The 252,423-nt window shown below is 46.1% G+C and overlaps 2 protein-coding genes and 1 pseudogene across 2 annotated transcripts; 1 reads left to right on the forward strand and 2 right to left on the reverse strand.

Annotated features, from left to right (window-relative positions):
* The first annotated feature begins 250 nt into the window (after positions 1–250).
* On the forward strand, positions 251–53,875 carry LOC146858431 (apolipoprotein L3-like; annotated as a pseudogene).
* A 29,961-nt stretch (positions 53,876–83,836) lies between these two features.
* Positions 83,837–107,881, reverse strand: MED20 (mediator complex subunit 20). Its single transcript, XM_085649352.1, has 4 exons — positions 107,785–107,881; positions 94,308–94,462; positions 87,054–87,307; positions 83,837–84,912 (listed from the first exon to the last, which is right to left on the reverse strand). Exons 1-4 carry the CDS (start codon positions 107,796–107,798, stop codon positions 84,697–84,699), a joined length of 639 nt encoding a protein of 212 aa, XP_085505478.1. The 5' UTR covers positions 107,799–107,881; the 3' UTR covers positions 83,837–84,696.
* Positions 107,882–156,231: 48,350 nt separating this feature from the next.
* On the reverse strand, positions 156,232–217,192 carry MRM3 (mitochondrial rRNA methyltransferase 3). Its single transcript, XM_085649353.1, has 4 exons — positions 216,646–217,192; positions 206,511–206,755; positions 190,185–190,352; positions 156,232–157,653 (listed from the first exon to the last, which is right to left on the reverse strand). Exons 1-4 carry the CDS (start codon positions 217,155–217,157, stop codon positions 157,019–157,021), a joined length of 1,560 nt encoding a protein of 519 aa, XP_085505479.1. The 5' UTR covers positions 217,158–217,192; the 3' UTR covers positions 156,232–157,018.
* Positions 217,193–252,423: the final 35,231 nt, after the last annotated feature.

A 252,423-nucleotide genomic window follows, 5' to 3' on the forward strand; every position in this document is an offset into this window, starting at 1 on the left:
TGAGCGTTAGGTCCTATAAGTTGGGACTGTTTCCCATTGGTTCACTTTATCCCCCCTGTATTTTACATTCCCATCACACCCCACAGAGGAGCACACACGCGACAAAGACTATCTCGGTTCAGGGACCAGTGGCGGGAAGGATTTTTATTTATGGGGCGTGATTCTGTTCTGTTGCTAGTCGGTGGGAGGAGAGCACGAAAGAGGGCGGAGACTTCAGGCCGCAAGAAACACCACCTAGTCACTAAACGCAATGGCAGCCCAGATCCCTAATACGGATCTGAAGATTATTACGTTGAATGTCAGGGGCATGCACACAGAAAATAAAAGGTACGAGATTTACCCCTACATTAAACGACAACACGCCCAAATAGCTCTCCTACAGGAGACTCACCTGACGGCAATAGGGGTGGATCGCCTACGTAAGAAATGGCGAGGTATTATATGTGCTACAACATATTCCACAGGATCAATATTGGGCCCGCCTTACTGGAGCATTAACGCAATACACATCACTGCCTTGGCTGTTGTGAGGGGATTATAACTGCGCACTAGACATTAACTTAGATAGGTCTCACCCCCCTCCGCCACGGTCCCCAGCGCGGAAACAGACAGAGCAATTCCAAACATGGCTTTCCCACTGGTCATTAGCAGATGCCTGGCGGGAGAAGAACCCAAATATAAAAATATATTCCTTTTACTCCGCCCCGCACAACCTCAGGGTACGACTAGACAGATTCCTCTGCTCCACAGCGCTGCTTCCCCAAATACAACATGCAGACTATCTAGGCAGAGTACTCTCTGATCACGACGCACATTCTGTGATCCTCAGATGGAGGCCGCCCCACCCTCCGGTACCCACGTGGAAATTGCCCCGAGAGTGCCTTACAGATCAGGTGATCTGTCACACACACGGCGATCACATACAGGATTATTTCACACTAAACACAGGTGCAACCTCATCCAGATCAATTGAATGGGACGCGTTTAAGGTGGAGGCTAGAGGTAACTGCATACAGCACATAGTAGGAGTGCGAAAAACTTTAGAGCAATCACTGCAAGCAGCGGAAACAAAATTAGCGAACCTCACTGTTGGACCTGTCAGCCCTAGGGTGGTCTCCCCTTCTATTTTTGTATCGTGCCTCATTTTTTCCACCCTCATTTTTATGTTGGACTAGGTCTCCGGGCGCCTTTTCATTGCCAATCAGTGTTAAGGTGCAGGTGCTCCCTTCTCCCAAGATGGCTGCCACAGACCCCTGCTACTGCAGGGTGGTCGTTTTTCATAGTAGCACCCTAGCTGCCAGGAGCTGGCTGGGACCCACAACAATGTTGCGACACCAGCCCGCCTTTTTGTCCCATAGGTAGAGTGGGGAAGCTCCTGGAAGATGCTGGAACCTTCTAGAAGGGAGGTGGGGTTTTACTTTTGCCGCCTTGGCTAGAGGTCACCTGACCTAGGGCTACTTAAGAGTGGGAGGGAAACTTTTGTGGTGAGTTGGCCATTGGGGTGAAGCAGAGCTGGAAGAATCCACCAGGAGTGTAGGCGGTAGGGCCTAGCCAGGGACTTATGCCTCTGAGAGTGACAGGATTTAGGTACTGCCTCTTAAGTGAGTGAGGTGCCCTGTGAATCCCACTGATCTTGCCCAGTAGTAGGAGGACCCAGAGACTCTCTGCCAACCTGACTAGGAAGGACCTAGTCGCCCTCTCCATCCCTACCCCTGTAACAGAACCCCTTAAGGGCGCCAGATACATCTGCGCCACAAGACTTTTTCTGTCCACTGAGAACTGAAACCTAACGGTAAGAACGGAGACTGCATGACAAGAGCGAGCTGTAAGCCTTGAATGCCAGAGCTGAGACTGCGTGTCCAAGCTGACCTATCAAACTAAATGCTAAGCCGATTTCCAAGCCACCGGGGATCGACCAGGTACTAGCGCTGTGACCCCCGCGCTCCCTGCCCTGGTCTGGGACCCCCGGCAGCGTGCTCCGCTGAGCACCATATCCCCATCCTTAATTTGAGCCCCCCGCTGCGACGACGAAGCCAGCGCACTCACCGCCGCGGCCTGGAGGCCTGGAGAAGTGCCCTGCTGTGTCCTGAGGCCCTGGAGGAGTGCCCTGCTGTGTCGCGAGGCCCAGGAGAAGCCCGGGGCCCCGTCGCTGCCGTCGCAGCCGAGTGAGGAGGTGCGCAAGGTCGGGGCCGAGTTCCCCCAACGTCGTGAGGACGGACGCCTGCTGACGCCGAGACGGAGGTAAGCCCGGAGGCCGAGATCCCCCCTGGTGCGCCCCGTGCTGGTCTGGAAACCACACCGCACCTGGCCCGGGTTGTCCCCTCCGTGGGAGTCCCCTCCCCTGCCTGCGCGTCGGAGAGACCCCGCCGAGGGATCCTGTCCGTGTCCCCCCTTCTGTAATACTGAGCGCGGTGCTCTGTGGCCTGCACCGGAGCATAGGGACCCGCTCCGCAAGTCCGGTCATCCTCCCCGCTGGAAGCCGCCCCAAGAACTGACTGACATTACCCTCGTGTGGCGCTTCACGCCACTGACCCTGCTTCCCCGGCCGGAGAGACAAGGAATGCGAGTCGCGCACTGTGTTACATGCTCTGCTCGAAGTAGATTACATGACAGGGAATGCGAGTAGCGCACTGTGTTATATGCTCTGCTCGAAGTAGATTATATGACAAGGAATGCGAGTAGCGCACTGTGTTATATGCTCTGCTCGAACGTAATTACATGTCCAGGAATGCGAGTAGCGCATTGTGTTATATGCTCTGCTCGAACGTAATTACATGTCCAGGAATGCGAGTAGCGCATGGTGTTATATGCTCTGCTCGAACGTAATTACATGCCCAGGAATGCGAGTAGCGCATGGTGTTACATGCTCTGCTCGACCGTAGTTACATGCCCAGGAATGCGAGTAGCGCATTGTGTTATATGCTCTGCTCGAAAGTAATGTTATGCAACTGATTATGAGTACCGCGTTGTGATAACTGTTCTACGCCAACGTTTCCACATGCAACTGATTGCGCGTAGCGCTGTGTTTTATATGCCTTGCTTCACAGTACTAGGGGCCAGTGGTCACGAGGAGCGCCCAGTTCGACAGGCGCCATGTTAGTGAACCCCATGTTTCCCCTTTCAAGTATTACGCTGTGTTAGACGGCCGGTTCAGGGAAAGACTTTACGTAAGCGCGCACAGCGCTAGAATCGAGGTTAGGCACTGCATAGATATCACCAAGAGTGTCGCATGTACTGAACGATGGTATTGTGATTCATGTATTGTCTTGTTATTTCCTGAACTGCAACTGACCAACTATACTTGGATAAACTTGAAGTATTTGCATAATTTAAACGGTGTGGCGTCCCTTATTGTGTGTGACTCTAGCCCATGAGAAGCGTGTGGTGTATGGTTGCTTAACACATAGCCCTCTGGTTGCCCGACCGGCTCGCGCCACGCTACCGCCTATAGGGCCTGGTGACCCCGGGTTCCTACACTCACCAAAAGCATAGATAAAGGGGAGGCTACCCCAGAGCAAGAGGCGACGGCGAAAACAACATACGCGGAAACCATGAGTGACCTGCGTAAATACAATTTTAGGGCATACGCTGCCAGGACCCATCGGGAAGGAAATAGGGTGGGAACACTCCTAGCCTGGCTAGCAAAACAGGATACAAACATACAGCCGATCACAGAACTGATAGATGCGACAGGGACCCCTAAACAGTCACAAGTAGATATAATGCGCATTTTCCACGACTATTATATGGGAATCTATCGGGCTCCACCGCAGCCACAGCGACTGGCATTGCCCCAATTCTTCCACATACTGCCTTTACCACGCATCCCGGCGACAGATAGGAAGACGTTAGAAACAAAGATAAAATCTTCGGACGTGACCCACGCAATCAGGGCACTTGCGCGCCGCAAGTCCCCGGGAATGGATGGCTTTCCCCTAGAATATTATACCACCTTCTCAGGTCACCTGATTCCACGGCTTGTATCCATGTATGAAGACGCACTACAGAGAGGGGAACTTCCTGGTTCACTTCGGGAGTCTACCCTGGTCACATTCCTTAAACCACATAGGGATCCCACTCTTCCATCCTCATACAGACCTATAACCCTACTCAATGCGGATTGTAAAATTTTGGGAAAAGTTTTAGCAGACCGGTACATTCAAGTCCTCCCGCAATTGATCCATCCTAACCAAAATGGGTTTCTCCCCAGGCACAGCGTTTCACAGAATATTTGTAGACTCTTCCATATCCAAGACAGAGTGAAAGAGACCTTCCCACGTGCCGCATGCCTAATTCTAGTCCTCGAAAAGGCCTTCGACACACTACTATGGCCATACCTATTCGCAGTCCTCCGTAAGGCACGGGTCGGCCCGACCCTGCTGGCATACACAAAACTCCTCTACAGGGGACTCACGACTAGAGTGAGAGTGGGGAAGTACATCTCAGCTCCATTCCCGGTGGAACGGGGGACGAGGCAAGGGTGCCCCTTGTCTCCCCTCCTTTTTGCCATGGCAGTGGAACCACTGACCATCCGTTTGAGACAGGGGGGTGGGGAGTGGGGCATCCCATTTGCGGACACAATGAATAGTGTTTCACTGTATGCTGATGATCTCCTGATTTATGTGCGCGATATCACCAGCGACCTCACGCCGATATGGACAATACTACAGGACTTCGCAGAGGTCTCGGGCCTCAAAGTTAATTGGGCAAAATCGTCGATCTTTCTGTTAAGCTCCCACCTAGCCCCCTCGGAAATCGCGATTGGGCCCCAGACGGTCAGTTGGGATGCCACGGTACCCCGATACCTGGGAGTGCGACTATATCACTCGCCCGAGAGTCTATATGAGGGAAATCACCACAGGACGTTGGCGGGACTGCGTACGGCGGTTGCGTTCTGAAAGACTCTGCCTTTGGCCCCCATAGGAAGGGTTGCTCTAGCGAAGATGTTTATGGTACCCAGGCTACTCTACTCTTTTACTAATCTCCCAGTAATACCACCTCGCTCCTTTTTTCAAGAACTAGATGCGCTACTCACAACCTTAATATGGGGGGGGGGTAGACACAGGGTAGCTCTACAAACCCTGTATTTGCCCACGTCGCAAGGGGGTCTGGGAGCCCCCTCCTTTGAAGCTTACTTCCTGGTGGCCCAATTACAGTGGCTGTCCCATTGGACGGCAGAGCGCCACATAGAGGAGACATTCGCCACCAACGGCCGGATTCCTCTTCCAGCACTTCGGAGATTGCTGATGCCGGGACACATTTCGCATGCCCCAGATGTCAAGCACTGGAGGCGACTTTCAAACACAAGTTCTGGGACTGTCCGCACTCTTCCAATATTGGAATAGGGTACATCAGACTCTAAGGGCGACGGTCAACCTCACAGATATTTCCACGTGGGAAGCAAGCGCCCTAGGTATCTTCCGCAGGCGGAAGACGGAAAAGGTGCAATGCAGGTTCGCTTCCCTCGCTCTGCTCCTAGCAAAACGAGGAATAGCTATGCACTGGAGAGCCCCGGCGGGACCCACAGAGGCAGCCTGGATAGGCGCAGTTAAAAAATGGGGGGCAGCAATGGAAGATGTGCTGCGAGATGAGGAGGTGAAAGGGATTCGTAAGCATCCCATTTCCATGGAATGGGCTCAGCTCAGGTTCCAATTTGCTCAGGAAACGACGATTGAGGACAACCCCGAACTCCGACCCTGTACCCTGCGACTCCCACGATCACTAGCACGAAATGGGCATACGGCCTGGCGGGCGGGCGGACGGAATGCCAAGGCCCTATCGGAATATCACCCCTGATTTAATGATAGGCGACACACCCTCTCCAGGGATTCCCCTCCTCGCCACTGACATCACGGCACAGTAATGAACAAACCGGAACCAGAATCACCCACACACTAAGTGAATAACACGATGCAATCTACAAGCTCCCTGACCCCCCCTCCCTTTCCCCCAACTTCCCTCCTTTGTTAACGGTTATTGGTTTACTTCCCCTGGCACCTACTTAGGCGATTTCACCTGGTCGGAAACACATTTATAGGCAACTCCAAAGAAAACGCACGGGGATAGAGCTGGGAACTGCATATCAACCCACATCCCACAGCACCCTACATAGGCAGGCACCAGACAAACTACCACTGCCTGGAATAGTTCAGCTGCAATGTACTCTCCGTCCCCCTTTTTTCTATTCTTATGTCTAACGCAACATAGATAGGGGGATAGAAGTTTCTGGGCCATAAGGAAATCATTCAGCGGTCTGCATGCAACTGCTTTCATGTTTTAATAAAAATGTGTAATTCCGTACCATGAAAAGTGGAAATCCCAATAAAGAAAGTAAAAAAAAAAGTGTGGTCTCCCCCACTGTAAAAAATAACCCCACGGCCCCCCGCCCCGGGTAGGCCAGGGAGCAGCGTAATCTATTTAGATGGGGAGGGTGGTGAGCACTCCCCTCGAGCCTCCTTGAGGCCTCAGGAACCCCATCCCCAGGGACCGATATGGAATTGAATGGGAGAGGGGAATGTGCCCATTCCCGAGCCTCCCTGAGTCTTCTATCCCCCACGTTGATTAACAAATTCAGGGGAGGGTGTGAGCTCCCCCTCCCTTAACTTTTGTATGTCCCCCGAGACACCATCACACGGGGCCAGCTCTGCTGCGGTGTCCCGGGGATCCCAACCCACAGGACAAGGTGGTTTCCATACCCACAAGAGCGCGGGCAGGAAAGTCTAATGTGCTCCCAACCAGCGGTACCTCCTGCAGAGTGAGAGCACAAAACTTTATCCCAGCCCACTCTCTTGTGGGCTAAAAGACGCAGAATTGCTCTCATCCGACAGAGGAGCAAAAGAAAAACTGATCCCACAGGGTGGAAGCAATGCCGGGCCCTGCAAGCTCCTGGTATGAGTGCTGGCAGGGGAGCCGGTAGGGCTTTCGGGGCCTTGGTGCTCCCCCCTCATCTCCCAACATAGAACATGCTGTGAAGTGCCCCGGGTGGGCACCGGAACATTGCAGTTTTGAAAAAAAGAAAAGGATTGCCTACTTCTGTGCAGCCTTTGGGCAGGACTGTACTAGCCGTAGAGGGCATCGTGCATTTTACCCCGGAGACTGGAAGGCTGGGGGCCGGTTTTGTTACTGGGGGCTGGTTTTGTAGCAGGTCTGCCGGTCTGAAAAAATTGCCAGGGCTGATTTGTCTCCTCAGTCCAGCCCTGCCTGTGGGGCCGCTTGCTGGCCCCATGGCTCGCCCCCACAGCCCCGGACTGAAATTAAATATGTGGGTGTCCCGGGTGAGCACAGAGACGCAGAAATCCCCACTAGACACCTGGGACCTCTATAAAATTAAAAAAGAAGGGACCCCTTGAGCAAGGGTCGCTTCCAGGGGGCAGATATTATTTGTATGTTTATTCTGTCCCGCCTAGGAGCAGATCGGCCCGTTTGTTTTGGGCCTTCTGTCCCCGGAGGGGGCAGAAAATCCCACTAGACACCAGGGACTTCATTTTAATTGAAATGGAAGCGACCCCTTGGGCAAGTGTCGCTTTAAGGGGGCTGATATTTTGTGTATGTTTTTTTCTACCCCCCCCCCCCCCCCCCCCCCCCCCACTAGGCACCAGGGATTTTGTTATGTGTGTAATGGAAGCGACATGGTTGCTTCCAAGGGGGTAAAATTTGGTTAATGTTTTTTCTGCCTCTCCTGGGGACAGATCTGCCCCTTTTTTTGGCCTTTCTGCCCTAGGTGGGAGGTTGAAGGCAGAAAGCCCTACTAGGCACCAGGGATTTATTTCTTTTTCAAGGCGGGCACATTTCTGTCTGCTGTTTTCTGCCCCACCGGGGGGATAGATCGGCCTGGCAGACAACCTCACCCGATCCCTTGGGCAAGATCACCCCCTATTTTTCTCAGCCCTATTTCAAGGCCCATCTGGCAGATTGACCATTTGGGTAGTGACATAGCGTGTTATAATGTTAAATGTTTTATTTCTTGTGAATTGCAATGGTAATGCTTTATTTTTCCCTTTTTGTTCTAGTTCAAGGATTCTGCTCTTTAGACTGTTCCAGGTTGCGGTTTCGTTACTGGTGGTTCTGCTGTTTGTGTAGTTGCATGTGTTTGGTAAGAGACTTTTTTTGTACAAGGTAAATGAGTTTCATTTCCCTGCGTGAATGTGTTTTTTAGTTTGAAATCTTTTTATTGAATTAGCAACAAACAGATGCAATGGATAATGAGGCCTGTAACATAGGCCGATGATTGTCATATCGCTGCACATAGCATCAAAAGGAAACAAAGATACAAAAAGAACTCCCAAACCCCCCTCCCTGTACTCACCGTCTCCTCCCCCGTTGAGCGTGCTTAAGCAGGAAAGCGAAATTCAGGCTCAGCCCCTGTCGGATTGTATAGTGACATTAGTCTACACTGTGGCTCAGAGGAGGTAGGCGGAGGAGCCTTAAGTATCTCGGCCAAGATAATTCACGGAACTTAGTGCATAGCAGGGATACGAAGGGTCGCCATATATCAGCAAAAGAAGCCCCATCGCCCTGCAACAAAAAGGAAATGCGCTCCATGCCAAGGATGTACCAAAGACAGTGTAACCATCACTGTATCGTCGGCGTAGTATCTGTGCCCCAGTGTGCCAATATGTTCTGTAGAGCAGCCCCTAGTGCTGTACCCATTTGCTTGCCCTTGCCGGACTTGAGGGGAAAGGTGAGCCTATCGGACACTCCCAGGACCACATATGCAGGAAAGCGCAGGAGTGTGGTGTCAAAATGGCTATCAATCTCGTCCAGCACTTACGACCAATAGGCAGTGAGATTAGGGCATTCCCAAAGCAGGTGCAAGAGAGCGCCTTCCGCGTCGCACCCTCTCCAGCAGGTAGGGGAGCGATCAGGGTCACTCTTATGGAGTTTAGATACCAATAGGTTATGATTTTGGTAGCTGTTTCAATGCTAGATGTGTTACGTGCTGAGTGTCGGGCTCTATAGTAGATGTCAGTCCATTCTTTAGGCGTCAGGGTCTGCCTTAGCTCAGCCTCCCACCGCTTTTGGCTTGCGGACTAGGACGCAGGATGTGGTAGAGTTCTGTGATTAGCCACTTTGTAGATTGTTTCGACAGCAGCCAGCGCTCGTATCGAGTGAGAAACCTCCCTGCTCCTGGGCGGATTTAGGGTTGCAGGGCCCAGTGTTGTATTGTAAGTTGTGGTAGCGTTCCGTTTCGCGAGAATCTGACTTAAAGTCCTCAGAAGATCGGGGGCCTTCGAGGTCAAAGAAGTGCCCCACTGACCTACAGCCAGCTGTGTCCCACCGGTGAAATGCCTCCGAGTCAAGGCCGGGGGAGAAATCCGGGTGAGAGGCGAGGGGAAGGTTGTCAGACCGCTGTGGAGCACGGTAGCATCCCAGGCTTTCAATGTGGCGCGAGACACAGGGGAGCCATACAGCCCAGGGGGCCTGGAGGTCTTGCGCAGAAATAGGACCTTCCAGAGGGCCTTCGTTGCTAGCTCACGTTCCATGAAGAGCCAGCTCTTTTCAGATTCTGACTGAGCCCATTCCAAGAGAGTCCGCAACTGCGTCGCTTTGTAATAGTGATCTAGATCAGGAATCCCCAACCCTACTTCCTCGTGTGGTCGAAAACACAGGGCCCTGTTAATTTGCGGCCGCTTGTCCGCCCATACGAAGGCGTTGAATTCGGATTGCAGCTACTTAATAACGCCCCAGGGGGTGGGGGGTCCACTGGGAGGGTTTGAAAGAGATCAAGGATTTTAGGGAGTAAGCTCATTTTGAGAGCTGCAATCCTACCCAACCACGAGAGATTGAACGGCCGCCAACGTTTGAGCTCCTATCTCGTCTGTTGCAGCAATCGGGACTAGTTCAAAGACGTTGTCTCCGCAATGGATGAAGACAGAAAGATCCCCAGATAGGGCATGGCCTTTTGATCCCACTGAATAGGGCATGCTTGGGTCAGAACAGTAATAGTGGTCGGCTTTAGAGAGAAGCCCAGTACTTGGGATTTGGCCACATTGACCTTAAATCCAGATGCTGCTGCGAATGCATCTAGTTTGGACAGAAACGCCGGGACGGAGATGTGAGGAGACTGTAGTGTGGTGACGACATCGTCCGCGGAGAGGCTAATGGTGTGCCGTTCCCCCCGAACAGGATCTCCCGAATATCCTGGTTCTCCTGGACCCGTTGGGCCAAAGGCTCCATGTAGAGAGTGAACAATGAAGGGGAAAGCGGGCAACCCTGCTGCGTTCCCCGGGCTATTGGGAAAGGGGCCGAAGTAAAGCCATTGACTCCAACTGTGGCCGAGGGGCTACTGTAGCCGCTGAAAACCCATTGGCGTAAGCAACGTCCAAAGCCAAACCTCTCCAAAACCGTCTCCAGGAAGGGCCAATGGACCCTGTCAAATGCCTTCTCGGCATCTACTGACAGGAAAACACATTCCTCTGATTGATGGTGGGATTTGTCTAAGAGATGCAGTAGCCGTCTTGTATTGTCGCTACATTTTCGTCTCGCAACAAATGCAGCTTGATCAGGGTCTATCAAGCCCGGCATCATTGGCCCCAGCCTAGTTGCAAGGATCCCTGTGAGGATCTTGAAGTCAATGTTCAAGAGAGATATTGGCCTATAGGAGGAGCAGCATCTAGCGTCTTTACCGGGACTGCTACTGACGCCAGGAGTTGGTGAGCGGGAGCCCCCTAGTACCGTCGATGGCATTGAAAAGTCGCACCAGTAGTGTGGCTATAAGCGAGCAAAAGGTTTTGTAAAAAAGGGCGGTAAAACCGTCGTGCCGGGGGATTTGAGGAGTTTAAGTCGAGCTATGGCCGAGATAACTTCCTCGGTTCTAATGGGGCTGTCTAGGGCCGCTACCTGGTCGGCCGTCAGCTTGGAGTGTGTTATTCCCTGACAGTAGTTGGAGGGGTTATTGGTGGGCAAGGACTGTGCAGTGTACAACTTTGCATACAAATCGCGGAAGGCGTTTGCTACATCTATACCCCGCGTGTTCTCAACACCCTCATCAGTGAGAATGAGTGGAACGGTTGCTGCTTGTCTTTGTACTCGCAGCTTATATGCCAAAAAGCGACCGTATTTGTCCCCCCCAGTATAAAACATAGTTTTTCAGATGTAAGACAGTGAATTCCGCTCTGTCTAAATCAAGGCTGGCTAATTGCGCCCTGGCCACTTTGAGTTTCCTCAAAATACAAGGGGCCCCCGTCCTCTTATGGATCCCTTCCAGCTCGAGTACCTGCTTGGAGAGGTCGTCTCTCTTCTCCTCGCGCGCCCTATTATCTGCAGTCAATATGGCTATGAATTTACCCCGCGCAGCTAGTTTGAGGGTTTCCCAGAGGGAGACAAGTGAAGTGTCTTGGGTATCGTTTATGGCGATAAAGTCCTCTAGTGTCTTTGTGAGGCGGGTAACGATTTTGGGCGGTGTAGGAGTGTGTCCCTAAGCCTCCAGGAGTATGATGGTCTAGAGATAGGGGGAAACAGCAAAGTCGCAGTCCGGGCCGCATGATCTGAGAGCGCCTGAGGTTCGATGTCGAAAGTCTGCGCTGCCTGGAGGAGAGAGTGGGTTGTTAAGAAGTATTCGAGTCGAGCGTAAGTCCCTCGTGCATGTGAATAGAAAGTGTAATCAAGTGTGCGGGGATGAAAGTGCCGCCACAGGTCCACCAGTCCCATGTCCTGCATCCATGGTCTGTGTGTGGCAGAGAGAGCCCCTGTCTGTCCCTGTCGCTGCGCCGAACTGTCAAGTTGGCCATCAAACACTATGTTTAAGTCGCCCCCAATAAGAATTTGGCTGTCAGGTGAGATAGTAAGTCACTAAGTGCCTTCTAGAGAAAAGTTTACTGCCCCTCATTAGGAACATATATGGTGGCTAAAGTCAGGGTGTGCCTCCCTATGGTTACTGAAAGTGCCAAGAGTCTCTCCTTAGTCTCTAGTACTTTGGCGCCTACCTTCTCAGGGAACGCACATGCAAACAAGATGGCCACTCCTGCCTTCTTGGTAGGGAGGGAAGAGTAGTACTCTTGCGGTAAGGCCGTGGAGCACATTCTACAGGTATCGCTGGACAACAGGCAGGTCTCTTGCAGTAGGCAGATATGGGCCCCGGTATTTTCCAAATACGACAGGATAGCCCTGCATTTAACTGGGTTGTTGAGCCCCTTTACATTTCATGTCACTATCTTAACACTCATCTACACCAGAGGAAGGGGGGCATGCTGCGCACTGTGTTTGTGTGAAGGTCAGCTAAGCTGTGCGCGTCTAAGAGCCAATATGATCCTAAGGAGTCACCTACCGCAGACAGTGGGAGCCGTTCTATATTCCCACAGTAAAACCCAGCAAGGGGGAGGAGACCCCAACATTGAAAAAACAAAACCCCATAATGAACCAAAACATAAGGTGATGCAAGAAGGCAAAGTCAATGTCCAGAGCGTTCTGCTCTTAGGGAGAAAAGAAGAGGGTACCTGTGGCCCAAAGCTCCCCGCTCCCACCAGTCGACCTGCCAAAGTTCTTCAACTCCATCAGCTGAATGTGAATGAATGTGTTTTTTCCAAATGGTGTAATAATAGCAGTATGTTTGGCTTCTGTTTTTTGAGTGTCAAAATATTTTTTGCATTTGTGCCCAATGTGTATTTTGTTGTCTTGTGAGTAATTGGTTTTGTTTTTTTCATTCTAGTGGGATATCGTTGGTTTTGTTGTGTCTCTGCAGAGTAGGTGCTGGTGAGTATAGCTGTCACTTGCAAGTGAATCGCATAGTTTTTGAGTATATAGATCTTTGTGATAAAGGCACACTTTTTTTTACTTACTTATTTTGCACAGTGTTGGTTGTTGTTGACTGGTTTGTGCAGTCTTCTTTCTTAGTAAGGATAATGGCTAGCCGCAGGATTACTGCTCAGCAGGGTTGTTGGTATGCTTTTTGAGTCTTTCTCTGACCATGGTTCAGAGACTGCATCTGAGGCAGAGGAGGGAGTGGAAGATTCCGGCAGTGAGTTTTCTGTCCATGAGGAATCATCGGATGATGAAGCTACTCTCAGTGCGGATGAAGCTACTCTTAGTGCGGTAGAAGTGCCTGTTTTAGAGGAGGTCATTGATGTGCCAATAATGCAGCAAGAGGCATCTGGGCTGCAGCCTGGGGCTGCAAGGCTTCCAGTTGGAAGTGCTGACCTCTGGGTTGCCCCAGGCATGGTGCAGCCGGCATTGCCAGACTTTACTGGTGTTCCAGGGTGTAGAGTGAATACTGAAAACATTTTTCCGATACATTTTTTTCAGTTGTTTATGGATGATGTATTTTTTGCAGAGATCGTTGAGCAGACTAATTTGTATGCCGAACAGTTTTTGAGGGACAACAGTGCTAGCCTTAGGCCCCACTCAAAAGCTACCCGGTGGACTCCTACAAATCTGGACGAGATGAAGAAGTCCTTGGGTTTAACTTTTTTGATGGGCTTGCTAAGGAAGCCATCAATGTCTACTTGTCCCTTGATGGCAATGGATATATTTCCGGCAGTCATGAGTCATGATAGGTATTTGCTTATTCTTCGGATGCTGCACTTTGTCGATAATGGTTTAGCATTGCCACAAGATCATCCTGATTGTGACCGTCTTTTTAAGATTCGGCCTGTCATTGATCCCTTTGTAGATCGATTTTCTGAGATCTATGCGCCAGGGAAAGAAATAGGAGTGGATGAGTCTTTGGTCTTGTTCAAGGGCCGCTTGATTTTTAGGCAATACATTCCTAGTAAGAGGGCATGCTATGGAATTAGGATGTATATGCTATGTGACAGTAGGACTGGATATATCTCTAATTTCAGGGTGTACACCAGTAAGGATTCCAAGATTAACCCCCCTGGTTGTCCGTCCACTTTTTGGAGTGACTGAGAAAATTGTGTGGGAACTTGGTAGAGGACTTTTTAACAAAGGCCACCATTTATATGTAGATAACTTCTACACTGGTGTGCAGTTGCTCAGGGAATTGGCCAAAGTGGACACTGTTGCTTGTGGCACAATCCGCTCTAACCGTAAAGGTTTCCCAAAAGAACTTGTTTGTCAAAAGCATGTGCGGGGACAGTGCGTTGCGAGGAACTTCTAGCTGTGAAGTTTTCAGACAGGAGAGATGTCTACATGCTGACTACCATCCATGATGAAAGCACTTCCCCTGTGACTGTTTGGGTTCAGGTTGCTGACGAGCGCAAACCTGTGTGCATTTTAGACTATATTAGGCACATGGGTGGTGTTGATAGAGTAGATCAGAGCTTGGAACCTTACACTGCTCTTCATAAGGCTTACATTTGGTATAAGAAGTTGGCTATTCATCTTTTCCACTTGGCAACCTTTAATGCTTTTGTTGTATTCAAGGATTGTTGTCCTGAGTCAAAGATGACTTTTGCTAAGTTTCAGGAGTTTGTAATAGACAGCCTTATTGTAGTGGAACAGGCAAGTGTTCCTAGAGTTGGAGTGGTGGAGGATGCGGCTAGATTGAAAGATCGCCTCTTTCCTGATCACATTCCTCCCACACCCTCAAAAGACTTTCCCAGTAGGAGATGTAGAGTCTGTTGGCAAAGAGGTATGCGGAAGGAGACTCGTATTTACTGCGCCGGGTGTCCTTCTAACCCTGCGCTGTGTGTGCCTGCTTGTTTTAGAATGTACCACATGCAAAAATAAATTGGGAGCATCCATGAGTGGTAAAGTGAACTGCCTGGTCTCTATTGTTTTATATTTTTGGGTCAGTTTCAAGGTTGGCATTTGTGCAATGTATTTAGTTTCAGATTTTGTGTTAGTAGATTTGTATCTATTTGCAATTTGTTTGTGTTTTCTTTTTTGTATAAAAAAATCCTAAATGTGATGGCGGTGTGTGTAGGCTGGTGCTTGGCTGGTGGTGTGTGTGGACTGGCGCTTGGCTGGCGGTATGCGTGGACTGGCGCTTGCCTGGTGGTGTGCGTGGACTGGCGCTTGGCTGGCAGTGGGCATGGACTGGCGTTTGGCTGGCGGTGTGCGTGGACTGGCGCTTTGCTGGCGGTGTGCGTGGACTGGCACTCGGATGGCGGTGTGCGTGGGCTGGCGCTTGGCTGGCAGTGTGCGTGGACTGGCGCTTGGCTGACGGTGTGCATGGACTGGCACTCGGATGGCGGTGTGCATGGACTGGCGCTTGGCTGGCGGTGTGCGAGGACTGGCACTCGGCTGGCGGTGTGCGTGGACTGGCACTCGGATGGCGGTGTGAGTTGACTGGCGCTTGGCTTGCGGTGTGTGAGTAGTGACTTGCTTCTGGTCACTACACACACTGCTAGCCAAACGCCACTCCACGCAATCTGTGAGCTGGTGTGGTTGCTGTATCAGGAATGTGGGCGTGTGAAAGTGATGGGCCCTTGAATGGTGCTGTCTGCTGGTGTGAGTGTTGTAATGTGCTGGGCCCGTGGCTGGCGGTGTGAATGGTTTTGTATGTGTCACAAATATAAAAGGTGTATGAATGGCCTGTAAAGAGGTTGGTGCCTTGTCGTGGCTTTACAGCTCACGAGCTGTGAGTCGATGGTTCAGTTTCTCGTCCTTTCAATTATTGACAGTGCATTTCATTTTTGTGAAACCTCTTGTTAATACAACTGTATATACTGAACCATCACTCGCCCTCATGCCAAATCCAATCGGTATGTATGTGTGCTTCAGGAATATTTGTCTTTTCTGTCTTTCTCAAGCAGGGTGTACCTTATCCCTTTTTGTGAATATTGTAATGTGTTAGTTTCGTGCCTGGTGGTGTGAATGGTCTAGTGTGTATCACATATGAAAGGTTTGTGAAAGGCCTGTAAAGCGGTTGTGGCTTTGATGCGGCTTTACAGCTCACGAGCTGCGAGTCACTGGTTTAGTTATTTGTCCTTTCAATTATTGGCAGTGCATTTCATTTTTGTGAAATCTCTTGTTAATAGAATTTTATATACTGAACCATCACTCGCCCTCGTGCAAAATCCAACCAGTATATGTGTGTGCTTGAGGAATAGATGGCTGTGCAGTAATATTGGTCTTTTTTGTCTCTCTGCCAAGGTGTACTTACCATCTAAGAAAAAGCTACCAACTGTAGATATTGTCGTAAACTAAACACCCATAGGAGTACATGGTGATGTCTCTCTTGCGGATCCCAACAAGTTATCTTACCCACAATGTCCTTCAAATCTCAAAATGTGACTGTCACATTTTCCTTGCATTATTGTGCCAAAATGTTCACGCTTCAGAAAGAAACAACAAACTACCCCCCAGCATTTCTCCAAGTATCCCAATAGAAATGGTACCTCACTTGTGTGGGTGGGCCAAGTACCCGCGGCAGGGAAGGAACCAGAACGTATTGTGGAGACATCGAAATTACCTATTTTTAAAGGACCTGGTTTTGCAAGGGGGTGTCACCTGAGTTATTGTCCCTGGGCTCGGCAGCCATCTAGGGAAACCTACCAAACCCACACATTTCTGAAAACTAGACACCCGGGGAAGTCCAGCGAGGTATGGCTTGCGTGGGTCATTCTCCTACCTAGAATCCCCTGCAAACTTCAAATGTAGCTGGAAAAAACACTTTTTTCTCACATTTCTGTGTGGGAAAGTTCTGGAATCTGCGTGGATCCACAAAATTCCTCCCACCCAGCGTTTCCCCAGGTCTCCCGATAAAAATGGTACCTCATTCGCGTGGGTGGGTCAAGGACCCGCTACAGGCAAGGGCCCAAAACCTATTGAGGCAACATCAAAATTACCTAGAGGGAGTCCAATGAGGTATGGCCAGCGTGGATCCCCCAAGGTTTTCCTACCCAGAATGCCCTGCAAACCACAATTTAGCTGAAAAAACACATTTTCCACTTATTTTTGTGTGGAATAACCGTGCCGGGACAAATGTCCTACCCCACAGCGTTCTCCTAAGTGTCCTGAGTAAAATGATACCTCACTTGTGTGGGTGTCCAATGCAGAATTGGCAAAAAACGTATTTTAAATAAAATATATAGCGCTTAGAATTCTCAGTGCTATACCCTTAATCCCTATGTTTTGGGCTCTTCCGAGTCACAGGCTCTTGCCCCACCCACACAAGTGAGGTATCATTTTACTCGGGAGATTGAGGGGAATGCTGTGGGATAGAACATTTGTACCAGCACGGTGATTCCACGCACAAATATGTGGAAAATGTGTTTTGTTCAGCTAAATTTGAGGTTTGCAGGGCATTCTGGGTAGGAAAATGTTGGGAGATCCATGCAAGCCATACCTCAATCGACTCCCCCGGGTGTCAAGTTTTCAGAAATGTTTGGGTTCGGTAGTTTCCCAAGATGGCCGCCGAGCCCGGTGCCAAAACCCCAGGTGTCCCCCTCCCCCCCCCCCCAACCAGGTAGTTTTGTTATAGGTAATTTTGCAGTCTCCACAGCCACTATGCCTACCTACACAAGTGAGGTACCATTTTTATCGGGAGACCTGGAGGATCGCTGAGTGGGAGGAAATTTGTGGATCCACGCTTAATCCAGAACTTTCCCACACAGACATTTGCGAGAAAAGTGATTTTTTCAGCTAAATTGGAGGTTTGCAGGGGATTCTGGGTAGGAAAACTTTGAAGGACCCACGCAAGCCATTCCTCGCTGGACTCCCCCGGGTGTCTAGTTTTCAGAAATGTGTCGGTTTGGTAGGTTTCCATAGATGGCCACGACCCCCCTTGCAAAACCAGGTTGGTTTGTGATAGGTAATTTTGATGTCGCCTCAATAGGTTTTGGGCCCTTACCTGTCACGGGTCCTTGGCCCACCCACGCGAGTGAGGTACCATTTATATCGGGAGACCTGGGGGAACGCTGGGTTGGATAAAAATTTGTGGATCCACGCAGATTCCAGAACTTTCCCACACAGAAATTTGAGAACAAAGTGATTTTTTCAGCTAAATGTGAGGTTTGCAGGGGATTCTGGGTAGGAGACTGTTGGGGGACCCATGCAAGCCATACCTCACTGGACTTTCCTGGATGTCTAGTTTTGAGAAATGTGTGGGTTTGGTAAGTTTCCCTAGATGGCCGCCGAGCCCGCGGTCAAAGGTTGGTTTGTGATAGGTAAATTTGATGTCGCCTGAATAGGTTTTGGGCCCTTGCCTGTCGCGGGTACTTGACCCACCCACACAAGTGAGATACCATTTTTCTCGGAAGACTTTGGGGAATATGGTGTGGGTGGAATTCGGTGGATCCACCCAGATTCCAGAACTTTCCACCACAGAAATGTGAGGAAAATGTGTTTTTTTTTAAAACAAATTTTAAGGTTTGCAAGGGATTCTGGGTAACAGAACCTGGTGAGAGCCAGGCAAGTCACCCCATCCTGAATTCCCCTGGGTGTCTCGTTTTAAAAAATGTATAGGTTTTCTAGGTTTCCCTAGGTGCCGGCAGTGTTAGGGTTCAAAATCTACAGCTAGGCACTTTGCAAAAAAAAGGGTCTATTTTCACTGTGAAAATGTGGTGTGTCCATGTAGCGTTTTTGTCCGTTTCCTGTCGCGGGCACTAGGCCTACCCACACAAGTGAGGTACTGTTTTTCTCAGAAGACTTTGGGGAACGCGGGGTGGGTGGACTTTTGTGGATCCATGCAGAGTTCAGAACTTTCCACCACAGAAATGTGAGGAAATTTGTTTTTGGGACAAATGTTTAGGTTTGCAAGGGATTCTGGGTAACAGAACCTAGTGAGAGCCACTCAAGTCACCCCATCCTGGATCCCTCTCTGGGTGTCTAGTTTTCAAAAATATATAGATTTGCTAGGCTCGAGACAACGGTGGAAGCGACGGCTACAGAAATTAGGAGGCATTACATGCCCCAATGAAAAATACGGAAAAGGCTGGTAAATATTGAAGCTTGAAGAAAAGAGGACTATTTTGAGCACAACACTCACATGGTTTCATTACAAGAAGATAAAGAAAAATGGAACTCCGTGCTTGAGACTGACTGTTCTGTAGATGTGCCTAACAAGCAGTGATTCTACATAAGAAATTTGTCAGGTCTCCGTAGTACATAAGGAGTACTTAGCGTGCGCGGTTTGTTTGGAAGAAAAGAGGTTCCATAATACTATATTTTACCCTGAAGAAGTCCCATGCGAAAAGGGACGAAACGCGTAGGCTGTTTCCATCATGGACTTGTTGTTCTGTTTCATCATGAATCTTGATTAATTAAAGAATAAAGATGATGAAAAACAATCCAATTGTGAATGCAACATTTGTGCTATATGACTAGTGAAAGTCTTTTGCTGTCTTTTTGACCTCAAAAAGTGTAATGCACAGATTTTGTAAACTATAAGAGTTTTTTTTTTTAGACCCTTTTGGAAAGAACCGCAATGTGCTCCTCAAAATTGTAAAATTTCAAAAATATATAGGTTTGCTAGGTTTCCCTACGTGCCGGCAGAGCTAGGGTTCAAAATCTACAACTATCCACTTTGCAAAAAAAGGGTCCGTTTTCACTGTGAAAATGTGGTGTGTCCGCGTTGCGTTTTGGGCCGTTTCCTGTCGCGGGCACTAGGACTACTCACACAAGTGAGGTACCATTTTTCTCAGAAGACTTTGGGTAATGCAGGCTGGGTGGAATTTGGTGGATCCACACAGGTTCCAGAACTTTCCACCACAGAAATGTGAGGAAAATGTGTTTTTTTGGACAAATGTTTAGGTTTGCAAGGAATTCTGGGTAACAGAACCTGGTGAGAGCCAGTCAAGTCACCCCATCCTGGATTCCCCTGGGTGTCTAGTTTTCAAAAATGTATAGGTGTACTAGGTTTCCCTAGGTGCCGGCAGAGCTAGGGTTCAAAATCTACAGCTAGGCACTTTGCAAAAAATGGGTCAGTTTTCACTGTGAAAATGTGGAGTGTCCACGTTGTGTTTTGGGACGTTTCCTGTTGCGGGCACTAGGCCTACCCACACAAGTGAAGTACTATTTTTCTTGGAAGACTTTGGGGAACACGGGGTGGGTGGAATTTCGTGGATCCACACAGATTCCAGAACTTTCCACCACAGAAATGTGTGGAAAATGTGTTTTTGGGACAGATTTTTAAGTTTGCAAGGGATTCTGGGTAACGGAACCTGGTGAGAGCCAGTCAAGTCATCCCATCCTGAATTCCGCTGGGTGTCTAGGTTTCAAAAATGTATAGGTTTGCTAGGTTTCCCTAGGTGCCGGCAGAGCTAGGGTTCAAAATCTACAGCTAGGCACTTTGCAAAAAAAAGGGTCAGTTTTCACTGTGAAAATGTGGTGTATCCACGTTGCGTTTTGGGCTGTTTCCTGTCGCGGGCACTAGGCCTACCCACACAAGTGAGGTACCATTTTGCTCTGAAGACATGGGGAAAGCGGGGTGGGTGGAATTTTGTGGATCCCTGCAGAGTTCAGAACTTTTCTGCCTTCCAAATGAAAGACAGTGTGTAAAAAAAAAAACATTTCAAAAGCTGACCTATAATTCTCATGCTAGTATGGGTACTCCCAATTTCGGAAATGTGCAAATATCTACTGTTTCTAAAAACGTTGGCACAAATGGCTGGTTTTTTCAACTAATTTTCAATTTTTCCTATATTCAACTGTTTGTTTCTATAAAGAAACCTTGAAGGATCTACACAAATGACCCCTTGCTGAATTCAGAATTTTGTCTACTTTTCTAAAATGTATAGCTTTCCAGCATTCATACCCATTTCTACCATTAACTGGAAGAAGGTCAAAAGCACAAAAAATAGCAAAAATAGGCTATATCCCAGTAAAACGCCTAAACTGTGTAAAAAATGTTGGTTTTCTGACAAAAGTCTGTCAGTCCCTAAAAGCTGGAAAAATTGTGATTTCAGCCCCACAAACCCTTTGTTGATACCATTTGCAGTGAAAAAAACAGACGCTTTCATTTGCAATACTATTTTCCAATTTTTACCCAAAAAAACATAATTTAGCTGTATTTTGGCTAATTTCTGGGTCCCCTCCAGGGGAATCCACAAACCCTGGGTACCTTTCGAATCCCCATGAAGTTGGAAGAAAAGGACGCAAATTTGGCATGGATACCCTCTGTGGTCAAAAAGTTACAGGGTCCTAAGCGCAAACTACCCCAAATAGCCAAAAAAAGGCTCAGCACGGGGGGATTGGGGGGGGGGGGCCTAGCAGTGAAGGGGTTAAGTTTTATTTTATTTATTTTATGGAGTTTTTGACCCGAATCGTGTATCCGAGCGCTTTACACAGTACCAGTTGCATTACATGAGGACACATACTTTTTTTTTTTTTGTTTGGTACAGGGAGATTAGGTGATTTGCCCAGAATCCCAGGATGTTTGTGTCGTTGCCGAGACTCGCACCCAGTTCCCCAGATTCGAGGACGACTGCCCTAGCTGTTAGGCCAACTCCTCTCCCTAAGTGATTTGCCCAGAATCACAGGATGTTGCGCGCAGCAGGGCACGACTTAAAAACAAGGGAAATGACAACTCTTTCCGTCCGTGCAGGACAAGGCACCTTGATCCTGGCACCATACGGAGGGTGGGGCACGTCCGAACGGCGACCGGGAACTGGCCCCTGCTGTCTCACAAGTGTGTTTCTGTTTAGGGACACAGGGGAAGGAGCTTGAGTGTTGCACATATACAAGTTACTTTTTGCTCCAATTCTCATGACCTCTAAAAACCATCACACTTTCTCTGCTTCACTGGGTTGCTCAACTTTGACTTTCCCTTCACGTAACTTTGAACCTGCAGACTTTTATTTTTCAGCCATTTTTCATTGCCTCTGAACTCACTAATGTGTGCGACCCAGGGAAGAGTAGTAGTGCTGTGGTGCGTTGAAAACGCCCTCTTCATTTACTTAATTCACCGGCTTTTTATGTTATGTTATGTTATGAAGATGTTCAAAGCGCGCTGCTACACTGAGGTGTCCTGGCGCTATGCACTACCTGCCAGAGAGGACAGTTGAGACAGTGGGCAAAGGAGATCGTCTAGGAGAATAGCCAGGTTTTTAAACCCTTCCTGAATGGAAGAAGTTCTGTAGAGTTCCTAAGATGAAGAGGAAGGCTGTTCCAAGCCCAGCACAATGGCAGAAGCTCCTACCACCCCAGCTGGATTTGTGGTAGCGGGGGAGGATATTGAGTTTAGATTGCAGGGAGCGCAGGGCTCTCCCGTACCACTGAATGGAATGTTTTAAGAAGTCAGGGCCAATACCATTGCGAGCTTTAAAGACTATACACAAAGCCTTGAACTGAATCCGTGCTGCCACAGGTAACCAGTGAAGGGATCTGAGTCCCGCCCTTACTGAAGTGAACCTGGGTATATCAGTAAGCATTCTAGCTGCAGCATTCTGCACGGTCTGGAGTCTAGACAGGTGTTTTTTATGGATATTGATATAAAGACTGTTACAATAGTCCAGCCGCGACAGAATGAGTGCAGTAACAGCAATTTTTAGGCAGTCTTCTGGGAGAAATTTTTTTACTTTACGTAAGATTTTAAGTGTAAAAAAGCAGGACGAAACAACTCTGCTGACCTGATCCTCGAAAGACAGTTTTGAGTCTATGAGCACTCCAACATTTTTTGCCTTCGCGACTGGAACAGGGGGCCTTCCCATTGTGGTCGGCCACCAGTCCGGTGTCCAGAGGTTGGCCGTGTTTCCAAAAAGTATGACCTCGGTCTTTTCAGCATTAAGTTTGAGGCAGTTTGATGCCATCCAGGCAGCAATTGCCTGCATACAATTGTGACACTTAGAGGCAGTTTCAGCCTCTGCCCTTGTGGAACTCCACAAGGAAGAACAAAGGGCTTGGAGCTGTTTCTGCCGAGGTCCACCGTTTGTGATCTATTAGCTAGGAACGAATTCAGAGGGTCCCAGGCCCTGTCTTTCACCCCGACCGCTGTTAGACAGTCCATCAAAACTTCGTGATGGACCGTATCAAATGCGGCCGAGAGATCCAGCAGGACAAGTATGGCAGTGCCACCCTGATCTAGGGCCCCCCTGATCTCGTCCGTGGATTTATTAGTGCCAATTCGGTGCTATGTTCGGCACGAAATCCGAATTGCGTAGTGTCTAAAGATGAATTCGATTGCAGGAATAGGCTAAGTTGAACATTCATGGCCCTCTCAATCATCTTACCCGGAAAGGGAAGACGAGAGATGGGCCTATAATTGCTTGGGTCTTTTAAATCTAAATTAGGTTTTTTGAGTAATGGGAGAATCGAAGCAATCTTCCAGAGAGCAGGGAAACGACCAAATTTAAAAATAGAACGGAACAATGGGGTGAGGGCTTCCCCGATGATATCCAGGACCAACCTCAATACTGAGGCTGGGCAAGGGTCCAGCGGGGAGCCAGAGCGAATCTCAAAGAAGAGCTTGGTAACTCCAAGCTGATCTAGAGGTATGAAGTGATCAAAAGCGGGGGAGAGTCCACTGTGCTCTTGGCGCTCTGTTGACACTGCTTCATTCGAGAGTGTGGGCATAAATACAAAGGAAGAAAAAATATTTTCGACCTTTTGTAGAAAGAAGGCAGCCAGAGATTTGCAGAGTTCTACATTACTTTCAATCTTAGGACTGGTGTAGGGGGTTAACAAGGAGATGGTTCTAAACAGCTCTTTGGATGAGGAGCTAGCACCTCTAATCTGTTCCCCAAAGTAGAACTTTTTTGTTTCAAATAGTAATTTTTTATATTTAGCCAGGGCTGCCTATCAGTATTACTGTACTCTCTCCTCCATGCTCGTTCCAGGTTTTTACACTCTAATTTTTGGTTTTTTAAACTTTCAGAGTACCATGAGGCTGTTGGCCGTGCCCGCTTAGCAATACACAATTTATCTGGCACTAACTTCCTGCAGGCCGACTCCACCCAATCTGTATAGGTAATTGTGGCTTCATCTACATCGGTCACAGGTGCAGGCATTGAGCCCTGTAAAAGATTGCTTAAAGCAAGGTGGTCAATATTTTTCCAGCACCTGTTTTTTATAGTTGCTGTATCCAGAAGTTTGTGATTATTAGATGAAGTTTGTTTAAGTTCAAATAGGACAGCTGCATGATCGGTCCAGGTGAGAGGTATGGAATTGATTTTAAGTTATTTCAGTGTTTTAAATCATTTTGGTTCAGTTTGACCATTCATTTGCCTTTATATATTCAAATCTGATGCCCCCGCTGTTTACTCCCTTGACCGAAAGTTACTGCTGCAGATAAGTTGCTTGATTGTTCCCATTCAGTATTGTACGACTGACATCCCTTGCCAGTGTTGCTTATGGATGCAGGCCCCGGGATCATCGCAGTACCAAAAGCATGGGCTTGTGCAGATGGAGAACCAAACACTATGGCAATCACACTGATGGGTCAAACCGGTATTTGTGGGAATACCTTCCCAGAAAAATTGTCATCTTTCCGTGAGCTGCTTTGACTTTCCAGTTTTCGGGAATGCCTGCAAGCATGTAGTCGTGTTCCAGATCAGTTCGTTATTTCATGCCTCCCCTTCTTAAGATCTTGCGCATCTGCGGCATTGAACAGCGAGGAACCACTGATACTCGGTACTGCGCCATTTTCAGTTGGGACAGGGTCTGTTGAATACAGACACCATCCATTTATGTTTATTTGTAGTTTATTCTCATATGGTGAGGTACGTTTCGCGGAGTCTCCACCGGGTGTTCAGTGCAGCTAGTTTGAGTGCTCGACACAAGCACACGGGACCTAGCTTCCTGCATGACTTTTTCCACGGTTTGTCTTCTGTTTAGTGCGCGGTGGGAGTCCCTTCCCCACTGAAATACTGCTTCTGTGACATTTTTTCATTATGAACTGCCTGGGCGGACTGTGTGGTCTCCTCTACCCAGAGCTTAGAATCATTGAACACGTCCGTTCCAGTGGTAACTCTCCACTTACAGAAATGGTGTGCTTCACTTCCGCTCCCAGCAAGAGCCTCTACGAACAGTTTCTGCACTCAATGCATATTGGCCTCAGCAGGGGCGGTGGGTGAGATTTTAAAGTGGTGGGGCGCAAACGAATTAGCATACAGCACCGTAGCGAGCGAGCGCAGCGAGCGAGGCCGAACCGCAAAAGGGGGTTTGGGGGGGTTACCCCCCCAAGAAAATTTTGAAAAAAAAGAAGAAAAATCGTGCATTTTCAAGCAAATTTGAGAAAGCAGGAAGGTTAATAAAGCAATTGTGAAAGTGCAGTTATTACATTAATAGATGGCATAACATAGGTAGCTGCTTATTCAGTATTACCACAGAGCTTCATACATTCTTTCCTATGGTTCCACAGACTAAACAATGTAAAAGTAATTACCTTGCAATGAGAATAGCGAGTTGTGAGTCACATTTCGAAAGAGACCCACCAGAGTTCCATAAAACTCAGTAATCTTAATGCCTGTAATCTGCAGCGCTTAGAAAACCAGTACAATATAACTCACTCTTAAAAAAGGTCATATTTAATGAGGGCCATTTTTCCAATTACAAAGTACTTCTGTTTATGGACCATGCGCGATAAAACGTACAATCTTCACTGATATATAAGTAGCTCATGATTGTTGCATAGGAATACAGTTTGCTGCAAAGATTTGGAAATGCAACTATCTCGAGTTTTATAAATGCAGCACCTTTGAATTCTATTATATATTCTTGCTTCCTGGTCTCATGCCCCCAAGAGTGCCCAATTTCCAGAGTATTTAAGAGTGCAAAGTTCAACCAGTGGCGTAACTAAACTTGAGGGCCCCCCTGCAGAGTGCATGGAGGGGCCCCTACGCGCTGGACCCAGTCAGGATCTCTCAGGGCGGGGCCTGCAGCCCGTGCAGAGTGACAGAGGGGGTCCTCAGGAGCTATTGTTACACCACTGAGTTCAACCCCCAATAAAAGCGCTCTTTTGGATGAAATGTTATAGCCCCCATATATGCATTGAGGCTCTTCTCCTACATGTCTATGAACAAGAACAGGGAATGGGACCGATTGTATGTGTTCTAAATCTCAGCCCTGAATAGGATTGATCGCTACAGCATCCTGGGCGGAAAGAACATGTGGTGTTTGTTGTGGAGGGGAGGGTTCTTGCGGTGTCGACGGCAGGAGGTGAGAGGGAGATGGGAGGAGGGCACGGGGTTTATGGGGTGCAAACAGTTACGCGGAGGTACATTAAGGGCTGATTGCAAAGTCTTTAACGGCACAATTGAAACCAAGTGGGATGGACGAGCTGCTGTTTGCATGACATGAAGTCAAGCAGTTCCTTGCTGCGCCCCTCCTAATATTGGCGGCCAGGGCCCAGCTCGCTCATGCCCAAGGCCAGCCCTGATCTCAGTAAGACATGACTAAGGAGTCAGTCTGAGACAATGAGTGCAGTAAATAAAAGTGAACCCTTTCATTTTGTGACACAAGTCCCCCGTCTGGAAAACAACTTTCTTATGTATCTGAGCTGTCTTTAATTACAGTCCATTGCGAAGCCTGTCGGACCAACCTAGAGTATTGAGGGCTGAGTGGGGTCCTCTGGGTCGAGGCGTGTGACATTAATCATTATGCCCCAGAATCACTGTCACTGTAGCCGAGAATACTGGACCAGGCACTACAACTGATAGGCACAACCACTCTCAATTAATTTTGTCATCCTGTGCAGTCCTGTCTGGTGCAGCACATTGTAAGACAATCTAGGGTCCTTTAGGGGGATGCGACAAACTAATAAAATGCGTTAGGCTGACTTCACATGCGTGGCACTTGGCAGGGCTGTTCAACAAACCACCACAAAAACGTAAGCTTACCACACACATACACCTTGAGAGCGGCATCAACGAGGCATAATGGGCAAAGATGCCACGACATGTAACTGCCGTCTGAAGCCAGGCAATAGATAACGTTACACCCCAGTAGAACAAACAAATGTCAGTGTCCTTCAGAGAAGACAACCACGCACAAAATGTTCACCCATGTAAGGCTCTAACCAGGCCACTATTCAATTTAATACACCACTGAACCATACACTATTCTAACCTTTCAACATGTCTCATTGACACGATTTCTAGTACACTGTAAACAATTCACAAGACTGTAAAGATGTTAATCACTATTTTGGGAGTTAGTGAGACCGTGCTAAACAAACGTTTCTACCACACGACAGTTTTATTAAACCGTAAGGATGTTTACTGCACTGTAAACACGATTGCCCCCGTTGGATAAAGGTTTTCCTCGGTGCGTTATTTAACTTTGCAGGCTGAGCGTGTTCAACGCCGCCATTTGCGAAAGGCCCCATCTGGCATCGGGCAATCAAGGAAACATATTGTGTCCGTCAACACCTTATTTAAAATATAAATTAACAGCTCCCAGCTCTCTCCTCAGTGCGTGGTCCCACTCATCTGAAAAACAGGATGCCTCTCAACCAGAAACCCCTTATAAATGTCGACACGAGGTTTCCTGGGCAGTGGGCCGGCCAGTATCTAATGTAACTCATCTCCACCTGATACGAAAAACAACCAAATACAATGTCAAGCGGCCACCCTGACTCCAGTCAACCAGGAAGTCATTACTGATTTCCAGGCCTGGGTGACCAACTGCTTCCCATTATAGCCGAGTCATTGCCCGCTAAATGCAGTCCTATCACGTGCACTTAAATATACATATTAAATATTTAGACCACCATAAATTACCTGAGTCAAAGAATCTGAAGCAGCATAACAGCGAACTTACTTCAGCCAGCACAGAGGGCTACTAGTGCACAACTCGTGACGCGACGCGAGCCACTCAGCCCACAAGCTAGCACACCGGCACGACGAGCCACCACGAGGTCTGAGGTGTGATGATGGCGGTGTGTGTCGTCGTGTGCAGCGCGATGACGTGACTGAGTCTGCTGCGCTGCGCAGTGGCTCAGCCAATCCTGGCGCTAATAGCCAGCAACAATGTGCCAGGATTGGCTAGGGGGGCATGGTTACTTCTCGCCCATAGATGTGAGACCCAGGGGGCTGCTGTACCCTCGGGTCCCTCCCAGCTCCCTCCCTCACCCGCAGCAGCTCTGCGGGGAAGCCTTCAAGCTACTGCGCGCATGTTAGGGCTGGGGCATTGCCCAAAAATGAACATGCGCACACTACTTCACTACAGTACTGCCGCGCTGAGTGGACTGTCACTCCAGCTGCCGCAACCCCGCCCCCAGGCCACCCCCTTCAGCGCCGTCCGCGTTCGGATAGCGCAGCCGCCGGCCGCGAATCAGCCAGCGGCAGAGAGACAATCAAACTTTAAGTTTTAAACTGTTTTAAATTATATCAGCGGTGATGATGGCTGGCTCCATGTCCATCTGTCCTTGTGGCTTAGTGGTGGGGCTATGCCCCTACTCCCCAATGGACGCACCGCGGCTGGGCTTCAGGCAGGGCTTTAAGTGGGATGAAAAAAACGGGGGGGGGGGTCTCTCAAAAGGGCGTGGCCAATGTAATTAAGGGCGTGGCTTAAAAACAAGTAAGCTAAAAATCTGTGCTTAGCTAGTGTGCCACTCAACTTGTATTTTGGTGTTTCTGTCATTGCATTCAGATATATGATACAACAAGTAACATCACGCCTACAACAATTTGGCTTTGTCAATGGTTGTTAGTTGCATAAAATAAATAAGCAGCAATTATGGCTTGTTTATAATATTGAAAAAGCTTCCACTTAAAGCCCTGGTGACACCAGGACAATGTTGCTGCTCCTAAGTTTCAAAACGAGAAGGGAAATCCAGAGAGAAAATGACTCTTGAAAGGATTTCCCTTCCCCTACAACGCTCACCTGGCATGACGTCATGCCGTAACTTCTCCACTAGTGAGGTGTGAGCAGGGCACATCATGTGCCTGCTGTCACTGCAGTCCGGAAAAAAATGGACCGCCTGTGCCTGGGCACAAAACAGAGCCCGATAGAGACCCATTTCGAGGCCTTCTCTAAAAAACTGTCGGTGCTCAGCACCGGTGAGACCCGGCCCACTGAAAGCACCAGCCTCAAGTGTCACATTCGCACAGATTCGGAAATAACTGTTGCAACCCCAGCTTGAAGCACATCCCTTCCCCAAACAGGCTCTAATTGTGATTAAGACTTAAGCTAGGATTTATGATTTTCAAAATCATATCTTGAGTTCTGTTTAAAGTGCAATCTAGAGTTCCCAGCAATCACATTGATAAAAGCCATGAGTTGCAATCCTGTGAACGGCTGACTGCACCTTAGAACAAGCATTTGCAATGCAATAGGTCTCACAATTGCGAGATTTTGAGCTATTGGCATTCCAAATGACAATGCCTTTTATTAATGTGTTTAAAAAAACTGCAATAATAAAAGGCATTGTCATTTACCATACAGATACGTCAAAGTTTCTAAAATGCGAGATCTAGTGCATTGCAAATGCTTGTTGTTTACAAGCACCCCTATGCTGCACTTCCACGCCTCTTTCTTTAGACAAGCCTTGTCTAAAGAAAGGTCCGCGGCGTGAAAGCGCGATATGGGGCGCTTTTACCAAAAAAAGCATTTTTTTGTCAAGTTGCCAAACAAATGCTTTTTTTGGGAAAAGCGCCCCGTGAAAGCGCGCATCAGCGCTGAATGTTGCAGGAAAGCATGTAGTGCCTGCAAAAGGAGCAACGTATTAAAGAAAATAGTGCTTACAGACTAAATAAGAGGTACTGTGTAACAACCGAAGTAAAAAGGATAGTCCTCAAGGGAGGTTACAAATGAAGACAAGACTGTACTAAGGAGGGACTAACAAGCCTATTAAGGAATCAGAAGCCAGCATTTACGAAGGACAATGACACAAGCCAATGACAAATATGGGCGGAGAGTTAGCGGGGATTCAAGTCCATACTCCAATACAGCATGGCTTGCAGAGCTGCCCAGGAGCGACCTAAAAAAATGGTTGACTGAAGTACATGAAACTGCTGAAAAAAACAAATTAGATCTGAAGCTGGTAATCTGGTCGCATTACAGTCCATCGACCCACTGTGCTAGTGAAACTGGCAACTTAAGTCTTGCTCCAGGAGCAGTCAGCCTGGATTACCAGACGCCTCTGAACGGGAAACCAAGCAATCCTAAATTGGTTCAGACTATTGGGCCTCATCAGTGAGACGTAAACGGATTACTAGCACGCACAAAGCACGTGGCCCTGACTGTGCCACAAGACTCCAGCTTTGCCTCAAGGATGAGAAGTGAGTCTCGCGTTCTTACATTCAGCGGGGCCTGGAAATTATGCTAGTCTGGTCTAATGAAGGAGGATTAGGAGTGATTTGTATATGGCTGTTTCTGTAGTGTGGCGCCATGGGTAAATCATGGACTGTTTTGCACCCGAGTATTCAGTGGCTGAGCTTAATCAAAGCATTTCTTCCATCATCTTGTTTTACATGAAATCACACAATTTTATTTTTGGCATAAATTCCTTAATTGTCTTGTTCTCTGCCTTACAGTACAGTAAATACTGGAGATTTGTGTCTGAAGGGTACATGCACACATTTATTACACTACGCTTTCAAGGTGCAAATGTGCTGTGGAGATTGCCCACCACTGGCTTTGAAATGCATGGTTGGGCTGGTAAAACTTGCCCATCAGGGAATAATGCATCACCATAAATAAGCTGTTTAATTTGCAGGACATCCTATTAGTTCTTCGCTGGAAGTGAAAGTCTCTTATTCAGAGAGAGTTTCAGGGGCTGTACTTTTCAGTGGTTCAAGTTTACCATCAAGTTGATGGGTCCCTAAATGCTAAGTAATCTAAAATAAGTTAAGCAATGTTTTGCAAATCACCGAATTTATTAGCAAACAATCCATCTGCACGTTCAAAGCTAAGAGCTCCCATTTATTCGTTCATAAATGTGTACAGTGGGTTTTCCTCCCAAATTGCTCCAAAATCAAACCGACATGCAAGGAGCACAGAGTGCTTTTCAACCTGGTCTAGTGGTCTCAGCCCATTGCTAATGGCTGCTAGCTTCTTAAAGAGACAAACCAAGGGGCATATCAGCAACAACCGGCGATAATTATCGCTAAGCGCACTTAGCGCTAGGATAATTATCGCCGGCTAGCGTGGATTTATATCGCTGAGATAGCGTGCTATTAGCAACGCTTATCTCAAAAGCGATAAAAATCCTAGCGCTAACTGCCAAACGTGTGATTATCGCTGGAAACCCAGCGATAATCCCACAATGTTTGGCGATAGCTTGCTGATAGGGCCTCACATACTTAGCCATGATATCCACCTTCCATAGGATATCATGGGTAAGTCAGTTTCAAAGCAGGCGTAAGGAAAGTAGCGATAACAGAGGTTATCGCTACTTTTCCTGTCGCTATGCTGCTTTGCGTGAGGCTTGATAATAGGAGAAATGTCACTTAGCGACATTTCTCCCGTTATCCTGGGGAGGAACGCCCACTTTGCATCTCATTAGAGATGCAAAGATGGGCGTTAAGGGAAATGGAAATAAGGCAAGTTTTCACGCGATAGCGTGACCTTGCAGATAAGGCGATAAAATTATCGCCGCTTTTCGTCCGAAAACGGACGCAAAAGCGGCGATAATTTTTTAACACCTGCTTGTTGATATGCCCCTAAACTCTAATGATCTAAATGCTTCCGTCAGAAATAGGTTCACTTTTAGAAGCAGACCAGATAACAAAAAGCTGTTAAGTGTAGGAATGACCTCATCAGAACAAAGGCGTGGAGCAGAACTGAACTCCTAAGCCCAGATCTACAGCAACGGCGGAGGTGAAGTCTCCGGAGGTGGATCTGGAGGCGCCGGTGCCTATGGATCTGGCAGTAGTTACGAATCTGGTGGATCTGCTGGTGGGTACGTCTATGACTACAATGACAGCTACAACACAGCAGCGCCTCCAAACAATACGGGACTGAGAAGCCACCATAAAAAGCCTCCTACAATCAAGGCTACAGAGCACACTAGAGCCAGCCACCCTCCTACAACCAGAATCAGTACAGCAATTATGGGCCCTCCTCTGCAAAACAGAAATGCTTCAACCAAGGTGAAGGAGAAGGAGGTGGTGGTGGTGGTGGTGCAGGAAAGGAATATGCTACTTACCAGTATGCATCTGTTCTTGGCATGTAGAGCTGCAGATCTACACACTTTTGCATAGATCGCCATCTGATGTTGGGCCCGGATGTTTGCAGTTTGTTTTTCCTCTTGGAAAGTCTTTGGAAGTAACGAGGTCGGTGACTCCTCCTTTGGATCGTATTGCGCATGGGCTTCGGCTCCATCCTCAGATTGTTTTTCGCCAGCAGGGAAAGATGGAGCGTAGTAACAACAGTGAAGAAACCCATGTGTGTTGTAGCTAAATAAGATAGACTGGCACAGATACAGGTAGCCGGGTGGGCGTGTGTAGATCTGCAGCTCTACATGCCAAGAACAGATGCATACTGGTAAGTAGCATATTCCGTTCGAGGCATATGAGCTGCAGATTACACATTTTTGCATAGACTATATAGCAGTTCCCAACCTTAGCGGCGACCACCGGTATCTGTTGCAGTGGTTTGAAATAGTGTTTTTAGTACAGCCTGGCCCACACTAGCTTGTTGCTTGGTTTGCACATCTACACAATAGTGTTTAGTGAAAGTGTGCGGTGTTGACCATGTAGCTGCTTTGCAGATATCATCTAGTGGGATGTTCCCTAGAAAAAGCCATGGAAGCCCCTATCTTCCGTGTAGAATGGGCTTTAGGGGGAACGGAAAGCGTTCGTTTTGCTTTGTGGTAGCAAATCTGGATGCATTTTACAATCCACCCAGCTATCCCTGATTTTGAGATGGGGTTGCCCTTGTGTGGTGGAGAGAAAGAGACAAACAGTTGTTTGGTCTTTCTGAAAGGTTGTGTTCTTTGGATATAGTAAAGTAAGGCTTGTTTGACATCTAGCGTGTGCAGAGCCCTTTCTGCAACGGTCTGAGGTTGCGAGAAAAATACTGGTAATTCTACAGATTGGTTTGGGTGAAAAGGGGAAATTACTTTAGGTAGGAATTTTGGGTTGGTACGGAGAACAACCTTGTTCTGGTGCATTTGAAGAAAAGGCTCTTGTATGGTACGTGCTTGTATCTCACTGACCCTTCTAAGGGAAGTGATGGATAAAAGGAAAGCTGTTTTCCATGTGAGGAATTGCAGTTCGCATTTATGTAAAGGTTCGAAGGGAGGCCCCATCAGCCTTGTGAGCACGATATTTAAGTTCCACACAGGTGAGGGAGGTACTCTGGGGGGAATTATTCTTTTGAGGCCTTCCATGAAGGCTTTAATGGCAGGTACTCTGAAAAGTGATAGGTGCTGCCTGTTTTGTAAGTAAGCTGCAATTGCTGCGAGGTGTAGCCGAATGGAGGTATAGGCTAGATTACACCTTTGTAGGTGGAGTAAGTAGCATATGATGTGTTGTATAGACACGTCTAGAGGATTGATTGTGTTGTTATGGCAATAAACAACAAATCTTTTCTACTTGGCAGCGTAGCAGGCTCTAGTGGTAGGGCGTCTAGCTTCTTTGATGACGTTCATACAGTCAGGGGGAAGGTTTAGGTACCCGAATTCTAGGATTTCAGGAGCCAGATCGCAAGGTTGAGCTGCGCTGGGTCCGGGTGTCTGATCTCTCCATGGTTCTGGGTTAGGAGGCATGGTGAGAGGTGTAGCTTTTGGTGTGGTACTACCGAGAGTTCCAGCAGCGTAGTGTACCACGGTTGTCTGGCCCACGTTGGAGCTACTAGGATCAGTGTGAGGGAGTGCTGTTGTAGCTTTCGTACCACTAATGGAATGAGTGGGAGAGGCGGAAAAGCGTACGCAAATTTGCCTGACCAGTTCATCCATATTGCATTTCCTTTGGACAATGGGTGTGGGTATCTGGCGGCGAAGCTTGGGCATTTTGTGTTTTCGTGGGTGGCGAAGAGGTCCATCTGTGGATGCCCCCACATTTGAAAGAACGGATGAAGAACCTGTGTGTGAAGTTCCCACTCGTGGATCTGTTGTGTCTGTCTACTGAGCAGATCTGCCATGGTGTTTTGGACTCCTGGGACATGTTGAGCTAGGAGAAAGATTTTGTGGGGAATTGCCCATCTCCATATGCTCAGTGCTAATTGAGAGAGCTGTGGAGAGTGTGTGCCGCCTTGTTTTTTAATATAATACATGGCCGTCATGTTGTCTGTGCGAATGAGGACTGCCTTGCCTGAAATCCGTGGTTGAAAGGATTTCAGGGCTAGAAAGATAGCTAGTAACTCCAGATGGTTGATATGGAGTAACTTTTGTTGCGGCGTCCATGTGCCCTGCACTGTGCTGTGTAATAAATGAGCTCCCCAGCCGGAGAGTGATGCGTCCGTTGTTAGTATTATTTGGAGAACCGGGTCCAGGAACGGTCGACCTTTGGAAAGGTTTGTGGTGTTCCACCACTGCAGAGAGCGATGGGTGTGACCGTCTACCAACACCAGATCTGTCAGTTGCCCCTGGGCCTGGTTCCATTGGCGCGCTAAGCACTCTTGGAGTGGACGCATCTGGAGTCTTGCGTGAGGCACTATGAAAATGCAAGTGGCCATCATCCCTATCAGTTGCATAAACACTCGTGCTGGAAGGGAGTGTTGAAGTACGAATTTTTGTCATAAAGCCTGAATGCTTGCAATCCTGGCCGGATTGAGGTAGGCTATTGCTTTTGAGGTGTCTATGGTGGCACCGAGGTATTGTTTTATGTGGGATGGTGTTAGCTGGGACTTTTGGTGGTTCAGCGTGAAGCCTAGTTGGTGAAGTAGTTGGATTGTGGTGGTGGTGTGGTGTACACATTGGTTGTATGAAGTGGCTTTTATCAGCCAATCGTCCAAGTATGGGAAGACGTGAATGTGCTGTCATCTGAGGTGTGCCGCCACCACTGCTAGACACTTGGTGAATACCCGTGGTGCTGTTGTGACTCTGAACGGGAGCACTTTGAATTGGTAGTGTTATCCGTCCACTACAAATCTGAGGTACTTTCTGTGAGCATGATGTTCTGGAATGTGGAAGTATGCGTCTTTCAAGTCCAGTGTGGTGAGAAAGTCGTTCTGGGAAAGGAGCGGAAGTACCTGCTGAAGTGTTACCATGTGAAAATGGTCTGAGTGTATGTATGTGTTTAGGGGCCGGAGATCTAGAATAGGTCGTAGAGTCTCGTCCCTTTTTGGTATTAGAAAATATAGGGAGTAAACCCCCAAATTTTGTTGATTGACAGGAACGTGTTCTATTGCGTGTTTTTGTAGGAGGGAGATTACCTCCTGCTTTAGCAATGTGGAATGTTCTTGTGACATTGGGCGTTGCCTGGGTGGAATGTTTGGGGGGGTAGATGTTAATTCCAGGCAGTATCCTCACTGAATTATTTGGGTCACACATTTGTCTGAGGTGATGGTCTCCCAGACATGAAGGAAATTTGTGAGTCTGCCCCCGACTGGAGTGGAATGGTCGTTGTTGTTACCCCTGTAACCGCCTCTTTGGTAACCTTTTGTAAAGGTGGTCTGAGTAGGGGACTTGTACGATGTGGACGCGGTGTCTGAGGAGTAGCCTCTGGATGCACTCCGAAAGGATGAGCGGCGAAAGGAGCGTCTGGGCGGGTGAGACTGTAAGGCCCCCATGGATTTTGCTGTATCCGTGTTCTTTTTCATCTTTTCTAAGACCTCATCCACCTTTGGCCCGAATAGATGTTCCTGATCAAAGGGATGGTTAAGGATAGAGGCTTGTACTTCTGGTTTAAACCCAGATACTCTTAACCAAGCATGACGACGGAGAAGGGCGCTGGTGTTAATGGCCCTGGAGGCTGTGTCTAGGGCACAACGTATAGAGGTGTTTGTGATGGTTTTACCCTCTTGAATCAACTCGTTGGCTTTACTTTTATATTTTTCAGGGAGATGCTGCATTATGCTCTCTAATTCGTCTTAATGAGCCCTGTCATATCTGGCCAGCATTGCCTGAGTGTTTGCTATACGCCATATGTTGGCGGCCTGGAATGCTGTGCGTTTGCCTGCAGCATATAGCAATTTTGATTCCTTGTCAGGTGGTGGTGCATCACCTGACACTTGTGAGTTTGCCCTTTTTACGTGCCGTAGAGACCACTAAGGAATCTAGTGGCGCTGGTCCTCTGATGTAAGAGGGATCGGAGGGAGCAGGTTTGTACTTCTTTTCGATATGTGGGTTAAGGACCCTGGCTCTCACTGGGTCTTTAAAAACTTCTGCCGCATGCTTTACCACCCCTTTGAGCATGGGCAGTATGGAGGTGGACCTCTGTGTAGTATCGAATGTGTCTAGGAGGAAATCTTCCTCCACAGGGTCGTTCTGCATGTTCACCCCATAATAATGTGCTGCTCTTTGCAGAAGATGGTTAAACCCTAGTGAATCTTCAGGTGGAGATGGTCTAGAGGGGTAAATATCGTCTTGTGGGACGTTGGGCATATCTGGTATATGGTAATCGTCCCATGGATCTGGAGATCCTGTAGGGGTGGGGTCTTGTGGCACATCCCCTGTATCATAATATGGGTCCCCATGATCATCATCGTCTGGAGATGGAGTAGGAGAACGATGAGGTGGGGGTGGAGGGGGTGCAGGTGGGGAAGGAGGAGGAGGAGGAGGGGAAGGTATTCTGAATGGAGAGGTAGCAGAGTCCTTCCTCTTTGGAGGTGGAGGCGGAGTAGGCTTCTCCAAATGTCTCTTCTTAGTAGAGAGCGTCAAATGTCCAGTTTTTGGATCCTTGGTAAGAGTTTTTTGCAAGGGATCCGGTGTAAATAACTCTGGTGAGGTAATTTGGTCCATCGGCGTCGAAGGCGTAGGGGCCGATGATTTTTTAGGTTTTTCCGTGCCGGTTTGTTTAGAACCCGGCTTGGGAACCTCCGGTCTCTTGGTCGGCACCGAGATGTGCTTCGGCTTGGAAGTGTCGGTGCTGGTGGCCTTGTGTGGTTTGGTCGGCACCGAAAGTGGCGTCAGTGCCGAAGTGCTGGGTTTCGACCCCGAGGGCTTCGGTGCGGAGCTCAGTGTCGAGGTGGAGGCCGTCTTCTTTTTCGGTGCCGAAGTGTGTTTCTCGGCACCGCTGGCAGGCTGGCTCGAGCCCGAGCCGCCGGAAGGCTTACTTGGCTTCTTCACCGGGCCCGAAGGTGGGGTGTGTGAAGCAGTGTCTCTGGTCTTGCCTAGGCCCGGAGGCGAAGGCGTGACCGAAGCCTTTTTGGGTGTCGGTGTGGGAGGGGGTAGATTGGTACTCACGACCCTCTGCGCCGGGGTGATGTCCTCCACATCTGACTCGTCGGCCTCGGAAGCGCTGACGAGGTCCTCTTCGGTACGATGATGTTCCGGATCGTCGATGTCGTCTCCAAAGATGTCGACTGGAATGGACGTCGAGGAGTGTGCCATGTTCCTTCTGGCTCTTCGGTCCCGAATAATCTTTTTGGATCGGAAAGACTTACAGGCCGGACAGTCTCGAGCCTCGTGTTCCGGAGAGAGGCAAAGGTTGCATACGTCATGAAGATCGGTGTGGGGAAATTTGGACCCACATTGAGGGCACTTTTTGAATGGAGTTCTTTCCATGAGCCGGGACGGGAGCCTGGGTAGGCCCGAAGGCCGCCGTCGACGACTGGAACCGAATGTTTGTGTCGATGAGAAAGCGCGTTGATTGAAGGGATCGTGATCGAAACAATACAGCGATTGGCGTGAGGATTGCGCGTCGATCGTCGAACTGGAAGCTGTTCGGAACCGGAGCGCGAAGATCACATCCGAGCCCGAAGGCGGAAAAAAACAATCTGAGGATGGAGCCGAAGCCCATGCGCAATACGATCCAAAGGAGGAGTCACCGACCTCGTGACTTCCAAAGACTTTCCAAGAGGAAAAACAAACTGCAAACATCCGGGCCCAACACCAGATGGCGATCTATGCAAAAGTGTGTAATCTGCAGTTCATATGCCTCGAACCTATTGTTACTCCAGTTCATAATCTGCTGGTGCTGGTGTGTGCTCTGGTGGTTCCGACTACAGCTACTCTAAAACAAATTACTATTGTAAGTTTAAAGTGGATTTTTGCTTGATAATTTTTGCTTTCTAAGCTTTTCAATGGGATTTTAGAGCCGTATTAGTGTTTTTCATAATGCATACCTACAAAAAAAAGGCCTCTTGGAGCTAGTGTGCTGTTAGTGCTGTCTTGCACCAATGTTATTAGGGGGATATACTTTAAGGCTTAAAATTTCAGGGGTCTTAACCCCTTCCCTGCTCATGACGGAACCACTCCGTCATGAGCCACGGTTGCGCTGTGCTCATGACGGAGTGGTTCCGTCATGCTGCGGCCGTTGGCCGCCGCTCCGCCCACGCGGCGCTAATTCCCCGCCTATGCGGGCGATTAGCGCAGTGGGCGGAGACGTGACGGAACCACTCCGTCATGAGCACAGCTCAACCGTGGCTCGTGACGGAGCGGTTCCGTCACGAGCACAGCGCCACCGCGCTGCCCCCAAACCCCCCCTAGCGCCACGGCGGAATTCCTGCCGCGGCGAAGGGGTTAAAGAAACGGGTGTCAACATTTGACTGAGCATGCACAACAGTTAACCTAATGTGCAACATGGCTTGAAGTTGAAAAAAAGTGCTGGCGCAGTCAGCATTGTCTGCATCCTAACGCTTTCTGTTTTTTTACTTTAAGCCATGTTGCACAGAAGATTAACTGCTGTGCAACATGAACAAAAACATTGACAACGCCAATAGATTGACTTTGCCAATGCTTGTTATATTTGGTGTTCTCACCCTTTGGCAAAGTTGGTGAGTCTGCTTTACTTAAAATGATACCCTTAATATTGCAACACCACACAGTCAGTCCTGGGTGCCCGCGGGTGTTAAGCACCCTGCCCCAAACTGCACACGGTGCACACCCAAAAGCTATGCACAGCAAGGGGGTTAGGCACCTGCAGGGGTTGTGCACAGGGCCTGGCTAAAGGCCAGGCCTTGTGCCCAACCCCACATAACGCACAGCAATCCCCATCCTACTTTACATTAAAAAAGTGCAGAGAGCATTGAAAAAGACAACGTTTAAAGAGACTTTATAGTTGGAAATTGTCATAGTATGCTACTTTACACACACAAAACACTTAAAATTCACAGAAAAAAGGTTGAAGGGGCGTTATAGTTAGGTAAAAATGTCAGTTAAAACATACAATTTTCAGCTAACAAAACCACTGAAATTTATCAGTTATACTTATCGCAAGTAACTATAAATTGTGCTACTTTTGGTGGCAGGACAGGTGGGAAAATAAGTAAGCATCGTAGGAGTGTCCACCTCAGCCTGGCACACTCCTAGGGTAGCCAGGAGCTGAGGAGAACCCCTCTCTTAGAAATTCTCCATCTTGAATTGGAGAACTAAGCCCAATAGGAACAGAGATGTGCCCCTCTCCCCAAAGGAAGGGGGCACCCAAAGGGTGTAATCACCTTAGGGGACAGTAGCCATTGGCTACTGCCTCCCGACCTCAGTAACACCCAAAACTTTAGTATTTAAGTGCTCCCCTGAACCTTATTCCTCACATTCGATGACCTAAGAAGAAAAAGGACCTAAGAGCGGTGTAGCAGTGGAGAAGACGACGCAACTGGCTTGGCACCAGCCCTACTGGCCTGTCTCCTCCACCAGCAGGCCTGCTCCAAGAAACCAGAATACACCGCAACCCCGGAGGACCTGTGCGGTCTTCAGCAAAGACTATCCTTTCCCGTTGACACCAGATTTTTCCAACCAAGAAACCAACACAAGGCGGATCCACGACAGTTGCACCACTCTGCACGCGACGCCCGCTACCCGAGTCCAGGTGGCCCACCGACCAAGTGAAGTCTCCCGGCTGATCCTGACCTGAAATCCCGTGTTGGACAACCTCTCCTGACCTCCCGCTCAATGCCTGCAGCTGCATCCTCAAGGGTCCCCCTCAACTGCAAAGGATCAGGTGAGAAAACCAGAAGCCAAAAGGCACCCCTGCACCCGCAGCCCCCCAGCCTTGGGGTGCCCAGCTGACTGTATCCGGTATCCCCCTACTATCCAACTTACCTCTCCAGTCGTGGGATTCCTTCAGGCAAACTCCAAAACCAAGCCTGCGGCTGTTTTCCCCAACCGAGGATCTCCATTGATTTCAACGGAGCCCAAACGCCTTCTTTGCACTCTGCACCCAGCCGCCCCAGTGCTGCGGGTGGTGCAGTCTCAGTGCTCTTTGGTGGCCCATCGAGTTCTGATCTTAACTCCCATGGCCTGTGTCCCTGAGCCGCAGGTACTTACCTGTAACCAGTGCCTCTTCGAGGTGCCCCCAGCCTTCATAGGATAAGACTGGGCCCAGTGACCTCTGCAACCCCTCCCAGGTTTACGATTTCTCATAAATCCGGAAATGCTTCAGATTCCGTGGGTGTTGTGTGGGAACACCCACAGCAAAACCCATGGAACGCCCCTTTCACACAGTGTTCTGCGTGAAAGAGGCACATATTTACAAGACCATGAAAAGCCACATAAAGTGGCTTTACATGGCCCTGTAAATACCTGCGGCACCGGAGCACCAAAAAAGTGATGTTTCGGCGGCACAAAAGTGCCGCAGTTGGCCTCATTTATGAGGCCCAAAGTATTTAACTCTGACTCTCTTGCATAGCTAATGTTTGTGAAACAGCAACAGAGCCTTTCCCGTGCCTGTGACCTGAAAAAAGAGAAGGGACGAGCAAGAGCGTGTCACTTGAGACATGTAGGATAAAGAAAGCAAGAGAAAATATAGCACCAATGATAGGGCACACAAAATACACACACCTACAAGCACGGAGAGTCACAAATACACACATGCCTACAGACACACAAGCAGGCAGGCACAAACACACACCACACACAAAGGCAAACACGCACATGCTTACTATGATTTTGATTAGCGATCGCGTCAGCATCATCCAATGAATTCTGCTCAGCGGACCGAGAATGACAAGATACATCTATTACATTTTAAAGCCTCAGTCCCAGGAGCGGCCTAATTCTTAACCCACAACTTCCATAAAAGTCTTTTCATCTTACTTTGGAGGCCTGTGGAAAGACATGCCAGGGTGATTGCAGGACAATAGTTCTCTCTCCTTCGCGTGCAGTGCCGTCACTGATGCCACTCATGAGGGGGAAGAGACCATTATGTCAACGCATGGGGAAAAGCATGGCCAACCATTGCATGGCTATAAAGCTATACATTGATTGGCCATGTTTTGTGAACCTCCCACCCCAGCGCTAGCTCTTCTGTGCAGGCCCACGTGAGACAGGCTTACTACCCGACTCCTGACCAAGCCAATACAGACACTGCTCCCTAGCTGTTTATGTTAGTAAACAGCATGAGAGCAGCACCAGGATTGGCTGGAGCAGGCAAACCCAGCGCTCCTTCGGAGGCTGGAATCTGTGGGTGTGTTTCCACAAGATCTTTCACAATGCACAGGTAGGTGAGATCTTTGAAAATGCACAGGTAGGTGAGATCTTTGAAAATGCACAGGTAGGTGAGATCTTTGAAAATACACAGGTAGGTGAGCCCCAAAGTGTGCATGTCAGGCTGTTCTGAACTAGTCACCAGTCCAACCTGACATGCACACTTCATTTTAAGGCGGATTCACTGTAATCTGCTGGTTCGTGAAGCTCTAGCCCGACCTCACTCTTCAGGCAGAAAGGAATCTAGCTTACCTTATCATTGACACTTTAAACCTAATGTATGTGTCGATCACATCGGGCAGGGGGTCAACGCCCTTATGCCCATATGAAGAAACTACCCCCAGAATAAATACATAGAGAACATAACTGATATGCCGTACTGTCATGCCTGTATTTCTCGTCATTCAACAGCCAGATGTGCAAACAAGATGTTTGTATTGCAGATGAGCAGCCACAAAGGTTGCGGAGCTTTTTAAAATATAGGCCCAGATTTACTATCCTTTTTGCCATTTACTAAGTCACTTGCGTGGCTTTGATTGGTTTAGTAAATGCAAAGTGACACAATGCAGCGCATAGCGTTGCCTTGCATTATTTTGCATCAGGTAGGCATTACATGGGTGGAACATGTTCCCACGAATCCACCCATATATTTTAACGCAAACCCAGATTTGCAGAGACCTGTAAACCTTGGTTGGCACCAAAATGGAGCACATACCTGCAAAAAGGTTAACAGGGAGAAATATCTTTACTTCCTGTTTCCATGTATGCTACATTCTGCAGCACACATAGAAAGAGAAAATGCCTGAATGGATTGTGTTTTTTGTGAAAACAGGTATCCCTTCCTCCACAAAACGAATTCTGCCCTTAACCCTAGCACCCTTGCACTATGCAAGGGTGCTTGCATTGGGTTTTGGCAGCACACAGTGCGCTAGCGCAAGGAGAGAGCAAAAACGCTCCATAGCTTTGTAAATATGGAGCATTTCTGCTGTCTCCCTCTCATAGCGAGCTCCTTTGCATTGGGTGAAATATTAGTAAATGTGCCCCTGAGTATCCTAACTTTCTTTCCATCACTCTCTCATCATCGTTTGTCGACTCTTAAAGAGTTAAACTGCACGAGGCCTGCTCTTGTGTTGAGATTCCCTTTCTGAAATAGTGACAAGGCACTAAACCGGGGCCTGGTGCCTCTTAACCAATGAAGCTGCTCCCAGACTGCGGCTCCGGTTCTGTCTTGAATAATGACGAATGACGATTGTAACAAGCCAGTCCTGTGACGTCTGTGCATGGCTGAAGTACCAGATTCCCAGCAATGGTTTGGTAATATGAGAGGCCATTCCCTCGCTGAAGAAACCTTCAAGTGGGGGGTGAGTCTCTGTTAGGCAAATTCGTCATTTTTTCCTCTTGCTTTCATCTCTGCTTACCTTACTGCTCTGCCCATCACTCATATTTCCAGGCCTTTGTTTTCCCACCATAAATCTCCCTACCATGACACAGCACAAAGCCAGGCCGTCGCGAGAGAGGGATGGTGTGCGTTTCACTCTTAATGTTGACGGTGTATTGGAAGTATCGAGTTCGCCTGTTGACGTATTGAGACTTGCCATCCAGCCAGCACCCCTCACAGCTCCCACTCCTTCGATTGCTTCCATAAATCACTGGTCCTGGAAACGCTCCCGTTTATTTGCTACAAAAAATGTAGCCTTTCAATCCTTTCCGTTTGCGATTCCATTACACCATTACTGGGCAGAAGTCACGTGACCAACAGCGGTAGCAGCATCTCCCATCGCTCAAAATTACCTTTCATATGGGTATACACTCAGTAACCACCACAATGAAAGCAAGTACCCCCAAAGCCCCCAGGTCTGGATTTAATGTACCAATGTATGTAAACGGAGGCATTCACAAATTCTGTTTCCATGCGCTGCATGCACAAATGCAATATTTAAGAAGTCAGGCACTGCAGTAATGTTGCAGTATTCCATTTGAAAATGCAATCAAATATTTAATTGTCAATATATGCTATCGGCTGCCCGGTCTCCCTAAAAGTGTAAAAGTATCCATAGTGTGAGGGACGTTGAGGGTTATTTGGAACTCTCCCTCACCCCCACTTTCACACCTACAGGACAAGAGTGACTCACTGCCTCTTTTCTTTCTTTCACTAAAACAAACATTGTCAAAGACAATAGGTTTCTCCTATAAGCGAGAACTATTTGCTTTGTCAATGTCTTTTAGCTATGTTGTATAGCATAGGGGCTACTGTGGAAGATGACTAAGTAAAAACAAGCACTGGCAAAGCCAATAGGTCTCGGCCCCTCGAGCTTTTGGCATAGTCTTTGTCAATGTCTTTGGGCCTTTCCAAATATGTCAAATTTATATTACAGGCGCATGCCTCAAGCTTCAGCACAAATAGGAGCCGAATTCAAATAATATAGCATCTTAAGGGAGGAAACCTGTTCTACAAGGAGTGGCAGGGAATTCTAAGTGACATTTTATCAGACACAGCACTTGGATGAATTGTTCAGAATAATAGCGTAACAGTAACAAACAAGAACATCTGTGGCCTGAAAATATGATGGAAATACAAGGGAGAGTGAGTTGCACTCCATAATTGCATGCATAACTTAGAATTGCATTCCAGCGCACATTGAGCATGGCCTATTAGTTCTGAAATTTAGGAGAAATAATGAAAACAACGTTTGAAGGAGCATCTTGTGCAGCATTGTTAATCACTCACCTGCTCCAGCTGCCAGACTCAGTCAGAGAGACAAGTTTATTCATTGCCAGATCATAGCTCCCTCCTAAGAACGCTCTGGAAAGAAATCCTCCTTCGATCTGTACCACTTAACATTGATTCTAGTCTCAGTTTGCATCTTATAGATACTAACACTTAAATGTATCCTGCTACTCCAGAGACAAACTTGGCTAGTAAAAGGTTAAACAGGTTAATTCAAACTAATTCTAAATGATATCAATATGTGGCGTGTCTCAACAATAGTTGCACCAAATGTATGCATTACAGTTGTAGCATCAACAAAAACAAGGTATATGACATTAACGAAGGTGTGCTGTGCTACAGACACAAAACAATACAAAGCTTTAAAAGTAACTGAGAAACGGTATGGCCTTTGTGGGGAGCAATGGGTGTCGGTTAACCCTCTTCCTTGCTTTGCCACCCTTTCCTCCAATCATCCAGCACAGGGAAGACTAGCTTTCTGATGGGTTCTTACATCGGATGGTGTGGAAGCCACAGTGTGGCTGCTTCTCGAAGCTCTCTCCAAGTTGTGGGTCTCTCTCCTTGCTGCCGAAGATGGGGAAGGCTGCGTCATTCATCCTCCAACCCGGCACCCGCTGTCAATGCTGACCATTTATTGAACGCAAAAGAGAGGATGGCCGGGTAGTTTATTGTGGGGTGGAAGGTAACACTGAGGGAGGGGAGGTTGGAGGCAAAGCAGAAGGCGGGGGAGCAGGAAGCAATACAGAGAAAGGGAGGGCAAGTTGACAGCAAAACGGACAACAGAGGGTGAGAGGGAGGGGCTGGGAGCAAGCACACAAACAACATAGGTTGGGAGAGGGGTGTGGCTGATGCACAAAAGGGGGTGAAAGGGGCTGGGGCAAGCAACAACACGGAGGGAGGTGAGTGGGGGCAAGCAACAAAGACAAGGGAGGTGGGTGAAGGGCAAGCAACACAGACTTGTGAGGTCGGGTGGGGAAAAACAACAAAGAGAACGGAAAATGGGTTGGGGTACGCAACACAGACGATTTGGGGTCAAGCAACACAGACAAGAGGTAGAGAGGAACATGGAGTGGGGACAAGTACATGAGGGAGTCAATTGAAAGACACAGCCTTATAGAGTGCTTAAACACAAAGAAACAGTAGCACCTAATAAATGAGTAGTGGAAGGACTCAAGTAAGTCCATGCTCCAAGGGAGGGACAAACACATGAAGAGGAAGGAAGCCTAAAGCAGCTGACCAATAAGAAGCAAATAAATGAAAGTGAATAGTCCTTCATGCATTCCAATCGAACAATATCTTGCAAGGAAGAATGATACGCCAGACTTTGTAATGGAAGATGATGCATGCCTCACAGTTTCAATATTTTCCTATCTTTGAGATTAATGTTTCTGGTTGTAAGATTATTTTTTAAATGAGAGGTGCCTTTTTTATAGTCTGGCTTTATTGCGCAGCTGTCGACAGACAGTTATACAAGACTATACAGGAGAGGGACTTTGGTTCTGCCCATATGTTGGGAGCTAGGACTACATGTTTTGACTGAGCAGAACGCGCAAACAAAGGAGTGATACATGTGAAAGACCCTGCCAGAGTCCGCAGAGCACCGCCGTGAGGGGAACGGCTATTATCGTTGGGGAGCACGTACCTTCCCGCTTCCTGCAGAATCCAACGCGACCGTGAGGGAAACGGTTCCTGGTAAAAACTACACCTCCCAGCAACCCTTGAGTCAGGCGCTTGCCTTGGGTGTCATCAGGCAGCGCCTGAGAGCTATTTAATCCTCGTGGGTGCACCGCAGCGCGGGACGCGCAAACAAAGGAGTGATACATGTGAAAGACCCTGCCAGAGTCCGCAGAGCACCGCCGTGAGGGGAACGGCTATTATCGTTGGGGAGCACGTACCTTCCCGCTTCCTGCAGAATCCAACGCGACCGTGAGGGAAACGGTTCCTGGTAAAAACTACACCTCCCAGCAACCCTTGAGTCAGGCGCTTGCCGTGGGTGTCATCAGGCAGCGCCTGAGAGCTATTTAATCCTCGTGGGTGCACCGCAGCGCGGGACGCGCAAACAAAGGAGTGATACATGTGAAAGACCCTGCCAGAGTCCGCAGAGCACCGCCGTGATGGGAACGGCTATTATCGTTGGGGAGCACGTACCTTCCCGCTTCCTGCAGAATCCAACGCGACCGTGAGGGAAACGGTTCCTGGTAAAAACTACACCTCCCAGCAACCCTTGAGTCAGGCGCTTGCCGTGGGTGTCATCAGGCAGCGCCTGAGAGCTATTTAATCCTCGTGGGTGCACCGCAGCGCGGGACGCGCAAACAAAGGAGTGATACATGTGAAAGACCCTGCCAGAGTCCGCAGAGCACCGCCGTGAGGGGAACGGCTATTATCGTTGGGGAGCACGTACCTTCCCGCTTCCTGCAGAATCCAACGCGACCGTGAGGGAAACGGTTCCTGGTAGAAACTACACCTCCCAGCAACCCTTGAGTCAGGCGCTTGCCGTGGGTGTCATCAGGCAGCGCCTGAGAGCTATTTAATCCTCGTGGGTGCACCGCAGCGCGGGACGCGCAAACAAAGGAGTGATACATGTGAAAGACCCTGCCAGAGTCCGCAGAGCACCGCCGTGAGGGGAACGGCTATTATCGTTGGGGAGCACGTACCTTCCCGCTTCCTGCAGAATCCAACGCGACCGTGAGGGAAACGGTTCCTGGTAAAACTACACCTCCCAGCAACCCTTGAGTCAGGCACTTGCCGTGGGTGTCATCAGGCAGCGCCTGAGAGCTATTTAATCCTCGTGGGTGCACCGCAGCGCGGGACGCGCAAACAAAGGAGTGATACATGTGAAAGACCCTGCCAGAGTCCGCAGAGCACCGCCGTGAGGGGAACGGCTATTATCGTTGGGGAGCACGTACCTTCCCGCTTCCTGCAGAATCCAACGCGACCGTGAGGGAAACGGTTCCTGGTAAAAACTACACCTCCCAGCAACCCTTGAGTCAGGCGCTTGCCGTGGGTGTCATCAGGCAGCGCCTGAGAGCTATTTAATCCTCGTGGGTGCACCGCAGCGCGGGACGCGCGCGGGCGGCGCCCGGGCGAAGCCCGGGCCAAGGGCGGGCCCGTCCTTGCCCGTCATTGACAGGAAGAGACTGGACTGGGCAATCCCCCTAAAAACGTATTTGTGGTAGATGCTTTCAGGTACCATTTACAGCCTATATTGTAGAGTGCAGAGGTAGGGATATATAGTGATAATTTAACAATATATTGAGCTCATATCTCCCGTGTAACCCCGCTGACTAGTGAAGCTAATTACATTCTAACTTGTGATTATTTCTGTGCTTTACTATGCCTGCTAAAGACATGAAAGGGAAAGCCTCCAAAGTTCAATATTCTGGAGCCATGGACCAATTTATCACTAAAGTAAACTGTGTCATCGACCAGGAAATTACGCTCCTGGAACGCCGCGTTTCACAGGACCTCGCGGCGGCCAGGAGGTCTTCGATGGGCCACATAGCCAATGTTTGTACCCCCGTTCAACCTACTATTACAAGTCTCGTAACGCCATGTTCTGACGCTGATGTTTCGACTGTGGACTTGCTGCCTAGCGGAACTGTCGCAGCATCAGCGGGTGAACAGTCCACGGTGTCTGATTCATTGCTGAGTTCTCCCCGTCTGTTACCATCTACACATAGTGTAATCATAGAACCATGCACCAGACAACTGCGGGATAGGAATCTTGGGGCTGTCCCTAAAACTAAACATGGCTATACTCCCACAAATGGTGGCAAGGCCAAGAAAGGAAGTAAAAAACAAAGCCTGTGAACCACCCGAGTAGTTCTAGATTGTCTAATGCCCATTTAGAGCAGCATACATTGGCCGCACCCGTCCAAAAAAATCCACCTCCAGCCCTTCCTTTACCTGCTATGCAGGCTGTAAGTGGGGGGGTAAACGTCACAACTAGAGATGAGGGAATGTGCCATATTTTGTCTAATATTTTTGACATAATTAGATCTCTCCTTCGCCCTATAGAGGATAGAATAAATAAGATCGAAGATCATCTATCTAGGATTGAAATAGGGCTCAGGGGCCTTACCGATTCCAGAAGTAATACCGGCCATACTGGTGTTTGCAAACCATTGGATAATATCCGAGTAGAAACTGTTTCGACTGCTCCCCAATACTTGCCAGGTTTGCCCATAACTCATCAGGGTCTAACTACACCTAACAAATCTTTGGTTATGCCTGATTATGAGCAATCTGCCCAATGCAAAGTATTCCAGCATAAGCATGATGCTAAGTCTTCTACTCCAGAGACATCAAGGGGAAAAAAGATCCCAAATTTACCACCTGAAGCTGCCCCATTTGTTGTTATCTTAACAGGGGTTCCCTTATTGGGTAAACATGAGGTTGAATCCCCAACAACCTTGAGAAACAGGGTTGTGCACTGGCTTAATAAAAACAGACCACTGACATTGCACAAAGCCTGTAGGATAACTATGGTTAGGAGGGCGCCATGGGTTGGCCATTTGACAAAAAACATAGAGGGGGAGTGTATTTTAATAAACTTTGATGACCCCACTATAGTTGATTACATTTGCAACTGGAATGACCCTAAAACAGGTACGTCAATTAAGGTCTTCCCTCTGACTTACTTCTACCCCCCTGGCCATTTTGCCACTAAATTTGATGGATGGGAAATTGTGCATAGAAATGGGAGGGGCCCGCAACAAGGGCAATGGCCTAGACGCCCCTTTACCACAGACCCTATTCCCTTGCAAAATCGGTTCAGTAGCCTGGAGTCAGTCGATTGACTGAGGGGCGATGGTGCTACATTGGGTTGCTGTTCATACAAAGATATATATACTCACTTGAAGGTAAAAGACGTCCAAAATAGTCATACTACTAGTAGGGAGGAGATATCGGGGGTCAGATTAAGTGTTATACCTGGTATGCCTCATGAGGAGAAGCCAACTACATTACTTTCAGGGTCCTCAGTCGAAGTAAGAAATATTTCCGAGGAGGGTGCTATTAAATCTATAACTAGCCAAATAATATCCAAAAATGCTATACTACCAGAAGCAGGTCTTAACATCACGACATGGAATATAGCTGGCTTAAGCACAAAATTAAACACTCCTTTCTGGAATGATTTCATCACACAAGGGTTCGACATTATATGTCTTCAAGAGACCTGGTATAAAGAAGCTATTTATGTGGAAGGCTATACCTCATATTGGGCATTGGCTGTGAACTCAACAGCAGGAAGGGCTAAAGCCGGACTCTTAATTTTAGTATCAACTAAATTAACCCAGTTTAAACCTAACATTTATCATGAGGTGGCCCCTTATGCCCAGTTATTACGTCTGGAGCATACCGTAGGTAAGGACTTAATTATTGTTAACTATTATAATAACACCTTTGATGCACGTAGGGGTCCCATTGTTTATGAAATAGGTAGAGAAATAGATAAATTGTTGGCTGGTTCTAGGAACCAACCGATTTTACTTTGGACAGGAGATTTTAATATACAGGCCTGTCCATATGCAAATCCAAGGATTTGTGGCTTTTTGGGGGAAATAGGTGATAATGTTGGTTCTTCACATATCCATTTCCCTCATGACGATTATGGAAATTCTCTCAATAATTTGATAGCCAAATTGGATTTAGAGTTACTCGACTGTACCCTGAAAAAGGGCAATATTATTTGCCCAACTTTTTCTGGCAGGGGTGCCCACTCTAACATTGACCACATACTTCTCTCTTGCAACACTGCTTATACAGATTTATGGATAACAGAACAAGCAGTAAGTGATCATAATAGTATCTCTGTAACTTTACTGATGTGGGGAAATGTACATTCAGACCCCACCAGTTCTGTTGGAGATATTGTTGCAGAGAGACCAAATGGGGCAAGAATTAAGTGGGTTAATGTTAATCCTGCTAAACTTTTGGGTGAAGTTATTACTAAATGTACAATAGAAATCGACTACTGTTTAAGTAGTGAGATAGTACCCACCATACTGCTTTCCAAATTCTATCAAATTAATACTGTTATCGAAGGCTTACTGACAGGTAGGAGTAGGCCATCAAAAAACAGGTCAGTTGGTTGGTTCGATAAAAATTGTACACAGGCTTTGTCGAGATTAAAAACTGCCCTGGATACTAAACCTAGGGATAATACTCTAATTAAAGCTGAACGCCATAACTATAAGACTTCCTTGAAAGTCCGTAAAAAAGAAATACAGGAGGAGCTATGGCATAAACTAAATTTAGCTGCTAATACGAATAATAATGGCCTATTCTGGGAGACAATTAATTGCCCTTTCCTTAAGAATGATACCATTCCCGAACTAACATCCCATGTGAATTGCAATGATTGGATTGATCATTTTACAAACATTTTTAATCCTGATAGGTTGGTTTTAGATTTGCTAGTTAATCACAACTCTGTATGGCTATCGTTACCCTTATCTATTAGCCTGGATGAGGTTTATTTGGGGCTGTTAAAAAGTAAAGGGGGTAAAGCCCCAGGCCCGGACGGTGTCCCCGTGGACTTATATAAACAGGAGATGGATCTATGGGCACCTATTTTAACCCGTATTTTTAATGCCGCTATAGAAGGTAACCTTCCTTTGTCCTGGGGACAATCTATTATTGTTCCCCTATTTAAGAAGGGGTCTAGGTCCGAGGCACGGAACTATCGCCCTATCTCCCTCCTGGACTCATCAATCAAAATTTTGAGTAGAATACTCCTTAATAGACTGGAGATATGGGTAGAAGAAAATAATATTTTATCACCAGTCCAATATGGGTTCAGGAGGGGAATGGGTACGATGGAGCAGTGCCTGAACCTCGACCTCATTATTAATAAATATGTTACGGTCAAAAAAGGTAATCTGTTTTTATGTTTTGCTGATCTTAGCAGTGCCTTCGATCTGGTCGAACACTCTATTCTATGGCCAATACTACTGGAAATGGGCGCCCCAATAGATATTGTACATTTTTTGGCCAGACTATACGAAAGGCACTCCTGCAAAGTACGCTTTGGGCCTGATGGTGAATCTACCCCCTTTTTTAGAGTGACCCGAGGCATCAGGCAGGGCTGTGTTCTGGCCCCTTTGCTTTTTTCTTTATTTGTTAATCAAATTGATTCAATTCTTAGGCAAGTTCCTGCCGATGCTCCCCGAGTAGATGGCGACCCAATTCCAATACTGCTATATGCGGATGACGCCGTCCTCTTGTCACGTACTCAAATTGGCCTCCAACGTTTAATTAGCTGCTTCTGCAGGTTTATTGATAAAAGGAAACTGCTAATTAATAAAGAAAACACATATGTAATGACCTGCGGGAATAAGAAAGGTGCTAAAAGGACCTTCTTCCTGGATGAGAACAAAATCCAATCTGTGACTAGTTTTTGTTATCTTGGCGTCACATTCTCCGGTGATGGGAGATGGGATAATGAATGTGTAAATGTCCGCTTTAAAATGGAAAAGAATATTAACGGAGTGTTTAGATTTGCTTCCAAGCTTGGGAATAGTAGAATTAATGATATGATTTCAATTTATAAAGCCAGATGTATTTCTTCCGCTTTATATGGAGCTGGTGTGTGGGGGCACCATACCCTTTGTGGTAATCACATCCAACTTGACGAGAACTCATTTTTAAGGCGTCTATTGTGTACCCCCGCATCAGCTTCCACAGAACTAATTCATAGAGAGGTGGGGCTTGATCATATTGAAGAGCTTGCAGCCCTTCGCCCTCTGACCTTATGGCGTTCCATCTGGTCTAAAACTGAAACCATATTTACACAAAGAGTAATTAGAGATTGTCTAAGGCTGGACCATTGTTTGCATATCTCTTGGCTAAGGCACATTCATTACTGGCTCAAGCTCCTTTTTAATCTAGACCAGGGATACTCACTAACTTTCTCTCCGGGGCCAAATTTACAGTGTGGTTTCTGGCTGAGGGCCGCACCGGTGGGGGCGGGGCCAGTGGGGGAGGGGGCGGGGCTAGACCCCCCAAAAAAACTATGACCATGAGGTTGAACACAGGCCCCTGCAGCGGACGCCTTTGTCCACTGAGCCACCAGACCAGGCATTCACACATATCTATCTATCTATCTATCTGTCTATCTATCTGTCTATCTATCTATCTATCTATCTATCTATCTGTCTATCTATCTATCTGTCTATCTGTCTATCTGTCTATCTGTCTGTCTGTCTGTCTGTCTGTCTGTCTGTCTCTGTCTCTCTCTGTCTCTCTCTGTCTCTCTCTGTCTCTCTCTCTGTCTCTCTCTCTGTCTCTCTCTCTGTCTCTCTCTCTCTCTGTCTCTCTCTCTGTCTCTCTGTCTCTCTCTCTGTCTCTCTCTCTCTCTGTCTCTCTCTCTCTGTCTCTCTCTCTGTCTCTCTCTCTGTCTCTCTCTCTGTCTCTCTCTCTGTCTCTCTCTCTCTGTCTCTCTCTCTGTCTCTCTCTCTGTCTCTCTCTCTGTCTCTCTCTCTGTGTGTCTCTCTCTCTCTCTCTCTCTCTCTCTCTGTCTCTCCCTCCCTCCCTCCCTCCCTCTGTCTCCCTCCCTCCCTCCCTCTGTCTCCCTCCCTGTCTCCCTCCCTCCCTCCCTCCCTCTGTCTCCCTCCCTCCCTCTCGCTCTCTCCTTCTCTCTATCACTCTCCCTCTCTCTCTCTCCGTCTCCTTCCCTCTCTCTCTCTCCATCTCCTTCCTTCCCTCTCTCTCTCTCCATCTCCTTCCTTCCCTCTCTCTATCTCCATCTCCTTCCTTCCCTCTCTCTATCTCTCCCTCTGTCTCCATCGGGAGCTTCGCGGGTGTTTCTGGGGGACTGCTGGCATTGGGGGGGGGGGCTGGTCCTTGCACCTTTCACAGGGGAGGCATCCCTCGGGGCAGCTGCTGTAGGACTCGGCCTCTCCACCGCAGGGGGAGTCACCTCTGCAGGGGCAAGTGTGGTGGATGCGATCAGGGCTCGAGTCGGGGTACCACGCGGGTGGACGGCGTCCCCCCACTTATTTTACTGGGTTTTTACCGGGTGGACGCCGTCCCCCCTGCCCAAAAGATGTAGCCGGTGTCCGAGTCTGCACCTGCGTGCGAATGAATGCCTTTCAAATGCACCCGAGGCTCAGAATAATCTCCCCTTCCACCTCGCGCCCTCCCCTTGCCAGCCTTTCTCAGAGCCAAGCCGAGGCGCGAAGGTTTCAAGGAGCTGCGCTATCAACACGCCGAGCATGTCACTTCTATGACAGTCTCAGATGCCCTACTGCCTACGGCCCGAGTCTGTAATAACCGTGTAATCCGAGGAATGGGTCCTGTGTATAGTGTGTTCTTGTGTTTTGAGTGACTGCCACTTATGTATTATACCTCTACTTGTATCTTGTATGTATTCACGCATTTCAGACGTAGACCAGCAAATTTCGTGACATCAATTCCTGTCGTGACGTCACTTCCGTTGACACAACCTAACTCGAGCGTCCCCCCACTTCTTTTTTAGGACTTGTGCCCTGGATGCGATCAACAGCAAAATAGACAAAGACGAAGTGGAGGGGCTCTTGAAGGAGTGTGAAAGGGGGCTGGAGAGAATCAAAGAACACATGACGGCTGCCAACCAGCTGGCGGAGGAAATCAGAGATTTGGCCGAGACTGTAAACACGGATTTTGGGAACATGTGCTTCGGAGTCAGTCAGGCCGGCCTCCATCTCTCCAAATTAGTTAAAACCATCCAGGTATTGAACAGTGGCCGCCTTCTAGCCAGAATAGCGGGGAGCACAACCGTAGTGTTCAGTGCTTTCTTCGTGGTGTTTGATCTGCTCAGCCTCATACACAGCGACAAGGAGCTCAGCAGGTAGGCCCCAAGTGACCTCGCAACAGCCATCCGCAAGGCAGAGGGTGAGCTAAGGGCTCTGCTCACAGAGTTGGAGGTACCTGCCCTTGAACGCACTATGCGAGAGCTGAGAAACTTCAGATGACATTCATTCCCAGGCAGAGCCAGGCACGATGAGAGGGGAGGCGGGGCCGGGCACAGAGTGGACAGAGCGCACACAGCCGCCGCACCCAAGTACTTCACGGGTCTTTTAAAGACCATTTACTTGTTAATGAGGCTTTGTTGTACTTCACCTCTTCTTAGCGCCCCTGCATCTCCACTCATTCAGAGGGGAGATGCAGGGGCGCTAAGAAGAGGTGAAATGCAACAAAGCCTTATTAACAAGTGAATGGCTTTTAAAAGAATCGCCCGGCCCGGCCCCCATAGCTCCATGCTGCTGCAACCGGCACGATGTCTGCAAGGTCCGCGGGCCGCCAAGGAAGGCTTGCCGGGCCGCTGGCGGCCCGCGGGCCGTACTATGAGTATCCCTGATCTAGACCCTTTTTTAATACCTGAGGAAGCTGCCAGTATATCTAAATTAGATCTCAAGGTGTCCTTTTTACGTCATAGAAGACAATCTAGAGATTCTGTTTGCCTTAAACAAAGTACTTATGTTTTTTATCGTGAAAACAATTTAAGCGAAGGTTTCCAGCCATATTTGACAGAAGTTACAAGAAGATCCCACCGCTTTGTTCTTACCCGCCTCAGACTTGGAATAGTACATCACCTTGTGTCCTTCCCCATCACTAGGCAGCATAGTAATACTTTATGCCCCTGTGATGACTTATCCAAACAGAGTTGTTGTCATTTTATGCTTTTTTGTAAATTTTATGTGTTTTTAAGACGACATTTTTTAAAACCTATCTTTTTAAAATATAATGTCCGGTCTACAAGGAGCGCAATGCAGCTAATGTTTAATCTGGAAAGTGCAGATATTTGTTTTTATATAGCTACTTATATTCTGAAATGTATGAGTGCCAGGAAATCCATTGTCTTGTAATTTATTCGGCCTCTAGTAAGCTGTATTATCACTCTACTAAACAATATAAGTGACTTCTTGCACATGCACAGAACCGCGATTTGCACTTTACCCTGCATATTTTGCACATTAATCGGCATGTTAGTTCCCAAGCACCATAAGTGACTTTTTGCACATGTCCAGAATCTGCGAATTGCATTTTACCTTGCATATTTTGTATATTAACCGTATGTTAGTTTTTAGACTATATAATTTTTAAGCCTATCAGAATTATTTTACCTGTTCTACATTGCTCATCCTATCTGCACTCGCTCTTCTAAAGGGATGGTAATATAATTAATTTTCGGGGATAGTATAACAATTTTTCTTGCTCTGTACCTAATCATGTAATTGGTTTATATTCTGCCATTTTATAGTTTTTGTATGATTGTTGTATGTTATTATGTTTGCTATGTGGCTGTATATACTTGCCGAATAAAGCATTTTTGAACTGAACTGAACTGAAGATGATGCATGCCTCACAGTTTCAATATTTTCCTATCTTTGAGATTAATGTTTCTGGTTGTAAGATTATTTTTTAAATGAGAGGTGCCTTTTTTATAGTCTGGCTTTATTGCGCAGCTGTCGACAGACAGTTATACAAGACTATACAGGAGAGGGACTTTGGTTCTGCCCATATGTTGGGAGCTAGGACTACATGTTTTGACTGAGCAGAAGTTGTGTGCCATCCACACAGATGTGATCATGTTGTTTGTTCGGGTGCTTGAAGTTTCAGGGGAACACGCATGGCATTGTAATGCTATGAAAGTGTTTTAGATAACTAGATAAAGTATGGTGTTTTTCTCTGGCAGAAGCACAGTTGGAAGGAGGGTAGTTCTTGACCTACATGGATGTTTAGGTCTGGCTTGACAATGCAAGTGTCGCCTGACCTTTCAACCTACATCAGTATTAACCTATAGTTCTGTGCTTCCACACAAATACATATCCATTCCCTTGCGATCTATGTGTAATGCTTCACCTTACCATACAACATTCTTTTAAAGTAAGACCAATTTGGCATTGCCAATGCTCGTTATATGGGATACTGATTGGTAAATTCATGGAGCGGAGATTAGGCTCAGCTTGGAAAAAGGTAGGCACAAGAGAGACAGATAACAGTGGGCGCCCTCTGTTCGTTTGAAACCAGCCCGGCATAGGAGATTCCTGTTAACTGCTACTTGTGTCCTGCTGCGTAACAATAAATAGAACGCCCCACCTCTTCCCTGGTAACCTGTCCAATGTCGGAGTTGCCTTTTCCCCAACACGTCTGTGCTCCTTCAGGTACAGCGATAGAACAACCTGGTGCTCCCAGCCACCACTTGTTAATAAAACTCTGAAACACAGTTTCGGGATGTCTTACATGGAAGGCCTTATAAACAGTAAGATGAGTGGGGAGTAACCGTCATAATGAAGCACCTGTTTTACCATCCTGAGCACACAGATGTGGAGAGCTGCTTACTACGCATACATAACCCTGATACCAGCTCAAGCCCTTAAAAAAACAAGCTTTGGCAAAGCCAATAGGTCTTGTCAATCGGAGAGCTATAGGCGTTGTCGGTGTTGATGTGTTTTAGCTTTGTGTTATGCATCTTTGTGTTATGCATAGAGTGGCTACCACACCTGCGTTTGTGTAGGGCACTGGTGACATTGACATATAGGTTGTCGGCAGAAGGAGGCTGGTGTTGGCTGTTCTGTCTCAACTAGCGCTGCGCTGGGGGAGCCGGTTTTACACATTAAAATTGAGCTCTCGTAGCTCCTTGATGATACAGAGCAACTCTGAGGGAGGAGGAGGGTAAAGAAACACATGGGTGAGAGCAATACGGGCAGGGATTGAGGGGACAGAAACAGAAACAGAAGCACGCACATCTGAAGCTACTAATGCGGGGGGGGTGGGGGGGTAGTGGAGGGATGGTGTTACGTTATCCTTTGCCCTGTCATAGGTTTTAAAGTTACCCGCCCGGGTGAAGAACTGTATCGGAATGAGAATGCAAACTTCTGCTCAGGTGTAGCTGTGTTTTGAAATACCGCAGCAACGAACAAACACAGAGCCTGCAATGCTTGAAAACGTCACTTTAAACTCCTATTTACAAGTTGCTGTTTGCAGAGCTAGCGCCCGTGTAAGTCCTTCAATGTGCTTTATTTTAAAGAGCGCGGGAAGAAACTACGCAGGTAGGCACAGACTGCGTCAGCTCCAGTCCTCACAGACATGCACCGGCTAAAAAATTCACCACACAGACGTGTGATTGAGGGGCAGCGCGGCTGGTGGCAAAACGAGGGCCTTTTATATACACACGATACAAATGTAAAATGTGCAGCCATTCTACAAAGAGGGCCATTGCTTCTGAATTATGATGCGGCCTTCCCAGCTGAAAAAGGGCTGCCCGCTTTGTGTGTGAATTGTTAATAGGTTTTGTATTGTCATGCATGAGGTTGCTTCGTGTTTATGTCAATATGCTGAAAGGGGCGTTTTGAAAATCATCCACAAAGTGTCAAAATAAATCCTCTCACTTTAAAGTCAAAGAAAAGTAAACAGACGCCCTTGGAAAACAGCGCCTGACAATTGACCTCCATCTTTTAATGTACAGAGATAAGAACAAGTGTTATAGGCCTATTTAACGAAGCTCGAAGCGAGTTAAAACACAAGTGCCTAAGTGAAGTGCTCATTACTGGGGAGAGGAGTTGGCGTAACGGCTAGGGCGGCCGACCTCGAATCTGGGGAACTAGGTTCGAGCCTCGGCAATGATGCTGAACATCCTATGATTTTGGGCAAATCACGTAATTTCCAAAAATTAATGTGTGTCCTCATGTAACATAAGCTCTGATACCCGGGTCAAGTTCGCGCTATATAAAACTCAGCAAAAAATCCTAAAATGAGAGTAGTAACTGGTCCATGCTCTTGGGGAGGGCTAAATGCAGGAAGAGGCATGATGCATGCATGTCATGGACAAATGGGGAGACAATAGGAGAACGACGAAGCCAGCAAATAAGAAGCCTATGAGCGGGCTGAAGCCCACAAAGTAGGGTGGCATGGTGAGTAAAAGAATGATGGATTTAACCCAGATCTCTTGACCGGGGGTGATAGTATGATTTGTTCCGCATGATTTGTTCTGCATTCCATCCATTATTTGTTGTGTCTTTTGCTTTCTCGCCCTAAGTGCACCGGGTCTGCCTAGACGTGGGCCCCCGGGCTCACTGTGCCACTGGATTCAAGCTAGCCTGGCTGATGCCCTGAAACCGGTCCCAGGATGCTTGGTTCTGGTCTAGGGAAGACATGGGTTGGCAGTTCGGGTTGGACTGTTACCAGAAGGAGCAGGGTCAACACAAATTTTCATATGGCTGGGTCTAAACTGGGGTGGCATGGTGAGCAAAATAACAATGGATTCAACCCAGATCTCTTGACTGGGGGTGAACGTTTGATTTGTTCTGCATTCTGTCCATCATGTGTGTGTCTTTCACAAAGTATATACAACATGTCTCTTCGAGACAGCACATGTGCTGTCTACAGCCGAGACTCAAAGCTGAGGAACCTGGTTCGAGTCTCGGAAACAACGCTCAACATCCTGTGATTCTGGGCAAATCACTTAATCTCCCCGTGCAAAATTAATGTGTCCTTCTGTAACGAAACTGGTGCTCATGTACAGCGCTCTGATACCTGTTATTTTCGGGTCTAGTTTGCATTATATAAAACTCATTAAAAAAAAAAAAACAGGGTAATAGCTTTTGGTGATAGGCCACGTTAAGAAAACTGCCGCTAGCTGTCGCTAATGCTAGTTTGCGGCAGTTCTTGTAAATTTACCCCTTGTGGTCCCTTATTGAGTATTAGCTCATCAGTCGAAGCATTCAAAATGTATAGTGGTAACATACATTTAAAGATCGAAAGCTTAGGTTAGATGTAATCACAAACTCTTTTTCCACTTAATTTGAGACAATTTCTATTGAAATTCTGAATGTTTTCTCTCTCTCTCCCTCCCCCCCTCATGGCAGGCGTAAGGGTGACGCAGTGAAATAGGGATAGGCTGGCCCGATGCACTGCTTGAGTTGTGTCATGCTTGTGACACAACTGCAGCAATGCATGACTCTAGTGCTGACAGATACGTCAGGATTCCAGACGTATCTGTCATTAGTTGCGACATGGAGCGCTCTACAGTAAATACAGCGCATCCATGGTGTCGCAAGAGGGGTGCAGTGAAAAGTGTTGCAACGCTGTTTTGTCGCAGCGATGCAACACTTTTCATGAATGAAGCACAGGAATGCACCCTATCTTATTGATCGTGCGCATTCCTGCCCTTTCGTTTTGTCACAGGGTAGCGCAGCAATATTCCTTGCAGTTCTGTCCAGCACCAAAACCTTTGAAATGAGGCCCCAAGTGTTTGCACCAGTTTTAAGACCAGCTATTTTCTGGTCTTAAAAAACTGCCTCTAATTGGACTTAGCGGTAGTTTTGGAGGGTTATCGCCGGACGGAAATTTCATTGTAAATATCGCAAAGTGGGGTTAGCGGCAGTTTTTGCACTGGAACGTCCACCTTGCATCTCTTTTCGTTAAGTCCCGCTACCAGAAGTGGCGATCTAGAAAATTAATGTTTACGCTGGAAAAATGCAGCTAACTGCAGTTAGCGGCACTTTGTAAATAAGGCAATAAAAAAAAAGCTGCCGTAACGTCAAAAAATTGACGCTACGGCGGCATTAAGTTCTTGTACATATGCCCCCAAGTGCGTGTAAATACATGCAGAATGTAAACAACAATACAGTTCTCCGGAGGGGCAGGTGGGATATTTGAAGGAATCAGCGCTTCAGGCTTATGCTGACAACACATCTGCTAAACATTTAAGAAGTAACAAAAGTAAATGAAAAATAATCTTACCATTGACTATAGCGTGGCTTATTCACCACAAGCTCCTCAATGTACAATGGTTAGAGTTCAACAGCCTGGAGTGAAAAATTAAAGGAAGTAAAATGAGACATAAAAATAAAGTGACAAAAAGGTGGGCTACAGACATGGCACAAAGTACGTAGGAAAGAAGAAAGAAATGTAAACAAAGGCATTATTTTTCCCTGTAGTTGAAGACATTGTGCTTCGATAGAATGCCACCACTCACACATAACGGAGCCAATGGTTGAAGTAGGCTGACCCTGCGCCACATGCTGAACATGTGAATGGCACAAGAGACCAATGGAATGGTCTGATTTAATAAAATCAAAAGTAAATGTGAAGATCTAAAAAGTATAAATGGCCTTTTGGACAACATTCATAAATTTGAAAATAAAAAAGGCAGCCTACATAATGCTGGTCAGAAGGCAATAAGTGATGGATAGAATATTGGAATTACTATCAGTCACTGGTCATTAATCTAGGCTATATTCTAGCCAATAATTTTTCTGCTGACTCTGCCACCTCAGAATGGGAACAGACATATGCAAATTAGTCTTGTTGCTGACAATGGTAAAAAATATGGATGGAACTCTGGAGTTAATCCCAGTTACTGTTACTTATTGTAGACTGCTTCCTATCTCATGTTGTTCAATTTTATGTTAAAAAAAACAACACACATACATTGGCTCATCTACATTGAAGCAGGAAAGAAGTTATGTATGCATAAGTCACTCAAGAGAAAGGCAAAGGGGTCCATGTCTACTGACCAGAGTAGTTCAGCAGTCTCACTCAACTGTGGCACAATGCATCTCTTGTGACGACAGATTGTAAGTGGACGGGTCACTGTTGTATAATGATGCTCAGAGATTGTTTAACAGTCTGAGTGAAAAATACTGCAGCACAAGGGGTTGTGCTGCATCTGCCCTGCGTAGCTTGATAACTGACCCAATTCCACAAAAGAGGGTTTGTTGATATTCCTATTTATTGGCTATCCAAAAATGAGTTTATTTTTTGTATCTATCATGTTACAATATTTCAATAATTCAAGACAACATGAATCATTGAGAAGCTCAATTTTTAATGCAACCTGGGTGTGCTGTAAACCCACACTAGCCTCCCTGAGAAGCCTGGGATTGATCACCATTACGAATACGGACAGTCAAGTGCTTGAATGGTTCTTCTTGGCACAGTGTTGCTAAGGCATAGTAGGGTGAGCCATGTGGCAGGAGAGCCTAACAATCCTAGTTTTCACCACTGAGACCCTAATTCAGCACTGCCCTGTGGATCCCTAAATCCCTTCCTAGCACTCTGTATCAAAAGTTCACTCAATATTTTTTGTGTATATGACCTAAAATTTAAATCAGGCCACTCGGTTACATCAGTAGGGCGAGAGGCATTATTAATGAGCTATCTAACATTATAAACATCAAAAAAGGGAAAATGTTCAATAGCATATCTTAGCTGTTGGAGCTGGCCCTATAGGCAGGGTTACCCCCAGATTTTTGCCTTCTGTTTCGGACTTCGTTTTTGTTGGCATTAGAATTCTGTGCATGTTACCACTGCTAACCAGTGCTAAAGTGCTTGTGCTCTCCCCTTCCGACATGGTAGATTTGGCATAATCCTAATTGGCACATTTCATTTACTTTAAGTCCCTAGTATGTGGTACTACATGTACATAGGGCCTGTAAACTAAATGCTAGTAGTGGGTCTGCAGTGCTCATTGTGCCACCCACTAAAGTAGCACTTCAAGACATGCCCCAGGCCTGCCACTGCAGCTTGTAGTGCAGTTTAAAACTGCCATTTCGACCTAGCAAAATAAACTCTTTGCCAGACCTAAACTTTCATTTTTTTTTTTTGATAATCAATTTTATTGAGTTAAAATCACACCAAAACAATACATTAGTTGCAGAATCAAATACATTATGACGAGTGTCTACAGCCACACAACTGGGGACAAGGGAGCATAAGGCATACTGCAGGGTAAAGTAATGCCCGTAAGGAACATTGTATTGTATTGTATAAATTCTTGTAACGCGCGAGTCTGCCACCCAACGGGTAACATGGAGCCTACACATCCGCAACCTCCTTAGGGAACTAGGTTGAACTATTTGCCCCACACCTTCTGAAAAAGTTCAGGACAACCACGGGCTTCAAAGAGGGATTCTTCTTGGGTCCCACACCAGTCAACCCCCCGCTTCCACCGCGTGACGCTAGGAGGCTTGGCCTGGGACCAGACTGCCGTAATGTCTCGCTTCGCCACCGCTATTCCGAGAAAGCGCTTATCTGCTCGTGAACCGTCTAAGCCGTCAAAGACCCCCAGGAGCAAGCGCACTGGGTCGTGTGGGACCTCCCACCCCAGGGTCAGTGTAAGTTCCAACTCCACCCCTGCCCAAAACGCCACCAGGACCGGACATAGCCAGACCATGTGGTAGAAATCTGCAGGAGCGTGATCGCATCGAGCGCAATTGGGGGAGGACCGCAGGCAGGCACTGTAGAGACACGCAGGGGTGAGGTATGCCACGTGCAAGTAATAGAGTTGGACAAACCTCAGCTTAGAGGAGGTAGTCAGCGTTTTAGGGGCCATAAGGGCGTCCCTCCAGTCTGCGTCCTCCAAGGGGCCCAACCACTCCTCCCAGCGGGCACGCAGTGAGTCTAAAGATGCGGAACCATTATTCACCAAGGAGCGGTAGATCCGAGACACCCCTCCTCTACCCAAATTCCCCATCATCACCTGGGCTTCTAGAGGACTGAATTCCGGGAGGGAGATGGGAGACGGAATGTGCACGCGGAGCGCATGTCTAAGTTGCAAGTATTTGTATAATTGAGAGGGGTGGAGAGAGAAGCGCTGCTGCAAGTCCGCAAAGGATCTGATGTGGTCCCCCACCCAGAGGTCACCGAGAAGCGTGATCCCGTGGCGTCTGTCTAGTGAGTTTCCGGTCATATTTCGTGTGCCGCAACGCCGTGCGCCAAGCTAAGAACACTGTCCTGGTGACTGGGGCTCCATATAAGTAAGCCTGGAGTTGAGGGAACTCCATCGAGCGAAGTTCCACCTGGTACGCCGGGTCGGACCAGCCGCCCGCGAAACAATCATGGATCACGATGAGTCTCGTGGCCAGATAGTAAAGGTGGAGATTGGTGACTCCCATGCCCCCATCATAGGGAGGTATACGGCAATGCGCCAGGGACATTCGCAGTCTCCCACCCCCAAGGGAAACCGTGTGAGGATACCGTCAATTTCACAGAACCAGCTCCCCGGAAGATGAAGGGAGACATTTTGTAAAATATACAAGAACCGGGGAAGTACCATCATTTTAAAGAGGGCACTCCTACCCAAGGTATTGAGCGGGAGGGACTGCCACGTCCGAAGGTCCGCTTTTGTCATGTTGATCAGGGGTGTAATGTTTAAGGCCCATTCGAGTTCCGGGAGTAGGGCGATCCACAAACCCAAATATTTGAAGGACAGCCTGCACAGAGGGATGTTCGTCTGCCAATCAAAGCAGTCCCGCGATGGGTGGAGAGGCACCAGGGTGGATTTCGCCGGATTGAGCCGCAGGACCGAGACCTGCTCAAATGCGGAGGACCGCCAGACAACGCGGGCCAGAGCTCTCCGGCTCCGCCAGAAAAAGGAGAACGTCGTCTGCGTAGAGAGCGATCTTGTCGACCCGATAAGGGTCCCAAGCCCACCCACAGATGGCGGAGTCTTGGCGTACAAGAGATGCCAAGGGCTCCATCGCCAGCGCGAACAAGAGCGGTGAGCGTGGGCATCCCTGGCGAGTGCCCCTCCGGATGGGAAATTTCTCCGAGAGCACCCCGTTGATCAGGACCCTCGCCGAGGGACAGGAGTAAAGGACGCGGACGAGGTGCCGGAACGGAAGGCCGAACCCCATCAACTCCAGCACATCCTCCAAATATCCCCAAGCAACCGTGTCAAACGCTTTCTCAAAATCAATGAGAAGCAAGGCCAGATATGGGGGGAGGAGGTGGCGGTGCGCAAGAGCAAGATGGAGGCGACATATGCAGTGCCTCGTGCGGGCATAAAAAACACTCTGATCCGGGTGGACCAGGGTGTGTAAGTGGGGGCGGACCCGCTGAGCCAGGATGGTAGCAAAGAGTTTCACCTTGGTATTGATGAGGGAAATGGGGCGGTAGTCCGCACAGGCAAGGGAGGGCGGTCGTGTCTTCGGGAGAACCACTATGGTGGCCACATCCGTTTCGGGGGGAAAAGACCCAGTGTCCACCACGTGCTGGAACAGCGCCATCAGGTGTGGGACCAGAAGGTCTCGATAGGTTGAGTAGTATTCTTGCGGGTATCCATCCGGCCCAGGCGTCCTGCCCGAGTGTAGGAGTGAAATGGCCCCATGGATCTCCTCTGGGGAAAGGGGAAGATCTAGGGTCTCGGAGACGTCCTGGGGAAGGCGGGGCAGCCTGGTCCCGGTCTCCGACAGCACTGCCGCCAGAGAGTCCGCAGGAGGCCCGGCAGCATACAGCTTGGCGTAGTACTCTGCAAAGGCCTGAGCAATGGCTCTCGAGGTGGAATGGTGACGGCCGGCTGCATCGCAGACCTCCGGGATGACGCGGTCCGCCTTGGGGTACGAAATTAAGTTATGGAGCAATTTGCGTTTTTATCACCCCAGCCATACACGCGTGCAACCGATGAACGCCAAAGCATTTTGGCAGAGTCCAAGGAAACGTGACTAATTTCCTCGCGTATTAAAGCAAGTTGCCGGTAGGAGTCAGGAGTATCAGCAGTGGCCTGGGCCGCCTCCATCAGTGCAGCACGGGCCTCCAGCTGCACTAGGCGGGCGGCCTGAGCCGCGCAACGTGCATGAACCAAGCCTCTAGCCACTCCCCGCATCGTCGCCTTGCCAGCCTCCCACAACGTGGCCGGCGAGGTGACCGAGCCTGCGTTAATCAGGAAGTATTGCCGTAGCTCCTGTTCGAGGGCTTCGACGAAGTCCTCATCCTGCAAGAACCAAGCGTTCATGCGCCAGGTCGTACGGACGCCCCCAGGTTGAGTCCCAAGTCGAAGGGAGACCAGGGAATGATCCGAGATGCCGCGCGGTAGAATATCCGCCCCCGACACCAATTGGCAGTCGGTGGCCGGCACCAAGAACAGATCAATACGAGAGTGGGTGCGATGGGCTGCCACGGTGTGGGTGTACTGGTTCCGGCGAGGCTTCCACAACCTCCAAGCGTCGCAGAGACCCAGGGCAGAGGACCAATCAGAGAGTCGCTTAGCGGAGGAGAGACGAGACGCAGAGGGAGCACCGGATGTGTCGCGCGGTGGATGCATGACAGCGTTAAAATCGCCCCCGCCAACCCAGGCGGGAAAGAGGAAAAAACGCTTGTGAGGTGTCAAAGGGTGGATGGCAGCGTGGCAGGTGGAACATATACACTCAGGAGATTAATAAGATGCCCCTTGATCTTGCCGGACAGGGCAACGTAGCGGCCTTGTGTATCCGTCTTAGCCCGTGTCAAGGAAAAGGGAAGACCTTTGCGGATCAGTATGGCCACCCCCCCCTGGAGCCCCGTGAGAAGCCGGAATGCCAAACCCTATCGAACCCATAGCGGGCGAGGAAGGTACAGTGGGTGCCCATCAGGTGCGTCTCTTGCAGGAATAGAATATCAGGGCATTGACGGTGGGCGCTACGGAGGACAGCAGTGCGCTTAATGCGGTCTAAGAGGTCATTGACGTCCCAGGACAGGATGTGGAGGGGTCTACCCAGGACGGACATCATTAGGGTGGACAGTGTAAGTAGAGGGCCGGGCGGAGGGTGACCGGGCTCCACTGGAGTGGACGATCCCAGGTTGGAGCATGGTGGGGAAAAACCATACAGCCGGACAAGGTCCATGTCCCCACCGGACTCCCGGGAAGGCGCCATGGGGGACCTGGGATGGCGGCCCGTAGGCGGCAAAAACAAAAAACATGCAAGCAACAACATGGTGTCCCTCCACCCATGATCCCTCCCTTCCCCCCCATTGTATGCGGGCCTGAGAGTGAGGTCCGCGTGGTCTGCCAAAGCTCGCGTCAATGTCGGTGGCGTGTATGCTTAGTAAGCTACCAAGAAAAACAAACAACATTGGCGGTTCGTGGGCGGCCGAAAACAATAAACCTGCGGGAGACAACGGTCTACCCACCCTCTCTCGCCTCCCAACTCCCAACTCCCCCCACCCTACACTTCCAAACATGAAGCATCTGTCGCCCTGAAACAGCACCTAAAACAACAATGCAAAACTCAAGATATTAAGCTAAAACACTTAGCAGGACGTGAGCGTATCAGTGAGGGCCCCAAGAAGCTAGCACAATTTACTCAGGGTACCCAACAAACCAGCAAGTCAAGCAGAGTCTTGGCGAAGGTGGACCCCTCCATACATACGGATACGTCAAGGTTAACAGCTGCAAGGAACGATTGGGAACAGACTTGGACCCCACTCAGCTGGGCCGCAGGAGTCCATCGGCAGATCCGTGAAGCACGGGGCTCCGGGATAGGTTCGAGTCAGACAGGGAGGGCCGCAGCATTGCAGATGGGATCGGAATTGGGCCTGAACCCCCCAAACGAACCAGGCAGGCTAAGAGGATCATGGCTCCGAGGAGGTGTAGGAGGGGGGGCATCTGAGACCTCATCACCGGGGATAGCGAGGGCCTTCCCTGCTAGCCGTTCTTCCTGCGGGAGCGATTGCAGCATCTCTAAAGGTTTAGGAAGAGATGGCTGGGAGTGCCGTGGGCCACTGCCGCCGGGAGGGAAGGACGGACGCGCCTGAAGTGGGCGCTCCTCAGTGAGCCAGGTCCAGGCTTCTTGGGGGTATAGAAGAAGAAAGTCTTGTCCTGGAAGACTACCCGGAGGCGGGCCAGGAAGAGGAGACCATACCGGAGACCCAGCCCACGAAGTTTCTGTTTAACATCGTCATAGGTGCGCCGTTGGGCCTGCACCTCCCTGGTATAGTTGGGGAACACCATAATTTTGTTATTTTGAAACATCAGTGGCCCCTGTAACCTCGCCGCCTTAAGGATAGCATCCCGGTCTCGAAAATTGAAGATCCTCATGATGATGGGCTGCGGCGGGGCCCCGGGCAAGGGACGAGGAGCCAGGGAGCAGGGGGCGCGCTCAACCGCAAACCAAGGAGAGAAGAGCTCCTTGGGCATCCAGGATCGCACCCAGGTTTCCATGAATGTATCTGCTCGGCCCTGTTTGTCCCCTTCAGGAAATCCGACCAGGCGCAGGTTGTTCCTCCGTGATCTGTTTTCGGCATCCTCAGCCCGGCAGGGGAGCTCGGAAGTCCGGTTCTGACGCTGAGCCACCTGGGTCTTAAGCTGGGTTATGTCGTCCTCCGCTGTGGAAATACGCAACTCAGCTTCCGTAATCCGGGCCGTGGCATTGCAGAGATCCCGATGAATGAGGGCCACGTCAACCCGTACCTCACCAATCTTTCCTTCGACTGAGGCCTGGGAGGCCCCAATGGCCTGCAGAATGGTGTCCAGGTCACCCCCAGCAGGAGTGGGGGGCGCCGCAGTCCCCCCTCCAGGGTCCCGGTCGCTGGTAGTATACTGGTCCATCGTGGTTTGGGTTGGCGGGGCAGCCGCCTGAGTGTTACAGACTCTACCCATCTTCACCGGTAAAGAAAGTCGTCGGTGCAGGCCAAGAGATGAGGCACGGCCGGGAGTCCAGCAGTAGGAGGAGACCGGCACCCAGACCGTTGAAACTCAGGTCTGGGTGCCCCCTGGTAAGGCCCGAGCCGACCCCTTGCCCAGAGCCGCAGCCCGGGATAGCCGGAAGGACGTGGAGACACCAACAGGCAGGAAGGACTCGACCCAGGAAGGAGGTCGCCGGGCCGGAGACGCAAGAGGGCCAACACACCTCACAGCCAGCAAACACGGAGAAGCACCTCCTAGGAAACTGTGGCACCAGAAGGCGAGGGAGACAGCAAGAAGGAGGGGTGGGGGGGCCGGATGGTGCCACCACCACACTACCTGCCACCCGATTATGATGGCCGAACCCAGCCCCACACACCGGCAGGCAGCCTCCAAAGATACTAGCTAGACCAAACGCCCCCAAAGGCTGGTCGCCCTGACCAGACCAGAGCGGTCAGTGATGGGTGATTGGAGCCCGGTGATAGGGAGGCCAGGCAGGTCCACGGCCCCCACGGGCCAGCAGGCACAGGGGCACCCCCGAGGTGAGGCGAGTTACAGGGGGGGGCCTGGAGCGGCGATACCATCACTCCGCCCGCCGCGGGGAGGTATGGCGAAGCAGCCGGAATCAGAGCCCCCCACTGGTCCTCAAGCACAGGGGGCGCCCCCGGAGAGGAAGTGCGGTGCGGGGGGAGGGGGGAAGAACACCTACGTCCCCCCGCCGCCTGCCACCCGACACAGTGCCCGAGGCCCCAGCCCCACTCACCGGCGGTCCGAGGCCTGCAGATAACACAAGGCGCGGGCGCCTCCACAGATCCGGCTCGGCGAAGACCAGGGCAGATGAGAAGAACGTCCGCAGCTCCGGCAGGCCTCAGGAAGGGCCCTGCAAGGCCTACAGTTCCCCCAAGGCTCAGGGGCCTCTGCAGGTCCGGCACGGCAGGCTGGGAGCGGGTCCAGCCAAAGGAAAGAGTCTACAGCCCCGGAGGGCCTCAGGGGAGCACAGGGCTACACCCCCACGGGATACAGCACTGGGCGATGTCCGGGCCTCCAACGTCCGCCAGAGAAGGCCTCACACCCATAGGCACGTCAGACCGCGCAGTCAGCGCCTGCCAGGGGAGAGCACCAGAAGCACTCGGGGAAGAGCCCGTACCCCACACCACTGCCCGACACCGGCAGTCGAGGTTCGACCATACGCACACCGCCACAGGCCCACCTGGTGAGACTCGAGTGTAGGCCCCCCCCAAAGCCGCAGGCCGGTCCTCGATGTCAAGAAAGCCGGGACGCTCACGGCGGCCGCCTCACACCACCTCCAGCAACGGGGTGCCCCCACACCAGAAGTGTCTGAAGAGCGGACGTACCCAGAGGGTAGGCAGGCTCAACCACCAGCGCAGGGAGGAAGGTACGCCGGGGCCGCCATTTTAAGGACACAGGGCAGGCTGAAGAAGGCAGCGGCCCTACACAGCGGGAACGCCGGTCCATCCGCAAGAAGGATCAAAAGAGCCGGCGGTGTTGGGAAGCTCAGCTGGTATGTATAGGAGGTGAGCAACAGCTGGTAACGGGCGGATGCCAGGCGGATGACTGAGGGTCCGGAGCACTCTTAGAGTGCGTCCGCCATCTTGACGCCTCAGTCCACGCCCTTAAACTTTCCTTTTTAATACTTATAAGTCATCCCTAAGGTAGGACCTAAAGGCTCACAGGACATGGTGCATGGTATCTAAAAAGTAGGACATGTGGGTTTAAGTTTTATATGTCCTGGTAGAGGGAAAAACTCCTAAAGTTGTTTTTAAACTACTTTAAGGCCTATCTCTTCCACTGGCTAACAGTGGGTTACCTTATATTTAATAAGTGCTGACATTAGATTGGGAGCAGATAGAGATATGCTGCTCAGACTAAAATAACTCAATCATCTTTAATGTTAAAGTTGGGTTTTAAGTCACAATTATGAAAATGCCAATTTTAGAAAGTTATGTATTTGATAAGAACTCTCCTCTCGAGCTCTACACTGTCGCACAGCAAAACAAGCATTTACAATGCAATGGTCTCGGCATTGTTAAAGTTAGAGCTATTGGCATTGCTCATGACATTATTTTTGTTTTTAAAACATTTAAAGAAACTGCATTGTTATTTACAATGTCAAAAGCTTAATCACTCTCAAATGCGAGACATATTGCATTTGCACCCACACACAGTTCCACACACAAAGCCACCCATACACACAGAGCCACTCACATAGCCACCTACACACACACAGTTACCCACACACAGACAAAGCCACCACGCATAGAGCCACCTACAAAAAAAGCCACCCACACACACAGAGCCTCCCACACGCACACAGAGCCACCCACACACACACACAAAGCCACCCACACACACAGCCATCTGCGCTCCCTCAGCCGGCTTGTGAGTGTAACGTCCCATGTGCTTGTGTTGGCGTCACTAGGATAAGCTAGTCCACATTATTATTTTTTCCAAATGCAGCTTTTGGAAATAGGATGTCAATATTAGTAATAACTAGTCTGTAAGAGACAATAGGTGATGGCCGCTGCTTGATTAGCTCACGCCAGCACTGCCACACACACCACTAGACCACTTGGTGACACTTTGCAGGACCCGGGAGAGAGATATAGGCTGGGATCTGACACAGAAGGAGTGGGACAGGGTGCTTCTTCACCAGTGGAAAGTTTCTTGCAATGCCAAATGTCAGTATGTCCAGCTCAATATATTACACTGGGTTTATTACAACCCATCCAGAATCCACAGAATTTTCGGCTCTCCTTCTAGCTGCCCGCGGTGTCACGCCCTGGATGCTGATATGGCACCTATGTACTGGCTCTGTCCTGTAGTTATGGACTAGTGGCGTGATGTAGCACAATACATTAGCTGGCTGAATGGGAACAGCTGACCTTAACACCATGGAAAGCAATTTTTTGGCGCCGTTTAGGCGTAGGAAAGCGGGGAGCACTACAAAATCACTTCTTGGACTTAGTGATGTTAGTGCTGCACAGGTTAATTGCCATGAACTAGAGGGCAGCCGTGCTGCCTATCTTGGATCACTGGCAGGCGCAAACACTTACATGGGGTAAGGCAGAGGCAGTGGCATTGCGTCGGGAGGAGGCATGCAGGTTGCGTAGGATGCCAAATGCAGTACAATAGGAGGGCTCGTTGGACGAGATACAGATGGCACATGAGGGGTCCTCTGCCCGTAACACATTTGGTTTGTTATATACCTGGTTGCATCCTTAGAGACGTTGCATGTCCTCCCCCTCTTTCAGAGTTTGTTGGACTGGCGGTAAGAATTGTTGGAGGGAATCTGCGAAGTCACAGAAGTATGCTTGTGACCATAGAAAGGTAGTAGGCAGCGACTGAGTCATCCTACCACCTTATTACCCATAAGCTGGGGATCGGGGGCGGAGCTAGCCAAGCCTGAAGATGGCCGAGAAAGCTCGAAACCCCGGAAAACGAAATCGGAACGACATACCTAACGATCGACCTAAGTTTAGTGAAAAACACTGCACGGGTAAGACCGAAACTGAGTTGAACGCTGTATGGCACTGGAGAGGCCTGAACACAGGAGGGTGCAGCGCAGCCGCTGGCTAAAGTGAAAGCAGGCGGGGCAAGTAATCGGCGAACCTGGTTCCCAGACAGCTGCAGTTGTTACTGACAGAGGCCCGTGAGAAGCGCAAGCAGTGTGGGAGGGAATGGAATGCTGCGCCCCGTGGACAGCGGAAGGTGAGCGGCACGCTTGAGAGCAGAGTCGGGGCCCCCGGGACCAGCGTCTGCACTCTACCACGGTGCGAACTGTGTGAAAGGCGAGGCGGGCGGCGCAAGCGGGGCTATACACAGCGGGACTGCGGGTTGAGTGCTGGTCCTCCTCCCTTGGCGTCACCTATACCCACCGAAAGTCAGATTAGAGCACCACTGTAGTTTGACGCCAAGGCTGTGCAGGCAGAAATTATCAAAGCGTGGTCAGGAGATTACGCTCATCAGGCAAGTGCGAGAGTGCAATTGGGGATATACGCGGCGTTATCTAAGCGTGGTCAGGAGATTTCGCTCATCAGGCAAGTGCGAGAGTGCAATTGGGGATATACGCGGCAGCGGCGGGAGAGCAGCTGGCAGGCATACCTACAATAGAACCACACACTGCTGACCCACTGATACTGCTGCAAGATAGTCTGCACCATTATTGCACTGCCGCATCCCTGGATATGGCCATTTGCACCACGCGAGTCTACAGCGTGTCTTGCTCACGCTGCCTGCATGCGCCAGTAGGCTCTCTGATTGGTTGACAAGGTCCACCAATCACAGTGCTTATTTGGTAGTTGCCAACCAATCAGAGAGCCGACTGGCGCGTGTAGGCAGCGTGAGCAAGACATGCCGTAGACTCGCTGTCTTATGGGCGTGTTTTAAAAAAGCGAAAGATTTGAAAAAACACACCCCCCAATCGCAAAAGGACGGGGCTTGTTTGGAGAGACCAACCTCTTCTCCAATGGCTGACCAGCATTTCAGAGGCCAGCCAATGGAGAAGAGGAGAGAAGAGGGGCGGGTTAAAGCCCCACTACTCCAAGTCATTAAATCTCGCGAGCGAGACTGCGCAAGCGCAGCCTTCGCTAGCCGAGACCTAAAAATGGGAATCTATCCCACGGATGTGTTCTAGTAATCCAAGTCCTCCAATATCAACTCATGTAATCGTAAACATTTTGTAGATCATTACTTCATCAATTTGCTGCTTTTTTTCATCACAATGGAGACAGGGTGATTGAATCTGCAGTCTTTATTTCAAATTTCCAATACCATCCGTTTAGAAAGTTGGCATTTTCTTGTCCTAACTATTTGGGCCTTCTTCTGCCTGTGTCCTAGGTTACATGATTGTGAATGGTTCTGCTGTTGGGCTTTGATTATTTCTCCTAGACAGTGAGATAATAGGGGAATAAGTACGGACAGGATGGGCCATCCTGCCAGGATAACGGGGGGGGTGGAGCGGTGCCTTGCCCCACTTACACTTCAAAGGCTTGCCTCCAAAACACACAAAGGAACCTGACATCGGCCTCAGTCCTGTCAAGTAGCACATATCAGGGGTTAGACTAACGTATTTTAGTGCTGGTGTCCACATCACTCCACTAAATTGCATTAGTCACGCATTAAAGGTCTTCTGAGAATGTGGGATTATAGGGCGTTGGAGAAATGAACAACAAAAGCTACAGTGGTGCGATGTTTGGCTGCTTACTTTGCTGTGTGGCCCAATCAATGCATTTGTGTGGTCGCTGTCGGCGAAGACTTGCTACTATGGTGACCACCCTTTTAGTTTGACTAAAAATACATTGTTTCGTCATTGGTGCAGGGCTTTAAAACTAATCTGCTCTTCGTGGATTAGTTGGATAGTGTATTGTTATGAGGTCGCCTGGGAACATCTCATTGCTTGCTCATAATTGGCTGTTGGGCTTTGGCTACTGTTTACTATGGCTGGATACTGGCTGAGGCAAATTTTGTCAGTTGTGCATTGACTGCTCTGCTTTTTAGGTCTCACTAGCGTAGGCTGCGCACATGCGCAGTCTGGCTGGCGAGATTTAATGACATTGGTTATTTTCTGTAAGGGGCATTAAGCCCCGCCCCTCTTTTCCATTTTCGTTTATGCTAAACTGTGGCCAGCCATTGGAAAAGAGGTGTTTGTGACGTTTTTGCTCGGCTTTCTGAGCCGTCCCATTTGGACGGGCTCGTCTGCCTTCCTTGCGTCGCAAAAGGTTTCTTATCTTTATGGCAAGAAACCTTTTAGCAGGCGAGGCCGTCCAAGTGGGACGGCAGAAAAAGCCGAGCAAATACGTCATGGCGAGCGCTTGTTAACATTTCTTGTCTGTCCGCGTTTTTGGTGCGTTTTCCTCCAGTGTACCAACTCCATACACAAGCCAGTGCACAGGCTCACCCAGCAGAAGGACTGAAGTTGTCTGTTTTGCGCGCCCTCTGTGTTACTTTAGTTTTATTGCTGTGGCAGTGGCAGAGAAGGTTCTGCGCCCAAAATATTGTTAGTGAAATTATTAGTTTTCGCATTTACTGTTGGACAGTTGCTAATGGTTTCTACCGGATGTTTTTCTTTTGAAGTTATCAGACTTAATCGCCGGAGAGCGGGTGGTAAGAAGTGTCATTGGCCTGGTTAAATAAAAAGTACACCATTTAAAGTGATGACATGCTCTCAAGAGATTTAGTGCCAAAAAACTGTACAGAGATGTGTTGAAGATACCACTAACCCCATAATTCATATCCACGCTGGAAACGTAGGTGGGAGGTGTTCCCAAAACAAAACTACTTCAGTGTATTGCCTTCAGCAATTTTTGTTGTTGTTATAATAGACGTCACCCACATTGTGATGTGCACGACAGACCCTGCACCCGTTGCGTTGTACCAAAGCTACAGCCACGCAGGCCAGGCAGACAATCCAGGCATGCACGGGTCTCTCACACACAGCACGGTACGCTCTGCAGCCCAGGCAATGCACACATGGCCCTCGAGCACCTGCAAGAGGGCCCTAGGGAAGGACAGCTGTGAAGCGAGGAGGCACTTGGCCGTGGGTGGGGGCTATTCGCAACACAAATACATGCAAACAGTGTATGCCAGCGGGAGTTTTTGTGCAGCCTGTGCAGTTATCTGTGAACCCCGCCCCCTGTGCCCGGTGTGTGAGAGAGCGGGCATTACAAGTCTGGAGTTAAAATACACGTCAGTTTGCAAACATGCATACGTTACTGAACACCTGCCGCCTTGTTAACAGATGTAGGGTGTGTTATCAAAGGCTTTGGGGGGGATGGGTTGCTAAGTCTGTAAGAGGGTTTGTATTCAGTCTCATATGGTTTCTTCTCAGCAGCCGCCTTACTTTGTTCCACCCCAAGTCAATATTCAGCTGCTTGGGGCAGAAGCGAGTGTGGCGATGTTGGGGGTTGCTTTGGGTGTGAAGAATCACGACTGATGTTACTAACGTGTTCTTAACTTGGCTGGTGGTGTCTACGGATACCTCGCAAGGCTAATGCACCCGCTGCAGACTGTATTGTGCAACCATCCCTTCAAGAGGGGAAACGTGTTATTTTACGTCAATGCTGCGCATTTCCAGCACCGCGAATACCAATCCACCACTAGCTATATAAAACCTTCTTGTGTAATGGTGCACTATTTGTGAAACAGTTACCAGAACATGTATAGCTACCTGAGCACACTTTGCTCCATAAGGACGCCGCATTCTTACCGTTCTACTTGTTCCTTTTTACATTGTGGTAATGGCGCATTTTTGCAATGTCTGTATAGTAAACATAAAGATGTGGTCTGTAGATACCTTCTGTCAACCAGCCTCCCCACCTCTGATCCACACTACGATTCGATGGGACTGGTGAAGTAAACCAGAACAAGTGAACGTAAAAGGCTGCTTTATTAGGGCATGTATTGTAAATGAATTTATATAGCGCTTACTACACCTGATGAGGCGTCGAAGCGCTATTTTTGGTGATTAGCGAGCTACTACGGAACCCATAAAGGATTAATGGTGAATTTAGTATAGTGAAATAGGAAAGTAATTAGAGTGGTGGATATGTTAGTCTGTTATTTGGATTGAGAAGGATAGTGGAGGGATAGAAGAGAGAAAACGGTTTGCATTTATATAGCGCTTGCTCCCCTGATGGGCGTTGCAGCGCTTTTTCGGTGAGTAGCACGCTACTCCTGAACCCATGAAGGTTTAGTGGAGAATTAGTATAGTGAAATATGAAAGTAATTTGAGTGGTGGACATGTTAGTCTGTTATTTGGAATGAAAAAGGTCGCACAGGGATAGAAGAGGGAAGGATTTAGAATTTTTGTTTGTTTTGGAGCTCATAGCAGTAGGAGGCGGCTTGGGATGAGTAAAAGGGAGGTGAAGGGGGAAGAGTCAGAGGGAAGGATCGAGAGAGGCTTGTTTTGGGGATCGAAATAGTAAACAAGCATTTACAATGCAATGGTCTCGGCATTGGTAAAGTTAGAGCTATTGGCATTGCTCATGATATTATTTTTGTTTATGTTTTTGTTTTTAAAACATTTAAAGAAACGGCATTGTCATGAGCAATGCCAATAGCTCTAACTTTACTAATGCCGAGACCGTTGCATTGTAAATGCTTGTTGGGGGGAGCTATTGCTGTTCTCTCTATGTTTTGAGTATGTGTGTGTGTGGTTGTTTTGTCATTTAGCCCACAGATCAGGTATACTGTGCGTGCCCTTTTCAGTTTGTATTGAGTTGTGTTTGTTATTTGTGTGATTTTATTGCGTGTGTGGTTGTTTTGTAATTTAGTCCACTGATCTGCTATAATGCGTGTCCTCGTGCAGTTTGTATTGAATCATCGTGTTTTCAGTATTGCTATTCTGTGTTTCAGTGTGTGCGTGTGTGTGTGTGCGTTTGATTTTTCATTTAGTCCACCACAGAGCTGCTATAATGTACGTGTCCTCTTTCCGTTTGTATTGAGGAGTCGTGTTTCGGTGTTGCTGCTCTCGGTGTGTTAGTTGTCCAGTCATGCTTCCTGTTGGCGGTGTTTTCGGACGCTTGTTTGCCCAATGCTGGGGGGGGGGGGGGGGGGGGGCTTCGACACACTGCAGCGGGGGCACAGCTCACGCTGAAGGAGTGTTTCACACTTCTCAGAGAGCGAGCGGGGGGGCGGGATGGATGACTCGCGGCTGCTTCTGCTCCTGCCCACGGCGCGCCCAGAGACCCTTCCTCCTCCTCGAGGCACAGCCCGGGCTCCTCCAGCTAAACAAAACAGCAGCTGCTGGCTCTCGAGCGCCGCGAGAAGCGCTGTTTTACCGAACACGCGCCCGAATAGCGCGATACAGAAGGTACTGCGGTCTGCTCAGCCCGCAATAAATCAAGTGATGAAAAAGCAACATCTAAGCCCAAACTTCGCAAGAAAGTCAGTTGATATTGTTCCTCGGTGGTCCCTGACACAGAGGGAACAGATCATACGAACTCAACCGGTCCCAGGATGCTTGTTTCCGGTCCATCGAGGATCTGACCTGGCAGTTGCCATGGGGAGCAGGCTCAAGACTGATTGGATATGGCTGAGTCCAAACTGGAATTGCATGATGAGCAAAAATAATTACGATTTAGGCCCAGATTTCTGTACTGGGGTGAATGTTTGACAAAGTTGATCAAAGATTGTAAACCTGCCATAAAGGGAGAATGCGGGAGATTGAGATAAAGGTACAGCGATTGTCCGGCAGTGGAATAAAGAGACCTGAGGTTGATTCACGACCACGCAGCCTGACATTTAGTTGCAGCGGCCGCAGGTTTTAGAGTAGAGCTTTGAGCCCTTAATATTCCAATTTTGAACCAACTGGGCCCATCAAACTACAAAGACTATGTCCTTATTTATTTAATTGTAGCTCAGGATCTTATCAACAGATATAGGCACATGAAATGTGGGTGAAAGACGCAGGTGTGGTCCAGATAAAAGGAGGTGGTGTGCTCGAAGTCCGAGTTGTGAAATATGTCCTCAGCTGAGGAGACGCAGCGACGTGGGAAAAAAATTGCCAGGAGAACAGTGCCTTTGATGATGTGGAATTCCAGGTGAGCCTTGAGACCACCCCCTTCCTATGAAACATTGTGAAAGGCTCTGTTCTGAACCAGGTTTGCAGCTCACTTACACGATTGGGCAATTTAATGACACCAAGAAGGTCTCCATGCACTACAGAAGTGTCGCATGGCGGCAGCCATTAGTTTTTAGAGCTTTTGCATCATCTAGCCAGGCCTGGATTGAGGTCCTGAAGTGCCAGGACACTGCATCAGAGCCAGCAAATGCCATAAATCTGTCAGAGGTCCTGTGTTTCAGCCAGGTGGTGTGCATTCTGTGCCTTTGCTACAACTGTTTTGCTGAACTTTTTACACGAAATTACTTTTGCACGAGCCTAGACGGGCCAGCACATGGGGTAATTGGGATGGTCATATTCGCAGATGGCGCATCGGTCTTTATCAGAAAACCGCATCGGTCCTTAATGGACACAACAATCTCTGCCTGTCGCGGTGCAAAGTTTGGGATTAAAGCGTGCCTTTTCTTTCTACGCCCCTCCCGATGCTCGGTGTGAATGGTAACTGAAGTGTGCATTCCCGATGCTTGGTGTGAATGGTAACTGAAGTGTGCATTTTGAAGCCACATGTCTGGCTGTGGCAGCCCCGGGATTCTAAATACAGCAGCCCTCTGTCCCCGCTGCAGAGAAGAGAGAACCAGACGTGATTGTGATATAGCGAGTACGTCTCATCTCGTTTCACGCTCACCTGTGACCTGCAGCTTCAGTTGCACGCGCACTGCGCAGACTGCTGGAAAATGATGGTCCCACCGGCTGCCGCACATGCAGCTTACACTGTGCAAGTGTGAATGACAATGCACACACTCCCACCCTGAAGACCACGCAGCGGCGTGCATGCATCATATGTAATATCGTGAACGTGTGCTCGAGCGTACCTATACAACTAACTGTTCCAAGACCCAGTTAGTGAGTCAGTGAGTGGACTGAGTTATGAGGCCCCTGGAGCTCAGGACGCCCCCGCAATGTGGGGGCTGCCAGGGCATTTATCTTTGAACAATTATGTTTGATTTTTCATTTAGTCCACCACAGAGCTGCTATAATGTACGTGTCCTCTTTCCGTTTGTATTGAGGAGTCGTGTTTCGGTGTTGCTGCTCTCGGTGTGTTAGTTGTCCAGTCATGCTTCCTGTTGGCGGTGTTTTCGGACGCTTGTTTGCCCAATGCTGGGGGGGGGGGGGCTTCGACACACTGCAGCGGGGGCACAGCTCACGCTGAAGGAGTGTTTCACACTTCTCAGAGAGCGAGCGGGGGGCGGGATGGATGACTCGCGGCTGCTTCTGCTCCTGCCCACGGCTACACTGTGCAAGTGTGAATGACAATGCACACACTCCCACCCTGTGCCCCACCCTGAAGACCACGCAGCGGCGTGCATGCATCATATGTAATATCGTGAACGTGTGCTCGAGCGTACCTATACAACTAACTGTTCCAAGACCCAGTTAGTGAGTCAGTGAGTGGACTGAGTTATGAGGCCCCTGTAGCTCAGGACGCCCCCGCAATGTGGGGGCTGCCGGGGCATTTATCTTTGAACAATTATGTTTGATTTTTCATTTAGTCCACCACAGAGCTGCTATAATGTACGTGTCCTCTTTCCGTTTGTATTGAGGAGTCGTGTTTCGGTGTTGCTGCTCTCGGTGTGTTAGTTGTCCAGTCATGCTTCCTGTTGGCGGTGTTTTCGGACGCTTGTTTGCCCAATGCTGGGGGGGGGGGGGGGCTTCGACACACTGCAGCGGGGGCACAGCTCACGCTGAAGGAGTGTTTCACACTTCTCAGAGAGCGAGCGGGGGGCGGGATGGATGACTCGCGGCTGCTTCTGCTCCTGCCCACGGCTACACTGTGCAAGTGTGAATGACAATGCACACACTCCCACCCTGTGCCCCACCCTGAAGACCACGCAGCGGCGTGCATGCATCATATGTAATATCGTGAACGTGTGCTCGAGCGTACCTATACAACTAACTGTTCCAAGACCCAGTTAGTGAGTCAGTGAGTGGACTGAGTTATGAGGCACCTGTAGCTCAGGACGCCCCCGCAATGTGGGGGCTGCCGGGGCATTTATCTTTGAACAATTATGTTTGATTTTTCATTTAGTCCACCACAGAGCTGCTATAATGTACGTGTCCTCTTTCCGTTTGTATTGAGGAGTCGTGTTTCGGTGTTGCTGCTCTCGGTGTGTTAGTTGTCTAGTCATGCTTCCTGTTGGCGGTGTTTTCGGACGCTTGTTTGCCCAATGCTGGGGGGGGGGGGGGGGGGGCTTCGACACACTGCAGCGGGGGCACAGCTCACGCTGAAGGAGTGTTTCACACTTCTCAGAGAGCGAGCGGGGGGCGGGATGGATGACTCGCGGCTGCTTCTGCTCCTGCCCACGGCGCGCCCAGAGACCCTTCCTCCTCCTCGAGGCACAGCCCGGGCTCCTCCAGCTAAACAAAACAGCAGCTGCTGGCTCTCGAGCGCCGCGAGAAGCGCTGTTTTACCAAACACGCGCCCGAATAGCGCGATACAGAAGGTATGGTGTCCTTCTCCCAGAACAGTCTCCACACTGGCCGGCTGTCTGGTGCTGAAGGCGAGGAAACGCAGCGTCCTTTTCGGATCGGGGGGCGTGTTTTGCTGTTGTCTCCTCCCTGAGACTTTTCGCAAAAAACACGCCCCCCGATCCGAAAAGGACGGGGCAGGATTGGAGTGACGGGACCTCTTCTCCAATGGCTGGCCAGCATTTACGAGGCCAGCCAATGGAGAACAGGGCAGAAGAGGGGCGGGTTCAAGCCCATCTTCTCCCAAGTCATTAAATCTCCGGACTTCCGGTCTGCCGACCGGATGGTCCCGAGACCTAAAAAGGAATGAGACGATGCAAGGAGGGGGTAGAATAGCGAAGAGTCTAGAACAGGTTATTTTGGGGATCGTGGTATGGGGTTTGGGATGAGTGAGAGAGTAGGGTATAGGATATAGATAGAGGTATAGGGTGAGAAATAAGGTAGTGCATTGGAAAGAGTAGTAGAAAGAGGTTTGAGATGAGTCAGAGAGTTGAGATAGTTGAAATATAGAGGTATAGGGTAAGAAATAGGGTAGTGCATTGGTTATGCTGAATTAGAACAAAAGTAATACATATATACATCCATAAGTACATGGAAAGTATATATGGATGCATAAAGGGAGGTAGTATATGTAGATTAAAGATGCATTAAATAAACTCCGGCTTTCAAGTGTTGTTGTACTTTAAATTAATTTTATTTTTTTCATATTTTTTTTTGTAATTCAAAAGTGAAGCAATTGTAGATAAATAGTTATAATTAAAGATTTCCTTATTTGTGCCGTCCCTTATATACATGTTGAAAACATAGAACAATTTAACTATCAGTCATATGTACATTTGTTAAGCAGAGCTAATAAATATCTATATATTTTTAAAACATTTATTCTACACGTTTATACAAAGCAATACACATATATACGTACATATCTATTGTACAAATAAATGCTTTTATACAGAGGGATATTCTGTATATTTCTGTTTGCGTATGGTGTTTATGTGGGGAAGAGCCAACTCTTGAGTAGTTTTCTGAAGATAAGGTAGTTATCTGTGGACCTTATGTGGGGGAAGTAAAGAATTCTGGGTTTGTGGTGTGTTTGAAGGGATCATACGTGTTTTGGAAGTGGGCAATGGGACTTCAGGGGGCGCAAGGAGATTTCTGTCTTCGGTGAAAGTGAGGCAGCGTTGTCTGGAGAGGAGACATGTGTAAGAGCAGCAGGGAAGGTCTGCTGTACTGAAAAGACATTTTACTGAGTTCTTCTCAATGAGGCCTGGACAGAATATAACAATTACTTTTTATAGCACTTTATCCCTCATTTCTGCTGTTTCTAAGGGCTGTAACTAAGACACCACCGTTTCCATATCTATAGTACTAGTTGCCATTAGCCTAAGGAGTTGTGGGGTGAAAGCCTAAAAATGTAGCTGTGCACCTCATAACAGGGGTTCAATGCATGGGGGGGGGGGGGGGAGTTTAAGATGGAAAGGGAAGCTGCACCCAGCCGCAATAAATCAGTGGGTTAAAGCGTGTGCTGCAGAGAACAGTGCAGAACCGCAGAAGTCAAATGCCAATGTCTAGTCGCTTCCCCTTCACGTTTCAAGTGTGGCTTCAGGAGAATAGATGTGCTACAATCTGTGTAAAGCGCATTAGGACTGAGGAGGGAATAGTGCGTGTTCTGTCGTTGCAGCGACGGACTAGGTGTTAGAAATCCATCATTGGCCTGTGACCTTACATTAATTATTAATCGCTGATTCCGGAGCAGGGTGTGACCAGTTCATAACACGCCATAACCGCAGGGCCTTGTTCACCGACAGCCTGTGAAGCGTGAAGTAAACAGGAGAAACCGATAGCAAGAGTCTTACAACCCGGCGGCAGGACTCTGCTGCAGTATGGCAGCCCTGTGGGCTGAGCGCCCGCTGCAGTGGTCTCTGTGTAACCTATTAGGTCCCACCCCATCTCATCCTTTCGGCCTTGTGAGTTTGACGAAGAGAAGACGGTTGACATGGATTATCATGTAAGCGCACAGCGGCTAGCCAAGGTGTCATGGGTCCTAGTGCAACCATGGGAAATTGGACCCCTTATCATTGGGTGGAGAGCAAAATACAGCAAATATCCAAGGTCAGTAGGCTCCGGCAGCACCGCACCTGCCGCACTTTTGGTAGCTATGCGCTTAAAAATATTTCGGTTTTCAGGGGCGCAATGTCGTTGTGTCAGAAGATAACTAAATAAAAGGCGAAATTAAGCGCGTGGTTACTTAAACTGTAGGCTGTCTAATTGCCTGTGCTCTTCAGAGTCCTCCGAGCAGGTACATACGTGTGGGTAACAAAATACCTCCTGGAAACAGATGGCAGGTTTTGAGGGCTGGGTTGGGGGCTGCGCTCCTTCGAAGCTCGGGCTCCTGGATGTGAAAACCCTATAATGGGATTAGACAGGAAAGCTTGCTGCTCGGGAACCTCGCTTACTTGTAGGACGGCCAGAGACATGGATATAATGAAGGGGGCTCGAGAGAAGAGGTGGAGGGGGAAGCGGGAGGGGTTCTGGCAGCTGAGGGAGCGCTCCTAGCCGCTCTCTGGGTGTGGGATGTCACGGTTCTACCGCGAAGCTGCTCCAGTCGGAGCGTTCATTGCTTAGAGTCGTAGAAAGTGAAGAAGTGTCCGCCAAAAACTGCTGGTGCGTTTTCTTAAAATAATACATGTTTAGGACTGCAGCTGCTGTCCCGTTATTGGTTCTCCTCCCGGCTAAAAGTGCTGGCATTTTCCGATTCACCATCCCGCTCAGATGTGCAGGCACTTACTTTCTTATTGAAAGTAAAGACTGTCAGGTAAACACCCGTGCTGGAAAATGCTGGTACCGCACGTTCCACACCTCTGCTCAAAATAAAGGTGCTGTCCTATTATAAGGAAGTGTAGGCACTGGCCTATCAAAGGTATACACACTATAGACTGAAGTACCGGCAGTGTTCTAATAAAAGCGCATACATTACAGACTAAAGAGCTTGCAGCGTCATATTAAAATCTACACAATGACTGAAGTGCTTGCAGTGCCATGTTAAAGGTATACACAGACTCAAGTGCGCATAGGCTCAAGTGCTGGTGTTGTCCTATTAAAAATACAGGCACCCTGCTCTGAAGCGCCAGTACTATCCAATTAAAACCCTTACTCAGGGGTACTGATGCAGTCTGATATAAATGCCTCCTAAGTGCTGGTGCATTACCCGAAAGCACTCACCTTCATCAGTTCTGACATTGTTCAATTTAAAAGCGCAGCAGCCGAGCTGGAAGTACCGAGGTGACCGCTCATGAAGGAAAGGGCATTACAATGATAAACAACATTTGCAATGCATTAGGTCTCGCATTTATGTAAGTTTGAGCTATTAACATTGCAAATAACAATGCTTTTTATTTTTGTTTTAAATAAAAGGCATTGTCATTTACAATGCCAATAGCCTAAACTCACATAAATGCGAGACCTATTGCATTGCAAATGCTTGTTGTAGTAGGTGGGAGAAACTTTCTGAAGGCTGAGGTGGTCCAGTGCAGCTGCGTAGCAGCACAGGGTAAGGCATGGCAGTTCAACCGGGAAGGTGGGGGCAAAAACAGATGAGTGCTCGGCATGGTAGGCAATATAGCACTCCATGTATTACAGGCGTGTGAAGGCAGATAAACAACTGTACCAGGGGAAAGGCCGCATAGCGCAAAGGGCAGCTAAAATCCCGGCGCTAGGTATATATTAGTTTTAGCAGGCAAGCAGGACTATAGCCGCTTTGTAAGTGGCCGCATAAACACGTAGAACAAGTGGTACCGGATTCGTCCAACACTATGTACAGCAGGGGGCACTGCATGCTGGAGGGACTGCCAAACAATACATCCGTTGGTAATGTAGGCAGGCTTGTAGATCATCCCAATATGCAGACGAGACGCAAGACTTGCAGTTGGGAGTATTTTTAAATAGTAAGCCTTCAGCAGACTGTAAATCTGGTACTTCTCCTCTCAGCACCCACTGTTCTATATAACCCAAGCAAAAGAAAGAAAAGCTGGCATCCCCAAGACGGGCACTAGGCATGCATGCACACGACAAAAGGCATGGGAAACAACGCAGGGCAGAGAATAAAGGAAACATCGTGGGCACAAGAAAACGGATGACGTGCAGGCACAGAACACTTGGTAGAAAGAGGGAAGAATTACAAAAAGTAAGCAGAACTGGGGTGATGACCCACTAAAACACAGAGCTTCTTTTCACAATTTGCAGACAGTGGAGCTAAAATCATTTCCCGCACTCTCTAGACCTCCCTAGACCCTATTTTTCTTAGTGTGAAAATATCTCCAAATCTGTATTCCTTTCCTCCTATAGTACTTCTAAAGAAAAGGGGAAAATACTAATTTGGTAATAGTTTTGCTTTTTTATCATGACTGGCAAAAGGAGTTACAGAAGAGAAAGTCCCAGGCAGCGTGAAATGGCTGATGCTATATTTTATTTTAACCAACATAATGTATAGTAACATTTTCACAAAAAAGGTAAACACCCACAAGTCACACAACGTACGATTCTACACTTCTTGGTGAGGAACCATAGAAATTCATCTGCTTGGATAACTATAACCAGCAGAATGAACTACTGAATGCTATGTAAGAGTAACTGCGAATAAGGTTTATTTGGAGATACTAAGCACATCCCTCAGACAACATGCCAGCCGAAGAAATTGGTCTTCCCTTCTCATCCTCGCTTTCAATTTCGCTAATTATTACAGTACCTTGTACTGTAAATACAAGTAAACGTCAAAACTAAATGTATCCCATAACTTGTTAAAGGCATCCTCAGACACTCATACCACTCTATTCTTGAATGCTCTGCAGCTGCTTCATCATGAATTAATACACGGTCATTAAAAAAAGAAAGTCCCATGTATTTAGCTGCAAATGAACAATTTTGCTGACGTCTCGGCTTACTCTAGTCTCCTTCTGAGGACACAGATTGGATCCCTCTTTCAATCAAACTGCCAAAAAAGAAAACCACTTCCACGAGTATATGGATTCTCAAACTAAATGGATAGAGCGCAAGAGAAAATGTGAGGCCGGGGAATATATACAGTATTGTACAAGACGTCTGTCTGCCTCTCATCCTTGTACAAAGACACTTATTGACTATCCTCAGCAGGCCATATATCCTTCCATTGTCTGCTGAAGAGAAGCCTGGTAGATCACGCAATACCAGAGACAGTCTCTTGTGAACTGCATCCGCTGATGCAGATTCTGACGAATATTCAAATGGTAGTGATACCTCCATTGAAGACAGAGTCCCCTTCCAGTGGATCATCTAATACCAGAGCCAGGACCTTGCTGCTGCTTGCGGATCTTGATGAGAAGTTCCATATACTGGACCATAGTGTCTGCTGGGCTGTAGACAGACTCATGCTTATTGCTGAATACAGAAGGGAGGCCAGGAGCATGGCTTCCCATAAAGCTTTGCATGAACTCCACCATTAGGTTCCAGCAATCGTTGACAATCACACAAGGGCAGTAGTCCACCTAGGAACAAGAATAGAAAAGTAAGCAAAGGGAGCACTATGTAGGATTCAACACACAAGGCAATACTAAGATGGCTCAAGAACAAGATCAAAGACTTTTCAAAAGAAATAAGCATAACTCCGCTATTAAAACAATTATCCAGAAAATCTGATACATATGCGTTTAAAATGTACACATTGCGGAATTGTAAGAATCTATAAAGTTAAGACCCTAGATAAGATGATATGCCGGGTTTCAAGCTGAGAATTATCCCTGTGGCGCAAATTTGCAATTCATTTAGGAGGTTGAGTTGGAGTTAGAAAATTGATCTATGCAGTAGCTTTCAATGCCCCTACTAGATGTGGAACAAAAATTATTAAATCTGTTCCTAATTCAAATCTAATTTTAGTTTTTTTTGGGCAGAAGTTACAAAAACTAAGGAGAAAATCATAGAATTTGTGGTATCTATGGAGATATTGCTGAACTGATCATATAATTACAAAACTGAAATCATTTGGCAGACAGGTTGGCTATGAATAAAGCAGAGGAAATATGCTATAATTTTACCTTAAAATGACCGTCGTGTAAATTGATGTATTATCTTGTCTATCTCAGACCCCCTACTTGCCACTGTTTAATTTACAATTGACTTGTTAAAAAGCTTGGGAATCTTAATAACTTTAGGAAAACAATGACTGAGATGTACTATCACTCCTCTGATTTAAAAGTAAATTTCCACTTTTTAGCCAGAGTTTAGATAATGATAAAAAGAAACCACCATCAGGATAGGCCATGTATATTCAGACAATAGTCGTAGATAGTACGCATTGGTATTTTTTGAAAGGTAATTCATTTTAACTGTCATATTGATGTCCATATCAACAATTTATTGAAAAGTATTTAATTGTATAATAGGAAAGGGAATTGTTCTAATAATGGCAAAAAAAATTGAGTTTGTTGGAAATGTCTGTATCTGAACAGGACAACAAAAACTGGCCAGCGCAAAACAGTTCAAACTGTGAATATCTACCTAGCAAATCACTAGGTTTTCAGTGTGTGACGTTTTTTTCACAAAATAATGAGTAGACTTGAACTTATACACAACCTGAACTCTCTTAAGCAAATTATTTCTGGGTGTTTATGGCACGGAGAAGTGAATGCATTTAAATCTTTTGAGGAAGCTAGTCTCAGAAGGGATGTTCACAAGCAGTGTCATCCATAGCCCTGTTCACAGGACTGTAGGGTTTGACCTGATAAACCTTCAATAATATATGTTGGTCCCCCTATTTATTCAACAGGACTCAAACCCGCACCTCCCAAAATATATAGTGTTGTTTAAAAGTACCAGTACTAAAAGCATGGAGTCATAAGGACAAAGAGACATATTTTCAGTCAGGGAATCGCCTGTTTTAATACATTTAAATTTGCTTTAGACCAGGTTAGGGTGTTGGAAACAGGAGGTCTCTAATACAATTTGTACTTAAAAACTACAGAAAACAAACAGGCAGATGTTTATCTAGGATAAATACAGAACCAAGAGCAAATCATGTTTCAAATTGCTCTCCAGAGCCCCCCTACTTACACATTGTATATACCCCTTCCACACGGTTAATGATCTTCTTTCTTACTATTTTCTCTGTACATCTACAGATATTATATGGCACCCCTTGCATATGCAGTGGTATTCTGTGGCCCATGTATATAGTTATTACTACATTAAAAATTCCTCAAGTACTCTTATTTATCCAGCAGTACAGGCAAAAACAGATTGTCTTGACCCCTATGATTAAATCAGTGGTACTGGCAGAATTATTTCCCATCATAACACCACACATACATATACTGCTGGTCGCATGACTTCACCACCACAATCTGTGCACAAATATTCCATCGGCCCATTTGATTATTCAGTAGTACCTCCCCAGATATTTCCTGTACCTTGGTGGTTACCTAATGGCCCCTCTACAGACACTCCTTGGCCCCTATTAGTTAACTAGCAGCATGCTACCAATATCTTGCCTTTGTGTCGTAGCTGTAGCACTACAGATATTTCCTGAGACTCCACTGATATGCAGCAAACTCTCCACAGATACCTCTTGTACCCCTCTGGTTAGCTTGCAAGCAGAAATCCTAGAGATATTCTTAAGACTATTTGACAGTACCTCAACAGATATTCCTCGGGCGCTGGGCCCCATGGCAACAGTTCCAATCTTTATCAGGAAGTCACAGTACTGATATCGGGTACCCCGGCTCTCAATTTTGTTGGCCTTAGAATTTTGGAAGAATCCCTTCAGCTTCACCATCAGTACATCAAAATTGGCATCTGCAATCAAGCAGGGCCCGTTTTCAAAGAGGGCATAGCAGCTGAGTGGGGCCTCGGAGCTATGCATCACGTGCATCAGTTTACCTTGCTGCCCTGGAATGATCAAGAACAAATATTAGACTGATGATATTTAGCATTTTATACATAGTCACACACGCCCGAGACTTTACTATTCAGCCAAGGCGCGGCTATGAACTCCAAGGTTGACACATTATTTGAATCATCTGTCAAATATGGCCCGGTTATAGATCCCCTACACAGCTGGCCAAACACAGGCTGAGAGTCATCTTATCAATTTGAGACAGTGAACGTGGCGGACTAACACATGAAGCTGGTGAGTTATGGGCAATAATCAGTCCTGTGAGACTTTTAAAATTATTAATTGGTTAGTGAGCTCCAAAAATGCTTTCACCACGAATGGACACACTCAAGTATCCCCCCACTATATATACACATATATTTTAAGACTTTATTAAAATCAATGTCCTAAGCTAGAGCAGAAAATGAGTATAGATGTAACTATAAAAAGAAAAACGATAGTGGCAATGAAAGCAATCAATATACAAATTCTTAAAAAGAATTTAAACATTGTGACGGTGTTTCAGAAGTTCATTGCACTGAAGGATGGACCTAGCCTTTTTTTAAAAAAAATTCCCAACCCCTCCCTTCTAGACACTTCCTAAACTGTCTTAGCACCAAAACAGTGGTTTCTTGAGGTGGCCTCTATCCTGCATATCTTAGCTGAAAAACAAGTCTTTACTTTTTTTCTAGACATTCCCTCTCTGTCTTTCCTATTTGTGGTGTTCCTGGCGAGCTGATAAGGCCAGGCAGAGAACTGATGGCCTTCACTGAAGACGTTTACAGCTCATTCGACAGGAACCAAATCTCCCAGGAAGTTGTATATTCCCCTCTGCCCAAGACAGGTCTGCACCAAGCTTAAATACACTTTTCTGAATATTTTACAAAAGGCAGTCTTCATGTTAAATGATATAAAATTCAAGAATTAGCATATTAAACTTGTTGCACCTAAACTAAATTCGACCATTCACTATAAATCATATTAATACATACATATGACTGATTGATTCAATATCAAACCATATAATAAAGCAAATGTTATACATGTGCAATCAATACTAAATGCAGAACGAGTTTATAAAAGAAAATGTGCACTCAAATCAATACATACATGAAATGCAATGGGGTTACACTAGCAGAAAAATTAAAACTTTACATCAAAGTGAGTAGCTATAAGTGAGTTATGATGGCTGTCCTTTAACTCAGGGTAGTGAGCCCGATTCCCTATAGTGGTGGCCCTACGTTCAAACTGACCAGGATGCTGCTGTTCTTCGTTCAACTCTCTGGTCAGCACTGACTAGGGTTCTGCTTCATTCATTTCCTCGTGGTGGGGCTCAAATGTAATGGACCAATATTAATTTGCCCCTTTTTGTCATTTTATTGGAAGCTTTATAGCGGGATGGCTAGCCTACTGTGGTCCTTCGTGGCTTTTGGATGGGAAGGACCTGGCTGTTGCACACTTGGATCTCTGCTGCAAGGGCGATTGAATGTGGGTGTTTTGCTTATAGAATGTAAAGATCTCTTAAATACTCAGGGGTGTGGAATTTAATAAAATATCTACTAGTCCAAGGGGCAGGTTGCTTCATAAATCTACTTGCCCTGTAACAAAATCCACTTGTCCCTTTGGTGCCATGTAATGCGGTGACAAATTATGACAGTAATCTCATTATATAAGAGCTCTGATATAGTCTATCTGATTATGCCAGGGCTCATTCCATAGTAGTGTTTGAATACTAGCAATCACCTATGTTGCCACGTTTCCGCAGATCTACATACTGGGGCTGAACGTAGTGGTAAGCAATAGTTCCAGGGGTGGAATGCCCTTTCGAGTCTGTGCAAACCTACTAATGAGCATGTTTTAAGGGTGTTCAACAACTCTTCTCTATCTTTTCCCCTACTTAGAAATGTTGGAAATCTACTCTTGACAATGTCAGACGTAAACCTTCCAGAGTTGGGAAAAAAGTGGTTGGAGTGAAAATGAACATGCAAAACCTCAGATTTTCGCATGAGCAAATCTACACATGCGTATTTGCTCATGCTAAAATGCAGTACACAAGCATTTTCTCGGGGTACTATTTCTTGCCTTACTTCTGTAAATTCTTGTGAATTCGCGAACGCTGTATAGTTGCACTTAATGCAAGAACACATACCATGGGTGCACTTTTGAGACTTTCTTTAATAATTGGGCTCCTAATTTGGTCTGACGTTAACCATGACCTTCTGTGTTTATTAAAATTATGTCTCTCTCTCTCTCTCCGAATCGGCTGACTTCACTGTGAGTGACAGCATTCTGCTCTTTCACAAGGAGCATATCTGCACACAAAGTAGTTTTGTTCAGTGCCAGTAAGTACTGTGCAGTGTGTGCTTTTTGGGACCAAAAACTATTTTTGCTTTTGCCAAAGTTTGTAATAATGGTGAGGGCCCGGCAGCTCCCACACCAATAAGGGTTTACAAAAACCATGCTAAAACAAGTCACACATTGACAAAACTAAAAAGCTGACCACCAGTTTCCCATAATCTTATTGAAACGGTTACACTGATTTTCATTATGAATATTTTTGGGAAATACTAGCATGCATCAACTCATTTTACTAAATGATGCTGCAAAGAAATGGTACCTGAAATTTGGCTGTGGTTTAGCAAAAACAAATTTCTGCTTTCATTTTTTATGATCATTTTATTTTGAAAGCAAATCAATCTTGCTTTCAAGCTGCTGCAAATATTTGCATCTATTTAGAGAGCATTCTGGGATCATTATACATAGCCTCATATGGAACCACTGTCAGTAGGGCAGTCAGAGCTTACAACATATACTTATAGCGCTCACCCTGATAATAAAGGCTTTCAATTAATGAACCATAAATACAAGTTTGAACAGCATTAGCATATGGACACCAATATTACCTTAACTGCAGACAGAGCCCTTCCCTGATCAATAATGTGGTACTGCAAACTGGCAGCCAAAGGGTTTGTGCTGCAGGGGGTTGGGCCTACTTGTCCCAAGGACAAAATATACATGAAAACGTGTTGCCCTTGACCCCAAACAATACATCTTGGGCGTCAGGCTACAGGAATTCCAAATCCGTGAATACTGCATGAAGTCTGGGTGCTTTGCTTGTAGAATGTAAAGATCTCTTAAATACTGCATGAAGTCTGATGTTCTACAGTAATTAATGCTTTACATTTTGTATTTTTATAGTAATTTGAAAAGGGATTTATTATGAATATCAATTCCTGCTTTGCATAGGCCTTCCGATTTCACAAAAGGCTGCACTTTAATGTTATGCAGATTTGCACAGCGCGCTTATCACCCGTGGGGTATGCAGACGCTGGAGTAGATGGGTAGGCCGTTCAAGCTCCTAACTTAATAGCCAGGTCTTCAGTTTCTTGCGGAACTCGACTAAGGATGGGGAGGTACTGATATGGTGTGGAAGGTCGTTCTAGAATTTGGCAGCAATGCAGGAGAAGGAGCATCCTCCTGATATGCTGATATGCTTCTGCGGATGTGGAGTATTTGCGCAAGGTGGAGTGTGGCTGAGCGCAGTTGCCTGGGGGGTTGGTGGAAGTTGAGGTACACAAGTCTGAAGCTGTGGAGGGCTTTGTATGCGTAGGTGAACAGATGGAATTGGCATTGCTTCAGGATTAGTAGCCAGTGTAGCTCTTCGAGGTGAGGTGTGATGTTTGCACTGCGGTGGATGTTGAGGAAGAGTTTGCCGGCGGCATTCTGGGTGGTCTGGAGTCTTTGTATGGGTTGATTTGTAATGTCGGCATACAGTGCTTTGCTGTAGTCTAGTCTGCTGGTGATGAGGGTCTGGGTGACGGTGCATTTGGTGTCAGTGTGGAGCCATTGGAATATTTTGAGAAGCATACGTAGGATGTTTGGCCATCGAGAGTCTGTTGTTCAAGATGATGCTGGTATTTTTGGTGTGGTCAGTGGAGGTGGGAGTGGTTCCCAGGTCTGTTGGCAACCAGGATGAGTCCCATGGACATCTCCTGTGCCCGAAGATCAGACCTTCTGTTTTATCAGTGTTGCGTTTTTGGCAGTTCTGCTTCATCCAGTTTACTATGTTTGCCATGCAGGTGGTGAAGTTGGTCCTGGTGGTGTGGTTGTTTTTTGTGAGAGAGAGGTGAGCTGGGTGTCATCTGCGAAGGAGACAATGTTGATTCAGTGGGATCTTATGATGTGAGCGAGTGGCACCATGTAGATGTTGAAGAGGGTAGGGCTGAGCGATGATCCTTGAGGGACTCCGCAGATGAGGTATTTGGGTTCGGAAGTGTACTGCAGGAGCCTGACTCATTAACTCCTGTCGGAGAGAAAAGAGGGCAGCCATCTCAGGGTGGGCCCATGTACCCTGGAGTTTTGTGATGAGGGTGCTGTGGGAGACGGTGTCAAAGGCTGGGGAAAGGTTGAGTAGTATGAGCGCTGCACTTTACCCTTTGCCCATGATGGTCCAGATGTTGTCAGATGCTGAGATGAGAGTGGTTTCTGTGCTGTGAGATGTCTAGTAGGTTGTGTTATTCAAGATGGTTGTAAAGTTGTTTGTCAATAACTTTCTCCACGAGTGAGAGGAGTCTGTAGTAGCTGAACTGTTTTGGGACTGCCGTGTTTTTTTTTTTTTTAGGATAGCTGTGATTTCTGCATGTTTCCAGTTGTCTGGGAAGATTTCACGTTGGATGGAGGTGATGAGGTGGGAGCTGATTAGAGTCCCTCCTAGGTTTAGATATAGTGGGGCAAGGGTCGGTGGTGGCCTCAGAGTGGATTGATCTCATAATTTCAGAACTGTCTTCTGGGTGACTGGTTTCCAGTTTTTGATTTGGTGGTCTGATTTAGTGGTTGTGGGCAGCTGGTTGATGAGTTCTTGTGTCTTGCATTTGAGGTCGAAGTTACTGTAGATCTTGAGGATTTTGTTGTGAACGAAATCGGAGAGGTTGTTTCAGAGTTTTTACGAAGGGGTGGTGGAGTTGGTGGCCGCTGGCAGGTTGGAGAATTCTTTTCTGATGTTAAAGATATCTTTGCTGTTGTTGGAACTGTTTTCCAGTCTGAAAGGTAGGCCTGTTTTTTTAGCCTCGTTGAGCTGGGTGTGATATTTCCTGAGCTTACACTTCTGTTCCTTATAGTAGTGTCGCAGCTGATTCGCCATTTTCTCACCAGCTTCTGCAGTGGAGTTTGGAGTTTACAAGGTCTTCGGTGTAGCAGCTGGCTCATGGGTAGATTCTGGAGTGTCTGTTCTTCAGGAAAGCTAGAGTGTCTGCGCCAGGAGGGACGCACTTGTTGCAGGCTCCGATGTTGGCATGCCGGTCACTGATGAGGTTTGGTTGGTGGGCATTGTGGGTGCTGGTGCAGTCTGTGTCCTTAATCTTGTTCCAGCTAGGTGCAAGTGATGAAGCCCTTGAGGATGGCGCTAAGTTGTCCTCCAGGCTTGTTCGCTCTGTCCTGGCAGGAGATCTTGTAGCCCGGTGGAATGACTGTGGCGATGGCGGACATGTCAGGAAGAGGATGTCCAGGGAGTGCATATCGATGATGTCTCTGATCTCATGGAGTGTTTGCCGAGAGATCTGGTGTTGAGGAGCATGCATCACAGATGGGAAGAGGCATGTGTGGTGAGTTGGTGAATGGGAAAGGACAGTGAATACATGAGAAAGGTTCCTTCTTACCATGGAATGAGGCGAGGCATGGAAGCAGCTGTCGTGGCGGCACCCGGTGTGGAGTGCATGTAGAAGGGAGTCTGTGTAGCAGCGGCTTTCAGTCATATCAGGGTCCGTGGCACTGGTTGCGCTCCAGGCACGGATGGGGGCAGAGGGGCTTGCGCAACCATTAAGTAGGTCCTCGGAGGGGATGTGGGGAGCGTGGATGGCGGGACAAGGGAAGAGCGGAGCGCAGGAGGTGGAAGAAAGCACAAGGGAGATGCAGGTAAGGAGCGGGGGAAGGAGGGAACCCCCTACGCTTTCCCACCTCCAGTCTCCCCCTGCTCCTGGAGGGGCGGAAAGCATGGAGAGAACCAGAGGAGCAAAGAAAAAGTCGGCACAAGGAAAATTGGCACAAAGAAAGTCTGGAGAGTGGAAAGCGGGCACAAGGAGGCACTTACAGAGTGGAAAACGGGCACAAAGAGAGAGGAGAGGGGAACTCTGGCACAGAGAAACACAAAGCAAGCGTGGAGAATTGAAAACAGGTACAAGGAAGAAGGCAGAAGAGTGAGAGTGAATAGATCAAAAAGAAGGGCATAGGACTGAAGGGCAAGAGGGAGGAGCAGAGAGCGATAGCAGAGGTGCGCAAGAATGAAGCGAGGCCTCAAAGCAGCGCGGCTGGGCCAGAAAGGCCATTAGACTGGTCGGAGGACCAGTCCAGGTAAATGGAAGCTAGGGTCTTGGCACCTGCTCAATAGGGTCATGCAGCGGCTTTCATTAAGTGGGGCCTTCAGTGGGTGGAGCACTTTGGAGCTAGAGAAGGGCGGAATGCAGGAGGAAGGAGAGAACATGCAAGTGAGATGCAGCTAAGGAGCGGGGGGAGGTGGAAGCAGGGCGTGGGAGAAACTAGAGCGAAAGGTGCAAAGGAAAAGTCGGCACAAGGTAAACGGTCAAAAAGAGCCACAAAGGAAGAGTGAAAATTAGGCACAACGACGGATTGGAAAACGGGCACAACGAGAGTGGAAAAAGGGCACAGAGAGGAAAAAAGAGTGAATGGAGAACAGGCACAAAGACCAAAGAGAAAAAGTGAAAATGAGAAAGAGAAGGGAACAGGAGTGAAGGGTGAGAGGAAGAGAGAAGGAGCGCAAGAACAAGGCAGGGCCTCAAGCTAGCAAGGCCAGGTCCGAAAGGGCCTTAGAAAAGTCAGAGGAGCAGTACAGGTAAAGGAGGAGCTTGGACCTAGGCACCCTTTATAATAAATAGATCTAACAGTAAACACATGCAATGAATCTTTCATACGTGTGTATTTCTGCAAGGCACTACCAGGACAGATATAGATACCCTGAATTCAATCTATGCACTTGACAGAACAGCCATTGCTGTTCCTTACCTTGGTTCCCCATGGTGGGTGCCGATGTATGGTATGTTTCACAATCCACGTAAAAGGTGCCCTGTTTCTCAGCTCCAAGTAGTTCCAACTTTCTGGTAAGTATCTCCACGGTCTGTTGAACACTCTTCCCCTCGGCCACTGGCATCTGACAAACACTGGCACGATAAAAACATATTTTACAAAAAACTGGCTAAAGAGAGGATCTTATGCACAAAAGCCTCATTATAGAGATCATGCACGTTGATGACAACATAAACATGTCACTTATACCCCTTGCTCATTTAGTACTACTAAGGATCCAATTTACAAACGTTCTTCTGTGTTATAATCCAATCAATCAAGACATTTGTAAAGCGCGCTACTCACCCGTGAGGGTCTCAAGGCGCTGGGGGGCTGCTGCTACTGCTCGAACATCCAGGTCTTGAGTAGCCTCCTGAAGGTCAGTAGGTCTTCGGTCTGCCGTAGGAGGATGGGGAGGGTGTTCCAGGACTTGGCGGCGAGGTAGGAGAATGATCTGCCGCCGGTGGTCCCTCTCCGGATGCGGGGGGCGAGGTCGGCGGAGCGTAGCTGGCGGTTCGTGGTGTAGAATGTGAGTCGTTTGTTGAGGTATGCTGGTCCGGTGTTGTGGAGTGCTTTGTGTGCGTGGGTGAGGAGCTTGAAGGTGATCCTCTTGTTGACGGGAAGCCAGTGCAGGTCTCTCAGGTGGGGTGTGATGTGGCTGTAGAGAGGGATGTCGAGGATCAGGTGTGCAGAGGCGTTCTGTATGCGTTGCAGTTGTTTCAGCAGTTTGGCCGGGGCTCCCGCGTAGAGGGCGTTTCCGTAGTCCAGTCTGCTGCTGACGAGGGCCTGGGTGACCGTTCTTCTAGTGTCGGTGGGGATCCACCTGTAGATCTTTCGGATCATGCGGAGGGTGTTGAAACAGGAGGATGAGATAGCGTTGACTTGCTTGGTTATGGAGAGCTTTGAACCGAGGATGAATCCCAGGTTGCATGCGTGGTCGGTGGGTGTTGGTGCTGCTCCCAGGGCGGTCGACCACCAGGAGTTGTCCCAGGCAGAGGGGGTGGAGCCGAGGATGAGGACCTCCGTCTTGTCCGAGTTCAGCTTTAGGCGGCTGTTCTTCATCCATTCGGCGACGGCTTTCATTCCTTCGTGGCGGTTGGTTTTGGTAGTAGGGGAGGGTCCTTTGTGAGCGAGAGGATCAGTTGAGTGTCGTCGGCGTAAGAGATGATGTTGAGGTTGTGCAGTCTGGCGACGTGGGTGAGCAGGGCCATGTAGATGTTGAACAACGTCGGGCTGAGGGAGGATCCTTGGGGAAAGCCGCAGATGATCTTGGTGACTTCGGATCGAAAGGGGGGGAGGCGGACGCACTGCGTTCTGCCAGAGTGGAAGGATGTGGTCCAGTCCAGTGCTTTGCCTCGGATTCCTGCGTCGTGGAGGCGAGTGCGTAGGGTGCGGTGGAAGACTGTGTCGAAAGCGGCTGATAGGTCCAGGAGGATGAGGGCCGCGGTCTCGCCGTTGTCCAGCAGGGCCCTGATGTCATTGGTGGCGGCGATGAGGGCAGTTTCGGTGCTGTAGTTGCTGCGGAACCCGGACTGGGACGGGTCCAGGATGCTGTTCTCCTCGAGGTAGCGGGTCAGCTGTTTGTTGACAGTTTCTCGATGACCTTCGCCGGGGCCAAAAGTACTTGCGGTCCTTGGGGTCTGCTTTGGGTTTCTTGAGCAGGGCGTTGATCTCGGCGTGCTTCCAGCTCTCCGGGAAGGTCGCGGTCTCAAAGAAGAGGTTGATGGCTTTGCGGAGGAGGGGTGCGATGGTGGCACTGGCTTTGTTGAAGATGTGGTGAGGGCACAAGTCTGATGGGGAGCTGGAGTGGATGGTGCTCAAGATTTTGATGGTGTCGTCGTTGTTGATGTTGGTCCAGGTGAGTAGGGGGTCGCCGTGGGTGGTGGCTGTGGAGTCTAAGGTGTCGTTGGCTGCCGTGGTAGACTGGTTGTCGAAGCTGTCGTGGATATCTGCTATCTTGCGGTGGAAGAAGGAGGCCAGGGAGTTGTACAGGTCTTGCGAAGGTGGGATGTCGTTGGTGCTGGAGCTGGGGTTGGAGAGTTCCTTCACAATGTTGAAGAGCTCTTTGCTGTTGTGTGCATTGTTGTCGAGGCGGTCCTTGAAGGAGGTCTTTTTGGCGGATCTGATGAGGTGGTGATGTTGGCGCATGGTGTTCTTGAGGGCTGCTTGGTTTTCTGGTGTCAGTTCGAGCGAGGGTGGTGTATAGCTGGTCTTCGGTGATTTAGCTCCAGCAGCGGCGGGGGATCTGTTGGGTGCGGTGGTGCGTGGTAGACTTCTCGAAGGTGAAGTTGATGCAGCGACGATCGGTCCAGTGGAGTTCGGTGGTGTGGCTGAAGGAGACGTGGGAGCTTGCGAAGAAGATGGGATCAAACGTGTGTCCAGTGGAGTGGGTGGGTTTGTACTGTATAAAACGTAGCCCAAAAAACAGGCTCCAATGACACACTCACAAGGCTTTAAGTTACGAATAATGAAGCAAAGCCATTTGTGGCAAACTCACTTGTACAATAAGGCTCGGACATCATCTATTTGATCATTTCAAGGAGTAACTTTCAGTAACTACTCAGAGACAAATCTCTGTGACACCTCATTTGGTCATCACTTACGGACTGCTTTTTAAATCTGTTGTAAATGCTCTAATTTTACTCAACATTGAGCCCTATGTATACCAAATGTTATCCCATTGAGGGACTTTCATGGGAAATTTGTCTAGCTGGAAGTGTTGGGGTGCCCAATCAAACAATTGGGAGTCAGACAGTATGATCTAAAGTTCGAAAGGTCTGGCTCCCAGTGAGCTAATTAAGGATGATAGATTCAACACAGATCTGTGACTGGCTGGACTGTTCCCATGAGGAACAGGGTCAAGACTGATTTGCATATGGCTGGGCCTGAACTGGGGTGGCGAAGTGAGCTAAAGAACGATGTGACTGGGAGTGAGTATCTGAACAGTTTCAGCGCTCAGTCCATCATACCTTGTGTTTGCTTTGTTCGCCATATGTTTGCAGGGTATGCCCAGATGTGGGTCCCTTGCTCACTTTTCCACTGGATTCAAGCTAGCCTGGCTGATAAGGGGCACTACCCCAAAACCAGTCCCGGGGTGCTTGTTTTCAGTCCAGAGAAGACCTGGCTTGGCAGTTCGGGCTGGACTGTTCCCATGAGGAACAGGGTCAAGACTGATTTGCATATGGCTGGGTCTGAACTGGGGTGGCGAAGTGAGCTAAAGAATGATGGTGGATTTAACCCAGATCTATGACTGGGAGCGAGTGTCTGAAAAGCTTCAGTGCTCTATTCAGCTCCTTGTGTTTGCTTAGTTCACCCTATGTTGGCAGGGTATGCCCAGACGTAGGTCCCTTACTCACTTTGCCACTGGATTAAAGCTAGCCTGGCTGATGAGGGGTTGCCCCGAAACCGGTCCCAGGATGCTTGTTTCCGGTCCAGGGAAGACCTGGCTAGGCAATTCAGGCTGGACTGTTCCCATGAGGAACAGGGTCAAGGCTGATTTGCATATGTATGACTTTTAACTGGGGTGGGAAGTCAGCTAAAGAACGATGATGGATTCAACCCAAATCTGTGACTGGGAGTATCTGAAAAGTTTCAGTGCTCCGTCCATCATCTCTTTGTGTTTGCTTTGTTCCCACTAGACAATAGCTGAAATTGTGGATAACCTTTTTCATTCAATGACTTGGAAATGAATCTCTGTGAATCTTCTCAAAACCCTAGAAACCCAAAAGAATCTACTAATCAAATGAATAGCACACCTGTAAAATGTTTTAGAAGTGCTTTCAGGGACTATTTTTGGTGGTATCAGGGTGGGAGTGAGAAGGTGTCCAGTGAAGAAACAGTTACTAGAGTCTAGTGGCTGGTGGGCTCTAGGTTGAAAACAGTGGCTGGAAAAGGTTCCAGTATACCATAGGAGTCTTTTAACAGATTTTCAAGGGGTATGCAAGTCAGCATCTGCTGTCATGATTTTCCACTGGTGGGACATCCATGGGTTAGGAGTACACACAACGGGTAGCGGATGATTCAGTGCTCTGCTGGCTACTGGCCAGGGCAATTGGGTGTTACTCTGGGATTCAAACCACAATGTCTCCAGAACTGCTACACCTAGGTCGATGATTCTAGTGGGTCTGAAATAAGGATGGCTTAGTCCAGTCAACCAGATGGGACCCCAGGCCAGGTATCAAAGTCCAGATTTCTTAGGTCCTTGGAGTCGGCTTGAGAGCTACGTAGAAGTATCCGTATCCCACTCGTATGAGTACGAGTCAAGGATTAGACAAGCTCAGCATTCTTGACTGCGAAGAAAACAGAGTTGCTTATTGATCTAGATGTATCCGGATTTGCTGCATGGGGCAGTGAGTCCTTTCAATTAAACAGGCCTTGGCTGTCATTGGGACATCAGGTCACTTCCTACTAATGGGTGCACTCCAACTCCTCATGCAGGCATTTACATTCTTCCTTCTCTCCAAAGGTCCTACAGCAATGTGGTCCTGCAGGATTACCAAACGTAGGCTCAGTCTGGGAGGAGCATGGCAATATCACAGCAGTTCCAGTCCTGGTTCTTCCATGTTCTTCTATCCGGTGTTGATGTACAGGACCTCCCTAGTCATATCAGATCACATTTATCTTTACCTGGTGGCCAGGATTCTTGGGCACTTCTAATCCTAAGGTAGCCTATTCTCAGTGTGATGTCTACCTGTCATAGACATGCGCCTGTGATGCTGTTCCAGAGAAATGCTTACGCTGGCTGAGGTAGATGGAGAATGGATCCAGACAGAGGCCATTTTGCATTGAGTTGACTGTCAGGAACAGGAAAGGGGTGGGTTCTGCTATTGCAGAGGAACTCTGCTACATCAAAAGGAAGACCTGGCTACCTCCTCCAATTCGCCTGTCATTCCTAATTTTGGTAAGGGGGACAAGTGATGTGTACAAGGTGGCTAGCACATCCCAATGGTAACATTAGCACTGCACAATGGAGACCACCATTTTGTGAAGAACAAACAAATGGCGCCCAATCACCATTACATGCCCAGAGTAGACACACACACACAACTCAACATTGCATTCTTCATGCAAATCCTAGACACAATGGAGGTAAACAATATCATTTATGGAAGATTTTTTTAAACATAACACTTATACCTGGTCGGCAATCAATCCATAGAGATTCAGGTAACAAGGCCTGTATTCCTAACTATGAATCAAACTGACACCACTGTCAATTGCTAAATAGTATAGCGGATGGGAAAGCAGTCGCCCTTGCGGGAAGGAGCGCACTTTGGGTACCTATTGACAACTGAGCCCAGCTCTTAATTCAATCTGGTGAACAGGAGACCCTGCATGTGCTTGTCACTGAGGGAAACATTCACAGGTCGGGTGTTGTGAAAAGTTCACTCGCAGAGTGAACATACTCTGCCTTGCATAATTCACAATACGGGTATGAATGTTTAAATGTGAACTATCCAGAATAATATAGTAAAGACACTAGCTCCTGCTTTGTGAAAATGGCTGAGATTATAGTTCCACCTAACCCTTAAAGCTCTCTGGTTGGAATGTTACTTTAAATTTTTTTTTAAATAATGAATGACATTTGTTGAACCAGAGAGAAATCAGGAAATGAAGCAATCGTTTGACAAATTGAAAACACAGGTGATGGACCTTTTTTGGTAGAAGCCTTCTTGCTCTCGATGAAAGATGCCACCAAAAGACTGTAATTACTGACATGCAACTAAGCACAAAGAACTCCGACTGATGAATGACAGATCCAAAGCAAAATTAGAAAATTGGGAAAATAGGAATCAGAACAACAACCTTAGATTTATCAGAACTCCTGAGGGCTCAATGGTGATACAACACCCAAAGCACTTCCTCCTCACTTTGCTGAAAGACATCATCCTCAAATCAGACAGAATTCTGACAGACAGATGCAGGTGGCCCATTGATTCCATTCTTTTACAATAGAAAATGTAAATGTTAGTGTTAGCAAGTATGAATCCCTTCCACTTATGATAGAATATTTTCGCCTTAGTGAGGAAAGTAGTTTAATAAAAAGCCAAGGGTCTCTCTTATTTTGTCAGAACTGATATCTCAAGAGAGAGACTCAGGAGACTGGGCGAAAGGCTGAGGAGTATAGGGCAGTGTATGGATTCTGTTAATGTATTACAAGTCACTACCAATATCGAATTGGTAGGCCAATTCAAAGTTATGTTAAGAAACCAGATGAGCCTGTTCTTATCAGTTTAAAATGTGACAGAATTCTCTTCACTGAAAATGAAAAGGAACTGTTAGATTTGGCTGGCTTTTCTATATTGCTGATAAGAGGTCTGGAGCCAAGTTGAAGGAATCTTATATGCACCCAAAGACTGGGAGGATCCCTCCAGAAGTGTGGTGTTGCATGTGGGTATCCAGGAAGGACAGAGACCACTCAGAGGAGAGTCAAGCTGAATGACTGCCATATATGCCTCATTTGGAGATACTACCCGAGGGTATGGGGGTAAGGGAGAGGATGTTGCATGGTGGTAGGTAATAAGGGCTGGTTATAAACCACTTCATGGAGTTGATACTTTGCAACTTATAGGAATAAATCCCAAAGTAGAATTAGGGAGTGTTTATTTTAGGGGAAAGCAAACAAAAGGCGAGCACCTTGCCAGTCAAAGAACATGACTTACTAATCTATATTTTAGGAAAGTCTTTACAAAAAAGAAAAATACCCTGTTGATATTTCACTCTCTACATCTAAATCAGCTTCGGATTGTTGATTTGAGGGATATTGTTTGCTCAAGGTAAAAAACTGCAGTCAATGAAAAGGAGTGAAGGATCTGGGCTAGGCAACATTTGTTTACAAGTACACAAGGCTCTGGGTGACCTGCCGCCTCCCCTTTTTTGTGCATCTTTAATTTCATGATAGATCATCCCCTCCTAGTTCATACCGAAATGACAATTTTAAGCTTTGTGATAAGATCTTGGCAAACAGATTTCATCCTGTAACACTGTGTAATTAATTTGTAAGTCAGAAGGGGTTTGTCCTTAGGCGATTTATCAATGCTCAAGCACAGAGCACTGTTGGGGACTGATCATGCCACCATGCACAACAACCTACTTATTTTATTCAGGATTAATTAAGAGGAAAGAAAAATACATTTGACAGCGTTTGCTAATAGTTCAGTTACAGGAAATCCAAATAGTTTTGATATTAAGTAATGGCCAAATTTCTAAACCATTCTCAATCATTTGTGAGGTATCATTTTAATCATATAACTGCTCTATCTCCCCTGATAGATACTTTCGTCTTCTCTGATTCTTCCTCTTCACTATCCTGCCCACGCCCTCCAGTGCTTTGAGGCGGCCTTATGGCTGCATTAGGCTTTTTACAAGCTGTCAGAATAAAATGTCCAAATGTCTTCCCAATGTTTTATGGAACCATTAGCAGAATCCCGGATACGTGCACTAGAGATCTATCTACTCTTTCTCAAGAGGGTCTTTTATTATAAGAATTCTCATATAATACTTATGATTGATTGCAGATTTTGTAAAGCGCGTGGTATCTTCAAGACGTGATAGTAGGAATATACAAGTTTTAAATTGTTTCCTGATATCCTGATATACAAATGATTTTGAATAAGAAAGCGTATGAGGTTGTTTTTTGCAAAAGCAAGCAGGCAGGTTGGTTAAAAGAAGAGAGAAAATTGGGATCACTCCTCGAACATGGTTACGAGCCCTCATTTGTTGTTGCGAGAGTAGGAAGGTGGGATGGGTAGGCTGGACATCAACTAATACCCCAGTCAGAAACCCAAGGACTGAGGGGTGGGACAAATAAGGTAATTAACTGCATTATCTCCGGTAGCTGCATGATTTATTCCCAACTCCCAGCCCGGGAATTGTGTCAGGAGCAGAAGGTGATGGTGAAAGACACTTGCCAGGCAATAGGTATGTGTACAAGTCGGAACCAGACTCAATAACTAACTGTAACTGTAACTCTGACTTTAACTCTCTCCCTGGCACATATTTTACAAAAAATATACTGTATCCATGGGTAGCTCTTAAATCACAGAAACACATGCTCTCCGATTACTTCCAGTCCTCCTTATAGTTGTTGGCATATACATAGGATCAAACACTTCAACACATAGGAACTATCTCAAAGCACGCACATGCAAAGATAGACAAAATAGATCCTGGTGCATGTACGTACACCAATGCCCATTTTCCGGTTGATTCAGTCTTCTCAGTGTGGCATCATTGCTTAATTGCCTGATAACGTGCAAGGGAGAGGAATCAAAAATGCCCAATATTGGGAGCGGAGGACCTGCTGAGCCAAAAGCATCTGCAGGCAGAGGTATAATGAGGCATGGTGGGAAGAAATAAGGCGACTTGGGGACAGAAGCATGCCAAAGCGCAGCCTGGAACGGTGACACTCAAGCTGGCGAAAGGGGATACGGTGGATAGACAAAAGCGAAACTGTGGACTAAAGTGGTGGAAAAGAAGTCCAGAGTTAAATCATTCCTAAGGACTCTAAATCGAATGCTGCATGATTTTTTAATGAAGCATCTCATAATATTTTTTAGCCCAGATTTATGGGATTATGTTGCCTCCTCAGGGCTAGATCAAAGTGAAAGTTATCACAAAAGCAAACTATAGGGACAGACTTAATACAAACTGTGTACCCTGAAGAAAATGTGCTTTTCTTTTGTAACACGTTACATAAACTTCTGCATAGAGTTTGAGACTTAATTAAAAAGTGAGCAAAACGTAGTTGCTATAACAGAACTCATTATTATTTACAGAGAGATAAGTCACACGGTGAAGAGCGAAGTTGCCATTGGAGTCTTGAGCAGGATTACAATTAGTACTGCGGGTGGAAAGATGGACTTTGCACATCTTAGTACATGCATTTGGAGGTATGATTTAATGGATAAAATCTGCTTCACAAGATTGATAAATGTAAAATTATATTAAAATGTAAATAAAAGACATGAGATAGGTTTCCTTACCCAGTTTCCTGTGAGCACATTTGCGTGATGAAGAAATAGTGACGGTCCCAAAATGCATGTATATAACTATTGTGTAAGAGGCTTATGATTATAATGTATTTATTGAACATAGTCAAATAAATTTTGAACATTGCAAAATGGAAATCAAGAAATAAAAGGACGTTGATTCAGTAAAGGTGTGCACAGTTTATAGTTTTCACTTGAATGGAGTTTGATTTTTCTGACCAGGTCTAACTGGGACAACGGGAGATGATAGCAATGAGTTCAGACTGGACAGAACGTAATGCAGGAGGCTGAGAAAACGCAGCTGACCTGTTGCAACAGATACGAGGCAGGTTTGGTTGGACCGGGACTTCTGTCCTGGCAAGGAGCGATGGGAGGAGGGCAAGGATTGGAAGTTCCCTTCCTTTTGAAAGGTTTTATGGGGACAGTAGGGCAACGGTCTTCCAAGTTTTCCACATGAACTACTTAATTTACTGGTCTAACCACATTGCAATAAATGTATGCAAATGAGGTTTTATAGCTACCTGCCTCTCCTATATGAACTGCCTAATAAACCTCACAAGTCACCTCAATATCACTCATCTGTATTAAGCAACTCAGGCTTCCACCAAACATTTCTTTCCTACTACTGTCACCACCCAAAACAGACACCCAACATCAACACAGCCACTACATTATAGAAAACCAAGACCACTTGCATCCAACACACCTCTGATAGCATATTCGACACTCATCAGCATTTTGTGTGTGTTCTTCCAAGTGGCCATTGCACTATATCATGACCTAAGGCATGATCGTTTACATCACAGGAGTACCAAGTAAACATACCAGAAAGATTTAGAGTAATGTGCATCAAAACAGCACAGTGCAAAGGCATACAGTGAGCACTGGGTGCTGAGCATTAGGTAAGAACTGGAGATACAATCCAGGCGCGAAAACGATATGGATTAGGAGAGCTCACATCTTGTATACAAACTGCTTTAACCACTGGCAGAAACTTCCAAGAATACCCAGCGAATCCTGTGGCTCAGGAACGAATAAGCCACCATGCAGTTTAGCAAACATTCTAATTAAGTGTGCCTGCAGCTGTGATGTTTGATTCGTTGTCAGCTACAAAGACTATACCCATGTGTTGTTTCTTAAGGCTGGAAACATTCTTTACTTAGTCTTTACTAGATGAAAGTGGTCTGATTTAAGAAAAGTAAAGTTTGTATGATTTCCTTTGTATTGGCAGGACATTGCAGCAGAACGCAAATTTCTTTACAGTAAAAAATCGTTCCAGACTCATGTCCATTGAAGCCAGGTGGGTCACAAACGTTTGTCGTTCTAAGAATTGGGCTGTGGCTCCAAAAACTTTGGGACGAACTAGTCTGGACAATTTGTTAAGACAAGCTATGTATCAAAACTGGTTTTATTTTGGTTCCCAGAACACCTTCCTCCTCAGGATCGTCTGTCACAGAAATAGTTCATGTCACTCTCTTGAACAGATACCTGGCCATAGTAATACCTTACTTCATCTCCAGTCTCAAAGTGGTGCAAAATACGTCAAGCAAGTCTGCCTCACAATGGTTGTATGCAGCTTATTTACGCTTGTGGCGCAGAGCCCTAATGGATCTACAGAGAAAGGCCCTCACTCGACAATGCTCAAACACCTTACCACGTAAATACATAATAATAATCCACATTTGTAAAGCACAAACAATCACCCATAAGGGTCTCTAGGCGCTGGGGGCCGTCAGGAAGATTAAGCAAGCTATTGCCCACAGTCACATGGTGCTGGGCTAATCTGGCGCCGGGGATCGTACCGTGATCCCCAGATTTCGGAGTCAGTCGCTCTGGCCGCAGCGCCACACCTCTTCCCATGAGCATTGGTCTGGCAAGCAAACCACATCATGAGCTAGATGTACTCTGGAACTACCCGACTGGGAGTAGGGAGACTGACTAGGGTTACAGTGATAGGTTGTGTAGATTCCAGAGGGGTGCTGCCTGCAATAAAGACTCAGTGAATTAGGTTAAGGACACACATTTCAAACTTCACTTCGTTAATGGTATATTTGTACAGAAAAATGTGTTTGGCAGAGAGGACTGATTGAATGCCATATGTGCAAGGGGTTCATGAGAAATGTGTTATAATGCTATACAAGTCAAGTATCAAACAGGTTATTGGGTCTGCATTTGGGTCATGCAGTAGATTTTCTTTACAAATATACCATTAACGAAGTGAAGTTTGAAATTTGTGTCCTTTAACCTAATTCACTGAGAACGTCACTAGAATGCTCGGATTCCATTGTCTTTTTGATCCATGGCTGTATCTGTGAAGAAGTCAGCGTCTGACTAACAAATCCACTATCCCTGGCAAACGAGATGAAAACATTTTGAGGGATGTGCAAATATTGCACAGCCCCAGCCTGGAAATGCAGGAACGAGTAGACAAAACATCCAGCCTCCTCCTACACCAGAGGTCTTCAAACTTTTTGATGCAGAGACCCCCTTGTCAAACTTTTTATGGGGCAAGGAGCCGCTTGTGACAACAATTTCTAGAACCTGGTACTCCTCATCATCAACAACTATTTACAACCATAAAAGCCTCTAATTCCCAAAGCAAACAATTTTTACAGTGGGGAAATAATATTAAACAGTGTTTAGTAAACCAAACTTCAGTGAGCGAGGGGGCGTGGTCATAGGTGTAGCTAAAGACAAAGGGCCTCATTTATGAGGAATTGGCGTAGGGCAGTGTTGCAAGTCTTCTTGCAGTGCTGCCCTATGCCAATGTGAAAGGGCATGAATGCACCGGATTTATGAAATATGGTGCATTCCTGTCCTTTTCCCTTGCGTTGACGCACAAATTGTTGCCAAACAGCAACATAGGCATGATTGTTTTTGTACAGAAAAGGGCACCTTCCTTCACAAAAATAATCCTTAGAGGTGTTTTCTATAAGAGTTGCAGAATGTAGCACACATGGAAAGAGGAAAAAACGAGGAGAAATGAAAACATTTCTCCACGTTACGGCTCCACTGAGGAGGCGTCCGTTTTTGGAGCTGCCCAAGGTTTATGTGATTTTGTAGATATGGGGCAGAATCAAAAATCACTTGTGTGTTTTTAGTTCTACCCATTCCACTGGGTCTATAAAACCTAGGCACTTGCGTACATACAGAAAGTTAGGTGTTGGAAGTACTGGGTACTGTCAAGATGCAACACTGTAAAGTCCGCGCCACACATTAGCGTATGCGCTCCAAGTTGGCTCAGGAAGTTACGCAATCACCATAAACATTTGCTATAATCTGCAAGTCTCAAGCTGTAAACCCGATACTTCTAAGCTTCCCATCTGTCAGAGGATGGTAAACTGAGTACTAGTGCGATACCAATTACAAATTATGAGCTATACAAATGTCAAATGGCAGCAACTAGTTTACTGAATATTAGTATATCTTGTTAACAGCTGTTAAAAACAGCAGGAAAGAGGTATGAAGCGCTATGTAAAAACAAACCGCTAAACGTGAGCTTCATGGTTAAGCATACTGCATCAACCCTGTGGGAAGGATTGATTCCTAACACCTCTCCCCAAACGTTCAGAATGTGCCCTTTAGTCCTCGTCATTTATTGCATCTTCTCCTCCCTGACCGTCAGATGTACAGCTTCTGCAGACGGTTGGCGGTGTAGTTAAGCAGGAAACGTATACACGTTGGTACGAGGAGAGCTGGTTTGATTCCCAGCTTTCCCACTTTATCAAATTGTATGATTGCGAAAACACTATTTTGCAAGATTTTCAAACGGACTACTTGTAGAGCAATATTGTGCATTGCTAAATGTGTGCAGCCTTTGCACTGCAAATAATTCCATAATTATTTTCTTTCCAAAGAAAATGTGCCAACTCCAGTTGCTCCACTGGGAAGGTTAGGACTGAGAGGTTAAGTAGACTCTCGAGGCTTGAGGGTGCAGCCAGCAATGAGATCTGGGGAGCAATTATATGGCAATACGACAGTGAGGTCTACCGTGGCTTGTTATTGGCCGTGGGAATTGCTTCGAATGCCAGCCTCTATATTCTACTAAATTCTGTGCATTCTGGAGACACGCAAATAATCGAATAATGAAACTGGGGTTTCGCGCGCACGTCGTCCCCATCTCATCACGCCTGATCCGCTCACCACTTACAAAATATCCAAATGCAGTAAAGCGGTATAAAAACGCCAGCCTGGTTTAACACCGTCTTCGACGTCCCCTCTCTCTGTTGTGTTTTTACACTTTCTTGTCCATTCCTTCGTCCAGCGCGCTGCACCACACTAGGACCTACAAAATGCACCACCATCACTTAACAACTTAACAAGATACACGAACTTTGATAAGAGCCCACTGGCGTTCTCTCAATCATAAAAAGTAAGTAAAGGTTCATTAACGACAGCCATCATTATTGGCCCACGCAGAGTCCTACCAGGTCACCCCCATCGCTGCATCCACGAACCCTTTTCAGCACAAACCACATTTACAGGAACAAGCGATTGGATGGGATAGAAACCAACGGAAGCACACGACAAATGAGCCCTAACCTCCACAAAATAAGACCGAAACAAGCCTGTCCCGAATAACGAGCAAAGAGGTACAAAAGTGAATGTTGCCACGGCCAATGTGGCATACACTTGTGGCCCATAAATTAATTGCTCATACCGTAATTAGTTCTCCTTGACATTTTTCACTCATTTGCATTTTCTCTCGCTGCATTCTTTTTGCCGTTTATATTGTGTGTCCATCTTGCATTTCCACCCTCTTTTTAAGTCTCGCCTGAGCTAGCTCAAGCGAGACCTTTAGAAAGTGGGTTTTTAAAGTGCTACCAGAGAGGGTTTTGCTGGCCTGAAGCTTGCGTGCACGTGCATGTGAACGTGCAAAGGACATCTGGCTTTTGGAATGGCTCATTAAGCCTTACAGTGCCAGAACCATGCCCCTCCACCCACTCTCTCTGCTCTCACTCCCCCTCTAACGGTCACTGGGGATTGGCCGCCCCTCCTCTTGTGGCAAAAAGCCAAGTAGTCTTTGTAGCTTGTGTGCAGTCACAAGCCGTCCCTTCTCTGCCCACTCCCTGCTTCTATCAGTCTCTCCCTCCCCCTGTCTCAGCCTCTCTCCTCTTGTGGCTCTCTTTTTTTCCGGAGTATTCTTCCTTCCTGTCTGTCTCACCGCATCCATCCCGCAGTCTGTCTCATGTTTTGTCTAATCAGTTATTCTTTCTCCTCTCTGTCTCTCCCTCTTCCTCCGTCCCACTGTCTTCCACTGATTTGCCCTCACTCAGACTTTCTTACCCAACACTCTTTTTTCCCCCTCTGTACTCTAATGCCGCTCCCTCCTTCAGCCTCTTTCTTCCCCGTCCCACGTCTGCCTCATTCCCCGTTTCTCTTCTCTCGACTCTATCTTACGGATTCGACGCCCCTTGCTGTGTATCCTCTACCTGCATTCCGCAGTCTCTAGCCTACCATTTGCTTTCAAGCTCTCAATTACCCTTCCCTCCTATCGCAGTCTGCCCTTTCCCAGAAGTCTTTCTTCTCTTTGTGCCCACTCTGCCTCCTCAGTTTCCTCCTCTGTTTCACTGTCAGTCTTTTTTTTGCGACCTTCTCTCCCTCCCTCTTTCCTTTCAGTCAACACACTATTTACCTCACCCTCATTTCTCTTTCGTCGTGTGCCTCTCTTGTGTCTCTCCCTTCCTATCTTTCCTATTCCTCGGCCTTGAACCTCGCTCCATCCTGTCTCACTTCCTCTTTCTTAGTCACTCTCCGTTTCTCCCCCTTCGAATTATGGAGTTTTGCACTTCTTTCTCCAAGTCGCCTCCACGTAACCTCTATTTAATTTTTTCATTTTTTCTTTCTCTCTATTTCATCTCTCTTGGTCTCATATTTATTTTACTCTTTCTGTTCCGGCCCACTTACGACTAACTCTTTAACATCCCTGCCTCGGTATATTCTACTTTACTGTTTATCTCTTTTGGTCTTTCACAATGTTTCACCTTCCACTATCTCCCGCTCCTTTTAGGTGTGGTAGTTATCCTCTATTTCAGTTGTTCATACATTCTCTCTTCCTCCTTAGGACGATGGGCACCAGTCCTGTCACATTAAGGTGCGTTCCTACTACCCTGTCGAATGGCAGCAGCCCCGCCGCAATAATATGCACTAGTGCTATCACGACAATAACCTCCAGTCTTTTCATAATATGATGCACTATTCCTCCTATCAGCACGATTTACTCCAGCCCCTTGAGGATAAAGTGCACCAATCCCAAGCTGACAGTAAGCGGTACTGATGGCACAGTGAGGCGCACTGCTCCTAACACAATCATACCCCTGCCCCAGTGCCTGACAGGACTGCAGTCAACTGGTGTCCTGACATTTGCTTTGGCTCTTTTATCACGCTCATCTAGCGTGTATGCAGAGACCTAGGCGTGTAGTTGGTTATGCGAGGTCCAGAAACTGGTCTGTGACCCGGAAGGGTGCACACATCGTACCCTGATTGTGGGCACTGGACAAGAGACGTTTTAAGACATGGGCAAAGGGCTCTGGCCTAGGGTGCCATCCTTTCAGGAGGGCACCTGATTGAACCAGCTCTATGCTGCATAGGGCCTTGCTCTGATTACCTTGAATAATTCGGAAACAGATTGTTTTAAATGCCGTTTTCCTTGAATGTTTTTTTTGTGGGTGATGCATGGGAGTCTATTACAGATATTTTGCAGAGAAATGTTCATGTTTTTTAACATGATGCAACTTACATACAAGCATTGGCATAGCTTTTGGGACCTTATAAGTGTTTAGCCATGCAACAGTTGGTGTTGTTGCACCAAGGATATTCTGCTGCATAACTAAATACTTATACGGTCCAAAAAGAGAGACCTATTGGCTATGCCAATGCTTGTTTCTTTGGTACTTTAGTATTTTTCTTTTCTACTTTGGATTTTTTGAACCTCTTACATTTTTTATCTTTTGGGTATTTGTCTTAGTCACGCAATTTTAGAGCTTATTGTTTTTTTCGATCCTTTCATCGTTTTCGAGTGTCATAATTTATATTTGTTATCTTCGAAAGAACACATACAGTCTTGCTCCAGGAGAGATTAGATGCAATAAGTGTGTTTACAAAAGAAAAAAGTAAAATCCAGCAAAGGTTGGGAAATGCATATCAATTAATTAAAGTGGTAATTGTGTAGCCATTTTAAAGTCTTCACCCATTTATTTTGAGCATGGTGCTCATGTTTAGGTCTTGCACTGTTCTGTGAGCCAGGCTGTATTGGAGTATGTACTTTAAGCCCTGCCCACTCTCCATCCATATTTATCATTGACTTGTGTCAGTGTCCTTCTTAAATGCGGTTCTGATTTTGTTATCAGAGCTGTTAGTTCCTCCTTAGTACCGCCTTGTCTCCATTTATAACCTCCCATGAGGACTAGCCCTTTTTCTTCGGTTGTTACACGGTAGGTCTTCTTTAGTCTGTAAGCTCTATTTTCTTTAATGAGTTTCTCTTACTGCAGGAGAGCAGGAGGGTCTCTTGTATGCAGTTGTGACCACCGGCTAGTTTAACTCATAGCAAACGGGGAGCTCTTCAGGGGTGGTGGGAGACAGAACGTAGCAACTCAGCGATGCCTTCAAGAATTTGAAATGCAATAGGTCTCGCATTTGCTAGAGTTTAACCTACTGGCATTGTAAATGACAATGCCTTTTATTTATGTTTTAAAAACCAAAACATAAATAAAATGCATTGTCATTTACAATGCCAATAGCTCGGACTTGTGTAAATGCGAGACCTAATGCATTGCAGATGCTTGTTCACTGAGAGTGCAAGTAGTGCCCCAGCACAGAATTTTCCTGCTGTGCGTCTTTCGCCAGTGGGCGGGGCTCCCTGGCTCCTTCCTGAGTAACTGTGTCTGTCCCACTCATGCAGCCTAAGTCCGGGCCGGTGAGACCTGTAGACAGTTGTGCTTGCTAGGATCAGTGCACGTGAACTGACTATTTGCCAAAGCAATGCGAGTCTGTGAGGAGTCTGACTCCCCCCACCACAATCTTCTTCGAGCCGATTGATTTTGCATGCTTTTCCCAACGCATCTAGCACTGCAGGACAGAGCTACTCCTCAGTATCCACCAAAAGCGTGGGATTAAAACACCGTTAGCACTCCTCATTGCACAACCACGCACGATTAGGGGGCTCCTGTAACAACCCATTGGAATTGTACATGTGGGGCATGTTCAACATATTTTGGGACCTTCACCGTTTTCTTCACTATAGTGTTCTTTGTGCATTCTCCCACCCTCATATCAATCCCGGAGTAAGCAACAACAATTCGCATTTTAACATTTGTTATAATTATGGAGATCGTTTTGCGCCCACTGCGATTTTAGTCTTCTGTATGTATTTATTTGAAATACCAACGTGGGAAGTGTTTTAAGCTAAGCGTGAGGCATGGTATTTATTGGCAATTAAAATAGTGTTTTCTGCCCATGAAGCACATGCAAACACGTAGCAGGCTCTGGGATTCTTGAGTAGGCCACGCATTGTGTTGAAGATCCTTAGTTGCACCGAACTGTACATCCCATAAATTGTGCACCTCCACAGCCCTCTTGTGTCCCTCGGGCCTACTTCGCACGCACACTCCAGCTCCCCTGCCACAGCAAATATTACTTTCCTTGTGTATCACACTAGCGTTCTTGCTGCAGGGGAAGATTTCCATCCTTCCAGGGATCAGGATGACAACGTCCCGTCCTGCCAAGTACCACGCATCATGCATTAGCCTAACGCATTTTAAGGCAAGTCCCCGCATCGTCGCATTAAAAATAATTATCATGTATTATAGCACCTCCTATCCTTAGCTGTCAAGGGCAAGGCTGGAGGACTGCAGTATAATAAATAGCACTCTGAGCAAAGCTGTCAGCGGTCCACACTGCTTGTGTCTTGGAGGCTGGCTCAGCTGCGCAGATACATTCACCCGCAGCATTCTGAATCTCGTGTGTACATCAGGAGACTGGCTGCAATGATTTGTCCAATGGCTGCACAGCTGAGACTGGGCACTTAAAGGCGGGCCGAGTTGGCTGCAGTTATGTGCAGTTTGAGACAGCCGCAAGTCCTGCCTCTCTAGTGCTCGCACCATTTGCGTTGTGCTGTGTTGAATGAATGAATGAAGAATTTGTAGATCGCTCGAATCAACCCCGGAGGGGTATCTCCGCGCTGACAGCAGAGGAAATAGAGGATAATGGGACACTCCGTTATTAAAAAATTCAGTTTTCAATAGTTTCCTGAATTTAAGATTAGGGCACTTGCGTAAGGCAATGGGGAGCGAGTTCCAAAAACGCAGGGCAAGATAGGCAAAAGATTTGCCACTGGTTCGAAGTTTATCAAACCGAGGGACGACTAGCAGGGCCTTCTCTCCAGAGCGCAGAGATCTGCTAGGATGGTAATGGATGAGTTTTTCCGCCACAATACTGTGGCCCCAATCAATATTAATCGTTTTATGGACCAAGCAGCAGATTTTAAACTTGATTCTGTCACGGATGGGGAGTCAGTGAAGGCATTTCAGTAACGGCAAAAATGCTGATCTGGGAGGCATATTAAAAGCCAGCCGTACTGCCGTGTTCTGGACTACTTGCAACCTGTTTAACACAGCCTCGTTTGCAGCTCCCAGAAGTGCACTGCAGTAGTCAAGTCGACTGATCAGGGTCTTATGAACAGATAGAAAGAGAAGGTAGAACACTCTCCGAATGAGCTTCAGCATGTGAAAACAGGTGCCTGAAATGGCAGCCACTTGGTCTTCCATAGATAAAGAGAGGTCCAGATACACTCCCAGATTTTTTGCTTTGCTTGTAGAGGTGGGGGCAGGGCCTAATTCTGACTGCCACCAATCTGGGGGGCACAGAATTTGTGCTTTGCTGAACAGAAGAACTTCAGTTTTATCGGCATTCAACTGGAGAAAATTATTCGCCATCCAGTTAGAGCTGTTTTGTCGACATCGTATTATTATCAAACGAAAAAAGCAGTTGAGTGTCGTTGGCATATGAAAAGGGAACAAGGCCTTGTAATGATGATATTTGCAAGGGGGACACATATATGTTAAAAAGGGTAGGACTGAGGCACGAGCCCATAGGAACCCCCTTTGTAAGGGATTTAGCCCCAGATTGAATGGGACCCAGATTAATGGTTTGCATGCGCTGCTCTAAAAAGCTAGAAAGCTATTGAAGAGCCGACCCTACCACACCAATTTCCGTCAGTCTTTGCAGTAGCCTATGATAAGCTACCAGCAATATATACAGGTTCCTTGATATGGCTGCCATCCGCGCACAAGAGAGCATCACATGCCTGCAGCTATATCTCTTGAGAATGCACCTGACCGTGGCCGCTGCGGGAGCAGACGTCATGGCTCAGCTCTGGCCTGTATGGTAGGGTGACCAACCGTCCGTAAATTTCACGGACTGTCCGTCATTTTGGTGTGATGTCCGTTGTCCATAATCATTCCTTTTACGGACGCCTTTTGTCCGTAATTTTGGACATTAATTACAGCGTTCCCTGCGAGAAGCCCCAAGAGATTAAAAGTTCTCAGGGGTCAGCTCGCACTTCTCTGTTGAACTCCAGAGGTTGCAGCAGCCCCTCCCTGAGCTCTCACAGACTGTGGGCAGGTCCATTGTCATTCCTGTCATTCGACTGAGGCCGATTATCCCCTTTTGAATGACAATGCACCTGCCTTTAGCATATCATGTGCCAGTGAGATCAGAGTTAGTGATTACAGAGGAGCTTTCCCCAAACAGAGTACTCTGGGGAACTTGCCACCTTGTGTAATTTGTCAATGTTGTACACAGAGTGAACAGGGCAGGAGCAGTGACGGGACAGAAGAGGCGACAGGAAAGGAGAGGTGATGGGGCAGGAGAGGTAACTGGGCAGGAGAAGTGACGGGGCAGGAGAGGTGACGGGGCAGGAGAGGTGACGGGGCAGGAGAGGTGACGGGGCAGGAGAGGTGACGGGGCAGGAGAGGTGACAAGGCAGGAGAGGTGACATGACAGGAGAGGTGACGTGACAGGAGAGGTGACATGACAGGAGAGGTGACGTGACAGGAGAGGCGACGTGACAGGAGAGGAGACGGGACAGGAGAGGCGACGGGAAAGGAGAGGCGACGGGAAAGGAGAGGCGACGGGAAAGGAGACAACGGGAAAGGAGAGATGACGGGGCAGGAGAAGTGACGGGGCAGGAGAAGTGACGGGGCAGGAGCAGTGATAGGCATGAGCAGGAGCAGTAACCGGGCAGGAGCAGTGAACGGATAGGAGCAGTGAACGGGGCAGGAGAAGTGATGGGACAGGAGAAGTGATGGGGCAGGAGCAGTGATGGGGCAGGAGCGCTGACCGGACACGAGCGGTGAACGGACAGGAGCGGTGAACGGGCAGGAAAAGTGAGGGGGCAGGAGCAGTGACGGGGCAGGAGAGGCAATGGGAAAGGAGAGGTGACGGGGCAGGAGAGGCAATGGGAAAGGAGAGGTGACGGGGCAGGAGAGGTGACCGGGCAGGAGTGGTGACTGGGCAGGAGTGGTGACCGGGCAGGAGTGGTGACCAGGCAAGAGAAGTGACAGGCAAGAGAAGTGACAGGCAAGAGAAGTGACAGGCAAGAGAAGTGACAGGCAAGAGAAGTGACGGGGCAGGAGCAGTGACGGGGTGACAGGCAAGAGAAGTGACGGGGCAGGAGCAGTGACGGGGCAGGAGCAGTGACGGGGCAGGAGCAGTGACGGGGCAGGAGCAGTGACGGGGCAGGAGCAGTGACGGGGCAGGAGCAGTGACGGGGCAGGAGCAGTGACGGGGCAGGAGAGGTGATGGGGCAGGAGAGGTGACGGGGCAGGAGAAGTGACGGGGCAGGAGAAGTGACGGGGCAGGAGAAGTGACAGGGCAGGAGAAGTGACAGGGCAGGAGAAGTGACAGGGCAGGAGAAGTGACGAGGCAGGAGAGGTGACGGGGCAGGAGAAGTGACGAAGCAGGAGAAGTGACGAAGCAGGAGAAGTGTCGGGGCAGGAATGGTGATTAGGCATGAGCAGGAGCGGTAACCAGGCAGGAGCGGTAACCAGGCGGGAGCCGTGAAAGGACAGGAGTGGTGTATGGGGCAGGAGCAGTGAACGGGGCAGGAGCAGTGAACGGGGCAGGAGCAGTGAACGGGGCAGGAGAAGGGACGGAGCAGGAAGAGTGACGGGGCAGGAGAAGTGACCGGGCAGGAGAAGCGACCGGGCAGGAGAAGCGACCGGGCAGGAGAAGCGACCGGGCAGGAGAAGCGACCGGGCAGGAGAAGCGACCGGGCAGGTGACGCGACGGGCAGGAGAGGTGACGGGGCAGGAGAGGTGACGGGGCAGGAGAGGTGACGGGGCAAGAGAGGTGACAAGGCAGGAGAGGTGACAAGGCAGGAGAGGCGACGGGACAGGAGAGGCGACGGGACAGGAGAGGCGACGGGACAGGAGAGGCGACGGGGCAGGAGAAGTGCCGGGGCAGGAGAAGTGACGGGGCAGGAGAAGTGACGGGGCAGGAGAAGTGACGGGGCAGGAGAAGTGACGGGGCAGGAGCAGTGATAGGCATGAGTAGGAGTGGTAACCGGGCAGGAGCAGTGAACGGGGCAGGAGAAGTGATGGGACAGGAGAAGGGACGGGGCGGGAGAAGGGACGGGGCAGGAGAAGGGACGGGGCAGGAGAAGGGACGGGGCAGGAGAAGGGACGGGGCAGGAGAAGGGACGGGGCAGGAGAAGGGACGGGGCAGGAGAAGGGACGGGGCAGGAGAAGGGACGGGGCAGGAGAAGGGACAGGGCAGGAGAAGGGACAGGGCAGGAGAAGGGAAAGGGCAGGAGAAGGGAAAGGGCAGGAGAGGCGGCAGGGTAGGAGAGGCGGCAGGGAAGGAGAGGCGGCAGGGAAGGAGAGGCGACTGGGCAGGAGAAGTGAAGGGCAGGAGAAGTGAAGGGCAGGAGTGGTGACAGGCAAGAGAAGTGAAGGGCAGGAGTGGTGACAGGCAAGAGAAGTGACGGGGCAGGAGCAGTGACGGGGCAGGAGCAGTGACGGGGCAGGAGCAGTGACGGGGCAGGAGCAGTGACGGGGCAGGAGCAGTGACGGGGCAGGAGCAGTGACGGGGCAGGAGCAGTGACGGGGCAGGAGAGGTGACGGGGCAGGAGAGGTGACGGGGCAGGAGAGGTGACGGGGCAGGAGAGGTGACGGGGCAGGAGAGGTAACGGGGCAGGAGAGGTAACGGGGCAGGAGAGGTAACGGGGCAGGAGAAGTGACGGGGCAGGAGAAGTGACGGGGCAGGAGAAGTGACGGGGCAGGAGAAGTGACGGGGCAGGAAAAGTGACGGGGCAGGAAAAGTGACGGGGCAGGAGAAGTGAGGGGGCAGGAGAAGTGAGGGGGCAGGAGCAGTGACGGGGCAGGAGCAGTGACGGGGCAGGAGAGGCAATGGGAAAGGAGAGGTGACGGGGCAGGAGAGGCAATGGGAAAGGAGAGGTGACGGGGCAGGAGAGGTGACCGGGCAGGAGTGGTGACCGGGCAGGAGCAGTGAACGGGCAGGAGCAGTGAACGGGCAGGAGCAGTGAACGGGCAGGATCAGTGAACGGGGCAGGATCAGTGAACGGGGCAGGATCAGTGAACGGGGCAGGATCAGTGAACGGGGCAGGAGAAGTGACGGGGCAGGAGAAGTGACGGGGCAGGAGAAGTGACGGGGCAGGAGAAGTGACGGGGCAGGAGAAGTGACGGGGCAGGAGAGGTGACGGGGCAGGAGAGGTGACGGGGCAGGAGAGGTGACGGGGCAGGAGAGGTGACGGGGCAGGAGAGGTGACGAAGCAGTAGAAGTGACGGGGCAGGAGAAGTGACGAAGCAGGAGCAGTGATAGGCATGAGCAGGAGCGGTAACCGGGCAGGAGCAGTGAACGGATAGGAGCAGTGAACGGGGCAGGAGAAGTGACGGGGCAGGAGCAGTGATAGGAATGAGCAGGAGCGGTAACCGGGCAGGAGCAGTGAACGGATAGGAGCAGTGAACGGGGCAGGAGAAGTGATGGGACAGGAGAAGTGATGGGGCAGGAGCAGTGATTGGGCATGAGCAGGAGTGCTGACCGGACACGAGCAGTGAACGGACAGGAGCGGTGAACGGGCAGGAAAAGTGAGGGGGCAGGAGCAGTGACGGGGCAGGAGCAGTGACGGGGCAGGAGAGGCAATGGGAAAGGAGAGGTGACGGGGCAGGAGAGGCAATGGGAAAGGAGAGGTGACGGGGCAGGAGAGGTGACCGGGCAGGAGTGGTGACCGGGCAGGAGCAGTGAACGGGCAGGAGCAGTGAACGGGCAGGAGCAGTGAACGGACAGGAGTAGTGAATGGGGCAGGATCAGTGAACGGGGCAGGATCAGTGAACGGGGCAGGATCAGTGAACGGGGCAGGAGAAGTGACGGGGCAGGAGAAGTGACGGGGCAGGAGAAGTGACGGGGCAGGAGAAGTGACGGGGCAGGAGAAGTGACGGGGCAGGAGAGGTGACGGGGCAGGAGAGGTGACGGGGCAGGAGAGGTGACGGGGCAGGAGAGGTGACGAAGCAGTAGAAGTGACGGGGCAGGAGAAGTGACGAAGCAGGAGCAGTGATAGGCATGAGCAGGAGCGGTAACCGGGCAGGAGCAGTGAACGGATAGGAGCAGTGAACGGGGCAGGAGAAGTGACGGGGCAGGAGCAGTGATAGGAATGAGCAGGAGCGGTAACCGGGCAGGAGCAGTGAACGGATAGGAGCAGTGAACGGGGCAGGAGAAGTGATGGGACAGGAGAAGTGATGGGGCAGGAGCAGTGATTGGGCATGAGCAGGAGTGCTGACCGGACACGAGCAGTGAACGGACAGGAGCGGTGAACGGGCAGGAAAAGTGAGGGGGCAGGAGCAGTGACGGGGCAGGAGCAGTGACGGGGCAGGAGAGGCAATGGGAAAGGAGAGGTGACGGGGCAGGAGAGGCAATGGGAAAGGAGAGGTGACGGGGCAGGAGAGGTGACCGGGCAGGAGTGGTGACCGGGCAGGAGCAGTGAACGGGCAGGAGCAGTGAACGGGCAGGAGCAGTGAACGGACAGGAGTAGTGAACGGGGCAGGATCAGTGAACGGGGCAGGATCAGTGAACGGGGCAGGATCAGTGAACGGGGCAGGAGAAGTGACGGGGCAGGAGAAGTGACGGGGCAGGAGAAGTGACGGGGCAGGAGAGGTGACGGGGCAGGAGAGGTGACGAAGCAGTAGAAGTGACGGGGCAGAAGAAGTGACGAAGCAGGAGCAGTGATAGGCATGAGCAGGAGCGGTAACCGGGCAGGAGCAGTGAACGGATAGGAGCAGTGAACGGGGCAGGAGAAGTGACGGGGCAGGAGCAGTGATAGGAATGAGCAGGAGCGGTAACCGGGCAGGAGCAGTGAACGGATAGGAGCAGTGAACGGATAGGAGCAGTGAACGGGGCAGGAGAAGTGATGGGACAGGAGAAGTGATGGGGCAGGAGCAGTGATTGGGCATGAGCAGGAGTGCTGACCGGACACGAGCAGTGAACGGACAGGAGCGGTGAACGGGCAGGAAAAGTGAGGGGGCCGGAGCAGTGACGGGGCAGGAGCAGTGACGGGGCAGGAGAGGCAATGGGAAAGGAGAGGTGACGGGGCAGGAGAGGCAATGGGAAAGGAGAGGTGACGGGGCAGGAGAGGTGACCGGGCAGGAGTGGTGACTGGGCAGGAGCAGTGAACGGGCAGGAGCAGTGAACGGGCAGGAGCAGTGAACGGACAGGAGTAGTGAATGGGGCAGGATCAGTGAACGGGGCAGGATCAGTGAACGGGGCAGGATCAGTGAACGGGGCAGGAGAAGTGACGGGGCAGGAGAAGTGACGGGGCAGGAGAAGTGACGGGGCAGGAGAAGTGACGGGGCAGGAGAAGTGACGGGCAGGAGAGGTGACGGGGCAGGAGAGGTGACGGGGCAGGAGAGGTGACGAAGCAGTAGAAGTGACGGGGCAGGAGAAGTGACGAAGCAGGAGAAGTGTCGGAGCAGTGATTAGGCATGAACAGGAGCGGTAATAGGGCGGGAGCGGTGAAACGACAGGAGCGGTGAATGGGGCAGGAGCAGTGACGGGGCAGGAGAAGTGACTGGGCAGGAGAGGCGACAGGGCAGGAGAGGCGACAGGGCAGGAGAGGCGACAGGGCAGGAGAGGCGACAGGGCAGGAGAGGTGACCGGGTAGGAGAGGTGACCGGGCAGGAGAGGTGACCGGGCAGAAGTGACAGGCAGGAGAGGTGACGGGGCAGGAGAGATTACGGGGCAGGAGAGATTACGGGGCAGGAGATGTGACGGGGCAGGAGAAGTGACGTGCAGGAGAAGGGATGGGCAGGAGAAGGGACGGGTAGGAGTGGTGAGGGGGCAGGAGAGGTGACGGGCAGGAGAAGTGACGGGGCAGGAGAAGTGACGGGGCAGGAGCAACGATAGGCATGAGCAGGAGCGGTAACCGGGCAGGAGCAGTGAACGGATAGGAGCAGTGAACGAGGCAGGAGAAGTGATGGGACAGGAGAAGTGATGGGGCAGGAGCAGTGATTGGGCATGAGCAGGAGTGCTGACCGGACACGAGCAGTGAACGGACAGGAGCGGTGAATGGGCAGGAAAAGTGAGGGGGCAGGAAAAGTGAGGGGGCAGGAGCAGTGACGGGGCAGGAGAGGCAATGGGAAAGGAGAGGTGACGGGGCAGGAGAGGCAATGGGAAAGGAGAGGTGACGGGGCAGGAGAGGTGACCGGGCAGGAGTGGTGACTGGGCAGGAGCGGTGACTGGGCAGGAGCAGTGAACGGGCAGGAGCAGTGAACGGGCAGGAGCAGTGAACGGGCAGGAGCAGCGGCGGGGGAGGAGCAGTGAACGGACAGGAGAGGTGAACGGACAGGAGTAGTGAACAGGGCAGGAGTAGTGAACGGGGCAGGATCAGTGAACGGGGCAGGATCAGTGAACGGGGCAGGAGAAGTGACGGGGCAGGAGAAGTGAACGGGGCAGGAGAAGTGACGGGGCAGGAGAAGTGACGGGGCAGGAGAAGTGACGGGGCAGGAGAAGTGACGGGGCAGGAGAAGTGACGGGGCAGGAGAGGTGACGGGCAGGAGAGGTGACGGGCAGGAGAGGTGACGGGGCAGGAGAGGTGACGAAGCAGGAGAAGTGACGGGGCAGGAGAAGTGACGAAGCAGGAGAAGTGTCGGAGCAGTGATTAGGCATGAACAGGAGCGGTAATAGGGCGGGAGCGGTGAAACGACAGGAGCGGTGAATGGGGCAGGAGCAGTGACGGGGCAGGAGAAGTGACTGGGAAGGAGAGGCGACAGGGCAGGAGAGGTGACCGGGCAGGAGAGGTGACTGGGCAGGAGAAGTGACCGGGCAGAAGTGACGGGCAGGAGAGGTGACGGGGCAGGAGAGATTACGGGGCAGGAGAGATTACGGGGCAGGAGAGGTGATGGGGCAGGAGAAGTGATGGGGCAGGAGCGGTGAGTAGGCATTAGCAGGAGCGGTAACCGGGCAGGAGCGGTAACCGGGCAGGAGCAGTGAACGGGGCAGGAGCAGTGAACGGGGCAGGAGCAGTGAACGGGGCAGGAGCAGTGAACGGGACCGGAGAAGTGACGGGACAGGAGAAGTGACGGGACAGGAGAAGTGATGGGACAGGAGAAAGGACAGAGCAGGAGAAGGGACAGGGCAGGAGAAGGGACAGGGCAGGAGAGGCGACAGGGCAGGAGAGGCGACAGGGAAGGAGAAGTGACCGGGCAGAAGTGACGGGCAGGAGAGGTGACGGGGCAGGAGAGATTACGGGGCAGGAGAGATTACGGGGCAGGAGAGGTGATGGGGCAGGAGAGGTGATGGGGCAGGAGCAGTGAGTAGGCATGAGCAGGAGCGGTAACCGGGCAGGAGCGGTAACCGGGCAGGAGCGGTGAACGGGGCAGGAGCAGTGAACGGGGCATGAGCAGTGAACGGGGCAGGAGCAGTGAACGGGGAAGGAGAAGTGACGGGACAGGAGAAGTGACGGGACAGAAGAAGTGACGGGACAGGAGAAGTGATGGGACAGGAGAAAGGACAGGGCAGGAGAAGGGACAGGGCAGGAGATGGGAAAGGGCAGGAGAGGCAACAGGGCAGGAGAGGCGACAGGGAAGGAGAGGCGACCGGGCAGGAGAAAATGACCGGGCAGGAGAAGTGACTTGTACTTCTGTTCTTTGCCTATTTATTTATATACTATTGCATGACATCCACTGATGTGTCTGCAAAGCATACCTGTTGCCCAGAATTTTTGTCCTGAATTTTGATCTCCTGTCCTGAATTTTTGTCCTGAATATTGACCCCTTGTCCTGAATTTTTACACTCACCATCCTGAATTTGCGCCCATGCCAGTTGGCCAACCTACTGTACGGTGGTGGCGCTCACTCTCTCGTGTAAATTAGTGTTAAGGTATTTACTTCCCTTGCCACACCTAAGGTTTTAAATCTCATTTCCCGACCCCCAAGAGTTAATTGCTACCCCTGCGCAGAGTTAAATAATTAGAGGAGAAGACCGTGTTCGGCTGTCACCTCCTGACCTTGACACTTGCTGCCTGCCCAGCCCCTGTTGTGGGGGGTCCTTTCCGGTCGGCCTGAGTCTTAGCGCAGGTGCTGCGTGTCTTTTAAAGGCACACGCACGGCTCGCAGGACGGCGGGGCCTCTTTGCAGCTTGTCTCACCCTCGTCAGTCACTACGTGAAATGTATCCCGATTCCCAGCAGCTGTCTACAGCCAAGGAGGGTGACAGACTCCAAGAGACTTCAGGGACCCATGTCCAGCAGTCTTTATATCCCCATCTGCAGCACTGTGACTCAGAGACTTGGTAAGTGTCAAGAATGAAATCTGCTGACATTATGAATGGTCCTGCTGAGGTCGGAGTTGTAGTTTTAATATCATGGTTGAAGTTTTAATATCATGGTTGAAGTTTTAATATCATGGTTGGATATTGGTTTTACAGTACGACCAGGTTACACGGACACTAGGTTAGTGCCCTTCCGTTTCTCATGCTTTACAGCAATTCCAAACTCTTCCTAGAGCTTCTTGTTGCTCAAATGGGTGTCATTTCTGTTTCCCTCATCTTCATTGCTTGATTTTGATCGCAAGAAAGTGTCACTCATAGTTGTTGAAATCTCACTCATAATTACACTAACATTATGAAAATGTCACACATAGCAATCTGAAACCTTGGCAATCATGAACGTCCCGGTGCCAGGCTGATCCCCAGCATGGCAAGTGCAAAGAGCGATCGTTCCCATGCAGGGGTGCAGGGTCCGGGATTCTTCATCCTAGCTGCAGAGGATTACCCATCTGCGCTGCATTCGCCATCATCTATGCCGCAGGTATAATTCGTATTGACTCCAAGCTTGCCCCTTAAACACTTGACTTTGTGTATTTTATAATACAGCAAATTTCCATATGCATTCAGCTATAGCTACCATGCCCATCAGAGATATTGACTGAATGCATGTGTGTGGTAGCTGCATTGCATAGTTGTGTTTTCGCATGTGCGCGATCAGCTGTGCCAAAGAACACCTCAAGCTCCTCAGCTGCCTCACTCAGCTTGTGGGAATGCACTTCTAGACTCAGATAAATGAGAGAGTTCAGCACTGACTATGTTAATTAAAATATAATCTGCTTGTTATCTTTTTATTGACACCTGGGAAAGCCTCTAAAACATGGGGTAGCTATCGCTACGCTATGGATCCATGGTCTTGTCGGGCTAAGCTTGCCTCCACAGGGCCCTTCCTTTTGCTGCTCACAGACTCATATAACCCAGAAGTTTGTTTTAGTTTTGCATAAAAACCTTCTGTTTTCATAAATGCCAAATATAAAAACATTTTTGGAAAAGTAGTATGAAAACAGAAAAGGAAGAAATAGTCCCTAAAAAAATCTAACTTGGACCTTACAGTTCACATTTCAGATTCTAAGTATTGTGTCCTCATTAGGATGCATGACCATCTGTGTGGCAATTTCCTTCTCCATACAGTTTTAAAAGACAAGCCTTTTGCTGGCATGAACTATGGAATGGCACCGCTCAGACCCCCTCCTGTAACACTTGTCTTAGAAAGGGGCAGTGGGTTAGTGACAATTCAGGGGTTTTGCAGCAGTTTGAAAGTCTTTTTAGAGCTTATTATTGGTTAAAAAGACGTCATTACTGATATTTATCATTTCCATGGACTTAAGTGCTTGCGTTTATTCAGGGGGAAAATGTCACTCTCACGCATTTGGCATATCACGCATAGGTACACTGAAACGGTGAAACCATAGAAATGTCGAACATATGCAATTTGAGAACTTGGCAGCCATGAGGGGGCATGGCAGTCTTTAGGGAGAGCCAAGGCAGGGTTCTGGCTTGACTCTAAGAGCCAGAACACGAGCTGAGCCATCAAAAGTTGTAAATCAGGCAACAAATGTCATGAAAAAATATGATACAGACGTGTAAATTGTTTTTTTTTTTTAAACATTTCTCAGTGGCTCAATTAAGTACACATGTTCTCTATTTATATAGCCTATATTGTTATTAAATGTGAATCACACTTATTTTATAACCGTAGGCTTTTGTAGAGCACGGACATGGTACTGAATGACATCAGTGTGCTCTGAAACTGGATCGGTAAGGAAGATGATGCATAGTGAAGTAAAGCGATGAGTCGTGGATCACGCTGTTAGGGGAAGTAGGGAAGCTGGGCTAAGAACTCAGAGTTGCATATTGCACGGCTCACAGACTGTGGTGTTACATACACCCTTCTCTCTTCCATACAACACGAAAGGCAGTCACATTGCAGGAATGCCCACCACGACATGCTCCTTAACAGTACTTATCACACTGTCCTACATTTATTTATGAACGAAAAATACACCTGGACCTATGTCCCATCAACAGTTAGGACTGTCCGATTCGGAAAAACCTAAACTATTGCGATGTATATACTATCTGTGAGACTGTGACTCTCAAGCCCTGCATGTATGTGCTCCTGCAGTGCCACAGAGGCCCACATTTGTTTAGGGCCACATGCCAATTTTGCAAACCGGGTGTCAGATTTATTAAGAAGCTGCATTGTCTGTGTGTCAAGCAAAACAACGCTAGGCAGCGCAATTCCTTAATTCAGATTTACAACACCAAGGAAGAGGAAGTAACAAGGAGAAATAAAGAGATCTCTCCTCGTTACACCTCTGTCACCTAGGCACACCATTTTAGCACAAACCCAGGTTTACAAGTCTCGGTTTGCATCTAAATAAGTGGGTGGATGCATGGGAACCCCCATGTAACATCTAGCCAGTGCAAAGTAACGCAAAGCAGTGCTTTGAGGTACGTTGTGTCACTTTGTATTTACTAAACCACACACAGCAGCTTTGCATGGCTTAGTAAAATTATTTTGTGTTGGGGCCACAAAAGTGATGCAACCCTAACGCAAAATCCTAGGAAATCGGGGCTCGAGTACTTGTCAGTAGCTGTGAATAATTCACACCTTGGCCCAGATTTACTATGATTTTGCATACGTTTTGTGTCACTTTTGTGGCACAGCCCTGATGCAAAATCGTTTTTGCCATTTACTAAGTCACACAAAGCCATTTTGCATGGTTTAACAAATAAAAAGTATAGCAATGCAGCGCTTAGCGCTTCCTTGCATTATTTTAGGTAAGGTAGGCATTACATGGTGAAGCAGGGACATTCCCATACATCCACCCAAGGATTATGAAGCAAACCCAAATTTACAAAGACTTGTAAACCTGGGTTTGCGCCAGAATGGTGCACCTACCCAACAGAGGTGTAACAGCAAGAGATATCTTTATTCTAATTACTTCGTCTTTCTAAATGTCCTTTGTTCTGCAGCATTCATAGAAAGAGGAAAATACATCTAAAGATTGTTTTTGTGTAGGAAAGTGTCTTTTTTGTGCAGTAAGGTGTTCCTTCCTGCACAAAAACAACTCTGTCCATACCACAAGCACCCTTGTAGTATAGTGCAAGGGTGCCTGCATTGGTGCTAAGCTGCACACAGTGCGCCAGCACAAGAAGAGAGCAGAAATGCTCCATATCTTTGTAATTAAGGAGCATTTCTGCTGTCTCACTTTCACGCAGTGAGTTAACTTGCTGCACCACGTTACGTAAATTAATAGTAAATGTGCTCCCCGCCCATCACTTTTCTGTTTCTCCGAATTCAGCGCTAGTGCTGTGATCAAGTCATAGCACGTGGTACTTCAGCCTTAATGTAATGTGAGACATACTAATACTCGACCAGGGCTGGCATGTGATGGGAGAGAATACATCAGTTCTACACACACTAAAGACAAAAGGACAAATTCAAGAAAGACTTGCGTCGCCCTTGCACCACGCAATGAGGCACAAGAGCGACGCAACTCTTAAGTTAGATTTATCAAGTCACACAAGGCCACCGCCTCTTTGTTTCCTCTTTCCATCAAAAGAGGAAAATGCCTCTCGGGATTTTTTTGGTGCAGGAAAGTGTCCCTTCATGTACAAACACAATCCTGCTTACAACGCAGGCACCTTTGCACTATGGTGCAAGGGTGCTGTTAGATATGGGGCATTTCTGCCCTTTCCCTATCATGCAGAGCAGCAAGCTGACTTGCTGCCCTGCATGATTTTTTTTTATAAATATGCCCCATACTGACCTAACTCTGATGCAGCATTCATTGCAATTATCATCCAAGATGCCTCAGGCATCAGATCAAACATCATGAATAGTAAAATCAACACAGCTCAAAACCATACATAGGCTTGCAAACCTCTTGTTGGCAAATGAGGCACTATTTCGGCTAACTGTTCTTGCTATATTCACTGTTCATTCTCTCACGCTACAACCAATGAGACATTGAATCACTCCTCCCCTTTTAACGAGTTCATTCAGCATCCGATCCTGTGTTTGAAACAAGCCTCGATCAATGAACTCGGATATTGGGTTGACGCAACCGGTCCCAAACAGGGCACGGCTTCAACAAAAAAAACAGCATATATTCTCTTGAGACTTGAGTGAATTTTGTGTCATTTCTATGTGATTAATTTGTTATTGTTGGATTGCTATGGAAATAATTCCATTCGGTGTGTATGAACTCTGAACACACCGCCTTCTGAGTATCTTACCACCAGTTGAAGACACCAGAATAAAAACAAGTTTCATTTTACAGAGGGAGGGGAACCTTTAGTTAACACTGGTATTAACAGATCTTTAAGTATTTGTTTCTCTTTATTGAGGAGCCAACATTTTCAACTTGTTTAATTTTATTTAAAATTAATTTCAGGAGCACTATAAATTGCAGAGGAAGTGAGAAATGTTTTACCAATGCTTGTTAGTTTTTTCTTTTGGCGGTGGGGGCACCACAGACATCAGAATGGGGCGAGACAGGACAATGGCATACATGCCAACATTTTAGAAGGGGAAAGTGGGAGATTTTAGAAAAATAATTTTCCTCCTACTGACTTCTAAGGCCTGAATCAGGTTATTGCCGTGTATGGAACTTGCAAGTGTGCTGCTGCAGGATCAGACATTAGAAATCTAAGGTTTTTTTCCTTACCTGTCACGGAGAAAGTGCTCTGCCAGGCACAGAGAGCGGGATAAAAATGTTGTGAACTGGCCTGCAGGAGCAGGTTACTGACAATGCAACCTCTGAATCACACAAGACTACTTACTCCCTGTCAGCCGAAGCCCACAGAGGAATCGGATATTTGCTTGCAGGAATTGGGAGGCAGGAAACGAGCCTTGGAATCGGTAGTCTCTCATCTGAATCGGAAGGGCTGGGATGCATGCAATTAAGAAGCAACATTCACAAAGAGGTTTGAGGGGGAGGTAAAAAGCAACATGGACAAGGGAGGTGCAGGGAAGAAACAAAACGGACAATGGGGGTAGGAGGTGAAAAGCACGACAACAGGCAGAAAAACGAGCAAGCAATGACAAAGCCAATACTTTAGCTGTGTTGTACAGCACTGTGGTTTTATAGAATGTTTAAAGCTTTATTCTAAATTGCTATGAAACAGCCATTATTATTTTGTTACTTATTAATGCGAGAGGTTGGTTTGAGTTTTAAATCAAAATTGGAAATGGAGGGGAAGTAGCAACACGAACAATAGCTGTCTTAAAAAGTATTGTGATATAGTAAACACTGCACTTTTTTTTATGAAGGGGTTGGCTGTGCTTATTATAAAGAATGGTATGGGTAGTGGTAGGTAATAAGTAAGGTGGATAGTGTTAGTGAAAAGGACTGTTTAATTTTAATGTATGAAATAAACATTTAAATTGATGGGAATGGTGCAAATTAATTAACATACACATGTAAAAAAAGATTAAGTAAATTTCCCAGTAACATTGCAAGTGAAGGGAGATGGGAAGCACATTTTCTTATCACCAAGGAAACAGTGTGTGTGTATAACAGGCAAACAGTTTCCCAAATGTGATAATATGTGCTTAGAATGAATGCTATTTGTTTTTAAAACACAGAAAAAGTGTGTCCTTGAAGTTTTATGGCACAATAAAGTTTATAATAAAACTTTGGTTGTGTATGAGGTGCAGCTGCAAATATTGTTTAAAGCTGTCTAACTTCACGAATAAAAGGCAGCAATAACCAAGGTGGAATAAAGGTAAATTTGATGCTGAATGTAAATGTTGCCCTCTTGGTTGTTTTTTGGACACCGATATGCTAAAATAAGTAAAGGGTAATGTTTTCCCGTGTACCTTGCACACATCCTATATTTTTGAAGTCACAACTATTATTTAAAGCTGTCTAACAAAAAGAATTGAAAGGCAACATTGTTCAAGGGGAAACAAACTTAGGTTATGGTTGAGGTGCAGTCGCAAATATTGTGTAAAGTTGTCTAACTTAAATGAAAGGCAACATTGTTCGAGGGGGAATTAAGGTAAATTTAAAGCTGAATGTAAATGATGCCCCCTTGGACGCTTTTTGGACACACAAACTAAAATAAGTGAAGGATAACATTTTCCTGTGTACCTTGCACATATCTTGTGTTTTTGTAGTCACACCTATTGCTTAAAGCAGTCTAATAAAAGAATTGAAAGGCAGCATTGATCAAGGGGAAAAAAACTTAGGTTGTGGTTGAGATTGAGTCACAAATATTGTTTAAAGCTGTCTAACTTAACAAATGAAAGGAACCATTGTCTGAGGCGGAATAAAGGTAAGTAAATATGCCCTCACATGCAAGGGCCCTTTTGTTTGAGATAAGAAAATGTGTTTCCATGCTGCTTTCACTTACAATGTTAAGGGAGTAGCGAGGGGCTGGATTATTCTCCTTTTTACATGTCCACATTAGCCAATTTGCACCAATCACAAGAAGTTGTGGCTCTGCTTGGACATGAATGGGGTTCCTCAGCTTCAAAGACCACAGGTCTTCACATAACAAAACACACAGCAATGCGGGGTCTTATTATCTGTAGATCAGTGGCATTTGAAGCTGAGACACTCACAAAAAGTCTGGTAAAAAAGATGAATGAGCTATTTCCCTGTAACACTGCAAGTGAAGAGAGCGTTGAATTTCTTACCTCAAAGGAAATGGAATGCAACACAATGTGTGCACAACAGGCAAGCAGTCCCAGTTGCGATAACGTGTGCTTGAGCTAAGAATAAACAAACACTCACATTCAAATTCCCGTCACAGTCATGCCTTAAACACAAAGTCAGGCAAATAGAAAAATTAAATAAAAATACAGTAACGATGTGGCCGAGATGCAGTTGCAAACGGAAGTGAAAGATAAATAAACAAGGATGGGGGCATGACAATGGGAGGAAGGGGAAACAAGCAAACGCAGACAGACAATATGATGGAGCAAACAACATCCAGCTAAGAAAGATGCACTCTGTAGAGTGGCTCAACAAAACGAAAAATATAGGTCCCAAAAGTGCGAGTAGTGTAAGGACACAAGTACTTAGGCCATGCTCTAGGGGAGGGTCACATGCAAGATGAGGGAAGTGATGATCCAGACCTGACCAGCAGGAAGCAAGTAATTGAGAGTGGCTTTGAAGCACACCAATGGTAAGTAATGGGAGGGCTCCAAGTCCATTAACAGTAAACAACATGTCTGGAAGAGACAGCGCATGCTTTGTCTAGGTGAGACTCAAAAATAGAACCTCACTCACAGAGCGAGCAGTGGAGGGACACTAATCAAAATGTAGCAAACAGTACTTGGTTCATGCTCCATACGAAAGAAGAGGAACTGGCACAAAATGGACAATTCGAAGGCAGCAATTAAGAGTGACAATGAAGCAAACGAATGGTAAGCAACAGGTGGGCCCCAAGCCCATTGTTATAAACAGAATCTCTCGCAAGCTCTGCCTTAGATGAGACCTAAACATATGAACAGTCTGAACCCAGTGAACTTTTCAAATGTTACTCCACATGTGACATTCCTGTTTTGTTGTCTCTGGTACACATTATTAGTGTGCAGTAATATTGCAGAAATCATGTTTGCAGGGCCCACCCTGACCTGCTCTTCAACTAGTATCACACTACAGTGTATTTAATTGTGAATGTAAAAGTACATTAAGCCCTACGTCCCATCAACAATCAGTAGTGACAGTCTCACTTGGAATAATCTACACTACTGTCGGAGCTCACATTTTGCATGGACTAGCTGGGCCCACCTAGATTTAGAGGGGCTCAAACGCAGCTGACCTTGCAAGTTTATTTAAATAATGTTTTCATTCCAGGTTGATTTGCCTTAAGTAATCCTTTCATTCCAGTCCGCCGGTTCAGTTCATTACCTCCAGGCTGGCTATAAAATTTTCTTCTCTTTACTTTCCTAAGCCTTTGCCTTTCTCCCTCTCCCCCTCCTTTCTTCCTCTCACCCTCGTCCACTCCTATGGACTCTCACCTCTATTGAAACAACTTAATGGATGATTCAGGTAAAGAAGCAAGGTGTAAATGTGTGTTCACAGGCCAGAGACTGTTCTAGGGTATTCAGCCAGGACATGTCCTGTTAGCACAAACAGGCCTCCTATGTCACCATTGGGGGTGGGGGGTGATGGGGAAGAAATGGAGTAGGATCAGGAGGGGAGCCACATTTAGGGACTTATTTACAAGCCCCTTGCGCCCCGCCAGTGCATCACTTTTTATCATATTAAAAGTAAGGGACTGGTGGCACAAGGGGCTTATAAATAAGCCCCTTAGTTTCGACCAAAGCACTGTCAATGGAAAGGCCAGCCCTGACAGGTGTGATGAATAAATAGCTGTGACTCTACTGTGACCCCCAAACAATGGTAGCCGCCACATACAAAAAGTAGTGGGGTGCAGGGGGGGGGGGGGGAGAATACAAAAATAAATAAATCTTACCTTAAGTTGATAGCTGGGTCCGGCGTTGCGCCGGGTGCTTCCTCTTACGTGTCCCAGCAGGCACTGGGACTGTATCAGACTCCCTGTCCAATCCACGCGCGGATTGGCCTGAACAACCTAGAAAGACGCTCTGCTCAGACCAGGGAGTCTGAAATCTTAGTGCGCATGTGTATTTTGGTTGGCATGAGACGGCTGGCCAAACACACATATGCACTTAGAGAGTGCACATGGCACTCCTCTTACCCACTCCCATGCCCTGCCTGCACACTCTGGCTGATCCAACTGCTTAAAAATAAAACGATAATCAAATATCGTTTTATTTTTTAGATGCTGGCCACGACAGTGGGGCGACGCTCCTCCGCCATTGATGAGGAGCGGCCCCTGCCCTCAAACTCACCTTGTGTGGTCTCGCTCAGGGTCGTTAGGAGGCCCATGCTTTTTCAGGGCGCCATGTTGCAAATCCTATTCACAGATTTTGAAGAAGGGCTGCTGTTCATGACTGACCGTTAGGTCACGCCAGACACACTGACGTGTGAGCTCGGCATGACATTTTTGTTTCAGGACCAACTTATGACAAGCCTATTGTCGTAATATATATACTGGTTGTCTGAAAACATTATTTTGGCTTTATCTTATGCACATACATTGCGCTCCTTGCTATGCATGATAAAAATACAATACAATAATAAACTTAAAAAAAACATACAGGCATAAAAAAGCAGTAATTTACCTAATCGATGGATGGAAATATCAATCAAAGATAAACATTTTAATTGTGGATTGTGCAGATTATTTACGGTATCATGTATATAATTATGATACAGCACTAGAGATCGAAGTGGGCAGGATTGTAGGGGCCCAACGTGCCCATACTTTTTGAATTAATGGTAAACAGGTCCCCTACCTTTTGTGAAAAGACAACCGTCCCGGGACGGTTAATTACGATAGTTTAAATGCTTCATCTGAAGTGTCACTCGTTGAGTCTCCTGTGATGTGAAACTGAAGCCGGGCAGACAGCTAAATAAGCCTTCCTGCCAGGGGGGCTGCTTGCCTGAAAGAAATGAAAATGGTTGCAACTGGTTCATCTACAAATATAAAGGGTGCTTGGACAATTATTGGCTTTAATTGATGGAATCACTTGAAGCTCCCTGATAACACAGATTTATTCTATTTGAGGGGTAGTGCAAGAAGTTACCAGCTGAGCTGTGAAGTGAGTGCTTTTAAGGGATAGTTATATAAATATAAATGCACTAGATACAGGCTGGGTATTACTAGACTATCTTGGAAGCACCTTTTTATCTTCAACCTATTGGGCATTTTCTAGCAGTCTATCTTTTACTGGGTGTAATGCAAGTATAAAATAATGACATATTCACAGTGCTTTCTCTCACAGGTTGGGACCTCATAGCACTAAAAATACACAATTCACGATTCTTCACTGCACCAACCAAGATTGAGGCGGAGATGTATCAAAGGATTGTGTTGACGCAAGGGCAACGAAATCCTTAAGACAAATTTACAAAGATGCGCAAAGCCACCTTGTATGGCCCTACATGGCTTGGTAAATCTGGATTGTGTCACTCTGCACTGGGTTGGCTTTACTTGGGTGGAGACTGGGTGTTCCCACGCATCCACTTATGCTTTTTGTTGCATTCCTAGATTTACCAAGAGTAGGAAACCTTAGAATGCATCACAATTGTACGCCTTCCCGATAGAGGCGCAACTCTGCAGCACACTTCGAAAGAGGGAAACGCCTCTAAGGATTGTTTTTGTGTCACTTCCTACACAAGAACAATCCTGCCAACGCAAGCACCCTTACACTATGGTGCAAGGGTGCCTGCGTTGTTGCTAGGCAGTGCACCAGTGCAGGGAGAGAGCAGGAATGCCCCATAGGTTAGTAAATATGGCACATTCTTGCCCTCTCCATTTGATGCAAATCAGCAATTTGTCTTGCTGCGTTGTGCTGCATCAAATAATGATAAATTTGGCCCTTAATTCTGTGGCTGTCTGGTTACACACACTCAGACCTCTGCAGTGCATTACCAGTTTCATAATGTACTTTAGTGCATTTCCCACTTATTAACTTAATTTATATTTACTTTTCATTTAAGCTGTGTGTTATTTTATATGTTGTTACCTGAAGGTAAAAGACCCAAAAATCTTACAGGATATTTTGTTTTTTTTAGCCACACTTTTGACCCTGCCCTCACGCTCACCGACTCCGCCCCCATTGCATGCACCATCGGTTCTCATTCTTTTTTTAATGCACTTCGACCTCTGTAATGCACACATTAAAAGCCATTGAACCCTAGAAAAAAATCTAGCCGATCCCCAGAAGCACCTAATGCAGAAGAGTATATCACAGATGTGTGTGTCTGACTCCGCGCTTTTAAAAAAGTTTTTATGTAGAGCGAACTCGACCAGAAAGTATTGTAGCGCCAGTTACATTACAGAAGGACACATTCATATTTTTGTAGGCACAGGGACATGAAGTGATTTTCCCAGAATCATAGGATGTTGATCCAATGCTGCGTCTTGCACCTGGTTCCCCAGTTCCATAGCAGGCAGCTCTGGTTGTTATGCCAGAGAGCCCCCACTTAACCTGTGTTTTGCTACTAAAACGTGTACTAAAAACAAATAAAACCCACAATAAAGAAACCAGAAAAATCTCTACCTTAGACACCGGCCACCCCTTCCGTCATTGATTGATATATTCTATCAACAGGACTGTAGCAGAGGTAGATATGTGGATAGGAGGGTGACGTGTCGAAATGAGTCTGAACCAGGACAGAAAATACGTTTTTTTACGTGTTATGCTTAGGGTTGCCATCTGGCCGGTTTTCTTCCAACACCACCAGTATTATGATGTCCTGAGAAGTACAAAAATAAGCAAAATCACCGTAAGCTGGTATTTTTAGGGCTTCATCTGTATATACTTCAAACAGCGAATATACATAGAAAGCACCTTTAAGTGTGTTCTATAGCTGCGTCATCGATCCCGGACATATAATTAGAGTAAACATGGCAGTAAATTCATGTTAGAATTTAATACATACAATTTGTATAAAGTCCTATTTAGTATCACTTTAAGGCCTTTGCAGACTCCTAAAACAACAACAAATGGCCAGTATTTTTGACTTGGAAAGGTGGCAACCCTACATATGCTATGCCCAAAGTTTTCACAGAGGGTGTGGCCAGTCAACCTACTAGCACCGTTGAAAGAAGGCCTGCCCTTCACAACATCCAGGCAAGACATGAGGGACCAGAGCCTCCCCTGGATGCAACCCAGGAAAATAGAACTCTTTAGCCGGCGCTGATAGAAGAGAGGCATACATTAATGGCGACTTCACTGCTAAGCCATTGAGATGGTCAAGGGATCTCTTAATCAACATATTAAAATAGAGCAATCAAAAGAAAGAAGAGAGAGTCAAGTTAAAGCGGCAGGATGCAACCCTCGTTTGGCAGTCTGTTGCAAGAGGTGGTAAAAGAGGGACCCAACCTGGGTGCCCTTGCCCACCACGAAACCGGTATCTAAAGGGTTAGGCACTGCCAGTTCCAACGCAAACAGTAAGCAAATGTAGACAAACAACTTCTCCTTTACGAACACAGGTAGCACAGGCACAACAAACCACCACCCGAGAACATCAAGGAGAACTTCTGACATGCCCGTGAAAAGTGAAAGAAGAGGGTGATGCTCAATAAGTCTGTTGCAAAGTTTGAAGGAGTAGCCAGTAGATCCACAATGCGCACTGGGACCCACTTTTTTGGACTCACCTTCTGGTAATTTAGAACTTTAACACTGGGACACTGCTATCCAGTGCTCAGTGTATGTCCCCATATCCATTAAAGTTGAAATTGGCTTAACCCCCAACCCCCATTTGGCATATCAAATTCTACTATAAGGCCATTGTATGTAGTGTACAAACGACACTTGTGGCATGTAAAAACAAAAATCACATGTGGTCTAAAGCACTACAATGTGCTATCCACTTTAAAACCCTGAAAACATAATACAGGACTCCATGGGGCCTGAAGCCTGCCGCCTGTATGCTCCCATGGTTGCAGATAGACCCGTAAAAATAAACACTTTTACAGGCCTAAAATTCCACTTTTAAGCTCTAAATAGGTTACTCCTAAAATTACCAAACTGGCCATAAGGTAGGGTGCATGGTAGTGGTACATGTCTAAATGTATGCTGGCACGTATGTACAGTGATTTAATCATCAAAAGCTATTTTCACTGTATTGGTTTGGCTGTTTTCATAGAAAATACTAACAAAGCAGATTAAATATGTATTTCTGCATTTTACAGCTTCACAAAAAATGTCAAGACCGTTTCCTGTTTTTAAAATCCATTTAATTGGTAAAGTCAGGTTGTTTTCTAACTAGTGAGGAAATAAAACATTCAGAAACATTATATTTACTTGCCTGGGCAACGGTGGGCTTATTAGCCTGTCTTCAGCTGCTGCTCTTACTGCAATGAGGTGTGAAATTCCTTCCAGGAGCCACACAATACAGCATTTGGATTTGCAGCTCTATATGAATGGGTAGGGACGACCCATCTGAGCTTAGAAGAAAGAGAATATTCACTGTGGGGCTGCTGCCTCTCCTGTTGGCACAACATTTTCAAATTCTTCATGACAGGACTGTCTGAGGCAAATGTAAAACTGCTGTGCCTTTGAAAAGGATCAAACAGGCCCAAATCACAATTCTTGTGTATCCCATGGCTGATCAACTGGAGGACCTTCTCAGTCTTAGTAGACTTCAGTTTAATTTTATGTTGTGGCTCCAGGGCCTGTTTCAAACTGGCTTTTAGTGTTAGATATGGGAGGACACTAGTAATTTTCACAATACCCTCTCAGACACACCCTTAGCTCTTTAAGTCCAAGTTTAGTGTGGCTGAAGACTTTGGCCAGCTTGGATTTGCCCTGACACATTGCCTTTTGGGCCCGTTTGCAGTAAGTCAAACAGGATCTATGGAAAACAACAGGTAGTTCAGGGCCTGGGAACATTTACTCCATTGGTCAAAGAGGGATTAGGAGTGCCTTAGTATGTCCTGTAGCCACAGACTGGTGAACTCTACAAAACTGTACCCACACCCAGCTTTTCTCAGACCACTGCTGAACTGTGAGTTGAACCTGAGGAGATTGGACCTCCTCCCACATGAATTTCAAGGACAGAAAGATCTCCAAAGATCATTAGGCTGATCCCCTTCATTGCATTTTGGTCAACCACAGTGTAGCAGTGGCAAATGGACTTAGCTGTTGGGACCTACCTGACACCCTGAGAGTCTTGTAGTGCCTTTCCCGGAGGCCCTGGGAGCTTTTGAAATGTATTCCAGTGGTTGTTTGGGCACCAAGAGTGAGCCTGGAAACTTTTCCTCCAGAACTCCAGAAAAATCTGTGAGAAAAAGTATCAGACAGGGAGTTCCGCAGCTTCGAATTGGATTTCAGCTTTGTTCCACGCAGAGATCTCAACAGCTCTGGAAAAAACAACAATGAACCATTCTGAGTTGGGACTTTGAACATTTTCAGCAAGGAACCTCAAAAGCTCCTGAGTTCCAGCAGGACCAACCTGCTTGAAGTATCCAGCTATCGGTTCCATGGTGGCAGGTACAGTAGAGCGGTGTCCTGAACGGAAAGGATTTTTTCCTCAAAAAGTGACAATGTCCCTTTTTAGGTCTCACCTGACCCAGCGCATGCGCTGGTCTGGCGAGACATTTTGTGAGGGCTCCAAAAAGTGCTACCAGGCCAGCCTAGAGCTACAGTGCATGTGGGCAGACGCACGCATCGCGCTTTACCGCGATTACTTTCACTTTCGTGGCCGCTTTGATGTTTGATCGCGATCACTTTCGCCGCCGCAGGGCCGCTTTGATGTTCTCCGTGAGGCTTCAATAGATTGCAGCAGTTAAAACAAGCATTGGCATAGCCAATAGGTCTCGCTTTTGGGACCTTATAAGTGTTTAGTTATGCAACTGTTGCATGGCTAAACACTTATAAGGTCCCAAAGGCGAGACCTATTGGCTATGCCAATGCTTGTTTGCATTGGGACTTAGAAGAAATGTCAACATTTTGCTTCAAAATCAAAACTGACAAAGTTCTTTTCTGAAGCAGAACTTAGAAACTTTAAAAAACATTTTGACTTCCAGACTTTCACTGTGACCAATTCACTTGGCTAATCCGACAACGGCTGCATCATGGTTGGCCTGAAACTGCACCTTGAATCCAGTCTAAAGTGGCCATTGAATTACCTAAGGTGCTTTCTTTTTTTGGAACTCTTTTTATTGGCTTTTAGATTAAATACAAAGAATTCAACAATTATATTAACTGTGCTGCAGAATGCCTATGCCCTTTTCATCCACCCAGAAAATCAACAATAGGAAACCATGCACGAGCTAACCACCGGTGTTAGGGTATTCAAATAAGCTGTACAATCTACCCGCCATCTGAGCTAGGGTGACAGCTAGATTTGGGGCACACTTTCCAGACAGCCACTACACAGGAAGGGCTGGATGTGACAGGGGACACATCTGCATGCGGATAATCTTCCTGGGCTGAGAGAGGAAAAGATTGTTCACACTTTACATTTGCATAAGCTATCCTGTTATCACACAAAGGGCTGATTTACCCCCTATTGATCATCTGGAGCCAGGTCAGGGTTGAAAGGGATTGTTGTGCACTTTCAAGGGTTTCTTTGAATTCACCCCTTCAAAGACATTTTTGAGTACAAGCACAGGGGGGGCCTTGACCTCATGTTTTTAGACACTGCGTGGGACTTATAACCAGATGCTTCTGGCTCTACATACTGCACATTGTCAGAGGACTGTTGTGCTGCCAGGAGGAACCGCCATTAGGACTACCTGCTTTGTTATGCTGCTGGAGGGACTGCCACTTTGCCAAGTACCTGGATTTGCTGGTCTGGCTGCCGCTCCCTGTGTGTCCCCCAAGTGTTCTCCAAGGAGCACGGCGAGTGCTGTTTTCTGCTCTTTGCCACTTCTGTCCCAGTGCATGGTGAGTGCTGTTTACTGCTCTTTGGTTCTAAGGACAGCACGTGTTGAGTGATTTGCTCCTTTTGACAAGAAGTGCCTCGTTCCTGGGGAGAACAGCGCACCTCTTAGGTTGCAGAGAACAGCAGAGGTTTCTGTATCCTGTGTGGGTCGTAGCATTGAGGGAAGCCCTGGGATCGCATAACTTCTACTTCTTAAAGAGGGCGGCATGTATCTTCTCCATCACGGACTCCTAGCCAGGGGAACCACGACATGGGACATCTTTGAACTAAGTGCTGTGTCGAGGCATCCGCTCTCTACAATTGCCATCGCCCCAAGAGAACTCCCCCCCCCCCCCACACAGTGAGGCCCCTCCTACTGAGAGCCACAGCACCGAGGAGAGGACTCCGCTCGTAGAGTTTGTGTCAGCAACTCTCCCCCCAGTGGCCGCTCGCCTACGACCTCGACTGGCCAGGAAGTAGGTATTGTGCCTTGCAAACGGGTCCCGCAGAGTCCGCTGTGATCGCCCAGCCCTTTCTAAAGAAAAAGGCTGCACTTGTTTCAGCAGCTGCACTGCACGCTTGCAGACAGCTGCATTAGTATATTGAATAAGGGGGAACTGGACGAGGTCTCTGCAGTTGTGCTTCACCCTGGGGGATGGACCACAAAGGCATTGCTGTCTCTATTTAATAGTGGGGGAAACCTCTGGAGAGGACACTGAGAACGGCGCAGGGCCGTACTTGAACACCAAATCACTTGAGCAGAATTACTGTAGTAGATTTAGTAGGCATGCAGGTGCTCCTGTGCCCTTCGTGGGATGCCCGATGACCCTATAAAGGGTAGTGGGAGTGCAGGTTCGCACTGCACCTTTTACTAATGGTGTTATTTTGTGATCCATGTTCTTAGGGTGATTTTTGGAATTTACGGTTTTGTCCTCTAACCTACATGGCATTACATGCACGGATGTTATGATACATGTTGTTTTGATTCTTGCATTGTCTTGGATAATGAGTACTATCTAAGTATTTGCATATTACGCACAGTATTTATTATTCATGTCGTTTTGGTTCAATGTTATATAACATATACTATATTTTTATATAATCCTGTGTGGAGTCTCTACTGTGGTGTGTTCTATGTGTTTCTGTGTGAGTGCATTGCGCAAACGCTTTCTACATTGCCTCTGATGAAAAGTCTTACTGCTCGGCGCCATGCTACCAGAGGGGGAGCACAGGGTATCTTTGGTGTCTAACTGATTTGCCCGGACTAGAATGGTGGGCTCTGCCCGGAATAGGTGCATACCCTAGCCAACCAGAAATCCCATTTCTAACACTTACGCACACACCCGGCGCTTTATTTTTCTTGGTGCTTTTTCACTTTAATTCTTTCAGAAATCATATCTCCGGTTCCTTCTATTGGAGTTTTGTCATTTTGGTCTCATTTTTTCATTACATCTTTCTCTGAATTTTTAAATTGGTTGTGGAGTTGTGTTATGTTTTACGACTTTGTCTACTGTTAATGCACTATTTAAATACATTGCCTTGATTTAAGCCTGACTGCTCTGTGTCAGATTACTAGGGATTGAGCATGTTTTTTTTTTTTTAATTTGTGGAGATCTAGCAGGTGGTGGTCTTATCCTTTGATGTACACATTTACTCACCGTAAATAATAATCCACTTTCCTACATTCATGTTCATTGGTGGGATGTGCACTTCTGTTTTGCAGTGCTATACAATTTTAAGAGTCCATCAATCATTCTTATGATATTTTTAGAGCACAAATTTAGTTTTTGACTTTTAATTGGCATTTAAGTTTTGAACTAGGTAATTTTTTATTTTTTCCAAATGTAATTTTTTGGCTACAAATTGTTGCATAGTTTTCCTTGATGAGCACGGGAATTGATCTCACAACCTAGGTTCACCTTAATATCAGAGAGATAAAGGCCATTGTTTAAGGAGAGGGAGCAGAAGCTGAGCCACAGGGCCAAGAAGGCTGAATATATGAAAGCCCTGGAAAGAGGCCCACCAAGCACATATCACTCAAGAGGAGAATGAAGGAGAGAATGAAAATGCTCCAGAAGAAGAGGCGGCAGGCTACAACCTGTCTTAATCTGACTCACCAGTGCACAGTGCAGGACTAGGAGCAGTGTGATGTCTGCCAACAGGATGAGCCCCACGAGTTGGCACTCTGCCAATTGAGTTCAAGGACAAGCAGGTAGAGAGTGAGAGCATAAGGCACAGCTGGAAATGCAGTGGTAGGCCCCTGAGAAGGAGAAGCTTGCCCAAGCCCTTGTGGAAAAGAAGCCAGCCACGACCCCTGAGAGGCTGGCCATGGCCCTGGAAGAAATAAGTATACTAGAGATGCTGCAGCAAAAGGCCAGTTCAGAACCTCCAGTCCAAAGAAGAAGGTGGCAGTGACAATGAGGTGTACGCAAGGAGGTCCCACACTCCCATTTACACAAAGATGTGGCTTCTTTGTTGTGAGGCACGACAGTGACAAGTGGTTTCTTGCTTACATGAGAGCATTAAAGGTGCACATGAGTACTGGGGAGTGCTGTTGTGGGGACTGGTACCTACAGACAGGAGGGATACCCTCCCCTCCTAACTATGGCTAAAGATGGAGCACACTCCTACAAACACTAAGGGAACTTTAGTGCATACGTTTGGTCTGAAACCTAAGCAGTATAGGAAGAAATCCCCACCCTGCCCAAAGAACCACAACATACATGGGTGTATTTTGTTCACTTCTCACTGAAAGCACTAGCGTGCTGGTTGAAGGGCAGTTATGTCTTATGATGGGCTACATGAGTTATTTACGCTAAAGCACATCCTAAGTATTTGTCTTTTAGAGTTGGACCAGCAACTGGTGGATACTAAGCTGACTGACACCGGGCAGCTTGGTGAGGCAACTGTTGAGTGGGTAAGCACTCAGCTAAGTCGTCCCCGGGGAAGCATCTCCAAAAAGGATGCCAAATCTTCCAAAGCAAAGGAAAGCAGAAGAAAAAAACATAAGGAGTACTCTAAATGGCCCCAAAAGTTACAAAAAAAGGAAAGAGAGTCCTAGCCAAAAACATTAAAGGAACAGACAGGACATTTGGGATTATGTGTGAGGCCTCCGTTCTCGGATGGCAGAGTACATGAAATAGATTAACAAAACGTTTGAGGTTAGCAAGCCATGGTAAACAGGTGTGAACAGAAAGCAACCCTGGTTAGGTACCAGCCTGGCCAGAAAGTGTAGGTGAAGGAGCATCTGGCTCTTGCAGCACTTCAGAAGGAGTAGACTGGGCACACTCAAAATGGTGGGAGAGGTCCTACCTGATAGATGCGGAGACCTCCTGACAGCCGCACAGGGCAATTCACGTCACCCAACTGAAGCTCCAGTATGACCGGGCTAATGTGACCAAGTTGATGGATAGTGATGGAGGCGAGGAGAGTGAGTCCACTCCGTAGAAGGAGTATTACTCTCCCCTACACTGACACGCCAGGAGCAGAGGGACTGTCACCAGCTACTAGAAGTTTTCTGGGCTGTTTTCTCTGACACCTGGTTTAACTCAGTGGTATATCCATGAAAGACACTGGCGATAGCTCATCTGTCAGGAGCAAAATCTACAGGTTGTTAGATAAGGAGAGGTCATGCTTCAAGAATGAGGCTTCCAGCAGCTGTTCCTGGGAGTGATTGAGCCTTCCAGTAGCCCATGGGTCAGTCCCATGGTGCTAGTTTTCTACGCCACCCTCAAAGGATGGGATGCCATAAATGAGGAATTGTGTCCACTGCAGAAGACTCAATTCTGTCACAAAAAAAGACACAGCCAATCCCAGAACAGATGAGCTTTTTGATTGGTTTGAGCTGCCAAGTATCGGAATACTTTTGACTCAACATCAGGATACTGGCAGATTGCTGTAACTGTGGGGGCTAAGGAAAGGTCAACATTCAGTTCAATGTTATGCACTTTGGTCTAAATAATGTACCTGCCTCCTTCCAAAGGTTGGTCCTCTGTGTCCCGTTAGGTCTGAAGAACTTTAGTGCATTATATCCTGATGATATTGTTGGCTTTAGCTCCACCTGGGAGGACCACCTGACTCACCTGCATGAGGTGGTTCAGACACTGCAGCAGGCGGGCTGGACTATCCAGGCAAGTGTCAGTTAGGGCAGGATTCTGTTGTGTACCTGGGCCACCAACTTGGCGGGGACATGTGCAGTCTCTCCAGCCATGGGAGCCTTCTAAGACCCAGACTCAGTTGAGATCCTTTTTAGACCTCACAGGATAGTATAGGAAGTTTGTCAAGGGGCATGGTACCATAGTGACCCACTGACTTCCAAGTAGCAGCCCAAAATGGACATACGGACCCCCAGAGGGTCAAGAGACCTTCCACACCCTTAGAGGCGCTGTGCACAGCACCAGTGCAGAAAGCATCACGTTTCTGCAATGAGTTCCTCATCCAGGCAGATGCTTCAGAGCATGGCAAAGGGATTGTCCTATCACAGCTGAATGAAGAGGTTCAGGACCAACTAGTCCCATGTATAAGCTGACGCCTCATTCCCAGAGAGCAGTGTTGGAGTGCCTTTGAGACGGAGGCCTTTGCTGCGATTTGATCATTGAAGAAACAACGGACGCCTTAATTGCTTGAGACTCATTACCGTATTCAGACTGACCACAGACCTCTTAGGTGGATAATGCAGATGAGGGGAGAAAACCTAAAATTGTTGAGGTAGTCCATTCCCCTGCAGGGTATGGACTTCACAGTGGAACACAGACATGGGCTTGACCACGCCAGTTCAGATGGCCTTTCCTGGTTTTCCGCTTAGAGGAGAACGGCTAGGGGGTTGGCTAGTTGCCTCACACCTTTGATTGGAGGAGCGAGTTGCAAAGGGATCCCTTCTTGGGTGGTCATCCCACTTTTCTATTTTTTGGGGGACACATCTGCTGGTAATTTTGAACTAAAACTGGGACACTGCTATCCAGTATATGCCCCATAAAACGAAGTTAAAATTGGCTTAAAACCCACAGGGGGCATATTTAATTTGACTCTAAGGCCATTGTATGTGGTGTGAAAACTTAACCTATTGCACATAAAATTAAATTTCACCTGCACACTGAATCACTATATTGTGGCATTCATTTGTGACCCTGACGTTACAGCTGCCAGGCAGGCAGTGACCCAAGACATTGATTTTCTGGTATCCTTGGCCCAGAGAGTAAATAAATGTATTCTGCTTTTATTATTCGGTTCTGGCATAATTTGTGGCACTTGTGCTAATAATCTTTCTTAACTCCACTGGTATTGCTGATGTGTGTCTGTGGCGAGGCCCAGTTCAACTATGCTCTTAAGTCATTCTGTTTTTTAAATATTTCTATCATTTTGCACATGGAATAAAACAACATACAGGTGGCATTGAGTTATAGTACAGATGTTTCAACCATATAAAACAATACAGGATAGTCACAGATGCCGACAGTCTTAATACCCTCAAGTGCAAGTTTCTGAGCCCATACCAATAGAACTTCCCAGGTGTGCATCAAGGTCCGCTCTTATTTGTCTGAAGTGGGCTTGCCATGGTCCCCAAATCCATTGGTGTTTTTGCTGCAACCTCTGGCCCTATACACTGTCTCCTCGGTCATACCTCTGAGCCAGTCGGTCTTTGTTGGGACCCTTGTGTATCTAAACTTACGAGCAATTAAAAGGCCTATTCCCAGCAAGGAGGAGCTACCCTAGTTCCTCCACACTCCTCCATTATGTACCAGTTTTCACAGCTTTGGGTCAAAAGGGATCCTTTCACTGAGCATGCCCGGTTTCTGAATCAGTACAGATGGGAGGAACAGCATTAGCTGCCACGTTAATAAACCCTTCTACATGCCTAACCCGGATGTCTGTGATCAGCAAGACAGCAGAACACCAGTTTTCTTACTGATCCTAGGGTTGTGGGACAGACCGCAGTTTGGGAATGTATTGCATGTACTGAGGCAAAGTGGCCGACCAAGTGAGGATTCTGTGGTTGAACATTCTCTGGTCAGATGAACACTGCAAGCAGAATTGGGAAGAGTTTGCGAAATGCGATATCATCAGTCCTGTTGCATGCGTGCCGAAGGATCAGGCCATTTTTCCTTTACAAAATTAAAATTGCCTCATGGGACTCCACAACGTTCTCTAGCAGAGGAATTGGTGAATACTTGTTTCTGATGACAGGATGTCTGTGGTGTGGTGTATGGCATAAGCCAATGAAAAGGTCAGCCACATGTGAATCCTCCTTCAAGTCTGATAAAGTGGTGCTTGCATCTCACAAACACTGTCTTCTAGGATAAGGTGTGCTGCAAACGTCAGCTTCCCCATCAGTTCTTGAAGCGCCTTCAACATAGTCATGTCTTTAGAAAGTACCATCCCATTGGCTTCAGAGAACAACTCTAACTTGGCTGAAAGGTGGGAATGGCCTCCAACATACCAAGGAATGTCAAGCTTGCTGTGGGATCTTTCATCTTGTCAGCAGCTCTAGGATTGCCACCAAGGCAAAGAAAGCTGCAAGGCTTACCAAAGTCAGTGGCACCACTTTAGCCACAAACAGGAAATCATCCAAATAGAATACCTTGCCATCTAAAAATGAGATGAACTTCTCAAAAATGGGAAACTCTATTGGCATGTGCATCTGGTGGAGAACACCAAATTTCCTTGACACGTGACATTCTCCTCCTACATGAAAGCAACAGTTGGGCATTTTGCTGCCTTAGTGCAAATAGAGAACTGAGATGTTAAAGGGTCATCACAAATGCTGTAGAGGTCACTTCAAACTGATCTATGTTGAGTGTGCCGGTGAGAGAGGCACTTGGGGACATTTAATGTAATTCTGCTGATAAGGATGATGAGCATTATATTTTAGTTGATGCTGTGTTCATGAAACTAATGATAAAAGCAATAAAGAGCACATTATTATTATTATATTTTTAAAGAGATTTTATTGGATCAACCGTCGCATACATTGCAAAGTTCCTTAATCCAGGAAACGTCTGCCTTAGTACACATCCCACATCACTCCCATTGACGTTTGATATACACATTTTCTTTATCAATACCGTTGTAAAACAAAAGAACATAAACACATTAAACCCCCCCTGTTGCATTAACTCGCCACTGCGTCTTATTTGCCACTGCAAACCCCGATCCCACACATATAATCCCCTGCTGGCCCCCAACTCCCTCACCCCAACAGCCCATGGAGCCCCATAGAAGCTGATACATCCACTGGGGGCACAGGGTCCAAATCTATACCTCGATAATCTGCCCATCTCTTAGACATTTTGGGATGTTTTTGTAGACCACCCCTAGCCTTAAATATAGGGATCTCTAACACCATGTAGAAATCTAATCCATTCTTCCAGGCCGAGAGTGAGGGCGGAATTGTCGCTTTCCAACCCTTTGCTATATCCTTTTTGCTAACGTCAGTCCCACCAATAACAGGTGTCGCTTGTAGATGTTCCCTCCTATACCCTCCATGATGTGCAGGATCACCAGTCTGGGGGAGAAAGGGAGCTCCCACCCAAACACCTCCACCAAACCGGCCATTACCCTCCTCTAGAAGTTTGTGAGTGCTGTACAGTGCCAGACAGTGTGTATCAGGGACCCCTCTTCTCGGCCACAGCGCAGACACATCGGGGACGCAATAAGCCCCACCCTCCACAGCTTGAGCCTAGTATAGTAAACCCGTTGGAGATATTTGAATTGAATGAGGCGCAAACGCATCGCTATCGCCGCCGGTCTAGGAGACGCCAGTGCTTCCGTCCAGTCATCCCCAACAAGCTGCCCAATGTCCCCAGCCCATGCTTCCCTAAGGTTATCCAATGTATTGGTACTATGCGTTACCAGGGACTAGTAGATCTTTGATATTTTACAGTCCTGCAGATCACCCATGAATACCTTGGCTTCTACCGGGCTAAATTCAGGGAGTGCTTCTAGTCCCGAGATACTGGGGTAAATAGCAAGTCGAAACTGGAGGTATTTATAAAACTGGGTTTTCAGCATCCGGTACTCAGTGTCGAGCCTCGCATTACGTCCCCTAAAGTCAAAATACCGATATTGTCCCACCCCCGGAACCCGGATAACGCAGCCAGCTGCGGAAGGCACCGTTGTGCCACAGTGGGGTTTCCCTGGTCAGCCTATACCACCACCCCATTCTGCGGAGAGATGGTTTCCATACCTGGAAGACCACTCTCGTGGCTGGCGGAAGAGAGTTGCGCAATGTAGCTCAGTACAATATGGTATGGACAGTGTATTCCCCCAAGCCCTGTCGTTCCACTGCGTATGCGGGGTCCTTCCGGTCCCCATACCACCATTCATTCAGCACCAAAAGATGTAAAGCCAGATAGTACGAGTGGACGTCTGACATAGCTAGTCCCCCACAAAACGTGGAGCGAAAGCATGTCCGCAGCCCCACCCTGGACGCCCCCTCGCCCACAGGAATTGTCCTAATGCCGCATTAACTTGGCGGAACCACATTGGCGACACCGGGAATGGATGGTTCTGTAGCTGATTGAGATGGTATCGCTGCCGCGTTTTCTCAAAGATAGTCAATCTGCCAAATATAGAAAGGAGCATATGCGACCAATTTTTCATCTCCTCGCGAACCCGCGCCCAAACTGGCGCTATGTTGCTGTCCCACACCGCTTCTGGTGATTCTGATAAAAAGACTCCCAGGTATTTCACGCCCTCAGACGTAACGTGGACCGCCGAGGCCCAAGGCCCCAGTTCTGCAGCTCCTCCTAGTGTCCAGAGCATGGATGTACGCGGGTTCATGAATAAACCGGACGTTTCCCCAAAGATTTGCATGATACACAATATCCTCGGTCCTGCCTGATTAATGTCTGTTAGGAAAAACAAAACATCATCCGTGTACAAAGCAATGCGGTCAAAGAGCCCCTGGACCCATTCAAACCCCACCACTTGCGCATCCATTCTTACCCAGGCAGCCAGGGGTTCCATAGCTAAAGCATAGCGGTACGGGGACAATGGACAACCCTGACGGGTACCCCTACTAATTGGAAACGTAAATGAAGTGGATCCAGCAATCCGAACTGACGCTTTAAGGTCAGTGTAGAGCAATTTTAGGTATGACAGGAAGCTAGGACCGATATTTAGTCGGTCCAGTAGTGCAAACAAATAGACCGAACTAAGGGAATCAAATGCCCTATCCATATCAGCCAGCATAAGGGCCGACCGGCACCCCCTTCCCTTGAACCGCGGCTATCGCTGTATGGGCCCGTCTGATATTGTGATGTGTGTGAATCCTGCCTAGTCAGGATGCATCAGAGTAGTTATACAAGTTTGGAGGCGATTGGCCAGCGCTTTGGCCAGAATTTTGCCCCATAAAACGAAGTTAACGTTTAGCCGGGATATGGGGCGATACGATGCATGTTGGACGGGGGGGGGGGGGGGGGGGGGTCGGCCTGGCTTATGGAACACGGCCACCTCCACATGCCTCCAATCTCATGTAGGTACCCCTTGTCCCTGGATTCCTCGACAACCTGAAGGTAGTGGGGCCCCAATTTGGAGGAGTATTTCTTAAAGAATTCACAAGAGAACCCATTCGGTCCCGGCGCCTTGCCGGAGTTCAGGTCACCCAGCGCAGTGCCCATTTCCTTGACTGTAAAAGGGAGGTCTAGTGCTGTGCGCGCCTCATCTGAGAGGGCGCGCAGCAGTAAGTCAGAGAGAGAGCGCTGCACCACTGTGTCCTGTAGGAGGCCCCTGGGGGGTATTTAGCTCCGCATAGCAGTGAGCAAAACTCTCAGCAATGAGAGATGGGTTACACATGGTCCGACCCTCCGGACCAGGAATATTTGGGAGAACCTGTGGTTTCAAGGCCCCTTGACACAATCTATACAATAATTTGCCAGACTTAGCTCCCCACTGATAGATTCTGCTACGGGATGCTAGCCACGCGAGTCGGGCTTCATCCATCAGGGTGTCGCATGGGATTGTCGCTCCAGTGCCAAATGTCGACGCACCAAACCTCCCCCCTCTCCTCTACTACTATGTTCCAATTCTAGAAGGCGTGCTTCCGGCCGCAGGACTGCCACACAGTACGAGATGTAAACCTCCCGGAGGGTGGGCTTCATAGCCTCCCATATGGTGGCTGCCTCGGCCCCTGTACCCAGGTTTGTATCTAGGTAGTGCTCTATTTGCCTGCTCCATGTGCTCCCGATACTGGTCATCCTGAAAATGCCAGGTGGATAAACGCCAACGGAAGGGCTGGCTCTGAGGGTCTAGCTGCATCATCAGACACACTGGAGAGTGGTCTGACAGACCCCTGGGTAGAATCTCTACTGCCCTCACCTGTCCAACAGCACCCATCGGTACAAAGATGTAGTCGAGACAGGAGTATGAATCGTGGGTTGTCGAAAGGTACATATAGCCTAGTTCATCCCGATGCAGTTCCCTCCACATATCCACCCAACCCAACCCTGTCGCCAAGGCTTTCCACTTGGTACCGTGTGGGGCAGCGGGAAGACCTCCCGCTCTCCATCTGTCTGTGGTCAGATTCATCACGTCGATCCAGTCGCCCCCTACAATCGCTATCCCCTCCAAGATATCAGCCCACAATGATGTAAGGCGCTCCACCAAAGCCCATTGCAGCGGTGGGGGTGCATACACAAACACCCTAAAACTACTGATACCTCGTAAATGGTACCCTGGATAAATACTTATCTCCCCTGAGTGTCGGTCCATTTCTTGACAGGTTTATACGGGACCCTGGGGCGAAGCAAAATCACCACCCCTTTGGGATCCCCTGGTTAAACCGGAATGAAAAACTTGAATATAACCGTAGCAAAGGAGACACCGGGGCTAAGAGCCCTTTAGGTGTGTCTCCTGAAGAAGCAGGATGTCTGCCCAGTACCGTTTGGCCTGCTGGAGTAGGGCCCCCACTTGATTTTATCTAATGCCCCCCTGACATTCCAGCTCACTATCCGAAGATCTCCGGGCTGGGGTCGTGCCCTATCTGTGGGAACTGCCATCTAAGAGTCTCTGGGTAGCAACGTGAGGGGCAACTATGGACCAATGGATGGGTCTTGACGCAGTGCAAACAAATAACATGTATACCCCAACTTCCCCCTTACCCCCCACCCTATACCTCAAAACAACTGAAGTATCTGTTGTGGTGAGAGTGGCTAGGAGACCCCAACAGGAGCCCGCTCCCCCCAATGATTCCCCAACAACTTGCCCATCTTCAATAGGTTCAGAGTCAAACAGAGGTACTAGCCCCTGCTCTCATTTCGCCAGTTCAGCTTCATGTAACTGACTGTCTCTCACTAAGGATGAGTTCGAAGTGGCTATGACGCCGAGGGCCCCTGCCAGGGAGCTGATGCAGATCTGCTAGGATCACTGCCGGATTTGGAGCGCTGTTTGGATCTCGACCTCCTAGTTCCTTTAATTTTAACTTTAAGTGGCCTACAACAGGCCTCACTAGATGGAGTCAGATTCCAGCCTAGGCGGCGTGCGCTGCCGAATCTTTACGGCTTTATCAGTCCACTGAAAGACATCATCTGGCGACTCTAAAAAGAGGGTCCGGGATTGGTACACCACTCTCAATCTGGCCGGATTCAGCAATGCGTATGAAAGTGTCAATTTGCGCCGTCTGGCCTTGGCCACCAGAAACAACGGTCTCTTCTGTTGGACCAGCCTAGTTAGTATAGTCTGGGAATAGGAGGATGCGAGTATTTACAAACAGCAAGGGCTCCTTATTTCTGGCTTGCTTTAGGATTGTGTCCCTATGATGATAGTGTAATATCTTCGCAGTAACAGGCCGCGTTCTGGCTCTAGGAGGCAGCTTCTGCATCAGGGCCCTTTGCGCCCTTTCCACTATGAAGCAACTAGATGGTAAACAGCCATTAGTGCACGACTGTTTCTACGCATGCCATTACTTCGCAAGCGTTACTACGCATGCGATGTAGCAACGCACTGCCTTTAGTACGCGCTGTTACATCGCATGCGTACTAACGCCGCATGCGTAGGGGGCAGGCGCCGCTCTTGGAGCTCGTCACGGAAGGGAGAGAAGAAGGGAACCACGCATGGAAAGAGGTAAGTGGGGCTGTGCAGTGTCATACTTGTGTTGTGTAGAGTTGTGTGTTGTGTAATTGTGTTAGTGTAGGGAGAGAGGAAGGGTCGTGCTGGGGTAGAGTTTTAGGGTTAAGGGTAGTGTTGTGGAGGTAGTGTTTGTTTATAGGGTTCAGGGAAGTAAGTAGGGGGTTGTGTGGGGTAGTGTTTGGGATTAGTGAGAGGACTCGGGCTGGGGGCAGGGTCGTGTTGAGGGTAGAGTATTAGGTTTTAGGGTAGTGTGTTAGTGTTAGTTTAGTTTTCTATTTAAGTGTTTTGTGTAGTGTAAGGGGTTGTGATGGGTAGTGAAGGAGTGTATGTAGCAGAGTAGGTGAAAGTGTATGTTAGTAAAGGGTGAAGTGAATTAGAGTTTAGGGTAGTGTAGTGGTGCTTCATTAGTGTAGGGTAGTGTCGTTTATTAGTGTTTTAGTTTACTTCCCCACCCAAAACCCCTTATTTGTTTGCATACCGCTCCGGGGGAATGGTAAATTTAAAAAAAAAAAATAATAATTAAAAAAAAAAAAGTTATCGTTTGGCAGGAATGGGAAAAAAATAATTAAAAAAAAGTATTCTTAATTGGAATTAGAAGTAGAAGCAGACGCGAAGTAAAAGCATGCGAAGGAAAAAAATGCGTAGTAACGACATATTCGAAGTAAAAAATGCGTACTAACAGTATGCGCACTAATGCTTTGCGAAGTAAGAACACATATTCAACTGGATAACGATTACGAAGGGAGCCAGCTCACAAGCCACCCAGTGAGGAACCGTTCCATGTCTCCCCATCACATCCTTCAGGGAGACCAACAAAGCAGAGATTGTTCCTCCTGGCCCTGCCTTCCGCATCCTCAACTCTCGAGGCCAGGCCCCTGGTGATCATCTGCAAGGATGCCACCTTTTATGGCAAGGTGGCGACAGAGTCCTCAACTCCCGAGACCCTGGTCTCCGCCTCGGTGATCTGCACGACCGCGTTGCGAAGATCCTGTCGCAGGAGCGTAACATCAGGCCCCACCTCTCCGATCTTTGCCACTAGAGCGGTTCTGGATTGTGTGATGGCCGCCATGAGTGAGGCATTACCCAGAAGGCCACCATGCGCCCCTCCCTGGTCTGCTGTCGGGGTTACCAGTCCTGTAGAACAGTCTGAGGTGCTCTGCTTAGTAGATCCTCCGCTCACCGTATCCCTCGCCATTGTGCCGTTTGGATCGCCTAGCGCATCCACAGATGCGGGTGGCGATCCGGTCTTTCGTTCGGGAGCACTTGGGATGGGAGGCCTGGGTGGGACTCTCGTCCACAAGACGCACCAAGCTCTAGCCTGGCCGCTTCCGTGGACTGTTGCGCCACCATCTCCCCTAATGGGCGACCTCCTGTCCACACATTCACTCGTTCTCGGTCGTCAGGGTGGTTCAATGCGCCCGTAGCAATCCTGTGCCCCCTGCAGCACCAAGGTCTGGCCCTACTCCAGAGGGAGAGCAATACTTGAGACGGGGCCAATCGTTCCACTTCCAGGCCTACGATGGGCTCAGCCCTCCAGCAGCCCCACCAAGCGATGTGTCCCTCAAGCAGAGGCAATCCAGGCCCTGATCCGGGGCACTGACCCCTACCACGTCAGCACGGCAAGAAAATCCCTATGGGCAGGAGGCCTCCAGGACTCGCGATACCCCGGTGGCCCCGGCAGCAACCGCCGCACCACAGATTTCAGCAACACCTCCACCAAGGGACAGGGCCACGTAGTTCAACTCCCGGGCCTAGCTGCCACATAGCCTCGGAGGACCCACTGGTGCGTACTCTGAGCGCTGCAGATCTCGCACCCAGTGCCTGCACCCCGGCGAGCCTGCCACACTCACCCCTTCCGCGGCCCGATCTAGCCACCGAGCACAATACAAAACAAGCATTGGCACAGCCAATAGGTCTCGCCTTTGGGACCTTATAAGTGTTTAGCCATGCAACAGTTGCATAACTAAATACTTATAAGGTCCCAAAAGCGAGACCTATTGGCTATGCAAAGCGGCTGTGCGGCCGCGAAAGTGATCGCAATCACGATCAAACATCAAAGCGGGCGCTAAAGTGAAAGTAATCGCGGTAAAGCGCGGCGCGCACGCCCGCGCACATGCACTGTAGCTCCAGGCTGGCCTGGTAGCACTTTTTGGAGCCCTCTCAATAAATCTCGCCAGACCAGCGCATGCGCTGGGTCAGGCGAGACCTAAAAATGAGCAGGGAAGGCCGGAGGCCCTCGGACACTCACCGGAGTTTCACCGGGAGCTCCTGCATAACATGGATATTTCTGCTGCCACGGCTTGATCCTATTGCAGATCCCGGAGGGCCGAATCTCCTCCCTGCTCCGCGCAGCAGCTCCGGGGTACCGCGGCGCTGTCCGCGCTCGTTGTCCTCAATTCCTGTCGGCACCGCAGGAGCCCCGCCTCACAGCTACACACCAAGCCTTCAAGGCTGTATGCTTATTTCGCCGCCAATTCTCCTCGGTCTCGATCTGCACCGGGTCAGATTGCTCCCTCATCGATACCGGACCGCTATGAGAGAGTTCTAGGAAAACCATGGCCGGCAAAACAGGATATTTGCAGGATGTTGAAGATGGGCTAAGAGGAGCTCGCCTAACAGGCGTCCACCATGTTGGTTCGCTAGGCCACGCCCCCTCCATAAAGAGCCATTTTGTCTAAAAACAAAGATGAAGTTTAGGAGTCTAAACAAGTATTGGGGTCAAGTCAACGTTTATGAGGCGGAGCTAGCCACTCCTTTTGGGAACACACTAAAGAAGACACTGTGAAATCCCAACAAAGAAGGGGCACTAAAGGATCCTGCTTTCCTGTCCAAATTCAGTTCCTTATGAATCTTTTCACCAACCAACTATTTAAGTGGAGGTAAGTGCCATACTGCCTGTTGTCGGGCCACGCTACAGAATCTGAAGCTTTCCATACTACTTTGAAAAGAAGTTCACTGTGAACTCTGTAGGGGTATGCATTAGGATTGATGTACGGTGTGTCCATCTTGCTGAGGGAAGAAACTTTGGTCAGTGCTTTTCTCCTAGCCTTGAAACTATCCTCTTGATGCTGGAGCACTCCCACATACAAACACTTTTGAAAATGTGGTTGGGCTGGTGTTCCTCCCAACGATTAAGTGGGGGTTGTGCTTGTGCTCCATATATTGCTATGACACAAGGGTGTGTTGGCAAGCGGCTGGCTGGGTGTCTAACCAAGTTGCTCCGATTTGGGGTGGTAGGATGCTGAGGTAGGGACACAATAGTCTATTACTGAAATTGTGGCACGGGAAAAGTGCAGCTCTCTAGGGCCCCAATATGTGGTGCTGGCTGTGAGTTGTTGCAGGGCACTCCCCTGACCAAGATCATGACCTGCCAAGCTTGAGAATACACCAAGTAATGTAGTGGTCTTTCCACCTTGAGCTTTCCAACATGCCCCACTCTTTAACTCACTAGCTCCACCAAATCATGAATTCATCAGGATCCCCTTGTCCTACTACTTACTGTCTGCCACGTCCATGTGCGGTCTGAAATTCAGGTCATACTGTAAACATGTCATGCCACCATACTTCCTTAACCTATCCATGATGCATGGGGCTTTTCCATGTTCTCCTTGGTCCTTACCCTCCCCCATCTCATCTTTATCACTAATTATTTGTCTGTGCTCTCTTTATGGGTTCCGGAGTAGTATGCTACTAGCCGAAAAAGCGATTCAACACTACATCAGGGGTAGCAAGCGCTATATAAATGGAAACCTTTTCCCCTCTTCTATCCCTCCACTATCCTTCTCAATCCAAATAATGGACTAACATATCCACAAATCAAATTACTCTCATATTTCACTATACTAATTCACCACTAATCCTTTAGGGGTTCCGAAGTAGCACTCTACTCACTGGAAAAGCGCTTTGACGCCTCGTCAGGGGTAAAAAGCACTATATAAATGCAATTACAATAAAATACATGCGCCAACTATAGTCTTTTTTATGTCTAATGGGATACCCCATCCTAAAGTCACTCCCTCAAGACTACCCAGAGTAACAGCTCCTTTGTTTGGTGAAAAGCCTGGGAGTAGTGGAGGCAGAGTTGGTAGTCGTCTCCTCAGGGTACACCACCACTTAGGCCTTGGCCTACATGCTTTCCCTTATGAGGATCAAGACTGCGGCATAGCTGGGTTACGAGCGTCCCTTTAAGTGTATTTTTACTGTGGGCTAAGCAGTGATACAGAAGATGGATTGTCACATCAGATGGACAGTGGAAGTGAAAAGGGTCTTCCTTCTCTGCATGTCATACTTGATGAAAGCGGAGTGCGGACTGGCTGATCTGTTAAATGTTTGTGGGGGAAGGAGCATCCATGTTGATTTGTAGGGATGGAACCAATTTCAGAGTTCTCTCATAGGAACTGTCTGGAGCACTTGTTTAGCACTATGAACGCTGACAAAAAGGCATACTGATAGTCTGAATGGTTTTGAGGCCAGGTAACATACTGTCTCTTTTATAGTGCAATGCTTTATGGATCTGTTATTAGTTCATAATTGGGTTTGCTGCCTGATAACATGATCTGGAGCTCTGAGGGACATCAAAGACCCTAGTATTGAGCAACTAGTAGCAAGATGTGAGAAGGATCTAAATCCGCCTAACAACTTGCTGAACGTTAACAAACTCACTGATCCCTACACTACGTCAACGACAAATATGGTCAACTCCACCATGCCACTAAAACTGAAAAGAGTCTCACAGAAAGATAAAAATCCATGGTTTAATGGAACACTGAATGAAGACAGGCGGAAGCTAAGACTTGCAGAAAGAAAATTGAGACAGCACCCATCATCCCCCCAGCTAAAGACTCTCAGAAAATGAGTACAACAAAAGTGTTCTCAATTCCAAAAAGGAATTTTTTAGATCGGAATTGGATAATGCCAAAAACAGACCACGGAAACTCTTCTAGATGTTAAAGCAACAATCCAATAAGTTGGCCAAATCTTCCCAAGAAGCAACTAAAACTCAACTGAGCTGCAAGGAATTCTCAACATCTTCACAGACAAGGCCAACACGCTTGAAAGAGAGCTCAGGATGGCAGCCGACAACCTCTCTAGTCAACTACCATCACAGAACGATGCTACCACGAAAAGTGATCACGATAGGTCGAAAAATAAAACACAATGGTCGACCTTCAAGTTATATGACCAGAATACCATTGCCAAACTCTCTCAGATTTCAAACCAAATAACCACTACAATGACCCCCTCCCCTCTGAATGCCTAAAAAAGAATCAACCATATTGTCGTCCCAATATGGACAAAAATAATCAATGCCTCACTATCTTAAGGGGTCCTACCAGAGTGCCAAAAACAGGTCAAGTCCTCCCCATCATCAAAAAACCTACAGCGGACCCGACAGACCCAAATAACTTTCGCCCAGTAACCAATATTCCATTACTTGCCAAACTAATTGAAAAATGTGTGCAAAATCAACTGAGCAACCACATCACTAATTTCAATCTGCTCGACGACTGCCAATCGGAATTCAGACCAGGCCACAGTACGGAAACAGCAATCTTACATATAGTGGATGATGCGCTACAGGCTCTAGATCACAATCAAACATGTCTACTAGTCTTTCTTAACCGGTCTGCATTTGACATGGTAAATCATGAAAAATTGCTAGCCCAGCTTCAAGACAGGATGGGACTATTTGAAAATGTTCTGAAATGGTTTGAATCCTTCCTTCAGAACAGAACACAAAGATTCCTGGTCAACTAGATGCTTTCCCCATCATATCCGAATTCGATTGGAGTCCCTCAAGGATCAACATTATCTCCATCACTATTCAACCTATATGTCGAACCCCTTACAGAAAGTCTCCGAGATGCAAACATATCCTATCACATGTATGCAGATGACACTCAGATCTACATCAAGATCGCGTCCCTGGAAGACATCAAGACAATGAATGAGGCCTTAAAAGTGTCACTACAATGGCTAACTAGCAATCATCTGAAACCAAATGCACAAAAAATGAAATTCCTATTAATATCACTGCCAAAGAACCCACAAATGTGAAGGAATGGACCAAACTGATCACAGAGCTAAACTGCACCCCTACCCCAGTTGACTCGACTAAATCATACCCTTGGGTCACGTTCACACTATATAAAACTCAATAAATAAATAAATAAATATATCCAGTATGGACAAATGGTGTCCTCAATTGAAGCAGCACTGCTATGTCTCCACAAAAAGACAGTGTGCATTAGGAGCAAAAGAAGATAGAGATATGCAAGTCACTTCCAGAAATAAAATTATATTTTGAAAAGTGCCAAACTTCCCATTAAAATTTCAAGTTTGTATGTTGTTTGTCCATAAATCACGTGAAATATTTCATTATTTGTTTGCTTATAGTCTTGTTTCTATATTTTTAGGTATTGTTTTGATTTTCAAATCGTAGAAATTGCTGAGGAAGTGGATGGTAGTGTCCTCAACTTCCCGTAGTGATTCAGTGCGGGTCCACATAAGTCAAAAGGTTAAAAGAAAATCACAATAATTTTACATTATACGGAAGAACTGCAGGGACAATATATTTATTTAACAAATGGTGTATGCACACATGCCAGCAATACTTACAGTTATAGATATAAGCAAGGTAATCGTACAAGTAAACTGTCCCTTGCTCTACAGATGATGGCTACACAAAACAGCAATTTTATAATTGACAACAATGGCAAAATCGGAAAGAGTCCAATCATTTTACAAAACCTAGTCAGAAGAGTTATCACAATCTACAGGGAGATTTGATGCTACTCATCATTTAGGGTACTACTTTTGAACTTCAAGAGCCAATCGGAATTAGCGCTATCTTCAACAGAAAATTCAATTAAAACATTCCCCGCCTAGACTGAAGTTCAAACTTGAATTATTTTAAGGGGTCAAGTTTTACGAAAAATATTGCAGCACTTCTCGATGGCGTGCCAACACGTTCAAGTTAGCAAGTTTTAGCACGATGTTTGTAGGATTACATAAATTAAATATCAGTATTTTATGAAATGCGAGGACACAAGTTGAACCTGTGTACCTTTTAGTGCAAACAAAGTCTCAGCAGTCAGACTTGACATCCGGTGGGCAGCTGATCACCTCCCATTAGGCAGCTGGACACCTGCAATACGAGAAGTATGGGCTAAACTGTATCATCTGACCTTCCAGAGTAAGTCTACAAAGCAGACTCTGATTTGTCCTTCCAGACTCTTAATTCCTCTTGACTCTACTGTTTTATAGCTGTGCTCACACACATAACTGCCCCACAGTGCTTTACCTGACAGTACATCTTATAGTCCAATATTGCACTTTTCATTTCATCCTAACACAGAATGTCTTTTGCTTCTAGTTTTTGTGTTATTCCTTAACTGAAGTTGCCTTTTTCCCTCAAACAACAGAATACTCGCTGCCATAGCAGAATTTAAGCTCTCAACACCTGGCACAATAGGGATGAGGAGAACGGCTCCACCCATACTTTCCGCCAGCTGAAGGGACTCCAAACTTAAACCCTGGGTCTCTCCACCAATGATGAGGGCGGTTGGATCCTGCGCCCAACAATCATGGTAACTCTGTACACTAAGCTCTGGGAAGGAGGCGTCGCCCATCATCTCTTCATCGTCACTCTCATCGCTTTCATCACCAGAAGAGAAATAATCATCCTCATGGGTGCTTATTTTCTTTGGGTGGGTGGATACCCAGCCATAATCACTGGCCTTTCTAGATGGGCTGCTCCCTTTGAGTCTGGTGCTGTTGTTTAAATCCTGGTCCTTTACTTGCTGGTTATCCATGTTGTGCCTGGCGTTTGTGCTGCAGTTGTCTGCCACATAGACTCGAGTGTCCTCTGAAAGGTAGTTGCGAACAACGTTCCACTCAAGACTGGTGATGACAGGTATGCGAAAATGAGCGCCCATACCGGCACGGAGAACCTTGGGCTCCCATGCATCAACACAACCTAGAAAGAGGAAACAAAATGTCTTTAGAAATGCAGCCAAACCCAGTACAATGCTTCTCTGTCATTCCCTAAGTAACACCACTATTACCAATACTGAGCCTTAATTAATTGTCCGCTTTTCTTTGGCGGGAGACTCAATTGAAAGCAAACAACGTGAGTATCAAGACCACTTTTTCCGTCTGTTTTATTTATTTATTTTCTATTTTTTAGTAGTAGGCACTTTTTAATTTTTTAAGTGACTTCAAAAAATGAATTTCATGAACTTATCTTCAGAACAAACACAATGATTATCAAAGACATAAAAACTTTTTCACTCTAAGCACATTCAGTTTATCATATCATACATTCATTCACATACCATACTGTGCAGTTCACAAACATTCATATTGCAAACATACAAATCACAACTTATTTTTCAATACAATAGAGAATTTTTTAGAGAATATTTTTTCAGCGGCCATAGAAACTTTTTACAGAGTCTTATCAAAATACGAGTTTTTAGACATTATTTTGAACTCTTATGGCCAATAAGCTATGGTCGACGCGTTTCAAGCCCCGTCTATTCTTGGGACTCTCATCAGGACCTAAAAACACAAAAAGCGACTTAGTACTACTAGACACCTCTGCACTAATGATTCAGCTAAACATTTTGCCAAATAGTGTACCTTATTCCAAAAAGAGGGAACCATCCAGGGAAGTCTTTTATACGACCTGGAAGAAAATGACCACTTCAATAAACACAACTAGATCAACATCAATCAGGTCAACCATTCAGCTGTTAATAACCAGTAAGCTTACTTCGTCTCGTAGTGCAGTTGTGGATATTTTCTATAAAAGGGGAAAATGGCGGAATTAGTTTCTTGGTGTCTCAATTCACTAGTTCAAGGTGAATTGTTGTGCTAAGCTGTGACTTACTTTTATTGTTCCTGTCTTCCTCGCTGAGAATGTTGAGTTGTGAGAAGACGTCCAAAGAGTTGTCAGTCAAACGGTACTAGAATGGTGAAATTTACGGAATTAATTTTTAACTCAAAAGGCAGGTCTTTTAGGGGGGCGGTTAAAGGAAGGAAACGAGCACACGTTGCAATCAACGTACCTTTGTTTACTTTGAAGGCACGGCTTTTTCATTCACGTGTCCACACTGGCGTGCAAAGCTTTGTTTGTGCTATGCTGTTAAAAGAAGAGGACAGTGCTAAGTTTACTCTTCGCATCTCTTGTGGATGATTCTTTTGAACCTAAACTACCTTTATGTCTTCTTCTGTACCTGAAATTTTTACGGTCTTCTTTTCTGCAGCGGGGCAAAATGTCTGCTCTGTTCCGCGTTGTAATCCGAAATCTCGTGGGATTTAAAGGAACGTCTCAGTAGTTTTTTTATTCATGGGGCTTGTAGTTCTTTGGTTCGCCATATTCTAGTTGAAGAAACCCGTGTTGGATTGCGCGGTCTCTCAAAGGAAAATTCAAAGTGTGTTGAGTATCCATTTACACTTTTTTCCGATAGGATTTTTTAGAGCGATCTCTTTAATGTCAATTCTGTGACCTATGTCTTTTCAGGGATGAATCCACGCAGGAGCAGTGCAGTGTGGGACAAGTAGTTGCCAGTGCATATTCTCCTTTGGATCGCTAAGTATCTCCGCTTCACCATATGTGGGATTCCATATCTTGATGCAGCTTCTTAATGAGCGGATAAATCCGAACAATAGTCTAGATAAGCTTTAGCTTAGATTATATATTTCTGAAAGCTCATTAAGGCCATTAACTGCAGTATTGAATTTTACTATTAGCATGGCTTCTCTTCTTGATAGTTTCGTGTCCATATCTCCTCCTCTTACATCCTGTTCCACTTTTGAAATCACCGTCCATTTCAGATCTTTTACCTGGTGGTTGTTAATTCTCCAGTGGTTCACTAGTGGAGCATTCAAAACATTTTTATTAATCCTTGATTTGTGCTGAGAGATCCGGGCTCTGATTTCTTGACTTGTTTTTCCAATGTATAATTGGTTACATGGACATCGTATTCCATATATTACAAATCTACTTCTATAGTTTGAAAAGGAATCATGCTTCCAGTGTATTGAGTTGTGGGTGAACAGTGTCCCTTCTTCCGTCGAGTCGCAACATACACAAGTTCCGCACTTATGGTGCCCAGTTACTGGAGGAAGTCCTACATAATCTCTTACTGAGATTTGTTTTACTGCTGGCATTGCTGCTCTTACCACTTGGTTAGCAATGCTACGATCTTTTCTGAATGCAAAAAGGGGGTTTTGATTTAGTGAATCATCAAGATATTTGATTAGATGCCAATTGTGATTAATTACTTTCTTTAAGTTGTTGGAATTAGGGCAAAAAGTGGAAACGCACACTATTCTTTTTAGAGGAGCTTTTTCTTTTTTCTCTAAGAGAACTTCCCGCGGGGTCCACCATGCTCTTTTCATTGCTTTTTTTAGTAATTTCTTTGGGTAACCTCTTTTCTTTAAGTTGTCAATCAATTTACTGGCATGTTGTACATATTCGTCTTTATAGAAACAGTTCCGTCTGATTCTAAGAAGTTGGCCAAACGGCAAGTTCTCTTTTAGATTCCTAGGATGGCTGCTTGCGAAATGTAAAGCTTTATTTCGATCAGTTGGTTTTTTGAAGAGTGTGGTGACAAGTCCATTTTCAGCTGGGTAAACCTCCACATCTAAGAATGGTATTTTTATCAGGGAATGGTTAATACTGAATTGGATCTCTTCTGTTCGATTATTAAGCCAATTGTGGAATTGTATCAGATTTACTTCAGTGCTTGACCAAGTCATAAAAACGTCGTCTATGTAGCGCATCCAGTTTCCAATCCACATGGAAAAAGGATTGTCATTATAGACAAACTTTTCTTCGTATTTAGCCATAAAAAGAATGGCTAACTCTGGCGCGAACGGACAACCCATTGCAACTCCGCGGATTTGGAAATAGAAGTCTCCATTAAAGTTAAAGTAATTTTTCTTTAAGGCAAAGCATGCTAGTTCCATGATGAATTCTGTTGGGACTCTTGTTGGTCTTGGTCTACTTTCTAGGTATTGATTAATTACAGCCAGGCCTTCATCCTGGGGTATTTGTGTGTAAAGAGAGACCACATCTAGTGTCACCAGGTGGTCTATGTCAGCATTGAAACTTACTTCATCCAATTTATTGATGAAATCTGTTGTGTCTTGCAGGAATGAGGGTACCTCCTGAATGAACGGTTTTAGAAAATGATCGACAAATTTGGAGATAGGTTCTAACAAAGAGTCGCAGCCTGAAACAATGGGTCTTCCGGGCGGTGTTGACTCATTTTTATGGATTTTAGGCAGCACATAAAACAGTGGTGTGCGTGGATTTTTGTTTTTTAGGAATTCGAGTTCTTTCTTATTCAGGAATCCTTGTAGAAAACCTTTTTCTAATACAGGAAACAATTTATTTTGTAGCTCCATCGTAGGGTCTTTTTTAATCTTTCGATAGCATTTAGTGTCCTCTAATTGTCTCATGACTTCAGAGGTGTAGTCCGCGGTGTCCCATACCACTATTGACCCGCATTTATCTGCCTGTTTTATTATAATGGAAGTGTCTTTTTGAAGATTGGTTAGGGCTTGCATTTGGTTTTTTGAGGTGTTAAACTTAACCCATCTTTTTTTCTTTTCCATTTCAGAAATTGATGACAAAAGTATTTTTTCGAAAATTATAACTTCCTTCGGGGTTTTGTTAGTGGGGGGACAAAACAAAGACTTTTTCTTCAGGCCTGTATTTTCACTTGTTTCTGTATATGGATTTTGTGCGAAAAAGGTCTTTAACCTAATCTTACGACAGAATTCGATTGCCTCCATCTTTAATTTGACGAAGTTGGTATTTTTTGCAGGGAGAAATGACAGTCCTTTTTCAAGTATATTTTGTTCTTCCTGGGTCAAAATTTTCTTTGATAGATTATAGACAAGTGATGGTTCTAATTTTTGTAGTTTTGTCGGCGTGTGGACATCTCCCACGGTTGGGTATTGAATCTGACTCTTCCACGTCCTTTCTGTTGTCCTCTGCCTAAAAAAGGAGTTTGTTGTTGTTGTTGTTGAGGTTGATCTCTTCGGTTGTTATTTCTGAATCCTACGTTTGTCTCTCCCTCACTGCCACTTGAGGAGGATGAGGTTTCAGAAAAAGTAATAAAGTTTTTGGAAGATCTGCCTTGGTATTCTGGGAGGTACCTTCGTGAGTCGACACGCAAATAGAAATCCGGCTGCAGGAACGGGTAAACTTTTTCTAGGGAAAAATTCCTTTTATCCTTCTCAAATTTGTTCTCTTTTTGATTGACCGTGTAGTCTTTAAATTCTGATATCTCTTTATCCACTTTTTCCAATAGTGTTTTTGCGTCTGTAATAATCCGATTTGTTTTTATTTCAGATTCTAATAAGGCAATCTCTTCCAGTTGTTGTTTTGAGATCCGTTGCGCCGTTTCCACTGTTAACACCATTAAATCTCTGCTGCACTTTGTCTCTATTAGACTATATCCTTTTTTATATAGGGGATCCTCTATAAAAATTACTGGGATGTTTTTGATTTGAAGTCCACCTGGGATCGTTCCTGCTTTTAGATGTTGAATCAGAAAATGCCCATGTAGGTCAGTTCTTATTTGTTTTTTCTTTAGGCGCAATAATTTGTCTGCCTCGTTCTGATTTTTTGCTGAGGCACTTAATGTTGCTGATGCAAAAAGGGGAGGGGCATCTAGTAGTTTTCTTATATGTTCTTCGCTGTATGCGAAGGTGTCATTTTCTGTCATACTCTCACTCACTCCAAAAACCTAACTTCTTTCTAAACACAGTTCCCATCCACCAATGGGTATCCTTCTCAAACTCCAAACAGAGAACTTACAAGAAATTCTCACCAAAACAAACTTAATTCCACTTTGTTCGAAGCAAAATTGTGTCAGGGATACCTAGCACAATCACCTCGCAGAGAGCTCTCTGCTAAATCCAATTCAACAAAAACTGTCATTCCCATCATGTCACAAATCTTCTGGTAAGGAATACAAAAAGAAAATAGCAAAAGGCTTTATGGAGCCCGAAATCCACATACTGAATAAAATTAGTTTAAGTGCTTCGTTGCAAGAAAAGGATTACCCATGTTTATCTTTACAATCTTCTCTTAAAGGGCTCGAGTCTTTGGACTGGGAACCAAGGTCACAAAATGAGTACACATGCCGTACTTCTGGAAATTCAGGAGTAAGTTACACCTTAACAGGAATGCATCCCACCAGCTCACAAAAATCTTGGAAACTCCGGCCCGAAATGTAAGCTGGAAGCAAATATCTGACGAAAAGTAAAGCTCAAACCTTGTACTCCTGGAAAGGGGTTGTCCCTGCTATAAATCAAGGAAGGAGGAACGATCAAGCTACTCCATATTTCATTTTTACATAAATGTGCAATAACTGGCAATTAAGGCATCTCGCTTGCTTAGTTAATTATCCCATGTTTACATTTGCTCGGCATTGGGCACTGGTAGCAACATAGGAAATACGTAAACAATCTGGTAAAGCCCCCCAAGATCTCAATACGACAATTTCAAGACTCCTACAACTGACAACTCACTCAGACTCCAGATCTGCTGTGGACTGTCCACACCATAGAATATGAAAGGAGCTCCGTTCCACACTAGTAAGATTATGAGTTACACGAATGTTAATTAACATTAACAATTAATCTACCCATATTGCTTCTATTCCAGGAAAGTCGCTCTTCAAAGCACTCCTTCTATGGCTCAAGAAGGGACGCACTTCTGCCGTCTCCCCCAACATGTAAGAAAAGGTAAGCTTACCCATCACTCTTACCTGGGAAACGTATGCAACTATGTTCAAAGTTGCTCTTGCTGGAATATTTCTGGCACAATACTGAAAGCGAAAGGTAACACCAATTGCACTAATTCAAGGCACAAGGAAATAGCTTAGAAATGGGGATTTATAATAAAACCACATGCGTCTTTTGCCGTGGCGCAATATCTTACATTGCAATGTGTTGGGTAAACTAAACTTGGGAGGACCTTGTTCTTTCTTACACTCAGTCTGCCACATCAGGGCAACAATATATCAAAACTGGTAAACTGGTTAATTTGCTTAAACAGATAACCTGGAAATCAAGGCATGCAGTAACTTATCATGACTAATTAATACAGAACAAGAACTGCACCGTAAAAACATAGTTTAACTGCTACTAAACTTTTCCGTCCATCAGGAGTCCACAGCAATAAGAATCTGTTGTGGGAAAAATCATGTAGGCCAGTGGTCTTCAAATTGTGGGGATAAGTTCCTGGCAAGTGCCAGGGTGTTGTGCCCTGGGAGTGAGGCTGTAGGTGGGAGGATAACATCTTTCTTAGTCACTTACAAATTATCTCGGAAAACCAATAGAATTTTGCCAATGTACCTGGGGAAAAAACATTATTATTATTATAGGAAAAACATAACTGCAGTGAAACAGAGATCCTCATTAGCACTGAAGAAACCCATGACACTTTACATGAGATGGCTTAAGTTGACACTGCTCTCACACTTCTGAAATTGGTCAGAAAACCTTTGATTGTTTTTGGACACTAAATTATCCTTCTCTATGCATTTTATCCTGGTCACCAAGAACTTAGTTCTCTACCTCCACCACATCCATGAGATTCTCCTGCTACTCTGACCTTAAACCAAATTGTTCTCGTCATTCTGTTGGTCTACCACACAGACTACTGTTAAGTATACGGAGGTCTCCCATTTAAAAACTTAAGAAAACCTCATTAAGCACAAACCTTTGCAGTCCTACTCGTGTTTGGCTTGAAACAACCACTCCAATGGAACACCATCTAACATAGGATCAAAATTAAATCCTCATCCTACTGCACAAAGCCTACAACAGCCCTGGACTATCGATCCAAACTGTTATTTCAAGACACTGCCCTGAACACCCAAGTTCAGCTACTTGCGGCTGGCCTGAACGTACCGTGGGTTACTAAGTATCCAATTTGAAAATATCGGTGACTCAACCCCTCATCCCTTCATGCCACAGTTGCTCCTGACCTCTTCAAAGGACTTTAAACCCTCATGGTCAAAAAGATAGCCAATACTCTCACATCCAGCTTCCTGCCAGGTTATGAACTCTATTGCCTTTAATTTTGGGGTAAAGTCTGAGTTGCAGATAATATGAGTAATAGGTGCTGAGATAGTGAAAAGCTCCCTTCTAAATTCCTAATCAGAGCTGTGTCCCATGCCACCAATGTGGCTCTTATTACTGGTGAGCAGTATGGGCCCTGCACTTCTTGGGCAGCCAAGGAGTCTTTAATATGTGCACCCAAGCAATCATATGGTCAATAAAGCATCAAAGCTTTCCGCTTTCTGTTCATTGCCACTTCATAGTATAGTGAAGTTCAGTTGCGCAATAGTAGCTGGTTATGTATCATAAAGACGGAGACCCGCACAAGCATCTGAGGAGCTAGGATCATTACCTCTACATCCCTCGTCCTTGACCCAGTCATAACAATAGAGGTATATTCCACTGAAAGGAAATAAAATGGGAACCGCTTTTAGGCTCCACCCACCCTCCTGCCATGAGCCATAACATCATAGCTAGCAGAAAGCACTTCCTGTTTTGTTTCCGGTCGGTGGGCATGACAAGGGACGCTGTAAGGTAATTGCCGGGCTCTTACCTGGAGGATGTCCTCTGATCATCTTCTTTGCTAGGCTCTGGGGGTGCTTTGGACCTTTGTGGGAGCAGCTGGAGTCGGGACGCGTGGCCTCCTGGACTTGGTGAGTGGCTCCGGGTGCCTGGGTTGCTAGGCTTGTTGGGCCTCGGTTGCCTTTTCCTCTTCCATCTGGATGGTCGCATTCATCGCTGTGGGGTATCATCACCGTTACGGAGGCTTCCTATCCTGTTCCCGTCCAACTGGTTCAGTTGCAGGCTTGTGGACGCCATCAGTGTGCTTCATGTGAAGCATACTTTGTGGTGTACCTCTGGTATGTGTCGCCACCTCCCGTGATGTTTTTTGGCGCGGTGAGGGTATCGACATCTATTGAACTTGGGTCCCCGCTGGGTCGGCATGTACGGGCCTTTCTTGAGGAGTCCCCTTCTCCACTCCAGTACGGCGAGAGTGAAGGGGGGTATGTGGGGGGGTGGCGGGGGCCTAATTGGTGCCTGGCTGGGAGCCTGCATGAGTCTCTCCTGGCTGGTTGCCTTCAGGCACGCACATCTTCGGTCTCCCAGTGGGAGGAGGCTGTTTTGGGATTGTGCTGGCCTGCGTCTGTGTGGTAGCGGGAGCTTCTCCTCTTGTGGTGTGGCCTTCGGCAGCCACTTCCTATTCTCTTTTCTACTGCGGTGTGTTGTCCTAAGCTACACCCTCTTCGTACCTCCCATTCCTTGCATCAGCTGGATTGAGCTGCCTGTCGCGACGCACACTGACTGGCTTACGGCTGATGGAACATAAAAAAAAAAAAAAAAGGATTTGGTTCATGGTTTATTCGCATAAAAAATGAGGAAATATTTCCTTACATAGTAGACTACTGCTGTTTCCATGGTCACTTGCGTTTGTCTCCGTCAGGGGGCAATGTGGATTCCATCCCTCCTTTAAAGCGGAGTAAATTGGATGATGACACTCATCTGAAAAAGCTGATTTTGGAGACTTTGTCCGATATAAAATCCTCCAGGAAGACTGCTGGTGTGCGCTCCGGTGGGGGTCCTGACCTCTACTCCAATATTTCCAGCTCTGACTCTTCCGATGGTTCCTCCTTGGGAAAATATATTTCTAAGGATATGTTGCCGGACATTCAGTCCCATGTCTGTGATAACATGGGTTTCCCTGATGAGGAGGTTGCCAGCATGTCCAGGGGTACAGTGTTTCCCCAGTTTCAGAAGCAGGCTACGAAGGCTCTGCTTTTGAAAGAATGGAAAGATCCTGACAACATTATGATGCATCGTTTCATGTCAGAGCTATACCCCTTGCAGGACATGGAGGATACCATTCCTGAGTCGGTTAATGTGGACTCTATTGTGGCCAGTCTGGTGGAGCGTCCTTCAATGGGTGGAGATAATGTCCTCAAGGATGGTGTGGATAAGAAAATTTACTATTCTTTGAAGAAGGCCTATGTGGGGTCGCCTCTCAGCATTTGTTCTGGGGTGTATGGTGCTCATGTTGCTCAGTCCTTGTTATCCGACTTTTAGACCTTGTTTGCCACCATGCAGGAGGGTGGTAGTTGCCCTGACTTGGAGTCCATGGAGCATCAGGCTGAATTCCTTTCTGATATTGCTTTGGACTCTGTGCGTGCTGCGCCCATGTCTTGTGGTGCCTCCATTGCTGCCAGGCGGAAATTATAACTAAAGGGATGGAACACTGAGGTGGTTTAACGATCCATGGCATTGCGTTTGCCTTTTACTGGTCCATGACTTGAGGAGAAGTTACACAAGGTGTTCAAAAAACTGAAACATTCCTTGTCGTTTCGGCATCAGCTACGTCGTAAGGAGTCGCTCTTTTCCAATGCGAAGTCTTTTCAACAGCCTTCTCGCCTGCAGAGGAATACGTTCAGGAACCAGAAGGGCCCTGGTAAGGGTTTCCAATGGAGGTTTCAGAAGATTGAAGCCTCCTCCCGATGCAGGTCCTGGTAATCAGTGTTCCTGACTACGCCGCCTCTCAGCTCGTTCCAGCTGGAGTGATGGCAGAGGTTGGTGGGAGGTTGCACCATTTCCTGGTGGCTTGGCATCTCTCGATGTCGGACTACTGGGTCCTGGATGTTCTGGAACGGGGTTACCGGCTAGAGTTCATATCCCCTCCCCCTGCATCAGACAGGGTGCAGACTCTGATGCCGAAGGAAGTGTCGTGTTGTCGAGCCCTGTTGGACTGGGTTCAAACCCTGTTTCAGAAGAAGGCGATTGTGCCTGTACCTTGATCAGAGTGGGGTCAGGGTACTTATTCTGTCACGGGTGGCTTTCAGATCCGGATTCATCTCCGGCCTCGGAACCGGTTTGCCCAGAGGATTCCCTTCAAAATGGAGACCCTGCAACGGGTGATACCGTTAATTCGGGATGGCTGGGTGATGTCTACTTTGGATCTTCAGGATGTGTACCTACATGTTCCTGTGACCCTGGAGTTCCGGCGGTTTGAGGTTTTACCTGAAGGGTCGTCACTGGCAGTTTTGTGTCTGCCCTTTCGGCCTGAATTCATCTCCCAGGGTCTTCACCAAAATGGTGGCTCCTCTTGTGGCCAGTCTTCACCTCCTGGGAGTGTCTGTGTTTCTCTAGCTGGACGACTGGCTTCTGCAGGCTCCTTCTGCCTTAGTCATGTCTCAGCATCGGGAGTAGACCATTCACACACTAGAAGATCACTGCTTTCTCCTGAATTTTCCGAAGTGCCTTCTTCTTCCTGCCACCCGAGGTCCTTTATAAAGGATTCTGTTCTGGGCAAGGTGTTCCTGCCTGTGTACAGGATGCTGCGTCTACAGTCGTAGTTGAGGAATCTGTTATATCGGACTTCAGCACCTCTGCTTCAATGGTTGGAGGTGCAGGGTCACATGGCTGCTTCTGTGTTCACTATTCCTTGGGCCAGTTTAATGCTATTAAGAATGATATATTGACCATTGACTCTATTTCGCATAACAGATTCCATTTTATGTGCTGACTCCATCTTGTGTAACAGACTCCATTTTCTGTGCTCGCACGTAGCTGCACAGTGTGGAGGGGATGTTTTCGCTCTTCACTTGTTTTCGCTCCTCACCGATCAGAGTGAACTGGAACATGTTGTGTGGGATGCGTGATTGGTACCTTTCAGGGAATGAATGGAATGCACAGCTCTGTCTTTGAGTCAAAATACAGGGGCCTGGTCATCTTCTGTCTTGACCTCGACACAGACCAGTACAGCCAGCTCGGTTTTTCGTAACAGAAGAAAGGAGGCGAGGTTTCTAGAACCTTTGCCTCACGTGGAGTAAAAGGTATTAAAGGCAGAGAATGTTGACAGGCGGATTGGAGTCAACTTGTGGGGTAGACGTGCAGTCAAAAGAAGAATATGGATAGGAGTCCCAATCACAAGTCTTGCTTGGCTGTCAACGGGCTCTCCCAGCTAGAGTTGGCAAGGATGTGAACGATCGGCGAGGTGTTACTTTGTGTATATAATTTCTAAGATTCTTTGCTACATGTATATATGCTACATGTTATTCTGGTTTTGTGCTGAAGTTACTTGATATTTGGGCGTCTGCATTAACCAATATATTTTGCCTTCTTTTTCAGAGTATTGAATGAATAAGTGTGTGTGTGTCACTTTAAATGCACCTGAATTTGTTTACTTGCCTCGTCTTAAGAGAGTGCTGGGTCTGGTTTTATCGCCTCGTCTTTTGGGAGTGCTGTTTTATGTGCATTATTTAAAGGTGCAGCAGTGCATTTGCCTCCTCTCGAGTGTAGGGTTTAGGTGTGTCCTAATGTGTCAAATTAAAAGCAAGACATGTTGGCATCACTAGCAGGAATTCGAAAAAGTCAAAGGGCAAAGAAAAATGTTTTCCAGAAAAATAGATGCAGATTCCCAGATACCAACTGAAATACCTGGGTGGGAGGTAGTCCCTTATGGTATGCATGCCCACGAGTGGGCTCACTGCGCTGGGCTAAGTGAAAACTGGAATGTGTGTTTAGCCGACGCTGTGAGCCAGCAAAAAGTGCCTGTTGAAAAAGAGCTTAGCACGTTAGGGCAAAGAGGCTGGATCCTCTTATGTGCTTATCGTAAAATGCATGAAAAATGACTTCAGCTGCAGCAAGAACATGAGAAAATTGAAAAACATTTTCTTGAAGCCAAAAATACATCTACGATGTTAACTTGTCAGAATAAGCTATTACAAGATAAATTGGAAACTTACCAGACTGTGGCAGAAAAGGCTGCAGTACGTATCGCACAATACAAGTACAAGAAAAGGAGGGACAGGGAAGGGTTAACAAGAGAAAAGTGCATTTAGCGATCACAAAGGTAGGAATTGACTGGGACCCAGGAACGTGGGATGGAAATATTTGGGATTCTTCAGAGTTTTCAGACTCTGTAGGAGAGTGTGATCAAGCCAGCAGCCAGGGCGAGTCGGAAGAACGCAAAGTGGTTCAGTTGCTGCCCATTCATCGTAGGACAATACAGAGTGGTCCACATTTTCCAGGGTTGCAATGGATTCTATGGAGGATTTTACTCAGCAGGAGATTATTGACATTTTAGACAGATTCCGACAAAAACCCAGAGAATCTCTGCTTACATGGATGGTAAGACTGTTTGATATGGGAGCCTCTGGGGAAATGTTGGATTACGGAGATGCAGTGAAATTCTGCAAACTCAGTAATGATCCGACAGTGCAGGAGCAGTTTAGGTATTAAAGGGGTGATAATCAAACTAACCTGTTACAATTGGCAGTGGTTGGACGCAATCATAAATACCCGACAGATACAGACTGGCCAGTGAATGATAAACCTTGGTATACATTGAGAGATGCTATACAGAGGCTTAAGGAGGAAGTGATGAAAACTGCAATTTTTCTGGATAATGCACATAAGTTGATGGATGGACTGTTGACTGTGTCAGTACAAAATAAAATAATCAGTTTGGCTCGCCCTGCTTACAAACAGGTGATGATGACTTTGCTAAACAACCAGGCTGGTAATAATTTGGCGCAGGTGACTGAGGCAGTTTGAGTTGGGAGACTGGATAAAGCCTGAAAAACTGAAAAAGAGCCGCCAGATATGAGAAACGTACAGATAAAAACAGGCTGTCTAGGAGACGCAAGTTCATGGCTTTGTTGGGGGATGAAGTGGAGAAAGAGCAGATAGATGGAACAGAGACTAGAAGTCTGTTGGAGAGGCATCGGAAAAGAGGGTTGGACAAAAAAAGACAGGCAGGAAAGTGAGTAAGCAAAATCAAATGCAAGTAAGTCAAAGAAATTCAGAGGTGGATGAAGGGGAAAAGGGGATGCGAGAGCTGCCCATTTGAGGGCGAAGGAAGGGTGAGATTCAGAAAGTGAATGAATCAGTGAAAACCGGAGGGGGGGGGGGGGGGACGGAGTTCCCCCAAGATGACAGGTTGTACCCGGATTTGACCTGGGCAAGGGTTGACCGATTGAAAGCAGAATAGGAAATAGGTCAAGCTCCGGAACAGAGATGGGCTTGCAAAGACAATAGACCTTATGTTGACATAGAAGTGTATTGGAAACATCGTAATGTTCAGAAGGCCACTTTGATATATGGAAAACCAAAAAAGTTTAAAAGGGCAGTATTTCACAATCACAGGCTTAAGCGGAAAAGAGACGCCAGCTGTGCAGACAAAGGTCCAAATGAAAATAGGGAGACTACCAAAAAGAGAGTACACTGTATTGATTGTGCCTCTCTCTGAATATATTATTGGAATTGATATTTTGAAGGGGAGGATGGGCACTATCAATTTGGATCAAAAAGGCACATTTAAATTGGCGCTGTAAGGGTTTCTCATTTGAAGATTCCTCCAGTGAAGGTGCCCCAGGCTACTAAGGTAATTCATTTGAAACAGTACAGAGTTCCAGGAGGGCATGAGGAGATCAGTGCAACCATACAGGACTTGATAGAGGCAGGGGTGGGGACTCCAAATCACTAACGCCTTGAATAACCCTGTGTGGCCTGTGTGCAAAAGTGACAATAGTTGGCGCATGACAGTTGATTATCGCGAATTGAACAAGCACACACACCTCCTTTGACTGCCACTGTCCCAGATACAGTTACCTTAATTGAGAAAATACAGAAGCACCCTGGGACTTTGTATGCGACTATTGATATTGCCAATCCTTTCTTTTCCATACCAATAGCCCCTGAGAGCCAAGAGCATTTCCCATTCTCATGGAATGGTAGGCAGTATACATTCAAAAAATTGCCTACGGGGTACTTGTACAGTCCTACCATCCGTCACCGGCTGGTGGTACAACACTTATATGAGGTGCCAGTTAGTAGTGCAGATTCAGATGTTCAGGATTGTGGAGCATTTGCAGAGTAAAGGGTGGCAGATAAATCCCGCAAAGGTACAAGGACCCTCTCAAAGTGTGTAGGTTTTGGGCAATCAATGGCATCAGGGACACAGAGAGGTGGCGCCGCAGGTGAGACAAAAGATCAAAGACTATGCCGTGCCACGAAACAGGAAGGAAGCCCAGAGGTTCATTGGATTGTTTGGTTTTTGGAGACAGTAGATCTCTGACTTGAGTCAGATTTTGGCCACTGTGCACAAAGTTACGCGAAAGAAAAATGCATTTGAATGGGGAGAGCAGCAGCAAATTGCATTTGAATCTGCAAAAGAGGCTTTACAGCGTGCTTTCGATTTATGGCCAGTGCAGGAGGTGGATGTTGTGCTGAATGTGACAGTGCAGGGACCGCATGCTAATTGGAGTCTGTGGCAGAAGAAAGGAAAAACTTGGGTGCCTTTAGGATTTTGGACAAAGAAATTGCCAGATGCTGGAGAGCGGTACACTCCGTTTGAAAAACAGTAGCTTGCATGTTATTGGGCCCTCGTGGATACTGAGCAGTTGACCCCAGGGCACAATATGATTTTGAGACCTGAGAATCCTACAATACAATGAGTGGTGAGCTCTCCCAAGACTCATAGAATAGGACATGCGCAAGAAGCCAGCATAATGAAATGTAAATGGTACATACAGGACAGGGCCAGAGTAGGTCCCAAAGGCACTGCAGTGTTGCATGAGGAGGTGGCACAAGCCCCAATGGGAGATACAAAGGTGTTGTGTGATGTACCTCAGATACAAGAATCTCCTGTGAAGTGGGGTAGGCCATTTGAAGAATTGTCTTTAGAAGACAGGAAGCATGTGTGGTTTACTGATGGTTCAGCCAGGTATGTAAGGGCTAAAAGGCACTGGAAAGCGGTGTCATACAATCCGGTGACCAAGAAATTGTTGACCACTACTGGAGAGGGAAAGAGTAGCCAGTTTGCAAAACTATATGCTGTGTATCAAGCTTTGAAACAAGAATTGCCAGAAAAATGTCATATACACTGACTCGTGGCCCACTGCCAATGGGTTAGCCACTTGGCTTCCCACGTGACATGCCCATAACTGGATGATATATTCAAAGGAAGTGTGGGCTAAGAAACTGTGGAAAGAGATCCGGGCCATGCTGCCACAAAGCACAGTTACCGAGTATCATGTAGGTGCTCACTGTTCCACCGACTTACTCGACCGCTGGTTTAATTCCCTCACAGATAAAAAAGCTAAAATTTCGGATGCCGAGATGGCAAAGCAAGATTTCAACCTGGTTGGGAATGCGAAATGGGCAAATCAGTGTGGACACTTCGGAGAGAAAATTACTAGCAGGTGGACAGAGAATATAGAGGGATACACATTCCCCTAGATCTGATCAAAACTGCGATCTCACAATGTTCTATTTGTCAACATACCCAACATAGGCCAGTCCCACAGATAGTGAGAGGCCAGCTAGGCAGAGGAAAATTACTAGCACAGATCTAGCCGATTGATTACATTGGACTCCTGCCAACTAGTCGAGGATGTCAGTATGTGTGCACAGCTGTAGACACATACTCTGGATATTTGATAGCATTTCCATGTAAACGTGCTACTCAGTTGAACACATTGAAAACGTTAGACTTGTTGATTTTGTACTATGGAATTCCGCTGCAAATTCAAAGTGACAATAGGTCTCTTTTTAAAGACAAATTGGTGCAGGATTATTGTGCTCAACACAATATTGAGTGGGTCTTTCATATTCCATATTACCCGCAGGTCTCATTGAAAGGATGAATGGATTGTTTAAAGATCAGTTGAGAATGTTGTATGATGAGTCATTGAAAAATTGGAGAGATCATTTGAATGAGGCATTACAAATACTGAATAGACCCTTAGCAAATGCAGAAACCCCTCCGATGTAGATGCTAACCCCAGCCTTGCAGATTCAGCCTCATGTAGCCACGAATACAATTCCCTACTGGGAGACAGCTTCCGGAGCTTTGGCTCCGTACCGTGTGACACCAGAGGCTGCAGGTGTTGATTTGCATGCTTTGAAACTGCACAGACTCAGATCAAGACATATAGCACTCATTGAGACAGGAGTGGGTATCCAGATTCCCCCGGAGCACTTTGGCTTGATTGCCTCTCGATCTGGGTTGCCTCTCACAGGCATTCAAGTGCTGGGAGGAGTCATTGATGCAGACTATCAAGGTGAAATCAAGGTTATCCTACTGAACAGTGGAGAAGCTGATTTAATAATACAAACTGGAGACAGAATTGCTCAAATAGTGATCATGCCAGTATACGGAGGGATAGTCAAGAAGAGGACTGCCCCAGCCATTCTCACCGTGCGATGGGAAGGAGGGTTTGGCTCCACTGACAAGAACCCAGGGGCCAAGGTGTGGGTAGAATCTCCACTTAGTCCCCCCGAACAGGCAGAAGTTATTGCAACAGGAAAGGACAATGTCCTGTTAATCATGAAACCAGAGCAGGAAAAGTGGGAATGTGCCGGCTGATAAATGTTACTAGCAAGAATGAATAATACCCGTTTGTTCTCTGTTCTTTTAGATCGTCGCATAGCATGTTTGCGCTCTGCTTGCGCCCGCTGGACTGTGTTTGGTCGTGTTCGAGAGGGGCCGGGAGGGACCTGGTGCCCCTTACTCCGAAGTAGCCAGCTGACAGCGCAGATTGACAGCATTGCTGCCTCGGCCTAACAGGTCGTACTTTTGCATGACAAACATGAAGAGCACCATGGCTATTATTTCCACGTGCCTAGTAGCTATACCTACCCCCGCCAATGTACTGCTGCAGTCATTCAATGTCACAAATGCAGACGGGGCAGTGGAGGGAAATGATGTGAGAACTCACATGTCACCTTATGAGTTTTGCCGATTTTGTCCAGAAACTACTGATGATACTTGGAATAATCTAACACAAGTTATAACGTACAATGTCACTGAAGGTGACATTTGTTATAATCTGACCTTCAACCCAATTTACATTGGTAAATGTGCTCAAATACGATTTGAAGGAACTGAATCAAAGATGACGTGGCAACAACAGATTTTATGCAAAAATCGAAATTAGAGTATATGTACAAATATGCATAACAATATGATATGTAGAAATGTAGTATCTGCTGATAAACATTTCAGGCACATTACATTGCCTGTAGGGTCGGTGTTCTCTTGTGGTAATGCTACATACACCTATATTCCAGCAAATATCACAGGTGGACCGTATGCATTTACTAGATTAGGCCTCATGATGTTCCCATTAAACCCAACATCACATGTCTAGAATACGAGAGAAGCTGTTCAACTCAGTGAACATTGTGATTCTGAAGTTCATTTATTATTCAAGTCTGATTATATTAGTTTAGCTTCTTCAATAGTAGGAATTCCAGGCTTAACCATTTATAATTCTAGGACTGTTAGTGAATTAGCATGTTTGATAGTGAAAAATATTAATCATACATCGATTGCTCTAGCAGAATTATTATTAGATGTGCGGGGGCAAGAAAAGCTATCTTACAGAACACAGCTGCAATTGATTATTTACTCTTAAAACGTTATCACAGATGTTCAGATTTCGAAGCAATGTGTTGCTTTAATCTTTCAGATCATTCTAAATCAATTCAGTCCCACATTGAAGCTTTACACAAGTTAGCTAAAGATGTCTAGCAGGATAAAGAGAAAAAGGATTGTGGGATTGGTTGTTTGGGTGGTTGCCGGATTTTGGTAAACTTCGCTCTGTTTTAGGCTAGATAATATTAGCAATATGTATCTTGATATCATTATGTTGTTTATCCAGTGTGCGCCTAATCTCTTATCAATGCTCTGACCTAAAGCAGTTGATCTCAGACCGATATGTTATGAGAGCCAATGGTCAACAGGTGGAGTGTAATGCTATTAAGAATGATATATCGACCATTGACTCCATTTTGCACAACGGACTCCATTTTCTGTGCTTGCACGTAGCTTCAAAGTGGAGAGGGGAGGTTTTCGCTCTTCACTTGTTTTCGCTCCTCATCGATCAGAGTGAACTGGAACATGTTGTGTGGGATGCATGCTTGGTACCTTTCAGGGAATCTGGGGAATGTACAGCTCTGTCTCGGAGTCAAAATGCAGGGGCCTGGCCAGCTTCTGTCTTGACCTTAACAAGTATGGCCAGCTCGGTTTTTCTTAACAGAAGAAAGTGGGCGAGGTTTCTAGAACCTTCGCCTCATGTTGAGTAAAAGGTATTAAAGGCAGAGAATGTGGACAGGCGGATAGGAGCTCACTTGTGAGGTAGACGTGCCGTCACAAGAAGAATCTGAATTTGAGCCCCGATCACGATTCTTGCCTGGCTGTCAATGGGCTCCACAGCTTGAGTTGGCAAGGATGTCGAGTGAACGATCGGTGAGGTGTTACTTTGTGTATACAATTTCCAAGTTGCTTTGCTACATGTATATATGCTACATGTTATTCTGGTTTTGTGCTTAAGTTACTTGATATTTGGGAGTGTGAATTAACTGATTTGCCTTCTTTTTCAGAGTATGGAATCAATAAATGTGTGTGTCACTTTAAATGCAACTGAATTTGTTTTCTTGCCTCGCCTTAAGAGTGTGCTGGGTATTGTTTTATCGCCTCGTCTTTTGGGAGTGCTGTTTTATGAGTATTATTTAAAGGTACAGCAGTGCATTTGCCTCCTCTCCGGAGTGCAGGGTTTAGGTGTGTCCTTTTGTGTCGAATTAAAAGCACGACAGCCAGGTTGCATCTTCGCCCTTTGCTGTGGTTTCTTCACCGGTTTGTTCCTTTCCCTGTTCAGGATTTACCCATGGCGGTTCTTGTGTGTCTGGGGGTGGTGACCCCTCTCCAGTGGTGAATGGACTCTTCTAATCTCTCCCGGGGTATGTGGTTAAGTCCCACTCCACCTGTGGTGTTGACGATGAATGCTAGTACTTCAGGTTGGGGCATGGATCTGGGTCAATGGACCGTGCAGGCTCATTGGCGGAGCTCAGAGTCCCGCCGGTTTTCCAACTGGAAGGAACTGTCTGCTGTTGAGTGGGACCTCCGGTTCTTCCAGGATCGTCTGCTGGGTTGCAATGTTCTGGTTTGGTCCGACAACACCGTGACTGCCGTTTACATCAATCATCAAGGCAGTGCTCGCAGTCAGTCCTTGAATCTGGTGGCCTGCGCGATTGCAGGTTGGATGGAACTTCATCTCCAGGCCATTTCAGCTAAGCACATATGGGGCTTGGACAATGTGGTGGCAAATGGGCTGAGCCGCTGGTTTCCGTCCTCTCTGACTTTGTGTCTCTCACCCAGGATTTTCTGCTTGATTTGCCAGAGGTTCTGGACTACAGTGATGAATTGGTTTGCTTCCACGGCCAATGCTCTTCTTTCCCTCTTTTGTTCCCGGATTACGGAACTAGGAGCATGGGGGGGTGGAGGCCTTGTCTCTCACATGGACCCCTTGGTTGCTGTAACCCCTTCCCTCCTTTTCCTTTCATCCCTGCATTTCTGTTGAAGGTTCAGAGGGTGGGGAATCAGGTGGTGGCTGTGTTACCTCACTGGCCCCGGAGGTATTGGTTCCCATTGTTTCAGAGTCTGGCGGTTGGTACTCCTTAGATCTTGCCAAACTGACCTTCTCCCCTGAAGTCTTCGACCCCTTCCCTGCTGGTCCCTTTCACCATGGCGGTCTGGCGGTTGAACAGCAGTCTCTAGTGGGGCAGGGTTTGCCTGATTGCATTAATACAGTGATGCAGGCCTCCATAGGAGGTCTACATAGTCTTCTTATTCTAAGCATTGGGCTTCTTTTGACTTCTGGTGTTCTGGGCTTGGTCTGTTTTCTACCTCTCATCCGGTCTCTGATATTCTGCAGTTTTCTTGGGACGGGTTCCACAAGAGTTATGCTTTGTCAACCCTAAAGGGCCAATGGGCTGCTATTCGTGCTTTACGTAAACTAGATTCCTTGCCCTCTTCGGACGGGCTGTTGGTGTCTCGTTTGTTCCAGAGTTTTTCTCTCTCCTCTCCTGTTTGTTCTTCAGTGCCTCCGTGGGATCTTTCTCTGGTCCTGCGTGCTCTCCGGTCCTCTTCTTTTGAGACTTTGTTGTCTGTTGATCTCAAATTTTTGTCTATTAAGGTGGCCTTTCGGGTGGCCATTACATTGGCTCGGAGTTTGGGTGAGCTCACTGCCTTGCGCTGCTCCCCCTCCCTTCCTTTTTGAGGTTCGTAGACGATGCTGTGATCTTATGCTTGGATCCTGGTTTTCTGCCTAAAGTACGTTCTAGGTTTCATACTTCTCAGGAGTTGGTCTGCCTTCTTTCTACCCTTCTCTGTCTTCTCCTGCTGATCAGTTGTTGCACACTCTTAATGTTAAGCGTGCTTTGGCCGTGTATGTGGAACGGTCGGTGGCTTTTCGATCCTCGGACAGTCTCTCTTTGACATTTGGGCTGGCTGGTTGTGGGAAGGCTGCTTCTCAGCTTATCCTCAGTCGTCTGGTCACGTCTGTTATTTCTTTGGCTTATCGGGGCTCTGGTTTGCCTTGCTCTTCAGGGTTCCAGGCCTGTTCCATGAGGGGTGTCTCGGCTTCCTGGGCTGCCTTTCATGGGGTGCCTCTGGATGAAATCTGTTGTGCTGTGACTTGGACTTCGGACTCTACCTTTGTTAAGCATTACTGGTTGATTTCCGACCTGAATGACCGTGTGAATTTTGGTTGTGGTGTTTTGCATGCTGTGAAGCCTATTGCTCCCTCTTGATTCTGTTCTGCTATGAAACATTCACTGTGGTGCACTACACTCCTGTGTGCTGTCTGGTTTGTTGCTGCTAGTGTTCCAAAGGCCTTCGAGTGTTTGGTTGCTTTGGTATACCTCAATTGTTATGACTGGGCAGAGGACAAGAGACGTAGAGGTAATGCTATGATTACTTACAAGTAATCCCCATTATTCTTAGTCCTACTCATCTTCGACCCAGTCATCTTTCCCACCCACCCTCGCTGGATCAGGCCTTTGTTGTGCGTGGTATGTCAGGAAGGGCTTTCTGCTGGCTATGATGTTATAGCCACTGACAGGTGGGTGGGTAGAACCTTAAAGTGTTTCCGGTCAGTGAAATATACCTCAATTGTTATGACGAGGACGAGTAGGACTAAGAGTAATGAGGATTACCGGTAAGTAATCATAGCATTAGAACATCATCTGTGTTTTTTCTGGCCAATCTTCAACCTCCTCGCCCGGCCATTATGATCACATTAGACCTTTTGGGGCCAAATCCCATCCAGCTTGACATTTCTTTAAGGAACAGTCAGTGGACCCTGTCAAATGCTTTTTCAATGTCAACAGATAGGAAGACAACAGTCATACTTGTTCTCTTCAAATTATCTATGATGTGAAATTATTTCCTTTATGTTGTCTAAGCAATTTCTTCCAGGGATGAATCCAGAGCGACTGGGGTAAATTAAATTAGCATGTATGAGTCAAGTCTGTTAAGCAAAATCCCTGTAAAAACCTATCATCCATGTTCAGTAAAGAGACTGGCCTGTAAGGCGCACACAGCTGCGGGTTCTTGCCTGGTTTGGGCAGGACAGTGATGGAGGCCTCCAGCATGGCCATTGTAGTTATCAGCTATTGAGTTGAAGTGGTGTGCAAGAAACGGGGCCAGAGGACAGCAGAAGGTCTTGCAAAACAAAGGACAATATCCATGTTGACACAGTAATGTCTGCATCTTTAATCTCCCTCTATCAACAAACACCTCCTCTGTTGTTACTGGCTTTGCTAGGCTGTCTGTTTATGTACTAATTAATTGGGTAAGTGGGGTGTCATACAGATAGTTCTTAACTTTATGTCTCTAGGTCTCCTCTGCTGTAAACAGAGTTTCACAGAATTCCTGAAATGCTTGTTTAATGGCAGACTCCTATGTGATTAGAGCCTCTGAGGTGATCTTGATAGCTGAGACTCTTTCGCTAACCACTTTGGCTCAGAACTTACACGCCAGTAGCCCCCGCCCCCCTCCAACTCTATTGCCACATTTATGGCAGTTTTGTTTGAATCCAAATATTGCATATATTCTGCCCAACCTGTGTGAAGTGCCCAGAGATAAGCTCTAGTCTCTGAATCTATGTCAAATATTTTGTGGCCCTATTCCTTTGTGTCTCTCTTCCAGTTCTCTCACTTTTGCTTCAAGCTCTTGATGGTTTTCTTTTTTGTCTTTATTGATCTTTGCTGCTAGGCAGATGAGTGTTCCCCTAATAGACGTCTGACAACAAGCATTGAAAATGCAATAGGCCTCGCCTTTGATTAAGTTAAAGCCATTTGCTTTGCTAATGGTATTGTATAGCAAAGCAAATGGCTTTAACTTAATGAAAGGCGAGACCTATTGCATTTTTAATGCTCGTTTTCCTCATGATTTTTTTTTCAAAATATGTATATGTTGACTGTTCGACTTTACATGACTCCGCCTCTCTTGACTCCATCACTTTTGACATGCCACACATTGATCCTCAATGCATGGGTTCCCGGCTATTTTTTGTTGTTGTTGCAATTCCAGCCCTGAACCCAGCACAATTTTTCATGCCATCAATAAATCGTCACGACTGGGGTAGGTGATACTAACACCTGTTAGTGTAATAACGTGGTGCCTAGCTGTGAACCACCATGTCTAAGGCAGCAAGCACTATATAAAACGAAATTTGAGATCTGTGCCCTTACCTGAGAGCAGATTGGCCGCTTGTAAAGCGCTCCTGGGTGAAGCTACAGTCTCTTGATTCTGTGGGGGGTGCAGGTGGCCCTAAGGTGCCTGGCGTGCACGTGTCCACATCTCTCCAAGATGCGAACACTGACTCCAGAGCAGGATGCTCTGTGGAATGAGCTGTCCACCTCGAGCATTCCAGCGGTCTGTCCCGTTCACTGCTCGGACCCTGGGCCTCCCAGGAGCCCAGGGATGCGACAAGCACCAGCAGATGGGGTGCAAAGAGCAGCGTGCACCACGGGAGTAGGGCTCTGCTACCGGCCTGGGGGGGCCCTTTGAGGGCGAAGAGTTCTAGGCATAGCACCGGTCATTCCCTTTAGAACTGGGAGGGCTTACTGAGGAGGACGGCTTTCAAGAGCACACAGTACATCTGCCCTTCTCGTGGAACCCTGCAGCCCCTCGGACCCAGTGCGAACTCTTCCAGGACGTCCCACCGAAGTTCAGAAGGACCAGCGCCACCGCCATCAGCCCTGCAAGCCTCCTGGAAAGCACTGCGTTTCCATTGCAAATCTGTTGCCTCAACAAAACGCTCCAGTGACATACTTCAAGGCCACCCCGAAGAGACCGCTCCAGGCTTACCCAAAACAAGCTAAATCACAGCAAAAAGACAGAAGTGGATGCCTGCTTGTGCCCCGGGGGAACTGCAGAGTGCAGCCTGTCTGGGAAAGCGAAAGCACGCCGCCATACACGCGTAGTGCACATCCCTACGCTAATGAAAGTAAACAAAGATTGCGTCGGGCTGTCCACTTGCGCGTGCATTTTTTTGTCCCTACGCGTGCATGTTTAGCTTTGCGGATGGAGAGAGCAGCCATCTTTGTCCATAGGGACGCGCGTGCATTCAGCTTTGGCTGAGTGGATTCCAAAAGGTCCTCTCCATGGCGAGAGCAGCGCATGCTCTGCTTTCGCCAGGCGAGATCTAAATAAGGGATGGGATTGCACACTCTTTGGGTTGTGTTATTTTCCTTAAAGCATACAGTAAGGGGTCTCTTAACTTGCTCTCACCTATATTCGCTGTAAAGAAGGCCATTGTGTAACCATCAGCTTTTGATGTGTTATGACAGCGGTTCTTACTGAGAGCCCCTGAAGTTCTGAGACGCCTGCTCAGGGGGCACATAACTGCTTAAATTTTTTTATAATTTAACAGATTAACATGGTATACATAAAGAAGCAAAATGTAGAAATTAGAATATAAAATGTTCTGTAAATGTGAAGGAATTTGAAATTGGAGGCTAAAAATGAATTTTCTTCCACTTATTGGTCTAGATGGCTATATAACTTGACTCTATAAGGGGCATAGTTCGCCCCATGGCACAGCAAGATCTCCGCCAGGGTCCTCATACATGTGTTGTGAAATTGATTCTCCCGTATGTATTTGATCTCCTTGCTCCTCAGGTAGTGACTATTCGGAACTCTGCTGGATGATTGTCGAGCATCATGGAAAACCGTGATCTTGAAACAATTTGACCCATTTCTCTGCCTGTTCCCAAAACGTCCCCCCTTTGACTAAACTAGTGGACACTGGTCAGGATACTGTGGGGAGCGGGAGCTGGTTTGGGAGTCGGCAAGCAGTGGCAGGAGAAGAGGTAGGCGGGGTAGTTCTCCATAACCGCTCAGGGCAAGTGGTCCAGCCGAATTTCCTGGTCTACGAGGCATCGAAGGAAGGGACACTTCCCTCTGTATTTCTTGGAACATCTTTGATCCTTCTGTTTTAAACATGGTTTTCAATATTCTCTAGGTGTGCTTACAAATCCATTGCTGCTCTTTCAGAGAACTTCTTGCATCTCCTTTTTTATCTAGAGCCAAAGAGGCCCTATTTCTCAACTCAGCTGTATCCTGCTTGAGGCTTTGGATACCATTGTGCACTTCCTCTCTTAGGGCCTCCTGCAGTCCCCGAAATAGATCCTCCATGAATGAGTTGGGAAGATGGGGGCGGGGGGTTCCACCAACGTTCTGTGGGCCATTTTCATGCCACTTCTTCCTGTTGTGACCCAGGTCTGGATAACATCTCTTAAGAGTGTACTCTATCTTTCACTTACCTGTTGGCATCACTTGAGTTTGATTCAGTGCCCTATACCACAGGTTGAGGCCAAATGCGGTTCAATGTCAGGCTAGTCAGCTTGCAGTCATGTAGTGCCGTCCTTAAGCCACCCTAGAATATACAAGTCAGGTGTTTCCCTATAGAAAGGTAGGGTTGCACAACATTTGTATAGGCCCTTCACTGTGCCTGCCTTCCCACTTTGTGTCCCCGTTTGCTCATATCGCTAGTGCAACTTATTGCACATCATTCAAAGTAGCTGCGGACATTCACTCACTTTTGTATTTCTTTGTTATAGGTGTTGTCTGTTCAAGTATAGCACCATATAGAGGCGGGGCCCTGCTTTTCGTTTATTTCTGATGCTTAGCACAGGGCCCATGTTGCTTTGGGACCCGCCCCCAGGCATGCCTTGCAACTCTTCCTTTTGGTACCAACGACGGTGGCTCGAACACCCACCCCAGGCCTAATCTCGCTGCGAGGTTACCCCCTTAGACTGCATGAACCCCTCTCCACCCTCCTGGTTCCCTTTTTCGCCATGGAACAGGTGCTTCCTATCACGTTAGGCCCACTCTCTGCTTCACGATCACCCCAGTCAAACTAGCTAACCTCTGTTTCTCATTGGGTGCCATGAATGCAGTCTTGCCTACATACATTCAGTGAGCATGATTCTCCTGCTCCCCTCTGTGGCACCTGCCATCTTGAGTGTTGCAGCCTCCGTCTCCAATCTTGCTAGTTATTCTGTCATCTCAGAGGTCTGTGAGAGCCTGCTGTTTTATCAATAAAATATTAAAAAAAGATATTCCCTTTTATTCCTGCCGAGCTTAGACTGGTAGTAGTTATCACACTTATTACTTCTCGGCTGGATTACTGCAATTCTCCGATTTTAAACATTATTAAATCTACTCCTAATAGGCTTCAGATTGCTCATAATGTGGCCACACACTTAATTCTGGATGTCCCTAAACACAAGCGTTTAGGGATGGCATTCAGGCCCTCCATTGGCTGCTAGTCAGGAAGCGTGTGACCTTCAAAACCCTTTGCTTGTTTCATCCTGCTCCGCAGTAGGGGGACCTGCTTGCCCTGAGAACGGCCTTCCGGTGATATATTTCCAATGAACTGTTGAGGACGTCTTCGCTCAGGAAGGAGAATACACCAAGATTTCGGAATGCAAGATGGAGAGGATGGATTTTTTCGGTAGCTGCAGCCAGGCTGTGGAATACGTTAACCCCCTGCATCGCTGGTATCACTTCCCATACTGTTTTTCGTAAGAAACTGAAAACATGGCTTTTCTCCCTTGGGTAACAATTTGGTTGGCTCGCTTTCTCGCGTTACAGCTTCTTCTCTCACTGCTAACGGTTCGACACCCTTGTGTAGAACGAGATTTAACACATTTCAAATACACCTGGAGACTGCCAAAAGAGCCCAGGGAGATCGTTACTTCGTTGGGCACGAGGAAAGGAGAGCACGCCACAGTTCTCATAAACATTCAAAGATGTCACCCAGTTCAAGTTTTATCATGTTGGTGCCATTTTATTCCATTATTGTGCCGAGCAGCTCCTGTACCTACTTCTTGATGTCCTTTCTTATGCCCCTTTTAGGACTCCACTTATTCCTACACAATCCTTTTTTCAAGATATTATTTTTTTACTGGAGAATTGTGTGTTGCTCTTCCAAGTAATTGTTCTTGCTCATGCATTCTATGGTCAATTGTTTCTTCCAAGATTTGCACCCCAACACCTAGGCCCAAAAGCACCCTTTAGGAGCTCTTTGTACCCCCGATTCACATCATTCACCAAACTAATCTCTTTCATGAGATCTTTAGAGAATGGTTTCATAAAGGTTTTCATGCTTGCCTTCAACTGGAGTGAAAGGAGAACCTACCAGATTTAGTTTTATAGGTCTTCCACCTGGTACCTGCAGGTATTTTTTCTGGGTTCGACTTGCTGCAGCAGGTCTTTACAGAATGAATTTTTTCTTCCCCATGTATCCATCCCGACCTTATGTGGTGGAAGGGAGTGCTGTAATGTGTTTAGTTGCAGAATGGAGTCTACTTTAATGCAGCTCGCAGCCAATGGCTCCGTTCAGGGTTCCTTTTCTTTGAGAGAGAAAAGCTCTTTTTAGGGTCATCCAGCTCCTTTATAGTCCTGTCTGATTATCACCATATTACTCTATGGGCTTCCTGCACATCCAGGTGCCTCTGGTCCCAGAGCGTGATCTTACTTGAGATTTTCTTATAAGCTGCCCCTCTGCCATTGGTTTCCCCAAGGTGTGTAATACATAGGGCCCGATTACAATGCCATGGGAAATGGCTCCGACCGAGGATCTGAGCCGTTCCTACGGCATCGTAATTGGCTGTTCGTATTCCTTTCCGACCGACCATTTTGATGGGGTTGGTCGGAAAGGAAATCCGAACCGGATTTCCAAATGGCCTCCAGCAGGCTCAGAAAGCCCGTCTGCAATTTGCAAAGCCTCCAATAAACCCTAGGGCTGCTCTTTACGCCCGAGGTATTACAATGGCAGATTCCCACAGCCTCTCTGTGCCGGCCTTTTCAACACAGAAAGGCTGTGGGAATCCCACTTTGGAGGCCCCAAGCAGGGCCCCCATGGGTGCAAGGCCACCCATGGGGCAGGCCTGGAGGTGCCTGCCACGGGGTGCAGGGATGAACTGCGGGATGAACTGCACCTCAGTTCTTTGCAATGAGAGGATGTATTCCGGTCGGAATGCATGCTCCCATTGTAAAGAATAGGAATGCGACTGAACAGTGTTCAGTCGCATCCTAATTGCTGGGTTGGGACGGACGACAAAGAGGTCGTTCGGTCCCAGTTCCCAAACAATGTCGGACGGACTCCGGTCCATCCAACATCGTAATCAGGACCCAAGTTAATCCATGATGGGCTCACTGGCCAAGTAGGGAAAGGAAACGTTCTTAAGAGCGAGCTCAAGGGAGTCTCTCCTTTGATGGGCCTGGTTTCCCCTCCATTTTGTATGTCACGCTGGACTACTCATTTTGTGCCCCAGTCCCTCCATTTTTATCACTGGGAGCCCCATACCTTTCAATGTCCTTTTGCAGGATGGAACCAGTGCTTTTGTTGGTGGGCAGAGCGTAGAGTTCACAAGTCTGCTCCTACTGCACATGAAGCACACCCCCAAATGACTTTTGAGAAGCAGCCCGTCGTCCTCATCTTCTCCCAGTGCTCCGAGGCATCCTTAGGATGCATATGCATCTTACATAAAAACACTACATTCCCCCCCCCTAAATTTCTAAGTTACCAAAGTAACTTATTTCACATTTATTGTTTATGTTCTTTCCATTTCATATACTGAATTAATTATATAAAAAATGCTGATTTTGGACTTCACTGTCAAGATGTCCAATCTGTTCTTACTTAAGATTTTATCAGAAATGTATTGAAATAGTTTGGCAAGTACTATAGAATGTTGGTCTTTGTCCATATTTCTTAGAAGAAATGTGTTCACATCCCACCATAAAGTTTGTTTGCCAACAACACTTACAATATCCCATATCTGTCAGAAATATATAATTTCACTTTGAGGACATGGACTAAATTATTTTATACAAAGAGAGAGGCTACATATGAAGGCAACCTACCTAGGAACATTTTGTAGTCACTTATCTAGGCACAACCATCAAAACAGTCCGTTCTATTATAGAGCTACCCCATTACATGATATGTAAAGGTCTTCACTCACTCTTAAATTATTTCCATCTGCCATGATTGGCTCCCTGGTAAAAGGGGACTAACAAGTTAATAGTTTCACAGTACGTTTGTGGTAAGGTGAACCACTAACCAACGGCTACTCAGCTCACAGCTTTCACATTCTTTCTACACACAAAACTACATGTACTAACCAGTGAATTAATAGCTAAAGCATTGTGCATTTGTCTTGCTTTCTGTCATTTAACTAGAGTGGACCATCCCAGTAGTTCCAAAACATGTTCTGCCGGTAAAAGTCAACAGCTGTGAACAAGAAAGGTAGCTAAAAGCAAATCAAGGGCATAGGCAAGGCAAATTAACAACCTAAATACATCACAAGATCACGCATGAACACCCTCCCGTTTGGGGAACTGCAATATGAGCAAATTTACAAGTATGACCTCGCCTACCACATGATGTGAAAAGTACTGAACAATTTACTACCTGTAACAATTGATCCTGAGACTTGTGACGTTTACCACCCCGGAGTACTATGACATTTTGAATTTGTTCATCATTGCTGTTGTCATTAATAACAGAGAAAAATCCAATGAAGCCCTGGTAAAGTCTTTCCACTGAGCAATTGGCAGTAAACTATACTAAAATGTACAGTTCTAACTTATAAAGGTTATGGTGCATGCCATTTCAGTAAGTTGTATAAAGGAATAGCATCAAAACGTTTAAAACTTTCACTGAGAATCCCAGAATACAATATGGGAACAACTAAAGAGCAGCACTCTGCATTACACTCCATTATGAAGGTAAAACGTTAAAGACAGGTGACTAGTTTTTGCTCGAGTACTTTACTCGCTATATTGGTCTAATATGGTTGATTTAATTTTATTTCACACTTGACATTGCTTCTATGGTCATATTTCATTATAAGAGCGAGAGGAACATTTTTGAAACACAGTAAAGAGAGTAGAGTCACATACCAATAGGATCCATTTTTATGATCTGTAAGTGATTGAGAGTTTTTAATATAACGGTAATCAAACTAGACTACTATAAATTGTTAGAAATCAGATATATGTGAAAGAGGTACATTTTAATTAAGATTTTTAAATTTAGACTTAAACAGATTGTACCTTTTGAAAGAGGGATGAGAATTGAGAACCCATTTGAATTGGGGATAATTAACACAGCTGAGAAATACGGTGTTAAGAAAATAGACTGTCAAGACAGAAAATGTCAATAAAATTGAGACAGAAATTGTGTATAACCATGATATCAACAGGTCAGACTGTGTACATGTTATTATACATCTTTGTCGAATTGGAGAACGTTTGTGCCACAATATTAGTGGATAATACAAGATTAGTAGTGGCTTTGAATTCATACACATTCCGTAATCCATTCCTTCTCACCCTGGATATTAATTTATTACAGGTAACTTATATTTTAACATTTTTCTATATATAATATATAGGTTCCATTATATAGATAGGTTGTGAGGTACCACATTTTAATGCATCTTTCAACAAACGCTGAAGTAGGTGAAGAAGATCATCTACCACCGAAACACTGCGTCAATGGAAATAGATGTGGTTTCTGTTAAAGTGATGCAAAATATTTTAAGATGAATTATATTTTCATATTTTGGGTTACTGTATTAATCAAAAGAATCGATTAAATGTTGAAATGAGCCGATTAGTGATAATTGTAATGGGGAGGATATAATACTGTTGTTTTTGTTAGCATGTATTTTTTTTTTTAACACGTTAATGATACTGTTTTTAAATAGCAATGTAAAATACCCAATATGTATAATATCATAATTTGTGAATATGTTGTTAGATTCTAGTTTTTAACACAACCCAGATTTATACATAACCATGCTAGTGACACAGGGTTTAGTAATACGACCAGCATTTTATATAGTAGGTGTAAGGTTGGAGTCAGTACAAGAATACAAATATTTGGGGGCTATATTTGCTGCAAAAGGCTCTTTCAAGTTTTACTGTGTGACGATGCAAAGAAGGAACAACGCATTAACTGTAGCGTTTGCCTCACTTCGGAACACCCTTAGAGGCATGTCTCTTAAACCACTACTACAAGTCAGGGCAGCTAATCACGCCACGCCCTGGTCACACGGCGTGGAGACTCAGAGAGGAAAAGCCGATAAAATAATAGCTAACCTTACGGTAGGGACCTACCTAATCTCCCAAAACAGGCTTCGCCTGCACATATTCGATTAGAGTGTGGCCTCAAGAGACAAAATATAAATAGTCTCAGGCATTTTTTTAATTTTGTTATAAACTAAAAAAAGATATCAACTCCACTCTGATGACAACCGTATGGCAGGCCATAAGTGACCCTAGAAATACTGTAGCCCATGAATAGTTTAATCTTGACATGACTACTTTTAGTGCAGAACAACTATGGATTTTACCACTCTCACAAGGCGCTTTTAATAGAGTGATTAACGGGACCAGTAGAAAAGTATCCTCTGTAATGGCTAGAGAGGCCCTAGTGAAAAGATCACAGGCTTAGATGGTAATTGCATCACTTGGCCAACTAAAACCCCAGAATTATCTGGGAGGCTTAAACGGTTTAAAAGTAAAGTTAAAGCTTATGAGCCTCCGGCTAGGTAATTTTCAATTTCGTAGTAATTAGCCAGCTTGGAAAAGGGTGGGCAATACAACGTCATGTCGCCTTCGTAATTATTACAGGGAAGAGGTTTGTCATATGGTGTGTAGTTGTCTATCAAGAGAACACAGATGCCTGCTAAGAGTGGGTTTTAATGAATATGCTGTTAGCACATGTTGTCAAGCAGTATAGCTGTTTTTTTGGGAGAAGATGCATCACTCACAGGTAAATTCCTAAAGTTCATTGAGGTAGTAGAGGGCAAACTAGCTAAATGTGTATAATAACAATTTGTGATGTTGAACATGCTATTTACCCTCACTCGAACTGAGAGGAACGAGATAAACTGAGAGTAAGGGTTCAACATCAGATAAATGCTCGAGAGGTTGTAAATGTTGTGGGGTTTTTTCATAAGTATTCTACGGTAAACAATTACAATGATGTTTACAAATATGGGAAAATAGCACTTCAAAATTCCTAAAGAAGACAGTGGGAAAAATAGATACAGGCCGGGAAATGTATGGAAGAATTTTTTTTTTTAAACTAAAGCAGTTTTAAAGTGCATTTTAAACAGAGGATCCGTGACAGGCACTTTGAACTTTGTTGATTGTTTTGCACTAAGTGAATCGTGGATTAATCCACATCGGTGTAAATAGGATATTTAAAGGGCTATGGGTGTATTGAGTGCAATAAGACTTAATGAATTGTTTCAGCTTTAAGTTTTATCTTGCAGTTTTTGAATATATTACAAAGATTGACTGTATTTCAAAACTTTTTTTAAAGGATAATTAGCTGTGATGTGTCAATTGGTCATGTAAGAGTGACAGACATATTGTAAGTTTTAATTAACTGAACAATAAAGTGTCAATCATATAAATAGATTGAGGACTGTAACTCTTAGTATTTTAGAGGAACCAATGGCATACTGGATTATTCGCATATGTATGTTTACAAGAATCATCCGGATTTCTGTGCGAGTACATATTAGGAAAATATTCTAAACTGCAAACAGAGTGTTGTTAGATTTTAATCCTTACACAGTTTGCAGAGGCATGCCCATCTTTATTGTTGTGACATGATTACTTTTACTCTTGCTCTAATGGAGGATCCCCTAGCAGAGCAAACGCGCTCCACCTTATTTACACGGCAACATGTTTTCTAACAAAATATAATGTTACTAGTTAAGGGAATCTTATGTTATATTTTAATGTGCACCAACATATAGTTCTCTATTTTTACTGAGGCTTTCTAAATCAGTCTGTTAGAGTTGGACCCTTATGACAAAGTACTTTACAGAAAACAGTAAACTAGATATCCGTACTGGCTTGCAACACATGAATCCGGTAGCACTCAAGCACGAGTCACAACTCAAGAAATTCCTTTTCCAGCTGTTAGTCAGTACTTTTGTCTGTGGATTTTGCCTCCACAGACTACTTCATATTTAGAAACATATTTACTGTACAATAGTGGCAGTCTTCACGGGGATATGCACAACATTGCCATCAGAACATACCTTTGGTAAGCAGCACTTTGCTACAGCCAGCCCCAGCAGCAGATCGCAGGATTGTGCCAAGGTTTCCTGGATCCCGTATATTGTCGCAGATGAGGGTCAGTGGCAGTGAACAGTCAACCTGTGACGCAGGATAGCTCATTTTTGAGTGGTCGGGTCGTGTAAAAATTCCTAAAAAAAAATGAAACCAGGTTTGATAAAAACAGAACCCACTATCCATCTGGTAGGGAGCTTTTGTTTCACTTCCTGAAATGCTCTTACTAATGGCAAAGCTTCTCATGTTCTCCCCAAGGCTTGAGGACATCAAGACTGTTACTGCAAGCATTTAATGTAGGTGACTATAGCAGTGCTCAGAATTATCTAAACATATCAGTACAGCCAGGGTCGCCATCTAACCCAAGGAGGATGAATCTCTATCAATACCTGAGCAAAAACAACCAAATTATCGTCAAGCTTCTCACTACCAGGAACAATGAACAATCAACTATAGTAAGGGCAGAATTAACCTCAGAAGGTTAAAAATCAATCTGTCCTCCAACACCTAGGCCATGCTTTGAACACTTCATATCTGAAAATCTTTAACAGTACAACAATCGCACAGTTGGTTCACCAACACCTACACAATAGTTTGAAAGTTCCCATCTTAAGCAGCTGTTTGCCACAGCTGGGAGCAAGCACTATAAATTGCACAATACATCCTTTTCCTATTAGTGAAAAAACAGGGATAAAACAAACATTGGAGTGCATGGTTCTGACGTCACAGCAGAAAACTAAAATGATTGGCCACTAGACTAACGTCACAGGAGAAGATCACTGCTGACCAGGTTTACAGAAAAACAGCTCTAAGCAGTGTTTCCTCAATGGCTTGAATCTTTTAGCGCACTCTGATCTCAATCACCTATTGAGGACTTCTGCACTTGAGTAACAGTATGTTACCTCGATAAATGAAGTAGTGGTCACTGGTCCAGTATTAGGAAGATCCTCACCTGCTTCAAGGAACAACCATTTTCAAAGCCAATAGGTCTCATCGTTCAGACCTATTGGCCTTGCTAATGGTTTTAGCGGTATGTCACTTTATAAACATTGCATATTTAGCATAAATAAAGACCTTGAATCTGTTAAGATTTTCAAGTGCTCTTTAAGTGCAATTTTTCATTGTTATTTACTAAGTATTGGCAAAGCCAAGTGGCCTCTGCTCTAAAAGGCTGAGTTATGGAGTTTTTCAATGCTTATATGGTATATGTGAGATGAGTTGCATTTAGGTGTCCAGGTGAGTTATGGTTGTCTGAGGGTGTTCATAAAGGGGTTAGACTGACAGCTCTGGAGTGGCACCTGAAGGCGTCACATCTAAAACTTCTGTAGCAGAAAGAAGCCACTGCCTTCCTCCTCTGTGGCACTCACTCTGCAGCATCTCTGGGATGGTAGGGGCACAGCTGGTGATACACGTCAGAAGGAGGAGTCATGTACTTCAGTGAAAGAAAGCCATAGGCCTGACCTCTATCACTGTGACACTCCAGGCAATTTAGGTCCGGAGGTTCTTGGTGCCACCATGCCCCTTTAGCAGTAGAGCTACAGTATTTGCCCCCAAGCAATGTTGTTCCAAAGGTTGTGCAGGGAATTTGCTCCCTGATGAAGCAGAGCCAAACATCCTCAGCTTCTCCGGGACAAACACGTGTGAGTACCACACCAAAATGGAGGACATGATGGGGGAGGGGCAGAAGTAATATGCAGGGCAGAATCAAAGAGGACGGTTGTAGGGGAAGAAACAGAAGGGCGAACGAAGCATCACAGAGGGTGGGGAGAAAGCAACATGGGGCACGTGCAGGGGGTGGGGCAGAAGCAACATGGGACACTGGCTAGGGGAAGCAACAGCGGATGAGGTACGGGGAACCAAACTAATGGGGAAAGCGAGCAAGCTGGGGGTGAAAGGGGAAGAGTAAATGGGTAAGAACAATTGAAAAGAGGCGGGGGACACATGAGCAAGAGGGCTCACTCCGTTGGAGTGCTTTAACAAAAAAGAAAACAAGCATTTGCAATACAATAGGTCTCGCATTATTAAAGTTTGAGCTATTGGTGTTGCATTATTTAGCAATGCCAATAGCTCAAACTTTAATAATGCGAGACCTATTGCATTGCAAATGCTTGTTCATTGTACTTATGCTCAGTGAATTTACTTTTGAAGGATGAAAGGTTGAGTGGACCAGTCTGCCATCTCGATTCACTGCAGGCCCCTGCATCAAATTGATGACCCACTCACCCGAGTGTTTATATACCAACCATGCGCTGTAACCGAGTGACACCACATCAGTGAGGTACCCCTAACCCTCCCCCTCCCAGAGCCCCAACCGCACACACACCCAAGCAGCCTAGACACGTAGTATGATGCAACCCCCCACACACACAGCCCTTCACAGTCCAGTCCAGTGTGGGCCATCACGAACTCTAAGGGACACACTAGTAGCGATATCGACGACATACATTATGACGGCTTGACCTCTGTCCTCTATGAGGGCTCTTGGTACACTCCGCTCCGCTAGACCCCGCCGTGCACGTGAAGTGTTGAGTGTGAAATTACCTGAAAACTCGAATCTAACATTAATATTTCATGAAATCCGAGGCTTCCCGTGCATGTGAAGCCCAGAACCTGCTGGCGCTGACACCCTGGTGGGCACAGCTGGCAGACCAGACATTAACCCGACTCTGGAATTGAACGGCCCTGTCGCAGACCCGTAGAGTTTAAAGGCTCTGTTGTGTATCACCTCATAACAAACACTGCATAATTTTACACGGGAGGCAGAAAACTGTTTTTTAAAGAGGGGTACAGCTCTAAAAGAAAGCAGGGGAGGCACGATCCTTGTCTCCCCTGCTTTCTTTTACAAGGACGGGCCTGGTTGCGGGGAGGCCCAGGTTGAAAAGAGAAATCGCGTTATCAGAGCAGTCTATTGCAGACCTAGGTCTCGGCTTCTACACTTGTCCAATCCGCCTGATCCTCGGCAACTCATGAAATCTCTGCTGCTCCTCCACTGTTTGCATCAAATGTGGCGTGCCTACAGGTGGTTGGGGTACCAGATGAACATTCCCGAAATGTTAGATAAACACACTGGTACCCTCCAGACAGCCATGCTGGCAGCGAACTCCTCTCTATAGGAAGTTGTAAGGGTATACACTCAGTGAGAAAACTACAAGGCCCTGAATTCAAAGTGCAGTTTGCTGAAAACCCCGGACAGTTCGAATGTGTCAGAATTGAATTGGGGCAACCTGAATGCAAATGCACATGGGTGTGCGTGGGTCCCTCAGCACATTCTACATGGATACATTAATGTGTGGGTATATAGCGCAGACGGTGGGTACCAGACCGCCTTTAGGCGCACTTGGAGTTCGGTCCATGCTCGCCACGGTTCTGTTACCGGTCCACTCTATTTCAGATGTTTGCTGTAAATGGCGAAGGATGACCCCTCTTTTTGACTGACAGGAACAGCTGTTTTTAAAGCGAGGGGCTGGTTCCAGGGAATGAAACAGCTGTGCAGTTTTTACGGGGTGGATTCTCTGACCTGCCATCCACTCTGGGAAGTGATGGGGACGAGGGCCAGTGTGAACGAGGAGCATCAGAGGGTTTGAAAGGAGGGAAGAGGTGTGGAGAACAGCAGAGAGAAGCCAGGAAGGAGACCACAGAGGTGCAGAGTCTTAAGAAGGGGGCATAAATCGACACAAGAGATGGGGTGAGAGATAAGAGAGGAGCAGTCATGTGGAAATGGAAATAGGAACACGAAGGGACGACAGGACAAGGAAAACGACGCAGGGCGATTTTGGAAAGGGACGGAAATGCAATTAGAGGTGAGAGAAAGGCAGAGATGAGCCAGAGCGGGCTGCAACGGGAGGGTGAGGAAGCAACGAGGGAAGAGGCAGTCGGGGACACATGAAGCACAGGGGAGGGGGGCTTATGAGGCAGGGGTGAGGGGGAATTAACGTGGCAGTGATTCTTCCCGAGGGAGGTGGACACCTGAGCAGTGATGGGGCCGAGCTGTTAAGTAGAATGAGCCAGAGGTGAGAGGGAGATTGAGGCAGAGGCGAGATCGGGGGAGATTGAGGCCGAGATGAGAGGAAGAAAAATGAAGCGGAGATGAGAGGGAGAATAAGGTAGAGGTATGAGGCATGTGAAGGGCGGTGCGGTGGTGAGAGGTAGGAAGGGAGGAGGCAAAGGTACGATGGGGTAAAGAAAAGATAAACGGATAAAGGTGAAAGGGACAGAGGGTCGGGTGAGGCAGAAATGAGTGGGGACAATGTAAAGACAACGCCTTCTCCCCCGGGTCAGATCTGTCAATAGTGCGGCAGGTGCAGTGGCGCCAGGCGCAAGGATGTGTGGGGCTCACTCGACCCCAATTGAAAAGATTGATAACTGGTTTTACTACCAAACCAGAGGATGGGGGGCAGATTACTGAGCTTCAATTAATGCCCCTAGGGGCTTTGCTAAGCCACTTGACTCGGATAATGACGCAACACAAAATGATGTCCAACCCCCCTGCACAATGTGATGAGGGGCTCCTGAGGCGCCCGTATGTTCCGTGGCCTTGTGCTCATTGAGGTGCCCAGAAGTATTCGAGTAACAATAGCCCACCACGAGCCCCCCCTGCACTGTGCACGAGTAAACCTTAGAGACCCTAACAGGGTCCTGGACGTTTCATGCACTTTGCAGGGGGGGGGGGGGGCACCCTAGAGTTTCATTACGCCACTGCCTGGAAGGAGGGAGGGGGGGTGGGGAAGGCGTTACGCACCTGGGCTATGGGAGATTACGCTCGCCAGTCTCGTCGCCCTCAGGCCTCTGTGCAGTCACGGGGCCCACACCCGCCCAAACCCCCACCCCCACTTGTTGCCCGCTGCCCTGTCACTCCACAGACGTGTCAGGGGCTCGCGGTATCTGCAGAGCAGGATCCTGCGCGCTGTGTGAGCGTCACCTGCACACCTGAGCCCGAGCACTGCCAAGTGTACGGGGAGGGGCAGGCCATGCATCTTTAGTGGAGGGGGAGGAGAGTTCCAACGTTCACTCGGGCGCGGTGTCTGCGCTCTTCACACGGTTGAACTGCAGGGCTGGCGTGTGCGCCTTATACCCTGATAACTAGACGCTGCACAGGTAGCACGTTATGAATAACTGTTGTAAAGAGGATTCGGGGTTAGAGAACAACGATAGCAAAATGAAGCTGCAGTCCACGCAGTGCTTTACAAAACCGTTAACAAATACATGTTTAACAAGCGGCAGGGAAAGCGTTCGCTTTCACTTCCGCTTGGAAAACAAAGAGGCCCGCGAGTGGTGCGTGCGCGCCACTGCGAGCCATGTGCGTTCAATTATCGCGCCCGTGTCTGGGCACGATAATTGAAATCACATGGCCTTTAGTGCGCGTAATAGACACCAATAGGCCATGGGCGGAGCAATGCGTCCGCCTTTGGCCTATTGCGTGCCATCTTTGAGAAATACATGCACTCGAAGTCCAATCGCGGATGCCAAAACGAAAAGCACACGCACGAGTGTGTGCGATTCCAGGCTCAGTTTCTAAACCCCCTACAAAAGGGCTCTCGCCTGCACGAGCACTGCTGTGCAATGCAACGCAGGGCGCGTGCCCTAAAAAGTTACACCTGAAAAGTGAGCAGTAGCAGAAGTAATGAGACCATGCTCTAGGGGAGGGACAAACACAAGAAGAGGAAGTTGAATAGGAAGCAATCAAATGAGAGTGACAATAAAGACAACCAATAGTAAGCAGTGGGCAGACTATAAGCCCACAGTAAGCTAGCATAGGCATGTATTGTCTAGTAGGCAAGATCTAAACAAGCATTTACAATGCAACTGGTCTCGCATTTGTGAAAGTTAAAAGCTACTGGCGTTGGAAATTATAGCTTTTTTTTTTTGCAGTAGTGCAAGCTATACCTAAAAAAAGAACATTATGAAAATGGTGGTTGCATAGGTTTCTGTTCTACTGAGCCGAACACGAGGGAGTCTGGGGCTCCCAGCAGTAGCCTAAGCAATAAAAGAAACTCCACAAAGCAGGGAAATGAAGCAGTACCACAGGGTGCTACTAGGTGTCCGTCTGGACCTCTATTAGCCACATAAGGTACTGCACCCTGCAAACTTGACAAATCCTATCAGAAGCACACTGGGAAAAAAAAAACATAAAATTGCAAACCTCCTCAAATGCAAAATAATATAATGTATCTGTGACATAGTTCACCAGAGGCTGTAGTTTAACATTTCAATGCGATCTCTGCCACACATGAGCCACGCAGTATGAAACGAAATATTTATACTGTTTGGAGAGTACTGGGTCAGGAAAAGAGAAATGCTTACTGTAGCTGTTCCCAGCAAGCAAAAACAAAACAGGCTCTCCCACGACACTGCTTTTTCTAGGGCTGCACGTTTAGACATTATTCCTTTTCTTCTGTCGGTTGCAGTTTCGTGGCACCAAAGCAATAGCGTCAGGGTGTTCAACTGTGCCGGACAGAAGGGAATCTCAGACTCCCAGCAGTAGCATAAGCAATAATAGAAAATCCATGAAGCAGGGAAAGGGTGCAGTATCAAAGGTTATTAGGTGTCCCTCTGGAGTTCTAAAGGGACCTCTATATGGTACTGCACCCTGCAATCCTGGAGAATCCGATAGGAAGAACACTGATGGCTAAAAAGCCGTGTAGTATAAAACGAAATACCGATACTGTTTGGTGAGCATTGTGTCAGGGAAGGAGAAACGCTTACTGCAGTGGTTTTGGCACGAGTCAATAATAGCCCAGGAAAACCCTGCCAAGCAAAGCCTTACAATACCTCTCACCTGGTGCTAACTAACAAGCTGCTAGACCATACTAATTGTATGCTCGAGAAGAGAAATGCCCTTCATGGCTGAGCAGCCATCACAAGGAGCTTTTGTTGTGGTGCAACGAGGAGTAGGAGCAGTAGAGACGACACTGCCGGTTCCATGATAGAGTGTCTACGAAACAATGTGCCAGCCTGCACAGAGTGACGCTGTGTGCGGGAGCAGGTAGTGCACCTCATTGGTCCTATGGTGCCCCTGGGGACCCTCCGTTAGTCTGGAGTGCTTCCTGTATAAAAGCGCTCCTGCTATTTTTGGAAGCCTTGATTCACTTCTCACCCAACATGGATGTATTTGTAATAACAATAGGTTTGCAGAGTCCATGCAGGTGGATTTCAGTGGTGCTCGTTCTTTGAAGTAACAGCATTTTCGTCAAACCCCGAATAACGGCATAGCACTGAGGGAACCACGGTTTGCAGGGACTGGTAAGAAATAAAAGCAGGGAGGGAGAGAGGGCGGTGAGGGAGTGGAACAAACGGTACGCAAGGTGGATGGGCACGGACAGTGTAGCACAAGCAGGGTGCATGTGCACATTACAAAAAACAAGGCAGAGGAGAGGGAGCAAGCGTTGCGAGAGAGTTTCGGAGCCTAAAAATGCAACAATAAAAAAAGAGTGCTTAATAAGTAATAAATAACATGAGGCATAAGAGCACATGTAACAGGGGCAGCTCATGGGAGGCTCCAAAAGCAAAACAAGCATTGGCATAGCCAAAAGGTCTCGCCTTTGGGACCTGCTGCATAACTAAATACTTATAAGGTCCCAAAGAGGAGACCTATTGGCTATGCCATTGCTTGTTCACATTGTATTTTTTATCGATTTTTTCTCAACATGATTGTTTTTATCTTTGGAGATGAATGCGTACTTTTCATGAACATCACGACCCTACAGCAATCCATAAAATCATGAATTTTTATTTACTGTCATTTTTTATATTCACGCCATATATACATTTGTACTGTTTCTATGTATACTTTGATGGTTTTTCGACAACGCGAATAACGTATTTTACTACTACTATTCCTACACTACTAATAAAGCAAGTGAGGACAAGGTTTCCATATTTAAACAAGCATTTGCAATGCAATAGGTCTCGCAATTACGCAAATTTGAGCTATTGGCATTGCAAATAACAATGCCTTTTATTTTTGTTTTCTTTTTAAAAACATAAATAAAAGGCATTGTAATTTACAATGCCAATAGCTTAAACTTGTGTCACTGTGAGACCTATTGCATTGCAAATGCTTGTTTTTTGTTGTTTAAGCAAAAAACTGTACATAGGGTCTCTTTTCTATTAGTTTTGAATATAACGCTTCATACAAATTGTGATTTCAAGACTCCAAGGTCTAATATCTTTTATTTTTAAGATTACAAAAAGTTCAAATAAAAATTCAGACTGTTGGGATCTTGTAACATGAATATGCCTATCATGGAGTGTATGCAAAAATAAACGGATGTGCAGAACACAGAGCTGGGCTGTAGAAGTCATTCTGCCTTTTAGCTCTCAGGTTCTGTTCATCTCCAAGAAAGCTAATTTATGAGGGAGGTTGTGAACCATAAACTGGGCAGCAGCTGTGCATGGAGGAGGGGGCCCAGTTTCTGGCTGGTACACACAGATGCTTTCTCACAGGAATGTGATGTGCAGCTTCCCACTTCCTTGCATTGGAAAGAGCACTGTGCATGCAAAAGGGGAAGGTTCTTAGAAGTTAACGTGCAAACATTATTGTAGGAGTTGGAAATGATAATTATATTGTGATGTTACAGTTAGTCTGCCAGGAGAAACACAAGCCTAACTGTAACATCCCAATATAATTATCAATAATTCTGACACCAACAGTTCGGATTGCGCATTGTTGTGTTTGTTTTTCATTTTCCATACATTGGTGTATGGTGGTGGCGTGCGGGGGGTTAAAAAGCAGGCGTCACAAATGGAAATGACGAGGCTTATGTGGAGAATCCTCACAGGCCCGTGCCTCTGGGGGACTAACAAAAGTTAGTCACCTTTCACATGTCAAGCAAAGAGGTCGCTTTAAAATTAGTCGAGGCATGTTACTGGCTGGGTGAGTTATGTTTATTATCAATCGGATCTGCCCTAAAACAGAAGCATTAGACTGCAAATGGACAGTGCAAACCATTTACATGAACAACTACTTGCGCGAATTTAGTGCGTACACGTAAAAAAAGACCATAACCCAACAAAATATTTAACTTTGAGAAAAGTGTCACCTGGAAAGCATGAGCTTGTGATGGCCAAGCAAAAATCTGCTGCCATCAGAATCAAACAGTTCCCTGTTCACAGCAGGTCTTACGGCCAACAAAGCGCAAACATTACAGCAAAAAAATGGTTGAAGCACAAACAGACTCAGGCTGCAGTCTTGAAAGTATGGAGAACGAACTGTGCCATTGGCTTAGCCAGAGCCTTGCTAAGTAAAACAAGAAAAATACAAAAAACTGACGCGGCAAAGGAAACAAGGATGGGGTAGTGTCTAATAAATGTCATCCACTCAGTCAGGGGCTACAAGCCATTTTTTGAGCGGGCGATGCCTCACTATCGTACCATCATGATAATTATGTTGGAGCCTGGAACATTTATCGAGGCTACTGGTACATATTCAATCTTACTCTTATTGTATTGGTGCCATCAGCAGTGGTGGTTTGTGGGAACACCACTATTTTGGACTATTTTATCCATGTCATCCATCGTTGATGTCATGGGAGGCCTTCAGATGAGTTTGACACATTGCCAAGTTGGTGAATGCCTTTAAAATAATTGCCCTTGATCCGTGAAACGTACCTGATGCACTGCAATGTGCCCGATCAATAAACATGGGTTGCAGACTGCAATAGTAAGCTCAATGGGTCTCTTATCTTCTGATGTGTATCCAAGAGCATATGCACGGTGGGACGTTACAGAGGCATTGGCCTCCCCTCTGCGTGTTCAATATCATCATATTTATTTTTATTGTAATAACTGGGACCCACCAAATTGGACAGCAGAATGCCTCCCAAAGGTATAAAACTAACAAACAGATGCAGATACCTTTTTTTAGTCAAGCACCGTCACGAAAGCTAAGTCAAAAATGCATTCTGAATTTTTTTGATTTCTACAGTCTTGCTTGATTATTCCAATGAGCATTAAATCACCCACCGCCTAGAATCCTGGCTCTTTTACCTGGAAATAATACAAATAATTTGGTTTGTCAGAGTGAAAAAACAAAAAGCACATGCAAGGATTAAAATGTTTGTATTATATTATATTGGAATTTGTAAGTACCCCTTATTGCATTGCAAAAATCGCAACAGGCTCTTACAAGAATTGATCTTTGCAATTCAGAAATAATGAACATGCATCCCTCCAGAGAAAGCAATGTAAATTTCTAAATTAGTTGCACGTTGTTTGTGTTTAGTCACATAAAACAAATAGCTGCACTGTGAGATTAATAATCTGTGTCTACCCTCAATGACTATAATTTGTATTAGCCTAAATTAATACAACACTGCAACTATGCGATCTTTGAATATAGCCGTGTTAACACGAGAGAATTCCAGCAGATGCAGGGGGTGGAGCCATCTTTAATCCATTATGGTGTCGGACTCAGTATTTTTCTTTAAAGAAATGCCTAACCCTGGCTAGCAACAGAGTGGGGGTCGAATTGAAATGGAGTACAAAACATTCTGAAATGAGTCACACTCGTAGATTAAACACCACATGTACCTATTGTTTGCATTGTATGTATACTGGGATATTAAAGTGCTACACTCACACACAAACTTTGACGTGTGCAGTTCCTGTGAGTCAGAGGGGCAACACACCGCCATGCTTTGTGCGGTGTTTATACAGCACCCTTTATCGCTGTGTATCTGTGCACGGCTGATGAGGTCTGGATTAATGGCTGCAGCGACCGCGTTATTGGCTGGGCCTGTGAACTGCAGGTTACCGGGTTGTATCACGCGGGATGCCTTTTAAGCCAGAATAATTTAACATTTTCATATGTATGTGACGCAGAGAGGCACTACTGTGAATTGCAAGATTTTTCTTCACAGGCGCGAGGTAAGTAGGAAATGAGTTTTGAAGTGACGAATCCAACTCACAGGGAGTCCTCGCTTTTTGACACAGTAGCACTTTCCCCAGGGTGGGCTTATGCCTGATGCTAATACGGTCAAGTGTGAAAAAATGGGAACAGTGGCTGCCGTTGTGATACGACCCTAGTTTGCTTAGAGCTCATAATGTTTGGTTTTCATTACAGTTTTTTTGTAAATTGTAAAAGTCAAATCATGCACCGACGCACTTTTTTATATCCTGCTAATGAACGATTCAAACTAAAGACACACCAGGCTTCACTGAAGAAGAAATGTTAGTAAGTTCTCTTCTGCCTCGACAATAAAAAAAACAAGCATTTGCAATGCAATAGGTCTCGCATTTACGAGAGTTTGAGCTATTGGCATTGCAAATGGCAATGCCTTTTATTCTTGTTTTTCGTTTTTAAAACATAAATAAAAGGCATTGTCATTTGCAATGTCAATAGCTCAAACGCACATAAATGCGAGACCTATTGCATTGCAAATGCTAACGGCAGTCCTGCAGTTCCCCCGGGGCACAAGCAGGCATCCACTTCTGTCAGGACAGCTGATCGCAGCAAAAAGACAGAAGTGGATGCCTGCTTGTGCCCCGAGGGACTGACATAGAAAAAAAAACACACGAAGCTGCATTTTGTTGCTATGGCAACAAAATGGAGTGGGACTGTCCACAGTCCCACGGACACGCGCATGCTGTTTGCAATGGACAAATGGCGAGAGCAGCCATCTTTGTCCATTGCAGACACGTGCATGAGAGCCCTCACAGAATTGATTCCAAAAGGTGCTCTCCTGGCTAGAGCGGCGCATGCGCTGCACTAGCCAGGCGAGACCAAAAAAACAGCAAACTATTTTACAAAAAATGCATATTTAGGTACCAGTTCCCAGCCCTTCCAGATGAATGTTAATAACAAACCAAATCGCCAGCAAACCCTTGCATTTCTGTCTACCTCTGTGACCATATTAAGGCCCTTTTGGAATTCCACTCTGCAAGGTAGTCAGCTACTCAAGCTAGTGACTCCAGCCATTATCCACAAATTATTTTGAAAAGCTATATTGTTTTGTGTACATTTCAACAGCACACTCCAATCTTGACACATATTTATATAAACACATTATGTTTAAATCTCTGAGTTAGGATCAAATATAATCAGATAGAAAAAGTCCACCTGTTGCTCCCACTCTTTCTTGTATCTCCAAAAACGCGTTGCTGCGTGGCATATTTTATTTGTATTTAACAGTTAATGTTTTTCAGTTTTATGTGTTGCATCTACTTTACCAAACACTCATTGTTTTGACTGTTGGCATTGGGTCACTTGTTTGTTTAGCATACATATGCCCCCGCCCCTCACCACACAAAAAAGGTCCCTCAGGACGACTTTCTACTTTCGGTTTCTATTTTTTGTTAATTGTGCGGACCGAGTGAAGAAGAGAGAGCAGTGAAGAAAGCCCACAGACAACTAATTACCCTCTGCAAACTATTCTAATCTTTTATTCAATTAAAACTCTTTATTTTCCCTTTTATGAAGGGGAGAGAGGACAGAGATTGGAAGGGAGAAAAAAGCAGGAGGGAATGGAAGAAGGAGGAGTGGGAGAGAGAGCACTGTATTCCGCTATGGCTGACAAAGAAAGCAGGGTCCACCTCTCTTCCCCCTCCTCCTCCTCTAGCAGTGTATGGTTTGTGTTTATGCCAGGCCGTGGTCAGTCCACCTCGATGTCGTGTTCACCCAGGGGGAAGGAAAACTGCAGCCAGGAGGAGGGGATTGAGAGGGAGCGAGAGAGAGAGAAGAGGGAGAGACAGCCGCAAACCAACAAAATAAAAGCCCTGTGATTTTTTTATCTCCCCAATCTGCACTACCCAAAAAAGGAGAAAAAAAAGTCCAAGGGGGAACAATGTATCTGGGGAGACTGCAAGGACAACCTGTCCTGCTTTTTGGTTTGATTTTGTTTTTACGTTCTGGGATTTTTTGAGGGTGCTGTTTTTCTGCCGTTGCCTCCTTTTTTCCCCCCTCGTTCTCTGTTGTGTGTTTAGGCGGAGGGAGCGAGCCTGGGAGGGTAGCCACTGGGCGAGGCATGCCGGACTAGGAAAGGCTGGGGGATTCTAAAAGGCCTGAACACTGGGTTATTGTGGCTGGGAGAGGTTACAGGGAGGAGGGTGGGTCGGTTCTAGATTCAATTTTTGTGTTAATTTTTTAATACGGGATGTAGACGAGTCAGCTGGGACACTGCGGCTTCCCTTTCCTCCCTCTGCATGGGGGTGTGAGGGGGTAGAGCGAAATAAACAAGCGCGTCCGTGAAAGCGAACTCTTGTGGAGGTGGGGTGTGTCCCTTGCCCGGGGTGGAGGGGACGCGCCTTTTAATGAAAGCGGTAAGGAAACCGGACACAAAACAGATGGTCCCAGCGCCGCTGCTGGTTCCCGAGAGCAAAACGCTCTGGGAGTAAACATTTGCGGAAAAGCTGGGACATCCACATACACCTTTGGCCAATTGCGTGCTAAAGCCAGACGCAAAGGCAATAGCGTGCGAGCACCACACGCACAAGCTTGTAGAAAAGCTGAAGTGATTCCAAAAGGCAGATTTCCGAGAGCAGAGCATACGCGCTGTGCTCGACCTAAAAAAGGGGGGTGGGAGGGTACTACTGAGCATATTACCCAAAGGATAGCAGCGATTTACGAAGGACAGTAAAAGGAGTCAATTAAAAAGATGGAGGGTGCTGGAAGCCAATATTCTAGATAAAGCATAGACGAGACCTAAAAAAGGGGGTGGTTTTTTTTTTTATCAACAGTACCAAAAAATATATATATATATATATATATATATATATATATATATATATATATATATATAAATTCACCGAAAAAACCATAGGTTTCACACATGTTATAGTTAGCTGTACATTTCACTCGTAAAAAACCAATGAAATTCCCCCGTTATAGTTAGTGCAGGCAACTATAACTCACGCGACCGCAATCCTCTGCTGATGCTAATACTGTATTTAGACACTTATTTGCCCATTTCTTCTTCCATTAAATTTTAGCTATACATATATTACAAATATTTTTTTTTCATAAAGACACATATGTCATCAGCAGAGGATTGCGGTCCCGTGAGTTATAGTTGCCTGCACTAACTATAACGGGGGAATTTCATTGGTTTTTTACGAGTGAAATGTACAGCTAACTATAACATGTGTGAAACCTATGGTTTTTTCAGTGAATTTGCAAGGTTTTTTAAATGCTAATTCCTAACTATAACGTGTGTGAAACCTATGGTTTTTTCAGTGAATTTGTACGGTTTTTAAATGCTAAGTTACTTTACGCCGTTCGTGGCGTGCGCGCCCAGTTAACGCAGTTCGTTCCGTGCGCGCACGGTGCGCTTCGCGCACCGTGCGCGCACAGTGAGCACACGGTGCGCTTCGCGCACCGCGCGCCCACTTTGCGCAGTTAGTGCCGTGCACGCACGGTAGTCACGCGGTGCGCTGCGCGCACCGCGTGCCCACGTTACGCGGGATGGGCCATGTACGCACGATGCGCTTCGCGCACCGTGCGCACATGGGGGACATATTATGCGCATCGTTTTGAAATGTTTTTCAAAGTAATTTCATAAGTGGTTGTATGCCATGCACAAATGTTGCTCTACGGGCACCATTTGCACACGGGGTGGGGATAGTGTGGATAATATTTTTTTTTAAATAATTTTTACCGTACGCGTACGGTAAGCGTAATCGGCGATTTTTCGGAAAAAAAAACAAATTTTTTTTTTGGCCTTGGGGGTTGTTTGGGGACCCCTACACCAATGCTGGGTGGTTATGAACTCAATATACTGCCCCTTTAGATGTTTTTTGTCTTTGTTTTTGCTGCCCCACTCAGAGTGCGAGAGAGAAAATGGCGGCCGCCGCTTCCTGGTTTCGACCGATTCGAATGTTTACTTAGATCGAACAGCCAATCAGAATCGCGCTCGCGCACGTCACCGTACACGTACGGTAAGCGCACCGTAAGCTGGCTCAGATATATATATTGATTTAAAGGCTATTTTCTCAGAATCTACTGAACAGATTTACACCAAACCTACAAAAGGCACTTCCTTGACCTGTAGACTACCTCTCTGCCAAATTTCAAGGAACTCTGTTCAGCCGTTCGGGCTGTAGCTGTGTCTAAAGGTCCTATGGAAAAATGCATGGGAAAAACGCGTTTTGGGACCCCCCTTTTATCTCAGCCCCCGCTTGACGAATCCCCCCCGAGACTTTCAGGGTAGGAGCGCAGCGCCCCACCTATTTTGAAAATTTCGCGAGGATTCGTCGACCGGCGCCAAAGTTATTCAAAATAGAATGTTGCGGTTTTCCTATGGTAAGAGGGTCCTAACTATAACTACCTACTGGCGACCGCCAGTAGGTAAAATATATATATATATATATATATATATATATATATAGTATTTTAGATAGGTAGGTATTAATGAGTGGTGGTTACCACCTCAAGATAACAAGTGACATCACTAAGGATCCCAAAACAAAGCAAACCTCTTGCAGTCAATGGATTCATTTGGAAGGCCTTTCTAGAAAGCATCCATGTTCTTGGACACCCACTCTATTTCAATTCTATGTATATATTGGTTATTCTCGCTTTTAAACACTGATCAAATATAATTTAACTCGCAAACCAACATGATGATGTCTTCTATTAATTGCAAAATTAGAATTTGCCTGGTGATCACTTTGAACACTTTAGATCTCACTGGATCTCTAGCATATATGGTGGGCATTCATGGCCAGATTACCAAAGATTTTTTTCTACGAGAGTCACTTACACCAGAAAAATCTGAAGTAAGCACAGATACATCAGGAGTAAGACAAACATACGGAAAAATCTTTGTGAATCAGGCCTGATACACAGAAGTGGGTAAGGTAGCACAAACCTGACTCATAAACCACAGTGCTTTTACAAACCTTTTAAGAAAGAAAGAAAAAAGGGGAGAACAAAGGTAGTCAATAAACACGACAGAAAGAGGCAAAGTTCAACAGCACGTCTTAAGAGAGAAACTTGCCTATTTCAGGAGTAGGTTGTTAAAGTGACTACTTTTGTTCATCTATGAAGGAAAATAATGTTGCTTTATTTACTAATGTATATGTTGGTATGCCCCGAGATGACCTGCATTCAAATGGAAGCCATGGCTTATAGATAAGTGTGAGCAAAGCTTGCTGACTACAATTAAACAAAGTTCGGTGGTGCAAACGCTGATCACAGAGGCATGCCATTGGTTAAAATGTCGGAGGTCTCTTTTATAAAGCACTTGGTAAACCTTTACAGAAGAAATTTCTGCCACAGTTACTGGTTTGCAGTATTGTTACCACCAAATTCATGAAATGTGTAGTTTTCCTTTATTCTTGAGGCAACTTTCCTGCTCACTTACCGATCACACCATGAGGCATTACAAGATCCGACCACATCTTAATTTCTTCAAACTTCACTTTTAGAAGTTGCACGTGTTTCAGTTTTGACAATGGCAACTCTTTCAGGTGGTCCATTGTGCTAAAAAACAGGGTTTGAAGCTCTGCACCAGCTTCCAAGGCATCAGTTATCAATCTCCGACCCTCCAGGAGAATTTTGCCATGCTTGTCTCGAAATTTTTTTGATTTTGCAATTGTAACCACCTTCCTGTTTAAATTCATACAAAAAAAAGAGATAAATATTTTTGGGGAAGGAAAATTAAAGGGTAACAAATAAATATAACTGCTTTAATCAATATTCAAGAGAATGGGTCTTTGCAAATGCCGTTGCTCTATTTCACAAGACCTAAACATGTCAAATCAAATACAGGCTTAAACATTTCAAATCAAATACAGGCTCCAAATGTTTATGTTTGATGTTAAATTTAAAACTTTATTGGCATTATACATTCAAGTGACTGTTGTCCTTGTATTACATCACCAGCTCAAATATGAAATCGAATGAGTGCACAAGCTACTTGATATGCTGTAAAATCACAATTACACATTTCTTCAACTCGAGATGTTTATTCATAATGCCAGAGGGCAAAGAAATAGAGTTTACAGTTAAAGGTGCATCATACCCAAGAAATTTATTTTATTTTTAGAGAAATACAACTGCCACTAACAAATGCAGTCGATAGCAAAGGATGACTTAGCCAAAAATAATATAGTCCATGACATAAGAGTCATCTCAAAATAGGTGCCAAAGTAACCCAGCAGTCTGGACTCCAAATCTGCTTACTTAAGACATTTCTGGTGAGAAATCCCACTCTTAATGGTACAAGAAAACCAATATACAGGGGGGAGGCATAAAACATCAAAAGTTGCATTAAGATGCACTGTATTAAAATTGTGATTAAAATAGCAATTTCCTGGAATTTGTGCCGAGTCGTCTTATTGGACTGCAAATTGACATCTGTCAACCCCACAGCATTGACCTTTGTTGCACTCTGTTCCATGTGCTTGGCCTTTGTCAGCCTCATATTCATTTCAAAGTGTCCCTTCAACAGCGGAGACATATTAGTCTATGGGCCTTGTGGTGGGATGGGATTCCGGCAAAATGTTTAGTATTTTAGCCTCGCTATGTGATGGGCCTTTGTCGCACAAGCTCCTAGCATCAAACCTCTCAGTATCTCCCAAAGATCAAAATGTGTAGAGGTTAAAAAGTATTTAACCCTTCTTTACCTGCATTGTCTGTCTTAGGTGGCAAGCTGAAGCCCTCCTATTTGTTTCCCTAGATCCCAGACAGCCCTCATATAGGTGCTGCCTTCAAGGTCCTTTGGCCTCCAACACCACATGCATCCCTCACAGCTCTACCTCCTAGCAACGCTGTGCACCATGTCGGGGTTTCAAGGGGGACCAAAATGCAGACAACTCTGATTCACTGCCGCCCCTCTGGAGTAATTGCCCACCTGCTCAGTGTCCCCTGAGCTCTCACCTCAACCACATAATTAGTGTGCTGTAGTCATCTTGAGCAGACCAGAACAAATTTTGAGAGAAAAACCCTTGCAGACCAGAGCCAATTTTGAGAGAAACGAACGGGATACAGAGGACGAGGGCTGCCCGTCGCTCTGTTTCACATAAGGAACATTAATTTTCCAGTTTCAAAAGGCGATTTATGAGCCTTTGGAGATAATAGAAGGGCCTGGAGAGGAGGAACAGAGCCCCTTGGAGTCGCCCTCCCATATTTACAAAGAAATCCACATGGAGCCCCGTGCGCTTGGCGCCAGAGGAATGACTTATCGGAGTTATCTTTGAAGTGACTAGATCATTAACAGAACGAGAGTGAGACTACAGTGCCACAAAGGGTGGAAACCCCACAAAGGCAGCACACAGACCTTTCTAGTTAGTCCCGAGGAAGACCCCACTAAGACAGTTAAAATATCGCTTTTTTTCAGGGGTCGAAACGTCGACGCTTTAATGTCAAGTGTTGAGGATCACCCAGGATACTAGACCAAAAATTTGATTAATCGCTTACTGGGTTGATATACCCTTCTCTTCATTTCACACTGTGTTTAAATATAATTTTTCTATGTAGTATATGTCCATGTATTTTGTGGAATGTTTTGTGACTTGTAAATATTTCAATGTATGTGCACTATGGAGTCCTAAATGTTAGTTCTAAAGAACTATTCTGTGTGTATGTAAATACATGTATTGCAATAAGCTTACACTGGTTTTTCATAAACAGATACAAATATATCGTTTAATATAGGACACGAGTTTTGCGCTTTTGGGTTTGGACATAATGTCTTATTATCTCATTTGTTGATTGTTCTCATCTATTTAGAGAGACATAAATTGTATAAATGCCTTAGACTTTGAAGAGTAGCAGAACCACCTTTTCACATACAGTAGTCATCTTGAGCACAGTCGAGGGAAGAGGTTTTCTCTAACTGTTCAGCAGCCCACATCCATGAATTAAAAGTCTATAGATTACATCCACGGGAGATGTGTTTTCTCTCGCACCTCGGACTCTTCTCAGCAGGTCGCTTCTCTTGTTCCCAAGACCCCAGAAGGATCGGCCATGTGTAAGCTTCAGGACGCAAGTCTTTCCTAGTTGACCCAGGCCCCCGTACTTAAAAATAAAACCAGCATTTACAGCTTTCAAACATTTCTGTTTTCCTTCTTAGTTTACTCTACATAGTTTATTAACATTATGGAGATTAGCTCATCTATTATTAACTATCGGAAGTATTTCCTAATTTTACTCAAATCCAAAACGGTTATATTTGCTCATCTCCTTTTATGTATTGTCCGCCAATTCCAGCAAGCATTAAAAACTTTACCCTTCCCAACATTACAAACACAAGACGCAGACTACACTCAGGGAAGCTGGAACCACGCAATCTCACTGCCGCAGAGTTTTTTGCATTATGATGGAGGTGCCACATTGGCTGCATAATCTACAGATGTAAACAAAAAAAGAAATTCTAGCTCAAACGGTTCGAAAGTTACTAAAAATGCAGCAAAACGTGTTGCGACACAATGGAGGGCCCTGCAATGGTTGACTGGTCACCTTTTTATTGATTGTTGCTATATTTGGGTGTTAAACTGGTACTAGACAGTTAAAAAAAAATTAAATGGCAAAATAATGAAGTCATGCGATTACCAAATGTGCCGCATAACGCCGCATGATTTGCCTTTTCAAGCCAGATATTTTAGTCAACCTAGCTACATAATTTGGCCCTCCCCTGCCGCATATTCCAGTGGCCCTGACTACACTTTATACAAACCAATAGGCAGGTGAGCGCTGAACCACCTACTCTCACATTCCTCACAACATTACACATCTTTGTGCGGTTACACATGCCGAACCATGTTTGGAGCCAATATTTGATTTTCACGCACTTCAAACAACATCACACATACAGAAAATGTTATAGCGGCCAACACCCTTTTAAGCTATGCAGCAAAAAAATTCATTAGAACGCCTGCTTAAATTCATAGATGTTTAGACATTCTCAAAAGTCATGCATTTATTAAAGTCTGTTATTGTTTGCTTTGCTCTCTTTTACATTGCAGAAACAAGGTTGCCAAAAATGCTTCTGAAAACAAGCTTTAAAACAGACTTGGAAATTTCTACTGCAGCTACCATCAAAGGGAAATTGTTAAAAATGACATTACGTAAAATGTCTACGATGACCTTCACAAGAAGTGGCTTTATCTTAAAAAGGAACTACATGTTGATCATATACATTTTGTAGAAGCAAAATAATTTTGGAAATACTTCTCATCAAATAATTTTTAGGTGAAATGCGTGTCTTGGAAGCAGATTTATAACAGGTAGAGCACTGAATAAATACTCATTATCATTCCAAGATACTTTCGACCAATTGTAGATTAACAACCTGCATAACTCTGACTACTGTTTATCACTGTCAGGGATCCCAGTAAGACGCAGCATGTTATGTTATTGGTTTTATAAAGCCTTTGATTGCCTATAAAGTATCCTTGTGCATGCCCATTACCAGGTATATGAGCTACACCCTGCATTGCTTCACATAATGCAAAATATGCCTTTCAGAGTTTGAAGATTCTACTAAATAACTCGTAAGACCACAAATAGCAGCATACTGCTAACGGGTGTGTGTAGGAAGTGGGCTCATTATATAGTATACCAAAAAGAGGTATACTGTGCAAAGAGTCCAGATACTCCCTTACAAGTAGACAGAGGCTTGCTCTAGCAATCCCAATGTGCTCTCTAAGGGGGTAGTGTGGCCGAGCAGCCTTAGAGAGGAGTGTTAAACATTTGCAAATGCACACAGTCAATAAATGATGCACACGACTCAGTAAGGAGATCCACATCAATTTATAGAAAAATTACACATATCTTTATATATATTTAGGCACCAAAATCATCACGATCAGGTAAGTAGGTTTCGAGGTATGAATTTTTACAGTTTTTTTTAATGGACACAGTGCAATTCCCGAAGCGGTAATGTTGTCATATGGATGAAAGACATACACTGCATACAGGTACTTCACAGCAACTTACGGGTCCAATCTCCTGGACTTAAGGTAAGAATGGGGCAAGGTCCAAGGCAGCACCAACAAGTCACCTCGAGCCGCACTGGGGCGGCCGGCTGCAAAAGTGCCTTTCAGCATCGGATGCCCGATGTTATCATATTGGGGAAAAACGTACTGCATTCGGGCACATCACGGCGGCTTTCCGAACCAATCTGCTGGACTTAAGGCTAATATGGGGCAAGGTGCAACGTCACACCAAGAGGTCACCTCGGGAGGCTCTGGGCTGTCCAGGTGCAGAGGTGCGTTTCAGCGTTGGGTATCCTATTCACTTTAATGGGGGAACGGTCCAGTTGCAAAGAGGCTGCAAGCTGGGAATGGGAGACCAGTCATGGTGAACCAACAAGGGGGATCAGGTCTCACGAGGCTTGGGGATAACTTTGGTCTTCTTCTCCTCTGGCCAGGAAGGTCAGATGCAGAGGTGTTCTGAGGCACTAGGTTTCTCACAGCCGAGTCACTCAAGGTTGGGGAGGATGGGCAAAGAGGCTGCAGATGGCGTCGAGGAGTCCACTTCGGCAAACCCAAATGTGGCCTTCTCCGCTGGAGGACCATGCTGGCATTATTGGCCCACTTCAAATCAGGCTTGCAGTAAAGGGTGCAATGATGCTTGTTACGCGGTCCGGAGCACTCAAAGTTCTGTCTCTGGTACCTGCAGGGTGCAAGGGAGAAGTGCTGCTACTTTATGGTAGTTCCTGAGTTTTGGCGGAGGTGCTGGCAGACCTCCCAGGCTTTTAAAGGCACAGCAACTTACAAGATGAGTTGACTTTGGCACAATCGCCCGGAACGGGCTAGCAGGGTTGGCGCCAAGTCAGTTGTTCCTTCCACAGTTCTTGCTTTTCGCGGATCATCAGTCTTTCTTTTTTAAGGTCGGCACAATCAGATTTCCTGGTGCCGGGATTTGGGGAGTTTACGGTAGTAGTCAATGGGTTACTGACTCCTGGGGTCACTTCGCCCCCTATATGATCACTTCCCTTGGAAAGTGGGCATAACCCTGTCCCAGACTTCCTAAGTTTGCTATAACAGGCGAGGTTTTGCATAATACAACTACGCATATTGCAAAGGTCGTATTACTCTAGGACATTTGTCTAGTGTTGGGACGAGCCGAGGACGCCCTTGGTCTTAGGGGGTGTGGGATTGAGGGCACATTTTTACACATACTCTGGGACTGCCAGATAGTACGACGATACTGATCCAGGATGACAAAATAATGGAAAGAGTTACAGGCCACGAGATACCTCAGATTTCCAAGTGGCACATATTATGCATATCGAGGGATGAGGGATGGTTCAGATGTCAAGCAATCTGGCTGCGATTGGCATCAGGGATTGCAAAAAGGATCGTAGTCCGTGCCTGTGGGGCAGGGAGAACGCCGGAGATTGTGGACTGGGTGGCGGAAGTGGATTGATGCCGTAGGACCAAACGGGCGATCTATCAGGGCACGGGGTGCCCACAGAAATGGGAAAAAATCTGGAACCCATGGCCCAACTACAGCGTCAGGGGTTATAATATGCTAGAATAAAGCGAATTCCATGAGATATCAAGACAGGATGTTCCCTTAACCAGATGTACAGGTGGAGTAGGTGGAAAAAGGCTCTTTTATGGGGTGGGAGGGGGGCAGCGGCATCCTTTCCAGTGAGGGAAGCCAGATTTGCATACCAAAGGCGGTGAGCTCTTTGAACCTCTGAGGGTCAGTAACTAGACTGTGGTGGCAGGTTGGCTAGGACAAGTCAGTCAGCACACTAATAGTTGGTAGGTTTCAGGGATCCCCTCTAAGGTGCCTTCTGGATGCATGTATTAGTAAATCCATCACTGCAATCAGTGTGGGTTTATTAATATAAGATGTTTGAAACATCTTGAGTTTCAGTGAAGCCATCATGTAGCTGGTGAGCTCGTTTTCACCAGTGTCCAGCTCATGTACTTAAAATGGCTTCCCTGGTCACTTGTCCTGGCAGTAACTGAACTGACCAGCACAGGGGCATACCTGCTCATGCAGATATGTCCATACATGCAGCATGGTGAACCCTGCCTGAGGGCTGTAAGGACTGCTGTAGGGGTGACTTACCCAGGCTGCATGCAGTGTCTGTGGGCATACCACAGAGGCATTTGTGCCATGTCATGTTTTCAGACATGCAGCCTGCGATGGCCATCTACCTGTGCTTAGTGAGGGGTCTCTCGGATGGCACAATTTGTGCTGCAGGCCTTACACACTGCAGCCCTTCGGGGTCCTCTTTAGTACCTCATGCCATAGGTACCACGGGTACCATGTACTAGGGACTTACAGGGGGTGCTAAAGATATTGCCAACTGGGGTAAAATTGCACAATATTAGGGAAAGAGTTCTGGCACTGGGGACCTGTTTAGCAGGATCCAATGCACTTTCAGTCCAAACTGCATCGAATACCAGGCAAAAAGTGGGGTTGGCCATGTCAAAAAGGGGCATTTTCCTATGGTGTGCAGGAATGCAACTTCAGTGCCATAATAACCCAAAGAATGGTAAAATATACAGTTTGAAACCAAATGCAAAAAGATGAAAGTAGCCTAAAATTCCTATAGAAAAAGAGCACAAAAAAAGAAGTAATGGTAAAAAAAAAAAAAGTTGAGCGCACACAACGAGACTGCAAGGTTTTGTAAAAGTTGACCATTTTCCAAGCTGTGTAGAACAAGCAAGAAAGGCAGAGTTAACTTATTTATAGAAAAAGATTATTTTAAATGGGGTGATAAAATTGGTATTGCCGGAGGCAAAGGGAATTTCAATATTAGATTAAGTTAAAACAGGGTGTGGTATTAGTAAGATATCAAGGCTGTGTAATATTGTTGCCTGATAGGGGAAAGTACTTACATCATGCTAAAACACCCCCTTCCCAGGTGTCACAAACAAATTGGCTATGCTTAAAGAGATGTCTCCACTTCAGTTGCATTGCAAGATGGGGCAATTGCTTTGAATATTACCCAGAGGATGCTAAGAACACATTTTGGTGGCCTGACATTGACCAAAATGTCAAGTTGATGATAAATATATGTATAACATTTGTTGTCTGGAACAGTGGTTCCTAACCTTTTGACTAACTGATGACCCCCATTGAGTCACTACAGAAAGCAGGGAACCCACAAGCAATTTGAACTATTTAAATTTGATACATTAAAACAGTAATTTGCAGAAAATACAAGTGCACACCAAACAAATATTCGAACTTCTTAAGATTTTATTTTATATTGAAATACATTGCAAAAAAAAATAAAGAAAATGTAACACGAAGGTTGGTGCTGCATCTCAGCGACTAACTTTTCAATGTTTGGCTTTATTTCGCGTTACGAGGCTCCTGCTTCTGCCAGGGAACTGGGAACCCAAAACAGCCATGGCAAATGTTGTCAGACCAGCCCCCGTACAGTGCACACCAAGTGCAAAGAGTGAGCCTGACCATTACAAAAGGGGCTTTGGGGCGGCACTCCCACCAAGACAATTTGGGGAAGAATTGTAAATTCTACAACACTTCATCACGCTCAAACAGTGTCTCTCATCTCTCCATAACTCCTCTGTCACATGTATTTCATTTGTTTTATACCAGCTCTCATACACGTGTAGTGTGTTGAGCACTTAACATCACACACATACAGAGACAATGAATCATGCGTGTGTAAATTAGTGTATACAAAATGTCACATAAGCCAAAGGGGACTAGAAGGCGTAGGATTCACGTCATCCATACTGGTAGGCATTTTTAAGAGTGCCTGCTCTGGAGAAGCACAAACTAAGGATTCATAAAACAGTGGTTGCGCTGACTTATAATAATAAGAATGTATTTCTACCCAAACAAACCTTTTTTAGCAACATCGGGATAACAAAAGACCAGGAAAAAAACATAACTTACTAACTTGTACCAGGCAGTTTGCATGCAGCTCTTTGATGGCAGTTCACAGCTCACAGTGCTAGATTTCGACTGTAATCTATGAACTGCACAGTAACAAAAGAATCTGTGACAAAAGCAGTAACCCACCGAGCTATGCACATATACATGGTACAAGATCTTTGCAGCAGGTACATTAACCATCTGCGCTACTTTAGATGAGTCAAAGCTGGCAATGGACAATTCTCCCATCCCTCTGGCAGGTACATTAATCACCGGCGTTATCTTGACACTTATTGTTACCCAAAAACTGCTGATTATACAAGGAACTTTGCAGCTCTTTTAAAACTGCTGCCTGTGGACCCCCTGGGAATGTGTCACAGACCCCTGCGGGTCCGCGGACCACAGTTTGGGACCCATTGGTTTAGACGATATGAATTTTGGCAGAAAAGATTTCTCTACTCATAGTACACTCTGGTCCACAGTAGAAACACCCCAAATATTCTGAGAGATGTTACCCTGGACTTTGAGTCCTTATCACCTGTTCCACCATAATGTTAATTGGTGTGACTTTTTCTCAGCCTACAGCTACACCAGGAACGAAAGATCTTACAAGACATGTTGTTTAAAAATATGTGGTCAATACATAGGTTTTCTAGTACCCCTAGAAGTGCCAATTGTGTCAAGTTCACATCTAAGGAACCGGCAGACTTCCTGCAAGGAAAAGATACTGCTCACCATCACATGGCTCTGCAACATAGAGTCTCTAAACCACATAACCACTTATCTGTCTGGTTTGTAGATTATGACACGACACAGTAATGGGCTTAATGGGAGGGGGCTGGGGGGGGGGGGGGGGGAATAGTTGGTACCTGTTCAATGAGAAGAGGAGGTGTTTCACTTGGATTGAAGTAACCATAAAACCCCTGTTGGTCATGTTAGGTTGTCATGAGACTACGGTTACTGCTCATGGCCCTAGCAAGAGGTCCCATACTGGACTCTGACTAAACAGCACCATAGTAAACTAGCGCAGAAGTCTAGGATAAAGTCACCATCATTGGTATTATGTGACTCTACGACTGCCATATTTACTAAATAATGATGGATATGCCACAACTGACACAATCAATGTTAAATAAAAAATAAATTGCTTCTAGATCAATTGGATTAAAAGTTAGTAAAAATGCTACCAAGCTTGTTGCATCAGAAGGGCATTTCCAAAGGTAAAATGGTCACGGTTCAATTGCCGATTGACGTATTCGGGTGTTAAAATTGTTACGGAGATTAAACTTTTGCCCAATTTTAACGTGTAAAAACAATGCCAGCATTATGCCTCGCGATTTGCCTTTTCCTGCAGCAGTATTTGGTCCGTCCCTGCCATATAGTGCAGTAGCCCTGGATAAAGTAGTACAAAGGCAGGGATAATCAAACATAAATAACAAAAAGGTGACTACTCACACAGACGCGCGTTACAAAATGTTTAAATTGTCATTACCATTTCTTAGGTTTATATATGCGAGAAGATGTGTAAAAGCAATAAAGACGTCGGGATCAAACAGGCTCTTCGTGTGCCATGGTGGCGACGGTCAGGGGTTCAAGACTGGCAATGGCTCCCATGAGAAGAATGTTGAAGGGATAAAGTGCAGACACGTATGTTAAGTGCAGCCTGTAGAAAACAAACTTACGCCAGTCTTCTGTCGTCAGGCAATGCTTTTTCGTAACGTAGCCCTTCCAATAAGGACCCTGGATCTCTGCTGACCTCAGGTGATGTCCCTAGCGCCGAGGGCCTTGTTCTTCTGTATTGACCAGAATCCTGGTTCCCACCTGCAAAGGCAACAGTCCCCGACCTTTCCATTCCTTCATGACTCTTCCTTCCTCCTATAGGTTTATGGGTTTCAGCCTCCCAAATATGGCCTGGTTTCTCTCTTGTTTTGTAAGACGATCCTGATCGTAGGTGGTTGAGGGAATCATTAGTCTCCAGTTGCGGGGCCGGCCTCCCTGGTTTCAGCTTCTGTTTCGCACCTGTAAAATTAGGGGGGCCCGCATTCTGCGTGGCTGCGGCTTCATCATTCTTCGAGTATAAGACCTGCACAGGTCGCCTTCGCAACGCTCTCACCGACCGCCGGGCTTGTACAGTTCCTCCTTTCCAGAAGCTACCCAACAGTGCCACGGACATGCCCCGCATGAGCGCAGCCATCTTGCTGCTGTGATACCGCTGTCGCGGCGAGACGTCAGACGTAGGCGACGTTCTGAGGAAAGCCCTGCGCGTAGATGTGACGGCCATCTTAGAACGGGGAACATTTAAAGTTGGAACTGGCAGCCATTTTACCATTGACTTCCAGTGCGCGTAACTTTGAGCGTACTGTACACCGAAATTATTAACGCGTATCTATCTCTCCCAGTTTTCCATGCATTCTTTGGGCACATCTATTCCTCTTTGGTGTGCATCCCAATTTAATATGTTTTTGGATTTGAGCAGATGCATAGTGAATTCCAGGGTTTTAGAGACCCTGAAGGAACGACTTGTGGCGGCTGGTGGAATTTCAGTGATACGGTGTAAAAGTTGGTGATGAGTTTTGCGCTGCAAGCAAGCGAGGTGACCGAGCCAGACTCACTCAAGGGGTTCTCCAACGAGATTTTTATTTTTATTTTCTTAAACAGCTAATTTTAATAAAGAAATTTGTTAGGAAACGAGGTGGTTTATAAAGCAGCTCTGAACATGTATTCAATTTATATTGTCTGTCTATATTGGTCATTCTACTCCTTGCTGTTCTCACCACATGTGCACTTTATCCTCTTTCTATGAAACGCCTCTCCGTATCCTGTATACATAGTTGATATTCACGGTCCTCACTACAGTTTCTTCTCGCTCTCAACATCTCTCCGAAAGGTATTGCATTAATCTGACTTTTAGGGTGAGAGCTAGAAGCGTATAGGGTTGCACTGCATGAGGTAGGTTTCCGAAAAAGTCTATGTGTAGCTCGTCATCCTTAACATAGAGTTCTAAGTCCAGAAATTCAATGCGGTTCTTGCTATACTTGGTGGTGAATGCTATATTGGCATCATATTAAGATAGACAAAGAAATCATTCAGCTACGTCTCATTGCCTGTCCAAATCAACAGGCAATCATCGATGTACCGCCCCCAGTATAAAATATGATCAATCCACTTTGAACCTCCTAGGCCCCAGATATGCCCCTCCTCAAACACCCCCATAAAAAGGTTTGCATAAGAAGGGGCAAATCTGGAGTCCATCGCAGTTCCTTGCAGCTGTCGGTACCAGGAATGGTCAAACATGAACACATTATTTTCCAAAATAATCCTAGTCATTGATAATGTCTGTGTACAGGGCCGGGTGCTGACTCTTCGAGGGGGCGCCGTGTATGGAAGTATTTTATGTTTTAAAAGCACCTGCTGCTGCATTGCTGGCCTCCGGAAATTTTCATACAACAATAAAAATGTCAAGATAACTCAGGTGATTAATGTTCTTCCTGGACAGAGAAGGAGTTTTGTCTAGTGGAATTTTAAACTTATTTTATGGTAGCACAGAGGGTTAATATGCCTGCTGCAAAGAATGTGTACCATGCAGATCACAAAGTGCATATAGTTTAAATAGGTCAGTGCTTTTGTCAGAGAGATCCTTTTGTTGCTAGCAGTGTAGATGTTAAAATCCTAACATGGAACAGTGAGCTAATAACTGTCATCAAAAGAACTGCATACAAACTGTAAGGTATAGATTAGAGCGCTACCCTCACTCACATATGGCCAACTAGCATTCCCGGCGGCTTTTAGTAACATCTTGGAACAAGCCAATTGTCGGACATTTAAGCAAATTTTCCAGATACCAACTCATGCCCGGAATGCACTAGTACGATTGGAATTCGGGCTAAACAAACAGAGTCACGAGTATTGGGCATCGATCGTGCGGTTTTATCGAGGGGTATGTGCGGCCCCTCCGCACACAATGAAATAAATTTTAAAACAATTTTTGAGAAAGGAAACAACTCGTGGTCCAAAGGCCTGCACACTGCCTGCACCGAATTGCACCTTGACATGTCCAACTGGCAGAATTTTATTCTTCAGCCCGGCACCCTAAAATCGATCTTAAAAAAACAAGTTCGATTACTCTCTAAGGAAGAGGACATGAAGGAATTGAAGCTCTCCAGCAGTAACATCCAGATACTTGTAACCTCCTACGAAGACCTCCTAAGGCAGCCATAGCTTGATGCCGGTTTAAATAAGTCAATTTTAAAGCAAATCTTAGCAGTGAGACTCATGGTGCTGCCGATAAAAGACATTAACATGAGCTGGAAATCTTTAGAGCCGGTCAATACTTGCAGATTCTGCCAACAGCACGAGGAATCCATGGTTCACCTGGTTTGCATATGCCACTGCTTGGCACAGGCACGTCGCACTTTGTTTTTAAAATACAGAACACGCACATGCCAAGATGCAATGAAACTTCTTTTCAATTTGGACATTCCAATGGAACTGGCAAGATTTGCGAAATTTTCACACAAGGTAAAATAACTTTTAGGCAACGCTTTGCACAACGCACTTTATTGAAATCTTCGTGACTAAAGTATCGAACATGTACCTGCACAGTCGCCACAAAACCTTTCTTGGACCCATATAGGTGAGCAAAAATCTGCACTTTAGTGAAAAAACTCTAAGTCAACGCCTTAATCAGGGATTAGAACCAATTGAAGGCTTTGAAAGTTGACTATTTGCACGCTTTTATTCATTTTATCTTTAAATGCAAAATTTTAGATCTATTTTATTCATGTATTAGAACGTCAATCTTTAACGGTTAAATACGTACCTATTATAACTGAAGTAATTAAGTGCTGGAATATCTCTGCTTGATCTCCATTGTAACAATTTTAATTAATTGAGACAGTAAAATTTATTCATTCATTAATTCATTCTATGATTTTTTCCTCCGTCTTTCATTATTCTAATGTTTCATAAAGGGTTCAATTCGGTAAAAAAAAATCCTTATTATTAAATGTAACCCCTAACTATGGGGTTATGTTTTAAATTCTGAGTCTGTGCTTCTCTAGACCAAGCACTCAAACTATACTGTCTACCAGTATGGATGACATGTGACTCACCTTGTAGTCTACTGGCTTATGTATCATTTCCTTTACAGTGATTTACACATATATGATTGATTGTCTCTGTGTAATGTGTGTGTGATGTAAAGTGCTCTGACACCCTACACTGGTATAGGTGGCGCTATATAACTAAATACATCTGAGAGAAAGTGGTTATGGAGTCTAGAAGAGGCACTGTTAAAGGGTGGTAGTGAGGGAGTCTGTGGGGGGGCGCCAACAAACATTGTCGCACAGGGCAGCACCAGCACTAAAGCCAGCCCTGTCTGTGTACGTGCATAGTAAGTCACCGATCTAGTGTTTAGAATGCAATTCAATGCTGATACACTTTCTCATGTGTGGGGGAATTCCCGATCCATATTTTTTAGTGCCAGTATCAGGGATTTTAGTTCTGCCAGCTGTGCCGTGCAGTCGTCTGTGTATTGCTAGGACGGAACTTGCCGTCCTACATACGTCCCTTCACAATCGCACATGCTGCACTGTATTGCTGTTTACTTCCTACGGCAGGCTGGGCAGACCCATCAGTGTAAATGATGTATTCATACTGATCTAGGGGCATTATTTCATTCGGGAGAGGATATTCTTGTTCATCCTGCCGGAATGCTTGTGTTTTCACTACAAAATCTTCACTGGCTCCCAGTACGAAAGAGGATTATTTTCAAGGCTGTCTGCATGGTTCACAAGGCCCTTCATCTGACTGGGCCAAAGTACCTACAAGAGCGTTTTTCTAGCTATATGCCAAGCAGAAACTTCAGATCTAGCTTTTTATGCCTATTTAACACTGCCAGATTTAGCAAAGCTTGATAGTGGGGTAGGGCTTTCTCCATTTGTGCAGGTAAATGGTGGAACCTACACCCTCTCTCGCTGCGAGGTCAAGCCTCCCTGATGCAAATTAGAAAGCAGTTGAAAACATGGCTATTCACCAAAGTAGTAGAATAGGCCGCCGTATGTACTAGGTTTGATCCTACTGTCTCTACAGTGTTCTATTTTCCGCCCTCGCCTTCTTTCTTTTCTTCTCTATTTTCTTTAGCGCTACGACACCCTTGGGTATGTGCACGCTTTATAAAATTATTTTCATCCATTCAATTAATGTCAAATCAAATTTGTATTCTACATCTGTTGCAGTGAGAGAATTAGCCCATTGTATCCATCGGGATGCAATGCTTTTACGTTTGGAACACTTGCTTTGGTAACAGCCTCTAAGGTTCATACTGGAGTCTCGACAATTATGAGTTTCCCCTGTGCTAGTGCTCTTTCTCTCACTACAGCAGTCCGTACTGATGTCAGAATTTTTTCAGTGGATGCAAAGCCCATCTCAGCATTTGTATACCAATGTGATTTGTATGCAATGGGTACAGTTTTGCCTTCATTGAAGGTTAGGTAAGTGTGCCCTAATTGACCCGTGACTACACGGATCACCAAATTCATGGTGTTTACACGTGTGTGCAATTGTTTGGAAGCTATCATGTCAGCTTGTATGGAACAGAGAATTTTTGCGTGTACCTGTGTCCAATGTCAAACTGAAAAATCAGGTCTGATATGGTCATAAAAAGGTTTTACTTTTTCTGTGTATTCAACATGTATGTTCTGCCAAAATTTAGGAATTCTAAAATGGATTGTAATCCATTCAGAGTCTTTGGAGGTTGGAACAGCGTGCATTTTTCCAAAAAATTAGCTGCCAGGCTTTTCTTATCACTCGTTAGTTCATATCCTAAAAAAAGGATATTGGGCGGGCAATTGTTTTTTTAAAGTAAAATTTGTAGCCCACAGTGGCGAACCCGAAAATTATGTTGTTCATACTGTGCAAGTGATCCAATAATTCATCGTCCATCGATAAATATCACCTACACAGGACAATGCCTCCTCATCACAATTTAGAAGTAACTCTGTTATTCTTACTGAGAATAACCTGGGGCTATTCTACAGAATTGGTGTTGAGAGCAGAGGGCTGAAAATGCTGTCAAATGTCTACTTACAGGCACTATATTTTAGCAGAAAAATCAATTTGAGATATCTAATGTTCTTTTGTATTTCTTCCGCACAATTTTATTCATGAATGTGGCCCTGTGTGCATTCTGTACTGCACATGTTTTTGTGCATGTGTTCAAATGCCTGTAGTCTAAAACTAGACGGTATGAATTGTCGGGTTTCATTATGGGAAACAAAGGATTATTCATGGAGGAGGTGCAATTTTCGACCACAGTTTGGTATTTAAGTTGATCTAAGATCTCCCTGACTTGTTTCTTTACGTAAAGTTTTATTGAGTACTGCCTCTGTGGTGTAGGAGTAGTTTTAATGGGATTTTATGGTGAGGGGACTCAGCATCTCATGCTACATGATTGCGGAATAGTACGGAACCTAGCACTAATGCCTACACTTGCGTGTATGTATGTTTGAGTGACTCTGGAACGAGGTCGGAAAAAGCTGGTAAAATTACCTCTTCCCCCTTTGGGCAATCCATGAAGAACTCAGGCGGCTAATCTCTTTCAGCCAAAAGGATATTGTATCCAAAAGTCAGGGTCTCCCAAAAGAGACCCTCACTTTTCTCAGTGTCCCCCCCTCCATTTGGAGTGTTATTTCGTATAACTGATGTGGGACACTTACCCTAGTATCAGGTGTTTCCACCGTGATTTGCTCATTCAACGCTGCTGTCACCAGAAATTCCATCAGGTTCTGGCGAGCTATGGTTACTTCTGCTGCGCTGTCTAGCATCGTCAGAGCCCATTCCCTGTTCAGTTGTAGAGTCCTCGGTAGCCTGGACATTCGTATTTTAAGGCCAGCTACTTTCTTCTTTTTTTAAATTGAGGTTTGCTTTTGGGTTTATCCTCTTTGATAATGTAGTCTGAAGTGCGATGTGTGTCTCTTGGCTTTGCAAGCTCTTCTGATCTGCTTTCTGACCGTCCTTCCCTCTCTGAGTTTTTTGATGAACACTAAAAGGAACGAGAGGAACGTGTATCAGTATTCTGATACCTGTCAGGTTTTTATTATTATCACGGTTCCTAAGATTATATTTTCTATCAGAGGGCTCCTGTTGAGGAGACCCATCCCATGATTGTGATGCATTTTGCTTATTATTTTTTTCATTTTTTGTTGTCCCATTTCTTTTTAGAAGAATCAGGTATTTGCTTTGAGTTGTCCTTTTCTGGATTACTCGTCAATTGTGGTTTCACAGGTCTAGCTCCCAAGTTATCTCTACCCAGCGAAGCATATGTATCTTCGATAATCTTATGTAGTTCTTGCTCCTGTTGTGCAGGAGTGCATTCCCTCAGGCCACTGCTGCTGCCTACCCATTTATGTTAGTGAACGTAATTGTTGATACCTGGGCAAAATTCCCTATCAATTTTATCCCTAAGTCCAGGGCAGGTTCTGCCCCCTACTCATTCTGTATTTGTTGCAACTTCTGGTATAACCGCTATTGAGGGGTACCATGAGTTCTGGTTTAAACAGTAGCAAAAACTGTACCCAGAGAGGTACAATCCTCTATCAGGGGATTCTGTTTTTTTCTTGTGGGCCCGTATGTGGAAATACTGCCTCAAGCTGGGCTATTTTTTGTGTTATCCCGAATGGCATTTGCTCACGTCTAGTGGGCATTCTTCCCCTAACCTCATTCAGCATTAATGGTGTGATTTTTGTTGCAGTCTCTTGTGGTTGACAAGCTTGAGTGATCCTTGAAGGTGGAACTGTAAGTGTTCGCATTATGAACTATGTAAGATTTCTGTATAGTTTAGTTATTTCTCTGTGGAGTGGATGTAAGTCTGCTGCCAGCAATGTATCAATCTCTGGATGCGGAGTGTAAGCAGCTAGGACCGGCCAGGTTGCTCCATCTCTGCTGAGCGGACTGAGTCTTACTTTATCTGTGGTATGGGGGATGGCGTCTTTAAAGCAATTTATATATTCGTGGTAAGTTAACTGGACTTCTGTGTCCTCGTAAGGAGAAGATTCTTCTGGTGGTTCATCTGGAGTATGAGTATGAAATGTACGTTTGCGTGTATCTGCAGGTGGGAATTTAACTCACAAATAGAATACCTCTGTTCTGAATGTCTAGTGTGCCTCAATCACGAAGGTTACGGTCCCACCTGATGATGTGAGCCCATAGTCTAATAATTTCATAGTAAGTGTATTTCTGCACTTTTCTGAAAAGTTAAGAGCACCTTCCTGTTCAGCTTCGTCTGCACTAGTACCACTTGTGCCAGCGTCTCCAGTCTGAGACATTATGAGAGGAAGTATTTAGGAAAAGAAATAAAGTTATGCACGATGTAGGGAACTATAATCTTTCAAACGTGAGCAAACCTACAGCTAATACATAGGATATACCTACTCAACTGCGACGGATTTTCCCTTCAACTCCAGATGTCTCTGGGTAAATGTGAGTAGGGGTCTCTGAGAAAGCACAACTGAACTACTCAGATCTGACCGTTAAATAAGAACCAAGCCAACGTTGGCGGTGCCATGTCATGTAGTTCCTAATAATACACAGGATCTGCGAGTTTAGACAACATAAACTAAGGCATTGGCGTACAGCCTGATTACAGACATCCCCAGAGGATATCTTAGCCTTTAGACCAGCTAGTTCACAGTGCCAGCATAAGCCCCATAATCTTACCAAGGAGCAAATAGTTTCTGGAAACTATCGAACATGACAACCCTTGATCCTTTGGGGATCATGGAAACAGTATAGTACTTTTCGATCAGTCACTCGTGCTCACTCAGTCTCAGAGAGATACCCAGAATAAACGATGGGGACGTTTTCAATAAGCATTTATTGACCAGCGTCATTCTAGTATAAAACATGTTTGCTGCGACAATCATTAGACAGAAACATATATATAAGATTACAAGCATCAACAGAGTAAATAAAAGGTAGACTTCTACCATGGTGCTAAAATTGTAAATATATGCTGGTGCAGGAGTACAAAATTTTGTATACCCCCCCACATTCTGCATGTTTATATTAATCTGAATAATCAACTAATAGTAATCTTATTAATTTGTTTGCAGTGAAAGACTTATCAATTATATTAACAAAAGGATTACACGTGGGAATTGCACTTTGCATGTCTAAACTAATTGTAAACTAACATATGTACGCATACGAATAGTAGAAAATTAGAATATTGCATGATATATGTTGCTTTTGTGATGTAATTGTAAGTTGCGTATCATTGAGTGAGTATAAATGCTTTGAATGTTGCTATTCTGCTAGATAATTACTTACACATAAGGGTATTAGTGAGGGTTTAACATTTTATTATCCATTTCCATGTTTTAATTACGTTTTTGTGTTTGTTTTGTTTAAGTTGACCATTTCGGCCTAATCAAAATGGCTGAACGAGACGTTGAACGTGACTGCTCCTGACAACACGAGGTTCTGGGTGAAGTGCGCATGTGTCACCGCCAGCAACAATGGCCTAGTCCTGACCCCAGGAGCTGATGTTCTAGTCAAGGACGCTCCGGGAGCTTCGCCAACGATAATACAAAGGACTGTCTTAAAACCGGAACCAGCAAGTGCGATGACTTCATTTTGTGGACTATGTGAGAACTTTAACGGATGACCCCAAGTCTACCAATCAGAACTTTCCAAAACCCCGATCTTGATACATTTATTTTTGACATTAATTTCATTATAAAAGTAGGTAGGGAAATTAACTAAAAAACACTTCTTCTTTGACGAACTCGATTTCCTGACGTTATGCTGACGGAGAGGATGGTGACACTGCTGGACAGCTGTTATCCTGAATCTTTGAGAGACTGAATTGCGGCCTGACTTTGATGAAATTTAAAGGTTTTTCCACAACTTGACTGACTTAGAGGACGACTATTAGCCAGATTAGGTAAATATGATGTTCTGCGGTTCTAATGATGATTTCTAACAATTTGCAATTTTCTTAGATAAATGATATTTGATTAATTGACAAATGTGTTGTGTCGATTATTTGAAGAAGAAAAAACTAGGATAAAGAGTAAAGTATAGATAAATGATTGGGTTCACTAAACTACAAAACAACTAAATGATCCATCTCCTAATGAGGGGAATATCACTAGGTTGGAGTCAACGCATTTAGGGTTAGGTAAAGATATTCCTTTCATGTCAGCGTTTGGAAGCTTATTCCTCTAGGGAAGCAGATCAACGAAGAGTGAGTGTTGGTGTTATGGGCCCCACCAATGAATGTATTTGAGTGAGTTTGCTATTGAGGTATTTGGTCTGTGACGAAGGGGGAATTTGATGTTCCACGCTGCAACAGTTTTTCTGGCAGCAGAGTTATGGTTTTTATTGTTTTGGTTTGGTGATTATAGCTTGCATATTGCTTATTGATTATTGGTTATTGATATTAGTTTATGTACTAACACTCTGTGAGTTGTGTCGAGTTTTATGTTGTTTGCACGGCTTCTGGGATGTAGGAAGTCGGAAGTTTGTACCGGTTCTGTAGTAGAGCAGATGTAAGCGCTGCTCTCGGGAAAGACGGAATTGTTGGTGCCCTGTAGGCACACAGGGAGAAACGTGTAACGATTGAAGTTGCATGACGCATTGTCTGGGTTCGATTCGGTGACATCACCGTGTGTTGCCATTAGAGACATTTTCTGTGTGAGAGAAGTGTGTCTGATAGCGAAGGTTACCTGTGAAATTTTGGTCTTAGGTACCAGGAGTCCAAATGGCATTCCGATAACGCTTATTACTGGAAAGTTAACAGTTGTTCTCTGAGCTTGCTAGAAGGACAAAGTAGAGGGAAGCGCTGCTTTGTTAACGTATGTCATAATTCTGTAGTAGGACAGACTGTTCGCTGTTCTCGGGAAAGACAGGATTCTGTGTGAATGTACTACATTTTTCCCGTGTGGAAGTGCGTGAATGTGAAGGCATTCGGGTTAATTGTGAAACTCTAGTTTTATTTCTCAGGAGCATTGGGTCTACAACTATGTGTCTTAATTCTGGAGAAATGGTTAGCTAATGCTTGCTAGAAGGGTAAGGTAGAGGGATGTGCTACTTTATCAACGGAAGTAACAATTCCGTAGTAGGGCAGAGGTAAGTGCTGCTCTCGGGAAAGACGGAATTCTTGTGAGAAAGGTCTATTGCTATTCATTGGTTAGCGAAGCGGACAATGGTGGTGTTTTTATGTTGTTACTAACAGAATTGTAAATTTCTAAACAAAACTTACTGAAAGAATTTTGTAAAGGAGGGGTAGACAGGAGCAGGAGCTGCCGCAGCGGCTTCTCACGTCAGAACGACCGTGCTGAGATTGGACAGTCGGTCAGAAATGTAAAATGCTCCAGATTGGTGCGTTAGTGTGCGCCGCGCTAGGAGTGGAGAAGTACAGGGTGACATAGACGCTCCGTATTGGTGCGTTAGTGTGAGTCGCGCTGAGATTGGAGAATTGCAAAAGTGACATAGACGCTCCGTATTGGTGCGTTAGTGTGAGCCGCGCTACGATTGGACAGAATAGCGGTACAGTTGTAAGGAGAGACTAGTGATACCCGAAAAGAAAGGAAAATGTGTTACGATCCACCAGAAAAGGGGAAAAATTATTGGTTTGGTAGAATTAAAAGGTGGTTTAAGAAGGACAAACCAATTGTAACTAGGGAAGGACAGTTACTTCCTCCACCGAAAACCCCTGCATCCTTTATGGTTGTGAAATATGGATATCACACCTGTATTTGGTTAGATAATTGGGTCAAGCATACCGAAAAGGACGGAGTGTTGGCTTTTCCAGAACATGGTTCATTTAATTTGGCAGTTTTGAGAAATTTGAGAGAGAAAATGATGAATTTAGAACCAAGACCTAGACCGACCCAATTCGAAGCATTGACGGAGTGGGAAGATGAGATGCATGACCGAGAAAGACAGAGAAATGGTAGAGGATATAGGTACATGTTTGGTGGGTCATATGGACATGAGACGCATGATGATCGAATGAGAAGGTGGCGGAATGCGAGTATGACTGAGGGTTTGTTTCCCGTAAGAACTGCAGGAGAGAATGAAGGAAGAAAGTTTGTAGAAACGAGGCATAATGTGGAATCGAGAGGGTATGGAGTAAATGAATCAGAGGATGATGTTCTTGATGATATGTTCTATAAAAATCCACCTCCATATTGACCAGAACCAGAAACATTAACCCCAAGTGCCCCAATGAAAGAAATAGTACGAATTATAAAATCGGAACCAGAGTTCCAAGATTTGGGAAGAAACAATTCCATTAGAGTGGTAGAGAAGAAGTCTGGAGGTAAAATAAATGATGAAAATTCAGCAGAATTAGCGAAAACGACCCTAGAATTAACAGAGAAAATAAGAGAATTGACTAATAATCTGGAAGCAGTAACAGTTCCAGTAACGATAATTCCGGTAATGCCTATTTTTGATAAATAGAAAGATAGCGAACATTGTTTGACGGTCCCTTATAAAAGTAGTAAACCGGTTGAACAATCAAGAATGAGTCAGAATGAGAATCCATGGAGACAGACAATGAGTATGATTTAACCAAATTTTTCAAATAACCCCTTTGTAGGTCAAAACTGGGCAGAAAAGTGTATGACGATAGTAGAGTCAATATCAGAAACACAAAAGGATTTTGGACAAGGAAATGTAGAGAAGCCAGTAGGACCATCTACAGAGGAATTGAGTGAATGGTTGAGAAGCTTGCAGAAGAAAGACAAAGAATCACAGTCAATAGATGTGGCCAAACTACGAATGGTACTGGAAGAATTAATAGTAGGAACTATCCCTACAGAAAAGTTAAAAACTTACCAAGATGAGGAGTTGTTATTTCTGTGTAAAAGCGTAACATGGAGAGCAAAAAGTCTCCATGAAAGATTAGAAGAAGTGGCAAATGAAATGGGTATTGATATTGAAAAGGTAAAAGCACTACAGAAACCCTATCGAGTAGATTTCACTGAAAAAGACATTGAAAACATGAATACCACAGGACGAATAGGTCAGATTAAAGAGATAATTATTTTGTTGAGAAAACGGGGAGATGTGGACAAATGGAAAAGTAGATGGTATCGTAAACGAGATGAAGTTTCAGACAAAACATTTTCAGCTTTCCCTGTGAGAGAGAAAGAGAAGGTTGTGACAGAATGCCCTATGAGAGAGATTCCAGGAGGAGGATATGTACATGTCCCATGGACTAGACAGGATATTTTGTCATTTACGAATCACTTCCCTCGACTACGTGAAAAACCCGTCGAGTGGTATAGACAGGTGGATAGATTTGTAAAATTATCCAAAGTATTGTGGATTGATCTAAATAGCTTGTTTGACATAATAGTACCAGCAGATCGATGGACAGAGTGCAAAATCATGATAGATTGGCCGACACAGGAATACCCAAGAGATCCAAAAACAGGGGCTCCAGACCCTGAGGTCATGAAGAAATACAAACAGGTTATGGCATTTTTGAAAAACAAAGTACCTCCTAAAGAGACAGACTGGGTAAAAATTGACAGAACACATCAGGAAAGCAAAGAGTCGGTACATGCATATTATGAGAGGTTGATCTTGGCCTTTAAACAATTCAGTGGAGATGAAAATCTAAGTGACAAGGATTTGAGTTATTTCGTATGCAGTTTTGTATATGGTCTTCGTCCAGAAATTAGTGAGATGATAAAGCAGCATACCTTAGATTGGAAAAACAAGAAAATAGATGAAGTATTGAGACATGCTAAATATTTCAGTGATGAAATTGAAGCAAAACAGCGAAAATTGAAAGAAAAGGCTATGTGGGCACAAGTAAAGGTAGCAGAGAGACAGGAAGTTCAATTAGCGGAATAAACTGGGTCAAGACAAAAATTTAATCCTGGGAAAAAAAAAGGGAATATCGAGGAAGCTAAAAAGAAATTTCCGTGTCATAATTGCGGTAGGATAGGGCATTGGAAATATGAGTGTAAATTTCCTCCGAGTACTAACGATGAAAATGCATCATTGAATCCACAGGTGCAGAATGAGGTGAGTGGTCAACAGCAACGACAACAACAGGTTGTAACACAACAGAATCAGGTGCCAAAACCACCTTTTCCACAGAACAAAAATTGCCAGAAGTATAGTAAAGAGAATGGATTCTACAACAAAGAACAGGTAAATAAACCTGTGAGGCATTAAGTCGCTACTGGGAGGAGGTTATTGATTGCATATCCCAAGTGACAGGGCGCGACTTGGGGGTGGAAATGGGAGTTTGTCTGCTGCTATGGTTTCCCCACACTCCGCGCACGAAAATCACGAGCAAGTTTTGCGATTTAGGGCTGGTTGTGGCCAAAAGAGAGATCACCCTGCACTGGAAATCGAGAGCTGGTCCCAGCTTTACGAGATGGAAAGCGACCTTTACTAAATGGGCGGGTAGTGAGGGCGCGCTCAGGCTACAGTTAGCGCTGCGGGGGACCGATGAAAAGGCGCTGGACATGGCGCGTGCATGGGAGGCGCTAGTGGTTGAGCTCCAAGGATGGGGAACGGAGGTGGTTGAGGACGATGAAACACTGGAGCAACTTGCAGAGGCGCAGTCATAGAGAGGTACTTGGTAGAACACACGAGCTGGCGCGAGTGCTTCACTTCTCCTTATTGTGCTGAGCCTGACCATGGGGAGGGGGAGTGGCCCGCAACCAATCACACGGTAACTTAAAAAGAGGAGAATTATCCTTGTACCTTGTATTATGGCACACTGACATGGGGGAGGGTGTATATGCATATGAGAGTGCTGATGGTCAACGACTATCTGGATGGTAGTGGATTGGATGATATTCTGCATTGGTTCCTAGAAGCTGGATATGACCATTGGCACGACGTCACTTCACGATGGTAATTGTAACTGTGTGATGCAATAAAAATTGTTTTTGCAAAAAGAAAAAAAAAGGTAAATAAGCCGCCACGCGCTAGCGCTGCTTCGCAGTATTGGCTGCAACGCGATGAAAGCGATTCAGAAGAGGGTTATTGATGGTGCCGAAGGGAGGAAGAAGGGTGCGTGCTTGGCGCAGCTCTAGAAGTAGACCAGACAGGCCCATTTGTAGATGGAAAAGTTAATAATGAAAATATTACTTTCCTAGTTGATACTGGTGCTACTCGATCAACTGTTAGATCAGCTGATGTCAAGAATCTTCCTCTCTCGGATGAAACGATCCAAGTAGTTGGTGTATCCAACAGACAGATTAAAACTTACCTTACAGAACCAGTGAAAGTTAGCATAGGGAAATTTTCTGAAATGCACCAGTTTCTCGTGTGCGACACCAGTCCTGTGAACCTGTTAGGTAGAGATTTATTGTGCAAGATGAACTGCACTATATTTTGTACTTCAGATGGAATAACTTTTGAAACACCAGATGATGATGTGCTGTATAAAATGACAATGGCAAACAGGGAGAAAGAGGTTACAGGAACCTATACTGTATTTAACCCTGACGAATTACCAAAAGAATTAAAACAATCTGTTAAAGCAGAAGTGTGGAATTTCACAGGAGAGGATGTAGGACTGATGAGAAATGTAGACCCAGTAAAAATAACAGTAAAAGAAGGAGTAAGTTACCCAAATGTACCACAATATAAATTGACACCTGAAATAATTGAAGGAGTTACTCCTGTGATTGAGAAAATGATAAAACAAGGAATCTTGAGAGAAATAATGAGTAGCCCATGTAATTCACCAATAATGGGACTGAAAAAGACTAGTGGGAAGTTCAGGATAGTGCAAGATCTGAGAAAGATTAACAAAATTGTTGTACCATGTTATCCCATTGTACCGAATCCATCTGTGATTTTAGATCAGAACCCACATGACACAGAATGGTATACAGTGATTGATCTGTGCCATGCTTTCTTTTCCATCCCTTTGCATCATGACAGTCAGCAAATTTTTGCATTACGTTTCGGTGAGCGTATTTTGGCATGGTGGCGAATTCCACAGGGGTATACAGAAAGCCCCTTAATATTTAATCAGCTATTGAAGAAGTCTTTGGAAAATCTAGAAATGCCCGAAAATTCTGTATTAGTTCAGTACATCGATGACCTGCTGGTGGCATTGAAAACTCGTGAAGCTTGTGAGGTAGACACAGTAGCCTTGCTGAATCACTTGGCAGATGAAGGACTAAAAGTGTCACCATCGAAATTACAATTTTGTAAGAAGGAAGTACAATATTTAGGACATAACATTGAAAAAGGACAGAGAAAAATAACCATAGACAGAATCAGGATCATAAAGAGAATGAGTCCACCTATGACCCAAAGAGAAGTGAGAATGTTTCTGGGAATGGTTGGATATTGTCATCAGTGGATTAGCAATTTCTCATTGATTGCAAAACCTTTGGTACGATTGACAAGAAGTGATGTAAGAGATCCAATTGATTTGAACAAAGAGGAATTGACAGCATTCAAAAGATTGAGAGAAGGATTGTGTGAAGCACCTGCATTAGGAATGCCTGATTATGAGAAGGAGTTTGAGTTGTATTGCAGTGAGAGAAATGGATGTGCACTCTCTGTTCTAGTACAGAAGCATGGAAAACCGAGGAAACCAATTGCATATTTTTCATCCATGTTGGACCCAGTAGCTGTAGCCCTTCCTGGGTGTTTGAAAGCAGTAGCTGCTACATGTCGAAGTTTGGAACAGAGTGAGGGAATTGTGATGGGATATCCTGTGAAAGTGTTTGTACCTCATGATGTGGCGATCCTTTTAACAAGGAGTCGTACTCAGTATATGACGCATAGTCGACTGACTAAGTATGAAAAGGTCATATTGGGTGCAACGAATGTGAGTCTTGTGAGATGTGTGAATGTGAATCCTTCAACGCTGTTGCCAGACGTAGAGCATGTGGAAGTAAGAGGTGAAGCAGATCATGACTGTTTGGATGTACTTGATTTTTGTACAAAACCACGACCTGACATAAAAGATGAACACTTACCAGAAAGTGATTATGTCATGTTCGTTGATGGATCTTGTTTGAGGACAGATGATGGAGTGCTGAGTGCAGCATATGCGGTATGTACAGTTGCAGCAGTGATGGAAGCATCCTATTTGAAAGGGGTAAGATCGGCCCAAGTAGCTGAACTTGTTGCCTTGACAAGAGCATGCAAGATTGGGGAAAGTGTGAGGGTGACTGTGATAACTGATAGCCAATACGGCTATGGGGTAGTCCATGACTTCGGCCAAATATGGCTGCAGAGAGGTTTCCTAACCTCGAGTGGAACTCCCATTAAGAATGCTGAAGTGGTTGGAAAGTTGCTTGAGGCGATACAGCTGCCTAGGCAATTAGCTGTGGTAAAATGTGCTGCCCATAGTCGCAGTGGTGATTACATTGCCACTGGTAACAAATTCGCAAATGATATGGTGCAATACTGTGCACGAAATCAGAATTCAATCAATAGGGCAAAGGAAAAGGAGTTGATTTCTTGTTTCCCAATGTTTACTAACAATGTGGGGACATGGGAAGAAGTAAAACAATTGCAGGAAGAAGCAGGAGAGGAAGAAATAAAACAGTGGGTAAAAGCAGGATGTGCACCGAGAGAGAAGGATCATGTGTGGGTCTATTGAGATGGAAGACCAGTTATGCCTGATAGCATGATGTCTACCATGGCACGGATGTATCATGGACAGGGACATATAGGGAGAGACGCTATGATTAGGTCCTTTAAACAAACTTGGTATAATGCAAAATTCAGACTTGTAGCAGAAAGTCTTTGTCAGAGATGTCTAATTTGTCAGCAATACAATCCAGGAAGAAAAACAGTAGTGAGTCTAGGAACAATAGGTTGAGAAGGAGGGCCTTTTACCAGAATGTAAGTGGATTTCATTGAAATGCCTCCCTGTAACAGGTTGAGGTATGTTTTGGTCATAGTATGTCTATTTTCCAGGTGGGTAGAGGCGTTCCCAACAAGAAGAAATGATGGAATGACAGTGGCAAAATTACTTTTGAGGGAATTTATCCCTAGATTTGGGTTCCCAGTGACAATTGAATCAGACAGAGGAGGACATTTCCATAATGAGATCATAAAACTGATATGTGAAGCATTGAATGTACGACAAAAACTGCATTGTGCCTATCGACCAGAGGCTTCTGGTGTAGTAGAACAAATGAATGGTACTATCAAAAACAGAATAGGGAAAATGTGTTTAGCCACAGGTATGAAATTGCCCGATGTCTTGCCTCTGGTACTCATGACTATTAGATCAATTCCAGACAGAACTACAGGTTTGAGTCCACATGAAATCACCATGGGATGAGTCATGCGTCATGTTTTTATACCAGTCAACAAGCTGATGACTATAACAGATGACATGGTGTTGGAATACTGTAAAAGCCTGGCTGACGCAGTTCATTCTGTGTTTCATCAGGTTGGAGCGGATGCCACCACTCTTGAAAAGAAGCCAGCCCATGATCTAAGCCCAGGGGACTGGATGAGGATAAAAGTCCACAGAAGAAGAAACTGTTTGGTTCCCAGGTGGGGAAAACCAAGACAAGTAATCTTGACCACAACAACAGCCGTGAAGTGTGCTGGATTGAAGAACTGGATCCATGCAAGCCAACCTTTGAGAATTCCAAATCCAGTCAACAGCAAAGAAAAGGAGTATTTTGACGAATCAGAATCCAGTACTGAGTCGGATGACGGAGAGCCAAAAGACAAAGAAAACCCTGAAAGAGGGGAAACAGAGCCGAGTTTAACTTTGGTCCCCAGAAGTAATTCCCTGAGGAGAAGGTTACAGATTTCTGATACCAGTTCAGACTCAGAGACAGAACAAAGAGCACACTCTTCCAGGAAAGAACAAGGGAAGAACAAAGAAAAGGACGGTGGAGAGACAATAAAAGAGATTCATGAGAAAGAAGTGCCAGATGAAAGATTAAGAGAAATTCCACCTGAAATAACGCACTTAGATGAACAGGTGCCAGATACAGAGAGAGAGGGAAAGATTATTGCGGAAGACCCCCGAGAAGGTGTAGGGAACTCCAACATCCAGTTAGAAGCAGGGACAAGTAGTCAGCAGGAAGATTGCGTGCCGGAGATTCGAGGAGGGACAGAAGTAGGGAAAACAAAAGAAGTGGTGGAAAAAGAAACTGTTGAGAGTAAAAAGCAAGTTGAAACAGAGTTAGAGGAAAGCGAAGATGAAATACCAGAAGGCCGTGTTCTGAGAAAGAGAGCTTGGAGGACTGAAAAGAATGATAAAGGGAGTAAATTGAAAAGAGCGGCAAAAGACGATGTTTGGCCGAATAAAATAAAAAGATTGAGATATCGACTGACACGTGTAAATTCGCCAAGGGCTGAACAGGTGAATGAAGTGACGAGTCAAGAGAAATCAAAGGAAGAAGAAACAATTGTGGTTAAAGAAAGCAAAAGAACGAGGAAACCTAACCAGAAGTATAAATCACCGGAATGGACATATGTGGCCCTGCCTGAAGTAAAAGAAGAGGCGGATAGCCAAGGAAATCCAGAGGTGGTTATACCGGAAGTGGTTGAGGAAGACTAAGAATCGGAAATGCTGAGAGTTATCTTGTCTGATATTGGAGAAGAAGCGGATGTTCAGGACATTCTGTATGCTGAAAACGAAGGAAAAGTGAAAGATGATGAGATGCCAAACTGAATGAGACAAGAAAAATTACTGATGGAAAGACAATAAAATACTGAAAAAGACAAAAACTGGTAGAACCACGTAGGTGCTTAGAGCCTTGTGTTAGAAAACTAGTTGTGAAGACGAAGAGGCTAAGTCAAAAGACACGGCCCATTTTAGCTAAGATGGCAAACATAGATAGTAGCAAAGGTAGATGTACCTTCTTTAGAAGATGGTGTAAAATGTGTTGTTGTTGTACAGGATTATTAATGCTTCTTTGGGGTATACTTGCTCTACTAATTTCATTTAAAGTTACTATAGATACCTTAGACGGACATAGTGATAACATAACTAATATAGGGAAGATTCAAAAGGTAGTTCCGACTAGAATAGATAATAATTATTTGCATAAAGACAGGTCTAGAACAGATTTTTCTAATAATGTGTTTTCAAAATTGTTGTATGAATATGTAAAAACAATGGACGTAAGGGATTGCTACGTATGTATGTAGTTACCTGCATCTGTATCAGAAGGAGTGACTTATCATCACCTTCCAGTAACATATGGAATAACATGTAGTGTAATAGCTAGTTTATTTTATCAAACAGGTAAATTAGAGTATTATTTTTCAGATGTAGATACTATATTTTCACTTGTACCGGCAATTAACAAACTAAACAAGGTAAAACCTGCAAAGGTATTAGGTGAATTTTTCTTAGAGACTAAGGAACTAACATTAGAATACATATTTAGAAAAAACTTGACTTGCAGTTTAAAGAAGGAGGAGAAGACATTTTTAGATATGGTTGAAGAAAGGAGATTAAAAATGCAAAGAAAAGCTTCAGAAGGGAAAGTGGAGAAAACAGTTTGGGATGTAGAAATGGAGAAACACTTGAAAGGGGAAACGAGTCCAACTATGGCTTTAGATTGGCCTCAGAAAGGGAAATTGCGCATAAGAAGGAATCAAACAGCGTATGATAATTATTTTGTAGGGAATAGTGAGTGCCATGATACATACCGAATCATGGGAGGATGGGGATTTAAAGGTTGAAAAGATCCAGTCTTTCCAGGACTGTATTTTATTTGTGGGAGCAGGGCATATTATCGTTTGCCAGACCATTGGTATGGCACATGTTATGTTGGCCTGGTTTTTCCAAAGATTTTTCATATGGATAGAGGAGAAGATGGTGTACATAGTTTAGGTAGCTATTTAGCACGTAGCAAGAGAGAATCTTGGACTGAAATTGTGGGAGACATTTTTGGAGCACTGATACCCTCAGTGGGAATATCTCTGAATGCAAACAAAATTAGAAGACTTTCAACAGTAGTGGATCGCTTGTCAACTAGCACCGCTGGAGGATTCTTATTGGTAAATACTGAAATGGTTGCCATGCGTGCTATGGTAATGCAAAATCGACTTGCCCTTGATATTTTATTGGCAAAAGGGAGTGGAGTCTGTGGAATGCTAAAAGTTCAACATTGTTGTACTTACATTCCTGACGAAAGTAGAGATTTAAAAATTTATATTAAGAATATTACAGAATTGCATGACGAAATTGCACCACTGGAGGTTGAAGGTGTTTGGGAGAAGATTGGAAAGAAAATATCAGCTATTAAAGATTTTGTAGTAAAATTAGGTAGTACATTTATAGGTAAAATATTATTTCCATTAACATGTGTGATTTTCTTAGTATTAATAATTAGACTAGGATGTATTTGTCGTAGAAAAGATAAAAATCAGAAAAGATTAAAAAGAGAAAACTTAAGGAGAAGAGATAAGAAACAAGAAAGAGAATTTGAAGAAATAGAATTAGAAGAAATCAAGGAGAGTATGTATAAAACAGCGAAAAGAGAAGAGAAAGGAGAAACTGAAATATGAATGAAACAAGAAATCAATTTGAAATTCCGTAAAAGGGGATACAAATTTTTTTGTTGGTGTGGTGATATAATCACCAAAGGGGGGATTGCTGGAGCGGGTAGTACAACATTTTGTATACCCCCCATTCTGCATGTTTATATTAATCTGAATGATCAACTAATAGTAATCTTATTAATTTGTTTGCAGTGAAAGACTTATCAATTATATTAACAAACGGATTAAACGTGGGAATTGCACTTTGCATTGCTAAACTAATTGTAAACTAACATATGCACGCATACTAAGAGTAGAAAATTTGAATATTGCATGATATATGTTGCTTTTGTGATGTAATTGTAAGTTGCGTATCATTGAGTGAGTATAAACGCTTTGAATGTTGCTATTCTGCTAGATAATTACTTACACATAAGGGTATTAGTGAGGGTTTAACATTTTATTAGCCATTTCCATGTTTTAATTACGTTTTTGTGTTTGTTTTGCTTAAGTTGACCATTTCGGCCTAATCAAAATGGCTGAACGAGACGTTGAACGTGACTGCTCCTGACAACACGAGGTTCTGGGTGAAGTGCGCATGTGTCACGCCAGCAACAATGGCCTAGTCCTGACCCCAGGAGCTGATGTTCTAGTCAAGGACGCTCCGGGAGCTTCGCCAACGATAATACAAAGGACTGTCTTAAAACCGGAACCAGCAAGTGCGATGACTTCATTTTGCGGACTATGTGAGAACTTTAACGGATGACCCCAAGTCTACCAATCAGAACTTTCCAAAACCCCGATCTTGATACATTTTGACATTAATTTAATTATAAAAGTAGGTAGGAAAATGAACAAAAAAACTCTTCTTCTTTGACGAACTCTATTTCCTGACGTTATGCTGACGGAGTGGACGGTGACATTTAAAGGTTTTTCCACGGCTTGACTGACTTAGAGGACTACTATTAGCCAGATTAGGTAAATATAATGTTCTGCGGTTCTAATGATGATTTCTAACAATTTGCAATTTTCTTAGATAAATGATATTTGATTAATTGACAAATGTGTTGTGTCAATTATTTGAAGAAGAAAAAACTAGGATGAAGAGTAAAGTATAGCTAAATGATTGGGTTCACTAAACTACAAAACAACTAAATGATTCATCTCCTAATGAGGGGAATATCACTAGGTTGGAGTCAACGTATTTAGGGTTAGGTAAAGATATTCCTTTCATGTCGGCGTTTGGAAGCTAATTCCTCTAGGGAAGCAGATCAACGAAGAGTGAGTGTTGGTGTTATGGGCCCCGCCAATGAATGTATTTGAGTGAATTTGCTATTGAGGTATTTGGTCTGTGACGAAGGGGGAATTTGATGTTCCACGCTGCAACACTGGCATATCGATACATGGCAGTAATCAGGTGTACGTCTATGATACAAACCCTATCTAAGTGTACCTATCATGTATGTGGGTGTGAAGCTAAGAATCCCCTAGGTCTCGAGTTGGACACCTTGCTAGGGATGTCAGACTACTGCGTGCTGGAGCTTCTGCAGGTCGGGACCTCAGCATCTTGTGTCAGCGTGGAAGCTTCTCCTCTGGCTACCCAGCGAATATGTGGTTCTTTTATACCCAAAAGGTACCCTCAGGTGTTCTACCTAGATAGTAATGGGTTGCTATTCTTTATAGTGGACCTGTTGTCCAAGGATGACGATAACGCTGACTTTTGTACAGAGTTATTATACAGAAGATGGTAATCCTGCTGTACAAGTCCTGGACATGGGATTAAGATATGATACTAGGAATCCTCCTGCAAAATAAAGGAGGTCAGTTTCAGAGAAAACTGATCAACATTTATTCAGCACATAACTAGGTAAAAGGTCAGTGTCAGAACTGTTATGCAGAGCAAGGTAGGACAAATGTAGGTAAAAGGTTATGTGGCTACCATGGCCTATATTGGGTTACATAGGGGCTCATAACAGACTCAGTTGCCAGTTAGGATTGCAGGCTGGCACACAAACAGAGATGATGCTCCTCTCTGCATACTGTACAGTACAGTACTCATTGCAGTTCCTGCAACTTGAAGTCATGGTGAGAGCTCATGGCGTGGCACCACTGTCTTGAGAGCCATGCCGTGTACCTGTTAAAGGCACTCTGCCTGCTATCACCGTGACAGGCAACACCCCCCTCTCCTCCATACACATGGCAGCAAGTTTCTAGGAGGTAAGGGAGGACATGTATTGTCCTATAATTTTACTTCGGCTGGTAGCTGCAGCAATCCCTGGGGGCCTAAGCCGGCAGGAATTGCTATTATTGTGATCAGGGTTCATGCAATCAATCAGCTTGCAGCTCCCAGAGTGACCAACCTGTATTCCTCAGGCAGTGTTACTTCCCTCTTATATGTCTCCTGGGCAGCTCTCAGAGAAAGAACGCATGCAGAGGTAGGAGGGAAAGGAGAGGGACTTTGAAAGGAAAAAGTAGAGGTGACAATCTGAAGTTTTAAGTCAACATTTTTATGCAGGAGTTTAGGAACATAGAGTATATTTTTGAGATAGCATGCACTGTAAGGATACAAAACTATAGGGTGAGACAACCAACAGGACTGCTCCTAGGGCAGGAGCACACACAGTATGGACAGCTGGGACAGAAAAGCATAGAGTAAGGGAAGCCAGAGTGGGAGCCCACGTGGCCAACCATCCAAGTCAGGAGATCACAGAAAATGCATCGTCTGATAACTCTCTTCCCCCGGCATGCTTCTCGCTGATGGATTTGTATGCTTTGGATTTTTCGCTTTTTCTTGCTACCCTCATTTTTTGAGTATTTGGCTAAATGATCGCTGTTAAGTTTGTTATCAATTATACTTGTTATTTTTAGCACCTCAACACGTACAATAGTGATCACAAAACAAGCAGCATGGTATACCAAGAGCAAAAAATGTAGCAGTTTTCTTTGGAGTGCTGTGAATAGCACATTTTCATAAGCACATGTAAACAGTACCAATTTAATACCCACAGAAAGATTAAAGACTGAATCAAGGGATTTGAACCTATGAGCTTCAAATTCCAAACAGAACTTGTCAGTAAGAGCATTTAGCCGTAAAGCTTTCTCACTGGTACTGAGCCTGTAGCCTGATGGTCAATCACTTCAGAAAGTACATTCAACAGACTTATTTAATGGGTTTGTTAACCTGTACCTTGCTAGTTACTCAAAGAACTCAGCAACTATTATGTTAACCTGCTTGGCTCTCTACCTAGACTGGCACCTATGACAGTTATGGTTCTATACGGATCTTCTGGCCAGTTGCATCAACCATAAACAGTAAAGTACAAAACCATAAATTCATACAACATTCAATGTAACACCAGCAGAATGCAATCACGTGTGTGTTGTGTAAATGCAAACTTCTGTACCACTACAGTATAGAAAAACTCTAGGTCAAGGCGGAGTACTTTCAAAGCTCTTCCATTAGTGTATTAATGCTCATATTTTCAAAATACACATAATCTAGAAAGGTACTCTTTAAGCAAATAAAAACAATTTCTACATCTAGGAAATATTTTGTAAAAAACTTTCTTTGTTACTGTAGTGCGCCCCTAAATGAATTAGTCCAATCCATAAAACCAAATACAACACAGGGAGAGACACAGGAAGACAACACCAATGGTCCATTACATATTAATACTCTGTATCAACATTATACATGATTCTTGATCTAAGAATTATCAGTTGTCAAATAGATAGGTTTACTGATCTAGTCTTTTTGGTTTGACCTCATCGACGTGTTTCGGTGGGTTTTTACCACCTTCTTCAAGACAACATAATATTTCTCCGACACAAAGAACAGATAATTTAAAACCAGTCAATAAGAGCAGTAGGGTTCATCATGGGGACCTATGTGTAGATACTAATGTTCCAACAGGACTCTGCTATAAACGGTTCCAAGAAATCGGGAACTCAAGAACCAACCATGTTACAGTCGGATACTTCTGGAACCACTCAAACCGGACTGACACTTCTGGAACCACTCAAACCGGACTGAAGAGGCTGTGTGGAGGAGCTTAGTCCTCATCACCATTATTCATCGCAACCCTCATTTGCTTCACATGGATAAAAAATCAAGGCAGTGTATTACTTGGGAAACTCTTGCTGCTGCATGGGCCATGCATATAGGCCTATTAGGCAATGAGTAGCTGTTAATTCGTATGTTTTTATTCACACTGCAGATCCCTATGTAAAATCCTTACTTGCTCTTGTCCTAAGTCTAGAAGACTATTGACCAAAGTCCCTTTATGGACTGAGCATGTTCCACTATCCCTGCTACCTCTGTTAATGTTTTCCTAACTTCTGCTTGCACAGCTATCGACACTGGTCATTAAGGGGTCCTGATAAGAACTGCCACCTCCATAACCATTATTCTGGGTAGATATCAATTCCGCTCACCTCTAAGGATTGCAAAAACCGTCTTTATATGTAACGTTTTAACTTAATTACGTCCGTACGCACGCAAGCATCTGTCCACTTGGATCTCCATGATATACACCTTTTATTGTGAACTGTTATTGCTAATTTATTGTTATTGTAGAAATAGGATATGGAGACATACACACTTATGGTTACAACAGTATTATGGCTATTCCCTGTGTATGCTATACAATGAACTGTGAAACAAAAACACTCAATAAAATCATTTAAAAAACATTCTGTGTAAGGCAATGACATATTTTGACAATTCCTCAAAAACTGATCACAAAGAGTAAACCCTGTACCAAACATCGAGCTTCTGATTATCAAACTCCTTCGGTTGGTCCCTAAGCGGTACATTTTATCTCTGTTCTTTCGGTATGGTTACATTAGCATTACTTGAAAAGCACACAATTCACTATGTCAGGTTAGACAAATCTGTTGTCTTCCTCAGCATATCTAAAATTTTAATGAGAAGACCTACACAATCCAGTAGTTTATCTTGAGATTTAGACCAGGTCCTGTGAATACCCTTTTAGGAATCTTTTGTTAAATTTGGTAAAGTAAAGTTGTTAGTCCAGATCCATCATAGGCGGTACCCCACCCTGATGTTTTGGATTGCAGGTCAAGAGCATTCTGCCTTAAATTTGTTCCTCGGAAGTTTTTCTAAAGTTGTGCATTTGTGTCACAGATGTATTCCACTATGTCGACTCAAGGAGACCATTCTTCAGACTTGGGCTGATGTGAGAATGAAGGATTGAACTTGCAAATCCCCATTCTATCTATTATCCTTAGTGCATTCCACTCAGACATGTTTATTAAACAAAATTGGAAACATGTTTTGTGGTTTTCACAAACAAGTTCAGCCTTGATGAATTATCCTTAACACTATGGGTGTTGGTGATGATGTTCCTCGGTCTCTGCATCAGTGCCAGTATCCAGAAATAGAGCACTTTTCGAGCTAATTTGTCTGCCTCATAGCAGGAAGGTTGTACATCTGGCTGGCTACAAATGTCGCTTTGTGATTGGCCATCATGTATCATGAGATCGACAGAGTCAGAAACCAAAGGGAAAGCTCTTCCCAAGAGAATTAAATCATCAGAATGATTACCAGAAAGAGGTGGGAAGTATCAGGCCTGGGGCACACTTTGCAATCTATGGTCAAATGAGTCCTAGTGCAGCTGGTAAACGGATGAGTGTGGTGGAGTGGGAGTGCAGTGTCTGCACAGTGTGAATCATGGATTCTCAGAACACCCAAAGGGCCTGGCAGCTGGCTCTGAATCATGGGCGCAACCAACTCGATCCCTCAGTAAGAGCCTAATGTGATAATCTCTGTCTGGGGCGAATATTACCTATGCTGGTTTTACATTATTTCACGAGTACTGTTCATTCTACTGTTGATGTTCACTAATTCCTGAGCCAAACACCACTCATTGCCATCTGAAGACAACACTGTGAGTCCATTACTGCTCATACTCTTTGTGACCATTCATTGGTACTACTGTCTGAGACCAAAACTGCTCATTACTATCCTGAGCGAATAAGCCCAGGGCCAAACTGGGAATTGCATCTGGGATCAACAATGCACGTTACTGTCTTTTGCATCATGAGTATTGACGCAGACGTATTAAGTGATTTTAGTGAAAACAGTCTGACTTTTATGTTATTTTATTACACGTATGTTGCTGTTGAAAACCTGTGTTGCTACTCCTAGTGACGTCACTATTTATTTATTTATTTATTTATTTAAACTTATAACGCGCAACAGCTACCCACAGTGGGTTTCCCGGCGCGAAGGGATAGACTCAAGAAGAAAAAGCAGACCTCTAAAAGCAGCATCATGAGACAGCTAAATCAACATGCGAATCAATGAAAGAGTAATGCTTTCAGTTTTTTCCTGAAGATGAGAAAATTTGTCTCTGTTTTCAAGGTGGAGGGTAATGCATTCCAGTGTTTAGGGGCAAGATGAGAGAAAGCCCGCCCTCCCATTCTTGCAAGTTTAAAGCGAGGAATAACAAAATCACAGTTAGCAGAGGACCTGAGTGTACGGTGTGGCTTGTAAGGTTGAACAAGATTTTGCAAATACTTTGGGGCCGAACCCTGCTTAATTTTAAAAAGATAACAGATGGCTTTAAAGGTGACACGATTGGAGATCTTGAGCCAATGTAGATCACGTAAAGCTTGGAAGGCAGATTGTCTTCTAGGGATATTACAAAGAAGACGGGCTGCAGAATTCTGGACAACCTGAAGTTTATTTACAGTGGCCGCATCCGCACCAAGGTAGAGGACATTTCCGTAATCCAGGCGGGAGGTTACTAACGCCTGGACCACGGTTCTCCTGGTAGAAAGAGGCAGCATCCATAAGATTTTCTGGAGCCATCGTAGAGTAGTAAAACAAATGGCAGCCACCTGTGTGGCTTGCTGTCTCATGGAGAGTTTATCGTCGATGAGAAAGCCAAGGTTGCGGGCCACTAAGGATGGCTGGGGAAGGGGTCCCATCTCGCTAGGCCAATGTTGCGGGCCCCATAGATCTTTCTGTTTGCCAAAAATGAGAATTTCGGTTTTGTCACCGTTAAGCTTGAGGAACGCCATATGCCGATGTACAAGTGGAAGAAGTGGCTTTCGTGGAAAAGACCTGGAAAGTGCGCTCACTTAAAAAGGAGGCAATCCAGGCCAAAGCCGGACCGTCCAGACCCAGGGAACGAAGAGAGTTCAAAAGAATGGAATGGGACACGGTATCGAACGCCGCGCTCAAATCCAAAAGGATAAGCGCAGATGTCTCACCGCGATCGATACCGTGTCTTAAACTCTCCGTTACCCCTAGAAGGGCGGTCTCAGTGGAATAATGAGCACGAAAACCAGACTGGGATGGATGTAAAAATCCCGATGATTCCACTAGATGGTATAGTTGGGTGTTAACATGTCTTTAATGTCGAAGGCAATGCGATGTTACTTCCCATGATGTCATTAAATATTCAAATCGGTCATTATTCCTAAAAGTATTGAGATTTAAGAGATCAGTGATAGCTGGTTTTTAGGTCTCGCTGAGCCCCAGCGCTTGCGCTGGCTCGAAGAGACATTTTGTATGTGGGATTTTCAAAGTGCTGCTGGCTGGCCTAACGCTTGCGTTCACGCGATCGTGCACGCGCGCAGCCGGCCGCCAGCAGCACTTTGAAAACTCGTGTGCGTCATCGCGATCACTTTCACTTTCAGAGCGATCGCGATGACGCACGCGCACACACAACTCCCGCTTCTCCCCCTCCCCCACCACATTTTGCGTCTCCGGCTGCTCGTGCGCGGCCAACGCTTGTTTCTATTTAATCCACTCATCTTTCATCAATATTCGTTCCATTCAGATTTGTTCATGTTTCTCTTTCCTGTCTTGTTTTTTCCTTCCCTCCTGATATGTATCCCTTTCCTTCATTTGCCTTCCGTGTTTATTATTGTCACCCTTTTCTACTTTCAAATTTCCTATTTTATTCTTCTCTTTCTTCTGCGTTACTATTTTCTATGCTTTTCACTAGCTTTTGGTTTTCAACTCTTTATCCTGTTGTTTGATTCTGCTTTCCTATTATTTTCCTTTCTTGCATTCCTTCATTTCTCCAGAGGTCTTTTCCTTTGAGTCTTTGTTCAGTACTTATTTCCTTGTTCTCTTTTTCTATTATCGATGTCTCTGTTTTGTTTTCTCTGGATCTCTGTCTGTTTTATTCTCCTCTTATTATCCTATAACTTCTTTCCTTTTTGCCCCATTTCCTTATTAACAGCGCACGTGTTTTTCTCTTGTTTTTCGTACACATCATACGATCTCGTACACTCTATTGTAATCACATGTAAATCACTTCACCAGTGCAATCTCCTTTGCACAATGGCCCTCGTGCACACTCAGACAAATATAATAAATCATGAGTGACACTTACCTTTTGGGTAACACAAAACAAGCACGCCCCCACAGAAACACACTCTCTTCAACAAACAGCCTCTCTTTTGAACCTACTGTGTTCCATCCCCCTTTTCACAATCTCGCTCTCTCACATTCTTTTTTCACTCTTGCACTTTCACTTTCAACCTTTCCGTCTCTCTATTTTACTTTTCGTCTCTTTTTTCTCTCACTTGCCTGCTGTCTCTCGCCCTTCCCTCACTTTCTCTCTTTGACAGATTTATTCCCCAGCTCTAGTGACGTCAGTGTAGGAAGGCACACAACCAGGAGTTTTGATGTGTAGGACTTGTTGCAACAACATGTCTTTGACAAAGTAGAAAGGAGGGATCGAAGTTTCTAGAATGCTTCAGCTGACTTTATTGACTAAGGTTGGGGAGTCAAACAAACATATCCACTTCATATTATTATAGAATTAATGTTTTATTAACATATTATACAAAATGATTTAATCAGCTGTAATCTAACACAGTTTAACAGCAGTATTCTTACAGTTACTTGCCTCTTCTTTAGTAGATGGCTTTTTGATGTTATATTGTACTCGCTTGCAGACATTCACTACATTGAAAGCAAGTAGCTGTCAGACTACAGGTGTTAAACCAGAGGAAGGGAGTGAAGCCATCAATAAATGGAGGGTTAATGAACAAAAGATTTGCCATTTCTAATTGAATCACAGTTTACTTGTAGCCCAGATGGAGCAGAAAAGACTAAACTCCGCGACACGCGTGTTGGCTGTTGGTCATATAAAATGAGATTAGACTAATGACGTTATTAAGATATTCATCGCAATACATTTACATTTGGTCATATAATCTTGCATCATATTTTTGTAATAACAATATAATTCTATATTATGAAGTGAAGATATGTCCCTTTGACTCCCCTTCAATAGTAACCCTTATTTTGGCGTTACAGTGGACATATGGTCCCAGATTTAGTAGGATTGTGCGTCGGGCTGGGACACTGTAGTGGCGCCGCCCGACACACAATCGTCTTTGGCATTTACTAAGCCCCGCAGAGACATTTTGCCTGACTTTGAGTGGTTTAGTAAATACAAAGTAATGCAGCACATAGCGTTCACTTGGTTACTTTACTTCGGGTAGGTGTTATATGGGTGGAGCAATGGGGGGGGGGGGGCGGGGGTCACATGCATCCATCCATGTAATTTGATGCAAATCCAGATTTACAAAGACGTGTAACCCAATTTGCACCATAATGGTGCACCTACCTGACAGAGATGTAACCAGGAGACATATCTTTATTTCTCCTCAGTCCTTCCTGTTTCATCACAAGAGGAACATGCCTCTAATGCAGTGGTCTTCAAACCTTCTAATGTTGTGCCCCACCCCTCTCCCCTAGTGGGAAAAAAGTCACTGTGGCCCCCCTCAAAATTGTGGGCAATTCTATTAAACTGGCAATGTTCAAATATGCCTAGACTTATTTAAACATTGCGGCTAAATGCTGGTTTTCAAGAATATTTGGAGACCCTTCCTGTTTGACGCCTACTCTCAGCAGCCAGGATATAAATGACAAAGGATGTTCCTAATGGGCCATCACAGAGTGCCTGACTTCCGCTCATTGTTTTCTGCTGAAAACAAAGCACCATTATCTGCTTAGTCTTTTTTTGGGCCAGAGCCTGGGGACCCCCTGGGATCACTTGAGGCCCCTCCAGGGGGGCTCACCCCCCAGTTTAAAGACCCTTGTTCTACGGATTGTTTTGTGCTGGTAGCAATACTGCACATAACACTGTCCCCCTTGCACTATGGTACAAGGGTGCTAGGCAGCCTGCAGTGCACCAGCGGCAGGAAAGACCAGAAATTCCACATCTCTGTTTTCAACATTTGGGCTTGAGTTTTCCGGGCCCATCTCTGTTTTTTAGCAGTTGTGGTAGAGTTTTCTGGTCCCCATCTCTGTTTTTAGGTCTCGTCTGACCCAGCGCATGCGCTGGTCTGGCGAGACATTTTGTGAGGGCTCCAAAAAGTGCTACCAGGCCAGCCTAGAGCCACAGTGCATGTGCGCGGGCGTCGCGCTTTACCGCAATTACTTTCACTTTCGCGGCCGCTCGGATGTTTAATCGCGATCGCGATCACTTTCGCTTTGATGTTCGCCGTGTGGCTTCAATAGATTGCAGCAGTTAAAACACGCATTGGCATAGCCAATAGGTCTCGCTTTTGGGGCCTTATAAGTGTTTATTTATGCAACTGTTGCATGGCTAAACACTTATAAGGTCCCAAAGGCGAGACCTATTGGCTATGCCAATGCTTGTTTTAGTTCTTACTGATCTCCCTTTTGACCATAACCCTGCAACATCTTAAGAATACGAATGGTAAAGTGCCTGGGTTATACACTCCATCACAGGCACTGTACAAACTGTCTTTCAGCAGATGCCTCCTCAAGACAAATTCAAAACATGATGTCACTCCAAGAGATAGCTTTGTCAGAGGCAGTCTCCTTTCAGTCCTGTATATGTAAATGTGAAGAGTTATGTCCAGGCACTTGACATGTGTTTAGCCTGCACCCCCTTATGGCGCACTCACATGGCCAGGGCCATCTGCATAGCTCTAGCACACTGTGCTACTACATCATATCTACAACAAGTAGTAACTGAGACCATATATTTTTTTTTTTTTTTTGAAAACCTTTATTGACATTGCAATCAATTACAAGTATGGGCCTACAACCCCCGGGGCCGGCCGCTAAACAGTCAGAATAACAGAAAGCAGGTCTATCACAGTCAGTACCTCGGGGAGCAAAATCTCGACGCTAGCATACTCACAGTCTCTGAACAGCCCAAGTAGGAGACCAGGATAATAAAGGTTTACATTTTATAATAGAAAAGGATAGAAGGATCAGGTGCCAAACAGTTTCCCAGCAGCGAAAAATGGCAGGCAGAACGATGAACGTAAACAATACACAGCAGTCTATCTAAGCAATGGCGCTGAAACAGGAAGTTCAGGATGTGGAGGAATGACACGACCATTTGCGCCTGCAACCCCCTGCCCCAAGACACAGGAAACTCCACGGAAATTATGGCACTCCGGAAACAGCAGTGATTAACAACAAAGGAGTTCCACCATGCTGATCCCAGAAAAAGACAAAGAAAAACAAGAGAAGAAAAGGAGGCCATAGAAAAGGAGGTGAAAGACTAAAGAATGCCCCCCCCCCCAACCCCTCACCCTGCACCTCTGCAGATGAGTACGGCCCCCCCACCCCAGCAGTGTGCCTGTCGCCCCGGAACCAGACCCGAAATATAGAAGAAACAGAGAAAAAAGGTGGGAAAGGAGCCCCCACCAGACGGGGGGGTAGAGAGAGTATTAATAAACTGGAGGAGGGCCTGCAAAAACACGCCCCCGGCTTCTCCCTCCCGCACCATACGTTTTCCCATAAAGCATACAACAAAGAACACAAAATCGACCCTGTCAAAGAGGAGTAAGGAGCATTACGCACTTGGTACACTAACAGTTATGCCATGAGAGCACACAACTCCCGAGCCCGCCCGCCTAGTAGGTGACCCCCTCTGAAGGGCCAGCATCATCCTTGGCCACTCTTTACAAACCCACCCATGCATACCCCTCGTCCCAGTGCCATGTCCAATGTTACCAGGAAGAGAAGTGTCCAATAAAACTCAGGAAGCGACACAGACAAGTAGAGTAGAGGGCTCTGAAGATCGACACAGTCAGCTCTATGGAGGATCGTCTTTCCCAGTGCCGAGCCAGGATTTACACTGCACACTAGGCCCAGGAAGGCGGAATCAGCCAGGGCGGGCGACCGTTGCTTGGATGTTGCCTGGGTCGTCGGAGGCCGCGCACGGGACAAGGCCACCACCCCCCACTCAGGTCCGAAACCTCCGGAACAGACCAGATCCACAGCCAGCTGATCGCACGTTAATATACTGTCCGGAGAGTCCAGGCGTGCACTATTCACAGGGGCGGCCACGACACTGTCCCCCCGTGCGCGGTGGGAGAACCCCCAGTGTACCTGGGGATAGGCAGGCGGCAACTGTTCCGATGCTGATGTCACTCCATCGAGTTTGCTCCCCAACACCCAGGCGCCGTGAATCAAAGTGGAGTGAAGGGCACCGAGAGCCTCGAGAAGGTCACCGTACCCCAGTACAGCTCCCGGCGCTCGCTCCGCTACGCTCCGCAGAGTCGCACCCTCCCAATCCTGCTGCAACCCGGTGGACAGGATGGTGGACTCTGGCATACCAAAATGGCCGCTGGGTAGGTCCATCCCAGATCGGGACCGGGGCTCAGACACAAGCGCCTCGGGTGCCATGGCACTGGTAACAGGGTTCCGAGGGCAAGCAAACAATGTGTCCGGTGTGTGGTCACGGGCCACAATCGTCCCCACCACGGACCAGCGCCCGCGAAAATCCGGGAGCAGCCCGCAAGCATCGGGGCAAGTTACGGGCGGCGTCCGGGCAGCTCCCCGGCGAAGGCTGAAGCAAGCACCGGAGAGTCTTGGAGTTGCCACCTCGAGCACGCACTCGTTCAGCTACGCTCAGTGGTAGGAGCGACCACAGCGAAGCGCAGTCCGACATTCGCACCACTCCGGCAGTCCGACCCCACCCAGTCACCAAAGGCCGCTGTTGTTGCACTGCCGCCCGGCCACGGCGTCCACTCGAGGTCCCGGCGCCAGGGCTGCACAGGCCGCAAACTTCAGACGGACATTTCTCCGGCGGTACCGCTGCCAGAAACTTCGGGGTCACACGGCCGGTTGCCGCTCGCGTTCACCAACACGGGTAGATAGCGCAGGCTAAGGATCTCGTGCAGGATATCTGTGCGGGGAGCGGAGGTTCACGGAGCCGGGAGCCTACGCTGCCGTCCCAGTCGCCATCTTGGCTCCTCCCACTGAGACCATATTTGATGGGAATAAAAATAAGTTGTTTATAAAAGAAGAAATTACACCAATGTGAAAGCAAAACGTGAGTGATGCTCTGATGTTTTTGTGAGTGGTGGAGGTGAGCAAGATGTATCGACTACCACCATCCCCCGCTCCGAGAACAAGTCGTTCATCGGCCACCAGACCCCCTTTTCGCCCCCCAGAACAAGTCATTCATCGGCTGCCACAACACCACCCCTGTCACTCTTACCTCTTACCTGCACCGGGCGGCAAGCTTAGGGTCCATCCCTGGTGGCAGTAGGTCTAGCTACACCACTGCTGCCAGGGCTGACTTTGTTTCCAGTCCAGCCCTGTGCGTTGCTTCCTGTTGCGCTTGCCTTGATGCTGCTTCTTCCTTTTCCCTGCTTCATGCACTGTCCACGGCCTCCGTGTCTTCTTTGGCTTCCGCAAAATATAGGATCCAACATTCTTACTCCCTTTTCCCACAGAGATCAGCACGTTTGTCCTGATTCCTGCCTGTGTGTACTCCCTCTTTTTCCAAAGGCCTATTTCAATAGGACATACACATTTACGTCAACTGTTGAATGCGTTGGGAATTCGCAGCAGACGCTTACCAACATGGAATTTGGGCCTATCTAACACCTCATCAGGTTTAGTGCGCTCCATACAAATCTACAAGCGAATAAAGCAACCTACTTGCCTAAAATGTTCTCCCTTCATGTGAACATCCTGCATAGTGTGCTACATATTTCTGATGGACAAACTAGAAATCAGCGTATTACTATCATATTCTCTTCAGTAATAGAAGTGAGTAACTGTCTATGTTTCATGTAAAAAACCTCTTTTGGGTGGACTTCACAAATCCTCCACTTAGACAATGACACACTCCCTGTACATCACTTACATATTAAGCTCACAAATTGCTTGTTGGAAAAGAAATACCTTTATCTTCCCTGTAAATGGCTCCTGCCTGTGTGTCCATGGTCAACGCCCATTGTTTTTGATCCCCGCATGTTTGGGATCAATTCATCTTCCATTTTTTCACCCCTATGCCAGTTCATGGAGAGCAGCAACAACACAACCCTGGGTGATCCGGGGAAGAAGTGTGGCGCCACGGCCAGGGCCACTGACTCCGGAATCTGGGTATCACGGTTCGATCGCCGGCGGCAGATTAGCCCCATGTGACTCTGGGCAATAGTTTGCTTAATCTTCCCGACGGCGCCTAGATTGTTCGCGCTTTACACATGTGGATTAATATTATTACAAAGATCTATTAGGAAGGAACAACTCGCAACATGTTAGCAACCCAAACAGCAAAGACCTTTGAGAGAGAAACACGCACACACTCAAAAATATGCATTAAATACACAATGATATGAGACCATCTTGACTCCAGTCAATGAGAATCCCAGAACAGCATGGAAAATAATAAAATCCAAAAGCCTTAATGTGTCATAGAAGTGATAGAAATATGAGATTCAAACGCTCACCTAAAAGCCAGTAAAATAACGAGAGAAACAACAGCTTAACAAAGACAAAGCTTCTAGACAGCCAGATAAAGAGCTATTTAATACAGAGTCTAAAGCTTGTTTTCGATATCCAGTGACCGCAAAACCTGTTGTGAATTACTGTATGTTGGTCCCATAGTAGTGAAGGAGCAAATGATGTACCATAATTAAACCAAATGTTAGACTTCATTGATGGAGAATTACAGTGATTAATTTGAGCTGGTGATTTCTGGTGCGCAGCACCTGCACTT

This window comes from Triturus cristatus, chromosome 3_2 (genome assembly GCF_964204655.1).
Source record: "Triturus cristatus chromosome 3_2, aTriCri1.1, whole genome shotgun sequence".
Classification (NCBI taxonomy): Eukaryota; Metazoa; Chordata; class Amphibia; order Caudata; family Salamandridae; genus Triturus; species Triturus cristatus.

Bases quoted from the DNA above. Each gene is read 5' to 3' on its own strand.
- MED20 (XM_085649352.1), bottom strand. The intron at 87,308-94,307 runs GTAAGGAACAGC...TGATCATTCCAG, and splicing joins ACCCACCATGGGGAACCAAG to GGCAGCAAGGTAAACTGATG. The intron at 84,913-87,053 runs GTACTGTCAAAT...TCTTGTTCCTAG, and splicing joins CCCGAGGAATATCTGTTGAG to GTGGACTACTGCCCTTGTGT.
- MRM3 (XM_085649353.1), bottom strand. From the start codon at position 217,157: ATGGCTGCGCTCATGCGGGGCATGTCCGTGGCACTGTTGGGTAGCTTC. The intron at 206,756-216,645 runs GTAAGTTTGTTT...GAATTTAAACAG, and splicing joins CCTGACGACAGAAGACTGGC to GAAGGTGGTTACAATTGCAA. The intron at 190,353-206,510 runs GTAAGTGAGCAG...ATTTTTTTTTAG, and splicing joins AATGCCTCATGGTGTGATCG to GAATTTTTACACGACCCGAC.